Source organism: Capricornis sumatraensis, chromosome 18 (assembly GCF_032405125.1).
Source record: "Capricornis sumatraensis isolate serow.1 chromosome 18, serow.2, whole genome shotgun sequence".
NCBI lineage: Eukaryota > Metazoa > Chordata > Mammalia > Artiodactyla > Bovidae > Capricornis > Capricornis sumatraensis.
This window is the reverse complement of record NC_091086.1, coordinates 42621945-42910302: the sequence shown is the minus strand read 5'-3', so window position 1 is coordinate 42910302 and position 288358 is coordinate 42621945. Positions and strand designations below refer to the sequence as shown.

The window sequence follows — 288358 nt, the reverse complement described above, 5'->3', positions numbered from 1 at the left end:
GGGGGATGAACAAGTGAGTCCCAGGGTTGCCAGAAAGGATCATCAGAGAAGGAAGAAAATAGGAAGGAGGGCAAGAAGAAAAGTAAGAGAGCGAGAGGGAAGAAAAAAAATAGAGAGGGCGGTATTTTTAGATTTGCTAGCATAGAGCTTTGTGCCATAGCGCTCAGGGCCCTGTTTCTGCACGGCCAGTTCTCCTGGTCCAGGTTAGGACAAGCACTCCATCCCAGCTGAGGCAGACCCATCCATGATTCCAGGTCAGCTGCAAGACCACCTCCTCCCAGGAGCCTCCTCCAAAAACCCCCAGGTCCGGCTCTCTCTTCTACCCATTGCTCGTCTGCTAACATAAGTTGAGCACTTCCTCACTCTTCCTGAACATCCGTGTTCCTCTCTTCAATGGCCTCCTCACCCTGATGTTCACTCCTTGGCATCATAATGGAGACTTTCTCTGGTCTGCGCGGCCCACCACTGACCTAGACCCACAGGGGTCTTTGGCTTCCATAGCGGGATGCCTATGCTCCCACTGGACGTCTGCTCTTTAGTTCCAGGCTTTCTGCCTCAGCTTCCACTCAGTGAAGCCCCTGCTCTGTCCCCACGTAGACAGAGCTGACCTCAGACAGAGCTGACCTCAAGCTGACCTCAGGGCTCTGTGAACTTCTTCCCTGTTCCTCCCTTGAGTTTTGGATGGTCCACAGCTTAACCTGAGGTGAGACTATGTTTTAATGACTTAGTAAACATCACTTCTGTATTTCATTATTCACACATACACAAATGTCCAGAAAGTCCCTATATATGAACTGACTTACATTCCAAAAGTTACCTTGTAAATTAGTTGTTTGAATCTGGAAGTTCATAGGAACAATACTATAAATGAATTCGTTCATTCATTCATTCACCAAATACATCTCAGCAACATTAAAAGGCCAACTTGCAGGGAACAAAGCTCCTCTCCTCAAGGAGTGTATTCCCTTGTCAGGGAGACAGATAACCCACAGATAAAAAAATATTTATGGCAGAGGATCCAAGGTGCTACAGAAAGGAATGCCACAGGGAAAGTGAATAAGGGGTACTGGAATGGGGCTGGGATTATAAATAGAGTGGCATGGGAAGGCTATTTAAGATTCTTGAAAGAGGGCGAAGAAAGTCCAGACACAAGGCAAGAGTGAAGTTGATCTCTTCAAAGACCTACAAGAAGGCCAGAGTAGCTAGAGCTGAGTGAGCACTGGGAGACAAAAATACTGATTGGTTTCCTGGCCAACCCGCTGGCTGTCAATTTAGCTGTAATTCTAAATCAATGCAAGACAACCTTTATTGGGTGCTGACTCTCTCCCAGGGATTAGGACTAGGACTCATTCTCTCGACTTCCATAACCTAACTCTTCTCCTAAGACACAGTTTTCCAGATCTCTGAAGACAGGTGCCTATCCCACTGCCCTAGCCCCAACACACTCAGTTTAAGATTTTCTCCTCATCTTTGGTATACTTCAGTTTTGTCATGAGGTACTTTGTTTTTAAATGCTTCCCTGTATACAGTTGCAGGAGTCACAGGAGAGGCAAGTTCGATTCCTGGGCCAGGAAGATCCCCTGGAGGAGTATATGGCAACCGACTGCAGTATTCTTGCCTGGAGAATCCCACGGACAGAGGAGCCTGGCAGGCTATAGTTCATAGGGTTGCGAAGAGTCAGACACGACTGAAGCGACTGAGCGCAGCACGCCATACACTATGTGCTTTCAATCGGAGACTTTATGACCTTCTTCAGCTCTTAAACATTCTCAGCCATGACTTCAAGTATTGCTTCTCCCCCAGTCACTCTTTCTCTTTCGCTGAAATGATTGGACACATGATGGAATCTTCTTAAACAGCCTCCCCTGTCTCTTACAACTCTTTCTATTTATCTCTTTCTTTCTGAACTATATTCTGAGTAAATTCCTCGGAACTGTCTTCCAGTTCACAAATTATGTCCTTAACTATGGCCAACGTCACGTTTACCCAATATGGTTTTATTCGTTCTTACTTACATATTTTAATTACCTATTACTCCTCAGCAGCTAAACTCCACACAGCTGTGTGAAGTTGGGGTGGTTTTTTCATCCCCTCTGAGAGTCAACTTTTATTAAACAGGATAGTGATACTGCATTTCTAGAAATGAGGATTAAATGAAATAATGCATATAAAGGGCATAAATAAGTTGTTCAGTAAAAATTGTTGGCACCATTTCCTTTGACTGGGTGTCATCTGAAAGAACCATGGATGAGAAAGGAAGCAAAAAGATGAAAAGTATGAAGGGGATTGAATGGAGGTTGTTGTTTAGAATGGAGGGGATTGTTAAGGACTTCTGCAAAAGGAGATAAAGCTACTTTGGCCATCAACAGTTGATGGAAGCTTGTGGTCAATATTGGTCACCTCCAACAATTAGGGGTGGGTGGAACTCCAGGTCTTCTTCCTCTACATCCTGGCCACCTAGTGGAAGGCAACAATAGTAGCAAGTCTCAGACCCCATTCTACCGCAGTCTGATGATGACCAGCACTAAGTCGCTTCAGTCGTGTCCGACTCTGGGCGACCCCATAGACGGCAGCCCACCAGGCTCCCCCGTCCCTGGGATTCTCCAGGCAAAAACACTGGAGTGGGTTGCCATTTCCTTCTTCAGTGCATGAAAGTGAAAAGTGAAAGTGAAGTCACTCAGTCGTGTCTGACTCCTAGCACTCAGGTCCTCAAACAACCATGCAGGCTGATCCATAAGCTTGGGATGACCCTACTCTTGGTTCTTTCAGGCAACTTGACAAGCACATTGTATGAAAGATTCACCCTCAAGCAACCAAGGCAAATTCATCAAATATTCTAACAGCAGAATCAGCACACACATCTTCTGCCAAGTGTGAGAGACAGAAGATAAACGGAGTTTCAGGTCAAGAGCAACCTCCCGCAGGTAGTAGATCACCAGATTTACGCAAAGGGAGGCATGCCTTTAGAAATTTTCTAGGCAATCATTTATCTTGAACACCGCTGATTTCACAAACGAAAAAATGTTTTACCATCCTTTATGCTAATTAACCTAGTCTCAGATAAAGGTTTTTAGATCAGGAGAGCTGAGCTGTTTTCTATTCTTCTTCTGCGATGTTTATCTCTGAGTCTGTGTCTCCAATACGCATGATATTCACTCTCAATACACATCATGTTGTCTGCATTCAAGTATTTTTAAAGGAAACTACATGCACTATAACAAGGATAGTTAGGCAGAAGACTTGGAAAGCCTCGATCCTTCAAGGCAAATCTGAAGATAGGAAGTGGAAGTCACTTGTTCAGACAGAGGAAAAAACAGCACACTCATTCTTGGAATGGTTTCCATTTCCTGGCTTGTTTATCATAACCCCTCTTTCGGCCAGAAAATGACTCCATTTCCATTCAGATTTGTTCATTCCATTACCACCCCACATAGTCTTCAAGAGACGTTTTTGATAGAAAGATCTGAATATAGACTTGAAGCTTCAGTGCTAGGAGAACATGAATCTATTAACATTTTGATATTATCTATATTTGCATTTCTTTCAAATTCAAGCTTGTTCAATGCACCTGGATAGTTAACATTCCACCGTAGGTACTACTCTTTTCAGCCCCTAAATTTTCTCTAACTAGTCCCACTGGTTTGGCAGAAAGATCTTAGGCTTCATCTACTGGCAGATTTTGATCAAAGGGTGGGGAGCTGGGATTCAGGAAGCTGGCACACACACGCTGACCTTGGAACCTAGCTGAAGGTTACAGGGACACTAGCAGGGTGTACTTGCCACTTTTCACTCACAATGTAACCAAATGCCCTCCATTGTACCACTAGTTTGGCTGCTTAATGTGAAGACCACACTGGGTTAAGAGCGAAATGTCTGGATTCAAGCTCCAGCTCTATCATCTGTATGCTTTGGTAAGTCATCTGATGCTTCCCAAGCCCAGTTTCACAATCAATCAGATGGGGCTGGTGAGTGAACTCCGACTCACAGGGTGGTCATTAGACCAAGTGGCAGATTATGAAGACATAAGCTCTGTAAATTATAAACGTTAAAGTGAAAGTGAAGTTGTTCAGTCGTGTGCAACTCTTTGCGACCCCATGGGCAGTAGCCTGCACCAGGCTCCACCGTCCATGGGATTTTGTAGGCAAGAGTACTGGAGTGGGTTGCCATTTCCTCCTCCAGGGAATCTTCCCGACCCAGGGATCAAACCCAGGTCTCCCGCATTGTAGACAGACGCTTTACCATCTGAGCCACTAGGGAAGTCCTTATAAACATTAAGCACGTGCAAAGAAGTTTTTATATCCATCATGCCCATGCATGTGATTGTTTCAGGTGAACATACCTGATCTTTACAAGTGGATTCTAAGCTTCTAGAAAGGGGAGGCTATAAACTACAGGTCTTTGCACTACCTAACAGCACCACATACCTACTGACACTTATTGGGTAAATGAAAGAATGAGATTCCAATAGTAGGGGAAGAAGACAACGACTTGGCTTAATATCACAGACCTGTGCATGCTAAGTCATTGCAGTCTTGTCTAACTCTTTGTGACTCTATGGACCATAGCCCGCCAGGCTCCTTTGTCCGTGGGATTTTCTAGGCAAGAAAACTGGAGTGGGTTGCCACAGGGGATCTTCCTGACCCAGGGATTGAACCTGTGTCTCTTATGTCTCTTGCATTGGCAGGTGGGTTCTTTACCACAAGCACCACCTGGGAAGCCCATCACACACCTAGGAAGAGTATTCAACATCATCCATTCCACAGAACTTTATTGAAGACATGCCATGTTCAAAGTCTTGTGTAAGACTTTCAACATAAGATGAGCGGCCTCTGCCTTCAGGAAATTAAGTGGAATAAAGTGTTAAAAGGGCTAAGACGAGAGTCTGGACTGAACACAATGGGAACACAAAGAAGTGTTTGGGTAATTCTACCCCTTTGGGTGTTGAGGGAAATGAGAAGAGAAAGGAAGAGCTTCATATGGAAGCTGATGCATGAACTGTTTTAAAAGATAAGTGGGCGTGTGACATTTGGGGACTCAGAAAGTCTGGGTACTGTGTTCCACAGGAACAATGTGAGCAGAACCAGCAAGCGAGCAGGGCCAAATCCTTTCCTGTGGTTTGAAGGGCCAGAGTAGCGAGCAAGGGACCAGTGGTTAAAGAGATGAACCTAGGAAAGGAAATCTTTCCCACTCTCAGTTTCTAAGAAAGGGGACCCCCTACAAACACACACACACACACACGACTTCTCTCTACGCTTGGGAGGTGCAGTGACTTCTCTGGCTGGTAAACTGGGAAGAACAGAGAGCGTGTTCTGTTCAGCCCTGTCCTTCTTCTTCCTCTTGGGACTTGGAATGTCTGCCACATGGAAATCTGCCCCTCTGTGTACCAGTCCACACACCTGGGGCTGCATGCTGGAACTTACCTAATGAGGAGTCAACTGGCAGGCCCCTTGGCCCTCATACTAAGTGGCGTTCTCCACTTGAGCCTCCATCAGTAGTAAAGTGATGTTCTGGCCATGTTTGCACACTTCGTTTGCTTTTGCAGTTTATCCAGAGCCCACACAGGGCAGAGGGGCACTGTTTTGTGTTCGGTGTCCCTACCAGGGCCAGATCATGGAGGGCTTGGAAGGCTTTGCCTATACCTTTAGAATCGCGTGGACCAAAGGGTCCCTGCTACAATGAGCGTGCGACGAGAGGGCCTGTAGAGGAAAACAGTTAGTGCAGCTTTTGTAGGAAGAGCGTGGATCTGGATTTCAGGGGAACTGGGAGGAGTCCCCTGGCTCTGCCACCTCTGGATGACTTTGGGCAGATCACTTTAATGTTCCAGGTCAATTTCCTCATCTGTAGAATGAGTTGGTTTATAAAAATCTCTAGTGGCTCTCTCAACTTATATAAACTTAGAACAGGGAGGATTTCCTAACAGGAGGAAGTTTGGAACACTGGAGCAGGTTGAACAACGTGACAGGCTGTGGAATGTCTTTCCTTAAAGATCTTGAAGAAGCAACTGGTTTCACATCTCATTTGGATAAGCAATTTAACTTGTATATGCCACGTACTTGATCACAATAGTTATATGAATGTTCTTCTTTAATTCTCAGGCTTCCCTGGTGGCTCCGTGGTAAAGAATCCACCTGCCAATGCAGGAGATCTGGGTTCGATCCCTGGAGAAGGGAATGCCAACCCACCCCAGTATTCTTGCCTGGGAAATCCCATTAACAGGGCAGACTGGCGGGCTACTGTCCATGGGGTCACAAAAGAGTTGGACACTTCTTAGCGACTAAATAGCAATTTAATTCTCATGCCAATGTATGAAACAGATACTACTATCATTCCTTATTGATATTCAAGGAAACGGAGACTCAAGAAGACTTAGATAACTTCCCCAGGGGCTGACAAGTAGTAAGCACCAGCGCTGGACTTTGAACTTGGGAGGTCTGACACCACGGCTGCACTGTCCAGCGCTCCACTGCACTGCCTCCGTGCTAAGGGGCAGCTCTGGGTCTTTTCTCAAAAGCCCATCATGATCCATGGTGTCTCTGGAGGGACTCAGTGTGAAGCTTCTCCAGACACGTGCAAAAGGCAGGTGCTTGGCTAGTGAGAGAAACCAAACTCTTTTGGCTCCCTCCGAGCTCTGTGCCCTCGCTTTTGACATTCAGGGGTGAGAAGCACTTGTTTGGCAATTAATAACGCACTGCCTTGTCACATCTCTTTATTGATGTCTTTATTGTTGTTGAGTTTCCATGTGCTTAGGCGTTGCCTTCTTCCTTCATGCTGATTGCATAATTACCACCTGTCAGGCACTGTTCTACACACCTCAAATATGTTATTCCATTTAACACTCACAACAATCCTTCAGGGCAGGTACTATTATCATCCCCAGTTTACAGCTGAGAAAACTAAGGCACACAGGGAAGAATACTATAATATTGCCAATAGGACAGAGACAATGACAGCGTATAGCAGAGCCTCAGTGAATATCTGCAAATGGATTGACTAGTCAAGGTTCATTTATTTCAAAGATTCCCTCTGCCCAGGTCTTTCCATAATCTTCCATTTATTCTCTGCTTAGCTTTATCTTTTCTATAATTCTTACACTGGCTGTGTCTAAGGTGCCGATTGAAAACTGGAACAACCATCCAGATGTGGAACATTTCAAAATGCTTGAGGGCAGTGTTATTCTAGTAGGCCCTGGGGAAGATACAGGAGGCTCCAGATACAGAATACGCACAACACCTTCCAAATAATAATTGTGCTTCAGTTGACTACCTTATTGATGGTATATTTGCTTGTTCATGATCTGCTGATAAGCCTGTTTGTTCATTCGTTTATGAATTTCAGGCCTGAGAGAATTTTTCTTGCTTTTTTTGTTCTGCTTTCATCTGACTTTTGGCTTAAAAGTAAAATTAGGAGAAACTAAAATCAGCAGAATGAGGGCTGCACGCAGTAGATATGCTTTCTAAACAGACGTGTGTGTGTGTGTGTGTGTGTATTTTGGAAGGTGACTATGGGCTGGCGGTGGCGGGAACCTCTTCTCTCTGCCCCTTGAATGTCCTGTGAACAATCTCAACTCCAAAGCCACAATTTCTGTGTTTACTTTGGGCTCTGGCAATGAATGATTAGTCTTCTCCAATGGTGATGCACCCATTTTGGACACGCTTTCTACACTAGCGTTATACTTTGCAGACCACCGCCGTGACTGCAGCTGGGACAATGATCTACAGTGGTGGCAGCAGTAATTCACATAAACCACAGGCTAGTCAGATGTGCAAGCTGAGGCAGATGGATGTGTCCACCACTTCTTGTACCCTGACTTGTGTAAACCCCTTGTGGACAAAATTAATTTTCCACGAGAAGAGTTAGACAAGAATGGATAGAAGAGGCTCTCTGCCTCTTTACTCCTGACCCTTCTTTAGTGAACACTCTGCTCCAAAATTGCAGTTAGAGAGATCTCAAATTCAACCCTGGGCATGTTTCTTTTGGCTTCACTTGTGACACATCTCTAAATAAATGTTAGCGTTTTACAACATTGAAAAATACCAGAAATACACATTTCTCCATAAAACCCAGGAAATTCTCAGTATTAGCGCATGAGCCACAATTCCATGACTTTTACTGGAGAATGAAGGTTCACAGTCTCCTCCAGTGCATGCTTAGGCCTCTCCAGACCAGGTGGTGCAGGTGGCCATCTGGATAGAATCACCATCAGCCCAGAAACAAATGCTCTGAAGACCCCAGGTTTCAATTTCCTAACAGGAGACTCACATTCTGCACCTGAACCGCTGGTGTGAAGAAAATATGGATACACTGAATGCACCTAAAGAAAGGTGATGCTTTTTCCACACATTCTTGTGGTACAAGTGGGAACTATGTTATAACTTCTCCAAGAATACAATACACAAGTGTCATGCAATCTATGACTTTCCCAGGATAGGTAGTATATATAGTTCATCTATGTTAAAAATCAAGAGTAGACCAAAAAAAAATTGAAGAAGTAATTCACAGAGGAGGAAACATAAATGGCTACTAAACATAAGACGACATGAATTTTCATGGTGGTTATTAGGGAAATGCAGGTGAAAACTACAACAGGTTACCATTTTATGCCATTCAGTTCAGTTCATTTCAGTCGATCAGTCGTGTCCGACTCTTTACGACCCCATGAATCACAGCACGCCAGGCCTCCCTGTCCATCATCAACTCCCGGAGTTCGCTCAGACTCACGTCCATCAAGTCAGTGATGCCATCCAGCCATCTCATGCTCTGTCATCCCCTGCTCCTCCTGCCCCCAATCCCTCCCAGCATCAGAGTCTTTTCCAATGAGTCAACTCTTCGCATGAGGTGGCCAAAGTACTGGAGTTTCAGCTTTAGCATCATTCTTTCCAAAGAAATCCCAGGGCTGATCTCCTTCAGAATGGACTGGTTGGATCTCCTTGCAGTCCAAGGGACTCTCAAGAATCTTCTCCAACAGTTCAAATGCATCAATTCTTCGGTGCTCAGCCTTCTTCACAGTACAACTCTCACATCCATACATGACCACTCGGAAAACCATAGCCTTGACTAGACGGACCTTTGTTGGCAAAGTAATGTCTCTGCTTTTGAATATGCTATCTAGGTTGGTCATAACTTTCCTTCCAAGGAGTAAGCGTCTTTTAATTTCATGGCAGCAGTCACCATCTGCAGTGATTTTGGAGCCCCAAAAAATAAAGTCTGATACTGTTTCCACTGTTTCCCCATCTATTTCCCATGAAGTGATGGGACCAGATGCCATGATCTTCGTTTTCTGAATGTTGAGTTATAAGTCAACTTTTTCACTCTCCTCTTTCACTTCCATCAACAGGCTTTTTAGTTCCTCTTCACTTTCTGCCATAAGGGTGGTGTCATCTCCATATCTGAGGTTATTGATATTTCTCCCGGCAATCTTGATTCCAGCTTGTGTTTCTTCCAGTCCAGCATTTCTCATGATGTACTCTGCATAGAAGTTAAATGAGCAGGGTGACAATATACAGCCTTGACGTACTCCTCTTCCTATTTGGAACCAGTCTGTTGTTCCATGTCCGGTTCTAACTGTTGCTTCCTGACCTGCATACAGATTTCTCAAGAGGCAGGTCAGGTGGTCTGGTATTCCCATCACTCTCAGAATTTTCCACAGTTTATTGTGATCCACACAGTCAAAGGCTTTGGCATAGTCAATAAAGCAGAAATAGATGTTTTTCTGGAACTCTCTTGCTTTTTCCATGATCCAGCAGATGTTGGCAATTTGATCTCTGGTTCCTCTGCCTTTTCTAAAACCAGCATGAACATCAGGGAGTTCACAGTTCACGTATTGCTGAAGCCTGGCTTGGAGAATTTTGAGCATTACTTTACTAGTTTGTGAGATGAGTGCAATTGTTCGGTAGTTTGAGCATTCTTTGGCATTGCCTTTCTTTGGAATGGAATGAAAATGGACCTTTTCCAGTCCTGTGGCCACTGCTGAGTTTTCCAAATTTGCTGGCATATTGAGTCCAGCACTTTCACAGCATCATCTTCAGGATTTGAAAGAACTCAACTGGAATTCCATCACCTCCACTAGCTTTGTTCATAGTGATGCTTTCTAAGAAGCATCCAGGATGCTTTCACATTCCAGGATGTCTGGCTCTAGATGAGTGATCACACCATCATGATTATCCGGGTTGTGAAGATCTTTTTTGTACAGTTCTTCTGTGTATTCTTGCCACCTCTTCTTAATATCTTCTGCTTCTGTTAGGTCCATACCATTTCTGTCCTTTATCGAGCCCATCTTTGCATGAAATGTTCCCTTGGTATCTCTAATTTTCTTGAAGAGATCTCTCGTCTTTCCCATCCTGTTGTTTTCCTCTATTTTTTTGCATTGATCGCTGAAGAAGCCTTTCTTATCTCTTCTTGCTATTCTCTGGAACTCTGCATTCAGATGCTTGTATCTTTCCTTTTATCCTTTGGTTTTCACCTCTCTTCTTTTCACAGCTATTTGTAAGGCCTCCCCAGACAGCCATTTTGCTTTTTTGCATTTCTTTTCCATGGGGATGGTCTTGATCCCTGTCTCCTGTACAATGTCATGAACCTCATTCCATAGTTCATCAGGCACTCTATCTATCAGATCTAGGCCCTTAAATCTATTTCTCACTTCCCCTGTATAATCATAAGGGATTTGATTTAGGTCATACCTGAATGGTCTAGTGGTTTTCCCTACTTTCTTCAATTTAAGTCTGAATTTAGTAATAAGGAGTTCATGATCTGAGCCACAGTCAGCTCCTGGTCTTGTTTTTGTTGACTGTATAGAGCTTCTCCATCTTTGGCTGCAAAGAATATAACCAATCTGATTTTGGTGTTGACCATCTGTTGATGTCCATGTGCAGAGTCTTCTCTTGTGTTGTTGGAAGAGGGTGTTTGCTATGACCAGTGCATTTTCTTGGTAAAACTCTATTAGTCTTTGCCCTGCTTCATTCCGCATTCCAAGGCCAAATTTGCCTGTTGCTCCAGATGTTTCTTGACTTCCTACTTTTGCATTCCAGTCCCCTATAATGAAAAGGACATATTTTTGGGGTGTTAGTTGTAAAAGGTCTTGTAGTTCTTCATAGAACTGTTCAACTTCAGCTTCTTCAGCATTACTGGTTGGGGCATAGACTTGGATTACCTTGATATTGAATGGTTTGCCTTGGAGAAGAACAGAGATCATTCTGTCATTTTTGAGATTGCATCCAAGTACTGCATTTCGGACTCTTTTGTTGACCATGATGGCTACTCCATTTCTTCTGAGGGATTCCTGCCCGCAATAGTAGATATAATGGTCATCTGAGTTAAATTCACCCATTCCAGTCCGTTTTAGTTCTCTGATTCCTAGAATGTCGACATTCACTCTTGCCGTCTCTTGTTTGACCACTTTCAATTTGCCTTGATTCATGGACCTGACATTCCAGGTTCCTATGCAATATTGCTCTTTACAGCATCGGACCTTGCTTCTATCACTAGATTGGGTATAAAATGACTCTCAAAGTGATAATATGGATGTTGAACAATAGGAAATCTTTGTGTCCTGCTGGTGGGAGTATACACTGGTTCAGTTACCTTAGAGAAAAATTTGGCGTTGTTTAGCCAAGGTGGAGATGTGTATTCCCTCGCCCTTACGTAGTCCACTGGTAGAATAAGTATCACATAAGTGCAGGGGAGATACTACATGGATGTCTGGAGTAAGATTGTTGGTTAAAACAAAACAATGAAAACAACCTAATGTCCATCTACAGGGTACACATAAATGGTTGTACCTTCATATAATCAACTGCTAGATAGGGTGAAAATGAACAAGAGTGACATTCATCAATGTGGATGAAGTTAAGAGAATGAAAACCACTTGTAGACTAATAAATACAGCATGATATTATTGATACTAAGTTAAAAGCAGGTAAAATACCACTTGTTTCTTAGGGATCCATATATATGCATATAATAAAAGTGTAAAGAAATCCATGAAAATGAAAAGTACAAAGTTCAGGATGATGAGTTGTTCCGGGATAAAGAACACACTTGGGGAAGGATACACAGAAAGTTATCTATTATTTTGGTAACTTTTATTTCTTAAGTTGAGTGGGTATTCTTTGTTTTCTGCTTTATACTAGTGTGCATATATTAAATATTTTGTAATATACTTTAATTTGCATATTCCCTATGTGGGTGTGCACACACAGACACACACTTTGAGATAAACCTATGTTGTCGGAGACTATTATTAGCAGAATGATGCAAAATAGCAACAAATCAGACAGTACATATATATGTGATATATTGATATACTATATATATATGTATATCCATATTAAAACAAATGGGTAAAAAAATAAAAATAAATAAAATATTCCGTTGAATGCCAAAAAAATTTCAGAGTTAGAAAGAAACCATCTAGATCAACAACCTCCCTTTAAATATGATGACAAATAATGAAAATCAGAAATGGAAGAGGAGGCATTATAATTAAAGGCACAGAAGTAAAAAGGAATACAAGAGGCTGCTATAAACAATTATACTCCAACAAAATTGGATAGCCTAGGAGAAAAGATACATTCTTAGAAAAACATGGAATATTAAGAATGAATTAGGAAGGAATAGAAAATCTATAGCTACCTATAGATAGCTAGTAAGGAGATTGAACTAGTAATCAAAAATATTTCAACAAAGAAAAGAAGAGGACCAGATGGCTTCACTGGTCCTTCAGTCCTTCTCAAACTCTTCCAAAAAATTGAAGAGGAAGCACTATTTCCGGACTCCTTTTGCAAGGTCAGTATTACCCTGATATCAAAGTCAGACAAAGAGACTGAAAGAAAACTACAGACCAATATCCCTAATGAATATTGATGTAAAATTCGTCAACAAAATGTTACTTAACTAAATTCAACAGCACATTAAAAGGATCACACACCATGATGAAGTAGAATTTCTCTTGGATGTAAGGATGGTTCAGCAGATGAAAACCAATGACCATAACACACTACATTAAACAGAATGAAGGACAAAATTTACATGATCATTTTAACTGATGCAGAAAAAAGCATTTGACATAATTAAAAAATTTTTGATGAAACCACTGAATAGACTATGAATAGAGGGAAAGGTCATATATTAAAATCCTATAGCTAACATCATACTCAACAGTGAAAAGCCGAAATCTTCTTCTCTGAGATAGAAACAAGACTAAGATATCCACTCCCACCATTTCTATTCAACATAGTATTAGAAGTCCTAGCCAGAGTAATTAGACAAGATAAACAGAAGTCATTCAAATTGGAAAAGAAGCAGTAAAATTATCTGTTTGCAGATTATATGAACTAATATATAGAAAACCGCAAAGATTCTACAAATATGAAACTGTTAGAATAACTAAACTAATTCAGCAAAGTTGCAAGATGTAAACCAGCACTCAAAAATCAGTTGCATTTCTAAGAACCGATAGTGAAAATCAAACTAGAAAATTAAGAAAATGATAATATCAAAAGGAATAAAATACCCTGGAATAAATTTAACCAAGAAGGTAAAAGACTTATGCACTGAAAACTACAGAACAGTGATGAAATGAAAGAAGAGACAAATGAATGGAAAGAAATCCCATGTTCACTGGAAGACTTAATATCGTTAAAATGTCCATATAGCTCAAAGCCATATACAGATTCAATACAATCCTTATCAAAATCTCAATGGCATGTTTTTGTAGAAAGAAAAAAAGTCATAAAATACATACAGCATCTCAAAGAATCCTAAACACCCAAAACAATCTTGAGAAAGAACAAAGCTGGAGGCCATACACTTTCTGACTTCAAAACATATTACAAAGCTATAGTAATAAAAATAGTATGGTGTTGGCATAAAGACAGACATATAAACCAATAGAACTAAATAGAGAGCCCTCAAATAAACCCTCATGTATAAGGTCAAATGATCTTTAACTGGACACTTAGGCTACAAAATGGAAAAAGATAGTCTCTTCAATAAATGGTGTTTGGAAAGTTGAATATTCATATGCAAAAGAATAAATACGGACCTTTATCTTATATGGGCTTCCCTGGTGGCTCAATAATACAATATGTGAATTACAACAAGACGTGAACCGAGAACTCCCAGATGTTCAAGTTGGATTTAAGAAAGGCATAGAAACCAGAGATCAAATTGCCAACATCCATTGGATCACAGAAAAAGCAACAGAATTCCAGAAAAATATCTACTTCTGCTTTATTGACTACTCCAACTGACAGTCAAGACAGTCAAAAGTCTTTGACTGTGTGGATCACAACAAACTGTAGACAATTCTTCAAGAGATGGGAAAACCAGGCCACCTTTCCTGCCTCCTGAGAAATCTGCATGCTGCTCAAGAAGCAACAGTTAGAACTGGACATGGAACAACGGACTGGTTCCAAATTGGGAAAGGAGTACATCAAGGCTGTATATTGTCACCCTGCTTATTTAACTTATGTGCAGAGTATGTCTTGTGAAATGCCAGAATAGACGAGGCACAAGCTGGAATCAAGATTTCCAGGAGAAATATCAGTAACCTCAGATATGCAGATGACACCACCCTTATGGCAGAAAGTGAAGAGGAACTAAAGAGCCTCTAGATGAAAGTGAAAGAGGAGAGTGAAAAAGCTGGCTTAAAACTCAACATTCAGAAAACTAAGATCATGGCATCTGGGCCCATCACTTCATGGCAAATAGATGGGGAAACAGTGGAAATGGTGAAGACTTTATTTTGGGGGGGCTCCAAAACCACTGCAGAAGGTGATTGCAGCCATAAAATTAAAAGGTGCTTGCTCTTTGGAAGAAAAGCTATGACCAACCTAGACAGCATATTAAAATCAGAGACATTACTTTGTCGACAAAGGTCTGTATAGTCAAAGCTATGGTTTTTTCAATAGTCATGTACAGATGTGAGAGTTGGATCATAAAGAAAGCTGAGCGCTGAAGAACTGATGCTTTTGAACTGTGGTGTTGGAGAAGACTCTTGAGAGTCCCTGGGCTGCAAAGAGAGCCAACCAGTCCATCCTAAAGGAAATCAGTCCTGAATATTCATTGGAAGGACTGATGCTGAAGCTGAAACTCCAATACTTTGGCCACCTGATGAGAAGAACTGACTCATTGGAAAAGACCCTGATGCTGGGAAAAACTGAAGGCAGGAGGAGAAGGGGATGACAGAGGAGAAGATGGTTGGATGGCACCACCGATTCGATGGATGTGAGTTTGAGCAAACTCCAGGAGTTGGTGATGGACAGGGAAGCCTGGTGTGCTGCAGTCCAGGGGGTTACAAAGAGCCGGAAATGACTGAGTGAGTGAACTGAACTTATCTTACACTATATACAAAAGTTAAAGTCCTAAGTATAAGACCTGAAACTATAAAACGTCTAAAAGAAAACAGAGGGAAAGACTTCATGATACTGGAGCGAGCAATGTTTTCTTGGATGTAGCACCGAATGCATAGGCAACAAAAGCAAAATCAGACACATAGTGCTACGTCAGCATTAAAACTTATGTTCCACAGAGGGTGCAGTTGTCAGAGCAAAAGGAAACCTACAGAATGGGAGAAAATATTTGCAAACCATTTATCAAATAAGGAATTAATCTCGAGAATATACAAGAACTCCAACAACAAAAAACCAAATAATTTAATTAAAAATAGGCCAAGGACTTGAACAGGTATTTCTCCAAAGAAGACATACAAATGGCCACCAAACAAAAGATGTTCTATATCACTTATTATCAAGAAATGCAGATAAAAATATGAGATACCATTTCAAAACTGTCAGAATGGCCACTATGCAAACAAAACAAAACCTCAGAAAATAATGAGCACTTGATATAAAGAATTTGAATGTAAGGAATTCTCACTGTTGGTATGATTATCAAATGAGATACCATTATGAAAAACAATACAAGGTTTCTAAAAAAATTAAAATAGAACTACAATATGGTCCAGCAGCACCACTTCTGGGTACATATCCAAAAAACTGAAAATAGGATTTTGAAGAGATATTCGCACATCCACATTTATTGCAATATTATTCACATAGTCAACATCTGGAAGCATCCTAAATGTTCACTAACAATGAATGGGTGAAGAAAACATGTAGAGACATGCAATGGGATATTATTCAGACTGAATAAAGAAGGAAATCCTGGCACGTACTAAAACATGGGTAAAACTTGAGGACAGTTTGCTAAGTTAAATAAGCTGGTCACACAAAGACCAACATTGCATGATTCCACTCATGAGAAAGCTAAAGTAAACTCATAGAAACAGAAAGTAGGATTGTGGCTGCCAGGAGCTGAGGGGAGGGAAAAAATAAGATGTTTTTCAGCGGGTATAGAGTTTTCGTAATACAAGATGAAAATGTTCTAGGAATCTGTTGTATAATACCATGAATGACGTATAGTTACCAATGCTTACTGTGCACTACAAAATTATTAAGAGGCTAAATTTATGTTGACTGTTCTTTTACAACTAAAAAATGAAACAAAAACATGATGAGAGCAAGGACCAGGATAATGGAGTGACTTACCCAAGGTCATGAACTAGCCAGTGCTGGGACTAGAATGCAGGCTGGCCAAGTCCAGATTACTGGCCTTTTTCCTACACCTTGCCAACTTCTTGTCCTGAGTTCTGTCTTATTTGTAATACCATTTTAGAGACTTGAGATGGCCTTTAGTGAGGACTGCTCTGAGGCGAGAGTCAACTCTTTATTGAACATGATAGCTCTGTTAAAAACATGGCCTTGTATCTTTGTGAGGCTTGCCCAACAAGCTTCCATAATTGAGTTCCTAATTTTACAGCAAGCAATCACACATTCACATTGCGCTCAGCTTTTGCCACCTTTCAATTATGGAGCTCAAGCCCCTTCGGAGGAGGTCAAGATTCATGGTTTGCTTACTGCATGAAATGACAGCTATATTATAGAGTGAAAAATGCGAGGCCTGGAAAGGTCAAAGGGCCCATCTAACATTATAATGCCATTCTTAAGGGGAATACACTTTAAGGTCAAATTATTTAAAACTTCTCCCCCTTTCCTCATTTCAGCCTGATGGTTGCCTGTCTCATTCCCCAGCAGTGGGAAGTGATTAAAACACAGAAACACGGAAGTTTTAGTCCCAGCATTATCTTTTGCCCTTGGAAATGGCCTCCTTGCCTCTGTGGGAAAGGTATCAAGTGTTTCCTTGATTCTAAGGACAATTTTTTTCGCAAATTTTTGTAATTTGGGGTGACTGAGGCTCTGAAGTGAGGTGGGGCATGGGAACCCCTTTACAGATGGGGAATGTGGGCAGGTTACAATAAGTAGCTCCTGCAAATGGAAGTGAACAGCCAAAAGCGCCTGGAGTCATAATTCCATCTGCGCTGAGGCAGTCATAACTCATGGTTTCCTGAACACTCCAGACGCTCCAGAGGGTAATTAGGGGCCCACATGCCCTAAATGGGGTCCAGTTGGACCGACAGACCCCCCCCCTTCCCCCCACACTTGGAACTGAGGTTGGGCACCTGGTCAGCCAGCCTCCTGGTTCAGCTCAGGTTCTGGGTTTAGGAAACAAGAAGCTGCCAGCCCTTCACCGTCTTCCCGGAGGGTGTGCTTCCTCTGGGTGAACTTGTCAAAGTTGGCTTCCAGGAGGAAAGCCACAAGCGGCACCACACAGACAAGCGGTCCCCGCGTGGGAGCAGCGTGGACCCCGACGCCACACCTGTGAACGGGGGCAAGGGAGCGTCTGCTGGAGCCTCGTGGACCCCTGGGACCCCAGCATTTTGGGGACCCCAGAATTTTGGGGCTCCCTGTGCCCCGCCGGATCTCCCGCCTGGCATTCCGCACCCTGGGGCGGGCATGCTGATGTCCCTTCTCCAGCCTCCAGCCTGTCCCTGACCTCTGGGTCCTGAGGTTGGCACGGATTTATAACCCTGAGCTGCTTTTTATCTCTTCGGGAAGTAGACGTTTTGCTTGGGAAGTTTTTCAATTTCCTCCTGGCCTGGACCAAACCGCTCAGATTTCCAAGGCCGAGCTTCTCCTCTCCTGCTTGGGAGGCTCACTCCGCCTGCAGACAGGCCCCTGCAAAATGCCTGGAGGGTGGAGCAGACAGGCCTTCCTGACAGGCCTCCCTCTTACCAAAATGCATATGAGGGGCAGGGGCACAACGACGGCCAGCCATCACCCCTCCCTAAATGTCCCCTCCAAAGCGACCACAAATTCTCCTAAGCCACAGTCTCCCAGGACAGGGCCCCACAGCGACACCTCCCCCCGTGGCTGCAGTGGTTCTGAAACACCCCAAAGTTCCGTTCCCACTGCTCTAGTCACTGGACAGGAGACAGAAAGGGGCGAAGCAAATCTAGTCCTCCTACCCTTAATCCTCCTGAAACTTCAGAGCATCACCCACAAGGGAAAACAGATGAGCCCAGGACAGTCCAACAACAGCATACATCAGGCTCCTCACCAATAACACTGATGCCTTTTTTTTTTTTTTTGCGGAGAAGTTTTCATCCAATTACACACACATCTTTTTCCCCCCTCCATAAATTCCCCTCCTCTAATCCCCATACTCACCCTCCCACGCAGTTTTCCCTCTTCCACACGATGTCATCTGAAAGTCAGGGAAAGCAGTAAAGTCAAGGCATCCCTTTGGTAGCTTGGTGAATATCTTCCGTTTTGATGGCTCTTTTATCCTGAAACGCTTCACCCACTTCATATCCCAGGATAACTTCACCCACCACTGAAGTACCGCCAGCCAGCTCAGGAGGGGAAAGTGGCAGCTGTTGCTCTGTTTAAGGCAGGAAGTGAAGAAGAACATGATATTCAATTGAAACTGCAGGGGGAATTCAGCGAGACAGCAGGGTCTAGTGGAGACCAACGGCCTGGGCGATCAGCCGGTCTGAGTCCTCTCCCGTCTCTGCCACCAGCTCCTGGGGGTGACCTTGGGCCTGTCACTAAAACCTTCAGGGCCTTCGTTTCATCTGAAAAATGGTGGTGATGATACCTGCATCCTCGCAGGGATAGTTGTGAGGATTAGAGAGATTAAGAAAATAAACAGGGCTCTTTTGATCCCTTCAAAGTCAGCAGCAAAGGATGGATGGATGCAGAAAGCCATCTTAGGCTGAGTGGATTCGGCTGCCAATTACAGGATGTGATCTGAGGTGTAATGAAAAGGCGGCCAGAGCCGAGATGCCGCTCCCACCAGCCCGCAAAGCTGCTCTGAAATCCCGCTGTTGGAAAGACATGCAAAGAGCTGGGTTCACATATGAATGTGACCTCTAGGAGAGACAGCACAGCCTTCTCCTGAGCTAGCTGGAACAGTTTGCCAGTTTCCCAGGAGAAAAAAGGGTCCTGAGTGAGTGAGACATTTGAACAAGTCCATGTTATTGGAGGAGAGTTTAGTACAAAGAGAGTGAAATCAGCATCAGCGTGATGGTGGTTAGTGACGTGGGGAGGGGAGTGATACTTCAGAAGCTGGTTTTTAGAAACCCTGTAATCAATGTTAGGCTATTGATAACAGTATGTAATCAATATTATTATGGTAACAGTAAGATTGCCCTGCTGAAACAATGTTACCCGATGTCTGTTCACTCTGTGAGATGCTGTACGCATCCTTTCTTACCAAGTTTGTTTTTTTTAAATACACATTTTTTAAATTTTTATTTATTTATTTCTTACTTTACAATACTGTATTGGTTCTTACCAAGTTTTGTGCTTCATATGTCCGTGCTCACTCGCTTAAGTTGTGTCCGACTCTTTGTGACCCCATGGACTATAACCCACCAGGCTCCATGGGATTCTCCAGGCAAGACTGCCACGCCATCCTCCAGGGAATCTTCCCGATCCAGGGCTCAAACTCGGGTCTCTTACATTTCCTGCATTGGCAGGCAGGTTCTTCAGCACCACCTGGTAGCCATCCTATGCGTATATGTTCAGCACACCAGGAAGAAGAGTGATACTGCAGAAAGCTTTATGAAGATGATGACTGCGGTTGTGCTGACCAGTATCATTGTTTCCACACACACATCAAGCGTTGTACCACCGAGGGTGATTAAATCCTGGAGCCTTGAGTTGGAGTCCCAGCTCTATCACTTTGTTCTGGGGCCCTGAATACTTGAGCTTTCTGAAACCCAGTTTCACCATGTAGAAAATTAACAGACCTGCTTCACAGCTCTTTCCAGAGGATCGAATGACGTGGTGTAAAGTGCAAAAGGCATATGTACATGACAGAGGGCAATTCAAAGGGGAACTGTTGTCTCAGTCAGAGTAGGCTAGGTTACACCACAGCAACAAGCAGCGCATGACATGAGCGTTCCATGGCTTAAAGCAATTAAGGTTGATTTCTTACTCTTGCTACAGGACTACCACAAGTCAGCCTAGGGGATGCTCTGCTCAGTGTAGTCACAGTGGGACACAGAACAGCAGCCTCTAGGTCAGAGGTTACAAGGGAAGTGCCCTTGGCTCTTAGAGTTTCTGCTGCTCCTTCGTTAACACAAGAAAGTCACAGGGCCCTGTGGACTTCAGGTAGGCAGGGGATTGTAGTCCTACTACGTGTCAGAAGAAGGGAGATCTGGGATATTTATTCACAGCCCTAGGGCAGGCACCGTCGCTGCTCTACAAGGCTGGGTAAGATGTGGTCCTTGCATTCAAGGAGCTTAACCAGAACTAACCTCTAGAGCACACCCTAGAAGCTCCAGAAACAGCTCCAGAAGAGCACATGTGCATTCTGCCCTGGATTTCCACCCTTGCCCCCACCTCCTCCCAGCCTTCTCAGGCACTCATTCCCATCTCAGGAATGCCTCTGTGAGAGGAGGCTAGAACACCCTCGTGCTTCCTTAGCCTCTGCCACCCTGCTTGTAAAATGACCTCAAGGCCTTTCTTTCAGAGCTGGTGTCCCTACTTTGTCCTTCATCTAGACTGCATGGAGAGGTGCCCAGGCAGCAGGCCCCTCAGGATAGCCTCCCCTGGCTGCAGCTAATTGCACCAGGTGTGAGGCACAGCTCTTCCCCTGCCTCCAGCCCTTCCTGTGCCTGATGCAAGCTGACCTTCCCTCCGCCCAAGCTTGGAGCTGGTATTTTGCCTATAGGGAAGAAGCAGGCAAACTTAGGTCAGACTTTGCCCCTCCCAGTCTCCCTTAGAACCGGTTTCCGGCTCTCCGAGTGTAGACATCTCCCACATCCGCTTCTCCATCATCCAGAGATTCCTAGCATGGCCTGAGATTCAGCAAAGTTTTCCCTCCTTCCTCTTGAGTCATGTCCCTTTTCCTAGGCATTTCAGTTGAGACCCAGAAATAAAACGAAAGGGTTTAACGTGATATTTTTAGTAATAATAATAAACATAATAGCTTACTATGTGCCAGGCTTTGAGTACATTAAAGTATTAACTCATTAAATATTCACAACAATTCTACGAAATCGGGACAATTTTCTCATTTTCAAAATGAGAAGGAAACAAACCCAGAGAGGTGAAGTAAGTTGTCCAAGGCCACGCAGCCAGTAAGGGACAGAGTTGGGATTTAACCCCAGCAATCTAGTGCACAGCACATGCAGACTGTTTTCCATAATTTATACAGTGTTTGACAGAGGTGGTTGATAGACTGGAAGACTGATTCACTTGCTGATGCCTTCTCAAGATATTATGAGGTCATCACTGCCCTCTGGTGGTCATTAGTGAGCATTGCCGCTCAAAATGCACTGACCCTAACCCTCTAGCAAAGAGCTTCACAGAATTCAGAGTGAACTGGCAAATAAACGTTCAGTTCACATGCCACAATGTCGTATTGACTATTTCCCTCTGGCTTGGTGTGTTTTACATTTGTTTTTCCCCTGGAGAAAAAAGAAGGGAGAACAGAAAGCACATGGGCAACTCCACCTCTGTGAGAAAAAGCAGAAGAAAACCACAATTATGTAACTATCAAACAACAAGTCTATGTGTTTATTGTCATGGAATTTGTGATGTAGTGTAGATACCCATGAAATGTCATCCTAAACAGATGTAAAAACACATTTTCAGTCGTTTATAACTAAGTTAAGGTGTAATTCTTGCCTTAATTAATCAGGGTGTTCTTCCACTATAGAAGGTTGCATGCAAGAAGATTCTTATTTTTAAAGTTCAGCCATTTTGGATTATCTTTGTTCAAATAGAAATCCGAGGTCATTTTTTGTTTTGGTGTAGAAAGACGAAGATGATCATTTCTGACGGACTTGTAATCAGACAGCTTGGCCTGAGAAACAGTGTTTCAATAGTGACTACAATTGTGGAGTGGGCTTCCCTGGAGGTGCCCAAACCTGCCCGCCAATGCAGGAGACATAAGAGATGCAGGTTCGATCCCTGGGTGGGGAAGATCCCCTAAAGGAGGGCATGGCAACCCACTCCAATATTCTTGCCTGGAAAATCCCATGGACAGAGGAGCCTGGTGGGCTGCAGTCCATGGGGTCGCAAAGAGTTGGACACAACTAAAGTGACTTAGCTTGCAGGCACGCACAATGCTGGAGCTTCTTATTAAGCTCCAGCCAAAAGGACCCCTCAAACAAGGTGATCCAGTAAGTCTTCGGGGAGGAGGGGCAAGGGGAGGGAAATGTGAAGGGGGACATGTATTCCTATTTGTAGCCGCAAAAACCTGGTCTGGTCCTGGAAGCCGTGCCCCGGAAATTTCACAGATGAAGCACCTGGTAACACGTGGGAGGCCTCAGGAGAGGGCTTCTGGAGGCTGGGTTTTCAGCCCCCAGATTGAGAATCATTCACCGTCAGCTCTTACCTTGGTTAAAGTTTCCCTCCTTGAGAAGATCAAGTAAGTTATGCATGCACAGGTCATTAGTCACACCAACAGCAAATCCTTCACCGATCAGAATTCCTCTGTGTATGTTTCAGTTCCTGCAGATACACCTTGTTCATATCAAGGTGGGAAATCACAGAAAAACTGCTGATAAGAAGTGTTAGTAAGGCAGACCTACCTTCAAGACACACTTAGGATCTGCACTTAGCCCCACCCACAGATCATGCTTGGACCATGAACATTCATATCCTATCCATGGGTAACCTTTTTGATCCATGTCCACACTTCAAATCATTGTCTTGATATGGGCCATGTGCATATCCATTGTTCCTTGCAGCTGCCTCTGTCCCAGGGTCCCAACTTGCATCCAACTGCCCAGTGGCAAGTTCCACCCAGTTGTCCCCCAGCCCCCTTGCTCAGCATGTCCAAAGCGGACCCACATATCCCATCCCTGGTGCCTCTCCTGAACGTCTTCAATTTATTTCACCAGTTTCACCATCTCCCTGTGATTCCAGATCAAACCCTGAAAGTCATCAACTTTGCTTCATGCTCTTGTCCCACCCACTGGACCTAGTCACCGGCTGAGATCGCTCACATCTGCCCTCTACTTTTGGCTGCCCACTCTTATCACCTCGGATGGCATGATGCACTGGATGAGTATTCAGAGTCAAACATGGGTTCAGATCTCAGCTCTGTTGCTTATTATATGTATAAGTGTGGACTATACTTAATATAATCAAGCTTCATTTGTACAATGGAAGATTGATGATGAGTTCAAGGTGGGTCAGTCAGTCAGTCAGTTCAGTCGTTCAGTTGTGTCCGACTCTTTGCGACCCCATGAATCACAGCACACCAGGCCTCCCTGTCCATCCCCAACTCCCGGAGTTCACTCAGACTCACGTCCATCAAATCAGTGATGCCATCCAGCCATCTCATCCTCTGTCATCCTCTTCTCCTCCTGCCCCTAATCTCTCCCAGCATCAGAGTCTTTTCCAATGAGTCAACTCTTCTCATGAGGTGGCCAAAGTACTGGAGTTTCAGCTTTAGCATCATTCCTTCCAAAGAAATCCCAGGGCTGATCTCCTTCAGAATGGATTGGTTGGATCTCCTTGCAGTCCAAGGGACTCTCAAGAGTCTTCTCCAACACCACAGTTCAAATGCATCAATTCTTCGGCACTCAGCCTTCTTCACAGTCCAACTCTCGCATCCATACATGACCGTGTGTGTGTGTGCGGTGGGGGCGGGGGAGGGGGGGCGGTGCTCAGTATATGCTATTTCTTTTTTCCATTCAGGCCTTGTTTCTCACCAGGACTAATTGGTGCATGCTAAGTCCCTTCAGTCGTGTCCAACTCTCTGCAACCCTGTGGCTTGTAGCCCACCAGGCTCCTCCCTCCAAGGGATTCTCCAGGCAAGAATACTGGAGTGGGTTGCTATGCCCTCCTCCAGGGGATCTTCCCCACCCAGGGATTGAACTCACATCTCTTTAGGTATCCTGAATTGGCAAGCAGGCTCTTTACCACTAGCTCCACCTGGGAAGCCCAGGGCTAACTTGACAGCCTCCTAATTAGCCCTTGCTTCTTTGCTCTCAAACACTAGTATGGACTGAACACTTATTATTTGCCAGACACCAGACTTTCCACTAGGAAGAGAAACAGTAAACAATTCCACAGGGTGCTGCCCCCATGAAGCTTACAGTCCAACAGAGAAAGTCAGATTCTCTCCTTCCAACAATTTATTTTCACTCTTCTGACAAATGAATCTTGCTAAAGCACAGATCACTCACGTCATTTCCCTCCTCAAGACCGTCAGTGGCCCCCCACTTCCCATCTCACGAGATATGCATTCCTTTGCCTACACTCAGGCCCTCCTTAGCTAATAAGGGCCTTACCTCCTCTTGCAGCCTGATTTCCTCCACCTCACAGACCCTCCTTTCTGTCCAAGCAGAGCTACTTGCCAGTTCCACAGTAGAGTAGATAATTATCTTTTTTAAAATGTCTGTTATAATGTCCTTCCTGTTGGGAGAAATCCCCATGGCTGAGAATCTCGGTGAGAAGCAGAATTCCCTTCCCATAGGAGTGGGAGCACACCGTTCTTTTTCCCACTTCAGTGGCTCCTGAGACATAGGCAAAAGACCAAGGCTAGGACAGTCCAAAACCCTACTCAGGATTCTGACATGATATCAGATGAGACACTCAAAGGTTTTACCTGCAAAGATCTTAAGGAAGAGAATATTTACAGAGATATGGGTAAGGTTAAGGAGGTTAAGAATATCACCACCGGGGGTTGGCAATGCCCTTGGGATGTATTTATAAAGACAAATCTAGATAAAAGTTTATGTCTCCCCTTCCCCCAGACTTTAAAAAATGTGGCAGGTTTATAATTTTATCAGCAAATATGAAGAATCACATAAGAATGTATTCTCAGCTTTTTTTTTGCATAAGGAGGAAAGGGCATAATTTCTGCCTGTGACTTTCATTCAAGCATCTGGAAGTGGCCCTTGATTAATAGACTGAAGCTACTAAATGACATAAAGATGAGACAAATTCCTTAGTATGATGTAGAATGTAGTATGACGTAGAAAAAGAACTCAAAGAAGGGAATGCTGGAGTGGATTTAGCATATTTGATCCACACCCCTCGTCTGTAACCTGCTCCAGTATTCTTGTCTGGAGAATTCCATGGACAGAAGAGCCTGGCGGGGTATGGGCCACAGGGTTGTAGAGAGTCGGACATGGCTGATTGGCTGAGCACACATTACCACGGTAAGCAGAAGAGTTGACTTTTAATAGGAAAAATCAGACAAGAATTTTTGACTGGGAATTCCCTGGTGGTCTAGTGGTTAGGACTTGGTGTTTTCAGTGCCAGGGCCCCTGATCAATCCCTGGTTGAGGGACTGAGATCCTGCACGCAAGTTGTATGGCCAAAAATAAATTTTTTTTTTAGCCAGAGTTAACTGATCCTGAATTTCCATGAGTGCATGGATTATCCTATTTGCATAACTAAAAATAACTTTCACCGTAAGAGACTATGTTGTTGTTTGGTCCCTAAGTCATGTCTGACTCTTTTGCGACCCTATGGACTGTAGCCTGCCATGGACTGTAGCCCTCAGGCTCCTCTGTCCAAGGGGTTCTCTAGGCAAGAATACTGGAGTGGGTTGCCATTTCCTTCTCCAGGGTACCTTCCCGGACCTCTACAGTCACAAGGCTGCTAGATGGTAGGTGTTCTTTCCTTCCTGAGTTCCCTCAGGGCTCACCAGCTCACTGTTGGCAGTGGTTGCAATTACTGACAACTGTGACATCTTAGTTGCATTTGAAAGTGGATTCTTTATCACTGAGATACCAGAGAAGCCCAAGAGACTGGCCCAATTTTGGATAGGATTAACATGTGGCCAGGGGGCAGCAGCGCTGAAACACCGCTGCTCTCTCAATTCCTGGCTCCCTTCAGGGATCCAGAGGCCCAAGGACAGTGGATGAGAGTGCCACTTTGACACAGGCAGATGATTAGACACCAGATTAGACATGCCTGGGGCTGCTGTGCTTAACCACCATCTGCCCTACAGCAAAGCCAGTTATTATCCAAGTTACTGGGAAAGAACCACTGGGATAAATGAACTTGAAGAGCTTAATTTAACTGGTCACAGGGAAAATACACTTTTTTCCTTCTTGATTTCACATATTTATGTCCAACCAAAATGATCAGTTTAGTGACAGAATTAAGATGTTCAATCTATGAATCCCAAAGTGATAGCATGCCCTGCTGATTCACAACTGACCTTAGTATGCAGTAATATTCCTCATACCCAAAGGGACTTGCACCTGGGAAGATTTCACTTCTGTCAGACTCAACCCATCAGATCATGAAGAATCATGGTGTAAGAGAACTCAGGCCACAGTCTTAGAGGTCTCTTTCCTATTGATGAAGAAGGAATTTCCAAAGACAGTTCACTGTGGAAGATCTTCCTCCTGGTAGAATAATGAATGTGATTCTGTGCTTGAGTAATTATTCAATACATTGACAATGAGGAAAAGTTTGTCCTGTTGGAAAACTGGTGGTAAAGCTAAAGGCCTTGACTCAGCTAAAAGCTTGAACTATTTTGATAAACTAAATTGAAAATGTCTCTCTTAGCTCCTGATGTCTAAAAGTTATCCAATATAATTAAGTAACTAGCTTCCAGATCTTGTGACTGAGAAATGGAATATTTCCTGCCATATCAATAAACAAAACACTTCAGCTGCTGCTGCTAAGTTGCTTCAGTCGTGTCCGACTGTGCGACCCCATAGACGGCAGCCCACCAGGCTCCCCCGCCCCTGGGATTCTCCAAGCAAGAACACTGGAGTGGGTTGCCATTTCTTTCTCCAATGTGTGAAAGTGAAAGTGAAGTCGCTCAGTCATGTCTGACTCTTAGCGACCCCATGGACTGTAGCCCACCAGGCTCCTCCAACCAAGGGATTGCAGCCCCTGCCAACACTGAGCTGGTGAGCCCTGACGGGAACACAGGAAGGAAGAAACACCTGCCACCTAGCAGCCATGTGACTGCACCCACTCCCAGTGGCGAGCCCTGAGGAAACTCGGGGTGTGAAGATACAAGATACTGGCTCCAGATATCTGAGGTGCCTATCAGAGGAATAATTCCAGCGAGTCCAGACTCTTGCATCTTCCCATATATGGAAAAGCACTAAACTCCCTAATCAGGAATACTGGTTTTCTTTAACTAACAATCATCATTTGACATTCAGGCTAACTGCTCTCAGTGACAAAACTTCTATATAACCTGGCCGTCCCCCCAAACCCCTTGCCTCCTTGGAGCAACTCTCTCAGGGTAACTTGAAATGCTGCCTCCCAGACTTAAGTTCTAAAAATTCTCACCAAATAAAACGTCACTCTCAAACTTAGGTTCTGAATATTTCTTAAGCCTACGTGACCAAGTGTCTGACTTGAGCTAACCACAATAGACAGAAAAGCACATAAACAAGTTTGGTTCATTCGGAAGGACCCTGCAATAACATCTTGAGGACACAGCATGGCTGTTCATCCTAGTTTCCCAAAGACCCCCAAAGACCATTTACCAGGGTAACTGGGTACTGGGGAAAGATATCATTTGACACTGACTCTAAGCTAACAAATTCTTAGAGATTACAGAGGGGGATCGGGGAGGTGATATGATGAGTGACATTTTGTCCAAATCCATCTTGAATACAACTTAGTGAGATCCCGAGCATATCCTGATTATTTCACCAGCCCCTGGATATATAGTTTAAATTAATATTTTTAACACTTAGAAAAATCCTGATCTGTAGGATAAGATGATCTTGTGGTAGAAAAAAACCCAAAGCAGTTCCAAAGATCCCTACCAAAATGGTAAAAAAAAAAGAAAAAAAAAGAAGAAGAAGCAATACCAGTGGTCATGTATGGATGTGAGAGTTGGACCATTAAGAAGGCTGAGTGCCAAATAATTGATGCTTTTGAACTGTGATTTGGAGAAGACTCTTGAGAGTCCCTTGGACTGCAAGGAGATCCAACCAGTCCATCCTAAAGGAAATCAGTCCTGAATATTCACTGGGAGGACTGACGCTGAAGCTAAAGCTCCAGTACTTTGGTCAACTGACATGAAGGGCAGACTCATTAGAAAAGACCCTGATGCTGGGAAAGATTGAAAGCAGGAGAAGAGGATGACAGATGATAAGATAGTTGGATGGCATCACTAACTTGATGGACATGTGTTTGAGCAAACTCCAGGAGTTGGTGATGAACAGGGAAGCCTGGCGTGCTGCAATTCATGGGGTCACAACGAGTCGGACACGAATGAGCAACTGAACTGAACTGAACTGATAGCATTCCTGGGTTAGGGGAGGAAGATACTTATATAAATTGTTGCTACTTGAAAGATGCAGGAGTGGCGATTCTCCAAAATAAAGATAATAATGCTGTTCACCTCATAGAGATATTGCAGTCATTGAATGAGTTAATACATGTGCCTGGCACACTATAGCCACTTAATGTAACTTAGATACTATTTCCATAAATATTGATAATTATAAATCCTATTTTAGGGGTGTGTAGAGAACACTGAGATCTTGAAGAATTACTATAGATTAAGCATAACCAGGTAGCAATAGGCCCTGGAAAGCAGACATTAACAGGGATTCTGGAATTTAGATAAGAGAATGAAAAGTTAACCCTTCCCAATTCAAAGACTTTCCACCTCAAACTTCTCTTAGGGGTTCAGCAGTCTGGGCACATCAGGATATCTCCTCTGAGGTAAAGGGATGTCACTGTACTTCACATCTCCTACTAAGAGGCCTTGGGACTGCGAGGTGGGGTGGCCTGTTTCAAGTGGGTGTTGAGGCTACCAGACCAAGGCGGCATTTCCCTCTTCCTATGGATGCTCTGAAAATACTTTCAAGAGCCGGGCCTGGGAGGTGGGGACGGATTGGCAGATGGGGACTGACATATAGACACTACTGACACTGTGCATAAAATAGGTGGGCTTCCCAGTTGTGCTGGGGATAAACAACCTGCCTGCCAATGCAGAAGACCTAAGAGACACGAGTTCAATCCCTGGGTCAGGAAGGTCCCCTGGAGGAGGGCATGGCAACCCACTCCAGTATTCTTGCCCGGAGAATCCCATGGACAGAGGAGTCTGGCGGGCTACAGTCCATGGGGTCGCCAAGAGTCAGACATGACTGACGTGACTTAGCATGCATGCTAAATAGATAATAAATAAGAACCTACCGTATAGCTCAGGGAACCCTACTCATTGCCCTGTGGTGACTTACAAGGGAAGGAAATCCAAAAAAGAGGGGATGTATGTATACACAGGGTTTCCCACATTGCTCAGTCAAGATCAGTCCGCCAATGCAGAAAATGCGGGTTCGATCCTTGGGTCTGGAAGATCCCCTGGAGAAGGAAATGGCAACCCCCTCCAGCATTCTTGCCTGGGGCATCCCATGGGTAGAGGAGCCTGGAAGGCTACAGTCTGTGGAGTCACATAAGAACTGGACACAACTTAGTGACTAAGCACCAGATACGTATACGTATAGCTAATTCACTTTGCTGTACAGTAGAAACTAACACAATATTTGTAAAGCACCTATACTCCAACAAAAATCAAATTTTTAAAAAAGAGATAGGCCTGTACATCATCTGGGTTTGCATTCCCAAGTTCCATGGGATGGTAGTGAACAAAGAAGCTGGTGTTAATGGGTGAACCCTCCCCAGGGCTATCCCTCCAGGGCTCAGTAGAATGGGAGTAAGCAAAAACACCTATCTCCTGAACTTTCCCTGGAAGGAATTTGACAGCAGACTTTACAAACTGTTGTTGACTGAAAGTCTGACTTCTAATTAGCATGCATCTGAGTGTTGACTGAAATCCTCCAGGAAGCCCAGAACACCAGTGGACACTTTGGCCCATCTTCTCCCTCCAGCTCACTCCAACAATATAACTAAGTCACCAGTATTGACTTTTCCTGTTGTGAGACCAACAGTCTTCTAGGAAGAGAGTTCCATCCCCCTGGTTCCCAGCATGAAGATGTCCTGCAGCAGAGTTGCAACAGTCCATGTGGTGAGTGAGAAACTTTTATTGCTTGTTACTACAGCATGACTTAGCATTACTTATGCTGACTGATACTCCCTCCTTAGAAGCAGTGTGCTCTGTGAAATGTTAAGATGGCTTCAGTTCAGTTCAGTTCAGTTCAGTAGCTCAGTAGTGTCTGATTCTTTGCAACCCCATGAGTTACAGCATGCCAAGCCTCCCTGTCCATCACCAACTCCCAGAATTCACTCAAACTCACGTTCATCAAGTCTGTGATACCATCCAGCCATCTCATCCTCTGTTGTCCCCTTTTCTTCCTGCCCCCAATCCCTCCCAGCATCAGAGTCTTTTCCAATGAGTCAACTCTTCGCATGAGGTGGCCAAAGTACTGAAGCTTCAGCTTTAGCATCATTCCTTCCAAAGAACACCCAGGACTGATCTCCTTCAGAATGGACTCGTTGGATCTCCTTGCAGTCCAAGGGACTCTCAAGAGTCTTCTCCAACACTACAGTTCAAAAGCATCAATTCTTCGGTGCTCAGCTTTCTTCACAGTCCAACTCTCACATCCATACATGACCACAGGAAAAACCATAGCCTTCACTAGACAGACCTTTGTTGGCAAAGTAATGTCTCTGCTTTTGAATATGCTATCTAGGTTGGTCATAACTTTCCTTCCAAGGAGTAAGCGTGTTTTAATTTCATGGCTGCAATCACCATTTGCATTGATTTTGGGAGCCCCCCAAAATAAATTCTGACACTGTTTCCACTGTTTCCCCATCTATTTCCCATGAAGTGATGGGACTAGATGCCATGATCTTCCTTTTTTCGAATGTTGAGCTTTAAGCCAACTTTTTCACTCCCCTCTTTCACTTTCATCAAGAGGCCTTCTAGTTCCTCTTCACTTTCTGCCATAAGGGTGGTGTCATCTGCATATCTGAGGTTATTGCTATTTCTCCCGGCAATCTTAATTCCAGCTTGTGCTTCTTCCAGCCCAGCATTTCTCATGATGTACTCTGCATATAAGTTAAATAAGCAGGGTGACAATATACAGCCTTGACGTACTCCTTTTCCTATTTGGAACCAGTCTGTTGTTCCATGTCCCATTCTAACTGTTGCTTCCTGACCTGCATATAGGTTTCTCAAGAGGCAATCCTAAGATGGCTTAGGCAGTATGTAATTACAGGGCCAGTTGGTTGTGCTCTTCTGCAGGTGGAGAATCCAGTGAAAACCAGAGTATATTATGCAAATTTTCCCATGTTATGATTAGAGAACTGAGAAGTGGATGTAGAACCTAATGGAAAAAATGTTGCCTCTCCTCTCTGAAGCTCCCGCCTCTGTCATTGTAGAGGTTATTATAAGCAGGAGAAGACTACTTGTCCCAGGGAAACCAACAATAACCACATGGACTTGGAAGCTGAGTAAGCCACCTAACCATCCCACTGGATGAACAGGCAAGAGAGTCCCATTTGCTAGACTCTTGCCAGCTGTCTTCTGGTTGGGTCCTAGCAGGGAGCAGTGACTGGAACTCGGAAAATGAGCAGGGAAAAGGACAAATGTGTGCTGTTTCTTGTTGCTGGTGGTATCTTTCCAGCAAATAGTAATAGGCACCTGTACGCTCTTGAGTCCGTAGACAGGTGCAGCCTTGCAGCATGGAGGAGGTTTCCTGGTCCATGGAGCTTGGTGCCCTCTCAATGGTCCCAGCACTACCACACAGTGTCCCCTTGACAAACCAGCATTCTCATGTGACGCTTCCTCCAGAGGATGTCCCAGCACCAGCTGTGGGGCCCTGTGTTCCTGGACAGCTCCAGGTGGCTTCTGCTCTGCAGCAGTCCCACTGGCTGGAGGCACTCCTGGCAGTGGGGAGGATGAGTTGTCCACTGTGAGTGAAACCACTTCCTCTTCTTTGCTTCTGCAGCCATAGGGACGGAAATTTCTTCCTCCAGCTATGATTCTCAGCATTGCCTGGCCTTCTTGATTTTATCTTCTTGACCGATTTCATGTTTTTGCAAACAATTCCCTGAATGAAATCCTTAGACATGTTTAGCTTGGTATCAGTTTTCCAGATTGGACCCCAAATGATACACTATCCATTTTAGAAGGAACATTCTGGTTCATTCCTGGTGGCGCAGTGGATAAGAATCTGCCAGCCAATGCAGAGGACATGGGTTCAATTTCAACCCTTAGTCCAGGAAGATCCCACATGCTGCAGAGCAACTAAGCCCATGCACAACTCCTGAGCCCTCCTGCCTAGAGCCTGTGCTCTGCAACAAGAGAAGCCTCCGCCAGATCAGAAGCCACCACAGTGAGAAGCCTGCCCGCCACACCAAGGTGTGGCCCCACTCGCCACAACCAGAGAAGGCCTGCGCAAAGTCAATGAACACCCAGTGCAGCCAAAAATAAGTAAATAAATAAAATTACGTATAGATATTTAAAAAGCACATTCTGAATGCCCTCTCCTCCCAGAAGTCTTATCTGATCTCCCAGCACAGTCTATGAACTATTTGCAATTATGAGTCACTTGGACTGCAAGGAGATCCAACCAGTCCATTCTAAAGGACATCAGCCCTGGGTGTTCTTTGGAAGGAATGATGCTAAAGCTGAAGCTCCAGTACTTTGGTTGCCTCATGCGAAGAGTTGACTCATTGGAAAAGACTCTGATGCTGGGAGGGACTGGGGACAGGAAGAAGAGGGGACGACAGAGGATGAGATGGCTGGATGGCATCACTGACTTGATGGACGTGAGTCTGAGTGAACTCCAGGAGATGGTGATGCACAGGGAGGCCTGGTGTGCTGTGATTCATGGGGTCACAAAGAGTAGGATACGACTGAGCAACTGAACTGAACTGAACACTTTTTGATGAGAATACCACACCACCTGACCTGCCTCTTGAGAAACCTATATGCAGGTCAGGAAGCAACAGTTTGAACGGGACATGGAACAACAGACTGGTTCCAAATAGGAAAAGTAGTTCTTCAAGTCTGTACATTGTCACCCGGCTTATTTAACTTATATGCAGAGTACATCACGAGAAATGCTGGGCTGGAAGAAGCACAAGCTGGAATTAAGATTGCTGGGAGAAATAACAATAACCTCAGATATGCAGATCACACCACCCTTATGGCAGAAAGGGAAGAGGAACTAGAAAGCCTCTTGATGAAAGTGAAAGAGGAGAGTGAAAAAGTTGGCTTAAAGCTCAACATTCAGAAAACGAAGATCATGGCATCTAGTCCCATCACTTCATGGGAAATAGATGGGGAAACAGTGGAAACAGTGAGAAACTTAATTTTGGGGGGCTCCAAAATTACTTCAGATGATGATTGCAGCCATGAAATCAAAAGACACCTACTCCTTGGAAGGAAAGTTATGACCAACCTAGATAGCATATTCAAAAGCAGAGGCATTACTTTGCCAACAAAGATCCATCTAGTCAAGGCTATGGTTTTTCTAGTGACATGTATGGATATGAGAGTTGGACTGTGAAGAAAGCTGAGCACTGAAGAATTGATGCTTTTGAACTGTGGTGTTGGAGAAGACTCTTGAGAGTCCCATGGACTGCAAGGAGATCCAACGAGTCCATTCTGAAGGAGATCAGTCCTCGGTGTTCATTGGAAGGACTGATCTTGAAGCTGAAACTCCAATACTTTGGCTACTTCATGCGAAGAGTTGACTCATTGGAAAAGACTCTGATGCTGGGAGGGATTGGGGGCAGGAGGAGAAGGGGACGACAGAGGATGGGATGGCTGGATGGCATCACAGACTCGATGAAAGTGAGTTTGAGTGAATTCCGGGAGTTGGTGATGGACAGGGAAGCCTGGCGTGCTGCGATTCATGGGGTCGCAAAGAGTTGACTGAGCTACTGAACTGAACCGAACTGAACTGAACACTTTTTGAACATCTTTTGATGTTTGTAGTTTTCCATCTTGCATAGAATTCACTTATTTCATCCCACTCGATTTCCCATAGATGGTAAATACAATTAAAGCAATCACTGCATTGCAGTCATCGCTTTATCTCCTACAGCAACTAGCCCAGTACCATGAACTCGGCTGATGTTCTGAGAAAATATTATCTGATTTAAATTGCGGTTCCAAGCGGTAACCCTATAATCTTACCATTATCCTCAGCCATCAGGATCGTATTGCCTTGGCTGTACTCTTGGTTGTACTCATAGTGATGATTAAATTTGGAGGTTAAAAAAATAACTGAGGCTAAATTACAAAAAAATATTGTATTCATAATTCCCCAAACTGAAGTGGAAGTATTTGTATACCCTATTTCCTGCCTTGCACTCATCCATCTATACACATAAAACAGTGCTGTCTGAAAACGTTTAGCTCATTTTAACCTCATGTTGATGATGAGAAATAGGAATTGATACACTTTTAGTACACACAGTGCTGAAAGGCAGAGTTTGGGCTCCTATCCAAAATACTAACTTCAAAGTCAAGTATTCTTTCTCACCTTTTGTCTAAAGTTGGGGTTCTGGAAAGTCAAGGTTCATATTTCTCTAAGTCCTTTCTCCCTGCGAACAAACGCCACCATTAGACAACCCGATTTCCATGTTTCATGCAAAGGTACAAAATAACAGATTATTTTTTATTCCTCTTTCCTATGAAATAAAGGGGGAAATGACCATTTAATTCTTCTGGCTTAGAGAATGTGGACAATCGTGTTGGCAATTTCACAGTTCATCGCTTGAGCATTTATTAGATTAGCAATGGTTTAGAAACGCACCACCGAGCCTCCCCATAGCTTGGCAGTCGCTTTTTGATTGCTTTTTGGAAGTGCACTGCCTGTTCTCCCAAGAGTACGACCAAGGTTTAGCGAGTTAAAACTGAAATGCTGCAGGCAGAAACTGAATCCAATCCAGGCAAGGCTCAAGTTATTACTTTTTCCCACCTGTTTTTTTTTTTCAGTTTTTCATTGGTGCCACTTCTTGTCTGGGGGGCTGATGTTACAGAAGCAGGTCTCCTTTCTCAGAGCAACATTTGTGTCTTGGTAGAAAGGGGAGACTCATTCCATCACTAGCCCTGTATTGGCCCCCAAACACCTGAAAATGTAGCTCCAGTAACTGATCTTGGGTTTGGCTGGAAAAGACTTGTTCTGTGGCCAGCCTTTATGAAGTGCTATTTGAAGGGTACTGTGAATGTCCAGGCGAAAGTGTCATTCTCTACACTATACCCCTTGTTTTACATTGTGGTTGATGCCTAAATTCCAGCAACAAGTCATTTTTCCTTTCCATTGGGTTTTTGAGCCCTTATTCCTGAGAAATTATCACGCTGATTTTGCTTGTCTGATCATACTCAATCCTCTTATCTGAGCAGGTAGTTTAGGCTCTAAAACTCAAAACTTTGGATATTGCCTGGTGGTAAATCCTCCAACAACAGAGGTCATTACTGTCTTTGTTGTCATCATCACTATTATTAGCCGTGTTTTGTTACCCAGATCAGCTAATCGGGATGGCTGATATGTATCACACACATACTATTCTAGGTTTATTCTAGACACTACTTTGCTATTTAATCATTGTAACCACACTATGAAATAGGTACTAATATTTGCCTCAGTTTTAAGGGTGAGGAAATGGAGCCAGAGACTTAAAGCACCTTTCCCAAAACTAAAGGCCTAGAAAGGGGCAAAAGCAAAATTCAACTGTTGACACCCTTAATAGTGTAAGAATTGAAGAGCCGCTGTAAGATGAGTCTACCAGACATGTCACCTACTCCCATATAGCCTACCTGAAAAATACTGAAAGAAACTTGTCTAGACAAAAGGGGAAATTCCAAGGCTTGGGTCATTGAGAAGAGGTATAGGCCCTCTTTCTCTCCCAAGCTTTCAGAATAGGGCACATAAGAGCTGGAAGAGCCTGTTGTCAACTGGAAAAAAATAAAAGCACAGTGTGAGAGTTGTGAGTTAAGTTCTATTTGGGGCAAAATGATAACTACAGCCTGGGAGACAGCATTTCAGATTGGTCTGAGAAATGACTCCAAAGAGGCAGGGGAAAGGTCAGTACATATGTGATTTTGGTGCAAGGAGAGTGCATGCAGTCAGGCACACATTTTTACAGAAGGTTACTGCTAGTCACAAGGAACAGATGTCGCCAGGAAGGATTTTAAATATGAGGCAATATAAGAATTGAGCTCATAAAATTTTATCCTGAAAATATCTAACTATCTAAAGACCTGTTCTGCCAGTCTTTCCCAGAGCACAGGGTGTCTCATTCCTGATCTCCACCCTGAACACCTTTCAGGAGGTGTTGGCAGTCAGTGGTCACAGCAGACTGGGATTTAGTCCTTGCAGAGGTAGATGGCTAATAGCTGGCACTGGGCTGAGCACTCCTGAAGGCAGAGGTGCATTGGGAATATGGTTCTTGGTGTTCTCTTTGTTCACAGCCAGTGTGTGCAGTGGGGTGTGTTTAGGTTTGTGCACAACTTCCAGCCCTCATCTATAGATCTCTCCTCTGCTCCACACTCAAGGAAGCACACTGCAAATTAAGTGAATTTACTTATGTCTTTGGACCAAATAACTCTGGAGTGTTCTGGTGCCCCACTGGGGCTGTCTCTAAGGCTCCCTGCAGGATATCTAGGGAGTGTGGTCATACCTACCTCAAGAGAGCTCTGGACAGGAAAATGGGAGTGAGTAGAGGACAGAGGTATGACTGTGCAAACCCAGATCTTGCCAACACATTTCAGACAAGGTAGAGAAGAGCATGGTCATGTCATTTCCCCAGATTCCCAGCTTGGCAAACCCAGGCTCAACTGCCAGGCTCAGGCTGCAGAAGGTGTCCAGTCAACCATTGCTTCTGAGTGGGGACTGAGCCTGGGCTGACTACCAGGAGGGCAATGTGGCCGGTGGAGCGCAATCAGTAGCCATCTCTCTGGAGACCAATCTGGCTCTCGAGTCTCCTCTTCCCTTGCTGTCCCATCCCACCTTTTCTGTTCTCATCACCTTCCATCTCAGCAGCCACTTCCCAGTATCAACAGTGGTGATGGTGGGGGCCTCTGTCATCATGTTGTAACCTGCCAAGTTTCAAAGTCATGTCCCCAGGCGGGGAAATTATAACAGCCTGAAACATGCCACAACATGAAATATGAAAGAACATGAAATCAGTAAAATGGAATTCAGAAACTTAGTTGTGATGCTATATTGCACGTTTCGTTTATCAAAACAAGTGTATCTCTCTGTTAGCATGATGTAGAGGGGGGAAACCTACACTATGCTTCTCCATCCCCAACTTCCTGGATTTTTCAGGGAGAAATCACAGTCCTTTTCCAGTCTGTCTGGACTTCTTTCCAATCTTCCCATTTCCCTCCTGCTCTTACCTAACCCCACTCCCTCCCTTTTTCCTTTTTTATATTCCTTTCCCTTTCCACCTCACCTCTCTTTTAAAACTGGTCTGTGATGACTAATGAAAATGACAAAGCAGAAATCTGACCAAAAGTGACTCCCTCCCTTCTCCTCTTTTCCCAGAGAGCTGGAATATGCATGTAAATATTTTTCTTTTCCCACAAGGCTTGTACATGTTTAGTTAGACGTGATTTCATGCTGTGGAAAAGCTTTGACAGGCAGACACTGTTAACCAAATTCCTCAATTGCCTGTAGGTTTTACAGTGGTGGATTTTTAGGAGAAAAATGATAAGAAGTGACATGAATTTGGAAAGGATACTCCTATATAGTAACCTGTTACCGCACAAAATAATGTCTAACAAATAACTGCAAAACCCAATACAGTCAATGATAGTTGGATTTTGCTCGTTCAGCTGCAGATCAGTTACAAGATGGCTGATCCAGGCTGGGGTGAGCTGGGCTCCAAGCTGCAGGTTGCTTCTTTTTCTGTTCTAATTGTCTTTCCTCATCCTTGGATCAGCGGGATTCTTGGAAAATGTTCTTCACGTCGAAGAGACAGAAGTCCAATTGGCCAAGCACAGTTCAAGCTTCTGCTTGCATCATATCTTATAACATCCCATTGAGCAAAGCATGCCCCTGGCCTAACCCAACATTAAGGGGTTGGGAAGGATACCTCGCTTCTAGTAGGAGGAACCGCAAAGTCACACAACAAAGGGTGTGAGGATAAGGAAGGCTGGAGAAATGGGGCCACTGAATTCAGTCGACCACTCCTGGGACAGCAGTGGCTGTATTTAAAGCTGTGAATAGCCAGGATTTAGAGGAAAACTTCACTTTGATAAACTCTGGTGGCATAAGGAGCCCTCCGGAGGCAACGGCAGGGGTGTGGAGGGAATTGGGCACAGGAGTGGCCCATGGCCAGAAGACACCAGTGAATGCTCTTTACTTCTCACAAGGGATCTCTTTCTAGGATACCATCTGCCTCTTTTTGTAACTTTCAGCCTGTCATTTGTCTAACTAGAGCCTCCATTTTTCATATGTAAAATGGGCACAAGGAGGGAGAGAAGAGAGAAAGAACTGCAAGACCTCTGAGTTACCTTCAGACTTAGGAGTTTAAGATTTCAAAAAAATATATTTAAAACATCCTTACTGCCCTTGCCCCTTTCTCCCAAAGCTACATTCACCTAACGAGACCTCAATCCAACTTTCTACCTGCTCCACACCAGAAGCCAGATCAGCTCAGTGTCCTGAAGGGAACCACACAGCAAGCTTGGCCAGCCTACCTCAAACTTAGGACCAAAAGCTCCAATGGGCTCTTACTGCTACTGGATAGCTGTTCTATAATCTGCTATTGCCTGTACTTTCCAACCTTATCTCCCCTCACATTTTCAATAGTTCTTCCTTGCCTCACCATCACTTGATGAACTTACTTTATAACTTTGTAGACAATATGGAAGCAATTTTAAAAATACCCCATGTCCCCCACTCCAGTTTTACCAATGGACCTACAGATGTATTTAGCTGCCCACGGCTGACAGAAGTGACTACAGCCAGATACATGAAGTTCATGTAACATGCTGCTGCTGCTGCTATGTGGCTTCAGTCGTGTCCAACTCTGTACGACCCCATAGATGGCAGCCCACCAGGCTCTGCCGTCCCTGGGATTCTCCAGGCAAGAACACTGGAGTGGGTTGCCATTTCCTTCTCTGATGCATGAAAGTGAAAAGTGAAAGTGAAGTTGCTCAATCGTGTCCGACTCTTTGCGACTCCATGGACTGCAGCCCACCAGGCTCCCCCGTCCATGGGATTTTCCAGGCAAGAGTACTGGAGTGTGTTGCCATTGCCTTCTCCGCATGTAACATGAGTAAGAAATAAACCTTTGTGTTCTGTTTGCCACCGAGATTTTGGAGTTGTTACTGCAGGACTGATGCTGAAGCTGAAACTCCAATACTTTGGCCGCCTGATGCGAAGAGCTGACTCATTTGAAAAGACCCTGATGCTGGGAAAGATTGAATGCGAGAGGAGAAGGGGACGACAGAGGATGAGATGGTTGGATGGCATCACTGACTCAGTGGACATGAGTTACTCTGAGTAATCTCTGGGAGTTGGTGATGGACAGGAAAGCCTGGTGTGCTGCAGTCCATGGGGTTGCAAAGAGTCGGCTATGACTGAGAGACTGAACTGCAGGATAACCTAAAGCGACTGATACATGTGTCGTCTTAAATATCGCACAATCTAAAAGTTGAAAATTACATTTTATTCGAAGAGAATTTTTAGAACTTCAAGCCCAGGAAGCAGCATCTCAATTAAGCCTGAGAGAAGTGCTCTGAGGAATTGCTTGGGGTTGGGGTTGGGGGGTGGGGTGGAGGGGGAGCCAGGTTATACAGAAATTTTGTAACAAAGGGCAGGTAATCTGAAAGTCAAAAGATTATTGTAAATTACAAAAACCCATATATTCCAAGTTGGAAAATGCAAGAGTCTGGGCTCACTGAAGTCATTCTTTCGAGATGCCCCTCAGCTATCTGGGGCCAGTATCCTGTGTTTTCACATCCTGAGCTTTCTTAGGACTTACTGTAGGGAGTGGCTGAATTCTGATGGCTGCTGCTGCTAAGTCGCTTCAGTCATGTCCAACTCTGTGCGACCCCATAGATGGCAGGTATTGTTTCCTTCCTGAGTTCCTTTGGGCCTCACCTACTCACTGTCAGTGGTCTCTGCAATTGCTAACAACTGTGATATCCTTTTGGAGAAGGCAATGGCAACCCACTCCAGTACTCTTGCCTGGAAAATCCCATGGATGGAGGAGCCTGGTGGGCTGCAGTCCATGGGGTCGCTAAGAGTTGGACACGACTGAGCGACTTCCCTTTCACTTTTCACTTTCATGCATCGGAGAAGGAAATGGCAACCCACTCCAGTGTTCTTGCCTGGAGAATCCCAGAGACGGAGGAGCCTCATGGGCTGCCGTCTATGGGGTCGCACAGAGTCGGACACGACTAAAGCCACTTAGCAGCAGCAGCAGTGATATCCTTTGTTTACTGATATGGCAGGAAAGATTCCATTTCTGAGGGTTTTCTTTTAGCTTATCAGACTAATACATACAATGAGAGTGACTTTGTCATGGAAGAGTCCATAATCTAGAGTTAACACACCTCCGTTTGAAACGTAGATCTGACATTGGATTTGTTACCTTAGAAATATCACTTGACCTCTGGACCTCATTTTCCTTGCTTGTAAATTGGAACTAATAAAATTTCATGTTTTTAAATATGGTTATTATTTTTCTACCATAATCAATAATAGCAATTCTACTTTTTGCTCTCTTATTATTGAACTCCTATCAGGCACTGGGGCCAAGCACCTTCCATGGCTTTACTCTTCCCCACGGTGTCATGAAGTAGGTTTATTATCTCCATTTTACAGATTTAGAACTCAAGGCCATGCAATGTTAAGTTTTCTGGCTGTGGTCACATAGAATACAGGAGTAGACCCAGGGGACTTCCCTGGTGGTCGAGGGGTAAGACTTTGACTACCAATGCAGGGGACCTGGGTTCAGTCCCTGGTCAGGTAACTTGATCTTGTACGTAGCAATGAAGATCCTGCATGCCGCAACTAAGACCTGGTGCAGCCAAATGAATAAATAGAAGTAAATATTAGAAGGGAAAAAAAGAGAGTAGAACAGGATGTTTGCTAAAGCTGGAACTATCGAACCTAGCAAGGATTTCAACTTTATACTTAGAAAGGAAAGCCCCCAAAAGGGAATTTATAAACTCCAATGCACACACTTTAGAGATTTAATATTTTTAAGATCCATTTTTCTTAATTAGCTTACCTAACATAATGGCACCGTGCATAGGTGAGAACTACGTACATACCATTTGATTGTTTCTATTTTTAAAAAAGGTTTTCCTGCTTTTGGTCACTAGATGGTGCTCGAGGCAAACAGCCTCTCCCAAGCTGTCCCTGCTTGGCCGTAAGTCACTCCCCAGCACAGCAGTGCCAGGTATTCTGGCTCTTTCGCAACAGGCCTCACGCCTTCCTCACACCAGAAGGCCTGAGCTGGAAGAGCTGATCAACATCCATGGGGTTCCTGGCATCTGGAGACCTAGGCCAACACTGGGACTATATTCAGAACTCTTTCCCATAAATTTGTTAACATTTTTCCAAACCAAATAAATTTACCTTGGAAACTCCAGTTTTGAAACTTCAGAGGGGCCCCAGCCCAGAAATGACATGCCTGTCCACCTCCGGCCAAAACAAATTATCGCAAGTGTTACCATTTAATGCAATGGAATACGTATTTATTGGGCTTCCCAGGTGGCTCAATGGTAAAGAATCTGCCTGCCAGTGCAGGAGATGCAAGAGTTAAGGGTTCGATCCCTGGGTCAGAAGATCCCCTGGGGTAGGAAATGGCAACCCACTCCAGTACTTTGCCTGGAAAATTGCATAGACAGAGGAGCCTGGCGGGCTACAGTTCACACGGTTGCAAAAAGACACAACAGAGCACACGCACACACAGAGGCATTTATGCAATTTAAACTTTCCAGTTTACCATTACATTAAAGATCTGACTCTACTACTCAAGCATGGCTCACTGTGGGCAAAACCCAGGAGCTTATTTAAGATGCAGAATTTCAGGATCTGCTCTGGACTCTCCAGATCAGAGTCTGCATTTGAATAAGACTGGGTGATATGTGGGATCACATTTCAGTTTGAGAAGCGCACAAGAGTCACTAGCCCATTTGTGGTCTTCCTATAAAAAAAATTTTTTTAAGTGTCTCCTTGCAGGCAGATGAAATGATAAAGTTCTAAGCACAGCAGAATTTCAGTGCCCACTAGCCAGGGGCTCTTGTGCTGGGGTTTAATCTGCACATTACACAGTGACCTTGATGACTGATTTTTTGATGGTCATATTCTTTTCTCTCTCTCTCTCTCCTTCCCACCTTCCATTCTTCCCTCTCTCTTTGGTATATGCGCCAAAGATCCACCATCATATACTTGTATAATAATTGTTTAACCAGTACGCAACAGTTTACCTTAAAAAGGTGTCCCTGAAAAGCACTTTCAGTTTTAAGCTCCTTGGAATATTGAAGTTTTATCCCTTAGCCCTGATAATCAAGAGCCAATTATATACTGAATCCTGGAATAAACATACACCCACTGACTTCCTTGGTGGTCCAGTGGCTAAGACTCTGCATTTCCAATGTAGGAAGTCTGGGTTCAATCTCTGGTCAGGGAACTAAGAGTTTGCCTGCCACAAGTAAAGATTCCACATTCTGCAAACAAGATCCAAGATCCCATACACTATTACTGAGACCTGGTGTGGCCAAATAAACAAACAAATATTTTTTAAAAATAAATAAAATTGTAATACAACATACACTACTTACAAGCTTACACTGCAAAAAGGATGACGAGAATTGATTATATATCCAGCTCTTCCCTGCCACACTGACATCATGCGTGTGTGCTCATTTGCGTGTGACTCTTTGAGACCCTGTGGACTGTAGCCCCCCAGGCTCCTCTGTCCATGGAAGTTTTCAGGCAAGAATACTGGAGTGAATTGCCACTTCCTATTCCAGGGGATCTTCCCCAACCAGGGATCAAATCCTCATTTCTTGTGTCTTTTGCATTGGCAAGCAGGATCTTTACCTCTGAGCTACCTGGGAAGCCTCATCACATTCACATCAACTTGCATATTTCTTTCAATGTTTTGGGGTCTTGTTGAAAAAAAAAAATAGCAGTGAAATATCCTTGATGGTCTTTGCTTTAACTCTCATCTTGTTCTTCCTAAGCCTTTTCTGTCTGATGCCCAGCATCTGAGGAATAAGGTAAAGGCCTGGACCGGGCCAGTCTTCTCCTTGGATCATTCCAGGGATAGTGACCTTGGTTCCATGTGCCACCAAAAGAGAGTAAAGAATTACTTAAAAGAAGAAGAGTTATAGAAGGGTAAGAAGGATCTAGAGGAGCACAGGTGAAGAGGCATGGATAGATGGGGAGAGAGAAGTCGGGAAGGGGCAGTGCGAAGGTAGGAGGGAGGAAGAGTGAAGAAGAACTGAGAAAAAGTGCTGGTGATACAAGGTAATGCCAATTAAAATTAAGGATAAAAATAATATGCCCCATCTCCTGCAGAATTAAAACCAGGGCCCATAGCCTCTCCTCTTCACATTTCCCCAAACTCTTGGTTTTATCTCCCCCCTGCCCCCAGCACCCATGTCAAATTTCCACATTACTGAGGCCACGCCTCCCTCAGCCCCCAGAATTCCCATGCTGCTATGGCCAGCCCACCTCACCTCAGTCTGGGAGCACTGCCAACAGGCTCTCGCTACAGGGATTTTGCATTAACCTTATCTGTGTTGAAAAAGGCTTCCCCCGAATATCTACCTGGCCCACTTCCTTCCTTAGTGTAGTTTCTGTTCAAAATCTCTCCTCAGGTCCACCCTACGGATAACTTTACAAACACACCTCCCCCACACACCCTTAATCCCGCTCTATTTTCCTTTTCAGCCTTTATCACCTCCTGACAATTCACGCATCTGTTTGTTTCGTTCTCTGACTTGCTGGACCAGAATTTGAGTTCTAGGAGGGCCTTGTTTTGCTTGTGATGGGACTTCCAGCACCGAGGACAGTGGCTGATGCAGAGTCAGGGGCATCAAACCTCCATACAGGTGAGCGAGGGTTTGCAGCATCCTTCTAAGTCCACTACAATCACCAACCTGTTTAACCTTCACCAGAACCCTGTGAAGCCAGGGGTTGTACTGAAGAGGAACCTGAGGCACCAAGAGAGGAGGTAACCTGCCCAGGGTTTCTTTGTTCGGGTTTTTCTCTGACTTGGCCTTGACCAATCTTTTTCTGGTATAGGGCAAGGGTGAGAACACTACAGCTCGCTGGCCAAATCCAGCGTGCCATCTTGTTTTTGTAAAGAAAGTTTTAGTGGAAAGCAGCCAGGTCCACTTTTTACATATTGTCTGTGACCACTTTCTGGCTAAAATGTTAAGAGTTGAGTGGTGTGACAGATACCATGTGCCCCAAAACGTATTCACTATCTGACTTTTTACAAAAAATGTTTGCTAACCTTTGTTTTTGAAAGTAACCCATCAGGAAAGCAAAGCCAAATCACTGGTCATCTGCTTGAATGCAGTGGCTCAATAACTGTGTTTGATCATGTCTTTAGGTATTCAGATGAATTCAGGGAAAAGAACTCCAATCTTGGGTTTAGTAAGTATGTGCTCTCATCTCCATTCTGTTGCTAATTAGCTCTGTGATCTTAGGTCATCATTTCTTGTTTCTGGATCTGTTTTCCCACAGATTTGTTTTCCCACAACAATAATGTCTGGGTGCTAAGTAGCTTCAGTCGCAACTTTGTAGCTCTTTGCAACTCCCTGGACTATAGCCCAGCAGGCCTGTCTGTCCATGGGATTTTCCAGGCAAGTATACTGGAATACATTGTCACCCCCTCCTCCAGAGGATTTTCCCCACCCAGGGACTGAACCGGAGTCTCTTACACCTTCTGCTTTGGCAGGCGGGTTCTTTACCACCAGTGCCACCTGGAAAACCCAACAACAGTAGTATGATAACAGTAACAATAGCTCTTGTTAAATGCCAGGCTCTCTTCTTGGCATTTTACTGTAAAATAATAGTGTTTAATATTTGAGTTGGGCTTTTGGTAAATATACTGACTCGACGTATGGTAGAAGTATGCTTCTGCACCCACTGGGAAATAAGTATAGCTATGGACTTGCTTTGGTGAATAAAGTGTTAGAGAAAGTGGCACATGTAAGCTTGACTCAAACTCGAATAGCCTATGCACACGTTTCTTCATTCTTTCTACCATGGCAACCAAAAACATTTCAAGGAGTGGATATTATGCCAGTTGGGTCTCAGAGTGTGGATAATGCAGAGCAGAACCCCTGGTTTTCCCTCATAGAGCATAAGTGCTTAGTACACCTGGGTTTTTGTTGTTTTTTCTAAGCCACCGAGATTTGGAACTATTTCTTACTGAAGCACCAGCTAGCCTATCCTCACTAATAACACAACCATTAAGATTCTCTTCAGGTCAAATTCTGACATCTTAAAAACAAAACTCTTTCCCTCCTCAGGGGTAGGATCTTCATTGGTTTTGTCAAGGAAAGATGACTTATGTGTGTACTGTGGATAAGGAATGGCAGGGCGCACAGGGGAGAGGGACAAGGATCAGGAGCAGACAAGGTTCTCTCTGAATGACGATGGTAGCAATCTGGATTGCCCTGTTGTCATTTCGGTTATAGTTTTCGGCAAGCTTACCCCCAAATATCTGCTCCTGTGGCCACTTTAAGAATTCTATCCCTGCCCATTCCTTGGGTAAGACAGTAAAAGCTCTTATGAGAACATGTGTCCATGCAAGTACATGCAGGTACAGTGTATTCTGAAGGGTGGAAAGTTAAGTTATTAGCCCTCACAATAAAAGTCCATGTGTCAAGTTTTATTCCCTGGAAGGCAAATGGAAGGGGGCCTACCTAAGAGAGGTATGTTTTGCAAAGGAATGTGGGGAAATGTTCACACATACACATTTCCTGCAAATAGAGAACCCAAATCAGCCAGGGAGTGCAACCTTTCTGGGGTTGAGGGAGAACTCAAAGAGAAAGGAGGATGACAAGGGAAGAGACACACAACTGTAATTGTCAGTCAGACTCAGGATTGATAGGAGCTTTAAGATGAAGAGTGTGAAAGAGAAGTTGAGAATTTTGTTATTTTTGTCAATTCCAGTTTTAAAGGTTCAGATTGGCACTGACAGAGGTGAGGGGTGGGCAACAAGTATTGTCTGAATTGTAAGCATGCTGTGTCATCTCCAGAAGCCATTTTTTTTCCTTTCCCTTTTTCCAGCAGAATGCCATCAGTTTGCATGCTTCAGCTTATAGTACAAGGGCATCTGGTGGGCGCAACCGTCCTCTGGCTCATATTGGTAAACTTTCACCACACTTGGACATTGGGTGGAGTTATTTTACAAGTTGAAGGGGTTTTGCAGAGTGGGCAACTCATGTCTGTTTTAAGAGGAATCATAGGCCACCTAAACTGGTAGGTGGCCTTTTGTGTGATCACTAAGCATAATATGCCTTGTGCTCTGTCGTGTCTGACTCTTTGTGACCCAATTGACTCTAACCTGACAGGCTCCCCTGTCGATGGGATTTTCCAGGCAAGAACACTGGAGTGGGTTGCCATTTCCTTCTGCAGGGGATCTTCCCCACCCAAGGATTGAGCCTGTATCTCCTGTGTCTTCAGCATCGCAGGCAGATTCCTTACCCGTTGAGCACACTGGGGAAGCGTGTGACCAGTACAGACAACGCTAAATGGCAGCCACATTAGAAGGCCAGGTGTCTGGGGAGGTGATGAGCCATGTGACTGTGTGAGCAGCTGCCCTGACCCTCAGTACCACAATAACAGCAAGCGTGTCCTGACCACGGACTCTGTGCCAGCCCACCATCCTCCTCCGAGAACGTTGGCCACCAGGCCCTACATTGCACAGATCCCAAGGGACCACCCACTCCTGCCAATGGCGACATGGGTGCTCTTCAGACAGAATGCAGAGTGAATGTTTTCTGGGAGTGGAACAAATTGGTGACCTTCTCCATCCCTAACCTCTTATGAGCATCTCACCTCCCAGATGTCCTGGAGATTGGCAAGCTTTTGCAAGCCACAGACCAAATTTACAAAGCCAGCTCTCCTGGCATGAAGGCAGGAGGGAGTGAAGTCTCCCGAGAAGCTGAGTGGGTGGGAAAAGATGTCCTGAGACCTCACACTCATGTTGTATGAGAGACAAAGGAGGCTCTGGTGCTAGAAGGCGATAAGGGGCTTTGGAAAGAGCAGGAACTTCCTCCTTCTGCACAGACAGACGCGGGGACCTCCTTGGGAAAAGTCTCAGAGTCAGGACACTACTAATATTTCAAGGTACACATGAGTAGCGTATATGGTTAACAAATTTCAGGAACTTAGAGGAATGAGAAAGATTTGTGGGCTAAATAATGTTATTTCTTCCAGTGTTCTAATTTTTTTTTTTTTTACTTTGAGTGTATATTGCTTTTATAATCAGAGATGGCAATAGCTATTTCTTTTTGAAAAAATTAACTCAAGTGTGCTGAAAAAAAGAGGTGGCAATATAAAATACACCATTAATTCTTTATTAATTATTTACACTGATTTTAATGACAATAATTGCACACACATATATATATAATTATATAGTAATTATAATTTTGAAATAACATTAAATTAATCATTAAAATAGTTAATTTATACTAATTATTGGGAATGCTAGGAATGAATGAGCATTGGCTATGGCATGGGATGTATTCATTGTTTTCCAGATATGTATTGAAGGGTAGAAGGTATTTCTGGCATCTGGACCATCAGGACATGTGAGCTTCTAGCTTCCAAATGTCTGTCATATCACGTGAACATGTGTACCTGGCATATCCAGCCCCTTAGTAATTATTAACTGAACTGAAAAGCACAGTTTTGCTATCCAGTAAACCTCTGGTTTGAAGTAAGTTTTTTTATTATGAAAATTTGCTTCCCTGTCCTTCCAGTGTTACTTTGATGTGTTCTCGTTTGAGATTCAGAGACCTGACTGCTACCCAGATTTCAAGCTGACAATCTTTGGAACATCTAGTACGTCCATTTAGAAATGTGAGCTTTAAAATCAGTAAGATTTTGCCTTAGTTGTTTGAACTTGTAATGCATTCCATAGCAAAGAGATGAAGCCCCATCATGTCTGAAGCCCTGGGCAGCTAGAAATTTTAGCTTGCATTATTCTCTCATGGGGCAGAATTTCTTTATATCCATATACACATGAAAAATGTGGAAAATGACATTTCATGTCATTTTTTTCCTTGCATCTTCCCCAACTTCCTTTGGCCCCTGTTTTTGTAATTACAGATGCTTTGTCAAGTGCTTAGAGATACTATTTGCAGGGAAGGTGTCATATAAAGTGAAGCTGCTGTATTATTGGCTCTACTATTGCAGTGTCAAACATTTCAAGCCTGAGGAATACAGATTCCTCAGCAGCAAATGAAAATGAAATGAACAAAATGCTTTTGATTCATTCCGGTAACAGTGGCAAGTGATCTTCTATAGCACCATGTGGTGGGAAAACCTTGCTTAGTTTCCTCTACAACATGGATCAGAAATGTAAAAAGAAATATTCAGTCCAAAATGGTAGTAACTTCTGAATATAGAACTAAGAGAAAACTTAAATTCATTTAACCTTTTCATAGATGAGAAAATATACCTGATGCCTACATAGGTCAAAGGTTTTGCTGAAAATCATTCAGGTAGTGGAAGAGTCAAGCTCAGAACCCTGGTCTCTGAGTTCCCAGCTAAGGATTTGTTTTAGTACATTATATTACCTTAGTCTACCTGCAGCAAGAGTTTGAGGTCATACAGCCTCTCTCTTCCACTAGGATGTGCTTCATAGCAGCATCAGAATTTGGGGGCCATCTTGACATGAACCTTAACAGACATAGGCTTCCAATCTTTGTAAGTTGTATAGAGGGCACTGGGAAAAGAAATGCCATCCTGCTGGCTAAACCCACATGATAGAAAAAATGAGGAAGGATTTCATAAAAAATGAAAAATATGAAGACATTGGGTTGTAAGAAGCACTAATATCAAAGCTTTGACTTATGCTCATAAACATTGCCAAGCAAATTTTTTATGTTCTCAATTCTACCTCTTCACAGACTGAAATGTTCACTAGTTGGATTCCATTTCAAAGTTAAAATTCCAATTCGGTGAAGTTGTGATGAAGATCTGAGTTGACTCTTGTTGTTGTATGACCTAAGTCTTCTATCCATGCCAACTTTTTCATTTTTTCTGTGTTGTGCATTAATGATGGCTTCTTTCCCCCTTGAAGTTTAACTCCATAAAATATCCTCTATAACTGTTCCACTTGTCACAGTCCAAACAATTCTCCAATCAAATAGTCCTGTTTAGCACAATACCTCCTCTCAGACAGCCAAAAAAAATAGATATGGGGCAAACAAAGTGCAGCTGTGTTGAAGCTATTTAATAGCCCACCAATGTACAGCCCACCAATGAGGGGGCGGGCAGTGGATGGGGCGGGTTGTAGAGACCCACAGAGACATCCAAAGAAAGAGCAATCATTTTGATTTCAGAAACAAAGTTAAGGAGTGCCTTTTTTTCAAAAGATACTTGAGATAAGAATGTAAATGGTAGTCTAATGACACAGACTCCAGCAGTAGGGCTGCCCAGGGCGAATAGCCTGTCTTATCAGGAAATGTTAAGCTGTTGCCACCGAGATTGTTAGCTGCCTGGGGAGAAGCACTCTAAGAATCTCTGTGACTTTCTGAGGTGTCCGTTAGGTGGATGAGGGTGTCTTACCAGCCCTGTAAGCCCCAAGGAGTCAATTCCATCAGCTTAACCAGCAAGTCTTAACATCCCTGAAACTGGCTTCATACTGTCAGGAAGTTAATTCTTTAGTGGTCAAGAAAAAGAAAGGGATCTTGTTTGGGGACAGGGGAGTCTAGAGCTGGCTGGTGTAAATGGCCTGAAGCTAAGGAAGAGAGTGTTTTACAATAAGCCATTGATGATACAGAATGTCAGACTGAGGCAGAGATGATATGAATGAAAACCATGGATGGGTTGCAAGACAGAGCAGAACGGGATTATGTCAAGTGCCCCCAATACAAATAGTGTTCTGACTTTTTCATCTTTAGGCTTCTGTGGAAATGTGTGTTTCCCGATTCACATGGGCAGATCAGTCAAATGTCACAGAAAGAGATGTGCTCTCTCTCCTACGGAATTCTATGAAGCTTTAGATGGACGGGTGCTTTGAAGTCAAACTGTAACCTTTCTTTTGGTAAAACTCACTTGCTAAAAATGATAAAAGGCATAAAATATTGTTGAATAATGTATCAATGGTAAAAATTGAATTCTTGAGGTTTAATTAGTCACTTGTATTCTATTTTAAAGAAACTTAAATCATGGTGTTTTTCTCCATTGCTAGAGTATCTTTTCACTTCATTTGATGAGCTTGGTCTGAGTGACTCATGGATATTTACGATCCTCTTGCTGGTTTCATATTTCTGAGCCAGGCTCAATTTTATAGACCAGTTAGTTTTACCATCTGTCTCAGTAATTCTCAAATATTACAGTGCATCAGTATTCACTGAAAACCTATTTTTTGTTGGCTTGATGTTTGGTTTTTAAAAAATTTTTAATTGCAGTATAGTCACTTTACAATATTGTGTAAGTTTCAGGTGAACAGCACAATAATTCAGTTATACATACATACATATAAATATATTCTTTTTCAGGTTCTTCTCCCTTATAAGTTGATATCAAGTATAGTTTATGATATCAAGTATAGTTTCCTGTACGATATAGTAGGTCCTTGTTGGTTATCTGTTTTATACAGAGTAGAGTGTATATGGGCTTCCCAGGTGGTGCAGTGGTAAAGAATCTGTCTGCCAATGTAGGAGATGTAAGAAACACTGAGTTTGATCCCTGGGTCAGGAAGGTCCCCTGGAGAAGGAAATGGCAAAGCACTCCAATATTCTTGCCTGGAAAACTCCATGGACAGAGGAACCTGGTGGGTTACAATGCATGAGGTCACAAAGAGTCAAACATGTCTGAGCATGCTTGCAGTATATATATGTTAATTCCAAACTCTTAATTTATTCCTTCCCGCTCCCACTTTTCCTTTGGTAACCATAAGTTTGTTTTGTATGTCTGTGGGTTTATTTCTGTTTTGTAAATAATTTCACTTGTATCTTTTTTTTTTTTTTAGATTCCGCATATAATCAATGTCATATGATATTTGTCTTTCTCTATTTGGCTTACTTTACCTGGTATGATAATCTCTAGGGCCATCCATGTTGCCATGAATGGCATTTCATTCTTTCTTATGATTAAGTAATATTCCATGTATATAGTGGTGGTGGTGGATTAGTTGCTAAGTCATGTCTGACTCTTGTGACCCCATGGACGGTAGCCTGCCAGGCTCTTCTGTTCATGGGATGTCCCAGGAAAGAATACTGGGGTGGGTTGCTATTTCCTTCTCCAGCGGATGGATTGAACCCATGTATCCTGCACTGCAGGCAGTTTCCTGTATCACAAGCTGATTTTTTTTTTTTTACAGATGAGCCAGCAGAGAAGCCCTCCATCAGTCAGTGGACACTTAGGTTGCTTCCATGTCTTGGCTGTTGTGAAGAGTGCTATAATGAACATTAGGATGCATGTATCTTTTGATTTATGGTTTCCTCTGGGTATACCTCCAGAAGCGGGGCTGCAGGATCATATGTTAACTCTATTTTTAGTTTTCTAAGGAACTTCCACATTTTTCTCCATAGTGGCTGCACCAATTTACATTCCCACCAACAGTGTAGGACTGTCCTTTGAAAGTCTGTTAGAGTGAGCCCTACTGACTCTACTGTACTTGAGCCATATTACCAGAGATTCCGATTCAGAAAGTGTGAGATCAAGGAACCTACACTGTGGCAAATGCTCTAAGTGATTCTGATTGTGACGCAGTTGGTCTACCGGTGGCACTTTGAGAAGCCCTGCCTATCCTTTTCTAGTTGCTGTCTCCTGTATGACTTGCCCTCCCTCCATTTCCCATCACAGAATTGTTTTATGATCCATATCAAGGGGAAACCACATCAAGGCCTCAAACTTTCTCAAAATCCATTACATATGTCATCAGCACTCAACTACTTTCCCAATCATTCCAACTCCATCCTAGATATCTTCCATCCTTTGGAATCAGTCTCTAGAATGTCTTCTAGAATCAGGCAAAGTGAGAAATTAATAGCGTCTCTTTAGGCAAATGACATCTCTTTAGCCTTTTGGTCCTTCAGCTACAGAATAAATCAGTTGGACAAGATCAATAGTTCTCAAATGGGATGAAGGGTACCTATGAGTCTTTGTGGAATGCTAGGAACTGATGCTTTTGAACTGTGGCGCTGGAAAAGACTATTGAGAGTCCCTTGGACAGCAAGGAGATCAAACCAGTCAATTCTAAAGGAAATCAACCCTGAAGATTCATTGGAAAGACTGATGCTGAAACTAAAGCTCCAATACTTTGGCCATCCCATGTGAAGAGCTGACTTATTGCAAAAGACTCTGATACTGGGAAAGACTGAGGGCAGGAGAAGGGGGTGACAGAGGATAAGATGGTTGGATGGCATCACCAATTCAATGAACATGAGTTTGAGCAAACTCTGGGAGACAGTGAAGGACAGGAAACCTGGTGTGCTGTATGTAACTCATGGGGTCACAGAGTTGAACATGACTGAGCAATTGAACAAACAACAAATAAAATACAGAACTATTTGCTTAATTCCAGGAACAATTTTATTAAAACTTGGCCATGCAATATAAAATCACAACCATGACCACATGAGTAGCAGACTGTCTTTCTCAAAGACGGCCACACTCAACTGTATAATCCTTGCAGTATATTCTTCTTTTAATGTGACTTGCACCTCTTTCACTGAGAGGTGGACTGTATGTTACCTCCCCTTGAATCTGGGCAGGAGGCTGTGGCTGCTCTGATCCACAGAGCATAGTGGAAATGATACTTGCGAGCTCCAAGTTTAGGTCATTAAAAGAATACACTTCTTGTTTGTACTTGTAAAGTGAAAGTGAAGTCGCTCAGTCGTGTCCAACTCTTTGCAACCCGGGGACTGTAGCCCACCAAGCTCCTCCATCCATGGGATTCTCTAGGCAAGAATACTGGAATGGGTTGCCATTTCCTTCTCCAGGGGATCTTCCTGACCCAGGGATCGCACCCAGGTCTCCCACATTGCAGGCAGAAATACAGTCTCTCAGAAAACCTCCTATAGTGACACAGAACTTCAGATCCAAGTACTAACATCAAAGATTTCAAGGGAGGAAAAGAAGCCAGGTTGAAAGAAGGGGGACGAGGCTGGGCCAAAGGGGTGGCCTTATAGACGTCTCCTGCTACCTACAGATACCCAGGTGTTATGGGACTTTTCCCTGGGCCTCCAGAGAAGGGAGGACTGACCCCATGGACTGAGTAGTCCATGGAATTCTCCAGGCCAGAATACTGGAGTGGGTAGCCTTTCCCTTCTCCAGGGGATCTTCCCAACCCAGGGATTGAACCCAGGTCTCCTGCATTGCAGGCAGACGCTTTACCAGCTGAGCCACCAGGGAAGCCCACTTGTACTTGTAAACTTGCCTCCATATTGTGAGGAAGCTCAGCTATAACATGAGGCAGTCATTCTTCCATGAAAGAAGTGGTGTCACCCAGGTGTAATGATTGGCTTAACGGAAGGAGAATTTTTGCTCTGCCAGCATTAGAACCATCTCTTATTATCTATTTCTGTGCTGCTGAACTTAGAAGTTTTCCAATTACGTCTATTTATGGGTTTTCTATGGTAGACCTGGTCATCATAATAAAGAGTTTTTGTTTCATTCTAAGCGCAAGGGAAAACCGTCTGAAGGATTTAATAAAAGGCAAGACATTATGTTTTAAAAAGATAATTCTGACAGGTTAATGAAGAATGAGTTGTGTAGACAAACAAGACTCTGGAGGCCTGTACGAGGTTATTTTAGGAAAAAAATTATGGTGACATGGACAAAGGTGGCAACAGTAGTGAAAAAGATAAATATATAGATTGGGGATGTGCTCTGGAAGGAGAGTCGACAGGATGCCCCAGTGGATTTGTCATGGGAGATGAGGAGAAAATCAGGGTTATCTTAGCTTTTTGACTTGATTACCTGGTAGGAAAATAGAGTCATTTACTGAGATAGTTAAGATGGAGGAAGGGCTAAGGAGATGTAGAAATCAATAGATTGTAGATTTCAATGTAGAAATCAATAGATTGTAGATTTCAATGTAGAAATCAATCAGTCCTCTTTCAAGATCCTATTACTCATCCACACAGATATTAATATATCAAGTCCAAAGAAGGATACAAGTGTGGAGTTGAGGAGAGAGGTCGAGGCTAGAAATGTAAATACAGGCATCATCAGCACATTAAGGCTCTTCATGTATTTGTTTTTATTTATTTGGCTGCACCAGGTCTTAGTTGTGGTGTGTGGATCTTTTCTTTTTAATTTCAGCATGTGGGATCTAATTCCCAGACCAGGGATCAAATCCAGTACTCCTGAATTGGGAGCATGGAGTCGCAACCACTGGACCACCAGCAAAGTCCTCACTGATGCTATTTAAAGCCAGCGGGGCTGACTGAGATCAGGGAGAGAAGAGTAGTTGGGAAAATCAAATGGGTAGAGGCAAAGCCCTCAACAGTCTCTGTTTGGAGAAACAGAAGAGATGATGGAGCTGACAAAGGAGACTGAGAAGGAGATACCACAGACAGGAGAACCAGGAAGGGTCCGCGTTGTTTACATGAGCTTAGAGCATGCTGATGGGAATAGATGAATAGAGGCAGGGGAAAGGCCGAAGGAAAAATAGAAATAACTGCAGGAGTAAAGACCTTGAGAAGGTGAGAGTGGGGGTTCAAGCACAAATGAGAGCTGGTTTTCCATAGGAACTAGGACCCCTTTGTGACTGGCCAGAGTGGGGACAGACTGCCTGCACACACAGGCTACAGGCTGGTAGATTTGCTGTGGGAAGATGAGAGAGTCTGGCTTGAGTCACTTGCTCTAAACCCACTTGTTTATTCTTTTGATAATCCTATGGAAAACTTCTTTGTAGAAGCCAGCTGGTCTGGGAGGATCAGAAGTTGCATTTGGCATTGTTCAAGGCATTTGTATTGCAGAGTTAATAAGCTCAGAGCTAGGATGGGCACCTGGTAAGTGGTGAGGTTATCACCATTTATCTTTAGAAATACTCCCTCCCCCAAGTCCTTCACTATTTCTCCCACCTCCTCATCTTTTTGTTCAGTGTTCTCAGTACTTGGTAACTCAGGTCAAAGAGAAAGCCTCAAACTTCTCCATCCTAAGCTATACGGGCTTAAGTGTCACCCTTCCCAGGACTGTTTGCCTTTTTAAAAGAGAGTTCTGTGAAAAGAGGAGACAGTTCCCAATGCAAATTCCCAGTGGAGGAAAGGCAGGCGTGGGGAAGATCTGGGGGAGTGTCTTTCCTCCTTCAAATCCCAGTGGGGACAGCAGTCATAAACAATCATAGGACAGAGAAACAAAGCATCAACCAAACTACTATTTACAAATCTGATTACTGCTCACAGATGCTTTCTGTTTTATCTTTCAAGGTATGTAACGGTGACATACTGTGACTGTGAGCCATTATGGTGGGGGAAGAGAGGAAGACAAGGAGGAAGAAAAAAAGGAGGGAGGAAGGAATAGGGAAGGAGAAGGGAGAAAAGGAAGAAAGTATATTGATTGGTGCAGTTTGTGGCTCTGTAATAATACATCTCTTTTGGTCCATGAAATTTCCCAGGCAAGAATACCGGAGTGGGTTGCCATTTCCTTTTGTCCATGGGGTCACAAAAGAGTCGGACATGATTTAGCAACTAAACAACAACAAATAATACCTCTCTAACAATCCACTGGTATATTTAGTAGCAACGTTAGTTGGAGTGTCCAAACATCGGGATTCTAGAAGAAAATGGACTTTTAATGAAAGTTGGTTTGGTGATCACCATCAGCCATCACACTAGTCTTTAATAAGAAAGTTTGAAGTTTCAGTTAAAGTATTATGTGCCATATCAGAGGCAAAGGAAAGAAATAGGGCTTGACTTTTTCATAATAAGGAGAAAAGCAGAATGATCCTAAGAATGATAATGGCAGTAGTAACAGCTATGATAGTGGGCGACTACCGTGTGCCACAACTACTGACTTCCCTGGTGGCTTAGACAGTAAAGCGTCTGTCTACAAGGCAGGAGACCCGGGTTCAATCCCTGGGTCGGGAAGATCCCCTGGAGAAGGAAATGGCAATCCACTCCAGTACTATTGCCTGGAAAATCCCATGGACAGAGGAGCCTGGTAGGCTACAGTCCACGGGGTTGCAAAGAGTCGGACATGACTGAGCGACTTCACTTTCACTGTGTGCCAAGTACAGTGCTTTGTTCTTCAGTTGCTAAGTCATGTCTGACTCTTTGTGACCTCGTGAACTGCATCATGCCAGACTTCCCTGTCCTTTACTATCACCTGGAGCTTGCTCAAACTCATGTCCATTGAGTTGGTGATGCCATCCAGTCATTTCATCCTCTGTTGCCCTCTTCTTCTCTTGCCCTCAATCTTTCTCAGCATCAGGATCTTTTCCAGTGAGTCAGCTCTTCACACCAGGTGGCCAAAGTATTGGAGCTTCAGCTTCAGCATCAGTCTTTACAATGAATATTCAGGGTTGATTTCCTTTAGGATTGATTTTGGAGCCCAAGAGAATAAAATTTGCCACTGTTTCCATTGTTTCCCCATTTGCCATGAAGTGATAGGACTGGATGCCATGATCTTGGTTTTATGAATGATGAGTTTTAAGCTGGCTTTTCAACTATCTTCTTTCAACTTTATCAAGAGGCTCTTTAGTTCCTCTTTGTTTTCTGCCATTAGGGTGATATCATCTGCATATCTGAGGTTGTGGATATTTCTCCCAGAAATCTTTGTTATTCTTGCTTCATCTTGTTTATCTTCATCTTGATAGCTTTAAAGTCCACACTTTCATAAAGTAAGTAGCTATAAAGTCTGCAAACTTGGAAAGGTCAGGAATAAGATGGCCCTTAAAATATACAAGGGTAAAGGGAAGGACTTTTCATACTGTTCATGAGGAGAGTGAAAAAGTTGGCTTAAAGCTCAACATTCAGAAAACGAAGATCATGGCATCTGGTCCCATCACTTCATGGGAAATAGATGGGGAAACAGTGGAAACACTGTCAGACTTTCTTTGTGGGGGCTCCAAAATCAGTGCAGATGGTGACTGCTGCCATGAAATTAAAAGACGCTTACTCCTTGGAAGGAAAGCTATGACCAACCTAGATAGCATATTGAAAAGCAGAGACATTACTTTGTCATCAAAGGTCCATCTAGTCAAGGCTATGGTTTTTCCAGTGGTCATGTATGGATGTGAGAGTTGGACTGTGAAGAAAGCTGAGCACCGAAGAATTGATGCTTTTGAACTGTGGTGTTGAAGAAGACTCTTGAGAGTCCCTTGGACTGCAAGGAGATCCAACCAGTCCATCCTAAAGATCAGTCCTGGGTGTTCATTGGAAGGACTGATGTTGAAGCTGAAACTCCAATACTTTGGTCACCTGATACGAAGAGCTGACTCATTGGAAAGGGCCCTGATGCTGGGAGAGATTGGGGACAGGAGGAGAAGGGGATGACAGAGGATGAGATGATTGGATGGCATCATCAACTCGATGGACATGGGTTTGAGTGAACTCCGAGAGTTGATGATGGACAGGGAGGCCTGGCGTGCTGCAGTCCACGGGGCAGCAAAGAGTCAGACACGACTGAGCGACTGAACTGAACTGAACTGAAAGGGAAAGACGGTGATATATAACAGTAAGATTTTGTCAGATTCAAAGGACACATGTTCCCTGTGTTGATTTCTACCCCAACTGTCCCTTCTCCACTCAAGTCAAAGGAAACAACGTTTACCATCTGCATCTGCCTTTTGGTCTCACATCTAGATTTCTGAATATTTCCCAGATTCTCCACGGATGGTGAATGTTGTGAAATGAAAATAGCTTAAGGTTAATCTACCCTTAATGCAGAAAGTTATCACTCAACGTAAACCCACACGTGGCCTCCTCACTGTTGCCCAACAGCTGACGCTGAGGGTTATGCTATTTTGCGTGGGGTGGCTCTGGTGGACAGAAGCCAGTAGTGTCAGAGTCACATCAAGGCTGCATTTGGATCTCATCTCTGCTATTTATTAGCTGTGTCACCTTGGGCAAATTCCCTAGCCTCTCTGATGCTCAACTTCCTATTAAGTAAAGCAAGAAGACCCTGGTCATCTTGTGAGGGTCAAGTCAGAGAGTATATATGAGCATGCAGAATTTTTAAATGAGGAAAAGGACATTGAAGGAAGCAGAGCAGTTAAGAAAAAGATGAAGGAAGAGAGACAGACAGAAAAGCAAAAGGGGGAGAGGAGAAGGGGAGGGGGAGGAGAAGGGAAAAAGAAAGTGCAGTGAAGACTGGCAAATTGTTTTGCACATATGGGAAATATTTGTTTACTGGCTATAATGATGAATCAATTTCAGTGAAAATAATCATAAAAAATAGCTAACAGTTCTCTCTTTCTCTCCTTCATCCCCAGTAGTGTCCATTTTCTGCCCCACCATTTATAAGAAGGTAAAATCCCAGGGTTACAGCATCACCTTCTTGGGGCAATCCTAATGAAGAGGAAAAAGAAAACAGCATGTAGGTTTTGGATAATTCAAAAGCTGAACAATCAGCTCCTGAATAATTGAGAGCAGCTGCTTCTGCGCATTGCTTCAAGCCTGTAACAAAGCCGGGCCACTCAGGTGGACATACAGCGAGGCATTGTGCATCCCCCATCCTCACCTGTCCCCAAACACGGGGCACAAGTGTTTGACCTTGACCCAAATGCCACCAAGCCCAGAACAGTCTGATCTGCATTCAGTGAGCAGGCTCTGTGTGTGCTCATCATGTATACATCATACCTATTTACAATAGTCTGCCATGCTTTCTAATGACTGCAGGGAAACTCAGGCTATCTGTCTGCATACATCGCTTACCTGAAACAGAATTAGGAAAATATTTCCACTTGATTTCCTGAAAAATTGTCAGTGGAATGATTCTTAGGTTATGAATTTAGTAACAGGCAATAGTGTTAATTAGTAAGTGAAATCTATAATATATATTGAATGTATCAGTTACTCAGTCATGTCCGACTCTTTGCAAACCCATTAACTATAGCCGGCCAGGCTCCTCTGTCCATGTGATTCTCCAGGCAAGAATACTGGAGTAGTTAGCCATTCCCTTCTTCAGGGGATCTTCCCAACCCAGGGGTCGAACTTGGGTGTTCTGCATTGCAGGCAGATTCTTCACCATCTGAGCCACCAGGGAAGCTCATAATATATAAGAGCTTCCCAGGTGACTCTAGTGGTAAAGAACCTGCCTGCCAGTGCAGAAGACTTGAGAGACGTAGGTTCAATTCCTGGGTTGAGAAGATTCCCTGGAGAAGGAAATGGCAACCCGCTCCAGTATTCTTGCCTGGAAAATTCCATGGACAGAAGAGCCTGGTGGGCTACAGTCCACGGGGCTGCAGAGAGTCAGACACAACTGAGAGACCGAGCATACATATACATATATTTTATATCTATTTAATTATGAAATATATATATATAATACATGTAATTATAAATTAATGTATTATAGATTTAGAAAATAAATGAATATATAATTAAGTGAAATCTATTCAGATTTTCCTGGAGTTGGTTTTATCATCTTGAATTCTGAATAAAAATGGGTATTTAAACTCCCATAAGAATCAGTAAAAAAATAAAAGCTCTCCAGTTCTCGTATTCTTCTGAATACTACCGAGATGCAATAAATAATCCTATCAGACAATGCTTGTGTTATGAAGCCTGTGATTTCTTTTACTTTGCAGCAGAAACCACTTGTCAGGGGGCTCATTAGTACAGGGCAGATGCCAATACCCTTTCAGAAGAGTGGGTACCGAGAAATAAATGCCTTCTCAGAGTAAATGGGCCAGCAGCCTCTGCTATATTTCCACATCTCTGGCCTTTCTCCTTAGTCTGGGAATGGAATGAGGTGTTTTTCCCAGAAGTCAGTCTGTCACCTTCTTTATATCACAGGAGGTGAAAACTCAGCCCTGGACTGGAGGTGAAGTGGTGAGCAGGCGCTGGAATGGCTCCAAATATGGGTGTGAAGCTGTAGTGTGATGATGTCCAGGGAACCCAGCCCATGTAGGGTAGGGCTCCATCACTGCCTTGTGTGTGCATGCTAAGTCTCTTTGGTTATGTCCTACTCTGTGACCCCATTTACTGTAGCCCGCTAGGCTCCTCTGTCCATGGGATTCTCTAGGCAAGATTAGTAGAGCGGGTTGCCATGCCATCCTCCAGGGGAGCTTCCCAACCCAGGACTCAAACCCGTCTCTTATGTCTGCCTGCATTGACAGGCAGGTTCTTTACTACTACACCCCCAGTTCCCTTCACCCTGTCAGGTTCCAGTGGAGGAACCACCTTTGGCTAAAAACAAACGCTTGGATTGCTCTGCTGCAGTCTACCTCTGGTACTCATGGGAACTGCTAGAGGTCGAAAAGGGACAGGTCATGGTGTCTATTTGAAATGAAGCAAGTGTGTTTGCTGTGGAATGAAGTCCTTAGGGCTGTGATGCTAACTAAATGGGGACTGAAATCCTAATGTCCGGGGCAGACATCCCTGCTTTAGGTCTTAACCCTGCTGTATCCATAAATATTTCTGAGATCAGAATCAGGCTCTGTCCATGAATTAGCCTATAGAGGGTTACTAAGCCTTCAGAATATAAAAGCATCAATGACCAAAACACACACTTTCTCTCAATGTGAGAATGAAAATGAGGACCTTCAGATTTAGTCTTCAAAACAGCTCAATGCTCATTCACTCTGTTGTGACCCTCATGTGTTCTTTTGAAATTTTCTCCCCAAATGCAGGGCAGGGACAGAGCATCAAAGGGAGACCTCGGCAGCACAAGAGGACCAAGGACAAGCTTGAAGGAGTATTGATCAAAAGGCTGAACATTCATCCTAGGACTCAGATTCTAAAAAATGGCTTCTTGGTATCTAAATTACCAATTTTAGATAAATTCTTTAAAAAAAAGTTTGTTCATATAAAATCATTTTTCTTAAAATCATTGATAAGAAGCTTATTGTTTATAGACGAATGTTTCCTTTCTGAACTGTATAGTAAACACCACTTCAGGACTTTCTTCCATTCTGTTGCTTGAATCATGAAGCCTCCTGTGGCAGAGGCTGGGTGATCTTTCACTGAACCACTTCCATCTTCCTCCCCGGCATGCAGCTCTTTTACCAGGAGACTTAAAGCAATGAGCCATGGAGCACTCCATAGCATTCTGTCTCTTTCCTTTCAAAATTAATATTTCCTTCACTGCAGAATCATTGCTTCTAAAAAATGTGCTTTTATTTTTTAAGTTGGTTTTAAAGTAAAAAAAAAAATTCTGATGTGGTCATCAAATTTGGTAATTAATTGAGTGAAGAGATTGTGATTACCAGTGGCCAAGCATATGCTTCTTATTATAAGTTTAGCTGAAAATGGCTTTTTCTTTCCTTTTCTTTTCCTGATTTAACAGAATATTTTTCCACAAGCCTAGTTTAATGGGCTCCTAGTGATGCTTTAAGTGTTCGCTTGTATATTATTGGAGAGCAATGGGTTTATAAGCTTAATGAGGTTGATGATTATAGAAATTCAAACCAGAATCATTTTGGTAACATATGCAATTCTTTTTTAACTTCAATGTATTTGTCAGTATCTAATGCATCAATATCATTTGACTTTTAGCCTTTCACACAGGCAAACAAAATAACTACATTTTTAGGTTCCCAACAGTGAAGTTTCAAGGAAGCATTATGATGTGCTTAAAATTGACTTTATAATTTAATTTATTGTTTGAGTGGATCGTGTAATGCATACTATAGCCAAACAACATAAAGGATCACCTAGTGAAAAATTGAGTTCTTTTCTCTCCCTTGCCTTCTGGAAACTCAGTTTCTCTGAAAACTACCATTATTACCCATTTCTTCTATATCTTTTCAAAAGTATTCTATGTATATTTAAACAAACATTTATATATTTATTTTCCATAAAAATGTGATATTATACTTAAATACTGTTTTGGAACCTTTCTTTTTTAACTTAACCATATCATCTAGAAGTTCTTTCCATACCAATACATATACAACTTTTCCACTTTCTGTACAGTATTCCATTCTAGGGGTGTGCCAGGTTGGCTAACCAGTTCCTATTAATGGACATTTACATGGTTTCCAATACATTGCTATTATAATATTACAATGGGTATATTCACCCAATAATGTCACTTTGCATGTATGAGAGTGCCTATCTGTTAACTAAATACCAAGGGGCGGGAGATAGGATTTTTATTCTGAGACATACACATACACATGCTTATATAACCATGTCTTTAAAATGACCAGTGTTGGACTCTCCCACTTTGGAGGAAATCAAACAATTATCATGAGGAAAGAGCCAGCCATTTGCTTCGCCCTTCTGGGCCTAGCTGTAGGGTGAAGTAGATTCAAAAGCCTAGACTTAACGATGCTCAACGAATTTGCAAGATGTGGAGATGTCAGGAGCTTGGAGTAAGGGAGGTAAGAGAGGAGTGAAAGAAGTGGACTAATGACATTCATTATTATTATTTTTTTATTTTACTTTACAATACTGTATTGGTTTTGCCATACATCAACATGAATCTGCCACGGGTGTACATGGTATGGGGAAGAAGGTGGGAGGAGGGTTCAGGATTGGGGACTAATGACATTTAGAATTAAGGTCACCTGGCTGAAGATACTAGGAAATACACAGGTTAGGGAAGGGCAGCTACCTGAAAATGATCATTGTGTAATTGTGGTGAAGGGGGAAAGATAGAGATGGTTTAAAGATAGAGATGGTCAACATGCTTAAAACTAAAGTCATTCAGATTCTACTAACAGTTATTAAGTTCAAACATTTCCAGGCATTTTCACATGCATTCCTTTTTCTCCCCTACAAAACCCTTGTGAAGTAAGCCTTGCTATCTTAATCGGTCATTCAACATGTTTAAGCACAAAGCGGACTTCCCTGGTGGCTCAGATGGTAAAGCGTCTGTCTATGATGCAGGAGACCCGGGTTCGATCCCTGGGTTGGGAAGATCCCTTGGAGAAGGAAATGGCAATCCACTCCAGTACTATTGCCTGGAAAATCCCATGGACAGAGGAGCCTGGTAGGCTATAGACCATGGGGTTGCAAAGAGTCGGACATGACTGAGCAGCTTCACGTTCACGTTCAGGCACAAAGCAATGCTAACTTCAGAAAGTTTCCCAGAACATCAGCCCCATAAGAGCAAGGCTGTGTCAGGCTTGTTCAGTGCTAATGTCCCCTCTGCCCAGAATTATGGCTGATTCCTAATGGGTATCCTATGAATGAAGTTTGGGCCTTCTCTACTCCACTGAGGAAGGAAATGAAAAGGCATAGAGAGAATCTGGTTAAGGTTAGAGATAGAGTTTTAAGAATTATGCCCTTATAATTATTAGTCCTAATCATTTTTTATAAGGAAAACATAATAATGTAGGCATTCTATGAAAATTTACTGATTGCATACTTTAATGAAGAAACGAATGAACTTTTCAGAGTGTTTTCAGAAAATATTTCATGAAGTCACTGGGTTCCCCAAACCCTTCAGGGAGAAAAATACTATTTTTATTTGCATTATTGGATTGTCCAAAAAGGTCATTCAGGTTTTTCTGTAACATCCTACAGAAAAACCCAAACTTTTGGGCCAACTCAATATTTATATTACAATGACTTGAACTGTTGAGAAGTTATTCCATATTTCACTTTTTTTGTATTTTTAACTGCTTTTTGACCTATGTTTTGCTTGGGATAAATTAACACATATGCAGTTGACCACATATTTCTAAAGCCTGTTTTACATAGTCATGTAGTTTATGTTGCCATATGGAAATATATAGATAAGGAGAAAATTTCTCAAACTTTCTCACTGACCAGGTTTCTTAAATTAAATAAGGAAATTGAAGGTGATGACCTTGAATGTCCTCTTTGGGCCTAAAATTGTATAATTCTGTGAATAAAAGTATGAGGGAAAGCAGAGGTTAAGGAAAAAAAAAAAGCCCGGGATCCCTGTGGGACAGAAGCCACGTTACACTTGGAGTATGATAATAAACACCTCTCTTTTATAGAGTGTTGACTGAAGGCCAGGCCTTACATACCTTGTTTCACTTAATCCTTACAATCCCTATAAAAGGGGTGTTGGAAATTCTGCCTGGTGTCCAGCAGCTGGAAAGGAGATCGTTCTAAGCACAGACCATGATTCGAAGCAGCAAAGTCGCCAATAATAACAAGCTTTGTAAAAGTAATTGCTGCTTCAAGTCAAAGAACCCTACCATTCCCCTCCTCCCCCACCCCCACCCCACCCCCGTCCCGAAAGGGCCATTAAATCCAGGGGTGGTCCCTCCAGCTCTAAGACACACAGAGATAGTGTCACCTGAAGGGGAGGGTTCTGTGTGGTAATGACTTCACAGAGCAGGGCCTTTTTACTTGCTTTTTCACTTTCTCTAGAATCAGTTCTTCTTTCTTGAATGGATGATACTCTTTCTCCCTTCTAGTTTCTGCTTCTGTTGTGAGCTTGCCTAAGCCAATGTTCTAGCACAGAGTTCTTAGGCTCTTTTTGTTCATATCGGGTGTATATCAATAGTCAGAGGTAGCTGGGAACTGCAGATCTCGGTGCTCACGTCTTGCTACAGGTAATAAAAGCAAGACTCAGACAAACTCTTCTCTCACACAAACACTTACTCACAAGCAAGCATCATTCACTTCGATTCTTGCCTTTCTGGCTACTCCCACTGCTCCCTGTATAAATGGCACATTTGGGGCAGCTGCCATTATATCTTACAGGGATGCTTCAGTTAGCCTGGTAGCCGTTAGGCAACCAGAATCCTCCAAGCCAGAGGTAGCCTTGGGACAATTTTAGAATTCAACCTTAGGAACCATTTTATTGTGTGAAGAGATTATATTCTTAAACCCTGTCCATTCAAAGGCAGGCAGTGTGTCTATATTATTCTAGACTAGCAGCTGGCAAACTTGGTGCAAAGGTCAAATCTGCTCTGCGCGTCTCTTTGTAAATAAAGTTTTATTGGATCACAGCCATGTCATCTCATTTATATGTTGTCTAAGACTGATTTTGTGCTACCAAGGCAGAACTGAGTGATTGTGACAGATTATTCACCTGCAAAGCCAAAAAAAATTTAGTCATTTGACCCTTCCTAGAAAAAAAATAACGTTTCCTGACCCCAGCACTGGCCAATCCACATATATTGACGTAAAAATGTTAGTCTAGTCGTTCAGTCATGTCTAACTCTTTGCTATCCCATGGCTTGTAGCCCACCAGGCTTCTCTGTCTATGGAATTTTCCAGGCAAGAATACTGGAGTGGGGAGCCATCCCCTTCTCTAGGGGATCTTCCTGAACCAGGGATCGAGTCTCCTGCATTGGCAGGCTGGTTCTTTACCACTAGCACCACCTGGAAAGCCCCCAGGTATATTAAGCAGGACTACATGCAGCAATAAAAATCCGTTGCTATTAATAATATCCATTTTGCTAATTAGCAAAACCTCTGGTGTGGATCAGAGATAAATGTAGCTGAAGTGTTTACAGCAGCTACCTCTGCAGGGTGGCCTGCCTATTAAATATTAAATGACACCCCCATAATATGCATGTTATATTAGGGCAATAGTAGACTCAGAGTATTTATTAAAATTAACACACACTTATAGAACATTGTCAATTTTGACATTTTAAAAGTAAGTTGCAGGTCATCTTAGATTTTCTTTTATTGCATCTCAAAGCTTATATTCATTAATGATTATGATTAAATTTGGACTTCCCCAGTGGCTGAGTGATAAAGAATCCATCTGCAATGCAGGAGATGCAGGAGACGTGAGTTTGATCCCTGGGTCAGGAAGATCCCCTGGAGGAGGGCATGGCAACCCACTCCAGTATTCTTGCCTGGAGAACCCCATGGACAGAGGAGCCTGGTGGGCTACAGTCCATGGGGTCTCAAAGAGTCGGACATGACTGAAGTGACTGAGCATGCACGATTAAATTTTAGATACTCTCCTATCAATAACAGTGTTCAACCCAGAGTTTGAAAAGTATGTTATTTGATTGGATCTCAATACAATAGTTAAGATAGAGCAGGTTTATATAATCTCATTTTACAGAATAAAAAATCTGGGGACTTCCTTGATGGTCAGTGGCTAGAACACCAAGCTCCCAATGTAGGGGGCCAGGGTTCAATCCCTGGTCAAGGAACTAGATCCCACAGGCTGTAACTAAAGATCCTGCATGCCACAATGAGGATAGAAGATCCCACATACCTCAACCAAGACCTGGCACAGCCAAATAAATAATTTTAAAGAAACTAAGGTCTGAAAGTGTATCTACTTTTCTCACAGTTGTAGAGCTGATGGGTAATAGACTGAGGCTTGAATCTGAATCTATTCATTTTCCACATCTCATCATCTCTTCTCTATACCATCATAACATCCCAATAACAACAATTAATTGATTTTTTTTCAGTAAACTGCAGATTTCAATTTCAGCCAATGGAAATTAAATAGAAAAAAAAATTCTTAGGGACTTAAGTATTTTACAAACTGTTTCTACCTCTTTTTCTCCACATTTTTTATTCTTAAAGTTTTAGAGCCATCATTGGGTTGCAGAATTAGTTACTTGAGGTGGAAAGTAATTTCCCAGGGAATCCAAGGAATGAAGGTAAATGCTTGAAAATGGATCTGTTTCATCAACTACATAAAATGAGACTCTACAGTGTCAAAGAAGTCTTTGAAGGACCACCTTGGACTTAGAAGTCTGTAACTGACACAGTATAATAAGGCTCCAGGGCTAGTCATAGACATTAGAAGAGGAAGAAGCTCATTATTAGGTTAATGAGTTCACCCCACCTCACTTTACAATGCTGGGTTGTTCTTCCAGCTGTGTTGGGCTACATGGGAGATTCAGTTATTAATGATTGGCAGTGGGTTATGTGACCTGTATAGCATCTCCTCAGCCTTTCCTCAGTCACTATTCCCCATGACTCTGACCCTCAGTTTCCCATAATCTATTCATTCCCATCCTATGCAATCATCTTGGTTGGATTTAAGCCCATTATTGGTGCTGGTGCATTTTGCTTCTTCCACCTGCAGGTTCTGAGTTGGAGACAGAAGAGGCTTTCCTCCAAGACATCCCTTCGTCTACATGGGCTCCAATAGGCCTCAATCATTACCATAACTTTAGGTGAAGAATGGCAAAGGGCAGGTATCATGTCCAGGAATAAGAATGTTAAGGTGTGAGTCCAAAAAGGAAGCTTGAGGGTATCTTTCCAGACCTTAGCGTGACTGTCTGCTAGTGACTTGGATGACAAGTCATAACCATATGGTTTCTAATAGCCAATAAGAGCCCTCATTGGAGACTTTTAAAAACAGCTTTAAAACAATGTTAGTAATGTAAAGAGGCAAAAATGAGTTTAGGTGTGAGTCCACCAGTAGATGGTAAAACAGCAGCAATGTTAGGAGACAGAAGTCGCTGTGTATGCTTTTTTGAGAAGACTCAAATCTCTTAAAGATAGCTTCTCATGTCTGAACATCTGGGAATCTTCTTTGTTGACTTCTAGTTGACTTTTGATGATGATGCTGGAAATAGCAGAGTCAATGTTGGGAAAAAGACAAGACTTTCAAAAGTTAGGGTTTGAGATTATATATTTATGGTCTGCCTGAAATAGAAAAGTGGGGAAAACAATGAAATCGTGAGTACTGATTGCAGGAGAGACTTCCCTGATAGCTCATCTGGTAAAGAATTTGCTTGCAATGCAGGAGACCTGGGTTTGATCCCTGGGTTGGGAAGATCCCTTGGAGAAGGGAATGGGCTACCCATTCCAGTATTCTGGCCTGGAGAATTCCATGGACTGTATAGCGCATGGGGTCGCAGTCGGACAAGACTGAGCGACTTTTACTTTCAAAGATAATTTACTTTTCACATAATATTAACTTTAGGACTATGTAGTCAATCATTCAGGATGGGTTAGCTTATCCTGTGGCAACACAGAACTGCAAAATCTTAGTGGTTTAAAACAACCGAGGTCTACTTTTCATCCAGAGAATATACCCCTTGAGAGAGTTAACTTCACTCTGGAACCCAGGATTATAGAAAAGTAGCTCCGTGGAACAAGACTGAGCATTGTGATAGAGAGAATAAGAGCTTTGGAAGATTTGAACCAATTAAGTGCTTCAACCCAGAGTAACATTTGCTAACAACTCATTGGCCAGCACTGGTCACATGCCCCACTCAATCACAAAAGCCGGGGAAGAATAATCTTATCAACTACCCAAAAGGCAGCTAAAAATATTTATAAAATAGTACTAATGATTTCATGTCATTAAGATCAACAGGGAAAAATCTGACCTGGAGTATGTTCAAAATCATGTACACCAAATGATTCTGTGAAGGCTGACTTTGAAAAAACAGATTACAATAGCCAGGGCATGGAAATGACCTAAATGTCCAAGAACAGATGAATGGATAAAGAAGTGATACATACATACAATGGAATATTACTCAGTCATACAAAAAATTGGGTCATTTGTAGAGATATGAATGGATTTAGAGTCTGTCAGACAGAGTGAAGTAAGTCAGAAAAAAACCCCACAAATATTGTATAGTAATGCATGTATGTGGAATCTGGAAAAAATTATACACATGAACCTATTTCTAGGGCAGGAATAGATATGCAGAGATAGAGAATGGACGTGTACACAGGGAGGTAAGGAAGGGTGGGGTGAATTGGGAGATTAAGATTGAGATATATATATATATACGTATATATATACGACCACATAATACAAATGGGCTTCCTTGGTGACTCAACAGGTAAAAAATCAGCCTGCAATGCCGGAGATGTGGATTGGACCCCTGGGTTGGGAAGATCCCCTGGAAGAGGACATGGCAACCACTCCAGTATTCTTGCCTAGAGAACCCCATGGACAGAAGAGCCTGGCGGGCTACCCATCCATAAGGTCACAAAGAGTAGGATATGACTGAAACGAGAGCGCACATGCATATAAAATAGATAGCTAGTGGGAAGCTGCTGTATAGTGCAAGGAACTCAGCTCGGTGGGTGACAACCTAGAGGGGTGGGATGGGGTTAAGAGTGGGAGGGAGGTCAAGAGGGATGGGATATGTGTGTATGTATATGGCTGATTCACTTCATGGTACAGCAGAAACTAACACAACATTGTAAAGCAATTATATGCCAATAAAAACATAAAAATAATTTGCAGACACTCACAGTAGTGAGAGAATCTACTCAAAGTTTCTCTGCCCTTGGAGAGTGAATATGGGGATATCCTGGAAAGTGTGAAAAACATTTATGCCTGGGGCCCATTTCAGAGATTCCGATTTAATTAGTTTGAAGTGCATCAGGATCTTTAAAAACTCCCTGAAGTGATACTAAGATTTGCCTAGAGTAGAAAGCCACTGATCTGATATACAAGTCGGGGTTTTATGGTCATCTTCAACTCCAGAGTTATCTGTGTATCTGTGTGGTCTTAAGTCAATTAACTCCTCTAGGTCTCTGTTTTATTATCTGTGAAATTAGGGGTGGAATACAATGACTTCTACAGATCCTTCCAGTCTAAAAATCTCTCTGAGACCACTGACTTCTATTTAGAAGGCGTTTCAGAGCTCAAATTAATGCTTAAGTGCAGCCAAATCACTCTGTAAGTTCATCTGGTTAAGCTCCTCTATCTTCGATAATGGAAACAGGGCAATCATTGGCAGGAGTCTTTATGAGGTAAAGAGCTGTGTTTTTTTTCCCACCAAACCAGAAAGCTTGGCCAGACTTGGGGCTAAAGTCATGGTATAAGAAAAAACATTAAGTTAAGTTCATCTCTTGGTTCCGCGTGGACTGAGAGTGAACTTCCTGCTCCAAGATGAAAAAATTGTATGACCTAAGGCTATTCAGGTAAAAATAAATTTTAAAAAGCCACTTCCCTCAATTCTTCTTGCTGAAAATGAAAAAGTGAAAGGTTTCACCATTTCTTCACAGTGTAATCCTATCTCAGCGCTGTCAGTGTCTTAATGGTGTATTGATTGGCCCACACGCCTGCTATCTTTAAAGAAGCATTATTACTCTGTTGGGCCCAACATAAAAAACTACTTTTAAAGACCTTTTAAAGGTTTCTTTTTTTTTTTTTCAAAAGCTTCTTGGGGGTGTATTGAGCTTCTGTGGCAGCTGGAATTAACTCTACAATGCTCTTTGTCTATTTCTGACACAGTGAATCAGCTGAAGACGGCAGGTTATCAATGACTCATAGGAGGGAGACGATAAGAAGGCTCCGGAAATAAATTAATGTGGTAATTAGTTATGTAGATATCTGTATTTTTAGGCTCTTTCTAAGTGCTACTGTTCCACTGGAAACTCACGATAATTATCAATCGCCATCTTAAATATGTGACATTGACTAGTATTACAGGGCAGAAAGTGAAGAGAGCAGAAGATGGATTGTAAAAATTAAAACTGTTAGATGTTCATCTGTTTTTCAGTTATCAAAATGCCTGACAAGCTGAAAAAAGACAGAATCTTCATTTAGAGCTCTGCTCTATTTATTCTATGTCTGCATCTCTCTTCTTCAGTTATTAGAAAAAAGCATCAGAATAATTTTTGTTGAATGCTTAGAAAAATATATGATGATAATAAACCAAAATGTTGTTATTGTGGGTGATGGTATTGTGAATAGGTCTTTTCTTCTTCCTTTGGGAATCTCTAAGTTACACTACTTTTCTCCATTAACCAAAAAAAAAAAAAAAAAAATTAACCTCACTCCTTCAATGTGTTTTTGGGAAAATTACTTAACCATTCTGACCTCATTCTGCAACTCAAGATGAAGATAATAATAGTATCTGTCTCAAAGAGCTGATGTAAATATTAGGTTTAATCACCTGAAATAGCTGATACTTGATCATCTTTTAACCTGTGAACATGACAATTTGAAATGGTTCAGCATAGTATTAAATATTCAGCATTGTGTCTGACAAATACTAAGCACTCAGGAAATATTCACAGTGAAAGAATGTTAAGGAAATACAGAGAACAAATTTTAAAATAGAAAGGACATGATATGCAATTTGAAAAATTAGGTTTATGGAGGTATCATCTGCATGTAGCTTACAGTTCTAGAAAAGATGACAAACACATACAGTTGAATAACCACAGTCAGGATACAGACAATTTCATCATCCTCTCAAAACGCATTGTGCCTCTTGTAGCCAGCCCCTCCCCTCTCCATAGTCCCTGGTAAGTGCCAATATTTTTCTATCCTGATAGTTCTGCCTTTAAGATGAATTTCCCCCTTAGTTTGGGCTACCCTTGTGGCTCAGCTGGTAAAGAATCCACCTGCAATGCAGGAAACCTGGGTTCGATCCCTGGGTTGGGAAGATTCCCTGGAGAAGGGAAAGGCTACCCACTCCAGTGTTCTGGCCTAGAGAATTCCATGGACTTTATAGTCCATGGGGTCACAAAGAGTCAGACATGACTGCGCGACTTTCACTTTCACTTCCCTTTCCCCCTTAGTTTAATTAACTAAATGTATTCATTTGCCTTCTTCTTACGTGGACACACACTTTCAGAGGCAGAAGGGAAGTCTCCTCCCTTTGGCTAGGCGCTAACTTCCACAGGGGTTCAAGGTGTGGAGGGGACAGAGACAGGCATTTGCTGAGGCTCGACTTCCAGGAGTAGAGAGGTTCATTCTCTCATGAGAGGAGGCGAAAATGTACACAGGCAACCCATTCTGACTACTTTTCCTGGGATCCCAATGTGGTTATGGACTCTGACTTTTCTGTTGATTATAACAGGTACACATGCTTGCAGGAGGTCTCAGGATCTAAGGTCAATTTAAATTATTCCATATCTCCAGAAAGTGTTTAGCAAAGAGTCCTCCTCAGTCTGGTTCTCCTTTTAGAATAGTGCGCATCCTGTGGGTGTAGGCAAAGCCCTCCCTTCTTAGATACTGGGGTACTTTTATGAGGGTCAGGGTTGTGGTCGTGCTCTTTGAGGTATTTTTTCCTTGCCTTCTAAGCATCTTTTCATCATGAGATCACTGAGAATAATGGCCTTATTTCACATTTCTGCAAGTCTCTTTAACATCCGGTTTAATAGAAGATGGGTCTTCCCTGGTAGCTCATCTGGTAAAGAATCCACCTGCAATGCAGGAGACCCAGTTTGATTTCTGGGTCAGGAAGATCCACTGGAGAAGAAATAGACTACTCATTCCAGTATTCTTGGGCTTCCCTGGTGGCTCAGCTGGTAGAGAGTCTGCCTGCAATGTGAGAGACCTGGGTTCGATCCCTGGGTTGGGAAGATCCCCTGGAGTAAGGCATGGCAACCCACTCCAGTATTCTGGGCTGGAGAATTCCAGGCTGGAGAATTCCATGGACTACAGTTCATGAAGTTACAAAGAGTCGGACACGGCTGAGTGACTTTCACTTTCACTTAATAGAAGATGTTATGCTCACACCTGCTTCGCTTCTGCAGTCAGTCTATTATCACAGGATGTGTGACATGCAGCCTCTGAAAACCCCATCGAATTCTCGGGACAGGAGGCAAGTCAAAAAAGGTAAATGGCATCTTAATATTATAGGAATAGTTTTAACCTTGCAAACCCGACCAGAAGGTCTCAAGGGTCCCCAGCACTATCTTTAAAAACCACTGCAATAGACCATTCTTAAGAATCCTAGAAAACTCTGGAAGTTATTACATTAATTCTGGAGTTGGGCTTTATTTAAAAACTAATTTAGTCTATTTATTTATTTTTGGCTGTGCGGGGTCTTTGCTGCTGTGCAGGCTTTCCTCTAGCTGCAGCGAGCAGGGGCTGTTCTCTAGCTGCGGTGCACTGGTTTCTCATCGCTTTGGTTTCTCTTGTTGCAGAGCATGCACTCTAGGGTGCCTGGCCTGCAGAGGCTGCTGCATGTGGGCTCTGTAGTTGCAGTTCCTGGGCTCTAAACCACAGGCCCAATAGTTGTGGTGCACCGGGCTTTGTTGCTCTGAAACATGTGGGATCTTCCCAGACCGGGGATCAAACCTGTGTCTCCTGCATTGGCAAGTAGATTCTTTACCTCTGAGCCATCAGAGAATCCCCAGGCTTTTAAAATATATATATTTATTTATCTCTTTATTTGGCTGCATCAGGTCTTAGCTGAGGCACGGGGGATCTTTTTGCTGTGGTGCACGGACTCTTTAGTTGTGGTGTGTGGGCTCCAGAGGACTCAGGTTCAGTAGTTGAGGAACACAAGCTTAATCGCCTGGCAGCATGTGGGATCTTAGTACCCCAGCAAGGGATTGAACCCATGTCCTCTGCCTTGCAGGGTGGATTCTTAACCTCTGGACCACCAGAGATGTCCCTGGAATTGGGCTTTTGATGTTTTGTACAATTTCTAACTTCTTAAATTCTGTGAGGACACACTTCCTGAACCTAGGTTTTGTTTTTATTTCAGTTGAAGTTTCCTTCCTCATCTTCATCCTCTGATGGTGTCTATCTGATCATAGTCAGAGGAGAATGCAGAGGAGATACATAGTATAATACGGAGGAGAATCTCTCCAGAAAATCTCCAGCCAAAGAGGTAGTATTCTTTCTAGACAGAACATTTGATAAAGAAGGATGTCAAGTGGATAAACACATTTTATTGAATTCCTTAAAGATTTTAAAAAATTACTTTGGAATAGATCACCCTAGCCTCATGTATTAAATGACGGAGTATGATTTTTTTTTTTTTTGCTATATGCATTTACCATACTTATCTTAGTATTTTTTTATTCAAACATGGTTTCACAATTCTTTAAATATAAAATGTAAACTAAAATATTTGATTTGCTTAAATATCATATGTCCATTTTTTGTCCCTAATTTTTAATACTCTGATGCCTGGATTTCTAAGTTTATACCAGGTCTTCTCAGAAGAGCTTTAGAGTAGGCCTCTGAGTTCTTTGATGTGAACTCTCCTTTGAGCTTGGAAATGTTTCCTTCGTGTATTTGCTTCTCCACTGGATCTGGATCAGCTTGACTCCTCCCAAGTGTATATTGAAGGAGTTGTGCTAACTGGCAAATCTGTTGTTCATCATTATGTCAGGGCTAGGAAAGTGGGACCCTGTGAATTCAAGGGTCTTTCTCTGCAAGATTCCCCTGAAGGCTTAATACTCTCAATTCAGAGAATCATAGAATATTAGAATGAGGAGAGATCTTCAAGGTCATCTAGACCCATGCCACTCAAGAACTAAAGCACAAGTACCACCTGGGAACTTGCTAGAAATGAAGAATCTCGGGAGCCACTCAGACCTACTGAATCAGAATTTTCAATAGAACAACAAGATTGGAAGAGATGAAGTGTCCGTGTTAGTGTCTGAGAAGTGCTGCTCCAGACCAGCCCCTTATCCAGTGGAGATACTGTATCTGCAGCCTCTTCCATGTGGTGGTCCCCTAGGGCTCAGAAGTCTTCACCTTCAGGCTTTGGGATACAGATCAGTGATTCTAGATCAAGATTCCTAACTTTGATTGCATATTAAAATCACCTGGTAAGTTTTAAAAAATTCTAATGTTGAGGTCTCACCTTGGACTAATAAAATCTGAACCTCTGGCATTTGTGTTTTATGAAGTTTCCCCACAATAGCCTAACATGTAACCAAAAATGGACCACTGATCAAGAGCTATCCATTTGCAACTTAGGCCATTTACTTCATTCCTGCTTTGATTTTCTGTGAAAATGCAAATATTCCCTAATTTCCCTGGAAATAGGGTTTTTTGTTGTTGTTGTTTTTTAAATCATCCTAACTAATTGATGGCAAACTCTTTAGTAGCATGACAATTCACACAGCATTGTTCTGGGATGGAGGAAGCAGCAGTTAGGAAACCTCACGCCTTGTTCTTGGTCATGACCAGTTCTTGGTCAGCTAAACTGCCTTGGGCAGGAAGGGGCTAGGCCAAGCAGAGAACAGGAAGTCCTTTGGCCAGCCCACTTCAGGTTTCTGGTCTGTCTTCTTGCTTCTGCATTCACGGTCCCTGGGGTGAGGAAGGTGTAAGGAGGCAAGAACCTCTATAACTGCCAAACTATTGGGCCCCCACAGCTGAGTATGGGCTCTCCAGTCTAGTCCTTGGTCTAATAGGTCTAAGGCAAATTTTGCTAATGTCAAAATCTTGTTGGCCTCAGAAGAAGTTGATTGTTTTTCTCCACTCAATAATCCTCTTGAGTCAAAAGCACTTTTGTTTGTGACATGACTATTGAGGAAACTGAAACCTGCTTTTATTACTTTTTTGCAAGATTTGTGGGAGAATGATTTTGTTGACATTTATTGGCTTTTAAACTATCCAGTTTTATTTTGATTGTACTACATTAGACTAGTTGTTGCTTGAAAGTGTGTAAATCATGTTAGCAGTAATTCTGAACAGACTAAATTTATGATCAAGTCAAAATTTTGAGGACTTGAGAGACAGCATTGTTTTAAAAGGAAATTCAAGTTATCACCCATAGTCGTTTTAATTTACTATTAATAAAAATATAACAGAAAATGAACTCTTAATAATAAATAAATTTAGAAGTTCTAACATCCTACAGTCCGACAAGTTTCATTCACACATTAAAATAAAATTCAGAAAATGTATAGCTTATAAACTTTCCTTTATACATGTTTGAGGATGAAATGCCATCACATCTCCTTCCTCCCATCCCTGCTTGCTCAGTTGCTCAGTTGCCAAACTATTTGCGACCTATGGACTGTAGCTCACCAGGCTCCTCCTCCATGGAATTTCCCAGGCAAGAATACTGTAATGGGTTGCCATGCCCTCCTCCAGAGGATCTTCCCAACCCAGGGATCGAACCTGCATCTCTTGCGTCTCTTGCAGTGGCAGGCAGATTCTTTACCTCTGAGCCACCTGGAAGCCCCATCCCTGCTTACATAGCCTTCAAATCTGTATATACATATACACATGTTATTTAATCGTGAATGTGACACATTAGCTTTATAGACGTGTGAAGGGTTTAAAGTTTTGATTCCTAGCTCTTTAAACATCCCAATAAGTAGTCTTAGAGATAACATTAACGTTTACTTTGTAGACTAAGCAAGTATTATAGGAAGAGAAGATTGTGTCTTGGGTGCCTGAAAAGTATAGAGAATTTTAGAGCAATTCTGTTCTCCGTTAAGGAAAACGTGGTTTGGCTTCCCAAGAAAATGTGAAAGAGGAAGATAGAAAACATTTTAAGAAGGATATTTTTTCTAATTATAACTCTTTTCTTCTACTACTACATTTGTATTTAAAAAAATTTTAAATAAAATCTCAATTTTGGTACATGTATTCTACTTTTTTCACTAACTTACATTTTCATTTCAATAATGCTTTATTCTTATATTTGAATATGTATGAATTGAAGTTAACACTTTGTCTATTCTACTTTCAATTAAAACATTTGGGAAAATCTCCCTGTAGTAACTTTTATAAATATATTTTTTTAATGTGAAAAAATCCTAGTTGTGCCCCAAAGGGATCTTTTACATATGTTCAGATTTCTTAAAGAAGGGCACACCTGTAAAGAGTCATCTATGTGAACAGGTAATTTTCTTATTTACTTGACAGGTGGGGCTTCCCTGGTGGCTTAGATGGTAAAGAATTTGCCTGCAATGTGGGAGACTTGGGTTTGATCCTTGGGTCGGGAAGCTTCCCTGGAGGAGGGCATGGCAACTCACTCCAGTATTCTTGCCTGGACAATCCCCATGGACAGAAGAGCCTGGCGGGGTGCAGTCCATGAGCAAGTAAACACACACATGTACTTTACTGGTCATCGGGCTTCGCAGGCGGTGCTAGTGGTAAAGAAATCTGTCTGACAATGCAGGAGACACAAGAGACATAGGTTCCATCCCTATGTCAGGAATATCCCCTGGAGTAGGAAATGGCACCCCACTCCAGTATTCTAGGCTGGGAAACTGTTAAAATGTGAAATTATGCTATTAAACTTATGAACTAATTCAGTATATCTGAGAATATACGTGAGAATGTTCTTGATCTCAGTATCTTCCACTTCTGTTCCTTTCTTCTCTCCCAATTTGTTTCCTTGACTTCTGGGTTTCTTCTTTGTCCTAATTTCCTTACATAGAGCTCTCTACTTTTTGAGAAGGGCCCATGTGTACACCTGCATGGGTGAAGATATATGGGGACAGTTTCTTACATTTTCAAATTAAAGTCACTATGTTGCTACTGTCTGCTTTTCACGCTGGTGAAAGTGAACAGCTTGAATTGTGTGCTGTTATTATTGTTATTTCAACTCAACCCATGATTGTCATAGAGTCTGGGACCAAAGCGCAATTAAAGCCATCCCTCTCCTTTCACCACATAAATACCTTGAGGACTGCCTTCTTCCTGCAAGTCAACATCTGACATTCTTCATCTGCTTCTTGGGTCTTTCCCCTTATCATCTGGACCCAGCAGCCCCTTTGGTCTAATCCTTCAGCTCAGACACCAGGACCATGGTAGCATTTCCCAGGATAAGCGGTTGGGATCTGGACGTAATTGAAGAGGATGTGCCTGAGGCCACATTGCCCAAACATGGGTGCAACAATGTTCAAGCTGGGAAAGATCTTGTACTCCCTCCAGTTCATCCCAGGAAACTGCTGCCAGGGAGGCAATGTGACTCATCCAGGGACATATAATAAGTAATAAACAAAGAAGAACACAGGGAACATGGAAAGTACGCATACTGGATTAATTAAGAGGCACTAAAGCTGAAGGAAAATATGAATGGGGCTCAATGTTCCCAGGAACAGAGAGGACTAATTGGCGTGCTACCAGTGGTTAAGTGTATCCTGTGTGTATCTTTATTCATCTTGATGGCCTAGCCATTATTCCTTCCCTAGAGAATCTCTATCTTGTATATCATTATCTTTTTTGGAGCTGTCTTTCATTGTCCCAAAATACAAACCTTGACTTTTCCCTTATTTCCAATTTACATTGAAATTGTTCAGATCAAAGCTTTATCTCTGGCCTCGAGCCTTATTTGCCATCCTAGCAATAATCCATTAGTGGTTCTGGAATTTAACTCTGAAGAGGACTTAGCCTGTCTCTGTGAAAAACATGAGTGATGCAATGAAAGAAAGCCAACATTTAATGAATGCCAAGGGTATGGTATGTACAGTGCCCTGGGTTATCCCATCTGGTGGTCACGGCCTTTGAAGTAGGCTGTATATCCCATTGGCTTCCCAGGTGGCGCTAGTAGTAAAGAATCTGTTGCCAATGGAGGAGACATAAGAGATGTGGGTTTCATCCCTGGGTTGGGAAGATCCTGTGGAGGAGGAAATGGCGACCCTCTCCAGTATTCTTGCCTAGAGAATTCCATGGACAGAGGAGTCTGGTGGGTTACAGTCCATGGGGTCACAAAGAGTTAGATGTGACTAGTCTTGCTTCTTGCCTACGTTCTATTACACAGGGGATAAAAGCAAGGATAATTTCTCCCTCATCCTTCACCACTGATCTTTCTTTATATTGACAAATAACTTAAACATGGATCTAAGCCATTCGGTCTTGTTTTTTTAGAATTTCCTTTGAAACTATCCCATTCCTCCTTCCTTGAAGCAGTGCTGCCATCTTGACAGGCCACACAATTTCTTCTCTGGCTTGAATCTTTTCCTCTCGCACCTCTCCTCCCCAGGGGCTGGGAACAAGCCAAGTCTCCCCTTCCTCAGCTGTTTTGCACCTCCTTGACTTGTCCCATATGGTGACATCAGATTGTATCTTCAAACCTCCAGTCCCCTCCTCCTCACTTCCTCCTTTAAGAAACACCCCAATACAATCAAACTCAGATGGAAAAACTGGCATTCTGCTTTTTTCCACAGGTTTTTTTTTTTTTTTTGGCATCAGAAAATCTGCTTTTATTTGCACTGTCATTAAATGACCCTGAAACTGAGCCAGGCTTCCTCTGCTTCCTACGCCCACCTCTCTAGAGGAGTCTCCCCTACCACCTCCCTTTTCCCAACTCCCTATTTCCTCTGTCTGGGTAGACTGGAGATGACTTGCTTAGAAACTCTGGGTCTGCACCCTAAGCCTTCTCAAAGGCTTTTGTCCTGCTGTGTGTGTGTATACTAAATGTTGCGTTTTATCTTGTCTTTCTCCCTCCCTCCCTTCCTCCTTCCCTCTTTCTTTCTTTCACAAGAGACCCTGCTTTCCAACTTCATAAAGTTTTTCTGAGAATAAACTTTTTACAAGAGTTCTTGTTGTTTTTAAGTACTGACATCTGTCTATCCTGGAAAAGTAAAGAGGTTCTTCTGTGGATTCTGAAACGGTGAGCCCCAGGACAAGGACAAATGTCTTCTCATCCAATACCCGCATTTGATAGAGGAGAAAAACAAGGTCTAAAGAGGTCGGCTGAATCACTAAAGTCCCATTGACTGTTCCAGACAGGGCTAGAGCCAGAGGGCAGGTCTCCTGACCTCTAGTCCACCGAGATTTCCTTGAGATCATGTCATTTCACAAACAAGCCCTGCATTTTGAAGTTGCATGCTGACTCTTGAAATAGCTGTCCGTTAGTCTGCTGAGCAGTTGCCTGCGGCCACTTCGGGGCTCCGGCATTTTGTTGTGTTGTGTGTGTGTGTGGTCGCTGGTGACCACACAGCTCTGGAGACCCCAACGTCTTTAACATGTGTGTGGGGCTGGGGTGGGGGATTCCCTGCATTTCCAAGAAGATAGTAACTCCTGTTCTCTTTCTTACATTAAATCTGGCAGCACCAGACAGAATCACATGACCCATTAGGGCTGCCTTTCATGTCCCACTCTCCTCTGAACAGCCTGCCTGTCTCAGACTTCTCTCCTTCTAAGAAAGATGTCTGGAGCCTCTTCGTTTCTCAGTCCCTACCATTCCTCCTCTCCCACCAGATACTCCAAGTAGGCTGCCCTATGTTCTTTTAAAATGCATTCGTTCTTTCTTTTTAACCCAAATAAAGACATTCCTGGGCTACCCCAGGTGGCGCTAGTAATAAAGAACCCGTCTGGGTCAGGATCCCTGGGTTGGGAAGATCCCCTGGAGCAGGGCATGGCAACCCACTCTAGTATTCTTACCTGGAGAATCCCATGGACAGAGGAGCCTGGGGGTTATGGTCCATAGGATTGCAAAGAGTTGGACACAACTGAAGCGACTTAGCGCACACACAAAGACATTACAAAGATTACAACATAAGAAGTAAAAACAGCATCCCAGACTCCCCAGTTCCCTTCCCATGCTCAATTAACCCTGGCACTCTGTTCTGCATCTTATTTTGTGCACAGATTTGGGGATACCAGGTAAGACATCCTGGCGACTCCAGTCCTGTCTCTGGTGAATCCTGTTATGTATGCAAGCATGATTTAAACATTTGTGATGTGGAGTGCTGTATTTTATAGTATATGTAGTATATATATAGTATACTATAGTATATATAAAATATAGCATATTTTATGGTATAGTTTACCATTTGAAATCCAGGATCTTCCTCTCCTGACATACCAACAGTGTGATCACTCTCATCTGTTGCTTCCTTTGCTCTGTTTTGTATGCACTGTCTTCTCGCAACAAAACCCCACTCTTCTTGAGTGTGGAAGATACTGTTGTCTTTTCTTTCCTGTAGGTCATTCTTTTCTCAGCACAGAACCTAGCACATGGTGGGATCACATCTCAGTTAACGCTTGCTTCATTTTGAGGATGGGGAGTGTTTACACTTTTTGCTGATCTATTTTTATTTGTGTATTTTAAGGAAAAGTGAAAGGGAAGTGTGAACTCTCCTCATTCTTCTTCTTCAAAAACGTATACACGGACGGATGAAGCGCGAGGAGGGATTCTTGGGTTGATGGCCATGTTCTAGTTCTTGGTCTGGATGGTAGTTACACATATGTGCTCACCCTGCTATAACTCATCAGTTGGCATGCTTCTTGTTTGTGCGTTTTTCTGTACATGTTGTATGTCATTTAAAACAGGTAATATGTATTATATGATATATAGTTCTAGTCTGATAAGACACTGTGTTGGTGAAAGTTTGTGGAAATTGTCATGCTCCTGCATTGCTTATGGGAATGTAAATTGTAAAATGTCCTTAGAAGTAAATTAGGCCAAATTATCAAACTGAAAAGGTACTTACCCTCTGGCTGAGCAATGGCTAGCCTAGCAATGTCCCCCACATCTATTGTAACATGTGTAGACTTGTTATACATTCAAGATCATTCACTGCAATGTTGTCTATAATAGTAACACTGGAATCAACAGGAGGAAGAACAGATTGTTGTACATCATACAACAGAATATTATTCAGCAGTTAGTAAGAGGGAGGCAGATTTGTATCTGCTAATTTGGAAGCAACTTCAGGTTAAAAGGGCTTCCCTTGTGGTTCAGATGGTAAAGAATCTGCCTGCAATGCAGGAGACCCAGATTTGATCCCTGGATTGGGAAGATCCCCTGGAGGAGGACATAGCAACCCATTCCAGTATTCTTGCTTGGAGAATTCCATGGACAGAAGAGCCTGGCAGGCTATAGTCCATGGGGTCACAAAGAGTTGAACACAACTGAGTGACTGGGAACATTTCATGCAAAGATGGGCTCAATAAAGGACAGAAATGGTCTGGACCTAACAGAAGCAGAAGATATTAAGAAGAGGTGGCAAAAAATACACAGAAGAACTGTACAAAAAAGATCTTCACGACCTGGATAATCACAATGGTGTGATCACTCATCTAGAGCCAGACATCCTGTAATGTAAAGTCAAGTGGGCCTTAGAATGCGTCACTACAAACAAATCTAGTGGAGGTGATGGCATTCCAGTTGAGCTATTTCAAATCCTGAAAGATGATGCTGTGAAAGTGCTGCACTCAATATGCCAGCAAATTTGGAAAGCTCAGCAGTGGCCACAGGACTGGAAAAGGTTAGTTTTCATTCCAATCTCAAAGAAAGGCAATGCCAAAGAATGCTCAAACTACCGCACAATTGCACTCATCTCACATGCTAGTAAAGTAATGCTCAAAATTCTCCAAGCCAGGCTTCAGCAATACATGAACCGTGAACTTCCTGATGTTCAAGCTGGTTTTAGAAAAGGCACAGGAACCAGAGATCAAATTGCCAACATTTGCTGGATCATGGAAAAAGCAAGAGAGTTCCAGAAAAACATCTATTCCTGCTTTATCGACTATGCCAAAGCCTTTGATTGTGTGGATCACAATAAACTGTGGAAAATTCTGAGAGAGATGGGAATACCAGACCACCTGACCTGCCTCTTGAGAAATCTGTATGCAGATCAGGAAGCAACAGTTAGAACTGGGCATGGAACAGCAGACTGGTTCCAAATAGGAAAAGGAGTATGTCAAGGCTGTATATTCTCACCCTGCTTATTTAACTTCTATGCAGAGTACATCATGAGAAAGGCTGGACTGGAAGAAGCACAAGCTGGAATCAAGATTGCCAGGAGAAATATCCATAACCTCAGATATGCAGATGACACCACTCTTATGGCAGAAAGTGAGGAGGAACTAAAAAGCCTCCTGATGAAAGTGAAAGAGGAGAGTGAAAAGTTGGCTTAAAGCTCAACATTCGGAAAAAGGAAGATCATGGCAACCGGTCTCATCACTTCATGGGAAATAGATGGGGAAACAGTGGAAACAGTATCAGACTTTATTTTTTTGGGCTCCAAAATTACTGCAGATGGTGACTGCAGCCATGAAATTAAAAGATGCTTACTCCTTGAAAGAAAAGTTATGATCAACCTAGATAGTATATTCAAAAGCAGAGACATTACTTTGCCGACTAAGGTCCGTCTAGTCAAGGCTATGGTTTTCCCAGTGATCATGTATGGATGTGAGAGTTGGACTGTGAAGAAAGCTGAGCACCGAAGAATTGATGCATTTGAACTGTGGTGTTGGAGAAGATTCTTGAGAGTCCCTTGGACTGCAAGGAGATCCAACCAGTCCATTCTGAAGGAGATCAGCCCTGGGATCTCTTTGGAAGGAATGATACTAAAGCTGAAACTCCAGTACTTTGGCCACCTCATGTGAAGAGCTGACTCATTGGAAAAGACTCTGATGCTGGGAGGGATTGGGGGCAGGAGGAGAAGGGGACGACCGAGGATGAGATGGCTGGATGGCATCACTGACTCGATGGACGTGAGTCTGAATGAACTCCAGGAGTTGGTGATGGACAGGGAGGCCTGGCATGCTGTGATTCATGGGGTCGCAAAGAGTTGGACACGACTGAGAGACTGAACTGAACTGAACTGAGTGACTAACACTTTCACTTTGGGCTTCCCTGGTGGCTCAGACTGTAAAGAATCAGCCCGCAATGTGGGAGACCCGGCTTTGATCCTTGGGTCGGGAAGATCCCTTGGAGTAGGAAATGGCAACCCACTTCAGTATTCTTGCCTGGGAAATCCCATGGACAGAGGAGCCTGGTGGGCTACGGTCCATGGGGTTGCAAAGAGTTGGACACAACTGAGAGACTAGCACTTCAGGTTAAAAAGTATGTATAAGATGTGTCTGTTTGTGTTAAGTATATATATATATATGTGTGTGTGTATATATATATATTTGCTTGTATGTTCATAAAATAACTGTAGAAGGACACACAGGAAAGTCTTAATATTTATTGCTTATGACACAGGAAAGGGTAAAAGGAAACTTACTTTTCACCGTTTACTCCACCTGATGCACATTTCAAATATATGTACATGCAACCTATTCAAAAAATTAATTACATCTGAAGCTGTTCCTTTGCTGCTGTCTATTTCTCACTCTCATTCATGGGCTTCCTAAAAATCCTATAATTGGTAACTTTGCCTTTACTTTCTTCTAACAGCCTCCGAATCCACGCTATGGAGGAAAGATCATACTCTTCTCCCATGATATTGAGCAAAACAGGCAGGTCACTCTTCTGCTGGTGACCTTATTAATTGAGTTTAGACCTCAAGTGAATTTGCACAGCTTTTTTTTTTTTTTAATGAAACATTCAAAGCCTTTTTGCCGTCTTTAGCTCCCCTCCTCCCAGAAGGCAGGAAGAGAGTCAAAGACAAGTGTTCCATTTGTCTTTAATCAGATTTACAAGTGCTGTAAACTGGTTGTTGGGCTAGAAGAAGAGAAAACCTTAAGGGATGTAATTTGACAAGTGAAGGGAAGAAGTTGGGTCTAACATGTGCCCTAGATTTGTAACAAGCAGATCTCAAGAAGTAAGGTCTTATCTCCATGGCCTGAGAATCTGGAGCTATTAGAGGCCCTCAAAACTAAAATATAACAATATAACCAAAGATAATCCCAGCAAAGAAGAAACAAAGGGGACTCTGATAGAACCAAGGCAGCTTCCTGATCACCCACGGCCAGCTGCAGAGAATGGAAAGGCCAAGAGTGAGGAGGTGTATAGGTGCTTGTTGAGAACGTCAGCAGGAAGGCTGAAACTCAGCCTTGCAGAATTCGCAATGGACAATGTGTATAGATTTTTGAAAAGAGACATTTAAACCTACTGTATCGTACAGGGAACCCTACTCAATTCTCTGTGGTGATCTAAATGGGAAGGAAATCCAAAAAGAGGGCATATATGCATACATATAGCTAATTCACTTTGCTGTACAGTAGAAATGAACACAACGTTGCAAAGCAACTGTACTCCAATAAAACCTTTTTTTTTTTTAAAGAGAAAAGGAACTTTCAGAGAAAAAGAGACTTGGATTAGATGGTGCCGCTTAATTGGATAATAAAGAGAAAGCAAACCCTGGAACATGGCAATGACTTCATCTAGTCCCTTCATTTTGCCAAGATACACTGCAAGTAGAGCCTAATATTAAACACATGGATCTCAGGATTTTTGGTCCACTGCTGTGTCTGCCCACACCTGTCTTCTTCAAAGTCTGGACTCTGGAACCAGGCCACCTGGATTCAACTGAAGCTCTGATTCTCAGAAGTTGAATGATTTAGAGCAGGTCACTTAACTTCCATGGGTTTTCCAGGCGGCTCAATGGTAAAGAATTTACTGCCAATGCAGGAGACACAGGAGATGCAGGTTCGATCCCTGGGTCAGGAAGATGGTTTGAAGCAGGAAATGGCATCCCACTCCAGTATTCATGACTGAAAAATTCTACAGACAGAGGAGCCTGGCAGACTAGTCAGTCCATGTGGTAGCAAGAGTGGGACACGACTAAGCATGAACGCAGTTAACTTTTACACGTTTCAGCTTTCTCATCTGTCAAATGGGGATAATACTAATAACAATACCTAGCTGGTATGGCTGACAGTGGGATTAAACGGTCTTTTAAAGAGGGTCTGGTACATGGTAGGTAATATATAAATGCTAGCCATAATATTAATAGTTAATATTACTTCCAATTTTTACATCAGGGAGAATAATTTTTAAGTGGGAAAGAGCAGAACCAACATGGGAGATAACTTCAGGGTAACAGTTATTTGGTTCTGGGTGTCATCTTAGGTCCAACACCTTCTCGGCTGGTGGTAAGGTAGACGCTCTTTATCACAGGTGGAGCTCAAGGCAAAGATGCTGGAGACAGATTCCTGAGTGGAATGGAGGCAGGGCCTAGATGACCTCTAATCTTAAGATTCTGCCAACTTTGAGCCTAGCAGCCTTGGCGGGCAGACGCATTGCCTGGCTACCAGACATACATTTAGTATCACCTTCCAAGTGAAGGGCGCAGTCTGTACGAATTTTCCCCTCCAGCTCCGTGTAAAAGGACAAACTCTGGTGTCACATCTAAGACTTCCAATGACTCAAGTCAGAGTGACTTTGAATTTCTTTAGGGACAGTAGTACACTTGAGAACGCCAAAACAAAAGGGAACGTATTCTCAGCTTTGCTAATAAACCAGATCCGGCCCATTACAAACCCTCTAGCCAGGGAAGAGATACTTCCCTCCTGAAAGAATAATATCAGTCTTTGAGGGGAGGAGGCGAAGGGAGATAGGCAACATCGTTCCCTCCGGTTCCCTGAAGCCAGGTTAACAATGAGGGGCCTGGACACCAAGGAGCCTCACGGGCGCGGCTCGGTGGGGCGGGGCCGGCTCGGAGTCCCCCAGGTCAGCCCCCCAGGCTTCCTCTGCGGGGTACTTCCTAGGGCCTTTGATCTTCCCCCAGGAACTGGCGAAGCCTGCCTTTTCCTCCAGGTTTGTTCCCTCTTGGTTTATTTATCGTATCCGCCTTCTCTTTGGCTCGGAAATCAGCACGCGGCTGTGCAACAGGACTGGTCACGGCGTCTCCTCTCGCCACCTGGAAATCCGGCAACAGGCGCTTTTTCCTGAGTTCTCCGCAGCAAATACGGAGGAGAAAGGGTATTTTTCGGAAATAGTGAGCCGATCTGGGGACCCTGGTCCCAGGATCAGTGGCCAGGACCCCCTGTTGGCCTCCAGGTCCAGCCTGGCTGGCGCGCGCCCCCCTCCCAGCCGTGTCTTCCCCGTCTACCCGGGGGCTCGAGTTCGCTTCCTTACCCCCAAAGCCGGGCTTAACCTAAAGCTTCATCTCCTCCCCTGGAGGGTCTCCAGTTGCCTTCCTCTACCGGGAGGGCACCCCACTTCCCCGCGCCGGGCCCTAATCTCCACCCGGCGTTTCCAACAGAGTGACCGGCTTCAGCTCTCCGTAAGCGCGCCTTAAATCCCATTTATCTTCTTAGCGCCTGGGTCCCGGCCGGCCCCGCCCCCTCTTCCTCCTAGCCTCCAGCACTGCAAACCTCAGACCCTCGCCCCTGCCCCCTGCTACGCCCCTTACCCCGAGGGCGGTGGAGCGGCTAGAGCCACCTTTGGAGGTGTTGCGAAAAGTGCCCAGGGAAGGGGGAAGCGACCCAGAGGGGCGCGGCCCGAGGAGTTTACTAGGGAAGGGCGGGGAGGCCCCGCAAGATTTCAGAATCAGAACCGAGGCAGAGGGTCCTGGGCTCGCAATCACCTAAATCCTGCCCTGGGTCTCTAGAGGTTGAAGTCGGCCCCTCCTAGCGCGCCAATTTAGGTCACCAGCCGGGAAGGGCTGCGCAGGGGGTCGCTCGAGGGGTGATGGGCGGGCTGTCTGCCCCAGCGGTGGGCGCAGAGTCAGTTGTCTCAGGGTCTGCCCCTCTCACTTCCACTCGATTGTAATTCCATCCCCGGGCGGGTCGAGCCTTTCTCCCTCCCTCCGGCGGCCAGCCAGTCCCTCCCCGTCGGCTTCCTCAGCCGCCCCCCTACTCCCCCGCCCCGCTCCGAAAAGCCCTGCCGCTCGCAGCCGGCTTCACTCCAGCACGCCGACCTCCCGCCTGCAGTCCTGCCCGTTTGGACGCCTCCTGGTCCAGTTCCCTCAGCCCTTCGCCGGCTCACCCAGGTCAGGGGCTCCGCGGAGGCCGCGTCCCCCACGTCTCCCAGGAGACGCCCTTTCCGTGTGCGCCCGGGACTTGGTGAAACTTTGCAGGCGCCCGCGGTGAAATGGATTTAATCCGAGGAGTTCTGCTCCGGCTCCTGCTCCTGGCTTCCAGCCTCGGACCCGGTGCTGCGCCGCTCCCATCAGCGCTCAGAAAACAAGGTAATGCTGACAGTGCTCCCGGGAGCACCACGTTCGGAGCGCCCGGGTCCCCGTCCCCAGCGAGGACGCGAAGCTGGCGACGTACCTTCTCTCTCACCCCTGATCCACCGCACTTAACTGGGTTCTTCTCTGCCCAGAGCCTAGAAGAGACGCGAACCTCGCCCTCCCCTTTCCATCCCAGGCGGTTCCAGGGATATTTGTTTGTTGAAAGAAGGATCTCTTTTCCAGACACAGTAGAGGTGGAGGGCTCTGTATTTGACCGCAGAGAGCTGAGAGTTGTGGCAGCGATCACACTGTCTCAATTAGGAGGATTGCAACTGTGCAGGAAAAGTCAAACGGCTCCTCCTGCGTCTCTAAACAGCTTATTGAATTCATACTGTCCAGAGCCCAGCCATTTCCTGTTGAGTGTCTGAAGATTTGCCTGGTGTGCCCTGTGCCCATCTCCGGTCCTTCCCACGCACTGTGTCGGGATGTGGCTTCAGATGTTAGGGGCTTCTTCCACTCGGGCTGTTTTCTCAGTAAGGAGCGCCCAGTGGGTTTATTTTATGCTGTGTTTTGAGCTCCTGTCTTTGCGATTTAAACAAAGATAGATAGCCTCATGAGCTATTACAGTGAACTGGAGCGAACTTGAAACACGGTAGCTTGCATTTCCTCTAGTTACACAGGTAAAAAATCTTGTGTTTTTGTCTACTTTGGTTTGGCCCGTGTGGTGAGATTACTCAAAGTAGAACATTCTAAGCAAGAAAGTTCTCAACGTTGTTTCTCTAATGATTTTTATTCCTCTTTGCTGAGGTTATATTTAGAATTCTGAAAAATCTGTTTTTTCTTAGTTTACTTTGTAAGGAGGGTGTTGTCTTATGGGATTAATTATATCTTATGAACAGTATAACTTTATTTGAATGCCGTCTGCAGTTTGCAGAAAGTGCAGTTTGTCTTCACAAAAATTTTTTCCGAAACCAGGAAAATTGTGCTACATTTTACTGGCGAAGTTGTGTCCTACTCTTTGAGACCCAAGGACTGTAGCCTATCAGGCTCCTCTCGCTGTCCATGGGCTTTTTCAGGCAAAAATACTGGAGTGGGTTGCCAGTTTGTTCTCCAGGGGATCTTCCCAACCCAGGGATTGAACCCACATCTCCTGCATTGGGAGGCTGATTCTTTTACCACTGAGCCACCAGGCAAAGAAAATAATCTTTGCAGATTCCTGTATAACTGCTTAAATATTTGCACTGCTCAAGAATCTCTCTACTTGGAAATATGACTTGTTGCTTTTCAGTTTTGGAAGACACCTTCACCCTTCAAGCTGTAGCAGTCATCACCTACACTTTGCTACCTGCTTTGAAATTTATAGTTGTTATTATTATCTGAAGCACGCTTGAATTATGAGCTATTCTGTTCCTACTGGTCATTGACTTTGGAGAAAACAGCAGCAGTCCCAGGTGATATTGCATTATGTTGTTTCTCTTCATAATGCACACAGACACATATCTTAAAGCATTTCAGTGAAGGAATTCTTCCTAACTTCCCTCCTTAAGATATGCAGATTGTGATCAACTCCCTTCTGTGGATTTATTTACATAAAACCATCTAGTCACAATTTTTTGAACAATGCATAGTTATAGCTGTAGTTCTTTAGCATGAGCAGTGTATGTAATGTTCTTTTAAGGATAGATTTCAATTAATTTAAGCAGATTTTTTTAAAAAAAGTATTGCACAAAAGCCTGCTGTGTAAAACTGCTCATATGGTTCACCATATTTCCTTTCTTATTTTCTATAGTTCCTCTCCTAAAAATATTTCCTACCTGGTTCATCCAGGGTCTCATTCTGTTATTCATGCTATGAATATGCTGTGTTGGTCTCTTTGGTTTTATTTGAAGCATAGATAGGGTTTTGATAGCAGAAACTCTACCTTTTAAATATTTTGGCACATTAAACATATCAAACTGGAGGTAGAAGGAGTGTTTGGACTAGGTTCAGCCTAGGAGAGTTTTTCATTATTTTATAATTTTATCCAGACACTGGCTTTCAGGTTGGAAGGCTGTTCAGATTAAAATGACAGCTACTTCATAAACTTTTGGGGAAAATATCCTCCTGGGCTCATATACATCCCTTGGAAAGACTGGTTTTTGATCCAGAAAATTGGTCCAGATTAAAAAGTGAATGTGCCCCACTTGGCTCTGATGTGAACAGCAACCAGCTAATTTATAATCTTCCCCAGACACCAGCAAATCCTGCGAGTATCCATGTGGGAGTTTCTTTGTACCTTGTTTCCTCAATAGAAATTGATTTGTGTGCAGTACTTTGAAGGTAGCATGGCTGCCACCTAAGGCATACTGGAACAGTCCTGTTTTATTTGAATGGCCCTGTTTTTCTCCTCACACTCCTAAATCTATCTTTCACAAGTACAGCTTTGTTGAAGTCTTGGATTCAAAATCCACCTGAAAATTCCCCACCCCCATCTAATTCTGGTGAGAAAGAGAAAAACTATGCAGCTTGAAACTCAGTTTTGAGTTTCATTTGGGTCTAAGATAGGCAACCTTTCCCTCCACCCCAAGATAGCTACTCCTCTTGTCATTAGTGTCAGTAATGAAACCTCGGCACTTGCTGAGACTCACAAGAAAGGACGGTGGGCAAGTTAAGTCATATTAAATAATTATAACACTGATTAAGTGCTTGCTACTCTTTCCAAAGAACTTGACATGTAATGATTTATTTAATCAACCCAACAGGTCTGTGAGATGGGTACCATTATTATCCTTGTTTAACTGCAGAGGAAGTTGTGGCTTAGAGAAAGAAATTAAATGTCTTAACCAGGGTCACTCATCTAGCAAGTGGCGGAATGGGAATTAAAGTCTCTGATATTTAGGAGCAGAAAGGAGTCCTTAATGGCCTGATTAGCAGAGATGTGCATCCCTTCAGAGAGGGTGTCCTCCTCCTGGATGAACTGGGGGGCTCCCACATTCAAATCACAGACCTGGCAGGAATTGAAACGCCCTCACTTTACAGCTGGGTTGAGCATGACTCAGGGACTTGCCCCAAGTTAACATCAGAAGCCAAGTCTGGAACTAGTACCCAGACCTCCTGAGTGATCTCCAGCACTTCCCTTACCCAGTCTCTCAGCAGCATGTGCAGAGAGGACAGCTGAGCCTCTGATGTGGGGCAGGAGGGAGGGAAAGGAAAATCCAGACAAGACACATCTGCTGGGACCAGCATGCGTCAAGCCACGTGTGTTCCCACAAGCAGATTTGTATCTCACAGTGTTAGCTTAACTCTGGCATACAGAGAGAGCTGAGGGCTCCCCTGCCTTTTCTCTTTCCAGCTGCCTGAGGTCTCAGGGTCAGTGGGACAAGGTCAGAGTGGAAGATTTTCCCCTGGAGAACTGGGGTTCACAGTCATTTTCGGGGGAGATGCAGGTCTGTAATCATTTCCTTTCCACCTTTCCCCCAGTATTTCTCTACCGAAGTGGACTCATACAAAGATCCAGGGAAACTCAGCAAAACAAAAGCCTAGAGGAACAGAGCAGATATAGCTCAAGGGCACTGTGCCTTGGGGGTTGATGGTGGGGAATACGGGCACCTCTAGGTGGTTTCTGCTGCTACTAGTGTGACACTGAATGGCAAGAGGATCAAGCATGGGTCCCGGATCATCTTGTTCTACTTCCCCCACCTACCTAGAATAACCTGATATTCACAAGAGTTTGCTTACATCCTTACTTGAAGCTCTCATCAAGTCCTTTTCACAGGGCATGTAATTTGGGGGACTCAGCTCTTCTGGACACCCTCCTTCCTTTCCAGCTAACCCTACTCCTTCAGGAGGCTGATCCAGATTGCCTTGCTTCTCGATGAAAACTGGAGCCACAAATACGAGGGAGATTATATGAGTGTGTGTACTCAGTCTCTCAGTTGTGTCTGACTCTTTGTGACCCTGTGGACTGTAGCCAGCCAAGCTTCTCTGTCCATGAGACTTTTCAAGCAAGAATACTGGAGCAGGTTGCCATTTCCTCCTTCAGGGGATCTTCCCAACCCAGGGATCGAACCTGAGTCTTCTGCTTTGGCAGGTGGTTTCTTTACCACTGGGCCACCTGGGAAGCTATAAATAAATAAATAAATAAATAAATAAATAAATATATATATATATATTCCGCCCCCTCTCACCCCAACCCAGCACCTAGCTACTAGCATCCCATGCAGTTCTGGCACCATAGCAGAAACATTTCCTCCAACCCATTCTTCCATCAGCCCCCCTACCCTCCTGTTTGTTCCCACTTCACAGCCAATCCCTATAAAGAAGCCCCTGCCTCTCTTTCTCTCTTCTTTGATTCTCTATGAGGTAAAGGGACCTCTGTGAGACCACGATCAGGAGTAAATGTGTGTAACATGAGGCAGTACTTTTTTCTCAGAATTCTTTCTCATGGAAGAGTGACTTGTTCAGAGAGGAACTGAGTGGTGTTTTTTGTTTGTGTTTTTTATTTCTTACACTGAGATTAGGGCTTTAATAACCTTAGAATTCTTTTGGGAGTAGTTGTCCATCTGTTCACGGGTTGCGTGTGTGTGTGGTCAGTTGCTTCAGCCATGTGTGGCTCTTTGCAACCCTTTGGACTGTAGCCTGCCAGGCTTCTCTGTCCATGGGATTCTCCAGGCAAGAATACTGGAGTGGGTTGCCGTGCCCTCCTCCAGGGGATCTTCTTGACCCAGGCATCAAACGTGCATCTCCTGCATAGCAGGTGGATTCTTTACTGCTGAGCTACTGGGGTAGCCAGTAGCTCCTCAGAAAGTGGTCCAGTGACCCAGAGCTAGATTTCTGGAAAACATGGCTCAGGTGTCTGAGGCAGAGGGGGGAATCTCAGCTCCTGCAGGGTTATTCTGGGGAGATCCTGTCTTCTCCCACCTCTCCCCCTCCACAAATGGGACTGTATTTCTCCCAACCCACTAAATGAATGAGATGATGTCTCGATTGCAGCAGAGAATCTTCGGAGCTGGTCAAGACCCTTGCCACTTGTTTTGGTCACAGCTAGTTGCAGGTATTAGAAGTGCACCTGCTATTTCAGGGATTAAAAAAAATAGGGGAAAGATGAGGAGATACTGCAGAGTGTAAATGGCAGTTTATAGGAGAAACACCCCCACCCCCACCCATCTTTGATTGCATTGGCTGTGAACCGCCATTTTGGAGAAGGACCTCAAGGTGTGACTTTAATCTCATGAGCTGAAAGGTATGAGCCCTCTGATCTCATGGGTTGGGGGTTGGGCTTGGGGACAGGGAGAGACTCAGGTGAAAAATCAAATCAAATTGCTGCCACCAGAGGGCACATTTTCTAGCATTGGCTCAGAGCAGGTATTAGACCTGTGAGTCATTCCTGAACTCCTGTGTGGATAAGAATTCCTGGAGTGCCTCCCAGACATCTGCTTTTTAAACAAGAACCTCAGGTCACGTGGTGCGTGTGGGTCATAGTTCACACTTGGGGACATGACGGAGGAGAATTTGGGCTCCTCCACTGCCTCTCTTCCCCGGTACCTCCACCCCAGGAACTTTCCAGTACTCCTACACTCTCCACTTCGATAACACACTTGTGTTTCAACCGGAACAAACCAGTGTCTAGACACTCTGCAGGGCTTCTGAAGATTGGATTTAGGACTTGAGATCTTTGAAGGTCGCTGAAGGACATCTCTTCTGAGCAAGTCCTCCTACTTATCCTCTTTCCCCTAGCCCTGCCACTGAGAGATGGCTGCACCCAGGAGGGATGACCTGCAGTAACATCAACAAGAAGCCAGGCTGAACTGTGCATGACCAGCCCTTCTCCGGGCTTGGGTGAAAGCACAGACTCTGCCATTCGACAAGTTTGGGTTCAAGTTCTGACACTGTGTTTTTGTTGTTGTTTTCTTTTTCTTTTTAAAAAAATTACCTGGTGACTTTAAGGCTAGTTATATTAACTCTGTAAGCCTGGGTTTCCTTGTCTGTAGAAATATCGGGTTGGCCAAAACGTTTGCTCCGGTTTTTTCATAATGTCTTACAGAAATAGGATAAAGAAAGAACCAACCAATTAAGGATTAAATGAGGTAATGTATACACCAAGGCATTAAAAGGGATTAGAAGCTTGAAGCTTGAAGGCAATGTTTATGAATTTGGGCTTGTTTAATCTGGACGGGGGTGGAGGGGAAAGGAGGGAAAAATATGTGTATTTCTAGGCATCAGAATAATTAACACAGACATGAGTTCATGTACTTTTTATCCTTTCTCATGTGTGTTGATGTATACTTGATAACATAATTTTAAGTTTACCAAGTTGTACAACATTTTTAGATAAATTGGCAAATCAGAAAGACTCTTTGGTCAACCACATGCCTTGATTTGGGGTTTGGAGATGTAACTGTGAGGTTTGTGGTCTTGCTTAAGCAGATTCTTTTGAGAAACACTAACTCCAAGGGTGATGGACGTTTTTTGTCTGGTAATTGTCATGTGGAAGTTTTGTAGGGTGTTAGGGGTGGGGAGCAGCTATTCCTGAAAGAGAATTATCCAGATTGGCATGTGACTGGAAGTTCATGAAAATCTCCACAGAGCTAGATAGCTAAGAAATGGCCAGGGTTTGCTCATTGATCAGCAGATTGGAGTGATTCATGGCTACTACTGGTGACATAGAAAGAGAAGAGACTGGACACCAGTGGCTCTTGCATTTCTTATTCATGATTCTGCATTTCCAGAGCTGTAAGAAAAACCCCACTTACCCCAGATAACCAGCTTATTTTAAGAATCAAAGGAAATCAGACTAGTGCTTTGAAAGAACTAAGGTGCTACACAAAAATAAGATATGATTATCTAACAATACTCACACTAATTATTATTATCTTAACTAATGGGACCACCCTTACTTTCTGAAGCTTTGATCTCTTTTCCAGCCTCTTCCTCCTCATTCCTGCTAAAGATATGTGAAGATTCTTTCTTTGCCTGAGTCTGCAAATCCTGAGCAATTTAAATCTTAACACTTGTGTTTGCTGACGGGGCACCCAAAATCCTGAATCAGATTTAATGCAGTGTTAATGCTGTTTATTTTCCTTGGTGCAAAAAGTTTATATTAGCCAGTTAATGGTTTACATTGTGCAAAAGGAGTTCTATCAGCAGGCACTTTTCTGTAATATCTGGGCAGTTGGAAACGTAATATTTAAATACAACCTGAGTTTAAAGCCTTCCTTGGACAGATGGCTAATTTTATTGATCTAATCTGACACTTAGGGATAGGTCCCTTGATCCTTTGCTGGTAATTCTTAGGGTGAGCAGAGACATAAACACACTGGGTGATGTCTGTGAATTAGACGCTTGTTTGTTTCTAATTTACTTTTTAAATACTTCAGTATAAACAGTCATGGCGTGAATTACTTTAATCTGTACCCTAAGGGCGCTTAATTAACATTTGAAGTTATCCAGGGTAGAAGGTACCGCTCCAACATAAGAGTTTGCACTTTTTTTTTAATCCCTTGGTGATGTGTGGTACCAGTGGTTATATATTTTGAACTTCACCTCTGTGCTGGCCAGTAATCTACACTCCAGGGCTGATTGGTTAGTTACCACCTGAAGAATTTTATTGCAAGGTCCACCTTCAAAGGTGGTTGGGGAAAGTACTTTGAGTGATGCTATCAAAAATGCAGACTGGAGGGTTTGGTAATTAGCACACATTGTGTTAGAAATGTTTTCATTAGCGAAATATATGGTTGGCTAGAAAGACTGTGTGTGCCCCTCTATTTTTGCATGGACAAAAAGTAACAATCCAGCAAGCCCCGAGGGTCAAGTTGCTTTGGTGTTGGCTCAGAGCTCCATTCACTCCTGTATCTTTCTCACTTAACCATAGGCTCCTTTGCCCAATGGCCCTGGATGACTTGCTGATGCTCCCATTAGAATACCGAAGCAATTTTGTATTATGGAATTCAATAATATCTGCCTCAGCAATGTGCTTGCGGCTATAACAAACAACTTCAAAATCTCGGTGACTTGACCTAAAATTTATTTTTCATTTACTCCAAGCCCAAAGTGAATGTTTCTTCATGGGCAGCTCCCCTGGGCTGCTCTCCTCCAAAAGGTGACTTGAAAACCTAAGTCACTTGGTCTTTAATACCTCCATCTTGTACTACCGCCATCTTTAAAATGGGCCTCCAAGGTGTCACGGAAGGTAAATAGAAAGAAGACTTGTATGGGAGACATTAGTGTCCCGGGCCGGAACAGGATCCCTGGGCCCCAACCGAACCGTAATGAAGCTGGGAAATGTAGTTCAACTGTGTACCGGGAAGACCGTTACCACATGTGGTGAATTTTTGCTTTGGAGCTCCTAAGAGAACAAACAAGGACGTTAAAAGGCTAAGTTATTTGAGAATTTTTGTGACTTGTGCATGAATATTTGTATATGTGGCAGCAGTTGGCCTGGAATTTGCTTTTATTGTAGTCTATGTGCTCAATCGTCCAGTCATGTCCGACTCTTCGTGACCCCGTAGACTGTAGCCGGCCAGGGTCCTCTGTCCATAGAATTCTCCAGGCAAGAATACTGGAGTGGGTTCCATTTCCTTCTCCAGGGGATCTTCCTGACCCAGGGATCGAAACGGTGCCTCCTGTATTGCAGGCAGATTCTTTACCACTGTGCCTTCTGGGTAACTAAATACTATTTGTTGCTATGTATTTCCTACATTTCACAAAAAGTAAAATTTACCCCTTTTGTAAAGTGAAATAACTACCTGGAGGGTTAAATAGAGTGAATTTCTAAGGCACATCAACTAGAACTCCAGTTTTTACCACAGTTTTCTAGAAGCTCCTTCTATTTGTGTCCCATAACAAAAATGACTATTCATGGTAGAATAATTTATTCAGTGACAGATGCATCTTAAAATACAAAAATCATATTTTAGACACCACAGCCTGCTTCGACGGGGATGAAGATGGTGTGGACTGATCCCAAAAAGATAAATCGATGTTTTGTTGAACCACTGTGTTTTCCAAAGCACTTTCAAAGAAATAATCTCACTTGATCTTGTAACCCTCGCCTCACTGGGAAGTCAAGGGCTGATGACACAGCAAAGAGGAAACAGGCACAACCCAGGACATGAGCCTATCCCCTGATGCTTTCCATCAATGCAGAGGTGTTCTTGCAGCTGCTGGATAAGAGCATGACCACTGTGACATGTTTAGCTCTGCAGTCAGGAGGGACCTTGCCAACAGGACTCGCCCACCTTTCACTTGCAGAGGCTCCATGCATGTCATGGGACACTCTGTGGAATGAACTGGTGCTGCTTTCAGTCATACTCCTGACTGGCTGATGTGTGTTTTGCAAAATACATGATGACTGAGGGGCTATTTGCAAATGAGAAGCAGTTATTATGGCTGGAGGATGGCCCCAGAATCCTTCTAGTACCCCCTACAGAAGACCCTTCTGGGGTCTCAGGAGCACCCAGGATGCTCAGCCTGGCTTTGTCATTCCTCCAAGCTTCCCATTCCTCCAACATGTAGCCATTTTCTTTAGTGGAAATAGTATTTGCTAGATCTTCAATGTGGCATGTTTCAAAGGTTTATCATTCAAGTCTCAAGACTTTCTAATAATTTCTTAGGCATTTTTTTGATGTTCTAGGAGTTCCTAATGGGTGTAGTTAAACAAGCATGTCGTGAGGTTGGGAAAAGAAGGATTCCTTTGATAGCTGTTTGAGAGTAATTGATGGGCTTTGGCCACAATCTGCACATATAACACACATCCCTGCAGCTTGGAAGAATTGTAACAAGAATCCAATCAAACAGACATGGGTTTCAAGCTTGGCTTCAAAAGTTATGGCTGCCTGATTCCAGATAGAGTACTTCATGTCTTAGGCTCGTAATACCTATCAGATAAAATCTTATCTGATAAATCAGTGAGTTAATATAATGACTGGAAGTGCAGCTAGGGAAGTACTTAAACATTTGGTACACAATGGGCACTCCAGAGTTAGGCCATATTCATTAGGTTATTATAGTTTATAGAGTTTATATAGTGGTAAAGATGGCAGTTTTTCCATATTTGATATGGAAGATATTGACAACGCCAAATATTGACAACATTGACACAAATGTATAATTGAGCTTAGGCTCCCGTGAAAATGGAACTGAAAGGAATTTCATTTCCTTGGTTTCATCTTCTAGATTCTTCAGGTGTGCATCATCAAACAATGACTTTTGGTATCTAGATCAGTCATAAAGTTCATGTTATTGATGAAAGATCTGGAATCAGTTTAGAGTTTAATTTAAAAAAAAAAAAGCCAGGAAGAAATAATCAAGATACTGTATCAAGATTATAAATATCTACTGTAGTGGTGATAGATTTTCATGTATCATCTGTATGGCTCCATACCCAAAAAAGAGGTTATTTGCAGTTAGAATATATTCTAATAGGAAAACATTTCCTTATCTACCTTCTTTGCTGTGGTATTAAGAGAATAAATATGAAAGATGCTGTTTCTATGATATCTGCTCTCTCTCTGCCTGTTTTGAGTCAACTCTCCTCCCTGCCAGAATAATCTTTCTAAATTGTAGTTCCAATCCTGTCCCTTTTGTGTTTAATATTCCTTTCTGGCTCCCTACTGCATTCTAGACTCTAAAGCTGAACATCCAAGGCCTATCACAGTATGGCCCCCACTTCCTTTTCCTGTCTTCTCACTGAGTACATGATCTGTATTCCAGCCAAGCTCGATTATTTGCTCTTCCATAGACCTCCTCTTTGCTTCCCAGTGGTGAACCTGTCCACATGTTGATCCTCACCCTTGGAATATCCTTCCCTCATCTCTGCCCAAGGAAATGCAATGACCCTTCCAAGCTTGGCTCAGTTTCCCCCGTTCTGTGAGGTCTTCATATACCCTCCCAGCCAGAAGCCCTTTCTCTTTCTCCTATTTTGCTTTGCTTTATGTTTTTGGTGTGAGGAGCTTTCCTGGTGGCTCAGAGGGTAAAGAATCTGCTGCATTGCGGGAGACCCAGGTTTGATCCTTGGGTCGGAAAGATCCCCTGGAGAAGGGAATGGCTACCCGCTCCAGTATTCTTGCCTGGAGAATCCCATGGACAGAGGAGCCTGGCGGGCTACAGTCCATGGGGTCGCAGAGTCAGACAAGACCCAGTGACTAACACATTCACTTTCATGTTTTTGGTGTACTGAACCGTGCCTTCGGTTAGATTGGTATTTTGTGAAGGAGAGCACTCTGATGTCTTCACCTGGGTGTCCCTTCCATGGCCTGCTGGAGTGTCTAGCACGCAGTTGGTCTTTCCCAGACAGTTATGCAATGGAAAACAATGGCCTCGTTTGGGGCAAATACGTTTTAACATGGTGTGATTAATTTGATCATGCTCCCAGCTCCCAGATTCATTTCCTTCCTCACTCATGATACAGAAAAGATGTCGCTTCTCTGTGTCAACATTTTTTCTCCACCTGAGCAGACATTTGAAAACCCACACTGAAGAATGGTTTAGAGAGGGAAATGGCCCAGGAGTCAGTGTGCAGCAGTATGTAATTTAAATTCTCCCTCCACGTTGCCAGCGGCTATTGGAAATGTGGGTTTTTAAGGAGCGTCTGATTGAGTCCATACTGTGAAATATGTTATTTTCGATACCCAGAAAAGAGGTAGAATTTGAAGGAACAAGTTGGACTGCCTCAGACCGGCTTTTTATCACGGACTGGGAGGTTAAGAAGCAAAGGCAGTAATACTGTTTACTCATACATCAAAAGATCGTGGGGGAGGAGGAGTTAAAGCAGGCCAGTGTGTTCAGTTCCCCTCCTCCCTCCATCTGTCTTTGAAACCAAAGGAACATGAGACTTGTGTGGGAATGGCATTGGCAGTTTAATAGAAAAGGTCAGGTTGCAGGAGAAGGGATGAAGTCAGTCCATCTCTTGAAACGAGATCTGATTGTGAGGTTGGGAGGAAAACAGTACTCAAGGACTTGCTTCAGTTTTATTGTGTTGACCCTGGCTTGCTTACCAAGATCAATTCTGGAATCCTTGGAAAGTAAAGCAGCCAAAAGCTAGAGTCTTTGTTTTGTAAGGACTGTTACACCTGATAAAATGAATGCCCCTGTGTGGCCCAATTGAAAGCAACCAAATTGATTGACCCATTCACTAATTGATTTCTTGATATATGCATATACAAGTGTATTATGAGTGTGTGTATGAGTTGCTCCGTTGTGTCCGACTCTGCAACCCCATGGACTGTATAACCAGCCAGCCTCCTCTATCCTTGGAATTCTCCAGGCAAGAACACTGGAGTGGGTAGCCATTCCCTTTTCCAAGGGATCTTCTCAACCTAAGGATTGAACCCAGGTGTCCTGCTTTGCACGCAGATTCTTTACTGTCTAAGCCGCCAGAGAAGCCCATATGTGTGTGTGTGTGTTCGCTAAGTTGATTCAGTCATGTCTGACTCTTTACAACCCCATGGCTTGTAGCCCACCAGGCTCCTCTGTCCATGGGATTCCAGGCAAGAATACTGAAGTGGATTGCCATGCCCTCCTCCAAGGGATCTTCCCAACCCAGGGATCGAACCCATGTCTCTTAATGTGTCCTGCATTGGCAGTATGTATAAAGTAGAGCTGCATTATAATAGCATTGTAAGCTGCATTATAATAGCAGTTGAAAATGAGCAAAGTAAATGATTTGATGCTGAAGTATTAAGAGGAAGTGATGTCTAAAATTCAGTTTGAAATATCAATACATCAAAAATCAGATTCACTGATGGAGACAGGATTAGGCTATTGATACATGCTGACTCAGACAGTAAAAAATCTACCTGCCATTCAGGAGAGCCTGATTCGATCCCTGGGTTGGGAAGATCCCTTGGAGAAGGGAACGGCTACCCACCCCAGTGTTCTTGCCTGGAGAATTCCATGGACAGAGGAGCCTGGCAGGCTAATAGTCCATAGGTCACAAAGAGTCAGACAGAACTGAGCGACGTTCACTTCACTCAAACTCTCACTTCATCCATGTGATGATTATACATATGTTCACTCAAACTCTCACTTTTCTATAATTTTTGCTTTTTTTCACAATTTAAGTGAAAAGATGAACTAAGTATTAAGGAAATAAATGAAATGACTACAGAGTTTTCCCCACAAAGAGGGGTTCCATCATGCTCTGCTCTGCACCCAAATAACGGTGGGTTTTCTACTCCACCCTGCTCCTGGCTCCGAGTTTCCTCTCCGCTCTTTTCTGCCCTGCTCCTTGCTCTCTGGGGCTGGGCTTACTGCATCACTCAGGCTGCTTTGCCCTTGGCATCTTTGAGTTCAGCTAATGAGAGACATCGAAAGGAGATCAGGAGAGTGCAGGGGAGAGACTCTGGTGTACTTCTGCTGTGATTCCACTCTCCTTTGGAGGCACTGCATTCCTGGCAGCAGTCACGTTTCTCTAAAACTGCATCTCCGGGCCGTCCATGGCTTCTGACTCTGGCTGGCTCCCGGAACAGGTTTTTCTTCACTTTGCATTTTCTGCCCTGGGGTATTGGCAGCATCTCACTGGTGCTGGCCTCTAGGTCCATCAACACCTCTAGCTGTTTCTCAGAGCTGTTCACACGTCTGTTAAGTAGTCTTTTAATGACCATATTTTTAGATCAAATAAATTCTACTTCTTACTGGGACCCTAATTGCTACTTTTGTTACCACGGCTGCATGATATATCTTCTATTTCTACTATTTTCCTCCTTAGGTGTAACCATGAGGTTTTGATTTGTGTTTAGCTTGCACTCAGAACTCTCAGAGGATCAGGTCCCATTTAGCTTAAGGATGCCTGCTATAAATTCACAGAGTATCTACAAGAGCAACGGAAACCTTTATCTTTTGAGAATGAGCTTGTCCTCTGGGCCCAAATCTGCTGGCTTCTTGGCTAAGAGCACATTGAGACTGACCTATCCTTCGCTGTGTGGTGTTAAGAAATTACTGCAGTGATGTCCAGGACTTTTAATAGAAATTCTAAAAACTCAGTCTGGAACACATATGAAATGAAGGCAAGATAATTCTTCATCTCTTGAGAAAGTTACCATGAACCTAAACTAACCTCTTAGAATTCCAGGGAATTTGACTTAAAGGGGAAGACCACAAGCTTGGACTTTCTCCCACTTCTGTTAGGTTTGTTGCTGGTTTCTATGTTAATCATATTTTTTCAACTCTGTTCTGATTTCTTGGCTATAAATATCTTGTACCTGATACTCTGCTGATTAATGTTTATTCTTCAAACTTTAAATAATTAATTAGTCAACACCCACTGTCTTCATTTGAATTTCCCAGGAACAGACCATAGGAAAAATATTTGAATTAAAATCATTTATTTAAAAAGTGAAACAAACCAAAACAGAACAACAAAAAAAGGACAGTGGGGAAGTGAGATAGGGAGTCCATTGAGAAGGCAGTCAGTGAAGGTTTTCTCATCAAGTGAGTTAACACTGTGAGTAATTAGAGCTTAGACTTATGGAAGAAACTCTAGAAAACGGTATAGAACAGGTGGCTCAGAGTTTTCCTACCTGAGGCGTAAGAGCTGTGGTATTTACATCAATTCCATCTGTCACCACGAGGCCTGCCAGAATTATGGGCAGGGAAGTTTTCTGTGTCTTCTGAGAAAACTCTTAAAAGTTTTTTTTTTAATTTATTTTAACTGCACTGGGTCTTCTTTGCCGTACATGGGCATTGCCTAGTTGCAGAGGGCAGAGGCTGCTCTCTAGCTGCGGTGTGCGGGCTTCTCATTGCAGCGGCTTCTCTTGCAGAGCATGGGTTCTGGGCGTCGTGGCTTCAGTAGTTGTGGTACGTAGGCTCTAGAGCACAGGCTCAGTAGTTGTGCTGCACAGGGTCTTAGTTGCCCTGGATCTTCCTGGACCAGGAATCAAACCTGTGTCTCGTGCATTACAAGACGGATTCCTAACCACTGGACCACTAGGGAGGCACTGAAAAAATTCTTAAGGCGAAAGTTGCAAAGATTGGTAGCTGAAAGTGGGCTGGCAGGTCTGAGATGGCAAGGCCTGAGGGATTTTGGGGGATACTAACAGTTTTTCTAAACCCATAATCAACTAATTTTATTCAGAAACTGAAGACTGAATTTCATTTACCATTTTATTGGACAACCCTGCCTCCTCCTCTGCCCCCACAAGGAGTTTATGTATTATGAGAAGATGGAAAAAGATATTTGGATACCCTAAAGAATCCTAGTTCTCAGTCTCAACCTATTGATATCTCGAGATTTTGAGGGGAAAATTTTTTATATTGCAGTACAAAATAAAGGCCTCAGTGGGTAAAGAACCCTCCTTGCAATGCAGGAGACACAGGAAATGAGGGTTCTGATCCTTGGGTTAGGAAGATCCCCTGGAGGAGGAATGGCAACTCACTCCAATATTCTTGCTTACTCTAGTATTCTTGCTTGAAAAATTCTCTGGGCAGAGTAGCCTGGTGGGCTACAACCCAAAGGATTGCAGAGACTTGGACATGATTGAGCAACTAAGCATACACACAAAATAAAACCTTTCGATTGAACCAGTTCTCTAATTGGAGATATTCAAGAAGGGTCACTGTTTGAGTTTTAGATTCAAGAACTACCATCACCACCAACTACCCTCTTCCACGTAAAAAAGCTTTATTCATTTGTGCTAATTGAGAAGGCCAGTAGAAGTTGGAGACTTCATTGCTAATGGTTATGCTCTGTTTAGAACTTGAGTTCAGATTGTTGATTGTTACAAAGGGGAAGAACCCACATTAACATTTAAAGGCATGCATTGTGCCTTCACAAAACAACAGTGATAGTTAATGCTTTTATAGTGTTTGCGATGTGCCAGGCATTGGTAAGAGCACAGCCTCCTAAGGCTGGCATCGTAGAATCCTAGAATCTTAGCACTAGAAGGAACCTTAGGGATAGCTGGCTAAGCCTATATGGCTTAGTGAAGGTAAGTCACTTGCCTGGGGTCATGCATTTTGTTAGTAGCACAATCAGCACCTCGACCGGAACCTTCTGACCACAGACCTAGTACTCTGTCTACTAGAGCCACCACCCCTATGACCATCGGGATAGGTAGAGACTCGTGTTTTCTTTTCATTGACTAGCTCTTTCCTTTTGAATTTGATTGTGTTTATATGTTTAGAAGTAATGAACCCTTTGCCCACGCTCATGTAACAGTGCCATGCTTGAAGAAACAAATGATATGTGAAAAGACAGCCCAAGCTACCTTTTCAGGAGCCCAAGCTCCTTGTTTGCTACAAAATGCAGGGTCTGTGAAAAGCACCATTTCCTAAGCCACGGAGATCCATAGGTCAGTTCAGTTCAGTCGCTCAGTCGTGTCCGACTTTCTGCCACCCCATGAATTGCAGCACGCCAGGCCTCCCTGTCCATCATCAACTCCTGGAGTTCACCCAAACTCATGTGCATCGAGTCAGTGATGCCATCCAGCCATCTCATCCTCGGTTGTCCCCTTCTCCTCCTGCCTCCAATCCCTTCCAGCATCAGGGTCTTTTCCATTGAGTCAGCTCTTCACATGAGGTGGCCAAAGTATTGGAGTTTCAGCCTCAGCATCAGGCCTTCCAATGAAGACCCAAGACTGGTCTGCTTTAGGATGGACTGGTTGGATCTCCTTTCAGTCCAAGGGACTCTCAAGAGTCTTCTCCAACACCACAGTTCAAATGCATCAATTCTTTGGCACTCAGCTTTCTTCACAGTCCAACTCTCATATCCATACATGACCACTGAAAAAACCATAGCCTTGACTAGACAGACCTTTTTTGGCAAAGTAATGTCTCTGCTTTTGAATATGCTCTCTAGGTTGGTCATAACTTTCCTTCCAAGGAGTGAGCGTCTTTTAATTTCATGGCTGCAATCACCATCTGCAGTGATTCTGGAGCCCCCAAAAATAAAGTCTGACACTGTTTCCACTGTTTCCCCATCTATTTCCCATGAAGTGATGGGACCAGATGCCATGATCCATAGGTAGACAGAGGTATTAGAGTGGAGGAAAGAGTACATTTGTACAGCATCAAAATTCCCATCTGAAACTATCTCCACAGTGTGATTTTAAGGGAATTCTTCTAGGAGGCACCCTTGAAGGGGAAATTGAGGGGAAATTTGTGTCATAAGACATTGTCAGTGGCTTAGTTAATCACTTGGCTTGCTTCTCATTGTTGGGGATAACCTTGAGGAATTAATCCACTATGGCAACATTCCAGGACATTTCATAAAGCACAATTATAATCATACCTTGTCAAGGACTATCTTGGGCAGAACTGATCCTTTAGAACGAAGGTTAGCAGACTTTTTCTGAAAAGGGCCAGATAATAAATATGTTATTTATTTCATTTTTACTTGTTGGGTCTGTATTGCAACTACTCAGCTCATTCATTATAAAGCAAAAATAGTCATTGATCAATATGTAAATAAAAGTACATATGTTTCAATAAAACTTTATTTACAAAACAAGCAGAGGGCCACATTTTGCCAGAACCCTAGTCAGCCTAACCCTTTAGATAGTGCACATCACCTGGCCTGCTGCTTCCTCTTGTTTGCTCCTCTGTAGTGTCTGTATTCACTATTAACATTATTTGATAATTTTTTTATTTTCCTGATGAAAGTTTCCTGTGTCCTGGAAAATAGCTTGTCAGTTCCCAAACACAACAAAGATGCGGGTAATAGAACAAGTCCAGGGAGTTTAGCCTTAGATAGATGTGAGTTATCCCATAAGTTCTCCATCTGATGTAGATAGTAGGCCATATATGACTATGTCCAAAACACACACACATAGAAAGCATTGGAGGCCTGACCCACATCCTGGAACTCACATTCTGCTTATGTTTTAAAGTAATGACAATAACTCTGTCTTAAAGGAAAAAAAGGGAGTTCCCTGGCGGTCCGTGGTTAAGACTCCATGCTTCCACTGCAGGGCACAGGTTTGATTCCTGTATGCCATACAGTTGTTATCAACAGTAACTATTCTCATGTAATTATGGTAGAAACTCTTTTATCCACTCTAATTTGGAGTGGTCAGTTAATAGGAAGAGTAAATTAGGGGGATGATTTAAATATAGATATATTTTATTTTCAGTTGAGAGTTAGTAATGGGAGACTTATGTCATAATATTTGGATGTAAGGATAATGCTTCTTTTTTTTTTTAAACATGGGCCCACTAATTAGAGTTCTTGATCATCTGTCATGCTTAGACTGCAACAACAGGGCATTATCTGAGTGCAGAAAGTTTCCAGACATTTCAGTCTTTTAAAGTAGCTGCAATTGTTGCTTGGAAATTACCATTACTGAGTTATGCCCAAGCAGTCAACCTAGTTTTTACAGAAACAACTTTTTCTTGTTATATTTGTATTTTATCCATTTACAGAATGAAAGGTCATGTAATTAAAATAACAACTGGGAGCAATGCAGCTGACTCTTGGTAAATAAGCACACTGCTCAGCTGTGGGGGGAGTGGGTGCCCAAGGGCCATAAAGAGAGTGGAGCCCTGCCAGCCCAAGCCTTCCAGGAGCACCGGCGGCCATCAGTATGAGAACCCTTGAGAGGGAATGGAGGATGTTGGTTAATATAAGAAATAAGTTGGACTTTCTTTTGCTCAAAGTACTTTAAAAAGTTGTTTTGTTTGGGTTTGTTGAAACAAGGTTCCTGCCCTCTTATTCATACTCATATTTTGTACAGGTAATTTCTTCAAAGAAGACTGTACACAAGCTTCTGCCAAACCCTGATGAAATTGTCAGCTAACTTGGCCTTGGTGAAGTTCAAATCAATGAAATTAATCAATGAGCTGAGTACCCTTCCAATCGGCCATGAACCTGTGTCTTCTGTAAAAAAAAAAAAAAATGCAGTGATTAGTAAATTATTTCAGAATCAAAAAAACTTAAACATGTATAGCTTTACTACATGCCAAGCATTATTTCAAGTGTTTAGAAATAACAGACTTCTATTCTTAACATGCCTTAGATGTAGGTCTTATCCCATGGCCATTTGCAGATGAAGAGACAGAGGCAGAAAGTTGAGTGGCAAAAATGGGGTTTGAGCATGGCAGGCTGGGCTTTCTTTCTAACCTTGTCCTTCTGCCTCTCCAGGGCTGAAGTTGTCCTGCAGAGAATGGGTTTGAAACTTGACCCAAATGAGTACTCTGACAGTCAGATCCTTTATGTCTTATAGTTCACTCCAATAAGCACAAATGATAGGTTGTCAGTAAAGTGTATCATGAGGTATCAGCCTGGGAGGTGTAAGACAAGCTCAACTTCCCAAATCCCTAGTTCCTCAAGGAGGACTTGGTAGCCAGGGTAGACTTCCAGTCCAGCGGAGGTCCTGCTAGGCATGGTCCTGAGTAGGAGTTGACCAAGCCTCTTTAATCCTTAGCCACGGACCCTGAAACTCCAGCACACTTGGGTTTTATGGTTATAAAATTAGCATTAGAAAGCCAGAATGCTGGACTGAATATCTGAGTGTAATTACCACCAGCACCATCTTGCTCTGCTTTACCCAGATTATAAAATTGTGAGCAAACATAACTCCTGGGTAGTGACTTGGCACCTTTGAAATGATGACCAACATATGAACATGCTCAGTCAGTCATGTCTGATCTAAACAGACCCAGAAGGGGCTGAACACAGCAGCCGTGACCAGAGCCTACCACAGAGATCAGGCACAGTAAGGACTCCACCGATATATTAAGTGGTTTTTGTTGTCTTCAAACAAGAAGTATCTATGCAGGCAATGATAGAAGTATTGGAGACTGCAGATGATATAGTTACTCTTTTCTGTATCATCAGCGTTGCTCCTGGTGATTGATTTTGGAGTCAGAGCTATTGTGCAATCCTGCCTGTTAGATTTGTGACTTTAGGTCAAATTCCTTAATTTTTAAAGGTCAGTTTTTTTTTTAATATGTAAAATTTGGATTCATCTTTTACCTTTTGGAGTTTCCTGAGTTAAATCTTTTAATGTCTAGGTTGTGCCTAGCTCAGAGCTTAGTTTGCAGGAGTTTCAGTGATATTCTTTACAGAGCTCTTTGCAAAGAAGGAATCATGGAAGGCAGAACCTAACCATACATCTCTGACTTTAGATCAAGTGTCTTTGCTCTTTATCACACATACTCTGAAAGCAGGCATATTTATGTAATGAACTGTAAGGCAAAGGAACTATCCAGTCGGAATGTACACCCAACTGATCAGAAGAAGATGAATTGGTGCTCTGAACTGAGACACAGAAGTGAATCTCATTCATGTCCCGATTGGGGGTGGACAGGAACAATGACAAATGAACAGGTATTTGCTAATCACTTATTTGTGATTACATATTCATTTATTTATTCAGCAGTTGTTTATTTAGCAAAAACTATATGCCAGGTATTGTGCTAACTGTTGGGAACAAAGTGAATGAGAAATAGAAACATTTCTCTAGAACTCATTAACGCTCTGCAAAATTCCAAAGGTATAATGATTCCTGTTGGAAATAGAAATTACTTAGTTGGTAATTTAACTGTTAGATTTAAATCATCTGATTACAGATTACAGAACTAATTATAAAGCTGAAAGGTACATTATGAACTACTTTTTCAGTATAATTTCTTAATATAGACCATTATTAATGTATTTTTATTTAAACGGGAATTCATTGTGTAGGTTAGATGGTCTAGAGATTTAAAAAGAAACTGTTAAAGATAAAAGGGCTTAAATGTATGGTAAGGCTGTTTTATTATATTACTTAATTTTCTTGACATCTTCTAGCACTTTTAATATAATTAGTAAAATAGCTGTAGGCTTCTGAGGTTATGAAAGAAGTAATTTTGAAAACGATAAAATGAAGAAAACATTACTGGGAAGGAAAGCACCTCCAGTTTCATAGTATTTATTATGCATTTTACTATTTTCATCTTCTGATCAAATAGAAAGCCCTCATTTTGCAACTGGACTTTAACTAGAGTCTGATTGAGGAGTCCACATTTAAGATTGAGAGTGGCGTTTTCAGTTACTGAGACTGATCCACAAGTTGAGAAAATATAGGGCTCCTATCAGTTCTTGGAGAGGAGTGGTAGTTTTGTTACAGAATGAAGCTTCGGACAATCTAAATGCTAATTTTTCAGACTATAAGAAGGAACACGATGACAAACATTTGCTATTATTTTCCTTATAAGTTACATAATTCCAGTGTCTAGACAGTACTAAATTAACCATATTGTTGAGCAATCCCTCCTCTGGTTGTGTAGACCAGATGTGTGTTATTTCTTCAATATTGGGGCAGTTTTAAGTGGTAGGAAGAGTACTGGGTCATAAGCCAAGAGACCTAAGTACAAGTCATCTCATCATTATGTCCTATAATTGAGTCATGATCACTACACATTGTTATGAGGGAAATACTAGGGAAACCCTTTGTGACTCATCCCATTATTAACCCCCAACCCCTGGCCTCTGTGGGGAGAGGGCATGGGAAGGCTTCTTTAGATGGTATGAAGTAGAACCTCTTTAAACTCATATCTCATACCAAATCAGCCTCGCCAGGATCCACTCTTCCTCTAGACTTGCCTTTTTAAGATACCATCTTCCTTCCAATTTTCCAAGCTTGAGACTCTGGAGTCATATGTAAGCCCTTTTTTCTTCAATACTAACTGATTCTTCTTCCTTGAAACTTGCTCTTTTATTTCCGTCCCTTCACACTTCCAGTTTCTAGATCCTACTTCAGACTCTTGTTACTTGAGGCTTGCAGTAGACTCTTAACTAATCTGCCTTCAGTTGTTCTGTCTCTTTCTCATCTGTACTAGTCAGGGTGAGTGAGGTTATGTTACAGTGACAGATAATCAGAAAATCTCAATGGCTTAAAACAAAATTTACATGTAGTTTGTTACATGGTCTTCATAGATTCCAGGGCTTGATTTCCATTGTATGTTCACTCAGTGACTCAAGCTCCACTCTTTAAGATTTTGTCAGTTCTCAAAGGAGAAAGGGGTGCAGTATGACTTCACTCTGATAGTTAAATGTTCTGTCCTGGAAGTAACACCCTAGCTTCCATTCATAGCTGTTGGCCAGAACTAGTCATACAGCAGAAACGTGGAGTCCTCTAATGCAAGTGGAGAAATGAATATTGGGGAGCATTAGGGAGCTGCACTGTTCCATCCTACAGTGAAGGCCAGAGTTCTCCACTGAAGTGCAGGTCCTCCAACAAAGGTCATTGGAATCTCTGCAAAACATGCCGTTACTTAAAACCTTTCACAGTTCCCACTCTATCAGACAGCCTAGAATTCATGGATCTCTAACATGTATGGAATAATCACTATTTCTCAAGCCCTTATTGTGTTATACACCCTGCTATATTCTTTAATCCATTATATTATCTATCTCTCACAACAACTATTCAAAACAGGCATTATTATCCTCGTGTGACAGATGAAGAAACTGAGACATAAAGAAGGTTCTAGTTTGAATTTCTGCAAAATCAGACCATGTGGCAAAGACTTGAATACTCAGAAGCCTGGTGAGGGAGGGGGTTGTGATCACAGCAAGAGAGTAGTGTCAATGATGGATAACGAGTGATTACCACTGGGGGCAGCCACAGACTCTCTGAGAGATTGTACAACAGGGCTGTACACTGAGGGCAAGGAACTGGGCCAGTTTTCCACCAGCTCCTACACATCATTGCTTGAGGGCTGCTCTAATATGTTAATTCCCCAGCACCTTTCCCCGGCCCTACCCACAAGCCAAGCACATGTTGTCAGCCCTTCTACAGAGGTGAGCAGGCTGTCAGCTTTCTGGAAGTGTTAATTCCCCAAGGGGATATGGGCATTGGCAGCTAATGCTAAAGAGAGGTGAAGCTTCTTGCATAAGGAATGCAGCAGATACTCTTATCCACCACTATCCACAAGGACCTCCTACTATTTACTAACTAACACTGGAGGTGGATCTGGGTATCGGCCAAAACGAATCACTGACCACTCTCCAGGCCATCTTGTCCTTTTTCTTTTCCTCCCTGTGTTCATACCATTTTTCCTTCAGGGAGTTCTCTGTTTTCCATGCCTCCTATTTAAATTCTGTGTTCTCTGCTCAGCTCAAACAACACCTTCTCCATGAAGCTTTCTTTGATCACCCAAAAATCTGCTTTCCCCTCTCAACCCAGCCATGATCAGTATGTTTTTAACACTTCCCCTGGCCTGTTTTGGGTTACAGAGATGCATGGACAGGTCTTTCTCTGGATTAGACTATCCTTCAGGGCATAAATCCTATTTTATTCCATTGCTTCAAATGCTTGGTGGAGTAAGGCAGGTAAATATGACTGTGTATGCGCACACCTCCATAGGCTCATTCCTTTCACTTTCAGTCCAGGTTGGCCAACTTTGCCAAACATCACACTGAAGTCTGGATTTCAGGAGGAGGTGATTTTCTATTTTTCTTCTCAATGCACCACCATCAGCTTCTCTACTTACCGGACTTCTGGCATCTGTGTTGCCACTTGCCGTGTCTGCTCCTGAGAGGGACAGGAGAGGTTGCTGACCGATGAGGACAGGGTAGTCTCCAGCAGCCTGTGGCAGGTTCCTTTTAGGTGTCATATCTGGGGGATGCATTCTTGTTCAGTTGCTAAGTCACGTCCGACTCTTTGCAACCCCTGGACTGCAGCACACCAGGCTTCCCTGTCTTTCACTATCTCTTCGAATTTGCTCAGGCTCACATGTCCAGTGAGTTGGTGATGCCATCCAACCACCTCATCCTCTGTCATGCCCGTATCCTCATAACCTCAATCTTTCCCAGCATCAGGTCTTTTCTAATGAGTCAGCTCTTCCCATCTGGTGGCCAAAGTATTGGAGCTACAGCTTCAGCATCAGTCCTTCCAGTGAATATTCATGGTTGATTTCCTTTAGGATTGAATGGTTTGATCTCCTTGCAGTCCAAGGGACTGTCAGGAGTCTTCTCCAGCACGACAATTCGAAAGCATCAGTTCTTTGATTCTCAGGCTTCTTTATGGTCCAACTCTCACAGCCATACATGACTCCTGGAAAAACCATGGCTTTTACTAGACGGACCTTTGTTGGCAAAATGATGTCTGGGGAATGCATACCTGTCCTTGTTGTTCAGTTGCTCAGTCATATCTGACTGTTTGTGACCCCATGGACTGTAGCACGCCAGGCTTCCCTGTCCTTCACCAACTCCCGGAGCTTGCTCAAACTCAGGTCCATTGAGTTGGTGATGTTATCCAACAGACTCATCCTCTGTTTACTCCTCCTCCTCCTGCCTTCAGTCTTTCCCAGGATCAGGGTCTTTTCTAATGAAGTCGCTTCTTTGCATCAGGTGGCCAAAGTATTGGAGCTTCAGCTTCAGCATCAGTCCTTCCAATGAATATTCAGGACTGATTTCCTTTGGGATTGACTGGTTTTATCTCTTTGCAGTCCAAGGGTCTTTCAAGAGTCTTCTCCAACACCACAGTTTAAAAAGTATGAATTTTGAATGCCTGTCATTATTCCAATTCAAAATGGCAGTGGAATGAAGATGGTTTGCCTCATTCAGGGGACATGACCGGGAGAGTGTGATTAACCTGCTGGGGACACATCTTATCGCCATAAACCGTATACCAAGGGTTGCTGATAGACAGGAAGCAACAAAAATCTTCAGCTTTGTGTGTTCAGAACTGGAAAGAGGAAGCCACTCTTTAAGCATTTTCATTTGCACTTTCGGTGGTGCAGGCTGAAGAAGGGAATTCCACCTGACCCTCTCTCACTCCCAAAGAGATACTCTCGTGTTCCTGGGGATCACCTTTCAGGTTTCCATGGTACACTGGAGCTCCATGACGAGAAATAACAGCAGGATAGGTGGCCCTGGCATCCTCCATATGAGAAAACCTGTCGAGGTTTTCTCACATGGCATCTGGACTGCTCCTGGGGAATATTGCTCTTCCGTTTTGAAATGCTGAGCCCAAAGAGGCACTTTGGCCACAGGTAGTAGCAATTCATTCTAAACAAAGAATGAATCTATCTCCTCTTTTCCCCCAACAAGATTATATTCTTAGTCAAATTCTTTTCTAAAATACTAGAGCTAATAACTGCTTTCACAATTTCCTGCGCAGCAAATTCTTAATTATGTAGTGGACTAAAAAAAAAAAAAGGCAGCATTATCTTTTATCTGTTTTAAACGAGTTGCCTTTCGGTTTCATTGACTGCCCCTTTGTTCTTACAGGGCAAAGAGTTTGTTTGAAGAATGGCTTTGTCATGTTTCATGTGACTGTCTCCATGGCCTAAACAAAAAGTCTACCCGAAAAACCTTGAAAAATTCAGCTTCTTAGTTGTGAGTCTCCCACGGAGCAGGCAACCTCACAGTTTGCTTTTATCTCTCAGATTATGCAGTCCATCCCATTTATAAAGCACTTATGCCCCCTCATTTTGCTCTTCAACAGTAACCAAGTACCCACAGTCATCGAGTTAATTGTTATTCCTATATCAAAACTGCACAAAGATTACAGACATACGGAGAAGACAGTGCTCACATGTACATGTATAGACAATTTAAGTCCACTTTGCAAAGGCACGCGTTGATATTAGGAAAATTTTATATATACATGTGTAAGCAGGTTGGCCAGGGCTGGGAGCGGGGGCCAGTGATTAATCAAGAACAACATTTGGAGGAGTCAAATTTTGGGCCAGTGTTGGAGGGAAAGGGCATAATATTATAGCAAGTTATGTAAACATTTATTATTATCATACTTGGTGAGATAGTTGATATTTCTATGGAGAACCATTAACAATTGTTAAAAATAAATCCATTCCTGCGCTCCGTCTATTCATCTCTCTATGGAACACACAACAGAGATTTGCCCTTGTGAAAAACTGCTCTGTTGGAAAGCTCCTTTCTTGTGTTCTGTTTGTTTTTAGGTTGCAGCTTTTATTTCTGCCTTTAAACCTCTGACTCCATATGCTTTTCATTTCCACTCAGAGGAGTTTGTACTGCGGTTGACCAGAACTTCTAGTCTAATAAGCCTTTTTATTTTTGATCTTTTAATTGTCTAGTGTTTCAAAGTACGAAGACCTTTTGCTTTCTAATCTGGGCTGGGTTGCAATTGTCCTCATAAGTGGTGTGGTGGGAAGAACATGGGATTTGAAGGTAGAGGACCTGGGTTTGAATCCCAGTCTTAGCTGTGTAACTTTAGATAAGACCTTCAACCTCTCTGAACTTCTGTTTCCTTGTTTGCAAAATAAAGGAGAACTGTACTTATTGCCTCCAGAATTACAGCAAGGATTAAATTTAGTCACATACGTGATGTAAATTTTAAATGTGTTATTTAAATGATTAGTGCTATAATTGTACAGGCACTGCTTGGAGACTTGGTTGCCAACAATTTCCCCTTTAAGGTCGTCTTCTATTTCTGAAACACTTTAATTGTAAACAGTTACCCACACTGAAAGCATGTTTTTCCTATCAACCCCAAAGATACCTTTGGGGACTTCATGTGTGGTTCCTCAAGATATAAATGGTGGAGTTATAGGTTTTATGGGGTTATTGCCTAATGTCAGTGCATCTTACTAAATTACACAAGAAACCAACATTATCCTTGCAAGTCTTTATTCTTCTTCATAAAGTATAGTGTATAAGCTTTGATGTCTACACATGTGACTCCCATTTAGGGAGCCATTTGTAGGAAGGTATTAATATTTCTCAGTAAGCATTCTGTGGGGTTGATATGCACACTGGGAGATGCAAGTGGAAATGGATATCTATTAAGAAAAAGTAGATTCCAGACCCTGGTCTCAGGCTCGCTCCAGGTGCACACACATTAGGAACCCTTCATATTGATGTTTCTTTCATTTTCCTTATTACTCCATCTATCAGCTATAGTGTTACTAGATAGCAAACCACTCCAAAATTCAATGATTTATAAGAGCTATTATTTATCCTTACTCATGTCCCTGCAACTTGGCTGGGGCTAGACCCAGTCTGGCAGTGCTGTTTCAAGGTGCAAGTTTTTCTGGGCTTGACTCATTGTAACATTTTAGACTGGGGTCAGTCCCACATTTGTCTTATGTCTGTTCTGGTTGAAGGGGCTGTCATGACGATAACAGAGGCACAAGGGGCAAGCCCAAGTCCACAGACCATATCAAACCTCTTATAATACCATGTCTGCTGTTGGAGTTATACTGCTAAGTTTAAAGACAAGGAGCAGGTCAACAGATACACTCTGCTTACCCTGAAGCCAAAGCAAAGCACATGGCCATACCCAGTGTCAAAGGGGTGGGAACATATACTCTTTCCATGTTGGAGTATGGGGAGGTTGAATATTTTTTATCAGTAATCTAATAGTCTGATTGCCAAGTACGTATGTTGAATTCCTATAAATAAAATACATATGTGTGATGAGACTCTACAGTATAAACATAAAAGCTCCAATGCACCTCTACAAGGGCCATCCTGAAATGACACATAGAGGATGAGTCTCCCACACAGAACCATTTCCATTGTTAAGAAAGATAAGAAAGGCTGTAGGTTTTACAGGTTTGTCTTGGGTCTAGCTATGATTCTTCTATTCTGCTCCCTTTCAAGAAAGTGTATCTACCTTGACTTATTTTTTAAAAAGCAAATCACTCTTAAAACTTTGGTATGATTAATCATGAATTGCTTGTAATAAAGCTCACACTGATGGCAACATGCCATGCCTAAGACCCACAGGTAGATTCCACTAACCAGTAACCAAAGTGCCTGGACAGTTGATTACAAAACAAAATCCATGGAATGCTGTAGTGATCTGGGCTCTATGATGAACTTTTTATGAGTTTGGATTTGAAAGGAAAGCATGTTTGTGCTAGTAATCAAGACAGAGAAGGACCATGCTTGATCTTTGACTGAGTGGGTGTTTTATCATAATATACTACAAAAGTTTAAAAATATATATGACTAATGAACAAGGTATAGATGGACAAACTGTCTAATGGGGATGACCAGTGGTGTGTTAGGAGAGTTCCAATATTTTACCACACAGAAAAGGTTAGAAAAGAATCAATTGCAAATAAGAATTTAATTGATATTTTAAAAAATTAGGATGAAACTGAGAGGAGGATCCTGACTTGAAATTTATAACTGTATTATTGTTGCTGTTCAGTTGTTAAGTCATGTCTGATTCTTTGCGATACCATGGACCTTAACCTGCCAGGCTCCTCTGTCCATGGGATTTTCCTGGGAAGAATACCGGAGTAGAATGCCATTTCCTTCTCCAGATATAATTATAAACCTTTCTACATACCCAGAATGCACCCAAATGATAAATAAGATTACGATGATGGTCATCAGACAGCTAGTATAAACTACCTCCCACACTTCTAGTAGGAAAAATGCTCAAGTAAGGCAGACTGTATTCCATTGCTAAGCTAACTTTGTTTCTCAATTGACTGTGGATTGAAAGACCATAGTTTTATGCTATCTACTTTGTGAAGGCAAATATCACATTATAGGTAGTACAAGTAGAAACTCTGAAATGTAGAGGAATACTTGTTACGTATTTAGGGTTTGTGCTGTTGAAACTGCAATATACAATCAGAAACAAGCCCAAGAATCATTGTTAAGACACTTTGGGAAGTTTACACATCTACATCTGGTTACATCCAACACTCGTGGTCAGGAAATTCATTAGAAATGATGTGTGGATGAGAAAATGGTGTCTGTGGGGTATTGATAGCATCAGGTTAGAAAAAAAGAGTGGTTTCTACCCAGTCCCTTCATAGGAGAAATCCAGGCAGAAAGATAAAAAAATCTCTTGATTCTTATTGCTTTAACTAATCTAAGTGAAGCTAAAGAATTGTTCTACAGGAAGCAATTATTAATTTTTGATGATGATAATATAATCAACTTACAGATATGTACTCCAGTAAATTGAATCATTTGAATTCCAACAGAGGTCAATTTAACTCTGAAGTCCATTTCAGCTAGATTTAGTGGCCTCACAATATACTCAGCTGCCTCTTATTTAAAGAGAGTGGCATCTTCTTTACACAGGAATTCCAGTTAATAAATGTCAAAGGAATGAGAGAAATAGAAAATCACTATTAGTCAAATGCTACAATAATAATGAATGCAGGCAGGATCCATCAATGAACATTTCCAAAGTTTGAAGAGAAGCGGAATAAAAATATCTCCCCACCCAAAGATACTTATTAATTCCAAAGGGAAAAATAGCAACTTTACAATGGAAAAACTTGGCAGACAGCACTGTATCCAAATGATCCAGTTTAACATCACCAGTAATAAGACATATTGACATTCTGTAACCTTTGATATGATGAATTAAGAAAGGCGTCACTTCTGTATGGTTCTTGCCCAAAATATATGACCTCAATCGAATCACGAAGAAATTTCATAAAACCGAGTTGAAGGATATTCCACAAAATAAGTGACCAGTACTCTTCAAATGTATCAGAGTCATAAAAAACAAGGAAGGATTTAGAAATTGTTGCAGATTGGAGGGGTTTAAGGAGCCATGACAATTTAATGCAAGATAGGATCCTAGACTGGATTCTAAAATGAAAAAGGGCATCAGTAGAAATATGGGCAAAATTTGAATAAGGACTCTAGTTAGAAATATTTAAACCAGCTGATTTCCTGGATGTTATCATTGTGCTAAGATTATGCAAGATGTTGACATTAGGGGGAGCTTGGTGAAGAGCATATAGGAACTCTACTACTTTTACAAATTTTCTGTGAAGTCTGAAATTTAATAAATAAATACAAAGTTTAGAAAAATAAAAAGATAATGTTATAGCTTAAATTAGTAGGGTCTATGGATCTTATTTTTTACTAAAGAGTCATCCTTTTACCCGATAAAGACATTTATCATTATTATTTACTTACTCAGAAACAGAAATTCCAAGGATTTAAAAAATATCTTGGCAATGAACTTCAGATTACACAATTTTGTTTTAGCATTAAAGCAGTCATTGGGTATTTTATTCCTTTTGATTTTGCCCACTGGATTTTGGACTCTTTCTCCAGACTAGCATTTATGAACCATAAATCATATCAGAAATGGGAGGAAACCTTTGAAGAAGGATTTCTGTTCTAACCCAAATTTGGTTGACTCCTTGAGTCTGTCCTGACTCTTTGGGAATTACCTGATGTTTAAAGTCTAGCTTCTCAGGCGGGGGGGAAAAAAAAGTGAGACTCATTCATTAGTAAGTTCGATTAGTCCTGAAGGGCTACACGTATTGTTCCTGGGTTCACTGTCCAAATACCAGCACTGGGAGATGTTCCAATATCTTCTGGGTGCTGAAAGCCTCAAACCATCAGAACTATGTCTGGGCAAAGGAAAGCAAAGCAAAGTGAAGCCGCTCAGTCGTGTCCGACTCTTTGCGACCCCGTGGACTGTAGCCCGCCAGGCTCCTCTGTCCATGGGATTCTCCAGGCAAGAATCCTGGAGTGGGTTGCCATTTCTTTCTCCAGGGGATCTTCCCGACCCAGGGATCGAACCCAGGTCTCCTGCATTGCAGGCAGACGCTTTACCCTCTGAGCCACCAGGGCAACTGCCCCCATTTCCAGCCCCTGGTGTCAGGTAGAGAGAAGCAGCCAAGGAGGAGACAGCCTGCAGTGGGGTGCACACTCCATGAGTGTCCAAAGACAACATCTGTCCAGTGATTTCAGTCGGCATCCAGTGTCGTTCAGTCCAAAGCCACAGTGTGTGCAGACCAGGAGAATGGTTTCCAGAAAGCTGATATCTTCAAGGGTTTATGAAGCCTTGAGTGGAAAACCTCTCCAGGCTCAATAAGATGGGTATGAGAAGAGCTGTGGCTGAGAGGAGGGGACAGATGACTTGGTAACATGCTTGACCTAAGAACCTTTACTGGTGATGCATCTCTGACGTTTCCTTCTTTTCCTTCTGTACCACAGTCAGCATTATTCAGAGGCTTCGGTTTTGAATAATGTGGCTCCAACTGTATGTGAACAATGTCTGAGTTATCTTCGGAGATGATTTCCCAGCTACTCTTTTGCACGGCTGATTGGAGAGACAAAAGGCATCTCAACTCCTTGTACTTCTCTGTTGCTCTCCTGCAGTGTGGCAGCCTACAGACGCCTCCCTTGCTCAGTCCAAGTGAGCCCACGCTTTCCCAAGCCTCTGTCTCTGGACCATCTTGGGGGCTGTAAAACACTTAATGGAAGTTCGAAAGTTGAGGCTTTAAGTAAATTTAAGGCATTAAGTACTCTGTTAGAGAACTGTTTGAATGCCTATGAATATGAAAGTTTACTTCCATTAAGTTGTGCAAATACATATAAACGGTAGTCCCCAACTTTTTTGGCACCAGGAACCAGTTTTGTGGAAGACAATTTTTCCATGGACTGGAGGTGAAGGATGGTTTGGGGATGATTCAAGGGCATTGCATTTATTTGGAACTTTATTTCTATTATTTGTATTATATTATATTATATTTTGCATCAGTTCCACCTCAGATCATCAGGCATTCAATCCAGGAGGTTGGAGACTTCTGCATGTAAATATAAAATCTCTATACATTTATCAAACATTAGCCAAAATCATTGACTGTTTATTATAGATTAAACTATTTTGAGTACCTTGCACTAATTTAATCCTTATACAAAATTGGGATACAAGTACAACTATTATTCCCATTTGATAGTTGAAAGAACTGAGGCACAGAAAAGTTAAGGAAGTCCCGTTAGTAATTACAGATGAGTAATAACAGGTGAGTGATAGGGACAAGTCATGAATGGAGGCAATATGGCCCAGGGATTTTGCTCTGGGTCACTACAGCCCTGGGCTTTGGCTTGTATTTTGCAACACAAAAGAAAAGTAGTGTGTAGGCCAGACTTTGCTTCCTCAGATGTCCATTAATGTGAAAAAATAAAAATTCTATTTCTATAGTGTTTCCTTTTCCACTTGTTATTCTTTACCTATAAAGCATCCACATACTATGTAGCTTACATAAAGAAGTTAGCGTAAACCCCAGTGAGTTGGAATAAAATTCAGGACATCCTGGCAAACACATAAGTGTGGCTTGTCTTTGCCCAGTCTCCTAGCAAGGTGGCAGACAGGAGTCACCTGGCAGCTATTTACTGGGCATCTGCTACGTGCTGGGCACTGTTCAAGATACAGGAGATCCCTAATGAGCAAACACAGACACAGATCTTTGCTATCATAGAGCTTCTATTCCTGAGGGAAGAGAGAGACAATAAACAATAGCCTGCAAATAAGTACATAAATAGATACTAGTAGTGCCATAGAAGAACGAGAAATACTTCTGAGTTCGGAATAAGAAGAGCTAGGCAGGGACAGATGTGGGCTGCCGTTTCCAGTAGGATGGTCAGGTCAGTCTCACGGAGAAGATCAAAAGACTCCGAGGAGGTGAGTGCGTTAGCAATATAAAGAACCGCCAGTAAAAACATCCTAAGGTGGGAGTGTGCCTGACAGGTTGCAGGAGTATCGAAAGGCCCGAGCATCTGGAGCTGAGTGGTGGAAGATGAGAGAACAGAGTTACAATCAATCGGGGGTCAGAGGGGGTAAGAGCTCGAGGGTCACTTTCATGCTGAGTAAGTGAGGAACCACTGCAGGGTTTTGAACAGAAGAATCGCCTGGTTGGATTCTCTTTTTAAAATAACACTCTGGCCGCTGCGTGGAGACTAGATGCGAGGGGGTTAAACACAGAAACAGGGAAACCTGTTAGGAAGCCATCACAGTAGTTTGGGAGAAAGAAGATGGTGACTCAGGCTGGGATGCGTCAGCAGGGGTGGTGAGGAGTCCTTGAGTTGCGGCTTTATTTTGAAGATAAAGCCAAGAGGATTTTCTGATGTGTTGGATGTAGGTGTGAGTAAAACAGCAGGCAAGAATGATGTTAAGATTTTTAGTCCAAGCAACTAGAAGGACTGTGTCAGTTTGGATGAAGGAGACTGTAGGTGAAGTGGGTTTTGGTGGTGGTTGGCATCAAGAGTTCTGTTTTGGGTGTGTTGCATCTGAGATGCCTGGTAGACATCCGCATGTCAGGAAAGCAGTTGAATACGAGTCTGGAGTTCAGAGGAGAGGTCAAAGCCCAAACAATGGTATTTAAAGCCAAATGCAGACGAGGTCAGGCTGCCTAGGTGGCTCAGTGGTAAAGAATCTGCCTGCCAGTACAGGAGATGCAGGAGACACGGCTTCAGCCCCTGGGTCAGGAAGATCCCCTGGAGGAGGAAATGGCAATTCACTCCAGTATTCTTGCCTAGAAAATTCCAGGGACAGAGGAGCCTGGTGGGCTACAGTGTATGGGGTCGCAAAGAGTCAGACATGACTTAGGAACTGAGCGTTCACGCACATGACAGAGATCATCCAAGAAAGGAGCACAGGTACTAAAACATTAAATCAGAGATAAGGAGGGCCCAACAGAAGCTGCTTAGAGGGAGTGAGGTGAAACCAGGAGGAAGCCAGGAAAGGGTGGTGTCCTAGAGGCCAAGAGAAGGAAATATGTCAGGAGGACAAGTGATCAACTGGCAAACACAGTTAATAAGTCAGGTGAGGTGGGGATGCAGAACTGGCCATTGGACTTAGCACAGATAGAGGACATTGGTGACTTTGAAAAATTCTGACCAAGGTAAATTTAAGGGAAAATGAGAGGAGGGAAGACAGTGGCTACAGACAGCTCTTTCTGGGGAGTGTTGCTGCCAAGGGGAAGAAAAATGGTGGTAGTTACCAGAAAACAGTTGAGTCAGGAGAAGTTTTTCTAAGATGGGAGAAATAACAATATGTGGCTTATAGCTCAGGTTCTTTAAATAGCATTATGACATCTAGAATTCATAGAGAAAATCTGGTAAAATACTACTGCTGGTGTCTTGTGAGAACTGAAAGTAGGGAGGGTGGAAGAAGATAAAAATGATATGGGAAGGCAAAGAGAGGGGTCTGAGGACTGATGCCTGTTAAATTCTGTGAGTTTGGGGGGATCTGGTTATCAGCAATGGCTAGATCAACTCATTGTGTTGTGCCAGGCAACTTGTCCAGTGCCTGTATGCAGTTGGCATCAATCTCTCCCATCCCAATAGTCCCCCAAATCCAGCTTAATCCTGTGATAGATCACTCAACTAGAAGTGTAGATCTCATAATATAAACCTGAGATCCAGGTCTGAGATTCCTCTGAAGTTATAGTGATGGACCTGGCATAGACTTGGGAGTCAGGCAAGTTGACATTCAAGATCTTAGTGTGGACACCCTCTTGCTGTGGCCAATCAAATCTTCAGCCTTCATTTTCTTATCTGCATGAAGGGAAGGATAATAATGACTACCTCATAAGGTTGTACAGCTTCCCTTGTAGCTCAGCTGGTAAGGAATCAACCTGCAATGCAGGAGACCTGGGTTTGATCCCTGGGTTGGAAAGATCCCCTGGAGAAAGGAACGGCTACCCACTCCAGTATTCTGGCGTGGAGAATTCCATGGACTGTATATCCATGGGGTCGCAAAGAGTCAGACATGACTGAGAGACTTGCACTTTATAAGGTTGTACAAAAATAATGAAAGAATAAATATAACCATAAATATTGTCACACAAACGAGCCAATAAATTAATTTCTTGCTTCTTTCTAAAATATAGCTTAATTATATTTCTGTTCTTTGGGTTCATCTCTTCCCAACAATTCAGAGGCACTTCTTCACTCAGACTCTTGAAACTTCAGACTATTTCTTTAAGAGGTTTGTTTTTGAGTTGTCCAAGAATAAAAAAAAGAGCACCTTATAAAAAGCCTTTCTTCCTATGTTCAAATAACTGTAAAATGGATGATATAGATTTTTCAAAAGCTTCTCTCATACCCGGTAAGAGACAAAGCCTTATTTCAGTTATTTCAGCTCCAGGGTAATTTTCTGAACAGGCTGTGTATACCTGAAGTGAAGATTTCGTGAGTAGTCTCTACTCTTGCTACTCCCTAACTGTCTTCATGCCCTGATAGCCCAGATTCAACAGTGAGCTCATTCTGGACCCTTAGAATCCCAGGGCTTAGCAGCTACCGTTTAACTCGTAAAGCACAGCTGCTCATGAGAAAAGATCACGGGAGGGTCTTCATTCCCATTTCACAGAGGAAGTAAGAAAAGCACTAGCAAGTTGTGAAATTGTGTAAAATACACTCATTGTCCCTGAGATTTACCCAGAACACTTCTGGGGGTATCTTTAAAGGACTTCTTAAAGAGAAAAACATTTCCCAAGTCTAACCCCTCTTATCAGTCTACTGTAGTTTTCTCATTATTCCTCAATCAGTGAGGATTTAAGGGAGGAGGCAGCTGAGCTATTGCCTAAAGAGTTTTAAACTATCACAAGGATGTCAAAATTTCACTGGAAATATAAGATGAAGACAATTGTAGTTACCAGAACTTCTCTCATCAGTTCAGTTCAGTTCAGTCACTCAGTCGTGTCCGACTCTTTGCGACCCCATGCACTGCCGCACGCCAGGCTTCCCTGTCCATCACCAACTCCCCGAGCTTACTCAAACTCATGTCCATTGAGTCGGTGATGCCATCCAACCATCTCATCCTCTGTCGTCCCCTTCTCCTCCCACCTTCAATCTTTCCCAGCATCAGGATCTTTTCCAATGAGTCAGTTCTTCACATTACGTAGCCAAACTATTGGAGTTTCAGCTTCAGCATCAGTCCTTCCAATGAATATTCAAGACTGATTTCCTTTAGGATGGACTGGTTGGATCTCCTTGTAGTCCAAGGGACTCTCGAGTCTTCTCCAACACCACAGTTCAAAAGCATCAATTCTTCTGTGCTCAGCTTTCTTTATAGTCCAACTCTCACATCCATACATGACTACTGGAAAAACCGTAGCTTTGACTAGATGGACTTTTGTTGGCAATGTCTCTGCTTTTTAATATTCTGTCTAGGTTAGTCATAACTTTTCTTCCAAGGAGCAAGTGTCTTTTAATTTCCTGGCTACAGTCACCATCTGCAGTGATTTTGGAGCCAAAAAAGTAAAGACTCTCACTCTTTCCACTGTTTCCCCATCTATTTGCCATGGAGTGATGGGACCAGATGCCATGATCTTAGTTTTCTGAATGTTGAGTTTTAAGCCAACTTTTTCACTCTCCTTTTGCACTTTCATCAAGAGGCTCTTTAGTTCTTCTTCGTTTTCTGTCATAAGGGTGGTGTCTTCTGTATATCTGAGGTTATTGATATTTCTCCCAGCAATCTTGATTCCAGCTTGTACTTCATTCAGTCCAGCATTTCTCATGATGTATTCTGCATATAAGTTAAATAAGCAGGGTGACAATATATATCCCTGATGTATTCCTTTCCCAATTTGGAACCAGTCTGTTGTTCCATGTCCAGTTCTAACTGTTGCTTCCTGACCTGCATATAGATTTCTCAGGAGGCAGGTCAGGTGGCCTGGTATTCCCATCTCTTGAAGAATTTCCCACAGTTTGTTGTGATCCATGCAGTCAAAGACTTTGCCATAGTCAATAAAGTAGAAGTAGAGGTTTTTCTGGAATTCTCTTGGTTTTTTTATGATCCCGTGAATGTTGGCAATTTGATTTCTGTTTCCTCTGCCTTTTCTAAATCCAGCTTGAACATGTTGAAGTTCATGGTTCAAGTACTGTTGAAGCCTGGCTTGGAGAATTTTGAGTGTTACTTTGCTAGTGGTGAGATGAATGCAATTGTGTGGTAGTTTGAGCATTCTTTGGCATTGCCTTTCTTTGGGATTGAAATGGAAACTGACCTTTTCCAGTCCTGTGGCCACTGCTGAGTTTTCCAAATTTGCTGACATATTGAGTGCAGCACTTTCACAGCATCATCTTTTAGGATTTGAAATACCTCAACTGGAATTCCATCCTCTTCACTAGCTTTGTTCATAGTGATGCTTTCTAAAGCCCACTTGAATTCACATTCCAGGATGTCTGGTTCTAAGTGAGTGATCATACTATCATGGTTATCTGGGTCATGAAGATCATTTTTGTACAGTTCTTCTGAAGAACATCTCTCATAGAGAGTACCAAATCCTCAAGTGGAATTCTTGTTAACAAAAGAATTCTTGAAATGCCCTGTAAGGAGATGAGTCCATTGACCCAAAGTTTTTTTTTTTTTAGGAGGGGGTGGGGTTGTAAGTTTTACTGAGTGAGCTATATAAGTTTAGAGCCAGAGTTGAATTGCTGGGCAAGACAACTAAAGCTGAAGCCTATGAATCACTGACTCTTTTTCATAATCCCCTAGGCAGTGAGCAGCTTGTCTTAAATAAGTATTGATCATATATATGAAGAATATTGATTTGAGTTTCTGCTCAAATGTTTGGGACAATGGGTAGAGGTTAAACACACAGGTACTTTTACTTCTAGTCAAAGCCCCACTAAAATGATTTCAAAGTATTTTTTTAATAAATTTTTATTTTTACTTTATTTTACTTTATAATACTGTATTGGTTTCCCATACATTGACAAAAAATATGGAACACTTCATGAATTTGCATGTCATCCTTGCTCAGGGGCCATGCTAATCTTCTGTGTATCGTTCCAATTTTAGTATATGTGCTGCCGAAGCGAGCACTCAAAGTATTTTTTAAAATATATTTTTGAGTTTTTTTTTAAATAGTTAATCTTATTTTGTTTACTCTGGGTCTTTGTTGCTGCACAATGGCTTTCTCAAGTTGTGACAGTCAGGGGCTACTCTTTATTGCAATGTGTGGGCTTCTCATTGCAGTGGCTTCTCTTGTTCCAGAAGCTCTGGGGCACATGAGCTTCATCAGTTGTGGTGCCTGGGCTTAACTGCTCCATGGCATGTGGAATCTTCCTCGACAGGGATCAACCCTGTGTCTCCTGAATCAGCAGGCAGATTCTTATCCACTGCACCATATGTTTTTTATTTTTTTTAAAAAACAAAACGATCAACAGAATTAGAGTAGGGAAACATCCACTGAATTCTTGAAGCTGAAAGGTATATGTAAGAGTAATAAATGACTTAATAGACTTAAGAAACTACAACCCTAAGCTGTCAGTAAGGAAAGCTAAATACCTATCAGATTTACATCCTGAAATCTCCTAAGTTTCCAGAGATTGGAAACACTGGATTCTTCTGGAAGTAGGAGGTGAGTTGGGGAGCTAAGATAAAAAGAAGTGATGAAAGTATGATTAAGAAGTAGAGTCCCAGGTATCTTTTTAAGATCTATATAGCTGGGCAGTTCCTCCCCATTCCTTTCCCAAGATTAGTAAAGCAAAAGTTCTGTGGCACTCATCACAGTTAAGATGGGTACCATATTGAAAAGTATGTGTACACAGATTGCTGAGACTTCATAGTCTTCTTCTTTACTCAGCTCCCATATTTTTGGCAGACAGACTTTCCCCTTTAGGTAGGATATAGGAGAATCTTTCTTTGGGATTTGACTAGCCTAAGAGGAAAGACTTGATGTTGATATTGGAAACTCTTGAAACAGCCACAGTAAATTTCATAGTCAAGAAGTCCACTAATATACAAAGTTTACAATGAGCTTTTGATTCCTGAACATTTAATTGTGAGCAGATAATCAAGGCTTCCTAGGCATCTAAAGAATGCCTCTAACATGAAAAATAGAAACAAAAATTATAAGAAAGAAATAAGTGACTTGAAAGGAATAGACTATGTGAAGAAAAGAAAATGTAAAAGAAAAAAATGATTCACTCAGATCCCTAGAAAGATCAGATATTGCAACCATAGAACATGAGCAGGATATTATATAAAAGGACATAATAACCAGAGGGCAAAAGGCGCTCTGGGATTTTAATAATATGATATAGAAATCAAAACTCACTGTAAGGATTAAAAAGAGAAATCTTTAAGGGCTTCCCTGGTGGCTAAACTGCAATGCAGGAATCCACCTGCAATGCAGGAGACCTGGATTTTATCCCTGGGTTGGGAAGATCCCCTGGAGAAGGGAACGGCTACCCACTCCAGTATTCTGGCCTGGAGAATTCCATGGACTGTATAGTCTATGGGGTTGCAAAGAGCTGGACGTGACTGAGCTACTTTCACTTTCGCTTTGGGAGTGATAAAGAAACGGCAAAAGGAAAGGAAAGAGAATTAGTGCCCCATCTGGGATATCAAATAGACAAATAACAAGTATTTTCCCAAGGAAGAACAGGGGAAAAAAAACCGCAGGAGATGTCACCAATGCAATAATTCAGAGATATTTTCTAGAACTGAAGGGCATGAATTTGTAGCTCAAAAAGGCCCACACATGAAAACAGATCCAAACCAGAGGGTGAAGACGAAATGCTACAAAATTTTAGAATGTAAAAACAAAAACACAGAAAAAGTCGAGAAAAGAGGTGGCTTTGGACTTCAACGATACTGACAACAAGAAGACTGTGGAGCAATTACTTCAAACTTCTGAAGGAAAGTGATTTCTAATTCAAAATTCCATACCCAGCTGAACTATCAATCAAGGGTGAGGATATAAGACTCCTGATGCATTTACCTCTCTCATGCCTTTCCTCAGGAAGCTACTGGAGGATGACTCCACCAAAACAAGACAGGTAACTTAGAAAGAACCAAGAGGCAGGGCACAGGATGCAGGGAGCAGGAAATCCAGCCCAGGAGAGTGAAACGAGGAATCCCAGAACAATGGTGGAGAGGAAATGCTAGGATGATAAGTACTTTAGATAAAGAGGGCAACCAGTCCAAACTGAAAGAAGTCAGCAGGCTCTGGATGATATGTCTTCAGCAAAATGAAATTGATAAAATATCTGACATGTCTTAATGTCTTGAGAAGAGATTTATGAATTAAGTACAAAAACAAACAAACTACCAACAGTAAAAATTGTGTCTTACTTGAGGGGACACAACTTAGGCATATTTGAATATTAGGATAGATTTATTATGTAAGGCCTGCACACTGTGATTCCAGAAAGGTTCAGAGGACACTTTCTTCACCAAAGCAGTGAGGAAATCATTTGTTAGGTAAGCCCTGGCATCCTTGAAGAGCTCTGCTGTGCAGACCAGAAATGGCAATGGGAACTGCTGCCATCAAACTGAGGTCCCTGAATTCAGTGGGAATGCTGGAATTTCAGGGTTACATGGACCAAGAAGCAACATTTAATGATCAGAGATTTGGTGGGCATGGTTATCATAATTGGCAGCAAGCTGAGTAAGTAGTCAGAATAGTCTTCTGACTTACTGAGATCTTTGATATTGGCTAGTTATCATGGCAATAGGTGGGAGCCTATTATATTGTTACTTGATTTGTAAGAGTCTAGGCCTTGTGATGGAGAAGGAAATGGCAACCCACTCCAGTGTTCTTGCCTGGAGAATCCCAGGGACAGGGCAGCCTGGTGGGCTGCCGTCTATGGGGTCGCACAGAGTCGGACACGACTGAAGCAACTTAGCAGCAGCAGCAGGCCTTGTGAACAGAAATCTAATTTGAATTACCACAGTTTTTCTTCTTCTTCTTTTTTACAAGATACTATTCTTTTGAAGGAGCACAAAGTTATTAGTCAATCCACAAATCTAAGTTCAACATTTAGTTACTTGGTAATATCTGTTCTAAGACAAAGGGAATCAGCAGAGCAAATATTTTAGTCTCAATGGCTTCTTGATTTAGGCTGATGTTCTGGTTGTTTGTGACTTACTCTCTAGGCTCACAGAGAAGCTACGGCCCTTCTACAATGTTGACTATTAAAGTTTAATATCTAATGTTCAGGGCCACTTCACTGAGATACAATTGCTGCCATTGTTGCTGTTCTATAATTTATATTATATTATTTTTACTTTCATGTGGCTTTCACTTTATTCGTTACTTATGTATGCACTGAAGTTATGCTGCAGAGTATATGACATTTCTCAGACTGTCTGTTACACTGACAGTCCCTGATGAACCATGACTCCCTGTGGGTATTTATGGACTTCTACAGCCTCTCCTGGAAGCTGATGCAGAAGTGATGCTGAGTCAATGTTATGCCTAAGTCTTTAGAAGTCCTGAAAGCTCCTGTTTTTTTGCACTTTGGCGAAAGCCAGCTGCACATGGAAGTCTACCTACCCTGAGAGCACCACATTATGGAAAAGCCCAGTATAAATACCACATGAAGGGGCCGCATGTAGGAGAATCAATAAACTCAGCTAACAGCAAGAACCAAGATCCTTGGTTGCCAACCCCAGCTAGTCTCCCAGCCAGTCTCCCAGCCAATAGCAGCACCAGCAAGCTACCCTGTGAGTGATGGTCCACCATCTTGGAAGTGAACCCTCCAGCCTCCAGCTGGGAGGCCAGCCTCGCTGACACTGTGTGAAGCAAGAGACAGCTTTTTTCACAAAGCCCAGTCCAGACTGAAGAATCATGAATAAATCACTAACAGTTATTTTGAGCCACTAAGTTTGGGGGTTGTTATTAAGTAACAGATAGTTATAGTACTATTTTTGTGTGTTTGTGTGTTGTACTTGGCACCTGGTGTAGCTCATGGATCTGTGTTAGGCTCCATTTTCTTAGGCAGCTTTGAAAAAATTGCTGCTGATCTTTGCATATAATTCTCTTGGCAAACATCTATCTCTTTGGGTAGTTGTCCAACCAATTAAATATTTCAAACTGCTTAGACATTCAAGAGAACATAAGCTGAAGAGTCTATGAACTCACTAGTCAGAATTTTCTAGTATTTTGGACAAGCAGAGTTACACTGCCCTGGGCCTTGTAGCTGAGTCTGGCCTGAGGGCTGGATGTGGCTTCTCGTGACCTTGACTGCTCTCTTGCTATTTCTCTGATCTGCTCATACTCTTGGTTCTCAATTTGCTTTCAGCTTCTGGGGAAGGCCTACTGATTCCATCCCCCTAGTTTTGTGTGGGAAAGAATACTTTTCCAGAAAAAGATGTTAAAGCGGTGTCCCCTTAGGAATAAACAGACTTCTTCTTCCATGTTCTTTTCAAGTAGCCTTTTTAAAAACTTCTCTCCTCTAACAATCACTATAAAGGAGAAAAAGCTAGCCTTTATCATATAAAAGTGACATGGCCAAAATGTTCTTCTAATGTTTGAAACTCAGTTGGTCCCATTCCTGCCCCTTTTAGTCCATGCTTCTCAGGGATGGGAGGCCCTGCTGACCAGTGGGGCCCCTCTCAGCACTCTCACACCTCTCTCTCTCCTCTTGGTCAAACTTTGACTGGTGTCTTCTGCCCATGAGCCCTGCATGTGGTGAGAGCTGGGTTGTACCAAGAGATGGGAAGCTTGGCAACCAAGAGATAGGTGCATGGAAAAGAGCACCACATTCTGAACCAGACAGATCTGGCTCAGAATGCCAGCTCTGGCATTTCTCTAGTTGTGTGACCTCAAGCAAGTTGTTTATACTCTCTGGAGTTTCCTTATCCCCAAACTATCATATTTAATGCTTACTTTATAGAGTTTCTCTGAGGTTTAAAAGTAAATTGTGTTAAGAACCTAAACCATAGCGTGGATGGTCAAAAAAATGTAGCAGTGATGAAGATGATGATGGTGATTGGCTCTAGAGAAAGAAAGGCCAGAGAATTCTTAACTGCTTCTTTCTATCATGGCTACCTTACCAAGCTTGACAGGTTGAAGAGGAATAGGGGAGGAGAAGGAATCTGGTGGGAAGAGCCAGGATTCACTCTGGCCTGGGTGTCACCTCCAGCTCTGTGTATTGCACTGGGCAGGCTGGGCACTGCGTTGCCCACTGTTCAGCAGCACGTGGTGACCACCTCTTTGTTGTTTAGTTGCTCATTCATGTCCAGCTCTTTGTGACCCCAGGGACTGTAGCCCACCTGGCTCCTCTGTCCATGGGATTTCCCAGGCCAGAATCCTGGTGACTACCTAGGGATCCAAATTCCATGGTGGCAGCTGGGTGGAATTAGTCACAATGATGTGCTGGGTACCAGCTCCCATCAGCTCACAAGAGCCAATTGTTCAAGTTTTAGGAATTTTGCCAGCTGTTAAACACAGCTATTATACAATTTAAATGATATGAGCCTACAATCAAATCCTTGAAACTCATCACTCTTCTGATTATTTTACTGCATTTTCTGTTATCAACGTTCTTGAGATTATTTATATCTAGGACTTGAACTGTGGAAATACTGGCATAATTATGTGCTAAAGGAACATCTCTTTCCAACTCTGTGTTCAATAATATTTCACAGGTGACTTGGAACTGGCCGTGGTGTATTTACACTATACAAATTGGCAAGGGCTACAAAGGAGGGCATTTAAAAACCTTTACCAACATGCCACTGAATGTAGATAAGGCTGAGAGAAGAAATAGGAACAAAAGCATGTCATTCTTCTGGAACCCACAGTGTGTTAATTATGTGTAAGCCAATCACTAACATTAGTGAAGGAAGGAAGAGAAAGGAAAGAAGCATGAGAAAGGAAGGAAGGAAGGAAGGAATGAACTACCGAGGAGTACAGGCAGGATATGTTGCTCCATCTCCTGATCCCTGTAACTAGAAAAAGCCTGTGTGCAGCAGCAAGACCCAGCACAGTAAAAACAAACAAACAAACAAAAAACCTTAAGCAAAAAAACTTATAAAACAAACAAATGAAAAACTTGGGAAGGCGACAGACAGTCCACTTCAGGACAGTAAATTCAACTCTTTGGGGGCAGGTAAGGTCCAGCCTGCATATTGCCTATCACCATAATGAATGATGATAACCCAACACCACACAATAACACCGAACACCACCACCATGGCTCCAGGCATGGACTGTGACAGAGAGAGGCTCAAATAAGTCATGATGGGGAATCCCAAGTCTCTCATACAGTTCCGATCCTTAAGGGTTGCCAGGTACTCGAGGTACACACAGAGCATGGACATTAGATGGTATTTCATCTCTGGAGCAGAAGTTGATTCTCACCTTTTAAAGTGTGTCAACAGATTTGGCTGACCTTTCACCTATGCTTTTTCAGCTCTTAGTTCTCAAAAATCCCCAAACAGTCTCATCTTTCCTTCTGCCCTTGTAAGTCACTGATTTGCTCTGAGGTTTCGTTCTTTAGATTAGCAAAGTGGGTAAGAGCTTTGAGCTCTGGGGTCAGACAATGGAGTGTAAATCCAGCTTTCCCTTACTAGCTGTATAACTTTGTACTAGTTTCCTTATCTGGAAATGGGAGTGATAATAGCACCTATGATGTGGAATTATTTTGAGGATTAAATTAATTATACATATTAACTTGAATTTGAGCAGGCTCTGGGATAGGGTGAAGGGCAGGGAGGCCTGGCATGCTGCAGTCCATATGATTGCAAAGAGTCAGACACAACTGAGAGTCTAGACAACAACATAATAACTTATGGAGTTAAATCATTCTGATCTCATGTGACATAAAGGGCTCAGAAAGTGCCTGTGATAATGTTTTTTATTAAAAGTATTTATTTATTTACTTTTGGCTGTGCTGGGTCTTCTTTGCTTCCGCTTGGTTTTCTGTAGTTGCAGCAAGTGGAGGTCTCTTCTCCAGTTGTGGATTGAGAGCTTCTCATTTGGGTGGTTTCTCTTGGTGCAGAACACTGGTTCTAGGTCACACGCTCAGTAGTGGTGGCTCACACAGGCTTAGTTTCCCCATGACATGTGGAGTCTTCCCAGACCAAGGATCGAGCCTGTCTCCCTGCTGTATCAGCAGGCAGATTCTTAACCACTGGACCGCTCGGGAAGTCCATGCTATAATTATTCTCTCATTATTATTATATGAAGCTTTTCCATGCTTCACCTCTGTAATATTTCAACCTTCCTTCCTGCCTTTTTTTATACTTTCTCATCTTCTCTAGAAGTCTCTTTGTTTGAATGTTATAATTTAATGACTAAGAAGAGAAAAAAAGGTATCAATTTTTTCCTAATGCCTTACTGTACATATTAAGGCCATTATCATTTACCCTTCTAGCCTGACTTTTCAGACAGTTTTCAAACATAACGCAGTGTTGCAAATGTAGTGACAGTGACCTTCATTAAGATTTTAATCTTGGAGGCATTTTATCCGACATTCCACTCTTTAAACCAATTTGACTAATAAACTCTTTCCTTTTCGCAAAGAACTCTTCATATGTAATAACTACTGAAGAATGATGCGCTCTGTGTCACTCCGTGTCAGAAAACCTGGGAGCCCTGGGAGATTACTTCTAGAGGTGGCCAGACGTGGGGATAAGCATCTCCCCCTTACTTAGTTCTCTGTTGCGCCCCCCCCAGCACCCCAAGCCTTGCTCAGTCTGCCTCTTGTCTTTCTCCCTCCTACTTAGAAGCATAGGGAGAGAGTGTGTGTGTGAGACTAATGGCATTTTGTATGCAGCAGCCACCTGTCTATTTTTTGTTTTTGTTTTTTTGTATTTTTTGTTTCAATAGAAGCAAGAATGGAAATAAAGACATCTACGAAAACACTGTGTTTACACTCCCTGCCTATGAAGGTCTTTATCAAATCATGAACTTGAAGCAAAGTTTGCAAGCCTAGAATTGGAAATGTTGGGAAAGGAATGCAAAGAAGGAAGGGAAACAAGGGTTATTAAAGGTCTTAGACCGTCCATGCCCTGGGAAACCGAGAGTGTCGTTTCTTAAGTAAGGAAGAGGGGCCGCAGAGGGAAAACGAGAAAAGCATGAGAGCTGTGTGTACTAGTTATTTAAGGAGTGAATGTGTCCAGTAGCTAGGGGTAGGGGTGGAGGAGCAGCAGAAGGGAGTATGCTAGAGTTGGAGTGCCTGAGTTCACACACAAGCTTCTTTGTAATCCTGTGATCACAGTCACTTAACACACTCAAAGCCTCAATTGTCTCATCTGTGAAATGGTATCCATCAGGTTGTTGCAATGGACAATGCAAGAATCACTGTATAGTCACAAGAGCTGGATTTGGAACAAATGTATCTTGGTTCAGATACTGGCTCCATCACAGACTTGCCAGCTGTGTGATTTTGGAAAAGTTACTCAGTCTCACTGAGCCTCGGGTTCTTGACTGTAAAACAGGGACATAACAGACCTAATGATGGGACAATAAAGGGGACCAGTCAGAGCGTATCTGACATCTAGCAAGTGTTAGATGTTACTCTTCTGCCTTTAGCTATACCAGTGTGTGCCTTGGTTTTGTCAAGCAGCCAGTACAGCGCTTGACACAGCCAGTTATTATTATCAATTATTTATTAAGATGCTTATTTTTCTCTCATAGTATAATACATGCTGTTTAGAGAAAATATAAATATATGGGAAAGTAGAAAGAAAAATGAATCGCTTTGAGCCAGCTGCTGTGAACTTTTGATAATCTTTTCTCAGGGTTTTGCTCTGCATATTTCTGTGTGTGCTTTCATTTTTACGGACTGGTTTGTTTATGTAACATAATAAAAGCATTTCCTCATATTATTATAAGCATCATTTTGATGAAAGACCATCATTTACATATATGTTGCTATAATTTACTTAAATATTCTTGCCTGAATTCATGTTTTTTAAAAAATTTTTCAATATTACAAATATATTGAGATGAACATGTTTGCATAAAACTTTTTCATTTTATATCTGAGATATTCTTTAGGATAGATCATGGGAAGTCAGACTACTATGTCATATTTAGATATATTCAAGAATCCTCAGACATTGCCCAATTACTTTCCAAAAGAGTTGTATAAGTAAAACTACAGTCAAATGTATAAAAACACATCTTCGTTGAACTGGGTTTTATCATTTAAAAATTCTTTCAATTTGTAGATAAGCAATGGACCTCAGTATTGCAGTAAGTTCTACTTTTTAATTACTCATGTGTTTTAAATGTTTTTCTCTGTGTTTTTTCAGAAAACTTCATCTTTTTTAGTACCTTGTCTGTTCATGCCTTTGTCCATTTTTCTCTATATATTGCAAAATATTTCTGTTGTATTTCATATGAGTTCTTTAATATATTAAATTATATTAATGTTTCTTCCATCTGTAAATATTTGTACCCAAGTTGTGTTTTAACTTTGGTTGTTGTTTTAACAAGAGGAAATGTGTGAAAAAGTTGTATAACCTGTTTATTTTGCATATGATTTCTTCTATTAACAAAACTTTAAAAATAGATATGCTGGGGTAGGTGAGGATGAATGAGGAGCATCTTGTTTATGTCTTTAAAAATATAAACATCTAATTCTTTAATCCATCTGGAGTTAAAGTTATGTTTGTGTGTTGTATGAACTAAGGCTAGAAATTGATTTTCTCTTCTAATTTGCTAACCAGTTGCCCTAGTGTAATCTATTGAATAATTCTTCCATTACCCATTGATCCAAGATGCCTTTCTTATCGTAAATTAAGTTTTTTACATTCTAGGGCTATCTGTTCTGTTCTATTGATCTGCTTGTCCATTTCCATGCCAATACCGTGGTGTTTTAATTATAGTTGAAAGGTATTTCAAGTCCACTATTTTAAGAGAGAGCCAGAACAATTATGTGAATGTGAGGATATAAGCAATAGGTGCCTAAGAGTTTTGTTCTTCTTGTTGTCTTTGGGCTCTGAAGAGGTCACTGAGTGACTGGTATTTGTTGAGAGGAGGTACTTAGGGATGCAGCCGTGTCACGATGAAGATTCCCAGGCACTAGCTTCGCTGGACAGTGCCCAGGTGGTTATCACTACCATTTGACGTTTTGACCCGCTTTTCCTGTGTTCCACATGAATTCTGCATACCTGCCCCCCGACCCCCGGGATAGCATCTTTCTTCATATCTTGGTAGAATGCTACTGTGGAAGCAACGTGGAGGAGAGCTGCAGCCCACTCATGGTGATTTTGTGACTGCATGGTGAATAGATCCTAGCTGTTGTAAGCCTCTGTGTTTGGGGGGTCATTTATTACAGCAGCACAACCTAGTCTATCTGAACTGAGTATAAGAGTCAAAATATTTAACAAATGATCTGACTTGAGCGTTGACTAATCCAGACGGGTACCAGCAGGGGCGCCATGGAAGTGCATACTGCCTGATCGCGGGCCACATACTTCATTCAAGTCTTATCATCCCATTTCTTTAAGGTGACTTTGCATATCTCAAATCTCATTTGCTGGCTATTGATTTTCTAACTTAGATTTTATAGTCCTTAGTGACTCCAGTCCCTCTTCTCTATTACCTATGGCATGATTTGCTGTGCTGGACAACAGACAGCTCTTCATATTTTATTGTTTCAGTTATGTTTATCATTTCTCCTTAATCAGATCATAAATCCTGATAGGCATGGTCAGTGTTTATGCAACTTATGTCCCTTCACTGGCTATAGTGCCACACTGAACCTTCCTTCTTTCATTCCACAAATATACTTTCTGTGCGTTTTTATGTTTCCAAAGTCTATATGCGAGACATTCTAATCTTACTTTCTTAACTAATCATAAGACCTTATGTCCCATAGTTAAACAGACCTGGGGAATTCCTGGTGGTCCAGTGGTGAGGGTTCTGTGCCCCCACTGCAGGAGTCGTGGGTTTGATTCCTGCTAAGGAACTAAGATCTTACATGCTGCTTGCATGGCCAAAAAAAAAGAAAGAAAATAATCACCTGCACATATGGTCTGGATCTGGAAGCATTAGAGGGGGGCAAGGACTTTGGCATTATCCTTAAGAAGAGAGATTGCTGTAGTGATTGACTGCTTAGTGATTGAAATGCTTGGTTTTGGGAGACCAGCTTACCTGGATTACTAGCTCCTACTTATGGGTGTGTGATTGGGGCAAGTTATTATATCTATCTCAACCTCAGTTTCTCATCTGCAGAAGGAAGTTCTTTGTGAAGATTAGATGAAAAAATATGTGTAGAGAATAGAGAGGGTCAACTATGAGTTATAAGTGGTATATAAGAGGTATTTTGTTATACATCCAGATTTGTTGATAATAAAATATGCTATAGTGTTTTTTCCTGATAAGAAGAGACAGCAGGTTTTATAGAAATAATGCCCATCTCTCAATGAAATTATGTACCTCCAAGAGGATAGTTGGTTTGTTTGTTTTTTTTTAATGTGGCTTAGAAATACTAAAACAATGTCACAGGTCCATATGATTTTAATATTTCGTAAAGTGAATTTTGGGCTTCCCCGGTGGCTCAGATGGTAAAGAATCTGCCTGCAGTGCGGGAGACCTGGGTTTGATCCTTGGGTCAGAAAGATCCCCTGGAGAAAGGAATGTATTCTTATCTGGAGAATTCCATGGACAGAGGAGCCTGATGGGCTACAGTCCATGGGGTCACAAAGAGTCGGACATGACTGAGTGACTAACACTAAAATGAATTTGGATAACGAGTTTAAGCACAGAATCTGGTCCTTATATTTATTTGTTTTTATTATTAGTGTAGCCCAGATGCCTTTCCACCCCTCTTCCCCGTTTCTTGGTTGATCAGTCAAATTTGGCTCCAAGATCCATGTGTTACTCCCCAAGCTTCTGGAGTTGTCCTTGGTTCCTCGTCTGTCTCCCTCACCTTGCAGTAGCTAGTTAATCTCTTTTTCAAATTCCTCACCTCTAAAATAGGACAATAGTAGTGCCTATTTCTCAGAGTTGTTATGAGAATTACTGAAATAATACATCCAAAGTCTCTAGAACTGTAACTGACAAATAGTAAGTAATCAACAGAATTCAGTTACTGTTACTCTCTACTCCATAGTTTTGTTAAGTTTGGCATTTTTTATCGAAGATTTGGCATCTCCTTCATCTCGCAGGCTCAATTCCTCACATTCTGCTGCCTTCCAAAGCCCAGGTTCCTACAACATGACCCTCATCACCCCATGAATCTCCTTGAGACGTGAGGTCAATTCAGTTGCTCTCATTATTTCTCTTTTGGGGAATAATCTTGTCAGATGAGTTTGACCCCTAGCCCCAAACTAGGGGGAATAAAATTTCTCCATTTTTTAGTGTTATCTTTTAAGATGCTATTAAGAAAGGGTGGAGGGCAAGGGAAGACTTGCTGTCTTGGTCCAAAGGCAAAATAAGTAGGATATGATTTTTGCCAGTAATCACTGCCCATGGAGTAAATCTGTTTCTTCCCATCAACATTCCAATGATTCTTCCATCACATAATCTTAGAAGTAATTGAGAACATTCATTTTGGGCTTGGAGAGGCCTGAGATCAAATCCTGGCTACTTCACTTTCTATAATCTTGAACATGGCAATAATTGTCTGTACTCAGTTTCCTCATTTAAGAAATGGGTGTAATGACAGTATCTTGCAGAGCTCTTGAAAGAATGAAAAAGAAGGACAACCTCAGGCCTTTTGTTTGCAGTTAGGAGTTGCAGAGATCTAGAATCCAGTTTGGAATTACCGTGTTAATCCATGAATGGCTGAGGATGCAACAGCCTGGGGTGAAAATTCCATCCTCTTTCCCTGGCCTGGGGATCTGTGTCTGCCCAGAGGAGGACTCCTTTCCCTAGTTGTGTAAAAATAACTTATGGGCTTGGAGGTGGAGGAAGGGACCTCTTTGTAAAGTGCTGATGAGTGCCAGGCTTAGAGATAGTGGTCAGCAAATTATAGCCATTATCATCTTTAGCAAATTCATATCCCCAAACTATGAAACTACTGTCTTTAAGATTTCCAGCATTTTGGGAAAGGGGAAGTGATTGGTTACATTTCCGTTTTGAAATGACTATTATTCTCTGTTCCCTAACTTACTTGGTGATTCAGTGGTTAAGCCTACTTTCCAATGCAGGGGTTGTGGGTTTGATCCCTGGTTGGGTAGCTAAGATCTCACATGCCTCATGGCCAAAAAACCAAAACATAAAACAGAAGTGATATTGTAACAAATTCAATAAAAACTAAAAACAAAAATGGTCTACATAAATTTTTTTTAAAATCCCTATTCCCTGAAGGACAAGACATTTTAAACCTTTTTGTGATCATATACAAGCTAATCCAGTCTACTGATTAATAAGCTTCATGTTCTACTAACCCCATGGCTTTACCACGAGGAAGCCATGGGTGAAGTTTTGGCCAAAGGCCTCTTGCCACCACCCTGAAAATTGCAGGGGCCAGATTCACAGAGAAAGGGGACGCTGCTTCTCAAGCAGGTGTAGCCTGGAGACCCCAGCCAGATGTGCTCCCATACGGTGCAGGGCCAGTGCTGGCAGGAGGAAACAGCAGGGAAACCTTTTTCTGAGGAAAGGAAGAACCGTGAAGGCTGCTCTTCTCAGTCACTGTGGCTGCGCAGGCCCTGCAAGTCGGCAGGGTGGGGTGATACCAGCTTTCCATTGCTGGTTTTCAGGGCTCAGGACAATTCTGCTCCAGTAGGGAGACAGTCTTGCCTGGGAGAGGGACTCTGCAGGAGCAAAAAGGGTCTCCTTTCTGGGACTATAATGAAAAAAAAGGGAATGACCTATATTTTTTCCTTGGTAGTTTTATTTTGGGATTAATTTTAAATTTATAAACTAGTTGTGGCAATGGTATAGAGTTTCCATATGTCTTTCACTCAGCTTCCTGTATCTTATGTGGCCATGGTACATTTATCAAGACTAACCCTACAATGCTACTAACAAATCTATGGTCCTTAATCAAATGTTATCAGTTTTTCACGAATGTCTTTTTCTCTATTCCAGGATCTACTCAGGGCAGCACACTGCATTTCATTGTCATATCTCCTCAGTTTCATTCAATCTGTGAACATTCTCAGTCTTTCTTTGTCTTTCATGACCTTGACCCTTTTGAAGAACACTGATCAATTATTTTGCAGAGTGTCATTCTATTTGGATTTGTCTAATATTTTCTAATGATTAGACTGGGGTTGGGCATCTTTGGCAGGCATACTAGAGAAATGAATTATCCTTCATATCCCACCAAATCATGATGATGTCAACATGACTTCTCACTGGTGATGTTAACCTTGATCACATGGTAAAAGTGGTATCTTCCAGGTTTTTCCAGCTTCAAGCTACCATTTTTTTCCCTTTCATCTTCTATTTATTAGAAGTGAATCACTAAATCCATCCCACACTGAAGGGGAGGAAGGTTAAGTTCTACCTCCTGGAGGAAGAATATTAAAGATCTTGTGGACACATGTTAGAAACCACTATGGCCATTGAAAGAAAGAAGTGAAAGTCACTCAGTCGTGTCCAACTCTTTGTGATCCCCATGGACTATACAGTCCCTGGAATTCTCCAGGCCAGGATACTGGAATGGGTAGCCGTTCCCTTCTCTGGTGGTCTACCCAACCCAAGGATCAAACCCAGGTCTCCAGCATTGCAGGCGGATTCTTTATCAGCTGAGCCACCAGGGAAACATCATTAGTAGATATTTTTGATGCGCTACCTCGAGGCTTTCTTTGTAAGTACTCTCTCTATATTTTAAAAATGTTTATTTGGGCTTCCCAGATAGCTCAGTTGGTAAAGAATCTGCCTGCAACGCAGGAGACCCTGGTTCAATTCCTGGGTAGGGAAGATCCGCTGGAGAAGGGATAAACTACCCACTCCGGTATTCTTGGACTTTCCTTGTGGCTCAGCTGGTAAAGAATTCTCCTGCAATGCAGGAGACTCTGGTTCAATTCTTGGGTAGGGAAGATCCGCTGGAGAAGGGAGTGGCTAACCACTCCAGGCTGCGTCGGGTCTTAGTTGCATTATGCAGGATCTTTCTTTCTTTCTTTTTTTCTTTTATTTATTTATTTTTTAATTTTAAAATCTTTAATTCTTACATGTGTTCCCAAACATGAGCCCCCCTCCCACCTCCCTCCCCATAACATCTCAGTGGGTCATCCCCATGCACCAACCCCAAGCATGCTGTATCCTGCATCAGACATAGACTGGTGATTCAATTCTTACATGATAGTATACATGATAGAATGCCATTCTCCAAAATCATCCCACCCTCTCCCTCTCCCTCTGAGTCCAAAAGTCCATTATACACAGCTGTGTCTTTTTTCGTTGCGGCATGCGAGCTCTAGTTGCGGCACACTGCCTCCAGAGCCCATTGTCTCAGTAGTTACAGTGTTCAGGCTCAGTCACCCAGAGGCATGTGGAATCTTATTTCCCTGACCAGGTTTGAATCCATGTCCACTGCTTTGCAAAGCAGATTCTTAACCACTGGACCACCAGGAAAGTCCCTATAACTATTCTCTTTACCAGAGTTTCCCCCACTAAAGTTTGCCTTCACCTGTGGATTTTGCCTGCAGCAATGATCACTGTGATGTTTTAATGGGGATTCTTTCTTTTCTCACAAAGTGCCCCACTGAAGTCACAATAATCCCCAAAGTCTGTTCATCTAGCAGTGAGGCAGAGGAATTACAGGGAGGATTGCCTTCTGTGGGCACTGGCCATTTTCTCTGAAGTCATCCGAGTGCAGACATCATCATCCCCAGCCCTTACAAGGACCTCCTGTGTGGTTGTGGCTTCAGGCCTGTGGGATGGGGAGAATTCATAGTAAAAGCAAATAGCATGTTGGTCTTTCCCCAGTGTCCCCTCTATACCCTCTTGGAAAGATGACCCTGTTTCCTGCAGCAGACCCTTGCTGCTTAGGGCTCGGCCGAATGAGGCATTCTCTTTAGACCACAGACTAGGAATGACCCACAGGCTTCAGCGGGTCTGATCTTGAGTAAATGGTCTCTGGTCCCAGTGGCAACCCACTCTTGCCAACTGGGATTTCTTTTTTCTTGTGGTCCTTGTGGTACCTTGGACATCTAGGAGAACAAACTATGGCTAATTTGGGGATGTCAGTCGAGTTTGATAGGAGGCTGAACTAAGGTCAAGGCAGTAGAACTAGAAGGAAGATGTGGATTTATCTGATCAATCATTTAGTCAGTCAGACAACAAGTATTTCCAGACTGCCTATTATATTCTAGAGACTACTTTAGGTGCCCGGGATTAAAGGCTGACCACAAGAGGTCTGGCCCTTATGGAGCTTACTATGGGCTGTTGGCAGTGTCCGGGGGGTGTGAGTTGGATCTGGAACATAGAGGGAGGAGCTAAAGATGCTCCCCGATTTTTGGATTGTAGGGAGCATGGAAGAGGAGATTTGGAGACTGAAGATGGTTTCAAACTAAAACATTTTGGAGTTTGGAGTGTCTATGGGCCATCAAGGCTGAGAAATCCAGTTAGATATGCAGAGCTTGCTTGAAAAGATACATCAGGCAGGTGCCTGGGGACACTGTGTGGATGGATGAGACCATCACAGTGGGGCTCAGCCAGGTGTATATCAGGACCACCTGCAGAGCTTCTTCAGACTCCATGCATCAGTGTCCTGGACCCAGACATTCAGAGATTTTTGAAATACCCTATAGGGGCATCCTCCTGAAACCACCACCATTGACATGCCCTCTAAGGGGAATGTGATTATACTGAAGCAACAAAGGAGCTGAGAGTTACTGGCACACCTGATTGGAGGCCAGCCTCCAAATGAAAGCCACTACAGCTTTGCGAAACTTGGAGGTGCTGCTGGATGCTCCGAAGCATCTGACAAGGGACTGAGAGGATCAAGATCTTAGTGTCAGCTCTTCACCAGCTGCTGAGATCTCATACGATGCTTAGCTGCTCTGAGTTTTAGCTTCCACATCATTAAAATCAGAGGTTAGGGCAAACCAGTGGTTCTCACACTGTGGTTTAAAAACCAGCAGCATCAGCATCTCCCAGGAGCATGTTAGAAATCCACATTCCTGGGCCCCATCCCTCACCTGCAGAATCAGAATCTCCAGGTGGGACCTGCAATCTGTTATTCCAGCCTGTGGGAGTGATTCGGATGCTCCCAAACCTCAGAGAACCGCTGGATTAGATGAACTTGGATCTCCCTTCTGAGGGCTTCCCTGGTGGCTCAGACAGTAAAGAATCTGCCTGCAACGCAGGAGACCCAGGTTCAATCCCTGGGTTGGGAAGATCCCCTGAAGAAGGAAATGGCAACCCACTCCAGGATTCTTGCCTGGAGAATTCCATGGACAGAGGAGCCTGGCAGGCTACAGTCCACGGGGTTGCAAAGAATCAGACATGACTGAGTGACACTTTCAATTTACTTCTAGCTTAAAATCTTCTCTCTATATTCTTGTCCAGATGCTTTTGTCAAATTTCATAGTCTGTTTCTTTGTCCTCCCCTGTGTTAAAAGATCTGAGCCTTTAATCATTGTTAGTAATGAATCACTGTGCAGTGATTTAAATGATTTCTGCTTGGGGTGGGTAGGAAGTGCACGCACATGTATGTGTGTATACATGTGCAGGTGAGTGTGGCAACAGGCGGCTGATTAGTAGAGGCTCACAGCTTCCACTTGCTTTTCTTGGTTGATGTGGCCAGAAGTGAGCTCCCACCAGTGACAGCAAAGGGTCACAAGGGCAGTCTTGCACACAGTAGGCACTTAACAGCTGGTTTTTGCCTCGACCCTCTCTAATACACCTGGAGTTAGGGGAGAGCAGAGCCTCGAAGTCCACCATCTAGTTGTTCCCCTAGCAGGCTGCGAGCTCTGTGGTGCTCCCACTCTCTCCAGCATCCCTCTCCATTTCTGGCATCTGTGCTATGCTCGGCTTGTTGACTGATTCTTTAAAAAAAAATTTTTTTTTGGAGTATAGTTGCTTTATGATGTTGCATTAGTTTTTGCTATACAACGAAGTGAATCAGCTATCTGTATACATATATCCTCTCCCTCTGGGGCCTCCCTCCCACCCTCCCCCATCCCACCCATCTCGGTCAGCACAGAGCACTGAGCTGCGCTCCCTGAACTATGCAGCCGCTGCCCACTGGCTATCTGTTTTGCACATGGTAGGGTATATATGTCAGTCCTACTCTCCCAGTTCGTCCCACCCCATCCCCCTGCCTCCGTGTCTGCACGTCTGTTCTCTGTTGTCTGTGTCTATATTCCTGCTCTGCAAATAGGTTCATCAGTACCATTTTTCTAGAGTACACATACATGTGTTAATATACGATACTTGTTTTTCTTTTTGTGACTTACTTCACTCTGTACGACAGACTCTAGGTCCATCCACATCTCTTATTCCTAACAGGAATGTTGTTAGAGGCTCGCAGCTAAATTTCCCTCTGCCAGAAGGCCCCAGCTGGGCCGGAAGGACTCCTCTGTAAGATCCCCTCACAACCCAGCTGAACCCCCCTTTATGAAACAGTGTGATTCTTGGAGGCAGGCCTGCCCCTCCTGCTAGTGCATCCAGAGCAAGAGTTCAAATGGACACCTCCATACCACCTGTAAAAACTTACAATCCATTCACCAAGTAAACTATTAGATACAGTGTTTTCTCTCTTTCCGCCCTGACCAATATACTTTCATGATGACCTGGAAGACCAGGTTCAAATTTAGATTTCTCAGCCTCCTTGAGTTTTACTTTGAAAGAGGCAGTGTGGCCAGGACTGGTCCCTAAGGCTGCACTTGTGCACACATGTGGACACCCCAGCCAGCAACCCCAGCTCCGTCCACCACCCGCCTGGCAAACAGCAACCCACTGGCTACCCTGTCACTGAGGGTGCACCCACCAGCAGCCTGGGTCACCCTGAGAAGAGCAGACCCAGGGAAGAGGCCACTGAAGACCAGGAAGTGTGCTCAGGACTATTCGGGCAGGGAACCCAGGGTCTAGGGTGCTCAGGAAGTGCTCCGCAAGTGGAGGTGCCCCAGGCTCTTATAGGCACATCATCGTGGCCTGGGACACACACTCAAGCCAAGGTCCCTGGTGTGGCCAAAAGAGGATCCAAACCGGGTCTTCTAAAGCAGGGCCCACATCTGTCTGGGTCTACCTGTGCCAGGAACCGCTCTGAGCCATTCTCTTCCCTCTTACCTTTAGTGTTCTGGGGATGTTCCCATGTGGTATTTAGGGGAGTAGAATGTCAGAGTAAGGGGGATTCTAACCATCTAATCCAGCCCAGTGGTTAGCTAATGAGTAAACCGAGGCATCGTGCAAGAGTGAAATACGTTTTGGAAAGGTGGCTTACTCTCTGGAATTATACTCTGGTGCTGTGGATTATATTCAGGAATTACACCCTAGGTGTAGGTTTCAGAGGGAAGCAGATTGTAATGTAGACCCTGTGCTGTGCTTAGTCGCTCAGTTGTGTCCGACTCTTTGTGGCCCCAGGGACTGTAGCCCTCCAGGCTCCCCTGTCCGTAGGGATTTTCCAGGCAAGAATACTGGAGTGGGTTATCAGGCCCTCCTCCGGGGATCTTCCCAGTCCAGGGATCGAACCCAGGTCTCCCGCATTGCAGGCCGATTCTTTTACCATCTGAGCCATCAGGGAAACCTGATGTAAACCGTAACTGCCCCACAGAAAGAAGCTTAGAAGGGCTCTGGAAAACACTTTGTCCTGCTCCTCAGAGTGTGAGAATTTTTCATCCCCAGGTAACTAGAACAAACACTGTTCTGTGTCTAAACCTACATTTTTAGTGTTGCCTTGAAGGCATCACCTTGAGAGAGGCTCTAGTGGCAGATCCTGGTTATATATTCATGGTGCTTGCTTTAGTAATAATGGTTGGAGCAAGCTTCAAAAAGATGGAAATAAGGTTTTATTCCTATTCAGAATTTCTTGATTATTTTTAGTTAGTCTGGGCACTTTCCATTGCATCAGTGAATATTACTTGGTTCATTCCGTGAAAGTCAAATAACTAAAAACCGAGCAATGTATTTCTGTCACAGATGATATTTTTGTTTGCATTTTGGAGTGTTTTTATGAATTGGATTACAAAGCTAATTGAATCAGAGATGAATTTTGTGCAGGAAGTCAAAGTATTTTATGAAATAAAATTGCCATGAGAAAATGACCTAATCATTCAGAAGTTTCTAATGCAAAATCCTAACACAGTTTTGAAAGACTTCCAAAGAAGAAAGCCCCTTTAAAGAATAGAGCTCCCTCATGGCAAAGAAACATGCTTTTTTATTAATTTATCTCTTAAGAAGTATAGCTTTTAGCTTACAAAAACACAGCTTCCAGATATATTGTATAAATGCATTATACTAGTTTAAAAGGCTACAATTCTTCAAAACTAGCTTTCTATTGTGTAATATATAATCCAACATTCTAAGCATTGTTGGTTAAATATGAGTGTTATTTTTGTATTTAACTGCTTAAATCTTGTTTATTCCACATGTTAGCGACCTACCCCTTTGATTTCTTTTTTAATATTGAGGAAGCACTAGTATGTTTTTATATCATAATAGATAAAATCCTAGAGGAACTCAGTGTTCCAAGAATTATCAAAAGATTTTTTTGCTTCCTTAAGAGTTTTTGGAGAGAGTAGCTTGGGTTCGACTTGCCCTGTCCAATGATAGGACATTCTCCTGGTGACGCACAGGTTGTAGAGATGTGAGGCCAGTCTCATTAGTTTCACTTCTAATCTTTCACTTCCCTAGCCAGAAGAGATTGAGAGAAATACTTTGATTGGTTCATTCTGGTGGAGACCACACTCCAATGTCCCTCTATCTCCAAAACTGGTACTAGGCCAAGCCTCAAGACTTCCCAGCTGCCTGGACTCTATCTCCAGCTCAGAGGGGCCCACTGGGTGGTGTGCTCCTGCCTTCAGCCTGCCCCCTATATGGATACTCCAACGATCCTACAATCTCTGTGTAAATATTGTGCTGACTTTGCAAATACAGCTTCAGACGACTCCCAGCTGGAGATCTGCCCTTCCTTCAAGGACATCTCAAACACACAAAGAGAAAAATGCTGTGCTCGCAATACAAATGTGCCTTAAGACAAGGCCTCTGCTGCTTCCTTATGACAAGGTGACCCTTCATAAGCCCTCCTACTCCTAAGATTTAGAGTCATCAGTCCTGTGGCCTTCCACTGCTTTGCAGAAAAAAAGTTCTATGTGTCGGTGTAATAGTTTATTAACACACATTCTTCTGAGGAGGGTGCAGGCTGAGCAAGCTGAGGTGGGATAACTATACTCTTTAGGGTCTGGAAAGGCCAGAGAAACCTTAAGGGAAGTCTTGAGAGCATGTGTGCTAAGTTGCTTCAGTTGTGTCCGACACTTTGCAACCTGTGGACTGTAGCCCGCCGGGCTCCTCTGTCCATGGGACAGAGGCAAGAATACTGGAATGGGTTTCCATGGCCTCCTCCAGGGGATCTTCCCAACCCAGGGATTGAACTGGAGTCTCTTGAGTCTCCTGCATTGGCAGGCGGGTTCTTTACCACTAGTGCCACCTGGGGAAGTCTCGACAGGTGGCAAATAGGTTCCATTGCATGTACAGCTTTGAACAGGTGGTGCTGCTGCTCTAGGCAGTGGATTGAGGAGGATTCTGAGGCCTCCACAAACAGGAAAGAATGGACTCCATGTGATCAATTTGATGCTGAGGGTGACTTCCAGGTTTTTGAAGGTCATAGTGAATGGTGATACCATTTACTTGAATAAGGATTACTGGAGGGGCTCAGGTTAAAGAGAAAGATGATGGATTTAGTTTGGACGCGTTGTGTTTGAGAGGCCCACGTAACATCTGGGTGTACTTGGCAGCTGGGTACATAGACCTGTCCTCTGGGAGAGTGGGCTGGCCTGGGGAGATGGACTTGGGGGGGCACCAGTGCATGTGTATATGATGGCGAGAGATAAGAGCGCCTGGGAAGAGAGTATAGTGGAGCTGAGAAGAGGAGGTGGGCATAATCACCGAGCTGTTGTTTTCAGTTGCTAAATTGTGTCTGACTCTTTGCAGCCCCCTGGACTGCAGCATGCCAGGCTTCCCTGTCCTTCACTATCTCCTGGAGCTTGCTCAAACTCATGTCCATTGTGTCAGTGATGTCATCCAACCATATCATCCTCTGTCACCCCCTTCTCCTCCTGCCCTCAATCTTTCCCAGCATCAGGGTCTTTTCCATTGAGTCAGCTCTTTGCATCAGGTGGCCAAAATATTGGAGCTTCAGCTTCAGCATCAGTCCTTCCAGTCACCGAGTACACAAACTTCCCGGGGTAGAGAGAAGAAGATCCTCTCTTCTTTGTTACTTACTGTCTCTATCTCCTGCCCCACTGATGAGATCTTATATCAGCAGACTCTCGATCTCAGTTTCTTCATCTGTAGAGTGGGAATAATGTCTTCTTTCTCTGTCCCATACTGTTACAAAGATCAGTTGATTTCTGGTGAAACATAGTGGGTTGAAAAAGCATATTTACTACTGGTTCCTCCAAAACCCCACCAAAATACTTGTAAATGGGGACAAAGGCATTAACCTGCAGGAGAAAAAAGAAACAGAAAGAAGATAGAAGTGATGAAATATGGAAACCAAAATGCACATGGACAGATAGCAGTGAATTTAGAAACTAAAGAATCAGGGTTTTTAGGGCAGGAATGAAGGGAAGAACTGGAGTTTCAGCTTTAGCATCATTCCTTCCAAAGAACACCCAGGACTGATCTCCTTTGGAATGGACTGGTTGGATCTCCTTGCAGTCCAACGGACTCTCAAGAGTCTTCAACACCACAGTTCAAAAGCATCAATTCTTCGGCGCTCAGCTTTCTTCATAGTCCAACTCTCACATCCATACATGACTGCTGGAAAAACCATAGCCTTGACTAGATGGACCTTTGTTGGCAAAGTAATGTCTCTGCTTTTGAATATGCTATCTAGGTTGGTCATAACTTTCCTTCCAAGGAGTAAGCATCTTTTAATTTCATGGCTATAATCACCATCTGCAGTGATTTTGGAACCCCAAAAATAAAGTCTGATGCACAATTGAGGGAAGGAGGAGAAGGGAATGACAGAGGATGAGATGGCTGGATGGCATCACCGACTTGATGGACGTGAGCTTGAGTGAACTCTGGGAGTTGGAGATGGACAGGGAGGCCTGGCGTGCTGCAGTTCATGGGGTTGCAAAGAGTTGGACGTGACTAAGCGACTGAACTGAACTGTAGGGAAGAACAGAAGCTGACTTTTACCCTATTTCTAGATATTTAGGCTGTTTATGATTTTTCTACATCACAGATGATTCTCTGAAGAACATCTTCATGGGAGCAGCCTTCTCTTAATATTCTTTCCTCATGGCCGACTATAATTCCATGCCTGAGAGTCCAAGGGAAAAAAAATACTTATGGATGGTACCGCATTTTGCCAAATTGCCTTTCAAAATGCCTGGGCTGATTTACTCTGCCATCAGTAACATTTTGAGACCAGCACATTTATGTAGTCTTGTCAGCACTAGTTACTATCACTTAAACATTTTGGCTAATTTAATAGGTGAAAATGACATCTCAATTTTAAGAAGTTGTATTTATTTGATAACTGGCAAACTGGAATCTTTTGCCATGTGTATTTACCAGCTATATTTCCTCTCTGGTGAGTTCTCTCTTCATATTTTATTTATTAGGGCCTGGATATGTTTTTTTCTCAATATGTATGAGTTTTATAATAAAGATATCCCTTGGCCTGTCATTTTGCTTCAATTGTTCACCCTTTGATCTGTTGTTTTGAATTTTTTCTTTTGTGAAGTTTGAAAAGCATAATGAAGTTTTCTGAAGTGGAATCCATCACTTTTCTTTTGATTTCTTTACATCTTTTAAACTTAGGAAGATTTATCTTTAAAAAAAATCTGATTTTCAATTCTTTTCCCTAGTGTGATTTCCCATCTTTAACCACTGGACTCATCTAGGATAGCTTTGGTATTTGCCCCAAACGTCTGACCTGGCCATCTCTTACTCACCAGCTGCTGATGAGCACACCTCCTACACCAGTAGCAGTCAAAGCTACCCTGTGCTCCTAGACAGTGGATGGCCCACACCTCTCCCCTGTGCCTCCCGAGGCAGAACTCCTGGAGCTTTCATCCTTCTCATTCACTACCCACATCCACTCAGTTGTGGCCCTTAGGGTTATACTGGGTGTCCATGGTGGCCCACTGGTAAAGAATCTGCCTGCAGTTCAGGAGATGTGGAGATGCGGGTTCAATTCCTGGGTAAGGAAGATCCCCTGGAGAAGGAGATGGCAACCCACTCCAGTATTCTTGCCTGGAAAATCCCATGGACAGAGGAGCCTGGCGGGCTACAGTCCATGGGGTTGCAAAGAGTCAGATATGACTTAGCGACTGAGCACCAGCGGATATTTTTAATATTATGTGGTTCTTCCCCTGACTCTTTGAAAAAAGTGTATACTGCTCACTCTGCTTGGGATGCTTCTCCATCCTCACTTTGTCTCATTTTTACTAGTCTGCCAGGTGGAGTCAGATGTCTCCTTACTATGGACCACCAAAGTGCTCCATCCTTCCCTTTATGCTCCTCACACCAGACTGTGATGTCCTGCTAACCTGTTTATGGTCCTCTGTCTCTCTTTACCATTAATGTAGCCTCAATGACTAAGCCAGTGCCTGATACATATGGGAACTCAATACATACTCGTTAGGTATGTGGAAGGTTAAATAAATGGAAGGCTATACCAATAAAATAGAAATCACACCTGTCTGTGTCCCAGCAGGGCTTGATTTGAGCACTTTCCTAGAGAATATGAAAGTAAAAGGGATAGTATTTTGGAATTCAGGCTTCTTAAGGTACCAGTATGTCATGGATCCTGTGGACTGGCTTGTTCAACAATTTTACCCTCCTTCTAGGCATCATTATTGTAATGGAAAGCTGGAGGAATAAAAATATTTCCCAAACTGCCTTGCAAGCGGTATTCTACATGTAAATTATATCCAGTACAGTTAGATGCACTCTTGAGACTTAACGGAAGGCAGGAGTGGGAGGAAGACCACTTTCTGGCTGCTGTTTCTCCTGCCAGGAAAGGCCAACAAAACACAGAAACTTTCCAAGGTTCCCCACCACTTTCGTGGGTTTCTGCAGGCAATTGTAGTGACAAGAATGGCAGGATCAAGCGTGAAGGCAGAAGCTTCTTGGTTCTGAATCACGACTACAGTGAATTAGCTAGCTATCATCTCTCTAACTAGTATCTCTCTCTCTCTTTCTCATTCATTTATTCACATATTTGTAAAATAGAGCTAATAGAAACTCTTGAATTCCACTCCCCTAGTCTTTCTACCAATTTTGTAACCGCCTTTCTGCTTAAAATACCTAGAGAGTTTTCTGTCCTGAACCATGGCAGATACACAAAGGATACAAGGACTGCTTCCCACTCATTGATCCAAGTAGCCCAACTTGATTGATTGTAATTTTTCTCCATTAAAGACAGCAGTGCTATTCCTAGGATCTAAGTGAAGAAGAACTAAAAAGCCTCTTGATGAAAGTGAAAGAAAAGAGTGAAAAAGTTGACTTAAAACTCAACATTCAGAAAACTAAGATCATGGCATCTGGTCCCATCACTTCATGGCAGATAGATGGGAAATCTATGGAAACAGTGAGAGACTTTATTTTGGGGGCTCCAAAGTCACTGCAGATAGTGACTGCAGCCATGAAATTAAAAGACGCTTGCTCCTTGGAAGAAAGCTATGACCAACCTAGACAGCATACTAAAAAGCAGAGACATTACTTTGCCAATAAAGGTCCATCTAGTCAAAGCTATGGTTTTTCCAGTAGTCATGTATGGATGTGAGAGTTGGACAGTAAAGAAAGCTGAGCGCCAAAGAATTGATGCTTTTGAACTGTGGTGTTGGCGAAGACTCTTGAGAGTCCCTTGGACTGCAAGGAGATCAAACCAGTCAATCCTAAAAGAAATCAGTCCTGAATATTCATTGGAAGGACTGATGCTGAAGCTGAAACTCCAGTACTTTGGCCACCTGATACAAAGAACTGACTCCTTGGAAAAGACCCTGATGCTGGGAAAGATTGAAGACGGGGACGACAGAGGATGAGATGGTTGGGTGGCGTCACAGACTCGAAGAACAGGAGTTTGAGCAAGCTCTGGAAGTTGGTGATGGACAAGGAAGCCTTGTGTGCTGCAGTCCATGGGGACACAAAGAGTCTGACACGACTGAGTAACTGAACTGAACTGAACTGAGGATGAGATTGTGCTTACTGGTTATTCTGTGGTCTGTGAGGGTTCTGTAAATCATTTCTACTATCTTTTCCTCCCATTCTTGGCTTCTTTTGAGATTTCATTAGCATAGACTTCAACTCGGCAATTGATAATAGTACAGCGTGGCCTAAATATAAAACTACACAGGAAAAAATATAGGTAAATAATTCAGATCTTCAACATATTAAGGGCTCTTTCCAATCACTGAATAATAAGAAAACTAACTTGATTGAAAAGTGTATGAAACACATAAAGGCTGGAGGAAAAATAGCCAAAGAGGGTATTAAAATATTATTCTTTTTCTTATCAATGTAACAAAGATTTTAAAGTAATACTCAGATCTGGTGAAGATGTGTTTCTTATATTGGGCTTCTTATGTGTTTATATGTGTTTCTTATATTCTCATATACCTCCATAAGCTTCTAAAATTCCTTTATTTTCTAGATTGTAAGTTTGGTTACATTAGAATCTGCCTGCAATACAGGTAGACCCAGGTTTGATCCCTGGGTTGGGAAGATTCCCTGGAGAAGGGAATAGCTACTTACTCCAGTATTCTTGCCTGGGGAATTCCATGGACAGAGGAGCCCGGTGAGCTGTAGTCCACAGGGTCACAAAGAGGCGAACATGACTGAGCAACTAACATAAACGTCTTTAAAATATTCATTCTGTTGGATCAGCAGTTTTTAGCTGGAGTCATTTTTGCCCACCATGGGACATTTGGCAATGTCTGGAGATATTTTTGTTTTTCACAACTATGATCGGTGGGTGCTACTAGCATCTAGTGGATAGAGACCAAGGATGCATCTCAACATTCTGAAACAGGAGAGTCTGCACGAAGAATACACAGCCTGAAATGTCAGTAGAGTAGAGGCTGAAAAATTATGTCTTAGACACTAAAATTCTACTCTATTTACCCAAATGAAAACATTGAATGTACTTCAAGATTCATTTATTTAATCCTTTTTGGAGAGCAACAAGTCAGTAGCTGTTAAAAATTAAGATGCATTTACTCATAATTTTTAATAGCTATCCATCTTGGAAATGCTTGGACATTTGCATGAAAAGGCACGCACACACACACTGGTGTTCTTCTTTGCATAATTTTCAGCAGTGAAATTTTGGAAATGGCCAAAATGTCTATCAGTGGAGTAACAGTTAATATATGTGCATGCTCTGAGAACCAGAGGATTTGGCTATCTCACCACCCACCACTCCTCTTTTCCTAAGGTCCTGTCCTCCTTTAGAGAGACTCCTATGCAGTAGGTAGGCTTGATAGAAGAATGATTTCCAAGACTCCTTTCATCCTGTCCTTTTCCAGTTTGGAACCAGAAAAAACCTGATATTTCTTTTCCGATCCTTTGGTCACATGACTTGTTCGTTACGTGACATTACTTTGGCCAATCAGATGGGACTTTAAATCTTCATCCAAGCCAGAGCCAGAGAAGAGTGGAAGGCCCAAATCCCTGAGGGGCAGCAGTGGTGGCAGTGGGAGGTGTCTATGGCAGTTCTTGCTGATGGCTGGCACTGGACCTCTGTAACCTGGTCCCCCAGAAAGGCCTGCGCTTCTGTTATTGAAAACAATGCTGATGGAAGGCCCGGCAGTAACCCAATACATAGACACATTAGATATCTGTGTGTGGAGAGTAAATCCCATGGATGGAGGAGCCTGGTGGGCTGCAGTCCATGGGGTCGCTGAGAGTCGGACATGACTGAGCGACTCCACTTTCACTTTTCACTTTCATGCATTGGAGAAGGAAATGGCAACCCACTCCAGTGTTCTTGCCCGGACAATCCCAGGGGCGGGGGAGCCTGGTGGGCTGCTGTCTATGGGGTCGCACAGCGTCAGACACGACTGAAGCAATTTAGCAGCAGCAGCAGCGGCGGCAGCAGCAGAGAGTATCCCAACTGATATGTTAGAGAATTATAGACAGTCATTAAAAAGGAAGATCATCAGGACATATTAGTAAGTGTAAAATCAAACTGAAGAACATTCATTCACTCAAGGAGTGTTTGTTGAGCCATACCTAGTTTCTGCCCTCATGGAGCATTATTTAAAATAGCAAGATAGCATAAAGAAATTAAGCACAACAATAGTAAGATGAGATAAATTGTAAATTATGGCACATGTATTAAGTGGAAGAGCTAATGTCCACTTGATACAGAAATAAAAAAATTTTTTTAGTAAATGTATACTATCAGTTTTTATATGTATATATATGTATTATATATACTAATTGAAACAACATGACTATATTGAGTATATGTGCATATTATATATAATGAACACAATAGAACATTAAATTTATATATACATTATATAAGTAGAATATGTAAATATGTCTGTATGTATATATATCTATATATCTTTCAAAAAATTCCATGTAATCAAGAGAAGGTATAAATACTGTATTACAGTGCTGGCAGGATTCAATTCTGAACGATGAAAGTTTTTTGTTTGTGTTTTCTAAATTTTGAAATCTGCATATGTTATTTTTATAAATGTAAATTTTATTATTTATAACCATAAAATTATTTATAAGAATACAGTAAAAATTTGAAATTTCCTAAAGCCATTTTATGACTACAGTAAGCCATACTTATTAAATATTCAACATTAAGAATATATGAACTATATAAACAGATGTATCTATATAACATAACCATAAAACATATATGTTACTGAGTTAAAAAAAAACAAACACTGTTACTATCTTGCTTTAAAACATTCCACACTCCTTGGCCTGCATGTGCTGTGCTTAGTCACTCAGTTGTGTCTGACTTTTGGCAACCCCATGGACTGTAACCCACCAGGCTCCTCTGTCCATCAGGATTCTCCAGGCAAGGATACTGGAGTGGGTTGCCATGCCCTTCTCTAGGAGATCGTCCTAACTCAGGGATCAAACCCAGATCTCCCTCACTGCAGGCAGATTCTTTACCATCTGAGCCACCAGGGAAGACCATGAATTCTGAAGTGGGTAACCTATTCCTCTTCCAGGGGATCTTCCCAACCCAGGAATCAAACCGGGGGCTACCTGCATTGTAGGTGGATTCTTTACTGGCTGAGCTATCAGGGAAGCCCTCCATGACCTATGCTATCCTGAATTTCCTTTGCTGGTCCTTGAGATATTAGCAGTTACAGAAGGGACTGTGGACAATAGCTGAGTTGATTTCCCGCCATTGTCCTGTGGGGAGGGGCCAACAGCTGACACAGGAGTGGCCTACTAGAGAGCTGTCTGCATTTCTGGCCTCTGGAATCATCTTTCAGTATGCTTTCCGTCTGTAAGCACACACTGTTACATCTTGTGTTAAGTGTATTCATGGTGGGATGCATGAAGCTTCTAATACCATCTCTTTTTTTTTGGAGTAGGCAAGGTGGGACCACCTCTTGATATCATGCTGGATGCTCTGAACTGTTCAGCCTTCAGCATACAATGGAAGATGCCTAGGCACCCTCCAAGCCCCATCATGGGGTACACTGTGAGTACCTGGTCACAGGGATTTCTCTAGTGGGTGTGTTGGGGGAACTGCACCTCCTTCCCATCATTGCTCCTTCTCTATCTGGCCTCCTGATATCAACCCTCTCATGTCAGGGGAGCCTCACTCTCCCTCCATGAAACCGGAGATGTTTTCCTTTAAAGGGCCTTTATAAGTGTCCTGAAAGTCAGTTGGATCTATTGGGTCCTGACTCTGTTCAGTTCAGTTCAGTCAGTTTGGTCGCTCAGTCATGTTTGACTCTTTGTGACCCCATGGACTGCAGCATGCCAGGCTTTCCTGTCTATCACCAACTCCCAGAGTTTACCCAAACTCAAGTCCGTTGAGTCAAACTTGATGGCATCAGCCATCCAACCAGCTCATCCTCTGTCATCCCCTTCTCCTCCTGCCTTCAATCTTTCCCAGCATCAGGGTCTTTTCTAATGAGTTGGTTCTTCACATCAGGTGGCAAAAGTATTGGAGTTACAGCTTCAGCATCAGTCCTTCCAGTGAATAAGGGATGGAGGAGCCATCCTGGTCAACACAAGAGTCTGAAATGCAGTACTTAGATGCAATCTCAAAAACGACCGAATGACTCTGTTCAGGGCTGGGAAAATATAAACTCAGTGGAAGATATGCTTCTTACTCTCCAACTGCCCACAGTCAAATTTGGAGACCAAAGCAGAAACATGGGAAATGACAGGGAGTCACTGTCGTCAGTAAGGACAGAATAATGTAAAACCTGAATGAAAGTGATGGGGTGGACAGGTAAAGTGGAGAAGGGGACAGAGAATGCATTTCTACCTCTGAGAGGTAAACGACTGGCCTTTAAAAAAATATTTTCTTTGAAAAGTGTTTTTTAAAATGAGTCAGCGTTTTTAAGTTAGGAGATTTCAGATAAATTCTTGGAATTCTTGAAATCTCTGTGAATATATCCTCACCCCAGGCCCACAAGCCTGCTGGAGCGGAGCTGTCCACTGGGCTGTAAACTCCCCATGACACCCCAGACCCACCATTCCCTCCTGTCTCCCGTTCACCAAGGGAGAGAAGGCATTTATCAAGCCCTTATCCTGTCGTCATTTTAAAGCAGAGAAATGTATTTCTGGATTCAGGTAGACGCAAAAGTGGGAAAATGAAAGACTACCTGAGAGAATGGTGGTTTCAGAAAAAAATACTGGGAGGTGGGTCGGCCCTCTCCACCCCACTTTACACCGTGTTTTCTTCCCGGCTTCTACAGGCTTAGGAGTTTGTGACCCCAGCCGGGTATGTCTGATGTTTGCTGACAAAGGGCTAGTGTGTGAGAGATGAGACAGCTCACGTCAAGACCCACTGTGGTTGTGAGTGCAACTCCAACCTTGGGTCCTCGGTCTGGTGGAGAAGTGCCTGCCCCGCTCTCACATTGGATGTCTGCCTCTTTTCCAGGTCTTTTACTCTGAGGTCGGCGTAGACAAATCCCTGCAGGAGCAGTCCTACGGTGTGCCGCCCAGCCTGAATACCCCGACCTCTGTGAGTAGCTCCATCCCGGCAGCCCCCCAAAAGTACACCCTGTGAGTGACATTTCACTGATGTTCAGAAGGATTTCTAATTTGCTGTGTGTGTGCCGCTGTATGTATAATAATAACAACTGCTTGTATAATCCTTTGGAATTTAGAATGTCTTTCTTGGCCGTAACCCCATCATATACATCTCTATCCTCAGAAAGGCAGCCATGTGAGGAATGTTTCCATGGACTCAGTCCACCCCATTTATCCTGCGAGAAAGCAGCCACCTTACAGCTGTTTTTTACCCCCCCTTCTTTTCTCTATAAAATTCAATTGTTTTTTTTTTTTAAATCTCAATAAAGCTTTATAAATAAATATGACACATTTGTATCTTCTCAACTGCCTGGAGACATAATGCAGAAGAAAATGATGTAATTGGAAATGTACATTCAAATGGCGCAAGTTGTTTTCCTTCTGCAGCCGGTATCCTGTCCTTCCACTAACTAACTGTGGGCTTTTCATCTATTTTTCTTCTGTTTCCTGTCAAGGTCTCTCGGGGTGAATTCCTCTGCCTTAGGCATGTTCTGTTTTCTTTTCTTTCACTTGCTGTCTCCTTCTCCATTCTACTACAGTTAATCTACAGACTAGAGCCTTTTTAATTGCTCTGCAAGGAGTTGGCATCAGTGCCCAGAATACTGCAGCTTTAACAGCACTGGTGGTGGAGGTGGTGTCTGTAACTCCTGTCTAGTAAATGCCTGCTGGGCGCTGCACCGAGAAACCTACTTGTCATCCGTGATGAGTAACCACCACTTACTGAGAATCTGTCACCTGCCAGCCACGCTCCCTCATGCTTTACATTGCTTTTGCCATTTAATCCTTACAACTATCCTGTGACCTGACAAGGATGCTGAGACTCAGAGAGGTGAAGTGACATTCTTCAGATCATACATTAGCAAGTAACAGTTGACTGTAAACCCAGGGCAGACTGCATTCTGAGCCCTGCCCTGGCTATTTTTACCAGAGCACTCATGACTGAAAAACAAGAGATGCATGTCTTCAGCTGGCTTGTATTTTGCAGGCTGGTTTTATTCTCAGACTTTTGCTTAAGTACCCCTCAGTTGCCTCAGAAGCCCTCAGCCCCAGCCTCTGTGGTTTATTCTGTCCTAAGAGGGGGCAATTGGGGTGGCCCCACCTGTCGTTGTTCAGTCGCTTAGTCCTGTCTGACTCTTTGCAACCCCATGGACTGCAGCACGCCAGGCTTCCCTGTCTTTTACTGTCTCCCAGAGTTTGCGCAAAGTCATGTCCATTGAGTCTATGATGCTATCTAACCATCTCATCTTCTGCCCCCACCTTCTCCTTTGGCCTTCAGTCTTTCCCAGCATCAGGGTCTTCTATCAGGTGGCCAAAGTATTGGAATTTCAGCTTCAGCATCAGTCCTTCCAATGAATATTCAGGGTTGATTTCCTTTAAGATTGACAGATTTGATCTCCTTGCAGTCCAAGAGACTCTCAGGAGTCTTCTCCAATACCACAATTCAAAAGCATAATTTTTTTGGCACTCGGCCTTCTTTATTAATTCTCACATTTCTACATGACTACTGGACAAAACCGTAGCTTTGACTATACAAAACTCTCTGAAAAGTGATGTCTCCGTTTTTTAATATGCTGTCTAGGTTTGTCATAGCTTTCCCTCCAGGGAGCAAGCATCTTTTAATTTTGTGGCTGCAGTCACCATCCAGTGATTTTGGAGCCCAAGAAAATAAAATCTGCTACTGTTTCCATTTTTTCTCCATCTATTTGCCATGAAGTGGTAGCCCCAGATGTCATGATCTTAATTTTTTTCATTTTGAGTTTCAAGCCAGCTCTCCTCTTTCACTTTCATCAAGAGACTCTTTAGTTCCTCTTTGCTTTCTGTAATTAGAGTGGTATCATCTGCATATCTGAGATTGTTAATACTTCTGGGAATCTTGATTCCAGCTTGTGATTCATCTAGCCTGGCATTTTACATGGTTTACTCTGCATATAAGTTAAATAAACAGGATGACAATATACAGCCATGACATACTCCTTTCCCAGTTTTGAACCAGTCAATTATTCCATGTCTGTTGCTTCTTGACCTGCATACAGGTTTCTCGGGAGACAGGTAAGGTTGGACTGTTACTCCCATCTCTTTAAGAACTTTCCAGAGTTTGTTGTGATCCACACACTCAAAGGCTTTATTCTTTCCGTTAACTATACCTAGGTGTTAGAATATGCTACCAACTTGTAGTATTTGATTACCTTGCTGATTTCAACAAATGTTCACAGTTGCCACTCTGCCCAGCACAATATCACATATGGTTGCTGTTCTTGGGCAGCTTTTGGGAAAATCACATTTACGCTGGGTCTCCCAGGTGGTGCTAGTGGTAAAGAACCTGCCTGCCAATGCAAGAGACATAAGAGACATGGATTCAATCCCTGTGTAGGGAAGATCCCCGGAGAATGAAATGGCAACCTACTCCAGTATTCTTGCCTGGAGAATCCCATGGACAGAGGAGCCTGCCGGGCCACAGTTCCATTGGGTGACAAAGAGTAGGAAGACTGAAGTAACTTAGCACATGCTCACACACCTTTCCACTAGATAAAACAATTAGAGAGCCATGTGAGGCCAGATTTCATTCACATGCCACTTACCAGACAGACTGAGGTTGAGATTAGTGTAGGAACAGGTGTTTAAGAGGTAAAATTTGGGGCTGAGATTTGAAGCAGGGGCAGTTTCTGGAAAAGGCAAAGAAGACAGGGGACTTCAAATCATTTGAACCAAGGGACTGAACACTCAAGTGTGCATACATGTTCTTGTGCTTGTGTGTTTGGGTGGGGGAGGGGGGATTGCAGAATACACAGAGCGGAGAGAGGAAACGATGATTAGCGATAAAGGCAATGAGTCAGGAAGGGGGAGGGAAGAGGTCTGGTATAGCAGAGTGGGCTGACATGCATTCAGATTCCTGTATGATAACAAACCATCTGGGTGACCTTACTGGGTCTCAGCTTCCTCATCAACAGAACAGGGATTTGAATAGGATCTATATCATGGGTAGTGTGTCTGTGGTTCCCAGCCTGTGTACTATGGTACTTCAGGGCTCTGCAGCAAACTCACAGGGGCCTTGTGGAACATTTGAATGTTGCACGGGAAATAGCAACATCTGTGTAAACTTCCACTACCAAATCTTTGGGGTATAGCTATTGAATAAACGGAACTGTTAGGGAGTTTTTTTCTGGATTGGTGGTGCTGCTAATCCAGTATTATTTTATACTGAGAACAGAAAAAGTTTGAGACCCTCTGTACTCGCATCATCCTACAGAGTAAGGATGTTGTGAACATTAAACAAGGTCATGGTCCTAGAACCCTCACACTTGGCGCAGAAGGACTGAGTGAGGGTTGGAGAGAATCCACATTGCCAAGGCGTGTGTTTGCTGCCCTTGACTGCACATGGCGGAAGCGCAGCTACTCTACGGGTTCATTTTAGTTCCTGTGAGCTTTACTTTTTCTCCTTTTCATATTGTTTTTTTTTCTTCCTCTCCAGGGACGATTGGATCATCAGATGATTTTTGTAAGTATGCTTCAAAAAGTTAAACCCTTGCCCCAGAGCAGGAGTCAGGGGGTCTCTTTTCATCAAAATGTCTATTTTTCCTGCATCTTCCTCATCGATTAAGGCCCACAGAGAGTGCTTGGTTCTAGTGGAAGCAGCAAAGGCTGGGCATACGGGTGAATTTTTAATCATTTAGAAAGAAACGGCTTGTATTTCACCTGGAAGAGTAAAGTTAAAGCAATATTTTTAAAGTGTGAAGTAATTTAAGTTCTGCTCCCAAAGTGAAAAAGACTGAAAAGGAGAGAAAATATTTAGTCAGCAAGCCCCCTCCTGCAGGAAGTGCTCCCCTACCCGCCCCCCACCCCCCCCCACCCCGCCCCACCTTTCTTCTTTCCTCACTTTCTCTAACAATTCTAGATCTTGTCAATGAGACGGGACTGGGCACCTAAACCTGGTTGATTGACTTTCTGAACTGATTGCCAGACAGAGGATTGGGTTGACAAATGGTTAGTCTGATTCAAATGAAGAATTAACCAAAATAACCTGGTGGTTGCTGCTGCTGCTGCTGCTGCTGCTAAGTCACTTCAGTCATGTCCGACTCTGTGCAACCCCATAGATGGCAGCTCACCAGGCTCCCCTGTTCCTGGGATTCTCCAGGCAAGAACACTGGAGTGGGTTGCCATTTCCTTCTCCAATGCCTGAAAGTGAAAAGTGAAAGTGAAGTTGCTCAGTCGCGTCCAACTCTTATCGACCCCCTGGACTGCAGCCTACCAGGCTCCTCCATCCATGGGATTCTCCAGGCAAGAGTACTGGAGTGGGTTGCTATTGCCTTCTCCATAACCTGGTGGAGTAGGTGGAATTCTGATATTTTCTTTGATACTCTGCCTATGTAAAAGCTTCTGATTTGGTTACCATTTGGTATCCACACTTTTTAATCCCATGGACAGAATAGGCTGGTGGTCTACAGTCCTGAGGGTTGCAAAGAGATGGACACGACTGAAGCAACTTAGCACCCATGCACACACCATCAGTTAAAAATTATTTAAACATATACCAGAGTACCAATATACATAAGTATTTGTAAATTATATATCTGCTCCTCTACTAATATATTGTATACATTCTAAAATCCTACCAAATTTTAAATGAGGAGATAAAATAGAAATAGAAAGTTCTTATGTTTTCTTTGGGTATTTCAGTAAATTTTGTCTTGCTAACTAAGGGGGAATAAACCATCACCCTGCTCTGGATTTCACTGGTCTGGCTGACCCAGAATAGTGATGCTATTTGGGTTTTACCCAAGGTTAAGGGATAAAGCAGACAGGAATCATGGGACTTGCATCTAGTCCCAGCTCTGTCACTAGAACAAGGGTAACCGTGGGAAAGTCTCTGAGCCCCTGTAAACATCTCTTGACTATGAAACAAAGGGGCTGAGGGTTTCCACCTGAGGGTTTTCTTTGTTCCCTGTGGCATATGGAAACATCTGGGCATTCTAGCAATCAAGCCTCAGGGATACTGACTGTCCTGGAATAAGGGTAGATCCATATGAGGGAGGTTTGTTCAGCCCCAAAGCCAATGCTGCCCTTCTTGGAAAACCCAAATGATACTCTTTCTGTGACCACTCAGGAAATGGAAATCCTTCCAACTCTTCCCCCCACTCTGGCCTGCCCTGCCTTCCTTGGACATTTGAAAGAAGGCTGTTTGGGAGATAACCCTTTTCTATTTCCCTGTGCCTCCCATCTAATGATGCTAAATATTCCCAACTTCTATTAAGAAAACCAAAGCACAGATTTGACTTGCGAAGTCAAATGTGATGTTGAATCCAAGGTCACTAGCCACTAGTGAAGGTTATTTTAAAAGAACTGTAGAATCTCCGTGTTGAAACCCTGGCCTGGAGAAGTTAAGTGGAGTCCCTGAAACCACACAGCTCTTTGGCTGCAGAGCCTGGGTCTCCGGGCCCCTAGTCCAGCACTCTCCCACTTCATGCCACCTCTCCGCTGGGCTCACTGCATGCCCTCCTGTAGGGACAACCTGACCAGACTAGTGAACAAGGCAACATCCAACTTCATTTCTGGAAACAAATGACTTGGTTTTCCAGCAGTAAGAAAAAAGTACAGCATGAATGGGGTTAAAGGTGAGGTCTGATTTAGGGTCAGAGATTTACGTTCGGAACCATTTAATACAGTTTCATCACTGCACAGCAAACAGGGATTCAGTTAAGAATAGTTCTGTCTTTTCAGGGGCTCCTCTTACATAGCTATCCAGGTTGTTTTTGTACATTGGGTCTAAAAGGGTGGCTCAAGGGTAAAGAATCTGCCTGCCAGTGCAGGAGACGTGGGTTTGATCCCTAGGTTGGGAAGATTCCCTGGAGAAGGAAATGACAACCTACTCCAGTATTCTTGCCTGGAAAATTCCATGGACAGACGAGCCTGGCAGGCTATAGTTCACAGGGTTGCAAAGATGAGCAACACAGGAGCGTGAGACAAACACAAAATAAAGCTATTTTGCAGCAGTGCACCCATCTTCACTCTCTCTCTAAGGAAAGTATGGGAGGGGCCGGAGGAGACTGGAATTCATTCAGGCTTCTACTCCAAGAAAGCAATTTCTTTCTCTTTGTTTTTCACCGTTCTGTGGAGAAGGAGGTCCAAGAGAGAATTATTTTGACTCATTTTCAAACTTCCACAAGACAACAAAACACTTTGTTTTTCTACTTTGAAAAGGGTATATTTAGCATCTTATCTAGTTTGACGCAAGGCTCAAGTAGTTGCCATGAGACATTTAAGGACAGCAATAGAAAGATTTGTGGAATTATGCAGCATTTTGCTAAAGAATTCAAGGGTTATCACAAGTCATACTATTCTGAGGGATTCCATTTGGAAGGAGAGATGCAAGAGGAAGAAGAGGTGATTAAGGCACTGAATCCAGCTGCTTTTTTAATAACCCCAGCTACTCAGTCCCCTTGACCTCACTCCCTTATGCTCACCTACCAGCCTGTCAGCTCAGGAAAAGACCAGAAAAGACTGGAACTAATTTCTGGGAGGGTAACAATTCACCTTTCAGAATATACCTGGGCTAAAGGTCATACCAATAATTCCATGTCTAACAAAAAATTTAGTTGTTTTCTCATCCACATTAAGAATTTCTATTAGTGTAATTTCCCTTGATTTTTAATGATCACTTTTACATTTCTGATAACATTAATTTCCTTGTTTACAGATAAAATAATCTGATCTTCGGTGTCTATGTTATAAAATTTTGTTCATTTAAATATTATTTAATATTTTTCATTCATGTATTATCCAATTAGAACTTTGTTCATGGAGTCAAACAAAGCAGGGTTCAAATCCCCACTTTGCCACTTAATAAATATACAACCTTGAGCAAATCATTCACTTTTTCAGAATTCAGTTTTCTCCTCTGGAAATGAAAATAAGAGTGATACCTACCTCACAGGGCTGATGGAAGAATTAAATCAGGCTCTGTATGTTTCTGGAGCAGAGGAAACACTCAGTAAATGGTAATTAATGGTAGCTGTGTTTGATATTGATGCATAGCTAATATCTGCAGTAGTTTATAAAACCACATCACCACCCCCATACTTCATACAGTGTAATAACTTCACGGAAGGAAAGAATTGTAAAGCAAAAGCCCGTGAGAGCATTGGATTGGTTTGAAAGTGTATTTCTGCTTCTCTGGGAAGAACCTGGGAGTGGCAGTTGGGAGAGGAGCGAGACAGCAGTCTTGTTACACCTGCTGCCTCCAGCCTCTTAACCACCCAACTTGACATGCATCAGGAGACAGATGGTAGAACTGGGATGCACAGATGCAGAGAATTAGAGCAAGGGTGAGGGTGGGGGCCGTGAGGCTGGGAAAACAGGACCGTATGTTCAGCAAAGACCCTCATGCAGTTACACATAGGATGGAGTCGTTGGGGAGAGAAGGGACGGAAGATGGGAGACACACACCCGCCCTGGAGGCTGTAGAAATGGCCCAAGTAAGGATTCAAGGGAAATGAAAGGAGGGAGCAGGTCCAGAAGGCATGTGGATGTGGCTGGGGACAGATTGATAAAAGGAAGTCAGCCTTGTCTCTGTATTACTAACTCCAGGTCTAGGGCAGAGATACAGAAGCTGATGATCCAGTCGGAGGGGTTATTAGGAGAAGCTGGTTCTTGATGAGGTGACCTGTTTATGGCAGACGTCTTGGTTTCATTTCTTTCATTCATTCGCTAGTTGTTCATGTATTCATTCATCATAAGAGCATTGCTTGGAAATTTGCTCCATGTCTGGCAATGCTGTTCTAAGCTTTGGCATGCCAGAGGAATACGAACTTGTCTTGTGCCCTCCAGCAGGTGGGGAGAAGGTGACCAATAAGCAATTACAGTCTAAGGTGAGTGTTGCTACACTGAGGTACACCAAGGGCACCAGGGAGGCATAGAGGAGGGACACCTAACCAGACTGGGGTCGGGGGGCCAGAGAAATGAGGTAATGTCTCAGCTGAACTGAGTCATGAAGGGTAAGCCAGGCAGACATGGAGAGAAGGGCATTTCTCACAGAGGGGGCTGCAGGTTCAAAGGCCCCGAGGCAAGGAATTGAATGGCATAAATTTGAGCCCTGCCAAGTTCTTCAGTATGACTGGAATGCAGAATGTAAGGAAAGACGGTGGCATGAAATGATGCTGGAAGAATAACCAGGGGGACGCAAAGATGGTATCGTAAGTGGAACGTGATGTAATCGGATTTGGGGTTTAAGAGAACTGCTCTCGCAGTGTGGAGTCCAGATTGGATGTGCAGAAAGTTTTGGAGGCTGGGAGAGTCAGAGGCATTGCCGTCACTATGGGGACTTGGACTTAAATGGCTGTGAAGATGAAACTACATGGACAGATTTGTGTGACCTGAAAGAGTATTGGTACTCGATTGAATGGTGGTCAGAGAGCAGGGGTGAGCAAGTGTTGAGAATTTCTGGTTTGGGTGATGAGGGAGAGAATACAACAGTGAAGCAGTGTTTTGTTTTGTTTTTGGTGGTTGCAGGAGAAGTGATTAGGTGAGCCTTGGTTATGTTGAACTTGAGTTGCGTGCTTGTTGAGTAGAGAAGCTCAAGAGGCAGTCATAGACTCATGACGAGATCAGGAGGCAGCTTGGAGCTGGGGATGGAGGGGGGTGTCCTTCGAAGGTGTCAGAAGCTACGGGACTAGTAGATGAGCTCGCCTAAACAAGGCTACAGAGTGAGAGGAGTTGGTGAGGGGTGAACTTCTGGGAAAGACCAGCACCGAAGGGGCCAGCCGAGAATGGGGAGTGGGTGGGGGATACTTGACAAGAGAAACAAAAGAAGTAGAAAGAGACGGGGAGGAACAGACACGGTTTCCAAGGGAACCAAGATATTTAAGAGGCAAGGGTGGGTCACAGTATTGAAAGCTGCAAAAAGTCGAGTAAAGATGGAGACATCCCCACTTGATGGACTGCAGAGTTGTTGTGGCGACTTTGGTAGAAATATCTCAGTCGTTTGCAGCAAGGAGAGGCCAGATGGGAGCAGGGTGAGGAGGGAACAGGAGGTGAGGAGGTGGAGACAAGGCCAGGAGGGTTTTGTCTCTGGAGAGGTGAGAGGGGTGCATGCATGGTGGTGAAGAATTGATTGCTTTGAAGATGAGAGTGACTTGAGCACAGTAATGAAGGATCTGGTAGGTAAGGGAGAGGTTGTAGATACAGGAGGGAGAGAGGAGGGGAGACAGGTGGAACTCAGGTCAGGCGAGCCCAGGACCAGTGGTTCACAAACCTGGCTGCCCGTATTAGCATCGCCTGGAGAGCTTTAAACAGACTCAGGCCTGCCACCCAGCAGTTCTGGTTTAAGTGGTCTGGAGTAGTATCTAGCATTGGTATTTTATTTTTAGATCTTCGAGTGATTTTAAAATGTTTTCAGGGTTAAGGGCTACTATAGTAAGTATTCAATAATTATTTGTTGAATCTTTTAAAAAAGTTTTGTTGATCTGTTGATTAGTTCTCCTTATCAACAATGAATATTTAGTCATTTGCAGGGGATGTTGTGAAGAAATATAAGACAGGATGCCTGCTCTCAAGTGGCTTGTAATCCCATGGGAGAAATAGTAAAAATTTTAATATACGAAAGTGCTAATTTAGTGGTGTAACACTTAGTGGGGTAAGATTGAGTCTGTGTGGTCAGGTGTCAAGGGGATAGTTGGGCCTCAGAAGTGGTAGGACCTAGGTAAGTGGAGAAGAGGAGGAGTTTTAATGTCCAAGACAATAATCATTACAATCCTGCTTTTTGAGGACGGCCTTGGAACCAGCGACTTTACACACATTACCCCAAATGCTATAACTGTGCAAGATAATTATCCATCATCCCCATTTACAGAGGAAAAAAATGATGCTCTGGGTATTTAATATGAAGGCCACAGCTAACAATAAGTGTCAGAGTCAGGATTCAAGCCCAGGACTGATAGATTCCATGTCAGTATCATTTTCACTACAATGTGCTGAGACCATTGTGACCTAGGCTCCCACTTACCATATAGCACTGAAGCCTCCAGTTGGGGCATCCCTGGTGGCTCAGATGCTAAAGAATCTACCTGTAATGCAGGAGACTTGGGTTTGATCCCTAGGTCAGGAAGATCCTTTGGAAAAAGGATTGGTTACCCACTCCAGTATTCTTGCCTGAAGAGCTCCATGGACAGAGGATCCTGGAGAGCTGCAGTCCAGAGCACTGCACAGAGTCAGACACGACTGAGCAATTAAGCACACAAGCACATGCAAGCCTCAAGATGGAGTGGGTCCACTTCAACTGGGGCTTCTTGGTCAAGGCTTCTGTGCAGGTGAAGTTCACACACACACACATTCCTCATCAGTCCTAGTGGTTTTCAATGTGAAAGTGTTAGTCGCTCAGTTATGTCCAACTCTGCAACTCCATGGACTGTAGCTTGCAAGGATCCTCTGTCCATGAGACTCTCCAGGCAAGAATCCTGGAGTGGGTAGCCATGTCCTTCTCCAGAGGATCTTCCCAACCCAGGGATCAAACCCAGGTGTCCTGCACTGCAGGCAGGCTCTTTTCCATCTGAGCCACCAGGGAAGATCCCACCATGACCCACCAGCAGCATCACTTGGGAACTTCTCAAGAATGCAGATTCTCAGATGCTTCCCAGATTTACTGAATCAGAGACCCTGGGGGCCAGGCTTAGCAATTTGTTTTAGGAAGCCCTCATGGTGATTCTGATGCAATTTGGGAACCAGAGTTTGAGTTCCTCCTTTATGGATGCAAATCAAGACCTCAGTTTGCTGTTGTGGCTAGTTACCTGAGCATCGGTGATATGCAAATGGAAAGAAAGGGCTGGGGGATTCCAGCCCTGGAAAAGATCCTTACCTGAATTCCAGCAGCCTAGTACTCTTATTGAAGAACTCAGATGTTAAGCAACAGCTGATAAGGTGAATGAGTCCCAGTTCTAGGACAGTGTATACATTCCAATAAAACATAATTCACTAGTCTTTGGAAATACGTCATGGTGCTTTTCTCTTTGCAAATTAAAATACTTGGCCAATCCTAGAGAAAGCAAGGGACTTCCCAGGTAGCTCTAGGAGTAAAGAACCTGCCTCCGAATGCAGGAGACATAAGAGACGTGGATTTGATCCCTGGGTCGAGAAGATCTCCTGGAGGAGGGCACAACCACCCACTGCAGTATTCTTGCCTGGAGAATCCCATGGACAGAGGAGCCTGGCGGGCTACAGTCCATAGGGTTGCATCGAGGCAGACATGGCTGAAATGACTTAGTACGCACGCACACAGAGAAAGCAAAACAATCTCCCAAGCAAATTTCACAAGGGCCTCAAGATGCAACCCTCATGGAAATTGTCTAGTTTGCCTCAAAGGAACTTCTGATCATTGATACATTTCATGTTTGGTCATCTACAGGAGGAAGTGATCGGAGATTTGAAACCAGGCACTGAATACCGCGTGAGCATGGCAGCTTACAGCCAGACTGGCAAAGGGCGGCTTAGCTCTCCTCAGCATGTTACCACTTTGCCCCAAGGTAAAATGGGTCTGATTCACTAATAAAAAGAACTGTTCTTTAGGGCTGTTCATTCATTCCTCCATTCAGTATATACCAATGAGGACCGACTCTGTGCCAGGCATTGTGCTACACTAGACTCTGGGAATTCAGTGGTGAACAAAAACAGGCACAGCCCCTGCCCTCTTAAAACTTAGCGGGATGGGTCAAGATATTATCTATTTAGTGTATAGATATGACAAGTGTTTTCCAACACGATATAAGATCTTCTTTTGTAAGATCTGATGTAGAGGTGCAGTAAGAATTCTCTAAGGACATAACTGCCAAGTAGAGATCTGATAAGTAAGTGGGAATTAGGAAGGTGAGGAAGAAGGGTGGGAAAAGAGATTTTACAGGCCAGGGAAATCTAACAAATGCTCATTGAGGTGGTGGTGCGGTGGGTACTGGGGGACAAAGGTGGTCTGAAAGCATTGTTGCTCTCAGGAGCTCCCTGGGGAGGGAGAGGTGCATGGTTAGCATGTAACTCAGTGTATCTGAGTCCACTCACGGCTCTGGAGCACTCAGAGGGAGCACTTCCTCACCCCAAGTCTTAGGAGGGTTTCAGAAAGAACCATATCTTTGGCCTGGCTTTTGAAAAGTTCATAGGATTTTGCTAGGAAGAGGAGGCAGGAATAATATTTCTGGCCGAAGCCACAGTGTAAAGCTGGCAGATGTGAAAGTCTGGATATGAAAATAGTAATAGCAGTGACCTTGGGGGGATAGAATCATCCTACGTCTTCACACATGAGAGCTTTTCCAGATGTCTTACCATCGGTATGTATGCTGGTGATGGGGGTGGGGGGAAGGGAGGAGGTCCACACACAGAAGAGTGGAAAGTAAGTGCCATTACATTAAGCATTTAATTTTCTTCATAAGTAAATATCAAGGGGCTTCCCTGATAGCTCAGTTGGTAAAGAATCTGCCTACAGTGCAGGAGACCCCAGTTCAATTCCTGGGTCAAGAAGATTTGCTGGAGCAGGGATAGGCTACCCACTCCAGTATTCTTGGGCTTCCCTTGTGGCCCAGCTGGTAAAGAAACTGCCTGCAATGCAGGAGACCTGGGTTCAGTCCCTGGGTTGGGAAGATCCCCTGGAGAAGGGAAAGGCTACCCCTCCTCCAGTATTCTGGCCTGGACATGACTGAGCAGCTTTCACTTTCAAGTAAATATCAATTCCAACACACGCACAGGAGGTCTTAAAGGGTACACAGCACTGTATGTCCTGGGGTCAGTAGTCTGCACATAATTTAATTTAGTTGGATTTCCAACCAGGGGTGCTTGGGAGGAAGGGAAGATCAGCTCTCATTGATAAACCTTTTACGAATCCAGTGGAGAATCCAGTTATGATTTGGGGGTGTATGCTTATTTTGGTTTGGACTTTGAGAGGCTGTTCTGAACAGAGATGTTTAGGTTGTAGAAAGTACATGTTTTTTGGATACATGAAACCTCTCCAGCAGCAAAGACTACAGCCAACTCCAGTTTGCTGTCCTGCCTAGATTCCTGCCTGCCTCCAACAGCACCCCAGCAGCCGCACGTCATTGTGGTTTCTGATTCCGAGGTGGCCCTGTCTTGGAAACCTGGAGAGAGTGAAGGAAGCTCTCCTATTCAGTACTATTCTGTGGAATTCACCAGGTAAGTCTGTGTGTCACATTCAGAAGCCAAATGTATTGACCGCAGGTATTCCAAACACCGTAGAAATCTCCGTTGCATGTGTCCTGAAGAGATGACAAAGGCTTGGAGGCCTGACTTGGGCCCACAGCAGTCTCTAGCCTTCTTCGATGGTGGGTCATCTGATAAACCTATCTGTACTCACCTCTTCCCCATTTCCCTTGCCTCAGTCCGACTGTCCTAGGCTCGGAAAACTCCCGAGGTACCACTGCCAACAAGCTTTTCAAGCTCACCACTGGATTTCAAGCTCAAAACGTAACTCCCTGGCTCTGAAATACTATGACTGAAGTATATGTTTGATGGTGACTTTTCTCGAAGAAGAGGAAAAAAAAAAAAACAAACCTTTAAGAGCAAGTGCAGGGGATTGTTCTCTTTACATCCATACTGCTGTGGGGCAAGTTTCTTGGTTTGGTTTCAGCTTTTTTCTCTCATCTACTTCTCCAGCTCTCATACTCAGCTCATCAGAGAGTCGAGGAGTGATTAGAAGTTCTTCTAAGAACTTACAGGTGTAGAAACATGGCTTCTCAATGCTGCTAGGTAATTTTAAGCAAAAACAAAAAACCAGAACACCCCAACCAACCAATGAGCAAAAGCAAATCTCCGTCTAGGCTTCTTCCTTTGAGCTCCAGTTGCTGCTGAATTTTGAATGGAGCACCTAGCGGAGGAAAGCAAAGTTTGTGGAGTTGGTGTTCTCTACATTAAAACTGACAGGGTTTGTCTGAGGCCAGTTGCTTCATGGATTCATAAAGAGACTTGTTTAGCACCTCACTCCCGAGGCTCTCTGAAGCTGGGACAGAGGATTCTGCTGATTTGATTAGCTCTGCTTCCGTTTCTTGACTTCCTCGCCTATTTTTTGGTAGTAGAAGACAGATATTTGTTTCTTCAGAGAAGTCCTGCACTGAGTCTCTTTAAGGCTTGAGTACAGAGCTCATTTCAGGAGGGACTTATTGAACTGCAAGTGGCAGGAGCTTGAAAGATGAGACCGTAATGTACCGGTCCCTGTAACGGTCAAGCCCTGTGACAAACCTAAATTCTAGGAAGACGAACTCCGTGTCACATCAGCAGTCTGTCTCCCTCCATCTCTGTGCTGTGTTTCTCCCTTTACTGGCTTTATTTTCAGGCTCTTCCAACAGTGTGGCAAGATGGCCACCAGGCACTGAAAGCTTGCTGTCTACTAGCCTGGCTCCCCACTGGAGAAGAGTGGGTCTTTCTCAGTGGACCCATTAGAGCCTTAGGATTTATTCTAGTTGGCCAAGCTCCAGGCCCAATCATAGTGGCCAAGGAGAAAAGTATCCTAATTAGTCAGGCACTTAAATTCTGAGTTCTGGAACTAAGGACTGGTGGGTCACTCAGATCTGAAGTATACGAATTGAGGGTTCCTTAAGGTTGCATCCTTAAAGGAAAATTGTGCAATTAATGGAAAAGGGAGGAACAGATGCTGGGAAAATTTAAAAATAAATAAAAGATGCTCTCAGCAAAGCTCCAGACCAATGCCCTTCATTGAAGATAATCTACAATCCTGCTGTTGTACAGATATGGTAGGCAGAGCCCGGAATGTGCCTGGAGTTGAAAGATTCTAAGCCTGGTTCAAATAGTAGTAAAACTGCAACAATAGAAGATCTTAAAACTTAGCTTTCTCATCTGTAAAACTTAGAGTGAAACTTATAATTTCTAATTTACTTGTCTAACACAAGCAAAGCAAAATGCAATACTTTCAAATTTTGAAAATGCAATGTTTTTCATGGTAGCCCAGCAGATCATCTCTGTAACTTCCAGCAAAGATGATGGCTATCATTTACTGTTAATTTTGTGGTAAAACCTGTGTTTTTTAAAAATTTAAGTCTGACATATTGGTAAAAGGTGAAAATTACAGTTTCTTGACCTGTATGTGGGCTTCCCAGGTGGTTTAGTGGTAAAGAATGTTTGATCCCTTGGTCGGGAAGATCCCCTGGAGAAGGAAATGGCAACCCACTCCAGTATTCTTGCCTGGAAAATCCCATGGACAGAGGAGCCTTGTGGGCTACAGCCCATGGGGTTGCAAGAGAGTTGAACATGTCTTAGGGACTAAACAACAACAACCTGTGCCAACAAATGAAAAGTAGAATATGAAGGATGGATTTAGAACCAGAACTGGAAGGGAGTGCTTGCTGCCTCTTCTGCCACCAGCAGGGGGCACTGTGTACGTCACTTTGCCTCCTTTAGCCACACACAATGGCTTCTAAGGTTGAAGTCTCCAAAAGGAGAATGTTTTAAGAGGACTTTGGTAAAAATAGATTTATTTGGAAGAGGGAATGAGAAAGTCGGGAGGGGGATGGAGGACATATGACTTGTGTTAGAGAAGTCACTTCTACAGGCAATGGGGTGTCTAAAGGGATCTGACTCCATGGAGTTCTCTTTGGAGCACAGATTTCCTCTTGAATTTGCTTATCAAAAAGACAGGAGCCATTTTTCCCTGGAAAAACTTCCCACCCTTCCAGGCTTGGCTGGCCTGTGGATTAAGAAGGTAGGTCTAGGGATCGAAGGAGCAGTGACATGAGCACGGTGTATGCTTTTTTCCTATGCTGACCTCGAGAGGCAAGTTGGGCTCACAGGAAACTGTATCGCAGCTGCTGCTGAATCAGAACAAGGGCAGGTGACACAGGCCGCAAAAGCATTGACTACGATGTCCTTATACGGGTGATAAACAAATATGGGTGACAGCTTCTTCCCACCTTATAGTGCATCATGAGGAGGACTAAGTAAATTCACATACGAGAAAGAACTTTGTAGATGTCAAAAATCTAAACAAGTGTAAGGTGTATATGGGTGTTATGCACCTACGTTTAAAAATTATAATTCTTCTCCAACAAACAATGCATCTTAACATTGAGAATGTTATTACCTCGAACAGTTGAGGGACTCAGGCTCCAAATTCTATGTATAAATATTTTAAAGGTATCTACTGTTTTAACAAACTGTTAATTTTTTTTTTTTAATGTTTATCTTAACAAGTATGTCTTTACAATGTCCTGGAAAGCTAGGTTCAAACTGAAGTGTTCCAAATGGAATATGGTGGAATGGGAAAAGCTAGCTTCTGATTCCAGCTCCTAAACTAGGGATTCTGCTTCTGTTATCTCTTCCGAATATATACTCTTAGTCAAGTTAGTTTATCTCAGAACCTCCATCTCCTCGTCTGTAATATTAAGCTAATGTGACTTTCATTGAAGAATTGTTGCTTATAGTCTTCAAAAAGTTTATTTATAGTAGACATTCTGTATCTGTTTCCTTTTCTTCATGCAACTATTTTCCCTTTATAAAGAAAGAAATTGGGACTCAGTTGCTTAAGTTGATTTGCCAAGGTAAAATGACTGGTTAGGGACAAAATGAAAATTAAACTTCAAGTCTCCTGATTTCCAGCCCAGTGCTTTTTCTACCAAGTCCGATATCCTCTTTGCGTGTGTGATCCACCTTTGGAGAGGTATGCATGGGCTCAGCCCGCCTGGAGCCCTGCTGGCTGAGGAAATGGGAAGCCTAATCTTAGGCTGCTGTTTGCTGTTATTCCAGAAGGAAAGCTCTCGCATCTTGTTGTGCATTTAAAGTTTGGCTGCAAAATAAATCCCCACATTCATTTGTAAACATCTCAGACTCTATCCCATTTCAGTCGAGAGCCTGAGAATATGTGCTTAGAGAGAGCTTTCCTGGGCTCTCAATCAGAAACTGCAGTTAATGTGAGAGGGACTTTGGGGGTCTTCAGTTTCTTTTTTCCCAGAGAGGTCTATTTAATGTTTAACATTGAGGTTTTTTTTTGCCCAGATACCTCCTGTGTACAGAAACACCTGTGACAGGTCTCTATGTGAGCCAAAAAGTTTATTTTCTACCCAAGAGGCAGGCTTTTGACAGCCCAAGGCTAAGAAATTGTAGAATCAGTGTAATGCCAGTGGTTATCCTCAGGTTTCACCTACCTGAAGGTGAAGTTCTTGTCTGAGTTCTATCACTGGAAGATGAGATTCCAGTCCTCTGTCTTGGTAGGCGCTTATATATCAGTTGCTCTTCTTATTCAACAAGGATAATGATATCAAATGTTACAAAACAGACTAAAAAGTTTCTGAGGAAATATTTAATTGGCTAATAGAAGATTAACCTGAAAAACTATAGATGGCCCACTGACTGCTTTTCTGCTAGCTTTGTTCATATTTGGACACTTCAGGTATTTGTGATGCTCTGAAAGGGGGCTTCCCTGGTGGCTTGGAAACAGTAAAGAATCTGCCTGCCATGCAGGAGACTTGGGTTCAATCCCTGAGTCTGGAAGATCCCCTGGAGAAAGGGATGGCAATCCAGTATTCTTGCCTGGAGAATTCCATTTGGACATTTCATGTATTTGTGATGCTCTCTTAAGTTATGGGCTTTAGGACCAAGCAAAGTTTTGCTCTTCATCCAGCTTCTGTCTCCTGCAAATTGGAGGATACCTACACATGAGTACCTTAAACAGGCCCTCTCAGTATCAGAGATGAAGTTTGGTTTCTGACTCAGGCAGGATGAAGCTTTCAGATGAGAGTGATCTTCATAATCTCTCCCAAGGTTGCCCTGGGGGTGCTTCATCAACTTCCTTATTTACAGTATATTTTAAATTTTTAATCAGTGTAGAAAATATTTGAAGAGGCAAATTCTAAGTAAGCCTGCAGGCTGTAACATATTTTGCAATGGTTTTAAAACTTTTTCCTCCCGCTTTTCTAGAACAGAAAAATCATGCATTTGAGGTAGGAAAGGTATTTTGTTTCTAAAGCGGTACTGAAAATTTCTTTGTGGGCAACAATCTTAGTGTTCATTGAAATATTAACCAAGCATAAATATAGCTACCTATGTTTTGAAATATTTTGGCTATAAATATCTGAGAAACTTTCCTCTTTCTGCCTAAGAATTTCCCTAGGGTAAATGCTTTTCTCATAAGCAAAAAGTATATACTCTGGTAGCAATGAAAATCCAAAGGCCTGGAAAAATAGTCCTTTGAAGTTTTAATTGAGGTAACATGTTCCATATATGCTATCTATCAAGTTGGTTAAAGGTGAAAATAGTTTTTATTTAACTTACCTATACAGTAAGCCCCTTACATATGAACCAGTTCTATTCTGAGAATGCGTTCGTAAATCCAATTTTTTTCATGTCCAACAAAGTTAGCTTAGGTACCCAACTAACACAATTGGCTATATATTACTGTACTATAAGAGGTTTATAACATTTTTTCACAAAAATAATATATACAAAACAAATAAAAATAGAGAAAACATTTTTAATCTTACAGTACAGCCTTGAAAAGTGCAGCAGTATCTGCTACATCACCACTGCTTTTGTGCTTGCTTCTGGACATCCTGAGCTTGAAATAAAGAGTCTGTACTCCTGTATCCTATACAGTAGCGGACAGTAACGTACACAAAAACACAGCCACTTGCAGCGGATAAATGCATGTGACACCAGACGTGTGAACTAACTTACATGATCGGCCATGTGAACACATGTTCACATTTTGAAAGTTCACAACTTGAAGGTTTGTATGCAGGAACTCACTATGTAGCTTTTTCTGTAGGTGTAACCTGATTGGTTAAAATTGCTTCAGCGTTTTGCACTGTCCACTGTTAGAAAGGGCAGTTTAAAACTCTTTTCAGTAATTTTCAATACAACTATTTTCAATAAGAAGGCCACTAAGGCTAATTTTGAGTGCATGTGAAAGCTCAGAACATTTCTGTGTGTTTTAGGGACATAGGTCAAGAAATGATCTCTAAATGTCAACCCAAGACAGGAATACTGATAGATATGAAAGAGAAGTGCTTCCTCTCTTTTCTCTTTCACACCTTTCTGCCTAAATAATTTCCTGGTCCCTTGCAGATGCCTTCCCTAATAAGACTTGCAAAATTCATCTTCACGCAGAGCTGCTTTTAAACTAATTGTAATGTCTACATATTGGTTTTACTTGAGAATCTCAAGGTCATGCACACCTGGGTGGGTTTTGAAAATTATTTTAAAAATTGATATTTTTGTCAAAAGTCATCATCTGTCTTTCCATCCCATCATCAACTTCCTCAGGCTATAAGTAGCAAGTGAATTTAATCAGTTTCTTCTTAGGCATTGACCTTGCAAAGACTGTTCCTGAAATGAAGATCAAGTTTGGGATTCAGAGTGGAAGCTGAATGGATTATGGATTTTCCTTGAATAGTTTTAAGGGATGATATGGTGTGGCTCATGGTCAAGGTCACTGTCTTTGAAGGTTAAGGAAGTGTTCCATTCAGAACTTAGTCTTACAGTCCAGTATTTGGTATCATCTCTTGGGTTCAAGTTTGTCCACACGTGGAATCAGAAGACACAGTTCTGAGCTGGCCTCTAATCTTGGGGACAGGTGGCTTGATTCCAGTTTTAAGCTTTCTTACATGTGAAATAAGGCTGAACAGTTTGACTTCTAAAATCTGATGACTGTGATTTTCTGTCCTCATGATCCTGCCTCTTTGTCCAATGCTAGTCTCCACCATTTTTAAACCATAAGATTTTAGTTAGATTACTTAACTTCTCCGTGCCTCAGATAGAAGAATGGAGATAATTTCCTTACCTCACAGAGTTGTTATGAGATTAAGTGAATTAATGCATACATAATACACAGAACAGCACTTATTATACAGTAAGTGCTCAATCAGTGCAAACGATTCTTAGCAAGGCTTTTATGATAGGTCTTTTCTGTTTTCCTTTATAGCCGTGTTCTTTCTTGTCTAGAGGTCTCTATGCTTGCTATCCTCTGCCAGGATGGTGCTTCTGCTTCTTTACCTAGCTACCTAACTCCTGTTCATCCTTCAGTTCCCCTGCTTAAGTACCACTTCCTCTAGGAAGCCTTCCCTGAATCCCTGCCCCCACCTCAGACCAGGCTAGCTATACCTGCAACATTTACTAGCAACACTTAGCACACTTGTAGTTAATTACTTGTTCAGTGTCTGTCTTCCTTGCCAAGACATGCAGGTAACCTCTTGACTTGCTCCGCTCTATGGAATAAGATGCCTAGCATGGAGGAAACATACCACATGTCAAACAGGTGCTGGAGAACATTTGGACATAGGCAGTCATGGGATTGAATCCAGAGACTGTCAACAACTAGCTGCCGCCTTAGCAAGATCCTTAACCCTCTGAGCCTTGCTTCCCTTGGCTGTAAAGTAGGAATGACAGTAGTGGATACTTCAGGAGGGTTGTGAAGATAAATAGATGTCTACCTCCCAGGTGGTGCAGTGGTAAAAGTATCTGCTTGCCAATGAAGGAGATGCAGGTTCGATCCCTGGGTAGGGAAGATCCCCTGGAGAAGGAAATGGCAATCCACTCCAGTATTCTTGCCTGGAGAATTCCGTGGACAGAGGAGCCTGGCGGGCTACAGTCCACGGGGTCACGAGTCAGACAAGCCTGAGTGACTGAGCACGCACAATATTTAGAAGAGTGGTTTGTGGAAGAATGTTTTTAAATGTCAATTCTTTTCTTTGCCCTGAGCCACATGGAGATGTACGGCCACACTAGTCACAGGAGATTCAGTGAATCCTTTAGCATTAATTTCCAAGGCCACAACAGTAACCAACATCCTTCCTTAACAACTATAGAAAAAAGAAGCAGACAAAACCCAAACTGGATCTGCTGCTTGTCTCCTCTCCTTCCCCCCAATCCAAAGCTGTTCATTGCTTTTGTTTTCTCATCATAAAAGGGATAGTGGTATGTGGTAACACTTCAAATAATACCTAATGTATAAGACTAACTTGAAGGCTCCCATTGTGATTTTGTTTCATATTGAACGACAACATGTATTTTGGAGACTTTATAACGGGCAAGTGAATTGCCAATTGCCAACTTGTTTCATAGTGTTTTACTAGAGTTTATAGCAATAACTGGGCAAATGTCTGTAACATTTAACAGTGATGTAGCTCTGTGTTGGTTTTCCTGCCCCACAAAGCATAAACTTGATATATTTAAAGAATTGTCCTTACACAATTAATTAATTTTGGAGAGAACAGGAAACGATGACAAAAAACTCCCTTTCTTGTCACGAAAGCATTAAGAAAGTTGTGCTAATTATAACCTTCCTTCCTTCTACCAACAGTAGAAGTAGAAATAACAAGAATAGGCTTGTTCGGCTGTCAGCTACCATTTCATGTTAACAAGTGGTGGTTTGTGAAAAACTCCTTTTTACCTTTAGTTTCCAAATTGAAAATCTCAGAACCACCTTCCAGAGTGGTGCCTAGTCCTAGAAATTCTGATAGCCATCAAGTTTCTCCACGCAGGCTCAAAAGGAAGGGCGATTTTGAATGTTTTTGCAGAAGTTTCACCTACAGTTCTACAAATTGATCGCTTAAAGCTTCAGTGCCTCCTACCGTGAGCTTTTCTGATGTAATCCCTGGTCAGATTGATGGGAGGTGACACAAATCGAATTCTTGCATACCAGCATTGGGAGTCATTTGTAAACTGCAAATGAAAGTGAGCTCTCTAGTTGCCCCGCCAGGGACAAATTGCCAGCTGAGTTTATCATTACTCCATTCTATCCATCTGTTTGTCGTTTGGTTGGGTTGAACCAATTCATAAATGAAGAAAGCTGAAGGTCAAACAATACATCGTTTTTTTTTCCTTGACTGTGATTACTTAGCAGTTTTGGACTTCCTCTGCAGTTTATTTTAATGTAGAGCAAATCCTGCCTAAATCCAAGTCTGTAAAATTGAGAGAGACTTAGAGGCCTTCCTGAGCATGAGGTTTTCTTTCACTCCTTTGTGTTCATTCTGGATAATCTATGGGATCTTAAAGCAGGATGCTTAACCTGCAGTCTGTGTGTCCCCAGAGGGTTCATGGATAGAAGGCCAGGGGTCCCTGAACTTTGGTTGGACAATAATTACATCCTTAGTTTTACCAGCTGAAATTTAATTTATTCAAATACAAATGTCGTCACATGCAGTGGCATTAGCAATTCCTATGCCTTTGTCATCTTTAGGGATATGTTCTTATCCCGTTACAATTGTTGCATATATCTCAAAGTTCCATTTGTGCATATTACTATGATGAAATTATTATAGTTAATGAATCCATTTCTAGGTATTATTTGCTGCATTAATGAAGAAGTATAATGATATGTATATTGACTTATCATAATTTTATTCTTGTTTTGGTCATTGTTTCTAGTATATTTAATCTGGTATAGGTTTCCTTGGAATTCCTATGCATTTTATGCATTTAAAGATATTATTCTAAAAAGGGATTCCAGGCTTCTGCAGATGGTTGAAGTAGCACAAACAAGGTTAAAGACTGTTGTCTTAGACCAAGGGTTGGCAAACTGTTTCTACAGGGCCAGGTAGTAAATATTTTGTGCTTTGGCAGCTGTATGGTCTTTGTCTCAGCTATTGAACTCTGCCTTTGTAGCAGGAACACAGCCATAGATAATACCTAAACAAATGGGTGTGGTTGTGCTTCAATAAAACTTTATAAGAACTGACAGCCAGCTGAAGTTTGCCACCCTCTGGTTTAGGGCATCCTGTTATTCCCCTTGTCCAAGCCTGAAGATACTTCAGGTCAGTTCAGTTCATCCTTATGTGCACACATTCATCCAAACATGTACATAATTGAGTATCCTCCATGGGCAAAGCATGTGCAAGAGATTTGGGGTGAATTGGCTAGTACCTTTGCTTGGACATTCCATGGGGAAGGCGGAGGAGCAGAGTCCAGAGTGGTGAGTGCTGTGGGCCTAGGGGAACACAACTTTGACGTTTGACCCAGTTCTGAAGGAATCTGGGAAGGCTTCTTAAAGGAGCCAAGAAGGATACATCAGTGATAATCAGGCACAAGGGGAGAGAGGAAGCAGTGTGGGACGGCTTAGGCTAGAAGAAACTACTCTAGCAGTGATTTGGAGGCAAAAAGTAAGTGCTCTTGGACTTGCTTAGAAGCCTGGAGCTCTGTGTGGTGAGAGAGAAGCTGGGTAGGTAAGTGAGGTTTGGAGCAGGAAAGGCTTTATAAAGGATCTCATGTTCGTCCTGAAGCGTGGAACGGCTCAGGCTAGAAGAAACTACTCTAGCAGTGTCTTGGAGGCAAAAAGTAAGTGCTCTTGGACTTGCTTAGAAGCCTGGAGCTCTGTGTGGTGAGAGAGAAGCTGGGTAGGTAAGTGAGGTTTGGAGCAGGAAAGGCTTTATAAAGGATCTCAGGTTCGTCCTGAAGGGAATAGGGAGCTATGGGAAGTGTCAAGCAGGAAAGAGACTGATAGAATTTGCATTTTGAAAGCTCATGCAGACATTCCAAGGATCACAGACGTGAATAAGACAGTAAGCATGTTAGTGAGCTCACAGCCTACTAGGGAAGACAGAAATATAAAATTACATTAGAAGGTAATATATTCAGTGTAATGGTAGAATCAGATTTAAGAGGTGAGAGAGTCCAGAGAAGAATCATTTCAGTTCTCTTTTGGAAAGGATGCTTGGAAGGAATAACATGAAAGAAAATATTGAAGGAAGGAGCTTCCAAATAATCCAGGGTCCTCCAGTAAACATTAAGTCATGGAATGCTAGGTCCCATATTGAGGGAAGGGGGACACATGTATCTTGGATTGTACTGTAATTAGGCTTTTGGTCCACTCTTTCTCAGGCCCCGAAGAGTGGCCTCCACCGTCAAAGCCACTCTGGATGTTCTATGAATCCCCTAGGGGGCTGTTTTCTGCTCCAACAAATTCCACTCTCAAAAGAATTTTCTTAGCATTTAACTAAGCATTTTCTAAGTATGACTTAGGATTTAACCATGCCTACTGCTGTTTCCTAGTTCATGTCTGTAACGTGCTTGAATGTCACTCCTCACCTCAGCTCAAACTTTCCAGAGAAGGGGTTCTCAACCCATGGGCTCATTAGAAGGTAGAGAAATCAGTTGAAGGTGTCCTGACCAATAGTTTTTCGAAAGTAAAGTGGAACAGAAGAGAAAATATCAGAGAGCATCACACACAATAAAAGTAAGAAATATTTTGTGAAATGTGTTTCAGTTGTGTTTGCTTCACAGTGTTCAGTGTGTCTTATTGTGGATCATTCAACGATGTTGAAAAGCAGCGCCGTGAAGAGCGCTGTATCTGGAGCATGCGTGCTGTGCTGCGCTAAGTTTCTGCAGTCGTGTCTGACTCTGTGTGACCCTATTGACTGTCACCTGCCAGGCTCCTCTGTCCATTGGATTCTCCAGGCAAGAATACTGGAGGGGTTGTTGTGCCCTCCTCCAGGGATCACCTCTACCCAGGGATTGAACCCAGGTCTCTTACATCTTCTGCATTGAAAGGCATGCTCTTTACCACTAGCACCACTTGGGAAGCCTTAGTGGGAATCTTACCAGCATTAAAAAAAGAGAGAAAGGAAAAGAAGAGAAAATAGTAAAGTGAATAACAGTAAGGATAAGTAATTTTTCTTAAAATTTTTCTTTCAGCTTTGTACTCACATATAAGTCATATAGTATGCATATATGAATAGGTATATTGGGTTGCTTTGCAAAAATGTATTTCTTACTGTGAGTTGATGTCAGAAATGTTGAATGAAGCCTCTGACTGTGTTCAGAAAGTAGCTGGTTACATTTCTGATCGATCGTCACCCAACCTCTGCTTCAAGACAGCCACCAACGCAGAGCTCAGCCCTCTATGCTGTTGACTTCGTTGTCAACCATTCTTAATTGCCGTCGAGGGGTCTTCTTTATAAGGCACTGCCATTGGTCTCCTTTTGAGGAATTATTGGGTCTCCTATTCTGATATGAAAAACACTGAAGGCATTTTCACCATCTCCATTTGACCATCTTATCTCTTATCTAAAGACACTAGCCTATGTTCACTGTATTCTCTCTAACTCAAGCCAGACAATAACCAGTCCTTTGCACTCTGCCTCAGTGGAGATGGGTCTGGAGCACTTCTGCCAAGTGATCAACCTAGAAAGCCATTTTTTCCCAGGATATGAGCACTGGACCTTTTCAACAGCAGGTTGTCCAGAGAATTCATATAGAGTTTGTGATCAGTACCCCCTGCTTCCCCATAGATCTTTGTCACACTGGGTTTTCTCTACCGTATATCTGTGCCATTTACTTTCTAAAAAAAACCCCGAATGTAAGATTTTACATTTATCATTTGAGGTGGCTTTGCCCTTTTGTTTCTGCACACGAGATCGTCTTGAATTTTTGTTTTGTCATGAATGTCTTATGAGGCCATATTCCAAGCAACTATTTACATTTCCTAAAGCTCTTCTTTTTCAGATAGTTGGTTAGTGTATAGAAACAGAACTGATCTTTGTATTTTTTTTGTATCTTGCAACTTTACTGAATTTGTTCATTAGTTCTGGGTGAAGTGTTTAAGGTTTCCTTCGTTTGATACCATGTCATCTGTAAACAGAGACAGTTTAGCTTCTTCCTTTCCAATTTGGATGGCTTTTATTTCTTTTCCTTGTGTAACTGCCCTGGTTAGAACTTCTAGTACTAGTTTCATAGAAATGGTCAGGGTGGGCACCTTTGTTCAGCCTGTTACTAATCTTAGACGAAAACTGACGGCTGAGTATGACGTTAGCTGTGGGTTTGTCACATATGGCCTTTATTGTTGTTTTAGTCACTGAGTCGTGTCTGACCCTGTGTGACCCTATGGACGATAGCCCACCAGGCTCCTCTGTCCATGGGATTTCCCAGGCAAGAATAGTGGAGTAGGTTGCCAGGCCTTTCAGGGGATCTTCCCCACCCAGGGATTGAGCCTATATCTCCTGCATTGGCAAACGGATTCTTTACCACTGAGCCACTAGGGAATCCATGGCCCTTATTATATGGAGGTAAATTCCTTCTGTACATAACTTGTTGAAAGTTTTTACCATGAACCATGTAGACTTTTGTCAAATGCTTTCTCTGCATTTATTTGTTCTGTTAATGTGGTGTATTAGTTCAGTTCAGTCGTTTCCGACTCTTTGCGACCCCATGAACCACAGCACGCCAGGCCTCCCTGTCCATCACCAAGCCCTGGAGTTTACCCAAACTCATGTCCATTGAGTGGGTGATGCCATCCAATCATCTCATCCTCTGTTGTCCCCGTCTCCTCCTGCCTTTTCAAATGAGTCAGCTCTTTGCATTAGGTGGCCAAAATATTGGAGTTTCAGCTTCATCATCAGTCCTTCCATTGAACACCCAGGACTGATTTCCTTTAGGATGGACTGGTTGGATCTCCTTACAGTCCAAGGGACTCTCAAGAGTCTTCTCCAACACTACAGTTCAAAAGCATCAATTCTTCTGTGCTCAGCTTTGTTTATAGTCCAACTCTCACATCCATACATAACTACTGGAAAAACCATAACCTTGACTAGACAGACCTTTGTTGACAAAGTAATGTCTCTGCTTTTTAATATGTGGTTTATCAGACTTCCTGATTTGCTTACAATGAACCATTCTTTCATCCCAGGGATAAATTCCCCTCGATCACGTAAGATCGTTTTAATGTGCTATCAAATTTGGTTTGCTGCTATTTTTTTGTTCTATTTCTGTGAAAATGGCATTGGAATTTTAATGGAGATTGCATTGAATGTGTCCCACTCCAGTATTCTTGCCTGGAGAATCCTGTGGACAGAGGAGGCTGGTGGGCTGCTGTCCATGCGGTCGCACAGAGTCGGACACGACTGAAGCGATTTAGCATGCATACATGCATTGGAGAAGGAAATGGCAACCCACTGCAATATTCTTGCCTGGAGAATCCCAGGAACAGAGGAGCCTGGTGGGCTGCCATCTATGGGGTTGCACAGAGTAGGACACGACTGAAGCGACTTAGCAGCAGCAGCAGCAGCATTGATTGTGTAGATTACTTTTGATAATATGGACATTTTAACCATACTTACAAGGTATCATCTACAATTTCTACTTACATATTTTCAAGTTAAAATTTTAGAGTCACTTGCAAAGTTACCTGATCGCAAATTCTTCTGGAATTTTATAATCTTTTCACTGTTTTATAGTTGTCCTGCTCTCACTTAGTTCAAAGACAGTTGTATTTTAGTGGCTCAGCTTTACCAAGTCTTTCAAAAGCATTAACATAGCTATCACCTATATTTTTTTTACTCATATTCACTAGTTTATATAATATTGCATTAAATGACATAATTACAATAACAAACACAAAAGTCATAAATAAATTTGGGAATAAACCCAATGGATAGCTAGATTAATAGGAGCAAGCGAGATTCATTGGGTAACCTGACTGACAGGTAGACTGATAAAGAAAGCTTTGACTCTGTGTGATATGCAGAGAGGTGCCATTTGTTCACTTACCTACTTACTTATGGCTAATGTTTCTATATATTATGCCCATCTTTCATATAGATTAATTGATCATTCATACTAGGGACCCATATTGTTTATTGTCCTTGAATATCCCACAGTGTATTTTACATGTAGCTGGTGCTTAATTTATCCACACCATACATAGAACTAATGCTGCACCTAGAGATGTTCTAGTCCTTTTCAGTTATCAGAACCCAAATATATTTGAAATCTGGCTTAAGTTCTTCCTAGTCTTATATTGTTTCCCCAGGATGTCAGTTCACATCGACCCGTTCAAAAATATAGCTCTCAAAGCATGTGACTTGGCACTGGCTTCCTGCTGGTCCTTAAATGTATTATCTGCCAATTAGATTATAAAGTCTCTGAAAATGGAACTGTGTTTATAGTTCCTTAGAGCCTCCCAGAATATAGCTTCCTTGATGGATGCATGGCTGATAATCATTAATCACTTGCCAAGTGAGTAGTCCAAGGCAGCCACCCACTGGGTTTGATGATACCAAGAAAAATGATTGTCCACTAAGGGTGAACTTGGCAATAGTCAAGGTGGTCAAAATGCCAAAGAAAGGAAATAAAACAGAAATATATACCACCCTGTGGTTTTATGACCTTGGATAAATTATTTTCCTTCAGTATCCACACGGGTAGAATGAGAGACTGGACTAGACAGTGACTTCTAAAATTTGGGGGATCATGATTATACTTGAGAATCTGGTAAGAGACTGAGGACCCTTTACTTAGGAAAATGAAATGATGTTCACACATAGAATCTTGCGTGTAATTTTTAAGAACCCTTAGACGCTCAGACCAAACAATCTCTAAGATTCCTGATAACCAGGCTGATGCTAACATTGCCAATGGCGATGCTTCTTCCTACCCAAACACTGAGTGAGTCTCGATAACTTGAATCAGCTAACTGGGTTTTGAATAGTTGCTGTTGACAGACTTGTATCTGTTCTGTCTGACTTCCGCTGCCCAACCACCTTCCAAGGTTGTCCTACTGGCCTCCTGAGATCCAGGATGCACAACCCAACTCTTCCCACTCTAAAGTGTTTAAGTGCCTGCTTTGCTCGTGGCTAGCCATCTTTACCTGGGATGGCAGCACTTGCCTCAGTCTACATCTTCCCCTCTAGCCTTTTCCTGGTTGGGGAAATTGGCAGGCTAACGTTGCTATGGTGATTTGACTGGCAACTTTGTAGTTAGAATACAATGATTCTACTTAGTGGAGAAAAGATAAAGCTATTATTTGAGGATGCACTAAGACAATACTTTAACCTGATTCTCTCTCTCCCAGCCTCACCTTTGCACTTTTGTAAGCCAAGAAACTCTACAAACATTTAAATGCAAAACTCACGACAAAGTCAGAGGCAAAATGTTAACGGTTTTGACGGGCTATTCAATCTACACGAGCTTTCCTCTCAGTGTATACAATGAGATGAAATGTTGATAATGTCAATCTCTTATTCACTGAAAATGTGACTTTCTCTCTTGCATTAAATGAACAAATACAAAATAGTCTCTTGCTGGGGGAGCTCGGAAACTGTTGAACAATGAAGATTGTTGCAGATATTTGCAGGTAGCCCTGGGTGGACAATGACACATTTTGAGAGCAGCTGCAGGTCCTTTCCTCTGTAAATGTCACAAGGGAAGCTTAGCAAAATAAAACAGGAGAGTTTTATCTAAAGATCACATCTTTCCTGACTTTACTGTTGGGCATCCCCTATGACTTTCCTCTGCGAAGTGATTTTGTTTTAATTTGAGTTTGTAAATGTGTTTCCTTCCAGTCACTAAGGTTTTCTCTTCAGTGACAGAATTTGTTTACATGAGAAGTCCATCTTTAGGGAAAGGAAAGTCGAAAGAGAAATGAGCCCTGCTTCCTCCAGTGGCCGTCCGCTGTGACCTCTGCTTCTCTAAACACGTGAATTCTTGTGAGATATGAAGTCCTATGAACTCCTCATCAGCACAGTTACCCACGGAAGCCCTTTACTGGGCTTTAGGACTTCATCTGTCTCTCATCAGTTCTTGCTAATGAAAAGCTAGGGGAGCGCACGTTAGAGAAATCCATGCACCGTCCACGCATCTCCTTTCAGCAAACTGAGTGTTTATTTGCTTGCCTGTTAAGTTGTTCATAAAGGACAGATGTCAGTCTTTTTGCGTCCTGCCTTCCTCTAAATGGGGCTTCCCAAGTGGTGCAGTGGTAAAAAATCTGCCTGCCAATGCAGGAGACACAGGAGATGAGTATTCTGATGCAGGTTTGATCCCTGGGTTGGGAAGATCCCCTGGAGAAGGAAATGGCAACCCACTCCAACATTCTTGCTTGAAAAGTCCCATGGACATAGGAGCCTGGTGGGCTACAGTCCATGGGGTCACAAAGAGTGGGACACAGCTGAGCATGAACATACACACACATGCACGCACGCACACACACATTCCTCTAGATATCTGTGAGCAGAAGTGTTTAACAGTTGAAGAGCTGAGAAGTTGGTCAGGGAGCAAACTAAGATGGAGACTAACCCCTGCAACCACTATCACCCCAATTTTTCATTCAGCATCAAAGATCTCAGTCTAATCTTCTCCCATCAACCCAAGAAGGCCTCACGTTTTTGAGCTGTGTGAGCTCAAGCAAGTTACTTACCCATTCTGTGGCTTAATTTCCTCTTCAAAGCAAGTGGAGATGTTTAATTTTAATACCTACTTCCTAGGGTAATTTTGAGAAGTAAATGAGTTAAACTATTAGAAAAATACTTGATATTTCACAAAAACATGATAAATGATAGTTATTATTAGTTATTAATAAAAATCCTCCATTCCAGTTTGGCCATTTGCACTGTCCCTCAACTGTGCACAAATATTCCCAAATTTTATTTTGCAGTTCTCACTAGCTGAAAAGCTCTCCTTTCTCCCTCCAACTAGTAAGTCCATACAGAACAGCACTGTCCACTAGAAAATGCAAGCCTAAAAAAAAAAAAAGAAAATGCAAGCCTATATGGAATTTCAAGTTTTTTAATATGGTCATTTAAAAAGTAATAAGAAACAAAGGAAATTAATTTCAATAATATACTTTTTAACCCACTGAATCTAAAATATTACATTTCAACACATAATCCATATAAATATTAATGAAATATTTTACATTTAAAGAAATCCATTGTCCATTTTGTACTCACAGCACTTCCCAATTCAGATGAGCCGCATTTCAAGTACTGATTAGCCACCTAGGCTAGTGCTAATGCACTGAAGTTCACAGGTATACAGAGTAAGCAGGTGGCCCAGGGTTGCCTGTCAGCTCTGTGAGCTGGGTACATCCCTTGCTGCTGCTGCTGCTGCTACTGCTAAGTTGCTTCAGTCATGTCCGACTCTGTGCGACCCCATAGATGGCAGCCCACTAGGTTCCTCTGTCCCTGGGATTCTCCAGGCAAGAACACTGGAGTGGGTTGCCATTTCCTTCTCCAATGCATGAAAGTGAAAAGTGAAAGTGAAGTCGCTTAGTCGTGGCCGACTCTTAGCAACCCCATGGACTGCAGCCCATCAGGCTCCTCTGTCCTATGGGAGTGGGGTGCCATTGCCTTCTCCGGGATACATCCGTTACATAATGCTAATCCATGCTGAGCATTTACTATATGATGATGTTACCGAACCACACTTGACTCCTCTTGTTGGGCTCAGGAAAGCCAATCCACTGATACTGGGTTGTGGTGAAGGGAAGTGCAATGTTTGTTTCAGGAGCAAATCAAGGCATCCAGGGTAGCTAGTGTTTAAAAGTCCTGAAGACTTTCAGGAAAAGGTTTTTAAACATGTATGGAACGGGGTTGTAGCTTGTGTGACCAGCTCTTGGACATTCTTCTGATTGGCTGGTGGTGAGGTAATCAGGAGTCAATATCATCAACCTTCTGGTTCCAAATGGTCTGGGGTCTGTGTGCTTTTGGGCAGCATACAGTTAACATCTTTGCCTGGTGGGGGTTTCAGTTGCTGCAAAACAACTCAAAGGACGTGGCTCAGGATATTATCTACAGCCCCTGAAGTAAAGTGAAGTGAAAATCGCTCAGTCATGTCCAACTTTTTGCAACCCCATGGACTATATGGTCCATGGAATTCTCCAGGCCAGAATACTGGAGTGTGTAGCTGTTCCCTTCTCCAGGCGATCTTTTCAACCCAGGAATCAACCCAGGTCTCCCGCATTGCTGGAGGATTCTTTACCAGCTGAGCCACCAGGGAAGCCCTTGAGGGGAACTAAAATTCCTTGACTTTTTTTAAGGGCTAGGCTACTGTTATTTTATCTTGACTTTTTTTAAGGGCTAAGCACTATTATTTTATCTCGACTTTTTTTTTTTTTTCTGCATTTTCTCACTTCTCTGATTACATTTATTCTTTGACTAAAATTTTTCTGGGCTTCCCAGGTGGCTCAAGTGGTAAACAATCTGTCTGCCAATGCAGGAGATTTAGGCAGGAGACGTGGGTTCAATCCTGGGGTCAGGGAGATCCCCTGGAGGAGGAAGTGGCAACTCACTCCAGTATTCTTGTCTGGAAAATTCCATGGACAGAAGAGCATGGTGAGCTACAGTCCATGGAGTTACCAAGAACCAGACACAACTTAGCAACTGAACACATACACAGAGTTTTTCTACAGCCAGAAGGCAGGCTGAGAACGTTGGGATGTGGGGGGTCTTGTACTGGGAAGGTCCATAGGGTCCTGCTCGGTTACAATGCCAGGCACTGTTGCTGAGGATAAAGAGCTCATTTCTCCTTTATGATAGCCCTCTTAAGTAGGTACTTTTATCACCCCATTTTACAGATAGGAAACTAGAGACTTAAAGAGGCGAAATAGCAGCTAGTGATCAATAGCAGCAGGATTTGAATGGCTCAGTCTAGCTCCAGAATTTGTTCTCTTAACCCCTGTATGTTGTCCCTTAGGTGGAAGCTCTGAGTCAAGGTCTGCACTCTCTATAGGGTTCTCGGAAGGACATGTGAACGTTCAGCAAGTTGGCAGAGTTGTGCAATTTTGTGAAGAGTAAGGATGGCTGTGAACAGAGTCTTCTTGGGTTTTCCCATGGCAGTTCACATGACTAGTTGCCCTGAAAATTTATATTTGTTTATTTTGCGAACAGATTGTGAATAGATAGAGTCTGTGCTCTCCTGACCCCTGGGAACAGGGACTGTCATGGGAAGGCTTGTTTATGAAACATCTGGCAGGCAGAGTCCTTGAAAATGAACTCCTATATGGGAATCTTTTCACCACAGTCAAGGCCATGCAAGGAAAACCCAGTGATCTTGAAACAGTGCTGAACATGGGCCCTAAAAATGATCTGCTTGCATTTATCAGCAAGAACCTGCCAATTTTTACCTGTGATGTCAAATCAAGATGACTTTTCAGTAGGAAATGTTCACTCATTTTTGTAAGTCTTGCTTCCAGTGCTCAAACGCTGTTAGTTTGCATAGCCAGAAAGCTTCCGTTTGTTCTGCTGTTCCTAAACTACTGTTTTTCATCCTGCTTTTCTTTCTCTTTTAAAAAAATCAATAAAGGCCAGATTTTGACAAGAGTTGGACCTCAATCCAAGAACAGATCCAGATGGATTCCATGGTGATCAAGGGCCTCGATCCTGATACCAACTACCAGTTTGCTGTGAGGGCCGTGAATCCGCATGGTCCCAGCCCTCGAAGTCAGCCCAGCAGCACCATCCGAACTGCCCGTGAGTACCGCAGCCCCTCTGAAGGACAGGCAGACAGACATAGCTGCCTTGCTGGGCTTGCCTCCTGAGGACCCAACTGACCGAGGTTTCTTACTCCCCACAGCAGGGATGCCTGCAGTGCGGGTGTCCTCAGCCTTTCATCCTGTGGTTTTCTCAGCCCTTCGGAAGTGCAAGGCACTCAACAGGGCCAGGCGCTTCTATGTACAGGAGGTCAGCAGAAGGTTTATTTTTGTATTATCCTTAGGGAGTTTGAGGTCAGTTTTCTTTCATGAGCACAAAACAGACTACATACCAAGACAATGCGCAGCCTCCCCAGCCCCATTCCCTTTTCATTTTATAAAAAGATGGATTTAGCTTTGAATCATAGGAGAAAAAATACTGATCCCAGACTCATCAGGGTTAGTCTTCACCAGGAAATCAAAGATGCCCAAGTAAAATTGGTCACTCTGAAGGATGGTCAGGGAAGATTCAAGCTGGCTAGCAGGCTGATGTGTAGCTGGGGGTCCCGCCAATGGCATAGGCTCCTGAATACCTCTCTGGGAGGGCTGGGGAAGACTTGAGCCAGTCCATCACATCATCTGGAGGGTCTGTGAAAAGTCAGAGTCTGATTATGGTCTGGGGTTTAAGAAGCTCCCACATGATTCAAGAACTACATTTTGATTGCTTAGTCCACCTTGCCAGTCTGGCTTGGAAACCTTTGTTGTTTGGAAGTGGGGGACACTTGTGCATAAACCTAGTACCCAGTGTCTTGGGGAGATCTCAGAACTATTGCATGTCTTTCATCTGAAGACATCTCTTCAATTTTGCCAGTTTAAGTTCTTCCAGGTTTTTGTGTCTAAAGAGCCCTACTATCATCCCTGGGTCCTCTTTACCCAAGAATGGTGCTCTCCGAAAAGGACTTGACTTCACACTTTCAGAGGCTTGCCCCTGGCCAGCACAGAGCCCTGTGTTTATTGATTAGTTCATCTGAATAAACTCCTCCCCTTTCCCCATACAACACTCCAGTAACTGACTTCCTTGCCCACCTGCTGTTTCCAGGGGTGGCGATTCACCAAGTTCCCTGAGCCCCTGGAATTTTGGCTCTTCTGCAAACAGCTCTTACCTTAATCTTGAACATGAGGGCTCTTTCAGATTGAATTATTGGGGGATATGGTGGGGCCACACCACACACACACACCCCCTACATACACTATGACAACAGTCACCCAGCAATTGTTCCCCTGCCCTTCTTTAGGATTTGGGAGCTAAAACCCCCCAGTTAGGTGGTAAGGAAGGAACTCCTTCTCTCTAGAAGAAATGTTAACAGTTTTCTTTCAAATTGAAGCCAGGCCACCTTCCACTCTTGCCGGGTGAGATCTATGCTGTAATCTTTGGTTAAACTTGGTGATGCATGGCCAAAAATTGGGACAACAGTAGCTGAGTCGAGCCTCAGGGTCTGCCTGTGCTTTGAGGCAGGTAGTTGGTCTTTTGGTGTCATACACTGAGCAGACACTCTCTGCTGTGTGTCCACCCACCCCTCCCCAGCCTCCAGCTCCTCTGCTTCCATATTGTGAGCTGCCCCGGGCTCACTTCTTTCCTTCTACCCCTAGTATCTCCTTCTCCACAGAGACAGGAAGGTAGAAGGATGAGCTAGAATATCTGGAGACGGGAGGGGGCATGAGCGGGGCATCTCTGGAACTTTTTTTTTAAACTGAAACACTAGACTGGTCTTGGAGTTTCTGATAAGTATTTCCCCATTGGTGGATACCAGCTTTGTGAATTAAGTGGGATAAGGTATGTGAAAGTGCTTTGCAGATGTATAACATTTTGCAACAAGTGGTCTCCCATGTGCAGTAAAATTTTATCATTTCAAAGTAATTGTGTGCAGGGAATGTGGCTGATTCAGTGAAAACTCAACTGTGAAATATTCTTAAATCCAATTTAACTGTTTTTACATAAATATGGTTACTCAAATCAGAATAACAGAAATGGAATTTATTAAGTGGCCTGTTTCATGATATGTAAGAATGTGCTGTAATTGGTATTTCAGTTGTGATATTTTTGTCGTGATCACTTTGAATGTTTTAGAAAGCCCTATATTCTGGCACATTCATACTTCTTATTCTGCTGTTTGTCTAGACTATTATTTTACCTCCAAACCCACTATTCCATATATAAAAATGCGTAATTACCAAGTAGCCCTTATTGGAATTACAATAAATTCCGACTATCAGAGGTACCACTGGGATAGCCTCCTAAGAGCTGATGCCGTCTGGAGCACTTACCTAGGAAACCCCATTTTAATCCTTGCAAAAATCCTGTGCTTGAAGAATAGCATCCCTTTTTGTAGATTTTCAAAAATAGAGTCTTTGAAAGATTATGTATTTAGCCAAGAATAATAATTGCAAAGGCAGGATTTGAACTTGGGTTTGGCTGACTGCTAAAGCCACTTCCCTGTGTGAGATTCAAATTAAACAAGGTTCTTATTCTTCTAGTGCAGAGTAGCATAAGAAAGGCAAGGTCAGCAATTCAATAAAATACAGGGACAGTCTTTGTAGAATCTATGGACTAGGAGGTTCTGACAGCATAGAACAAACCTCTAAGGATTTTTTTTCCTTCAAAACCTGTAAGATATATTGTACATGCCAAAAGGTGAGTAAAACATTCATACAGGTCTGAACTTCTTCCAGTTAAGCATGGGTATAGCCCTGGCAGTTTACAGCTGGCAGCCCTTGTGATTGGTTAGACCCAAGTCAAGAAACTATTAAACATTTTGAACGCCTCTTAAAGGAATCTGTGAGATGAGTATTTCCACATGTTGGGCTTCCTTTTCTCACAGCTCCTGCTTTTCCTCACCTTTCCTGTATGGACTTTTTCTTGGTTCATGCCAACTTTGCTTCCTGAACAGTGAACCTCAGAATGGACGTTCAAGTTGACTATCAGGGATCAGAAGACCCCATGGGAACCCTTAGATCCCCACCCCTCTACACCACCACTTGTTGGGTTCCTCTGTCATCTTTTTTATGCCTGCATCCCCCACCTTTACTAAAAAAATATAACACATCACCCCTATTAACTTGCGAAATGTTGACTTTCTCTGGACCTATTAGTGCAGGACCCTGTTAGCGGCTTAGTTGCTTAGCTGGGGTCAGTTGGCAGATCTTGGGTGCTCTGAACCTGTAGCTCAAACCCGGGACCAGTGTTTTCCTTCACTGGTGCTCAGCTTGCATGAGGAAGATGGAGGGTTTTGATGGCTTCACCAGGGAATTGTGATGTGTGTTCAGCATCCACACCTTAGCTCCACAACCTCCCAAGTAAAACAGGAAGGAAAAATCCAGGTGTTTTATTGCAGATTCTTTACTGAGAACTAGATCATTTCAGACCTTGAATGATAAAGATGCCAGCCGTATTGAGTCCATGCTCTCAGCAGAGATTTTTCCACACGTCAGCTCCTAATTCTGTCCCTCTAAGGAAATACAGAGAAGATGAAGACCACTATCCCTCACTCTTTACCCCATCCTACGATACCTGTTTTCTTCAAGAAAGAAATACCACCAGCCATTGTAATTTGCCTATTGTTTCATGGCATTCTTTTTTCCCTTGGTTGATCTTATAAATGAGCCAATCAGAACAGGGGGCTCATGGAACCTCACGGACACAGGTGCACAAGTGTGGCATTGTAATAAGATATGTATTCGCCCTGTCTGGTGGTCACTTGTTCTCTGGGATCCAAGTTTACCTTGGATTAAGAAGGATGGGACAAGTAATAAAGGGTATGAACTGTAAACAATAGAAATGGCAGAAGTCAGAATTCATGTGTTTTCTTTTTTTCCCCAACAACAAATGAAACGAAAAGTCACTCATATGTGTAACCAACTCTAGGATTATATAACCTTCCCTGGGAACATTCCCTGGGTCCTACCACCCTAAAGCATTTAATTTCTCGTATCCTATCCTCATGATATAAGCAGAGAAAGAACCAATAAGTTTTTTGGTGACGTGAAATTAGTATCCTCAGGGCAGTCCCTAGTAAAAGGTGTTCTATTCCCAGCAAAAGTCATTTTACTTCGTTCTGCCTTGGGGCTTACGCACCTGCTGTTTTCTCTGATTGGAACCGTCTCTGCCCAATCTTTCCATGTCCCCGTGACCTCCCTCCCTTCCCTCTTTAAGACCATAGCTCAAAGGTCACTTCCGCAGGCGAGCTTCTCTAAACTTCTCACTCTGTTTCCTCAGCCCCACTCCCTGCTTCTCTACAGCCCTTTCACTGCCCAGAACGATGCAATGTCCTGTCTCCTCCTCCAGGATAAGCTCCATATGGAGCTGCAATGACTTATTCAAGGTCGTGTTCCCAATACCCTGTACAAAGTAGGTTCTCAATCAACATCAACTGAGTACGTGAATGACTGAATTCCACTTCACAAGCCAACAGCCTGTGACTACTTTGGAGACTGATAGCTTTCTACTGCTGCCATCCAGGAAATTCAAAGGAAGATGTGAGGAGAAAGTTGGTCTAGAGACCCACCAGGCCAAAAATGGGTTTCCCCATTGGCAAGGTTCACAGGGAAAGTCAAGCTCCTGGATTTGGAGTGAGACACAAGTAAGAACAAAGTAGAGTGAGAGAGTGAGGGAGGAAGGAAGGAAGGAGAAGAGGGGAGGAGGAAGAGGGGGAGGAGGAAGGAAGGCAAGGAGGAAAAGAAGGGAAAAAGCAAATCTGGGGAGTTTTAAGTTCAAGGCCATGACTCTTTCAAATCAAGTCCTTACTTCACTCCTGTGTTCTTTCTTAATTATTAGAATAAGCTTTAGCATTCCTATGCTAAATGAGAGTACGTTTTCCTTTTGGTGCTCACATTTCTAATTGTGGTCTCAGAGCCTCAGAGACTGTGTAGGGAGGTATGATGGTGTTTGATCTTTGCCATACTCTTCTCCCCACAAGCCATGTTCTTCCAGTTTCAGAAACTTCCTCTTGTGCTGAACCAAGACAATCTAGCCTGGCCCCAGTCAATCAACTTTCTGCAGTACTGTCAACCTGATTCCATGGTGTTCCTTGCCTCCCCACCAACCCACCTCCCTTTTCCTGTCGCACTGTCCTGCTTACTCAGACATTGCTCTCTGTTCAGTTGTTGCCGGGTGTGTATCTGTTTGGGGGGGTGGCGGGGGGCTTTCCTGATAGCTCAGTTGGTAAAGAATCCGCTTGCAATGCAGGAGACCCTGGTTGAATTCCTGGGTCAGGAAGACCTGCTGGACAAGGGATAGGCTACCCACTCCGGTATTCTTGGGCTTCCCTTGAGGCTCAGCTGGTAAAGAATCCACCTGCACTGCTGGAGACCCAGGTTTGATCCCTGGATTGAGACGATCCCCTGGGGAAATTTATGCCCTTTTGTCATGCAAGTGTCTTCTGGCTTTTGCTCTGAGATTAGAACCTTTGTAATTACCTGACTCTCTTTCCAGAGACCAGCTCAGCATGCTGGGGCTCCTGGGTACATGTTCTTATGTATGCAGCCACAAAACAGATGTCCATTATCCCCAGTCGCTAGAAGGGCTTGTGTTTGGTGGCAGTGCCTTGCATTGACTGTAGTCATGAGTAGCGAGGAAGCCAGTAGAGGCAGAGGCCGTGGCACCCCTGGGGAGGGAGGAACATGCAGGAAGGGACTGGAACTATCTTTTCCCACAATTCCCATGACTTATCATCCATCACCCTCGGGCAGCTTTCATACAGCCTTCGGTCAGTGTCTGTGAAAATTTCTCACCAACCTTTGAAAGCTCCTCACTGCCCATGAACACTGTACCTTTGCACAGAGCAGAGTCTGGCAGCCATGGCTGTGTCTGAGGGCCAGGGGAGCTGGCCTTTCATTACCTCATTGTGAGACCTTCTTGGAAAGTCATTTAATCTCCCTGGGCCTCAGTGTCCATATCTCTAAAAATGGGTACAGTAATGTCTGAGGCAGGTAATATTTTCTACTTCTCAAGATTATTTCGAGGAAATACATGTGAAACAGACATTATGACATCTGCCCACTTTTTTCAAAATGAAGGTGAGGTTGATACCCTTTTCCTCCACGCATAGCTACTGAAGGACGGTGTGACTGACCCAGGTGACCACCAGCCGGTGTGTTGCTTTTTCTTTATGACCCTGTGCCCTGAGCTGTTTTCCTAGGACTTGAAGTCACTGGATCTTGAAACTTTTCTTCTGCAGCTTCTTCACTGCCAGCCTTGTTCTAGGATAGATTTTGGCTTAAGGAAATGTCATGGCTCGTATGATCGCTCTAGGAATCAGCCTTATTGCCGATATGAAGTAAGTTTTAGTGGTCTGGTGACGTCAAACCAGCAAGATTTACCAAAATGTGACACAACGTAAGCAAATTCTATTGAAAAAATTGTGCCAATAGACTTGCTCGACATAGGGTTGCCACAAACCTTCAATTTGTAAAAAACACATTATCTGTGGAGTACGGTAAAGTGAAGCACAATGAAGTGAGGTGTGCCTGTAGACTGTATATTTGGTCAAGTGGAACATTTTCAAGGCTATGAAAGTTACCTTAAGTTTGAAGGTGCTGATGTAGAAACCCTGGCAGAATTGGCTTCATCATGGGCCTGGAAATTTATTTCAACAATCATGTGTTTTAGAAAAACAGGTGGCTGTCCAGATTTGGCCTATGGGATGTAGTTTGCTGATCTCTTTAGTACAGTGCTAGGGTTTTTAACCCAAATTTTGGAAGATTCTCCAGGAAGTTTAAGAAATCCTCTATTTTGTAGCAATTTTGTCAAAATTGCAATGGATTAATTAGTGCATACTAAGGGAATTGTCCCCTTGATAGAAATTCCTGTGACTTAATTTTCACCTGAATGTTCTGAGATAAAGAAGAGACCTGGAGAGCCTGTAACCTAACTGTGTTTGGACAGGTTTGCACTGTTGTCAACAGAGAGGGTAGGAGGAGAGGGTGAGAAAAAAGAGGCTTTGCTTGGCATTACTGTAGGATCTTGAGACAGGCCTATAAATTGGTGAGCTTCACTGATTTGTAAATCTTTAGAATGCAAGATGAAAAAGCGAGGAGGAGGAGGAAATCGTTTGTTTCCCTCCTCGCCTAGACAGATCTGCATGCTAAATGTGCAGTTTGTGCATAAACGTAATTTCAGGTGTGATTTTACACTTAGGTGCCCTTTGAGGTAATCGCTCCATTGATCTGCTAATGTCGCAATGCCTGTAAAGCTGAGCAACACTCATTTGTGCAACTTTATTGGTTCTAAAGGGAATGATTCACTTTGCTGCTTAAATACCTGCTACCTATTAATTGCTCTTCCGAGGCCTTTCTACATCCTACATTACCATCCATTTACTTATAATCGGCACACCGATGTTTTACCCCCTCCGGCTAGAGCTGGAAAAAAGACTGAAACAAATGATAAGAAAACATACTTTTCCAAAGAAATGGCACTTCTGCTGCTCTAGTTGCAGCTGTAGCATCTCTTTGATCAGTCAGCTAGTGTTTCTTAACCACACGGTGAACAACCACATGCTACTTATTCCACTCTGGCTCAGTGGATTTCGAAACATTAATATGTTGACATGAGTAATACACAGATGTTCTTAACTATTTTTCCTTTTGTTTCCTCCTATTTCCTTGTTATTCATTTTGTCCTCTTTCCTTTATACTCATCATTTCATGGTTCATCTTTTCTGCTCTTGGGAGCACTCCTTGCTCTTACACAATTCTTCATAGGGATTGTTTCTTAATATTTAGACCTCTAAATCACTTAGGTGCTTTGATGAGCGAGGAGAGCTGCAATCATGGTTAGGTGCAGAGAAGGGAGTGGAGGAAATCAGCTCGAACCAGTGACAGACGTGTGGGAGAGACACAGTTCCCACTGGCTGAGTCTGATGGAACTTGTCTGATTCTGCCACCAAACAGGAACCAGATATGTGCACATAAGAAGGAACCTAGGGAGAAGGATGACTTTTCTAATGATCTCAGGTGTCTCCCGCCTCCCAGCAGGAAACAGAGGCTGTGCGTGCTCCGTTGCTAAGGCGTGTCCAGCTCTTTGCTTCTCCGTGGACTGTAGCCCACCAGGCTCTTCTGTCTGTGGGATTATCCACGCAAGAATTCTGAAGTGGGTTGCTATTTCGTCCTCCAGGGACGTCTTCCCCACCCAGGGATCGAATCTGCATCTCCTATAGCTCCTGCATTGGCAGGCAGATTCCTTACCACTGAGCCACCTGGGAAGCCAAACAGAGGCTATGTAATTGGGTAATTTGAAGTGAGCTTAGTGAAGGGACTGTTTGCAAAAGTTTGAGTAGATGCAAGGAAACCAAGAGGGGGCAATTACCAGCTTCTAGACATAGACAGGGAGGTCAAATGTGACTTTTGCACATGTGTCCCATAACAGCCTCTTAGGGAGGAAGTTGGAGAACAAATACTCTGACTCTTTTCCTCTTCCTTCACTCCCCTGCTAGTGTCTCTGGACAGGCAGATACAGCAGGAAGTCAGACAGGTCTGCCCCCCAGGACCCAGAGCAGAGGTAGATTAGAGGGGGGATGCTTTCACAAGAAGTAATAGTATCATCTCATATAATAAGAGAATGGTACCTTTTACACGGATTGCAAAAATATGGATTATTTTTGGTCTTTCATTCAGCATAGATCTTATCTCATTCTTCTTTGCCTATGTAGCTTTGTCGACTGAGAAAAAATGCACATGGGAGTTGTGAGTTAAGTTTTATTGGGGTGTAAAATGAGGACTGTAGCCCAGGAGACAGTATTTAAAATTGCTCTGAGAAACTGTTCCAAAGAGGTAGGGCATATATGATTTTGGGGAAGGGAGAGTACATGTAATCAAGCACACTTTTTTTTTTTTTTTTTTGCAGAAGGCTGCTGCTAGTCACAAGGAGTAGATGCTACCACGAAAGATTTTAGTGCTTTTGTAGATACAAGAACTAGGCTCATAAAATCTGAAATTATCTGTCTGCAGACCTGGTCTGCCATTTTTCCCAGAGCACAGGGTGTTTCATTCCTGATTTCCACCCTGAACTCTCTTCAGGGGATGATGGAGGTCAGCAGAGCCCATGATTCATAATTTAACCCTTTAGAGGTAGACGGCCAGTGCCAATTTGTATTAGTAGCTGGTGGTTTATTTCCTTGATACAGGAGATAATGACGTCTCACAGCCAGTATTCATTTACTGAGGGTTTGTAAACTCATAGAGCCGGAAAGCACCACCTCCACATTCAGCACCTGAGGGAACTGAAGCCCAGAGCCCTGCCAAGGTCACTTGGTGGCAGATCCTGGGCAAGATCCCAGGTCGGTGACTACCTTGTTTTCAGCTTGATTCTTAATGTCCACGGGATTCCTGTTTTCTCAAGAATATCGGCTTCTCAAGTTATTTTATGATATATCCATTTACTCTTTCAAACAAAGATTTCATGCCCACTATGTGCCAGACAGTGTTTCAGATGCTGGGGATTCAGCAGTGAACAAAATCGACAAAAGGAATCCCTATGCTCACAGACCTTACATTATAGTCAGGGCAGGCAGAAGGTGAAGAGATGAAATTAGCAATGTAGATAGCGTGTCAGATGGTGAAAGAGCTGCGGAGAAAAACGAAACAGGGAGGCCTGTGTACAGTCAGAATAAGCCTCCAGAGAAAGTGATATTTGAGTAAGCAGGACTGGGTGAACTCTGGATAGATCAGTGTGTATCCATTGATCTATCGTCTGTCCATCCACCTGGAGGGAGAGCTCCGAGGTAAATGCTAACCTGACGCATAATCATCCTGGGGTGTTCATGGAAGGGCAGGGGTGCCAGTGTGGCTGGGTTAGGGGGTTGTGAGGGTGAAGAGTGGATGGAGATGAGGTCAGAGAGAAGGAAGTCAGAGTTGGTGGAGGCTGATTAGGACCTTAGTGGAGGCCATTGGACTTTGAGTTTTCTTGGAAAGAAAGGCTGGGAGACTGGGAAGGCTGGGAGAGCTGGAGGGCAGGACGGACTTGACCAGAGGGGCGAAAAGACCTTACTTAGGTTTCAACAAAATCGCTCTCATCTATGAGAAAGAAGGACTGTCGATGGGCAAGGATAAGAACAGCGGGATCATTAAGGAGACCGTTGCAGTAATCCCAAAGCAAAATAGCTTTTTTATTGTCTCTAAATAGTAAAAGTAATCCATGCTTATGATTAGAAAAAACTATGAGCAATATATGAAAAAGTGAAAAATCAAGATGAAAATGTTCTCTAATCTTAGCATCCAGACATAACCATTATTAACATTTTGGTCCATAATCATCCAGAATTTTTAAAAACCCAACATGAGACCACAGTCATATACTGTATAACGAAAAATTAATCTGTTACGCAGAAAATACTGTGCAACAAAATACTGTGGAAGTGTTAGTTGCTCAGTCGTGTCTGACTCTTTGCGACCCCATGGGCTGTACCTACCAGGCTCCTCTGTCTACGGAATTCTCCAGGCAGGAACACTGAAGTGGATTGCCATTTTCTTCTCCAGGGAATCTTCCTGACCCAGGATCAAACCAGGGTCTTCTGCACTGCAGGCAGATTCCTTACCATCTGAGTCACCAGGGAAGCCCCAAATACTTCTTTAAGTATTCATCTTTAAATATAAATAAGTATAGCTTACATCATTAATTTTAGTGACCACAGTATATATTACTATAAAACTCTACCACATTTATTTAACTAATTCCTTATTGATGGACTTTTACATTGCTTCACTAAAATATATAAAACTGGGCCACTTGATGGTTCTCTTACTTATCTTTTGGCTTGTCCAAGTTTGTGTTACCCCTTGGATACCTTTTTGAAGGAGGGTAGGTCAGGACTGTTGGTTATCTCCTTAAGTTTATCAATGGATAGACCAATGTGTGCAGTCAGTTCATAACATGGAAGGCCTTTGAAGTCCAGCTTTCTTCCTGCTATTCTAACCATTATTAATTAGATGTTTTGATACATAGTATCCATGGGGCTTCCTTTGTAGCTCAGTTGGTAAAGAAACTGCCAGTAATACAGGAGACTGGCATTCTGTTCCTGGGTTGGGAAGTTCCCCTGCAGAAAGAGATGGCAACCCACTCCAGTATTCTTGCCTGGAGAATCCCATGGACAGAGGAGTCTGGGAGGCTACAGTCCATGGGGTCGCAAGAGTTGGATATGACTTAGTGACTAAACCACCACCAGCCATGCTAAAGCATGGTGTTCATACACAATTTGGGGACAAAATCTTAACAAAAATCACCTGCTATGTGGATGTAACTATTTTTGAAGTTCAGGTCTCATATGAGAGGTTTTGGTGATTCCAGCTCCTCCTTCCCACTTGCATGGAGGGTCATTAGTGTTGCCAACTAAATCTAACCATAAATCTAAGCATGCTATCTACCATATTTCCAAATGTAAGTGTATGTCCATTATGGCCCAGTGAAATGTTTTTCCCAACATTAATTTTGATCCCATGGTTATGGAGGGATTCCAAAAACCCATAGATTCTGAGGATCACAAACATTAGGGAATGACCAACGATTGCTTCTCAGGAGGATGAGTGAAGACTGATCCCCAAGTGGCAGTAGTTCACAAGTCACCCAGCAGATGGCGATAGTTCACAGACTTTCAGAGCCTGAGAGCCCTCTAGCATCATCAGTTTGAAGTCTCTTGAGGTGCTTGGGATGAGGATGAAACAAGAGAGGTTTCCTAAGTTGCTTCAGATGACTGACTTCTTCCATGGTTATCTAGTTCCACTGAAATGAGAGAAGGCAGTTAATTTTAGCTTTTAACCATAATGGAGAGAAAAGTCTACAAGCAAAAAGTGAAATCTCTTCTGTAATCTGAGACTTTGATAATATTTTACTTATAATCAAGGCCAAGCCCTAATGATAAAAAGAACTGATTCAATAAATTTATCTCTAAAATAAAATGAAATAAAGGGCTGTGAAATTCAGAGAGAATTAGAACAATGAAAAATGGAAGAGTGCGAGATAAAAACTACAAACAACTGGAAATTAAAATCAGATTTTTCTTGATTGTTTGCACATCAGACATCACCTTTGGTCATTCCCTACATTAATCAGGAGACTCTTTTGGTGATGTTCAAGAAAGTAAAGAATTTAGTTTCTGAGTCTACAGTGATTATGTCTCTTGCTTAAATATTCACTTGGCAACTCATTTTTTAAAAATGTGTATTAAGTCTTAGCAGTAAGTAAGATATTGCCCTTGTAGATCTTATATGTGGGAGAATCAGTCCCTGTAAGGAAGTAGAGAATGAAGTAAATAATTATTCTATTAGCCTACATGAATAATGGGCTTCCCTGTAGCTCAGCCGGTAAAGAATCTGCCTGCAATGCAGGAGACCTGGGTTCGATCCCTGAGTTGGGAAGATCCACTGGAGAAGGAAGTGGCAACCCATTCCAGTATTCTTGCCTGGAGAACCCCATGGACAAAGGAGACTGGCAGGCTACAGTCCATGGGGTCACAAGAGTTGGACACGATTTAGCAACTAAACCACCACCACCACGTGAATAATATATCTTTAATGTTATATATTAAGAGGAAAAGAGAGGGGCTGAGAGGGCATGGAGGGTGCAGGGGCTACTGTTTGGGATAGGCGACCAAGGAAGGCTTCTCTTCAAGAGAGATTTGAGCAGAGCTCTTCCTTGTGGAAGGAGCAGCAGGTGCAAAGGTCCTGGGGGTGAGAGCAGGCTTGGGATATTCTACAAACAGTAAGGAATGCAGTTAAGTGAGACGAGTGATAGGGAAGTGAGGTCAGAAAGGTAGTCAGTGGCCACGGTCAAATCATGTCCAATCTTGTTCTGGTGAGGACTTAGGGTTTTATTCTAAGTTAGATGCAAAGATATTAAAGTGTTTTGAGCAACAGAATGGTTGGTCTGATCTACATTTTAACTGGGATCACTGGCTATAGTGTGTGGAAATCAGCAGAGAAAATGAATAGAGAGACAGTATATTGCTCGAAGGAGAATATATATGAAAAGAAAAGAGACTCAAACCCAAATCATGGAATTCGGGGACCCACAGGTTGTTTAAGGACCCAGCCAAGCTTCCACGATTTTCTGTTAAGGAACTATCACCAGATCATATGGCTAGTTCTAGGTCACTGTTAGTTGCCATGAGTGTTAGTCACGGCACTTTCTGTCCAGCGCTCCTGGCATTTCCCTCCCTCCCCTCTGTGCAGAGACCCCTCTTGCATGCATGATTGGGCCTTTCCATGTAAGAGCAGTGTCACTTCTTACCATCTGACGCTTCGTTTCTCATCCATCTCCTGGGGATTCGTAGCTCCTGTTTAGAGCTGAGGGACTTTTGTTTCCATGATCCCAAGTGGGGACCTTCCACATGAGTTTCCTGAGATGCTTCCTCCATCGCAAGACTTTATGTCTTTCAGCCGGAAGTTCTAGGATTCTTCTCCTCTCTTGGTGCTTCCAAGAGCTCCTTCTGATTATGAACATGTACTGAGTCCTGCTGCACACCCACCTCGTGAAAACCCTGTGCTTAGACTGATAGCGTTCTGTGCAGTCAGACAGTGGTCTAGAGGGACCTGGTTATAAACCTGATGGAGATTAAGAATCTTTGGGGATCAGTGTTTCCAGATCTTCTGTTGCAATAGGCCCCTGCAGGATCTTTGTTTCAGATCTTTCTCATGCATTTCTTACAGCTGCCTGAACGCTCAGCTTTATTTTGGGCACCATAGGCTATGGTTTTCAACTGAGGGAGATTTGGTCCCTTATGGGGCACTAGGCGGACTCTGGAGACATTTTTGACTGTCTCAGCTGGGGAAAGGTGCTACTGGCACCTTGGAGAGAGAGGCTGGGGATACTGCTAAATACCCTACAATGCACAGAAACCCACCCTCAAAACACACACACAAACACACACACACACACACACCAAAAAGTGATTCAGCCCAAACTGTCGGTGGTGCTGAGGCTGAGAAATCCTATTACAAGTCAAAAATAAAATGAGAAAATCTAAGCTTGCTCAAAATAAAATGGCAATCAGGCTGGAAAATTAACTGACGTTCAGAAAATCAACTTGAGTGAAGAATTTTTCTCAAACTTTTTTGGATGGCAGCCCACAGTAAGAATATACAATTCTCATAGCAGCCCAGAGCACACAAATATATCTCTAAATACGTGTGTGTGCGTGCAAACGCCTCACAGAGCAGTACTCACGGATGCTAAATTCAGAGCTTTATGTGTTTCATTTGGTTCCATTTTTGAAAACTGTGGTCAGGTCCCAGTGAGTTATTTTTACTTCTGCTAATGGGTTTAAAATGTGCAGCTTGAATAATAAGGAAATTGAATACAGTTTCATATAAATAACATATCAGCCCTTTAAGACATAGAGTGAAGATGGATTCTCTATCGAAGTCACCAAAAAGGATCAGCCCTTAATTCCACAAGTATTTTTGCCACATCCTTGTCAAAGAGAGTTGAGCCAAGACTTCCCTCCCAAGGTTCAGGATCCAGTCCAGGGAGCAGACACGTGGTGGGCAGCATACAGAGGGGCTCTGCCGCATGGGGAGGAGAGTGGTTTGTTTTGTGGATCTGGGAGCTGGGAGGTGGGTTGGCAAAGATTCCACAGTGATGTGTTGTTGGGCATGGCTGGGAAGAGTTGAGTGGGATTTCTCCAAAGAGGATGGGAAACAGGAGAATCCAAGCAAAAGGATTTCTGGATTGAGTGATGAGGGAGATCTTCAGGGGTGCGCAGAAGCCCGAGAGACAGAGGGGCACAGAGGGAGAAAGTAGAAAGCCCCTGCACTCTCTGTTAGTGCGTGTGCGCTCAGGCGTGTCCAACTCTTTGCCACCCCATGGACTGTGGCCCTCCAGGCTCCTCTGCCCATGGGATTCTCCAGGCAAGAATACTGCAGTGGGTTGCCATTTTCTCCTCCAGGGGATCTTCCTCACCCAGGGGCCTGACTCGCGTCTCTGGCGTCTTCTGCATTGCAAGCAGATTCTTTACCACTGAGCCACCTGGGGCTAATGTAAAAGCGTCTCCATTGGCTGTTACTCTCCTGATCCTCACTGTTTACAGGATCAAGGCCACACCCCTTAGCCCAACATCCACCATATTCCACGGTCTTAGCCCCACTAGCCTCTCTACCTTGTTGCCCTTGGCCTCATAGCATGAGGCCTCCACCCTGGCCGATGGGTCCTAGCTCCACTCACTGTCCCCAGGAGGCTGCCTGCTCTGTGCTGCTGGTGGTTTAGTCGCTAAGTCATGTCTGACTCTTGCGATTCCGTGGACTATAGTCTGCCAGGCTCCTCTGTCCATGGGATTCTCCAGGCAAGAATACTGGAGTGGGTTGCCACTTCCTTCTCCAGGGGGTCTTCCTGACCCAGGAATTGAATCCAGGTCTCCTGCATTGCAGGCAGATGATTTACCAGCTGAGCTAGGAGGGAAGCTTGCTCTGTCCCTTTCTCTTATTCCCTTGCTCAGCAGATTCTAGATGGTATTTTCTCAGGGTGTAGGTTTCAGATCCCTGCAGAAATTTTTCGCTTAGAAAGTGACTCATGGTGAGTCCATTGGATAATTCCATTTAGACAGTGAATTCTCGGTGTGGGCATGTCGTGATTTTCTCGCTGGTGGAGAAAGTTTTGTGAGGCTTCAATGCTTGGAGACCCTCAGTGGCACCCCAGGTTCCTCCTCTACTCTGTGTCTTGATGTAATCAATATGCCACAACATCTATTTGAAAACCAGACCAGATGACTCATGCTTCCATTCATTTTGAAAACGTTTCTTGGGCACAGCTAATCTCACGTCTCAGGGAGAGTCTGGCTTGCTCCTGCCACAGACTCTCCATGGAGTTTTCAATGAATTGTTGGGCAGGATTGGGGGTTGGATTGAAGGCCAAAACCAGCCTCCCTTCCCTTATTTAGGACTGGCTTTTATGACAGTATTTACAAGCAGGAGTTGTTTTCATCGTGATGGGGCACTAATGGGCCCTCCCTAGCTCAGTTATCACTAACGGTCTCTTCCACAAGGCTGTCGTCTGGGGCTGTGCAAGCTTTGGGGATGTGAGTTTGCTCAAGATGGTTGAATGTATTTCTCGTGTGCTTTCCCTTCCAGTTTCATTGAGATATAATTGATATACCACACTGTAAAAGTTGAAGGTGTGCAGCAGAATGGTTTACCACAAATACCTCATGAAAAGATTATCACAGTAAGTTTAGTGAACATCCGTCCTCTCGTATAGGTACAAAATTTAAAGAAATAGAACAATTTTTTCTTGTGCTGAGAACTCATGATTTACTCTGTGAACAGCTTTCATACATAATATATAGAGTGTTAATTATGTTTATGATGCTTACATTATATCCCTGGTCCTTATTTATGCTTTAACTGGAGGTTTGTACCTCTTGACTGCCTTCATTTAGTTTTCCCTCCTGCAGTCCCCACCTCTGGTAAGTGCAAGTCTGACGCCTTTTTCTGTGAGTTTGTTTTTCTTTGCTTTGGAAGTAGAATTGACTCACAACACTGTGTTTCTTCCTGATGTGATACCCAACATAGTGATTTCTATACATTTCAAAATGAACACCAGTTATGATATGTCCCTGTAGAAAGATGTTACATGACTTCGAGGGTAGTATGTGAAATAAGTAAGACAGGGGAAGACAGATACTATATGATTTCATTTACATGTGGACTCTACAAAGCAGAAACAGGTGAACAAGCGTCACAAAGCAGAAGCAGAGATGCAGACACAGAGAACACACAGGCGACTGTCAGAGGGGAGGGGGCGGGTGGGGAGGAGAGAAGTGAGAGAAGTGAAGAAGAGACACAAACTTCTATTTGCAGAACAAACGAGTCACAGGTGTGAAATGGACAGCAAACGTATTTTTAACTCACTTCTATTTCACCTATGTACAAAGTTGTTTGAGAATATTTACACACACACAGACACACACTCACACATATTAATGAAAAAGAAATACTATGATCAGAAACCAAACAGGTGACACAATTGTTATGAGATGAGATAGTTAAGTCCTGGATGTCACTAAACTCTGAATTTCCTATTAGGAAAGATGAGAAAGAAACCAAGTTCTGAGAGAACTCTCCATGTGTGACCAAAGGATGCAAACCAATATTCCAGTGAAAATAGTGGTTTTTTTCTGGATACAATTGCAAGAAGAAATTACCAAAGGAATCATTATATAAGGAATATTGAGCAATTGTAATGAATACTGACTATTATAGAAATAGGAGTACGTCAAGGCTGTATACTGTCACCCTGCTTATTTAACTTCTATGCAGAGTACATCATGAGAAATGCTGGGCTGGAAGAAGCACGAGCTGGAATCAAGATTGCTGGGAGAAATAGCAATAACCTCAGATATGCAGATGACACCACCCTTATGGCAGAAAGCGAAGAAGAACGAAAGAGCCTCTTGATGAAAGTGAAAGAGGAGAGTGAAAAAGTTGGCTTAAAACTCAACATTCAGAAAACGAAGATCATGGCATCCAATCCCATCACTTCATGGCAAATAGATGGGGAAACAGTGGAAACGGTGGCAGACTTTATTTCTCTTGGCTCCAGAATCACTGCAGATGGTGACTGCAGCCATGAAATTAAAAGATGCTAACTCCTTGAAAGGAAAGTTATGACCAACCTAGACAGCATATTAAAAATCAGAGACATTACTTTGTCAACAAAGGTCCATCTAGTCAAGGCTACGGTTTTTCCAGTAATCATGTATGGATGTGAGAGTTGGACTATAAAGCTGAGCACCAAAGAATTGATGCTTTTGAACTGCGGTGTTGGAGAAGACTCTTGCAAGTCCTTTGGACTGCAAGGAGATCCAACCAGTCCATCCTAAAGGAGATTAGTCCTGGGTGTTCATTGGAAGGACCAATGCTGAAGCTGAAACTCCAATACTTTGGACACCTGATGTGAAGAGCTGACTCATTTGAAAAGACCCTGATGCTGGGAAAGACTGAGGGCAGGAGGAGAAGGGGACGACAGAGGATGAGATGGTTGGATGGCATCACCGACTCAATGGATATGAGTTTGGGTAAATTCCGGGAGTTGGTGATGGACAGGGAGGCCTGGCGTGCTGTGGTTCATGGGGTCGCAAAGAGTTGGACACAACGGAGCAACTGAACTGAACTGACTATAAAAGTGGTTTGAATTGTGGTTTTATAATGAGAAAAAAAATGCTTTGCATGACTCATCTCAGTCTCTCTCTTCTGCCTCCTGATTCTAATTGCAAGATTTGAACCAAGCCCTGTCTGATGCTAAGCCAATTGGAGATTGCTACCTGCACCCCACCCCATCTCCCCACCCCAGTCTCTCCCACACAACCCATTTTTCACTCTCTGCTTTTCTAGATCATTCCCATCAGCATGCAAACATGTATTCCATACTCACAGAAAAGACTTCCTGAACCCCACAGCCCCTCCACCTACTGTCTCATTTCTCTGCTTTCCTTCAGGCTAGAGTTGAATGTGAAAGTGAAGTCGCTCAGTTGTGTCCGACTCTTTGCAACCCTATGGACTGTGGCCTACCAGGCTCTTCTGTCCATGGGATTTTCCAAGCAATAGTACTGGAGTGGATTGCCATTTCCTTGTCCAGGGGGTCTTCCCAACCCAGGGATCGAACCCAGGTCTCCTGCATCGTAGACAGATGCTTTACCGTCTAAGCCACCAGGGAAGTAGAGTTATTGAAACATCGACATTTACTGTTACTACTTTTTTCCAGCCTCCCGTTAACTCAGCTCACTCCAGCCTGCTTCCAGTCCCACCACTCATGTGAAGAGCACCAAGGACTCCATATTTCCAAGTATAAATTCACCCCACGAACAGAGAACATGCCATTAAACTTGTTAAAATAATGTTTTAATGATAATGAATGTTTTTATACATCTGACTATTAGGACAAATTGCTAGTAGTATTATAGCATAATAAAATCAGATAACTCAAACAATTGATGAAAGTGAAATTGTTAGCCACTCAGTCATATCTGACTCTGTGACCCCACAAACTGTATAGCCCACCAGGGTCTTCTGTCCATAGGATTTCCCAGGCAAGAATACTGGAGTGGGTTGCCACTTCCTTCTCCAAAGGATCTTCCCGACCCAGGGATCAAACCCCAGTCTCCCACATTGGAGGCAGAGTCTTTGCTCTTTGATCCACTAGGGAAGCCAAAACACTTGATATATATCTTCCAGAAAGAGAAGAGCTCTCACTTTTTAAGCCTTGTTATCCTCCTAATGCTATGGACAATGGTTTTCTGTTATTAATAGTCAGTTGAGAATTACTGCTAAACTCCCAGTGAAAAAGAATGATTAGACACTTAGAACATTGCCACATACCAGATTAAAGCTGGTCTTTCAACAGACATGTCATTTTACATTTATCATGTGCAGAGTACCCTGCAAGAAGATTTAGCTCTAACAAACAACATTCAGTCATTCACTCGCTCTCTTATTTAAATGATACGAGCCTGCTGTATATGTAACCCTGCCAGACACTATTGCTTGCCTATCTAAATTGTACACTGCCCACTCCACCTCAGGTCCTGAATAGCCCTACAGAATGTTGTCAGTAAATTAGTATTCATTATTCTCTGGAGTTACAAAAGTTCCACATTTGAAATTTTCAGCACACCATGATGAAAATATGGCCTGAGGTTATCCTGCTGGGTTTACAGCCACCTCTCGCATCACGCTTTGCCTGTGTGTCTCCGCCATCACAGGTAGTAGAGAAGCAGGTACCTAACACCTTGGTTTCTGGCCATCTGCTTAGCTTTCCATGGCCCCATTATCTTTAGAAAGGGGGACTCCAGGGGTGAAAGATACAGTGGGTTGTGCTTGGCTGACTGGTTTATGTTCTTCAAAAGACAACTCTCCACAGGGGTTATGCAATTGGCGCCTCCTCTATGTGTGCCGGCATAAAGATAAAGGAGTTGGGGAAGCTTTGAGATGAGGGCTCTCAAGGTCATCTGATGCCTGGCATGCCATTCTTGGGCTGTAGTCAAATAAGAGTTTCATGAAGCATGATGAATGGGAAAGAACAAACATATGCGCCTATGGCTGGTTCTTTAGAGCCACTGTCTCCCAACCACCCCGCCCCCACCACCATAGAATTGTACCCAGAGATTACTTCATTCAGGTGGAAAGAAAAGAACCAGAAGGATTGTTTGTGGAACAGGGAGGAGTGAAGGAAACCATTCAGCATTCTTGCAGACCCTCTGAGTCCCTGTGTCACCAAGGCTGAAGTTGGGGTTTTGAGGATGCTCAGTGATTTACTCTTCCTCTCCTGGTCCATTTTCTGAACCAGTTGAGAAATAAGAAATAAACTCAGAAGATACAGAATGGAATATCTTCCATAATTATGATAAAGGCTGGATCAGAGAACATTGTTTACTCTTAAGGCACAAGCTCCCTTTTGCCCAGTCCAGCCTATGGAACCCACCTGAGGGAAAGTTTGGGCTTGCAGAGAGGTCAGTTTTAATATTTTCCCAGGTCACTGCTTTCCACTTGTCGAGGCGGGGAGGGAAGGTGGGGAGAGTTCCTCCCCGCCTCCCAGGTCCTTTGACAGATGAGCTTCACTCTGTTTGGAAATATGGACCAAATGCTTCTACTCAGCATCTGTCTCTGCCTCTGTAGGGAGGGGAAAGGTTGGCCACGCATCCAGCAGTATTTCAGGAAACTTCTCATGACTGCAGCTTCAGGAGTGGAGAATGAGTGTTCCTTTCTCATCCTTCACAAGAGTGGTTAAGTAAAGGGTCCCAAATACAACCTGGTTCTTATGAATGAAGATGAACTCTGATAAATGATAGCTCACATCATCTAGGAGGCTTATAATGTTGAACAAAGTTACAATCCCCAAGGTGTGTAACTTCTGTGCTGAACCAACTCCTTTTTTCTTTTTTATCCACATAAGTGAAATTCCCTGGTTGTTTCTTTTTCAAACTTCTCTTGGAGTAACAGATGCCCGTAATATGTCTAAATCAACAGTGTAAACTTTAGGGTCACAGAAAGTTAGTGCCAGCAGGTCATCAAATCCAATCCCATTCCTTATTTTATTAGAAACCATGAGACCCAAGGAGATTAAATGACTCATTCAAGGTCACACAGTCACTTATGTCTCTTTCCCAATTATTGGTTTCCATGACTAGGGTATTTCCAACTATATCAAGTTGATACATCAGAAAAAAATGGTATAACCTCTATAAAAACAAGCACATAGGTTTTTAAAAAATGTCATCCATTAATATAGAAATTTGTCTTTTGTTTATCAATTTTCCTCATGGCAATAACCCTTGAACTTGTTTTGTATTCAGTCAATGGTTTGACTATTCTCGTTCTAAATAAATGGCTCTTTTCTTTCTTTTTTTTTTTTAATGTTCTCTTTTCCTAATTAACAAAGTGCCAAGCGGAGAGAGATAAGTTATGCACTTTAATTACAATAACCCCAGGCTATGGGGAGAATGCTTATCACTGGCTTGGACTGAATGTTCTGTGCTCACTTAGAAACATCACTGGCAAAATCTTCAGAGAAGCAGTGGATTTAAGATCTGGGGAGGTGGGGCCATTAGAAAACAAGAGTGGGGTCTTCATTCGAGCTGTCTTCATGCTGTAACTGTGTCTCGTCCTCGCTCCGCTCATTTCCTTCCTATTAAAATGGGGAGTGGTGATGATTGTGAGACAAGAAGAGATACTGCAGCAAGCACTGGAGTGCAGTATCCAGAGTCCAGAACCATAGGTCAGCTCTGCCACCGATGAGCTGCCTCTCTGGGCAAGTCACATGGCCTCTCTGAGCCTCAGCTTACTCTTCTGTGAAACTGACTTGTCGTGCTCGTCAATCTCCAAGGTCTTTCTACTCAAGTCGTCTTTGACTCTAAGACTTTGTAATTCCACATTCTCGTCCCACTATCTCACATCCTTTGTTTCCCCAAACAGAGCAGTAACCTCTGGCTTCAAAGAGATATGTTACATACAGTGTCAAACAGAAGCAATGATTATAGAGACTAAGTAATCTTATTCGCTGAACAAGACATGTCTTATTTTCCTTGTCAAAATGAGCAGAGAATGGAGTCATTGGTGTTCTCATCACGGTACCATCTCACAGCGGTGGCAATGGTCCTTTCCTTCAATGTAGAGTTTCCTTCCTAGGATGAGTTAAGGGGCAGGACGAGGACTTAGTTACCTTCCCTGGCTCCACTATATCCATCTGGCTGAAGTGCCTTATATGCTTGGTGTCGAGACATTTGTGTGCTAGAGTATTCTGGGTGTCGAATTCAGGGTCATACGGCCTGCTTCTGGTATTGAATTTTCTGCTCATGAGATGCATGACCTTGTATTAAGTTCATATCTCTCCTGTGGCCTGAGTTTCCACATTTATGAACTGAGAATTTTAGACCCAATGGTCTTCCAACTCTAAACATCTAGTTCTGGGCTGGGAAAGGAGACAGGAATGGTGACAGTCTGGGGAGAATGTTTTTGGATTTGGGGGCAGCATCTCACCACACAAGGGTTTGTCCCCAATATTCCACCACTTAAACAGACGTGACCAGGTGGGTTAGGACAGGGCAGAGACAGACTGCCACTGTCGCGCCATGCCATGCTGCGAGTGTCTCCATGCCTGGTGGATGTGTTAGCTGTTGGCAAATGTGTGAAGCATGAGTTAAATGGAGGATAGGGAGGCATATAAAGAAATCTAAAATATAGTCCTGCCCTCAGGGCGTTCACATTTGAGTTGAGAAACACAAGGATTCCAGAAAGTGTAAATGCCATTTTAAATATCCATTGAATTCATTAAACTATGGATGCTTATTCTGAGCTCAGGATTAGAGACATATCCGTGGGTGAACAGCCCCACCGAGGAGAAGATGGAAGAATTGTTCTATAGGACTTGGCAGCTCCATCTTATCTGGAGTCACCGTTTTTTCCCCAAAAATAGTCTGATGCTCTCTTTTTAAAATTGCTTGATTTTGGTCTTTGGATGATACACATTCAACTCTGTCTCTACAGAGTGCATGCAACTGGAAGGGTAGGTAAATTACATATTATGATACAGGAGAGGGGAAATTAGGTGATGTGGAGAAGAGCATTAACCAAAGTCTTGGGGTAAGAAAACAAGTTGTGTTCACGAAACAACTAGTAGACCAGTTTGGCCATTGAGACTTTGGAAGAGGGGAAAAAAAGAGTCAAACTACAATTTGGAGTCAGATCATAAGTGGCATGTGAGTGAAATTTGCTCAGTCCTGTCCGACTCTTTGCAACCCCATGGACTGTATAGTCCATGGAATTCTCCAGGCCAGAATACTGGAGTGGGTAGCCTTTTTCTTCTCCACGGGATCTTCCCAACCCAGGGATCGAACCCAGGTCTCCCACATGGCAAGCAAATTCTTTACCAGCTGAGCCACAGCGAAGCCCAAGAACGCTGGAGTGGGTAACCTATCCCTTCTCCAATGGATCTTTCCGACCCAGGAATCGAACCGGGGTCTCCTGCATTGCAGGCAGATTCTTTACCAACTGAGCGATCAGGGAAGCCCCATAAGTAGCATAATGTAATCAAAAAGAGACTAAGGATAAAGTTGTTTACTGTCTGTGTGCCTTTGAGCAAGTTATTTCATCTTTCTTAGTTGATATCTCCACATGGTAAAATGTTAGTAATAATACCAATTTATCAAGATTTGGCAAGGATAATAGAAAGAATATATGCACAGCTCCTGGCACAATAAAAATGATAAATAAATGTTAATTTTATAAATCCCAGCCTCCTCCACAGTGGTGTCTTCTCTTACAGGCAATGGGAAAACAGTGACCAGACAAACCTGGCTTTCGGTTAGGCCAGACCTAACTGAGAAAGTATTTTTTTGTGTGTGAAAAAGACAGTCTTTTGATCTTAGTCAAACCACTTAACTTCCCTGAATTTAATTTACTTATCTGCAAAATGAAATCTACCAGACTTACACTGCAGGAGAATTGTAAAGTTTAGGAATGTATGGTGTGAAGCACCCGACAGTGCCTGTCTCTATGAGAGAGGCGGTAGGTTTCCATAAACAATGGTGACAGGATAAGGGAGGAAAAAGAGGAGCTGTGACCTTTGTTGTTCAATGTCTCAATGCAGCACACCATGCTTCCCTGTCCTTCACCATCTCCCTGAGATTGCTCAAACTCATGTCCATTGAGCTGGTGATGCCATTCCAACCATCTCATCTTCTGTTGGCCCCTTCTCCTCCTGCCTTCAGTCTTTCCCAGCTTCAGGGTCTTTTCTAATGAGTCGGCTCTTGGCATCTTTGGCCAAAGTATTGGAGGTTCAGCTTCAGCTTCAGTCCTTCCAATGAATATTCAGGGTTGATTTCCTTTAGGATTGACTGGTTTGATCTTCTTGCTGTCCAAGGGACTCTTAAGAGTCTTCTCCAACATCACAGTTCAAAAGCATCAATTCTTCAGCGCTCAGCCTTCTTTATGGTCCAACACTCACATCCAGACATGACTACTGGAAAAACCACAGCTTTGACTATATAGACCTTTGCCAGCAAAGTTCTCTGCGTTTTTAATATGTTGTCTAGGTTTGCAATAATTTTTCTTTCAAGAAGCAAACGTCTTCTAATTTCATGGCTGCAGTCACCATCTGCAGTGATTTTGGAGCCCCCCAAAATAAAGTCTGTCACTGTTTCCATTGCTTCCCCATCTATTTGCCATGAAGTGATGGAACGGGATGCCATGATCTTAGTTTTTTGAATGTTGAGGTTTAAGCCAGCATTTTCACTCTTCTCTTTCACCTTCATCAATAGGCTCTTCAGTTCCTCTTCACTTTCTCCCATAAGGGTGGTATCTTCTGTTTATCTAAGGTTATTGATATTTCTTCTGGAAACCTTGATTCCAGCTTGTGCTGCATCCAGCCTGGCATTTCACATGATGTACTCTGTATATAAGTTAAATAAGCAGGGTGACAATATGCAGCCTTGACATACTCCTTTCCCAATTTTGAACCAGTCCTTTGTTCCATATCCAGTTCTAACTGTTGCTTCTTTACAAAAGCATACAGGTTTCTCAGGAGGCAGGTAAGGTGGTCTGGTATTCCCATCTCTTTCAGAATTTTCCACAGTTCATTGTGTTTCACATAGTCCAAGGCTTTAACTTAGTCAGTGAAGCAGAAGTAGATGTTTTCCTGGAATTCTCTTGCCTTCTCTATGATCCAGTGGATGTTGGCAATTTGATCTCTGGTTCTTCTGCCTTTTCTAAATCCAGCTTGAACACCTGGAAGTTCTTGGTTCACATACTATTGAAGCCTAGCTTGGAAAATTTTGAGCATGACCTTGCTAGCATGTGAAATGCGTGCAATTGTGTGATAGTTTGAACATTCTTCGGCATTGCCTTTCTTTGGGGTTGGGATGAAAACGAACCTTTTCCAGTCCTGTGGCCACTGCTGAGTTTTTCATATTTGCTGGCATATTGAATGCAGCACTTTAACAGAATCATCTTTTAGGATTTGAAATAGCTCAGCTGGAATTCCATCACCTCTGCTAGCTTTGTTCATAATGATGCTTCCTAAGGCCCACTTGACTTCACATTCCAGGATGTCTGGCTCTAGGTGAGTGATCACACCATCGTGGTTATCTGGGTCATGAAGACCTTTTTTTGTATAGTTCTTCTGTGTATTCTTGCCATCTCTTCTTAATATCTTCTGCTTCTGTTAGGTCCATAGTATTTCTGTCCCTTATTGTGCCCATCTTTGATAAAATGTTTCCTTGATATCTCTAACTTTCTTGAAGAGATCTCTGGTCTTTCCTATTCTATTGTTTTTCTCAGTTTCTTTGCATTGTTCACTTTATTTAGTCTCCAAGTCATGTCTGACTCTTTTGCAACTCCGTGGGCTGTAGCTCTCCAGGCTCCTCTGTCCGTGGGATTTCCAGGCAAGAATACTGGAGTGAGTTGCCATTTCCTTCTCCAGGATTGTTTACTTAGGAAGGCTTTCTTATCTCTCCTTGTTATTCTTTGGAACTCTGCATTCAGATGGGTATACTTTCCTTTTCACCTTTGCCTTCTGCTTCTCTTCTTTTCTCAGCTATTTGTAAGGTGTGTTCAAACAACCATTGTGCCTTTTTGCATTTCTTTTTCTTAATGATGGTTTTGATCTCCTTCTGTACAAGGTTACAAACCTCTATCCATAGTTCTCAGGCTCTCTGTTTATCAGATCTAATCTCTTGAATCTATTTGTCATTTCCACTGTATAATCATAAGGAATTTGATTTAGGTCATACCTGAATGTCCTAGTGGTTTTCCCTACTTTCTTCAATCTAAATTCTGAATTTTGCTACCAAGAGTTCATGATCTGAGTCACAGTCAACTCCTAGCCTTGTTTTGGTTGACTGTATAGAGCTTCTTCATCTTCGGCTGCAAGTATATAATCAATCTGATTTTGTGATCATTGAGATTCTTTAATTCTTAACCAAAGAGCCTGGACATCTATTTTGTAGGCAGTGGGAGTCTGAAAATGTTTTTCCGGATAGAGCATTATAAGATGAAATGCAGACAGTCTCGACATCCATGAGAACAATAACTATGTAACAGTGACTAGACTGTGCAGGGGCAAGAGTGAACACCCAGGAGGCAGAGACCCACCTACTGAAGATAAATCCATCTCTCTCCATGCATGTGCTATATTAATTCTTTTATTACCATTTGAATTCTTTCTAATGAAATTCAACAATTCTGAAAATATAAAAGAGACAAAGATAAAATCGAGAGTGATGAGGGTGAGATGAAAGAGACAGGGAGAGAGACAGAAAGATACAAAGATGCAGAGAGACAGCAAGGAAGGGGGAGCTGTCCCCCCCGGGGGCTTCCTGGATGTTTGTATGTAGACATCTGGCACACAGCTGTGCTGGCTGGATGCAGGTGGCTTGAAAGAATTTGCATCTAGGTATAAATCTGGCACCAACAGACTTGAATTTTCAGCTGACATGTGGGCTGCTTTAAATAGAACTAGGAAATTGGTGTGGAGGTGGTGAGAAAAGCTCTACCGAGACACGCCTCATACCTGAGAAGAGGACCTTCCCTGCCGTCCGTGGATCACCTGCTGACCACATGCTCCTCTCCCTAAGACAGGAGAAGATGTCTGGTCAGCAGTGTGCCCACTGAGCAGGCTTCCCACACTCCCTTTCTGTCATTTCCTTCAGCTTCGTAGTCAATCTGCTTGCTATTTTTCTTAGACGAGGGTGAGTTTGCTTTTATGAGAAAAATGTTTGGCTTAGTTTATTCTGAAAGCAGATTTGTCTTTACGTTCAATTTATGTTTTTAATGTCATTTTCTTTCTTTTTACTAATCATTCAATAACTAATGAGCACCAGTGACCTACAAAAGTGAGTTTCTGTTGCCAGAGTTGTTACAGCCATAAAGTTCAGTACCTGGTTTGTCTGAATTAGGGAAGGCAGCTGGTACCTGTGCTTACCCTAAGCCAGCAGGAGCCCCATGGGGGCGCTAGGGAGCAGCACTTTGAAAGACTCTCAGACCGTGAGGGTAGGGCTTCCTGTGTTTAGCCTGTCAGGACTTTAAGATCAGTAGATTTTTCTGGATGACAGCTGAATAAAACTGTTAATCTGACCATCCCCCAAGGAACAATAAGCTGTGTTGTCCCCTACAAGTTTTTCTCAACCCACCTTTCAGTTTTGAAAGATCTTCCTGTCCTATGGATGGAAATGGTTGACACCCAAGATGTCACATGGGACCCCTTTTTTTTCCTGGATGCGTTTGCTGTAGAATAATGTCTCTTTCTTGTTTTAAAGAACTTTTAATGAAATATCTCATGCTGCTGCTGCTAAGTCGCTTCAGTTGTGTCTGACTCTGTGCGACCCCATAGACGGCAGCCCACTAGGCTCTGCCATCCCTGGGATTCTCCAGGCAAGAACACTGGAGTGGGTTGCCATTTCCTTCTCCAATGCATGAAAGTGAAAAGTGAAAGTGAAGTCACTCAGTCATGTCCGACTCTTAGTGACCCCATGGTCTTCAGCCTACCAGGCTCCTCCGTCCATGGGATTTTCCAGGCAAGAGTACTGGAGTGGGGTGCTATTTTCTTCTCCGGAAATATCTCATACATCAAAAGCATATTTATACACATACTAGTTTATGCTTTTGTATAATATATAAATGCTCATGGGTATCCAGCACCTACCTTAAGAAATAGAATATTTAGAGTACTTTCAAAGACCCTGAATGTCAACCTCATTCATAATCCTCTTCTAAACTTTCCCAGGTATTTTTGATCATTGCCTTGTTTTTCTTTTCTTTTTTAAAAAATATTTATCTGGCTGCATCAAGTCTTAGTTGCAGCACTCAGGATCTTCAGGGCATCATGTGGGATCTTTTTCATTATGGCTCACAGGCTCAGTAGTTGTGGCACATGGGCCTGGTTGCTCCACCGCATGTTGGGTCTTAGTTCCCTGACCAGGGATTGAACCCACATCCCCCGTATTGCAAGGTGGATTCTTAACCACTGGACCCCTAGGGAAGCCCCCTGCTTTACTTTTCTTAAGAGTTTAAATTACATACACAATAGGTCTTCCATACTGATCTGTGGTTGGCTGAAACCATGGATCCAGAACCTGCAGATACCGAGGGCCAGCTGTGCTCTGGCATTTTATATAAAGAACTTGAGCGTCTGCAGATATTGGTATCTGAGTGGGTCCTGTGCCCTAACTCAAAACATACATGTATGTTTGTGTTAGTTGCTCAATCATGTCCAACTCTTTGCAGTCCCATGGACTATAGCCCGCCAGGCTCCTCTGTCCATGGACTTCTCTAGGGAAGAATACTGGAGTGGGTTGCCATTCCTTTCTCCAGGAGATCTTCCCAACCTGAGGATCACACATGGGTCTCCGGAATTGCAGGCAGATTCTTTATCGTCTGAACCACAAGGGAAGTCTGCATGTGTGTATGTATCCTTAAATAATATATAGTTTTTCTTGCTGCTGATTTTTATGTAAGTGGCATCAAACTGGTATGTTCCTTGGCAACTTGCATTTTTTTGCATAAAATCATGTGAGATTAAACCATGTTGACTCATTAAATGTCTCAACTAAATGTTCATCAATGCCTCAACTAATGCCTCAATTAAATGTTCATTCATCTTCCCTGTTACATAGTATTCCACTCCACAGATATTTTAATTCACTTATCCATTCTCTGTTGATAGATATTTGGGGTGTTACTGTTATTATAAATAGCAAATTTGGCAGGTTCTTTTGTACTATTATAAATTATGGTGTTGCAAATGTGTTATGCTCCTGTCTCCTGGCACACATGGGAAAGATTTTCTCCATATTTTGTAAGTGGGAGTGAGATTGCTGGGTCAAAAGGTATGAACATTTTCTCCTTCATTAAGTATTTCCATGTGTTTTGCAAAGAGGATATATCAGTTTACACATCTGACATCAGAGTATGAGTCTCCATTGATTCCATCCTTGGCAATACATTTTATAATTTTAATTTTTAATTATGAACATATGATAGCACATTTACAAGAGACTTGAAAAATTCAGAACAAGGTTACATATAATTCCACTATATGTTACAATTACTTTTTTTAAGTAGATAAATTAAGCTTTTTAGTTGGAGTTTCAATATCAAAGTCTCAAAAGTTAGTAGAATGCGTGTACATTCTATTATTACTTCTCTGTGATAGAAGATTCTTCTCTTCTATCACAGAGAAGTAGGATGCTATAGTAGACCTGAAAAGCACTGTGAACCAATTCAACAAGGAAGATTTATACAATTTTCACACAATGGTAGGATACAAGTCCATAGACTGTAAACCAGGAGACACTGGAACATATCCAGGGACATAAAACACGGTGTGAAAATTTCATGGTCTAAAGGTAGCAATACATTTTTTCCAGGCCCTGCTGTGCGGCATGTAGGATCTTGGTTTCCCAACCAGGGGGTGAACCCGTGCCCCTGCATTGGGCGTGTGGCGTCTTAACCACTGGGCCACCAAGGAGATCCCCTTGGCAATATTTTTTATTATCTGACTTTTGTCTTTGCCAGTCTTGTTGGTATAAAATGGCAGCTCTTTCTGCTTTTTATGGGCATTTCCTTACTTATGAGATTAAATGTTTTCCACATTTTTTTGCTCAATATTGCTTCCTCTTCTGTGTTGAATTCCTTGTGTGTTTCTGATGTATCTCCATCCATTCCATGCAGCTGTGTATGGGCTATGTTAGGATAGGAAAGGGAGCCAAGGCAGGTGCTGACTGCAGGCTGCTGCTTTCTCTACGAAGGTCCCGAGGAATCTGGAAGTGGGCGCTATGGACCCCATTATGCAACCGACACAGAGGCTGGCGAGGATGATGACACATTTGAAGATGACTTAGATTTGGATATTTCCTTTGAGGAGGTAATAAGAAGTCCTGCTTTATAAGCCTGGGTGTTTTTGTTTCCTTGCTGAACAAAGCGGTTTAGTCAATGGACCACAAGCATCTTAATTAAGAGTTACTTAAATTGGCTCATTTGCTTCTGAAACGTGTTTATTTCCTCTGACTATTAGTCTGCAGGTGATTGTAAATGAATAGTAACTAGATACCAACTATGCCGATGCTCTAAAGTCAGCCTCTGCTTGTTGACTTCACCATTTGGCAAAAGCATATTTAGATTCCAAGCAAGTGAAATTTTATAAAGTCAGTATTGATAAGGAAATGAACAATTCCTTGAAAAAGTAATGTGCCTTAATGATGTTGTAATAAAGATAAATCATGTAATATCAGTTTTAGCACTGATTTTCTGAGTAATACAGGGGAAGGTACTTAAAAGTCTTGAGCCTGAAGTTCTTTATCCATAAACTGGAGTCAGTACTATTTGCCGTCTCTACCTTCCAAGGTTTTGGGAAATATCAAAATAACTGTAGTTTCATGTATTACACATCAACCATAAATAAGGCAGTCTAATTACTTGCTCCATGTTAATCCTGAACTTCTTTTCCTTCTTTGTCTTTAGGTTAAACCACTTCCTGCTATCAAAGAAGGGAATAAGAAATTTTTTGTGGAATCCAAGATGGCACCTCGACCGAACCCAGTGACTGTCTCTAGGCTTGTCCCCCCAACCCCAGCATCTCTCCCCACAGCTGCAGTGGCTCTGCAGCCCACTCCAGTGGGCAGGAAGGGAGAGAATGGTGTGGCTATGATGCCAAGGCTTTTTGACATGTCTTGTGATGAAACTCTTTGCTCTGCTGACAGCTTTTGTGTCAATGACTACACCTGGGGGGGCTCTCGATGCCACTGCAACCTGGGCAAAGGTGGTGAGAGCTGCTCAGAAGGTAGGTGCCTGGGGGAGTGGGTGGGCGGCATGGGGTGGGCTGACCCTACAGGGAGCCAGAGAGCAGTATTGCAGTCCACACAAGGTTCCTTCTTGTCCTTTTCCTAAGATAAGCCCTTTCTCCCATGTTTTAGTTATTAAACTAGCTAGTTAGCAATACAGGGCAAATGTGAATCTTCCGTTGCTCCTAGTTGGATAGCAGCCCTATTCCTGTATGTGCCAAACATGTACTCCTTTTGGAGCAATGCATAAATCATCCCAATGGCACCTTGGGAGTGGGTTTACTTTTGTGACACCTCTTCTACAAAAAATACAGCAGAAATCTGTGCGTGAAGGTTAAGAAGGATACTAGTTGAGCCAACATATATTACACAGTTGTGCAATGTGAAAGTAGGTGTCAGTAGCCTTTAGGCCACTGATTTCTTTTTAGAGTGGCAAGTAACAATCTCCAAAGATCTGATTTCTCTCTAAGAACTTCAGAAGCTCAATGCCCCCAGGAATGAGAATCCTAGGGGTAAAGAATAGAGAAGTGAAGATGGTAAGCTAGGCTTAGTAGACAATCGGAATTTTTACTTAATGACATCCAAGCAATGGCGTTGTGTATTGATGTTATGCATTTGAAGAAGTGAGCAAACAGCATTCTTTTTCTTTTTTCAGATATTGTTATACAGTATCCTCAGTTCTTTGGTCATTCCTATGTAACCTTTGAACCTTTGAAGAACTCTTACCAGGCATTTCAAATTACTCTTGAATTTAGGGTAAGAAGGATTAATCCTTTTATGAGTGCCTGTTGGACACCTTAACACAGCAATGTGCTGCAGCAAAGGGAGAAGGAGAAGGGGAGAGGAAGCAGAGGGTGAACCCATTCACAGGGCAGCGAGAACGACGGGCACATTTGCACACTCGAGGGCGGCACCAAAGGGAGAGTGGGTTGTGTATGTTACCGAACTATGGAAATGGCTGGTCTGAAAGTTCCCGAGGAGAATGTTTGGGTTCCAGCCATACTGCACATGTTGACCTAAAAGATGAGAATTACGTTTCATTCAGCAGATTTGCTGAGGACTTACAGGGCTTTCCTGGCAGCTCAAATGGTAAAGAATCTGCCTGCAATGCGGGAGACCAGGGTTCAGTCCCTGGGTTGGGAAGACCACCTGGAGAAGGAAATGGCAACCCACTCTAGTACCCTTGCCTAGAGAATTTCATGGACAGAAGAGCCTGTTGGGCTACAGTCCAATGAGATCCCAGAGAGTTGAGCCCAACTGAGTGACTAACACTTTCACACTTTAAGCCTAATAGCTCTGAGAGCTATTATTCCCTGGGCATAATGTCCTCAAGTCCATCAAATAAAACATAATTCTCAACTCTTAGGTTGTGCATTTGTTTTTTCAGTTGACTTTCATAATCGTGACCAGGCCAGGATTTCAGAAGGCATAAATGCATTCTTCATCCCCAAATCCCTTTTACTGGAAGCCCAAACAATCTTCCTTGTTATGACTGCACCTGCACAGATGGAAAACCAGCTATATGCAACCCTGGCAGGTGGTGACAGCCCAATAGATGCTCTTCACTATGAATCAGCTGCAGTGCCTTCAGCTTAAAGGCATTCTTTTGGGTATCTCAGATGACAGGACTGGGTTTGGAGGTACGGAAACAAGTCCCCTTTAAGGTCAGAGTGCTGAGAATCCACAAGACGATTTGTCCCAGTCTAGGGCAGGCAGCATGGGTGAGAACCAAACTAGTCCATACGCTGCTTGTATTGTCTTGTTCTCCTAATGCAAGGAAAGATGCAAATGTGCTTGGGAAGTAAAAAAAAAAAAAAAGAAGGAAAAACTGGAATGCTCTTTGGTGAGAATAGGATTTGACGAGGATGAGAGCAGCCCCCGTGGGACCACGGCCTCTGTGCACATGATTCCCTGAGGCTCTGCTGGTGGGTCCAGGAAGAGTAAAGAGTGGGTCAGATAAGGGGTTGCCTTCCTCTCACGTCACTTCCAAATTCCTCATACACTGTTTATATTGCTGCCCCTTGTTTATTGAAAATGAACTAGAACTATGTACCTGGGAATTAATTGGAGTCTGCATGCTTGTAAATAGGACCTCAGTGGAGATGCTCGAGTTTCGTGTCCATGAGTGTTTGTGGGTGGCCCTCTGTGGAAGCGGAGATGCTCATTATTCATGTGGCTTTTGTTTGTGTAATAACAGGCAGAGGCAGAGGACGGCTTACTTCTCTACTGCGGGGAGAATGAGCATGGCAGGGGGGATTTCATGTCCCTGGCTGTCATCCGGCGCTCGCTCCAGTTCAGGTAATTCTTGGCAGAAACCCCTGGAATGTTTAACACTACCCTACAATATGTTTTCCTTTCTGTACTGTGAACAAAACCTATGCTTGATTTATAGTGTAAATAAAGGAACTGTGTATTATGGAGCCTGGACCAGTCTACTAAATACTGGGGTATCAAGAGAGCAGGGTAACCTCTGAAATTTGAGTCTGGAACCTTGTGATCATTCATTCACTCAACAGCAAATGTTTTCTTGAGCCCCCACAGTGTACCTGGCCCTGCGGTAGTGCCTGGGGGTGCAGCAGTGAGCCAAAGCCCATCAAGTTCCTTCTTTCCCGGAGCTCTGGTGGATGCAATGGGAAGAAGGCTGGGACCTTCTCCTTGTCCCCTGCAGTAGATTCAACTGACAGCCACAGAGCCCAGAGAGGAGCCCACAGCCTCCTGGAGGTTCCTAGAGAGTCAGACCATATCCTCATCTTCCCTCCAGACTGTGATGGACTGTTTGACTTACCTCCTCTGCCCCGATCATTTGTGTCCCAGTGCATCTTGGAAGCCACCCACCTTTGGTTTCTGTGTGGTTTTCTGGAGGCAGAGCTCTGTAGATGTGTGAGGGTTTTAATCATCCTCACAGAGGCGTACATGCGACTATTTGATGAGGTCAGCCAAGTGCTTCTCCATGGCTTACTGGTCAAGAGTCCCCATGATAACATTCCCTGGTGACCTGACCTTCAACAAGTGACTTATCTTCTCCAACTCTGTGTTAACCTCCCAAGGTTACTGTGAGGATTAAATGCATTAATACGTAAGAGTACTTAGAGCAGTGCCTGAACCATAGCAAGCACTCAGTAAGCACCAACCATTATTGTTTTTTGATTATTTCAGCACCAAAATTACTTTTGGTTAAGAGAGATAAGACAGTCTGCGAAGCATTCCACATGGGGTAGAAAATGCCCCTGCCCTCTGCATTCTTTGCTAAATGCATTGCTTGATGGGAGATTGAGTTCAGCTAGTAAGATCCAGGGCAGTGGTCCCTAACCTCGTGGGCTCTGACGCTTGGAGGATCTGAAGGACTGCGCTAGCCCTGCTGGTTATTTGCCAGTAGCAGCTCTCCATCTCTGCAACTCCTACTGTGTGATTCTGAGAGCACCCCCTCTAGGTGAGCCAGCGCTGCAGTGCCTCTCCAAGCCATTCCTGCCTGCTGAGGATCAGGAGACAAAGGGAGGCCTGAAGCCGGCTACAGTTAGTGCACATCCTGGAAGGGACAGCACTGTGTGTCATGGCCAGGGTCCCCTCTGACAGCCTCGGGACCCGAGGGGGAGGTGCTATGGTGGCTGCTTAGAACTTGGCTGGAAGGGGTCAGAATTCTAGATGTCAGGTGTAGTGACCAGAGGACGCCCCAGGACATACGGAGGTTGGGGGAAAAAAAATAAGAATAATGCAACTGTCTGAGAATGCTCCTTCTCCACCCACACCCGCTCTGAGCCGCAGCCTCCCATGGAAACCACACCTGCACTCAGGCCCAGCTGAACACAGATGGCGGTGCTGCCCAGCTTGCCAAAATAAGTGTGAAGACTCGTTTTGGGTTTTTTTTTCAACATTTTTTTAATATCACTGAGGCTGTCATTTGGGAGTTGTGGGAAGTCCCCAGAGAAATCCCTGGACTCAGGATGACTCAAGCTCTAATTCTCCTCACCTTGAATCCACGTTTAGTATCCAGCCATCGCTGAGAAGGAGACAGAGGATCCTAGCTGCCCAGGATTCTCTGAGTTACAGAGAAAGTCGGACTAAAGGAGGCCCCACGTTGAAAGGTCCTACAGGCAGATTCAAGACAAGACTGAGGTGGTCCTAGGGAAGAGGCGTCTTTCTAAGGAAGTTTTTCTGTATGTGGATTTAAACAGCCCTTGATACCTATAAGCCTAACTCTGAACAGACTGGCTCTCAATGAAGCTATTACTGCCCTGGAAATGTCCACTGAGTCTGAACACAATAGTGAGCTTCCCTGGTAGCTCGGCTGGTAAAGAATCCGCCTGCAATGTGGGAGACCTGGGTTCAATACCTGGGTTGGGAAGATCCCCTGGAGAAGGGAATGGCTACCCACTCCAGTATTCTGGCCTGGAGAATTCCATGGACTGTGTAGTCAGTCCATGGGGTCGCAAAGAGTTGGACACAACTGAGCGACTTTCACGTTCACTTTGATCTAAGAGTTTTCTTTTCTTCCCCCACAGGTTTAACTGTGGAACTGGGGTCGCCATCATTGTAAGTGAGACCAAAATCAAACTCGGGGGCTGGCACACCGTTACGCTCTACAGAGATGGGTTGAACGGGCTGCTGCAGCTGAACAATGGCACCCCAGTGACAGGCCAGTCCCAGGTGAGTGTGTGCCTCATTCGCACCCTCCCGCCCAGCACTCTGGGAGGATCCCACTGCAGAGAGCTGGCAGATGGACTGTTCTGCATGTATACTCAGGCAACCCAGCTCTGCCAGCTTTTCCACTGAAGGTGGGCTTTCAGGGCTCATGTCCGTCCCACATCTACTGAGGAGGGGGACTGAATATGCCGACATCGTGGCCCTGGGTGCAGGGACATGCAGGAGGCTTGTACCCGAGGACATGTTCTTTTTCTACAAGGACATCAAAGCCAGATGCAGAGGAAGGCACCTATTGGAAGAATTGAAGCCATTATTAATGCCAAACACAAAGCTCTCTCTTAAGACAGAGGTGTTGTAATCCTGTGACTTTAGAAAATCATCCCGAAAGGTTCACTTGGTTCAATATGCAGGCATAATCCATTCATCCACCTTTTTTGGGGCCATGATTATAGGAAGTGGTAAAACAATTTAACTGTTGGGCTACTCAGCGAATCACCTAGGTATTCACATATTTGTCATGCTCTGAGCAATTTTAGGACTGTGCTTAGAATAAACAGTTTGGATTAGCAACCTGCCAAGGAACCAAGTCTGTAATTATAATCAGGCAGGTGTTTGTATTCTCTGAGGAAAAAAGTAGCAAGAAAGCCTTTGTGTATATGTGTGTAGCTTTCTCCTTCCTAGGCTATTGATATTCTTTGCTGACAAGACAAGTTGTATAAAGGGTCATGAGTTGCTACTAAAAAAAAAAAAAAAAAAAAAAGAATAGAATAAATAAACCTCATCATTTGGATCCCAGTGATTCCAAAAGAACAAGAATACAAATGTAGTGAATGTGAATCCAAGATCATTAGACAGATACACATATATTTCTAAGGAAGGGAAAGAGAGGATAAATGCACTGCAGACTCAATAAGTGCCAGAAGAATGGGCCTACTATGGTTAAAATTAAATTTGATAGGAATAAAGAAGCTTTGCACTTGGGTTCAAAATACTAACCTGAATACAAGGTGAAGAAGCTGTAACAGACGTAACACATGTATAAGTATCATATGGTTTAAAACAAAGAAATTCAATGAAGGCAAATAAATAGGGCCATATGATAACAACATGCTAAAGAAATTATAGGTTACATTAATAAAGGCATAGCATCTAGAAAAATGGAGGTGATAATCCTATTCTATTCTGGTTCCTATGTATATAGTTTGCAGTGCTCTAACAGTTGGGGAGATCCCCTAGAGTAGGAAATGGCAGCCCACTCCAGGATTCTTGCCTGGAAAGTTCCATGGACAGAGGAGCTTGGTGGGCCATAGTCCACGGGGTCACAGTCAGTCAGACATGACAGAGCACACACAACAGGGATTCTAATCCTCAGATAGAATTGCCTTCAGAGTATATGATTTATTGACTATAATAATTAAGTACAAAAGGTATATAGTTTTGTGGATACTCAGGGTAACATCTGCCTCTCTACTACCAGGATTGGCTAAGCAAGTTGTATAAGTCAGACTGCAAGTGTAGAGTGTTTAAGAAACTGTCTTGAGAGATAGTGATCTGTTTTAAGTCAGAGTTCCCCCAAAACAGACCTGGGTTGATGAGTCTATGCAAATGATTCACTTTTAAGAAAGGAATCCCATAGGAGACCTGTGATAGAAGGGATTAAAATGAACAAGGGAGGGACAGAAGTCAATAAGAATGAGACCTAAGGCAAAGTTTACCAGGATCTGGCATTAGCCTGACCCTACAGGGGAGCTCTGGAGTGTCAGTTGTACCTCAGAGTAGTGCCAACCCAAAGCAAGGGGGCTGGACTTTCACACTTAATCACCCATTAAAACCTGTTAAGAGCTATGCTGAGGGAATGCAAATTCTAGTACCACCAGTTCTTTCCATAGGCAGGCAATACAGGCTTCAGAGACCCAAAGGTAACCCTCATTAGAGGAAGATAAAGGCTAGGCTCAAAGACTATTGTCTGGGATGTTGTGAAGGGAGCCTCAGAGGAGCAATTCACCCCTATGGCGCACTTAATGCTCCCGAAAAGAAGAAAAGGATTTAGCTGTTGGGCTTCTGCTGTGGTCCTGGATCAGGGAATGGGTCAGAGGGATGGGATGAGGTGAGGATGACATCCAAAAGAAGTAAATCCTGAAGATCTTGATGAAATAAGCCAACCAGGTACTCAATTCACCTAACAAAAAATGTAAATAATTAACCTTTAAAATCCACTGTAAGTACTTCGAAGCTGCCTAGCTCACATTTAATACACTATTTATAAATGATTCTTACCTAGTCATTAGAAGAGATAAAGCAATGAATAGATGTTTTACTTATTGATAACAGAAGTATGAAGGGTAAAGATTACATTTCAGTGGTTTACATTCTGGAAATTTTATAACTACTGGCAGCATGCCTTTACCCAGCCCTTCTCCATACCCTTTAATCCAAACAAATGAGATATTTCTGCAATAAAAAACAAATAACCAAGAGCACTTTAATTTTGTCCCACTTCATGTTCAACTCTGTATTTTATAACCTCAAAACCTACAATCCAGATTGTGGTTTAGTCTAAGATTGGAAATGTCCCTACTTAGCTGTAATAAGACTTTAAAAAAACGTATCCATGAGCAAATTTCAAAATATTTTGCAACTCAGTCTTGGCAATTTCCCTCTCTCTCACAAATGCCTCTTGCAGGACATAGTATAAAGGTGACCAGGATAGTAAAAGGATAAACGTTAGCCCATGTATACACAAAATTAGTATTATCACCTTTTGAGACACAGAATAGTCCTATGGCCCATCCAAGATACACAGTAAATTGGTGTCAGGACTGGAAGGAGAAAGTTTGTTTTGGATGCCCAGCATGATACACTGCCTGTTGGCTTGCTCTTGGCTTTGACTGACCTTCGTTTCCCTTCGAGGCATTCCAAAGTCATCCCTTCTCAAAACACAGCTCTCTGAGTTTCCAATGCTAACTGTGGGTTTGATTTTCCAGTAGGACAATGACTTAAAGATAAATATGGGTGGAATAAAATCCATAAATTGGATGTATGGATATCCATATACACCCATATATATATGATGAATAGATAAAGATGTGGTAATATATAGCTTCCCTGTTGGTTCTGCTAGTAAAGAATCTGCCTGCAGTGCCAGACACCTGGGCTCGATCACTGGATTGGGAAGATCCCCTGGAAAAGGGAAAGTCTACCCTGTAGTATTCTGGCCTGGAGAATTCCATGGACTGTGTAGTGGTTCCATGTGGTTGTATGGAATACTGCTGCAGCTGCTGCTAAGTCGCTTCAGTCGTGTCTGACTCTGTGCGACCCCGTAGATGGCAGCCCACCAGGCTCCTCCGTCCATGGGATTTTCCAGGCAAGAATACTGGAGTGGGTTGTCATTGCCTTCTCCAGTGCATGAAAGTGAAAAGTGAAAGTGAAGTCGCTCAGTCGTGTCCGATTCTTAGCAACCCCATGGACTGCAGCCTACGAGGCTCCTCCGTTCATGGGATTTTCCAGGCAAGAGTACTGGAGTGGGGTGCCATTGCCTTCTCTGTATGGAATACTACTCAGCCATAAAATGAATGAAGTTCTGTCATCTGCAGCAACACAGATGGACCTAGAGATCATCATACTGGCACTGTATTGCATCTTAATCATGTCCCTCATCTGGTGTGTTTTAGCTTTTGACTTTGTTTAGTGAGTTATGGTTTCCATCTTTCTTAAAGGGCCAGTACAGTAAAATTACCTTCCGGACACCTCTCTATCTTGGTGGCGCTCCCAGTGCTTACTGGTTGGTGAGAGCAACAGGGACAAACCGAGGCTTTCAAGGCTGTGTGCAGGCACTCACTGTTAACGGGAAGAGATTGGACCTGAGGCCCTGGCCGCTGGGGAAAGCGCTCAGCGGGGCCGATGTGGGTAAGTGGTTGAAAGTGGGAGGTATGCTCCTGCACGTTGCTTTTCTGCTTTGGGTCACGGATGGTTAATACAGAGCTTCAGGAGGGAGGTGAGCTGACGAGTGAGGCTGGTGCCCTGCAGACCTGATGACTTTGAATCTGAACACCAGGACGTGGTAAATAAGACCACGGGTGCTCCGAACCCTCGGTTGTGTCCTGCTGCCGTCTTGGCCTCCTTCCTGAAATGCAGTCTGGTCCAATATGACGAGGCAACGATAGTTGAGTCCTCCTACCCTTCTTCATCCAGTCCAGTGGAAACGTTCGTGGAAAGATCTTTTGTATACCGTCTGCTTCTAAAAGAAGTCACATTCTGATTTTGACCACTGTGCCAAACACCTTATTGTAGCCCTCTCATTTACTCCTCATTGGAGAAGGAAGTGGCAACCAACTCCAGTGTTATTGCCTGGAGAATCCTAGGGACGGACGGGCCTGGTTGGCTGCCGTCTATGGGATCGCACAGAGTTGGACACGGCTGAAGCGACAGCAGCAGCATTTACTCCTCACACTGACTCTAGGAAGCAGAAATTATTACGATGTTTATTTTATACAAGAAGGCACTGGGGCTTGTGAAAGTTGAAGAATTTACCCAAAATAGGGCAGAACTAGGTTTGTGGATTTTTTTTCTATTTTTTAAAAATTAAGACCTGATTGAGTAGTTTAAGGTTCACAGCACAATTGACAGGAAGGTGCAGAGATTTCCTATATGCCCTTTGTCCCCACACGTGTATATCCCCTTCTCCCAATATCAGCATCCCCCATCAGAGTGTTTCTGGTGTGCAGCAAGGTGATTTTGTTATGTATATATACAATAATTTGCATTTGTTAATCCCAGACTCCCAATCCATCCCTCTCCCACCCCTCTCCTCCTTGGCAACCACAAGTCTGTGCTGTGTGTCTGTGAATCTGCTTCTGTTTTCTAGATAAGTTCATTGTTTTGTGTCTTAGAATCCACATATCAGTGATATCATATGGTATTTGTCTTTCTCGGTCTGACTCACTTCACTTGGTATGATAATCTCTAGGTCCATCCATGTTGCTTCAGATGACCGAACTTCATTCCTTTTATGACTGAGCAGTATTCCACTGTATTTATGCATGCCACATCTTCTTTATCTATTCATCGGCCTTTGGACATTTTGGGTGTTTCTATGTCTTAGCTTTTGTAAATGGTGCTGCTATGAACAGAGGAATTCATGTATCTTTTTGGATTATAGTTTTGTCCAGGTATATGCCCAAGAGTGGGATTACTCAGTCATACGGTAGCTCTATTTTCAGTTTTTCGAAGAACCTCTATACTGTTTTCCATAGTAACTGCACCAATTCACATTCCCACCAGTAGTGAAGGAGGGTTCCCTTTTCTCCACACTCTCTCCAGTATTACTATTTGTATACACTTTAATGATTGGTCCGTTTTTAATTGGGTTGTTTATTTTATTACTGAGTTTTAAGAGTTCTTTATATATTTTGGATACAGTTCTTCATCAGATGCGTTTTTCGCACATATTTTCTTCCAGTCTGGTTTGCCTTCTCAGTCCCTTGACATTGTCTTTCAGAGAGAAGAAGTTTTTAATTTTAATGAAGTTTATCTTATCAATTATTTCTGTCACAGATTGTGCCTTTGGTGTTATATCTAAAAAGCCATCACCTTACCCAAGGACATCTAGGTTTTCACCCATGTTGTCTTCTGTGAGTTTTATAATTTAATGTTTACATTTAGGTCTGTGATCCATTTGAGTTAATTTTTGTGAAGTTTGTAAGGTCTGTGTCTAGATTCATTTTTTGTGTGTGTGATTGCCCAGTTATTCCAGAACCATGTGTTGAAAAACCTAAGATTGCTTTTAAAGCAATGAGAACGTTTATTCCATAACTGAAGGCAGCTGATAGATAATTTTAAGGTTGGTTAGTTCAGTGACTGTTTTAGTCGGGCCGCTGTAACAAAATACCCCAGACTAGGCGATTTAGACAACAGAAATTCATCTTCTCACTGTTCTGGAGGCTGGAAATTCAGCATCAATATGTTGGCAGGTTTGGTTTCTCCTGAGGCCTCTCTCCTTGGCTTGTTGATGGCCATCTTCTCGTGGTGTCCGCATGTGGCCTTCCGTCTGTGCTTGACTCCCCACCAGTCAGATTGGAGTAGGGCTCACTCACATGACTTCATCTAACCTTAACTACCTTCCAAAAGGTGGTGTCTCCAGATACAGTCCCATTGGGAGTTAGGGCTTCAACCTATGAAGTTGGGGAGGACATGGCTCAGTGCCTCATAGTGACTCAGTAATGTCAGATCTCTGGGTTGGTGTGTCTGTGGTTCTCTTTTTCCTCACTCATAGTCCCAAGATGGTGCCACAGCTCTGAGCATCACACCCTCATATGACATTCTCGTGGCAAGGTATGGCAAGTCCTTTTCTTGGGCCTCCCTGTTCTCCATCTTCAAGGTGTTCTTTTGAAAGAGTGCATGGTGAGTATCACACACCTGCCACCTAGGTTCTACTGTCACATTTGGCTACATTTGCTTTACCACATGGGCTTCGCTGGTGGCCCAGCTGGTAAAGAATCCACCTGCAGTGCAGGAGACCTGGGTTCGATCCCTGGGTTGGGAAGATCCGCTGGAGGAGGGCATGGCAACCCACTCCAGTATTCTTGCTGGAGAATTCCATGGATAGAGGAGCCTGGCAGGCTGTAGTCCATTGGGTCACAAAGAGTTGGACACGCCTGAGCCACTAAGCACACATGCACACACGCTTCTCCACCTATGATCCTATTCCACCCTCTCTCCATTCCTGGATCAGAGCTATTTGGTACTCATAACTCCAGGTACAGTTGGTTTATTTTGTTTCCTGTTTTATAGCTGATTAGCTGAGCACGTGCTACTTATAGCCACCATTTGGAATAACTTTATTCTCCTCAAAATAAAAGCTGTAACAAACCTTGACAGCATATTAAAAAGGAGAGACATTACTTTGCCAACAAAGGTCCATATAATCAAAGATATGGTTTTTCCAGTAGTCATCTACAGATATGAGAGTTGGACCATAAAGAAGGCTGAGCACCAAAGAATTGATGCTTTGGAACTGTGGTGTTGGAGAAGACTCTTGAGAGTCCCTTGGACTGCAACGAGATTAAACCAGTCCATCCTAAAGGAAATCAGTCTTGAATATTCATTGGAAGGACTGATGCTGAAGCTGAAGCTCCAATACTTTGGCCACCTGATGGAAAAAGCTGACTCAATAGAGAGGACCCTGATGCTGGGAAAGACTGAAGGCAGGAGGAAAAAGGGACAACACAGGATGAAATGGTTGGATGGCATCACCTACTCAATGGATCTGAGTTTGAGCAACTCTGGGAAATGGTGAAGGACAGGGAAGCCTGGTGGGCTGCAGTCCATGGGGTCACAAAGAGTTGGACATGACTGAACGACTGTAACAACCTCAAAATTCCTTCAGTAGGTGCTATGATTAGCCTCAGTGTTTACAGATGAGAGCTGGTGCTTCAGAACAGTAAAGTAACTTGCCTAAGGTCACACAGCTAATAGATGGTAAAGCTGATGAATGGTGACCTCAGCAATTCTGGCTCAGTGTCTGCCCTCTTAGCCACATCTGCCACATCAAAGCCTCCTGAACTGGCTTCAAATTGCTTCCTTCTACTTTTCTCACTCCTAAAGGTGATACCATTGTTAAAACTACAAGCGATCACGTTTACTTGGAAAGGAAAAGATTACTTCCTTCTTATTATTCCCTATGTTACTTTTCCCCTCAATTGATCACTTAGTCAAGCAAGCAATCACCAGTAATAACTAGAACTACTGTAACGGCACCCACTGTGGTGGTGTAGGAACCAGCAGGCCCGTCAGAAGTCTCCTGTGATGTAGAAGGGTCTGAACTCTGAAGGTAGGTTGCCTGGATTTGGTAGATCATATCCAGGTAGCTAACTGGTTTGGGACTCAATACTCCATCTTTGGGATTCCCTGGTGGCTCAGATGGTAAAGAGTCTGCCTGCAATATAGGAGACCCAGGTTTGATTGCTGGGTTGGAAAGATACCCTGGGAAAGGGAATGGCAACTCACTCCAGTACTCTTGCCTGGAGAATCCATGGACAGAGGAGCCTGATGGGCTACAGTCCATGGGGTCACAAAGGTGATACCACTGATACTACAAACAGTAGAGTTTACTTGAAAGAAAAAGATTACTCTCCTCTTGTTATTCCCTATGTTACTTTCTCCAGCTGAGCAACGAATAGTTTTGCCCCATCTATAAACATAACTACCTTATAAGAGTATCTTGTCTAGATGAGTCATGGTGCATATAGAGTACTTAGAATAAAGCTTCGCACATAGTAAATATGTTGTAAATGTTTCCTGTTGTTAATATTATTATTAATAATAATAATGTGGCTTCAGTTTATTCATAACAGTAATCACAGGGTATAAGTTGTCCTTCTTTCTTCATTGAACTATCAGGGAAATAGCCCTGAAGGACAGGTCTGGTGATCTCAGGGCTGTAGAAACATCTGACAAGAAGTTAAGAAGTTGCAAAGTTGAGCAAGGGCCAATTCCTGACAACGTTTTAAATTCTACAATACCAACCTCTCCACTGAGTGGATAAGCTAGGAGGGTCCACCTTGCAGGCTCTGGGCTCCCCTGGGCAGAGCTATGGGCTTGTTATTATATGAACCTTAATGGCAGGCATTGGGCCTTTTTTCATTTCTTCCCAGTTTTTTTTCTCTATGATAGAACAGGGCTGGCTATCCTTTCTTACCCTCCATATTTGCTTCCCTTTGAGTGTGTTCTGTTGAAGTCCAAGTTCCTATACGTTAAGGTGGTCTCAGCACAGTGGAGACTGGGCTCTTGTAAACAGCAGTAATTGCTGGTGGAGATGCAGGCTTCTGGAAGAGGGTGAGGACAGTTGCAAGTCATGGCTCCTCCCTCTGATGTCTAACTTGGCATTGCTGTCTTCAACCTCAATGTTTTCTCTGTCCCACCTCTACCGCCCCCAACTAAACCCATTTCCAGGGGGCCTTTCATTACTCAACCCATCCCACCTCATCGCCTTTGTTAAATTTTTTCCAGTTAGTGGACTTTCTCTGAACTCACATTTTAGAATAGTCAGCAATCTCAGCAAAATTTTGCAAACTTTGGCCCAGTGTTTTCTTTTATTATTTCCACCCCAAATCTCCAACCTAAACCACCACCACTCACTTTTTCCAGTCCATCTTGGATCCCCACACCCTGCCATGTCATGCAGCCAACTCCCCAGATTATTTGAGATTCATGAAGTCTGCAGGGGCCATGGGTCACACGATGGTTTATCACCCTCTTACTCTTTTTGCCACTCAATAAATACTTAAGCTCCTGCTTAGTGCTGGTCACACTCTAGGTGCTTAGGATAAAGGAGTGAACAAGATAGGATCCCAGCTCATTCCTCCTGTACTTGCCATGCACATGTGCGTGTGTATGCGTGCGTGTGCGTGTGTGCGTGCGCTAAGTTGCTTCAGTTGTGTCCAACTCTGCAACCCTATGGACTGTAGCCTGCCAGGCTCCTCTGTCCGTGGGATTCTCCAGGCAAGAATACTGGAGTGGGTTGCCATTTCCTCATCCAGGAGATGTTCCCGACCCAGGGATCAAACCCGTGTCTCTTATGCCTCCTGCACTGGCAGGCAGGTTTTTTACCACTGGCACCAACTGGGAAAGCCTGTACCTGCCATGAGGAGGGACCAAATTAATCAAATAATCATCACTCGAGCAATGTGAAATTACAATTTGGAGTGTTACAAAGGGAAAGTGCAATGCTAATATAGGGGGATTTATGGGGTGGGGGTCAAGGAAAGCATTTCTGAAGATGTGAAGTTGATATCTCAAGCAAGAGTAGGAGTTAGAAAGCAGAGATGAGAGGGAAGTGTGTTCCAGGCTGAGGAAATGGTCTGTCCCAGTGGGAATGTGTTTGTGGGGGTGTGGGTCTCATGATCTAGTTTGCGTTTTGGAAAGACCCTCTGACTCCAGACAGCTTATTGAAAGGGGTCTTCCTTCATGGGGGTGCATGTAGGCCAGCTGGGAGGCTGTACAGCAGTTCAGATCAGAGATGAGGGGTTTTGATCGAGGGTGAGAGGAATGGCAGGCTTGTCAGATCTTTAGGAGAGGAAATAGACAAGCTTCGTTATCGGGCTGGGTGGGAGACGAGGGGCAGGGAGGCTGCTCGCTGTCCACATCTGCTTAGTGTGTTCCATTCCGCCCTCTCTTTCCTCCACAGGACCTCATCTCTCTCCTGCCCCTCCCTTCATTGTCTTGCATAAGCCCACAGAACAGCCGTATAGTAGGTGTCGGTGGCAGTTACTTTATGTGTTGATGCCTATATGCATGATCTTGCAACTCCTTCCTCATGCTCTCAGAGTTGAGAGTTCTCTCTAAAACTAACCTGTTCATCTCCGCTCTGCACCCATCCTTCCCTATATTCCTGGGACCTTGCTGCCAGGATTGTTACTTCTCAACAACCCAAGGTTTCTTAACCTTTTGTGTGTCACGACCCCTTTGGCAGTCTGGTAAAGTCCATGGAACTCTTCTCAGAAGGATGTGTTCAAATGCAGAAAATAGTATGCCTGATAAGAAACAATTTTATATTGAAATAAAACTATATAAGTTTCATTGGTATAGTGCTGTATGTTTCTTTTTAAAAGAGATTTTAAAATTTTATTTATTTTTGGCTGCACTGGGTCTCTGTTGCTATGTGTGAGCTTTCTCTAGTTGCGGTGAATGGGGGCAACTCTGTAGGTGTCTTGCACGGCCTTCTCATTGCGGTGGCTTCTCTTGTTGTGGAGCACAGGCTCCAGGATGCACAGGCTCAGTAGTTGTGGGTCATGGACTTAGTCGCTCCCTGGCATGTGGGATATTCCCAGACCAGGGATCAAACCCATGTACCCTGGATTGGCAGATGGATTCTTAACCACTGAACCACCAGTCAAGTCCCTATATGATTCTTTATAAAGCATTAAAGACATGATTCTTCAATGGTGGGTGCAATAACTACCATGCTTTCAAAGGAGTGATGAGCATAAATGAGATTTTGAAAGACCTGCAGTAATGCGTCCCTGAGCTTCTGGGAACCCACCTTGTCTGGATCCTCTGGGTGCTTTGTTCTCACTTTGTCTTCTCTGCTGGCTCCTCTCCCTTCCCTGGTGCTGTGGGAGTTCCAGGGGCCCTTCCATCCTGTCTTCTGTCAAAGAGCCCATCTGTTCTTTGTTTCAGGCTCACCCCCAAGTGGCTGCTGTCCCACCAGCCCTCACCTGTGTGCAGGATCTCTTCTTGCCCTGGTGCCCAGCAGCAGACACTTCCACCATCACCTTATGTTTGAAGTGAACAAAAGACAGCTTCTCCTCCGCTCCTCAGAAGCCCAGTCCTCTTCCCAGCCTCCCTTCTTTCTTTCCTCTTGCCTCTCTCCTTTCCATCTTCCAAGCTGGAAGCCTTGAGGTTATGCTGGAATCTTCGTCCACCTTCAGCCTCCGGAATGAGCTGGCTACTCCTCCTTGCCCTGTACCTCTTTGATTGTTCCCTTTCTCTCGGTTTCCTCTGCCATCAGCCTCTCCAGCCACGGTTTACCTCCCCGTGGGCATTTCCCCTCTTCCCCAGCCTCAGTGCTCACAATCCACCATGCACACCATTGCCAGCACAGTCTTGCTGAAACACTGCTTTCAAGTAAATATCTCTGGCTGGCTTTCGAGCCCCCTCCCTGTCAACTCCCACCCATAAAAAATAGTTGCAAAGCAAATGTGTAAAATAATTGTTTCCATGTATATCTAAGATAAACCAAGGAGCCCACTTCCTCCTGTGGCACCAGCGCGTCTCTGAAAAAGACTCCCAGCCCAAGGAGATGGGTGGAGCTGGAGGACCTGTGAGAGTTTGGCTCCCTAAAGCCAAGTCAGCCTCTCTGTGGATGCTGGAGATGTTCTCAGTGCTATGGCTGAAGGAAAAGACCCACGATCACTTCTTTCTGAACTTGCAGTGCCCTCCTCCCACCCCCAGCTGGACTTCCCACCTGGCTGGAGAGGCGCGCCATCTGGAAGGGCTGTAATGAAATTGTGTTATCAGGTCCTGAAGTTGGTCTCCTCTCCTGGGTACACAGTGTGCCAAGCCTTCCCCCTCCTCCTGAGGAGGCTTTGGGAGAAGAAAAGAGTGGATCAGTTCAACCAACACAGATGACTGATGAGAAAAGGATAAGAGACTCATCCTGCTGAGATGACACAATCATGACACCAGGGCTCTTCATCTCGCGAAGTCGGCGGCAGGCGGGTGGTGATGTTAGGAGACGGGATGAGGGCGGGGGGAGAGCTCCAGGCTCCATCGCATCGGAGACGGTGGGATGCCGAGCTGGACTGCTCACGGCTCGACCACAGATGCACCCCATTTTCTTGCATCCTGAGAAACGTGCTTTGGACTCACCTATGTTGTTCTGGGCCAGGTTGTGACCCATCTGCCTAAGTTCTTTCTTATACACAAGGAGAAAAGGAAGAGCAGAGAAGCAGAAGGAAAGCAACCCAGGAAAAGTCAGCTTGTTTTCACTTCATCTGGCTGACTACACTTGAAAATGACCAAGAGTACCTTTTACGGGTGTCTCCAATGTGTATTTGTAAAGAGAACTAAGCCATCTGATGTTGAACCTTTCAGAACTTTTTACTTCCGGTCACCTTCCTGTCCCTCATGAGACTGTAACTTGGGGCTGAGAAAGAAGGATTCTGGAACCCCCTGCTGACCCCTGCTCCCTCTCTGCTCCTGTCAGAGGAGTTGACAAGCCGGGCAGTTAATAAGCTTCGACAAGGCTCCTTACCTCCCTCTGTACTTACCTTGCTCACCTCTGCGTTCAGCCAACAAGGCGGGCAGCACTTAAGGTAATTGAGGCCACATAAATGAGAAGGCTTTTTAACATAAAGCCTCTGCTGACCTTGGAGGCATGAAAACACACTCTTGTGGGAAGAAGAGCGAGGTGAATTACAGCAGAAACGGCTCCGTCATCCCTGTCAGGGTTCATAAATTTGTCCGGTAGTTTATTATTTGATTTACTGTGTCCACCCTGTTTTAAAGCATCTGTGTGGCTTCTCATAAAGAATAAACCAAAATCAGATTAAAATGAAGGGAAGGGTCCACATCTCCTGAAAGCTGGTTTGCAGTTGTGCAGAGGAACTGATCAACAGGAGAAGGGCATGAGCTGTATTTGTTCAGAATTGCAAGTGGTCGGTCTGGCCAGTCTCGGACAGGTTCGCTTGATGAATCAGCTTTGTAATTCCCGCTCTGTTTTTAGGGGAGTGCAGCAGTGGAATCTGTGATGAAGCCTCATGCATCAATGGTGGCACCTGCACGGCGAGCAAAGCCGATTCCTACATTTGCCTCTGTCCCCTGGGCTTTCGAGGTCGACACTGTGAAGAAGGTGAGAAAGATGCAAATTGATGGCGGTTTCTGTCTGCCTCGTTAATTCATGTTGGTGTAATTTTGCATCAATGCATATTTAGCAAGGTTCCACATATTTTAATGGAATTAACGTTGCTTTGTTGAGCGGGATGGGAGAATCTTTTTTTCGAACCTGGTGGAAGTGTCTTCAGATGTCAAAGTGGCAAACTGGCCAAAAGACAAGTTCATTTTATGATGTTTCTGGGCTGATGCTTTGGTGAGCTCCTCTTGGCCCTCAGATAACTCTGAAAAGCTTATATTTGCGTGGTTTGTGTCAGAGTTTGAAGCATTCACAGCTCAGGCTCCTTAGAATATCTCACAGTTTGGAGAGCCATACACAGAAACATTAACTCTATGATGTTTCTTTTTCTTTGTACTGTTCTGCTCAGTTGTTCTACCTGTCAACACTGTACTGATTATTAATATATACATATATATCTATACATACATGCAAACACACATGCACACACAAGTACACACAATAATAATGGAAATTTTAAAAAAGGTTTTGCAAAAAATCAAGCAGGGATGAAAAAGTTTTATCTTTTCTACCAATGATTCAGATTTGGCCCTAAGACACTATCATCCTAGAGAAAAGGGTTTTTTTAACACTGTATAATTTCAAATCTCTTGTCACCTTGAAGAGGGTGTTGTGAGTCAGAGTAAGGAAGAGCTGTTCCATTCCATCTTCGTATTTCTGAGCCTCACATACTAAAGGTTGGTCCTAGCTCACATCGCTGCAGGTCAGTGGGAGAGGGGTGGCTCTGGTCATTCAGGGATGCCTTCTAGTGGCCCTGCTCGGATCTTAGAATCCTCTACTGATTCCCACATCCAGCCAGTAGGTGAGAAAGAGCGAGTGGAGGATGGAAGGAAGCTATAGGGGCCAGACCTGGAATGCCGTGTACTATTCCCAAACACATTCCACTGGCCAGAGTTCAGCTACACCACCCACTTCTCTTCGGAGCAGCTGGGAAATATCCTTGAGTTCTATACCCAGAAGGAAAAGAAGATGGCTAGTTCCAGCACAAAGGGGTTTCTGACCCACACACTTGCTTTTTCAGCTTTCACCTTGACCATTCTTCAGTTCAGAGAGTCTCTGAGGTCCTACGCTGCAACCCCCTGGCCTCTGGAGCCCCGGCATTACCTTTCCTTCATGGAATTTGAGATCACATTTCGGCCGGATTCGGAAGATGGTGTGCTCCTGTACAGCTATGACACGGGCAGCAAAGACTTCCTGTCCATCAACATGGCAGGGGGCCACGTGGAGTTCCGCTTTGACTGTGGCTCTGGGACTGGTGTTCTCAGGTAAGGGCTGAGACTGTCAGGGGCTCTCCTCCCTTCAGTAGCCACTTGGAAGAAAGGTTTGTCTTCAACCAGTTGGCTCTCTTCCTGTCTTCTGTATACAGTTGTCTTTTCTGAAAACTGTCCTGATTAATACAGATGATGTGCTTCCTAGAGATCATGCTCTCCTGGTGGCAAGATTTCCTTTTCTCAAATAACTGCCTAGCAGGTAGCAAATCTCTGCTTCAAACTATGGAAAATGGGCTGGCCTCAGATGGGGGTAAACTGTCTTCTTCTCCACCTGAGATCATGCAACACAATCAACAGAACCTTCATAAACTGTCAATCAGCCCCTTGCTCAGGGCATCACTTGGTGAGCACTTGGCAAATACATAACTAGCTGAAAAAGTAAGGATTTACCAGGTGGAGCTAGTGCTAAAGAACCCGCCTGCCAATGCACAAGACTTAAGAGACACAGGTTCGTTCCCTGGGTCAGGAAGGTCCCCTGGAGAAGGAAATGACAACACACTGCAGTGTTCTTGCCTGGGAAATCCCATGGACAGAGGAGCCTGTCGGGCTACAGTCCATGGGGTTGGAGAGAGCAGACAAGACTGAAGTGACGTAGCATGCATGCAATAGAAATGTAATGAACAGAAATATCCTTGGTGGCCTCACATTTTTTTCTTTTTCTCTTTGGCCATTGGAAATGGGGTGTATCACAGCCACATTCACTTAGAAACGTTAAATCATTATTCATCTGCCCTGTTTCCCACAAATGTTCTATTGGCAGAAGCTTACCAGGTCATTTCCAAGTCATTTCCATTAGATTAAGAGGGTTTCAAAGGGACACCAACTTCCTCACCAGCCTTGAGTGAACACACTGGCATTATTATACATGCTCACATGCGAATAAATGCATAACTGTCACATAATCATGGTGTGACATGATGTCACCTTAAATATCACTGATCGATTATCAATCGATCAGTAACTTTCCTCTTGCATTATTTCTTTGATGGCAACTAGTTATTTAGCACGGCTCTTACCATTCTTCATATAAAGAAGCCGACAGAGAATCACCAGTGATTGCAAGGACCCTTCCCTGTCCAGTGTGCTCAAAAAGGCTGTGAGATGACTGATTTCAGTGGCATGGAGTAACTGAGTGCTTCTAAACGGCTTGCTCGTGTCTGTGGACTTGGTTCTGGGTTATCAAAACTTTCCCTCTGACCTAGTTTGTACTGTTCGTCAACTCAGCAGATCGATTGTTCTCATAGAATGTGGCAGGATCTCTGTGAATCCCTCAGAGCCTGCAGTTGGAGGTGCAGGTGTTTTTCTTATTTGTTTATGTTTCCCTCTTCTGACTGTGTTCCTCCCATGGGAGTTTTTACCTTCCAGCTGGAGGCCTGCTGATCTAATGCACAGACGCTTCTTGTTCCTACATTTCAAGAATTCTCTTTTGAAACTCACTAGGGTGCTTTGTTCAACAGTGCCCTGCAGCAGGAAATTGGTTAGTCTTTGTTGTTGTTTTAAAGGAAATTGCGGGCTGTATTCAATCACAATTCATATTGCTAGACGCATCTCTAGAAAGAGTTCTTTGTGAGATGTTACAGTCATGAAGTGAAAGTGAGTCGCTTAGTTGTGCCTGACTCTTTGCAACCCTAGAATTCTCTAGGCCAGAATACTGGAGTGAGTAGCCTTTTTTCTTCTCCAGGGGATCTTCCCAATCCAGGGATTGAACCCAGGTCTCCCACATTGCAGGCGGATTCTTTACCAGCTGAGCCACAAGGGAAGCCACGCATTGTCCTTAACTGCTGATCATTTTTCCTGGCTGATGGAAAGTGCTTACTGCCTTAGGTTTCAACAGTTCTTTAAAAGTACAGTTCATTCTTGTCCTTAAGGTTGAATTCCTACACATCAGTAACACCTCCCACCTTGGGGAATGGACAAATATTTTTGTGTCTCTGGTTATGCAAGAACATCCTGTGTTTCAAGACAACTTTGGTGGGTATTTAATTGATTCAATTTACATATGATTATGCAAAACAGCCTAAACAACTCACTTAGAACAATTTGTCAAGTCAAGAAAGGAAGACGACACCTTGAATATCACCTTGTACTTTCAAATGCCTTCTTCCTGGATAAGGAATGACTGGAAGGGGCTGGAGAGGGTCGTGGCTCATCAGCCGTCCTTCTGAACAAATTGCCTCCTGCCCCCTGCACATCTGCAGTAGCAGCTTCAGCTGAGGAGTCACAGACATGTGGAACCTTAGAAATCCAGAATTTCTCTCTTTCTTAATTCGGTGCCTATTTTTGATAAGAGGTATTTAAATTTTTTTTAAAGCATAAGTTATTCCTTCCCTGCTTGTCAGGAAAGGTGCCTGGGAAAAAAATCTTTAGCATTAGGTATGATGAAAAAGAGGCAAGAACTCAGAGTAACCATCACCTGCTCCCCTGGGCCACCCCTCTGCAATGTAACTGACAACACCGATCACGGTTAATGTTTCAGACGGCCCTTTGGAAAATGTTTATTTTACAAACCATTTCCAAGACTTCCTGCTTCATTAAGACAATTCAGGGAAAGCCTGAGCTACAGGAAGCTGTGGAGTTGGCTACATCATTTTAACTTTAGGCAGAGGATAAGGTGGTCTAATTTATGATGAACTTGATTCAAAAATCGAGACAATTGAAATGAGCTCATGATGGCAGCGATCAATATCCCTGTGCAGAGGGAGGCAGCGTATTGACAGGGAATGACCTCTACAGGACAAGAACAGGCTCAGATGCTGTTAGTTATTATGGAGATGGGCTGCTGAATGAGATCTTTATTGCATATTGATTGAGCCAAGGTGATTAAATTCTAATTGCTAAGGACAAATGGCAAAAGCATTTGGCAGAGCAAAAAATCAAGTGAGGGGGTGGAGACCTTTCAGTAATTGTGCCCATTGGTATTCCTGGTAGGTTTCTAAAGATGATCCAGGACCACAGAATAATTGGGTGGTTCAGAGAAGGCCAGGAACTATATATACATCTTTAGAAACACAAATGCAATAATTATACTCTTTTTACACACCTTGCTGTAAAATGTAACATGTAAAAATCTTACCAGTATCATTTAAACTTTAAGTGCTTCCATCTTGAATTAATAATTGAATTTTTAAAGTACTTTTAATTTTTTTCACAATATCAGACAACGTGGAATCTGTCTCCCAAATATTTTATTATGAAACACTTCAAACATATAGCAAAGTTGAAAGAATTGTGCAATAAACCTGCAACCCACCACCTACTGTCTACAGTTAGCATTCTGCTGTAGTTCTTTATCATGTGTCTGTTCATTCTTATATTCCCCCATCCATCCATCTTATTTTTTATGCATTTCAAAGAATGCTACAGACATCATTACATCAAGGAATCTGCTTTACATCGTAGCCTGTATAGTTTTCTCTTCTTCAAAGATTTCATGCAACTCTGATCATATTTTACCCCCTCATCTTGAAAACCAGGCTAATCCTACCCCCATTTCATACTTGTGATAAGGAATAAGTAAAATGATAAGTGAGATACTCCTCCCATGAAGGAGTCCAGTAAACGGAACTAGCCCTGCTGTATTTAACAAGGAGGAATGAGGTTCTTCTCTTTGCTGGACAGGACAAGGTGCTGAAGGTTGGCACACTTCATCAGAGCCAGATTGGTGGACATTATCTGCAACGCCAGTGATGCTGACACATGTTCAGTTTCCTTCCTTCGACAGGAGTGAAGAGCCCCTCACCCTGGGCCACTGGCACGAGCTGCGTGTGTCCCGCACGGCAAAGAATGGCATCTTGCAGGTGGATAAGCAGAAGGCGGTGGAGGGGATGGCAGAGGTGAGAAGGACATCCCCTCCTGATGACGCGTGTGAGCGGGGTTCCTCTTTCCTTCCTGTCCTGGAGACGAAAGCACCAGCACAGTGGTTAATCACATGGACTCTGGTGCCAGTTTACCTGGGTTAACACCCGAGCTTCCCACGGACGAGTTCCTTAGCTTTGCAGTTCCTCAGCCGGGAATGGGATTGATAATCGTAGGGACCTTCATAGGGGAGGGAGCTAATACAGGTGTCACTCACAGAACTGCCCACCCACTCCACGCCTCCCTGCCGACCCATAGCTTTGTTCACATTGCTCTATAAGGTAGATCAGAACACAGCTCCAACGCAGGGCCAGTGAGGGGGGTGGGGGTGTGATCACACATCTGACAAGAACAAAGACTCTGAAACCAGACACCTAGGCTTCAAAATCTAGCTCCATTCCTTATCAGTGACGTGAGCTCAGACCAGTCTGATCACTTGATCTCCCAAGACGGTGTTTTTGCATCTAAAAAAATAGGGTAATCGTGATAATAATAGCACTGCATTATAAGGTTGTGAGAATTAGAATAACTGTATTTCTCAAATACCACAGAACCCGGCATATGATCAGTGTTGTGTAGCTTTACTTATTATTATTGCTAATAGTGTACTCAGTTCAGTTCAGTCATTCAGTCATGTCCAACTCTGCGACCCCATGTACTGCAGCACACCAGGCTTTCCTGTCCACCACCAACTCCTGGAGCCTGCTCAAACTCATGTCCATCGAGTCCGTGATGCCATCCAACCATCTCACCCTCTGTCATTGCCTTCTCCTCCTGTTTTAAATTACAACCTACTAGCATTCTGTACACACATGAAATTTACAGACCCCTAAAAACAGCAGGGACCTCAGATTTGCCAGGATTTTAATTACAACAGTCTTCATTGTGTGCATCACAGATTTAAAGAAAGTATTGATGAATGTGACTGTTCTGATAAGAAAATGAATTGATAGGAAAAGAAAGAAAGGGAAAGAAAAGGGACTCTTGGTGGGGAAGGAGATCCTGGTTGAGGAGGGGAGTAAAAAGGCAACTTATCAGGAAGGCAGCTTCAGGGACGGCAGTGGTGGAAGGTCCTGTGAGAATCAAGGGCCTCCTTAGAAGTCAGAAAATCCCAACCTGGGCTCTGCTTCAAGAGGCAAGTACCCCGGAAAATGTCCCATATATATTTTAGGAAGGAAGGAAAGATGGAAAGAAGGAAAAAAGAGAAAGTAGGGTAGGTAGGAAGGAAGATGTATAAAGGAAAATGGATTTTAAAGCAGGAATGGGAGTCACTTTCATATAGTCCAGAAAACAGCTGATTTTAGTCCTGGACAGAATTAGAAGCTCACAGGTGTAGATCTGACTGTGTGTTGACTTAATAATATAAATTCACAAAAGCGCTGTATCACTCTAGGCCTTAGTTACCAACATCTGTACAACAGTAACAAAAACAGGATGGGCGTGTGTGTAAATAGTAGGGTTAAGGCCTTTGATTATAAATAAGGATCTATTTGGGACACAGTATTTACCCTTGAGATCCTGTAGTGAAGAGACAGCGCAAGGGTAGAAACCACACACCTCGGGTTCTGTTACTGCCACACGGGGACTGGTAGAACCAGCGTCCTCTTTATCGGCTTTTTGAATGGATGGAGCTGCCCACCTGGAAAGCAGTGTGAGCAGGTAGGAGGGAAGGCGTGGCTGTTCTGTGTGCATCTGAGGGTCGTTCTTGGGAGGCCTCCCTGAGACCAGAGTGGGAAGACCCATGCTTGATCTCGGTGAGTTAAACCTTAATCAGAGATCAGGGGTCTCTGCCTCATAGCTGTTATACCCTGTTCAAAGGCTTGGTGAATGAGGATAGTGGTCTTAGAGTTTGGAGAAGGAGGGGAACAGGGGTTACAGGATACGCTGGAGGCTAAGCCAGCCCCTAAGTGTCCAGACCACACCCGACATCACGTTGCTCAGCTGGCTGCGCTGAGAAACACCCACAGCCCAGGATGAGTCAAGCTGTGCAAACTCAAAGGGGCAGTGCTCCCAGGGCTTCAGAAAACCCCATCAGGGGGTTTACTCAGGTTTTCCAGCCACTCTCAGCTTAACGGAAGTGGCGGATCCAGGCACTGAGCACCTCACTTTGGTGAGCCTGTTTGCTTCCCTCCTGTGGTCCTGCTGCAGCCCCGCCTTATGTCCACTTCAGGTGGTGGTGGCAGAGGTGTTGGGGGGGGGGCCGGTGCCGGGGCCAGGGGGAGGACTTTGATGAGGAGCCAAAAGAGACTTCTGTCACCCCACAAGACCTCACCCAGTTTGCCTGACACAACCAAGAAACTCCCAAGTTTTTTCAAAACAGCCTGCTTCTCTGAAATCCCTTTGACCTTGCAGCCCTCCTTTTCCTCCTAGTATTTTATTTTAAAGACATGATGACGATGGGTCTCTGTGGGTGTGTCCTGACAGCTCCTGCCTGGTTCCCTAATCCACAAGGATGCCTGACATTGCCTCTGATGATTCCCCGCATCCCCATTAGTTAAATAAGAACCTCAAAGCTGCCTGAAGGTTATTGACAGAAGGCAGTTCAGTCTGGCTACTACGAGACCTCTCTGCTGTTACCTGGCTGGACTCAGCCACTCTGAGCGCTCCCCTAGATGGAGCATCCTCCTCTCTGCTCCCCTGTCTCCTCTTCTCCACCCCGACTGGACCCCAAATCCATTCTCCTCCCTCTGGCCAGTGATAGTCCTAAAACACTGATTTCTCTCTCTCGTGCTGAAAACTCATCGTTCTTTTGGTGAAGTGTAAGTTTCTATCCATGTGTGATGTGGTCCCTCCTTGCCTTTGCCCTGTACCTAACATGCCCTCCAACCTCTGACTCCAGCCAGTTTCTGAGACTCGTTTTGACTCTTCCTGCTTCACCTCCCACTCCTTAATTCTGAAGCAGAGTATGAGATGCCCTATCCCCGCCAGGTGCCGCCATAGTCACCTGGGCAGTCCTCACAGGGCTTATCTTACCTGCCCGTTTACTTGTCTGTGTTGCCCCACGGTGTAAGCCCCTGGAGGGCAGGGACCTGGGCTTTCTTATTTACTGTGGTTTGTGTACCACTTAGTACCTGGGACATGGTAGGTACCTAATAGTATTTGGAAAATAATTGAATCCTGCTACACTTCGTATTTCTTTTGACCATAAATCAAAGAAAACAATAACTTATGTTACCCCAAATGTGTTCATTCCCAGAGGTCTCAAATTTACATGTTATCTTAGGGCATTTTAACATTTTGCTTAAGATGTTTGAAGGAGTTTAGACATTAAATCTCACACACAGGTTGTTATCTAGCCCAGCTGTTGGGTTTAGGCTGTTGAAATGACCAGAAGCAAGAGAAGCCTTTGGGGATTGACAGTGGGGGGTCTCTAAGAATCTGGAAGGAATTTCTCTGCTCTTTGTATCTGATAACAAGGAATGCCTCCTACTCGCATGCTTTCCCTTTCTCTTGGCCTAAGGGAATTCTGTCTTTACCGTTACTGAATATATCAATAAGCGCTATACTGGAATTTGAATCATGTATCCAAATCTAGGCAAAGTGCTAAACCAGTGGGATGTCAGTTGCCAGGAGAGGCTCAGGCACACGTGTGCCCCAAATAGCAGCAGTTTATAATGAGGAGTTATTTCTTATTCACATTACACGTCCATCAAAAGTCAGCTGCAGCCTTAATCTGAGACCCAGGCTGAAGGAATAACAGTGATCCCCAACATTTTTGGCACCAGGGTCCACTTTCATGGAAGACAATTTTTCCACGGAAGAGGGATGGGAGGGTAGGGATGGTTTCAAGATTATTCAAGCACATTACATTTATTGTGCACTTTATTTCTATTATTATTACATCAGCTCCATTTCAGATCATCAGACATTAGATCCTGGAAGTTGGGGACCTCTGGAAATAGGGGTAGAGGAACAGGGCATAGTGAACCACTCCTGGCTCTGAAAGACTCTGCCCAGAAATGATTCATTTCTCACCTGCTCATGTTTTGTTGACCAAAGCAAGTTACATTGCCCCACTTGAGACTGACAGGTTACAGGTAACCTTCCTGCAGGGAGAGAGTGATACCGATGATGTAGTGGTCTATCATATTTGCTTGCATTTTCTAGACGATGAATCTCAGAAATGTCCAGAAATTTACAAAAAATCAAAAAGGTGATAAGCAGTAATGAAAAACAGGACAAAGGTCAGGCCAATATGTATAAAAATTGTCATGATGAGTCTTGAGACTGCCTCAGCCATTTGTTCCCTAACAAGGAACCAGAGGCACAGTTGGTTATACCGTGTTTTGTTTTTAATCTGTTGGCAGGGAGGCTTCACCCAGATTAAGTGCAACTCGGACATTTTCATTGGTGGGGTCCCCAATTATGATGACGTGAAGAAGAACTCGGGCATCCTCAAGCCGTTCAGTGGGAGCATCCAGAAGGTACAAGCTACCCTTCCTCATGTGCATGGTGTGACTTTGACTACTGACAATGGAATTGAGAACTGTGATCAGTGCAAACTGCTATACCCAAGAAAGAAACCTTGAGGAAGTTCTAACATTTTTTAAATTATATTTTTTAATTCTCAAAGCATACCTTTCCAACCCCACTTTCTTATAGTGTCTGCGCCCAGCTGTGCCCAGCGGACATCTCATGAATGCAACTCACTGAAGATGAATTTTTACAATAAATCTACTTAGAATATCCTAGTATTGTTGAGGGGGCAGTTGCACCAGGTCACTGCAGACACGTGTAGAAAAGGGAAGGAAATGGATGGAGTCTCATAATGACTCCTGCTTCTCTTTGGGGTCACTTGGCTTTTTGCTCAAGGCAAGACCCAATTGTTTTTGCTGCCTCCACTTCCATCCCCACCACCTTGTTTTAATGGTTGTTCATCAATCATGTAACCAAACTCTTAAGAGCACAGATTAGAGTCCTTCCATGGAAGGTTCGAGAAAAAAAAATCCACTCAGCTAGTGAGAGACAGGACACCGTCCCCATTCATATCTGTCACATGTTCCTTCTCTCAGGGCTGCCCGTGATCTCTCCAGTCATGAGATTATGTTCTGTCTACAACAGACATGTAAGTTGACCCACCAACCCAGAGTTGCAGGACCACTAAACATGGGAAAAAAAGAATTTGAAGAAAAACACATCTGGTTCCTGGATGTCAGCCAAGTCCTATTTCTCTTGGCAACCAGTGAAGGAATGGGGGCCACCAATCCCTGAGGGGAATCTGAGGCAAAGTATGGGAGGCGCTAAGGAGGTGGAGGGGCAGAGAGAGGAGGTCCTCTCAGGATTTGCACAGTTGGGCTCTGAGAAGGGCCCCAGGGACTCTGTCCTTCTCTGTATCCCAGTGTGCGGCCCAGAAAAGGGGTCCAGTCAGTATTTCCTCACCCTGCTGTGCTTCCCTTTGCTGCTGAACTGTGAGGTCAGTGACACCTCAGTTCAGACCGTTGTCCCCGCCGTGAGTGGGACTGGCCATGTGAAATCATGGGTTTGAAATTCTAACTTGGGAAGTAAGCTGAGCTGCTGAGAGGCTTCATCTTCCTTCTGAACATGTCAGGCTTTGCTCTCTTCACACAACACATACAAGCCTTTCCTCCTTACTTCCTGGAAAAGCCCCCTCCCCTCCCAGTGACCCAGTCAGTAAGAGAAAGTGAAAGTGTTAGTCGCTCAATTGTGTCCCGACTCTTTGTGACCTCATGGACTGTAGCCTGCCAGGCTCCTCTGTCCACGGAATTCTCCAGGCAAGAATAGTGGAGTGGGTAGCCATTACCTTCTTTAGGGGATCTTCCAACCCAGGGATCAAACCCAGGTCTCCCACCTTGCAGGCAGATTCTTTACCATCTGAGCCACTGTGGAAGCCCCAACCCAGTCATGGCACTTGCCTTGTTCAATTTCTCATGACTCGGGTTTACAGTTGTCACTCACAGCAAGAAAGGGGGACAGTGTGGAAAGATTCCGGCTCTTCTCTGGTAGATTCTGAGTGGCATGCCTGGAGGAAGGTTTTCTCCCAGCTTTCCCGACTCTCCAAAAACTAGACAAACCTGTGGAAACATGGATGAGTGGCCAGAAGTACCCTTGCTAACCTCTTAGGATCCCCTGCACGCTGGAGGTTACCCTAGGAAAAGCTCTTTCTGTCTGAGTTCTGCAAAGCCTGAAGAACCCCGAAACACCCACAGCTCAGGGCCAATGCACACTTTGTTTATTTGGAGTCGGGGAGCCCAGTGACCTCTCTCTATAATTCATCAGTTTCACTAAAGCCCCATTGCAGGGAAAAGGGGTGAGAGCAAAGAGCTGTCTGTCCTGGTGAATATGCACAGCAGAGCTAAGAATGTGACCCGAGTTTCACTCCGGGGAAGAGGATGTGGTGAGGTGGGGATTCCGGAGTGCTGGGGAAGGAGGAAGCAGGAGGGAGGGGGGCAGTTGGAGAGACTGTGTTGATGGAGCTGGAGGAGGCTGCAGAGAATACCAGCCAGGAAGACACAGCAGTACATTTCCACCACCCCCAGACTCTATCACCGCCCCCCGCCCCACCTTGGATTCCTGCCTCTGTGACATTTTGTGTTGTATTCTTCCTTACTCTGCTTTTTAGCTGCATGTCTCAGCCTTGGCTGCATCTTGGAATCACCTGGAGTGTTTCTTTAAACTTACCGGTGACTCAGTTTCACCCACAGAAATTCTGGTTCAGTTGATCTGGGTGGGGCTTGAGCATGAGTATATTTCTTAACCCCCTCACCTCCCATGATTCCACTATACAGCATTAGAAACCCAGTTTTGTAGTAACTGGTTGTTCTTTATGATTGCTCCGAGTGGCCAGGTTGTCCAGAACCAGAGGAAGCTGCTTGTTTACTCTTGTACCTGATGCAGATTCTCCCAAGCACCAAATGCAGTCACTTCCATTCCTGCGTCATTCACAGAACTCTGAAAGCAGTAACCAGACTTTCTCTTTTTATTTTTAAAGCTCCCCCCGACCCCAAGCGTAGTTCAGGTTGGTGTGCTGAGGGAAGCTGTAGAAGACTCCAGAGCTGGTTTCTGAATCCCTGAATTTCTTTATGTTTTCTTTCCTAAGATCATCCTGAATGACCGGACCATCCACGTGAAGCATGACTTCACGTGGGGCGTGAACGTGGAGAATGCAGCCCACCCCTGCGTGGGTTCCCCCTGTGCCCATGGGGGCAGCTGCCGACCCAGGAAGGAGGGCTATGAGTGTGACTGCCCCTTGGGCTTCGAGGGGCTGCACTGCCAAAAAGGTACACTCTGTGTGTGTGTGTGTGTGTGTGTGTGTGTGCATGCATGCACGTGTGCTGGGGAACTGCTTCCTGGAGCAGAGAGAATGGACACGCTGTTTGGGAGACTGCCACTCTTAAAGGACGAGTTGATTACCCTGAGACAGCCATACTGTTTATTTTTATTAATGACGTCAACAGCATATTAGATGATTCTTTACCAGCTGAGGCACCAGGGAAACCCAGATGATTAATTATATGTATATATAAATGACTTTAACTATTTAATAAGAATTAAAATGCTGAAATACTTCTGTTAAGAGTAAGTAAATAGCTCCCCATCACAGCTACTATGGCTCCTTCTCTGAGAATTGCCCCATGGTCTAGAATCAAAGGGTTAATTCATAATATTGGGGGCGGGAGTGGTTTCCAGGACCCCTGATCTGAGCCTCTTCCAGAGCCTATCCTGACAGGTGAATGCCTGGGCTTTATAGACTGATAAATATTTTGACAAAATATTTTTGACTCCTACCTGTGAATGCTACAAAGGGAACTCTTGCCAAATATGGCACAATATGACTTGCACATTAGTTGCTACAAGCTAGAATACGAACAACCTTCTGCAGACTGCTGTTTTCCATGCTGTATATGTTTCCTCAGTACCTCAGTTTCTTCATCTGTAAAATGAGAATAATACAGCGATATTGTTTAACTCAGAGAATGGTAGTGTAGATTACATAAGGCAATGTGTATTCTTTAGAAGAGGAATGAGGCAGTACTCATATTTCTCAGAAGAATACCTACTAAGTAACAATAGCACCCATTATCCATTATCTGATGCTGAAGCTGCAATACTTAGGCCACCTGATTCAAAGAGCCAACTCACTGGAAAAGACCCTGATGCTGGGGAAGATTGAGGGCAGGAAGAGAAGGGGGTGGCAGAGGATGAGACAGTTGGATGGCATCACCAACTCCATGGACATGAGTTTGAGCAAGCTCTGGGAGATGGTGAAGGACAGGGAAGCCTGGCGTGCTGCAATCCATGGGGTCACAAAGAGCTGGACATGACTGAGCAACTGAACAACAACAAGAAGCCATTATTATTCTTGGTGAGAAAAATAAAACCCACCAGCAGGTGCTGTGAGCACTTAACTTCCAACTTGCCCTTGTCTGAAAGCAGAGCAGATCCAGATCGCAGGTCCTGGTGGACTGTTTTCCACGTCTGCTCAAGGGAGGCAGAGGCCAGGGTGGGTCTAGAAGAGGCCCACGTCGTGGAGCCGCATCACGGTGAGCCGTGTGGACCTTCTCTTTAGAATGTCAGGGAGGCCTCACCTCTCCAGGAACTAACAGGCCTGAAGGCAAGAAGGCAGCAGTCCTGAGTGAGGCACTGCTCTCCCTCTCTTTCCTTTTTTTTTTTTTTTTTTCCCAGGTTTTTGATTGTTCTCAGAAGTAGGGCTTAGAGGAAAACTGTAGACTACAGGTAGATATTTCAGTGTATGGAGTGCTAGGAGAAGTTGTTTTGCAGCAGTCTTGGAAAATATGAAAGATGCCAATTAGCCAGTTGGAAGCTTAAGTAGTATTATATTGAAATGAATTTTGAAACCCTCATGGCAAATCATATGAAATAAGTTTACAAATGTAGCTCACTCTAGTGATGAACCCCTAAAGAAGAGGAACTGAGCCATTTGTGAATGATCCTGATTATAAAGCTAACAAGGAAATCACTGTTTAGCTAACAGCAGGTACTTGGAGAGATTTAGCTCGAGTGGTCTGTTCATTCAGAAAATTGGATCCTGATTTCACACATCAGCGTTGAATCTCCTAAGTCTCCAATTTTACCACAGGCAAATGCAAGGTTGCTCTTGCCTTAGATGCTAACACTAAGGGTCAATATATAAAATCCAGGATGAAATGAACATTTAGCTTCTGGAATTAAATAGAAAGAAAAGATAATTGGTATCTTGGTAACCCTTATTTCCTGTTACAGAACATTAACCATATAGATGTAAAGAGCTTTGCAACTATAGGTTCAGGTTCAATAAGAAATATACCTCTCCAAAATGAAAGTCAGATCGCTAATGAGGGCCTGGGCCTTCTGGCAAGATCCAAGAGATTGGGCAGTGGCAGTGTGGCGGTGGTCTAGGTGGCATTTAAACCCCTTTTTTCTGCAACATCCTAGACTGCAACCAAGACTAAAACTCGGAGCATCAGCTGCTTTCACATTGTATCAGCATTTCCTCGTGCTTTGAAATAGGGCATTTCTGGCAAAAGGGCAATTGTTGTCAGTCCTAGGAAGATTCATACATAGGAGGCATGGCTCATGTAATTTCTTCTCCTGCTATATGGCTTGGGAGGATTAACGGGACTGTGGGTACAGGTTAGGGCTGTTAAGGACAAGTTTTCAGGCCCCAGCAGGCACATAGAGGTACACAGTTACCATACAGACTGCTGTGATTGTTCAGTAAGCTTGGATAAGTGTCAGAAAGAAAGGAAAGAGAGCTGGCAAACTATACTGTTCCACAGAGAAGCAAAAGAACAGTCTAAAAGTTGGGATATATTCTTAGTGGGAAAGACAAAGACTGGTTAGGAGCCATCCCTGGTTATCAAAGAGAATCCCACCTGATCTAATAAGATGCTTCTTACCCTTATATATTTACAAGCTTTCCCCTCCATGATGAACAGATCATGCTTCAAAAGCACAAACGTGTTCCCTAGTGTCTCCCACAGATGTTAAACCACCATTTTGCAGTGTGCAGCATGTCGGAGAAACCCCCAACACTCAGTCCATACCAAGGGGCACCTTCTCCAGCAGGAAGTTCGATCTGGGGATGTTCAGTGAGTCTGGTTCTCTCTACCTTCCTCCATGAGGAGTTCCACTGGGGCCCTACTTGGGAGACTAGACACTTGTTCTCAACTCTTGGTGGTACGGGAGGGCTAGGGCTGGGGGGATTCCGGGCTCTCAGACCATCAGACCATTAAGAGGGTCTTGGGAGCCCTGTCCCACCCTTTGTCTATGTGACATCAGAGGCTGGAGCAGAGTCTGAGCCCAGATGGTGGTGGGCACCAGGCTGCCACGGAGCTGCAGGAAAGTGAGCCTCTGTGTCCCCAGCTGGGGCTAGAGAAGCCGGAAGCCACAACTTCAGATACCAGCAGAAACCATAATGCGCGGTGGTCCCCTCACCTTCCATCTGGAGCTCTCACCCTCGTGTGCCTTCTACCACAAACCTCAGCACCCCATGCTGCAGCCCAGTCCTGAGGTCCCTTTCTCATCTCACCAGAGGGGTGTCAGAAAGCCAGTACTCCCCATCCTTAGAGATTTCTTTCTTCTTTCTCTCTACTCTCATCCAAATTAGCCCATTTTGTGTCCCAGGCCATTAAGAGCTCTTGTATCTAAGTTACTAACAAGGGAAAGCAGAGTTTCACAAAGCACAGGTGAAAATTTAAGTTCTAAAGAATACTGATGGCTGTTTTGTGCTCACACAGAGAGACAGACAACATAACATTCACATGCGCAGAATGGGACAGGGGTTCTGTGGTCTAATAAAGTGAGTCGCTCTGTCATGTCTGACTCTTTGGGACTCCATGGACTGTAGCCTGCCAGGCTCCTCTGTCCATGGAATTCTCCAAGCCAGAATACTGGAGTGGGTTGCCACTCCCTTCTCCAGGGGATCTCCCCAATCTGGGGATCAAACCCAGGTCTCCTGCACTGTAGGCAGATTCTTTACCATCTGAGCCTCAAATAAGACTGCGTAATCCTGAGTAAACCATCGCTTCTTCTGAGGGTCTTCTCAGAGCCTTGGATATGTTCTGAGTGTCTAAGACAAGGGTGTAGGATGCAGCTGGTTCCTCCAGGGTTTCCCCCAGCCCATGGCAGACAGGTCACTTGGGAAAGGACTGAGCTCTGATGGTACCCCCTTCCCTTCCCTTCCCAGATTACTGAGAAGTTCTGACTCAGACGGTGCAGGACCCTTCAGGCCACTAGATGGGAGTGTTTCTCTGCAGCAGCTGAAGTTCCACTCACTACCAACACCAAAAGCCACTGGCTTAGGTCACACATTTGTCAGGGATGTACAGTCCTCAAAGATGGGAACCTGCTTGACTCATAATGATTGACCACATTCTAGGCACTTCACAATGTATTCAGTAAATTCATATCAAATTGCTGAGTCTGACTGGGGGATGGTGGGAAGTCCCAGAGCATTAAAAAAAAAAGTAGCTTCATTAAATATGAGCTGTAATCTAAGAATACTCAGTATGAAAAAACACAAATTCAAAAAACATATAAGTTGTGCATACTATAGGGAATTTCTTTTCTTGGGATGGTGTGTCCTTAACCAATGGAAAATTTGGAGGCATTCAGCCTAGATGTTGATTTTTCAGATAGTTGAAGGCTGGTAGTGTAGAAAATGATTTTTTAGCTATTACTTACTTTGTGGCTGCAGAGTCAGCTTCATGGGACCAAGATTGCTGCTCCAAGCAGAGCTGTCCAGCAAGGGAGAGTGCTGCCTGTGAATGAGAGAGCTGCCCACCCTGGAAGTTCAGTCCAGTTTCCTGGGACTGGATTGCCATTGCTCAGGAGGTTGTGGGGTGGAGTCCTGGCTGCTGGAAAAGCTAGGTTACAACCCCAGGTCCTTCCTTCCTTGGTCCTGGGACTGCGTGAAGGAGCCAGCAAGTTTTCTTCCACTCTTTATAGTCCATTGGGAATTTCAAGTCCCTGAAGTGGAAAATTTGCCTGGCTTGCAGGCTGGCTATTCATTTTGTCACCAGATGTCTCCAGCTTTTAGGTCTAAATGTGAGGAAGCACCAAAAACTGTCTTTGAGTAGTGCCTTTGCCACAGGACAAAAAAAAAAAAAAAAAAAGTGTAGAAGAAACTAGATATAAAGGGTTAGGATAAAATATACTTGTGCTTACAATATTTAAACAAACTGCAAAAGGCTAGAAAGGACTAGGTGGTTACTTCTAACTGTAATGTTTTAGGATGGAATTAATATTTATCCACATATACTGATGACACGGTATATTTTCACCATGTTTGTGTTCAGTGGTATCATTTCTAGAGTGTTCCCCTGCTCTTTATTAATCACAAGATCTGAACCTTGTAAAGGGGGTGGGGTGGGAATTAGGGTGATATTTTCCACTGTGGAGAGAAAAGAGGCAGCTGGCTGGCTTATCATTCCTTTTTCACATGTAGCCTGGAGCTAAGAAAAGGTAGTGGTCATTGACAAGGTAAGCAGCTCTCCAGGAAGTGTTTCTCCAGGTTTAGGTTAAGTGGGCATTGTCAGTTCAAGGTCAGGGGAGCCTCAGAGGTGTTCTTCCTGGTCCACCACCACCTGCACCCCAGTTACTAAGCCGAGATCTGCGGAGGTGTGTTGGGTGATCTGGTGCTAACCATGCTGAGAGAAAAGATTTCCAGCGGTTTCTCACGAGGGGAATGAGTGGATTCACGTTCCCTCAGAGGAATGTGAGTTCCTGCAGGGCTTCCCAGGGGCTGTGCGAGGCCGCTTTCCAGCGATCTGCAGCCACAGCAATTGGGATTTTACAGTGACTGTGAGATTCTGACCTGCCCTGTTCTGTTTCATGCTGGCGTCTGGCAGAGTGTGGGAACTACTGCCTCAACAGTAAGTACAGTGAGTCCTCCAAGAAGCTGGGACGGCCCCTGGGCTGGTGCCAGGGCAGGCTCTGGCCAGGCTGTGGGCACAGTGCCGGCCAGCCACCTTCAGAGGGTAACGGGGGACACACCTCTCAGAGGGGTTGCAGCCTCCCACCGAGATCACCAGCCCTGGGAACACACTTGTCTCCCGGCTGGGTCTTGGGAAGCCCTGAGCTAGGGGGGCTTAGTCAGCAGCTGGACGGGGCTCACACACACAGCCCTTTGAGAGTCCAGGTGCAGAGCACGTCCTGATCATTTCCAGGGGTGCAGGGGAATGATGACTGTTGGCCACAGACCCATGTCCATGACCAATAACAGCAGGGACAGGCCCTGCTTGGGGCTGAGCCAAACCCAGCAGGGACTCCAGGGTGACTGGGAGGGACGGCTTCTCCTCCTGCCTGGCATCAGCAGCTGGCAATTCAGGGCCTGCTCGCCCAGCTGCGAGCTCCCCTGTCCTCCTGCGTTTCCCACTCTTGCTTCTTATACCGCGTTCTCACCCTCTTCTTTCTATACTTTTGCTTCTCCTGGACTTCTCCCCCAGCCACAGCTTTTTCGTCCCCTCTGTGTCCCCCTGCCTGGGGCTGCCATCCACTTGGCTGTTTGTTTTCGTGTTGTTGTTGTTTTTTCCCCACACCTTCTCCTTGCTTCTCTGACATTTTCTTTTCTCCTCCTCTAACATCTGCTTTCCCCTTCGTCTTCTCTCTTCCCACCAACTTTCTACTTGTGGCATTTTGCATCTTTTTTTTCCCTCTCAGCTTCCTTTTCTTCCTTCCTCCTCCTCCTCCTCACTTAAACCAGAGGGTGGTGCAGCTCAGGATTTGAAATTAAAGAGCCATTCATTTCTGACTCTAAAACGCCCTCCGGGTCGACAGCCCCTTGTCCTGGGCCATGCTGCCTCAGAGGACAAGAAAGTAATTTCTTGGATAGTTACCTCAAACAAATGTTTGCTTCTCTTCCTCTCCTTCTTTTCTTTCTTTTACTCTCTCCCTCCCCCAACTTCTCTTTTCCTTCCTTCCTTTTTTTTTTCTTTCTTTTTATGAAGAATACAGGAGCATGCTGTGGGTGACCTGCCAACACAGGAACTTTTATTTGGGGGCCCAATGTCATCATGGGCTTCCCAGGTGGCCCAGTGGTAAAGAATCCACCTGCCAATGCAGGAGACACCAGAGAGGCGAGTTCGATCCCTGAGTGGGGAAGATACCTGGAGGAGGAAATGGCAACCCACTCCAGTATTCTTGCCTGGAAAGTCAGAGGAGCCTGGTGGGCTACAACCCATGGGCTTGCAGAGTCCAGACATGACTGAGCATACACACATGCAATGTCATTGGGTTTTGTGTTTTACTGTTTTTTTTTTTTCTCCCTTCCTTCCTTCTTTTCTTTCTTTCTTTCCTTCCTCCCTTCTTTTTAATGTGTAGAAGTTGAGTTTAAACTCTCCTATCATTTGTAGCGTCGACAATTACACATTTTTTCTCTCCTGGATGTAGAGTCCTTAGTTCAATGTCTTCTTTGTGCCAACCACATATCTTGTGAAGCTATGACTTATTTTATAAGCTGGCTTATTTTCTCTCATTTTGCACATTTCTTTGAACATGAGATTCATTTTACCCTAACTTTCTAAACTGCCATTTCTCTGTCTTTCTAAAGAGGAAAGTGATGTTGCTGTGATCTCTTTAGAAGAAATCCTCTGCATTATCCCTAATTCATGACACCAAATGCTACTACTTAACTTATTCCTTTACTCACTGTGTGGACGACGGTGATTCCTCAAGAAAACAAAGTAATGAGAAGGAAACACTTCTAGAATATTGGAAAGTAGGCTGAGGGCCGGAGTTTGGCTCATAGTCTGTTTCTCTCTTAGCTGTATAATCTTGGGCAAATCCTGTATGATTATGTGCCTCATTTTCTTTTTCTATAAAATGGGAACACCCAAGCCTCCCCTTCCCCAATACTTGCTGCTCCTTTGTATGTCTGTGGTAAAAATTTTGTGAAATAAAACAGCAGAAGGTGCTTCACAAAAAACAGTCAAAGCCTTATCCATTACTAACCAGTATCTGAGGTTGTGACCGAATGGGTTCTGGACCAGGTTGGTTTCAAATAGAGAAATCCTGGTGGATTTTGTTGGGGGACTGTTTGCCTCCCTTGGAGAACTTTTAGGGCTATCCCCAGCTGCTCCTCACATGGCCCAGGGCCTGCCCTTTAGCTTCCAGGAATAACTGGGCACGATTCAAGGTTCAGTATATTGCAGGGCCTTCTCGGTAGGGCTGAGGCAGATAACGGTGACGGCCAGCCCCAGGGAGGGACCACCAGAGAGACGCCAACTCCTGGCAATCAGGCCAGGTCATGCCAAACCAGGCCAAGTGCCTGTGCAGCCAAGAGGAAGGGGCTGCCAAGTTGATGAATGCCCTATTTCCGGGAGCTGGCTTTCTTTGTCTTTTCCTGCCGCATGGTGGAGTGCTGGGGTCAAGAGAGCCGCATAGCTCGTAACCTCTGCTTTCTGTTCTGTCTCAGCGATCACAGAAGCTATTGAGATCCCGCAGTTTATCGGCCGCAGTTACCTGACATATGACAATCCAGATATTCTCAAGAGGTAAGAAGACCCCTCGAGCACTTTCCTTATCTCCTGGGAGGTCAGTTTCTCTTCATCTTTCCCAGAGCTTTTCCTTATCTTCCATGCCAGAAGATAATTCTCCAAGAAGGCAGGAGAATTTAGCTGTAGTCCCAGGGGAAGAAAACATACAAAATAAACATAGAAACTAGAACAAAACAACACATACAAAAAAAACCCCCACAAAAATGTAGCTTTTGAACCAACCTCATGACCAACAGCCCAGACCCTTTCTGGTCAAAGGGCCTGGAGAGAGGGACAATGGTCAGCCCTGGGATATCTGATACTCAGGCTTTGAGGAGCAGTGAGAACTCAACGCTCCTGAAGCCAGGGTTACATGCGTGCGATTTCCAGCAGGGGAGTCAACTTCATGCTAGTTTGTGGCCATGGTCTGCTTAGAGCCAGCCGTGGAAGGGTTCTGGCACAGCTCCAACCAAGCAGAGAGCTCCAAGTCCGTGTCCTACTTTGAATCATCATCAGCGAGGTCCACTGTCCTCTTCAGGCTCTTTCCTGTTTGGTGGGGGGGGTGGGGGGGGGCGGTGCTTCTTGGCTCTCTTCAGGTGGATACAAGAGCATCACAGCTGGGACTTTTAATTGCTGTTGACTGAAAGTCCAGCCCTGCTCCAGAGTCCAAGCTCCTGGTTTCAGTTCAGTTCAGTTCAGTTCAGTCACTCAGTCGTGTCCGACTCTTTGTGACCCCATGACCTTCAGCACTCCAGGCCTCCCTGTCCATCACCAACTCCTGGAATTTACTCAGACTCATGTCCATTGAGTCAGTGATGCCATCCAACCATCTCATTCTCTGTCATCCCCTTTTCTTCCCGCCTTCAATCTTTCCCAGTATCGGTCTTTTCAAATGAGTCAGTTCTTTGCATCAGGTGGCCAAAGTATTGGAGTTTCAGCTTCAGCATCAGTCCTTTCAATGAATACTCAGGACTGATTTCCTTTAGGATGGACGTTGGATCTCTTTGCAGTCCAAGGGACTCTCAAGAGTCTTCTCCAACACCACAGTTCTTATAAAGCTCCTGGTTTGGAAGAGCCTAATTAGGCTATTTCCCGTGGGGAAGACTGGCTCTGGTGAATCTAGTAAGCTCGGCTTTGGTGCTTTCAGTTTGCCCTTTGCTCTTTCTTTTCCTTCCCCTCTACTGTTCGTAGTTTAGAGAGCACCACTCCCCACTCCACTGCCAGCACAAATCTGGATATTTTCCATTGTCTCAGGTTGATTGCCTCGTCACAGACTAAGGCAACTCTTTAAGCCAAAGGCACACAATTCTTAGGGTGGAATTTGGTGGTTTTTCAAGGAACAAAGAGGGTTAAGAGACATTTTCCTGGGGCATTAGATGTCCCTGGTGTTTCTGAACACAAACCAGACAGACCCAGCTTTGTTTCTCTAATCCCATGTTGTGTTTATTGAAGTTGTCTTGTGTGGGCCTTAGGCAAAATGGAGTCCCAGCAAAGAAACCCTCTTCCTTCTTCAAGTCCTTACACCCAAGAGATGGAGGGGTGTTCAGTCCCCAGAAACCAGGAGGGTGATGCTTAGTGGAGGGCACCAGGTCGTTTGGGGGAGTGGAAGGGTTTGGTGCAAGTAGGGCTTAGTTCAAAGCCCCAAAGCAAAAAGCTCAATAACACCTGTGTGTGTACATATATAGATTGCATCTATGTGTGCAGGTGTGTAAAGCTGCAGCTAGAAGTCAGGTTCAGAGTCTGTTTCCGTTAAATGCTTTTGGCTGCAAGTAACAGAAAACTCAGGGTTCCCAGGAAGCACAAGTGGTAAAGAATCCACCTGCCAATACAGGAGTCACGAGAGACCCAAATTTGATCCCTGGGTCTGGAAGATCCCCTGGAGAAGGGCATGGCAACCCACTCCAGTATTCTTGCCTGGAGAATTCCCTGGACAGAGGAGCCTGGTTGGCTATACAGTCTGCAGGGTCACAAGGAGTCAGACATGACTGAAGCAACTGAGTGCACACACACACACACAACAGAAAACTCAGCTCAAAATGTCTTAAATATGAACGGTAAATATTATTTCATATAACAGACTGTCTAGACTTAGTCTGGATCCTGGGTTGATTAATTCAGAGAATCAATTGTATTATCAATGACTCATTTTCCTGCCTTGTTATCCTCAGCATATTTTGCAACAATCATACCCTTTATGGTAATAAGACAGCTGTTCCTAAGATGCTCATTAAATAGTTACAGATCATGGCAATATCCAGTGCAGTTAAAAAAAAAAAAAAAAAAAGCCCTTTTTTTCATGTGACTCTCTTTGAAATGAAGAGACTCTCCTAGAATCCTCCTGATAAATTTCCTTTATCTCATTGGACAATAGTGGGTCACAGACCTGCCCCTAAACCAATCACTGCAAAAGAAATGGAACCGTGTGATTGACTTGTACCAATCAGTGTATCCAAGGCAAGTGAGGGAAGGAAGGAACCTTGAACACAAGACTGGGAAAAGCAGATCTCTAGGGAATAGCCCGCAGCGGGATTGCTCCGCACCTGGTCTGGTGGCGAGGTCGTCAGTGTCATGGACCCTGCTCCTCACTCGCCACTCTGAGACCGTGTCTGGGGAGAGCACACTTGACCTCTTCCTGTCTATCCCAGGCTCTGGGAAGCCTTAGACAAAAGCCTCCTCCACTGGTCACTACTGAATGCACTCTACAGCTGCAGGCCACATTCGTTAGACAGACACGTGACAGGAAAACAGTCAGGACTTTTCCAGTAGAGCCATCTTACACTATGAAGAACATTAAATTGCATTTATTCTTACTTCATCTTTTATTTAAGGACCTCATGGTTGCTTTTCTCCCTTCATCAGATGAAACACTGGCCACTTCTTAGTGAAACTGGACCTCTGAACTAGTCTATTCCCAAGAATCAGTGAGAATATCCCAACATTGATAGAAACCGATAAGCAGCGATCTTATTCCCAGCCAAGTCTGTAGGACTGGGACCTGAGCTTCCTGAGCAGTCCTTCCTCTCAGCTTCCTGTTCCACTCTGCCCTGCCTCTGCCCCAACACCTCTCAAGACCGTTATCCCATCGAGGCACCTTCCTTGTCTGACACTCTGCCCCCTGTCCAGTCACTCCTTCTCTGCGTTCAAGGACATCACCTCCACAGATGGCCCTCCACAGCCACAATCATAGCCCTGAGCATTCGAATCTCTTGGTAATTAAGTAAACCGCTTCCTTTGGAGGAATGGGGGGCACTTTCCCAAGGGCTCGTGAGTGGTAAGACAGGAAGGAGGGAAGACTGAGGTGTGTGCTGGGGGTACAGGCGGGGACTGTGGCACTGGCCGGGGTCTGGCGTATCTGTCACTCATCAAATGCTCTCTGTGGTATCTCACCACACTTGGGAAGAGATACGGACTCCATGTCGTGGAATGAGGAGTTCAGACTTTCAGACCCATGGCAGGGCTCGTCATGGTGATGCCTTTTCTAATCTCCTGATAGTGTCAGAAACATTAGACCATCTTTATAACTGGCAGACAAAACCAGGATTACTCAGAAATGGATGTTGGTGGAGACTGGTTGATTTGGTATAATGATTTGTGTCTTTCCTCCAGGGTGTCAGGATCAAGATCAAACGCATTCATGCGGTTTAAGACAACTGCCAAAGATGGCCTGTTGCTGTGGAGGGGAGACAGCCCCATGAGACCCAACAGTGACTTCATTTCCTTGGGCCTTCGGGATGGAGCCCTGGTGTTCAGGTAACCCTTACACTGGCTGCCGACAGCACAGTCTTGTGATTTTTCTCAGCCAGTGTAGATCATGCCAAACAGAGGTTGCAGAGGAGCCAGAACCCAGTCAGCCAGAATTAACTGTTGCCTGAAGCTCCAGGTTAATTTAAGGCTCCTGATCTTTCTTTCCAGTACCCATCTCTAGAGCGGCAGTTGGTCAACTACAGCCTGGTGGCCATATCTGGCCCCCTACTCATTTATGTGGCTCAGTGGTAAAGAATCCACCTGCCAGTGCAGGAGCCGCAGGTGCTGCGGGTTTGATCCCAGCGTTGGGAAGAACCCCTAGAGGAAGGCATGGCAGCCCACTCCAATATTCTCACCTGGAGATTCCCATGGACAGAGGAGTCTGGCAGGCAGTAGTCCATAGGGTTGCAAAGAGTTGGACATGACTAGTCACACATACCCACCCATTTTCGTAAATGAAATTTTATTGGAATACTGCCACCCTCATTTATTTATGCATTGTCAATGACTGCTTTCTTGCGACAGTGATACACTTGAGTAGTTTCAATAGGAACTGTATGGCAAAGCCTAAAATACTTATTATTTGGCCGCAAAGAGTGGACACGACTGAGTGACTGAGCTGAACTGAACTTAGGGAATAATTTTGTGGCTCCTGTACTAGAATGTTATTGCCATCTACTCCCCACTGACACATGAGGAAGAAGAAGGAGGACTTTGATCCTGCCAAGCATGGACATGAGTATTTGGCCCAGTGCTCACCAGCTCAGGAAGATCTGAAGATTTAGCTGAGAGACCTGGTTTTATATTCTGACTCAGCTCCCTAATCCCTGTGGAGCCTTGGGAAGGAGAAGCCCTGCTTTCCAATCTCCCACTGCAAAGAACAAAGCACAAACTCGTATCTCAATAGAGCAACTCCACATTTGCCTTTTTATAAGTGCTTCTCAAGTGATAATGGATAAGACAGTTCCAGAAGTTCTACATGAGTTTAGACTGTTCTCAGATTTGTCACTGGGGAAGATCCCCTGGAGAAGGCAATAGCAACCCACTCCAGTATTCTTGCTTGGGCAATCCCATGGACAGAGGAGCCTGGAGGGCTACAGTCCAAGGGGTCACAGCAGCGTCGGACATGACTTAGCAGCGAAAGAACAACAACGGCAAGCTATAAAGTAGCTAAAGAATTACCAGGACAAGATCTCACCACCAGAAGCGGGGTGACAGCTGGGTGGGAGCCAGATTCCCAAGGGGCAGGGGCCAGCTGTATAATATGAAAGAGTTCTCTAGAGATGGTGATGACACAGCCTTACTTGAGGGTAGAAATATCTTGTTTGGAACTGTGCTTCTCAAAGTGTGGTCCCTGGACCAGCAGCATCAGCATCATCTGGGAACGTGTTAAAAATATACAAATTTTTAGGCTACACCCATGAACTATTGAACCAGAAAAACTTTAGGGATGAGACCCAGCAATCTGTTATTCTGACGCCTGCTACGGTTTGAAACCCCTGCTCACTCTCTAGACCATCTGCTCCATGGGGGAAGGAATTTCTCTGACTTTTCCTTCTCTAATCCCCCACCTGGTGACCTGCACAAGTGTTCACTAAATAATACGGAATTAACTGGAGTTGAAATAGGTGAAGGTGAGATAGGGAACTACAGAGAAGAAGAAGGCTGAGTTCTGGGGCTTCAGTGGGTCCTGCGCTGGGATTGCAGAGAGCCAGGGTACAAGAATAGAAGTCTTGGCAATTGGAATAAAGGACATTTTGAAAGGAAATGTCGCTTGTCCAATGCTTGCCCCTACATAGCTGAGCATGCTCAGTCATGTGACCCTATGGTTGTTGAGGACTTTGGGGAGCAGAGTGTGGTTGAAAGCTGGAGACTGCCCGAGAGCAGTTCGCACCACCTCCGCCCCCTCCCCGCGGCCCCAAGGTCAAATGCTGAGCTCTTCACACCCCAGTTTTAGGCTGGCTGCTGCAAAGCCATTTTCTTGTGGTTTTCCTGTGGTTAACCTCGCCAAGGCCTCAAGTACTTGATTGTGCCCAGAAAAGGGAACTGAAACAGTAGCTCAGCCGTGGGTGGGAGGCCCGACTTCCCCCCTAAACCGCCAGCGAAAACTTAGCTGGACGGGGAAACTCAGTCTCCTCCCGGCCGCCCTGCAGCTCCCACTGGTTCTCACACCCTGCCCGGGCCAGACCCCCATGCCTTCTGGGCACCCTTCTTACAACTCCACTCCATCCCGATGTGTTTCTTTGGCTACCAACTCTTTTGGGTTTCTGGAAATTGGTCCCACATTTCTCTTTTAAGCCTGGAGTTCTGACCAAGTTAAAGGGCACCCTCCCCCGCTCAGCCCCCACACCCCAGAGCAGACATCTGTGCTCATCCCTGGGCCTGGAACCTGGTGTGGCTGCTTCGCTGCATTTCCTTCCTCTGGGCAGCTATTCTCCCCACATCATTCACCCGGCTCAGAAGTACGGAACCCCTGGGGGAGGCTGGGTGGAGAGGTATCAGAGAGTGGCCAGTGGTTTAAGATTGTCAGCCTGCACAGAGTCAGCTGCGGGGCTCCTATCCGAGGTTACTGGATTCCTGGGCCCACACCTGGAAACGCACCTGGTAGAGGAGGTCCTGCTGAGTGCCAGAATCTGATTGGAAGATACCAGGAGCCACACCCTGAGAAACCGAGTCTGGAATGGTCAGAAACCAGGGCTTCAGAGTCAGACATGCCTGATTCCCACGGCCACGTGATCACCTGCAGGTTATCTGACCTCTGAAAAGGAAAGGGTTAATCATGAGGACCCAGTGAGTTAATTCACGTAAAGGCCTGGCATGTCTCCTTATTAGTGAGTGATAATGATTATCCCTGATAAGTGTTTACTCTGTTCAAAAAACTCATATCATGAACATATGTAAGGGAACTGGCACAATATACTATATAAAATTTAGCTATTGTTATTATTACTATTACTATTGTTATTATTGTTGTTATTATTTTGACTAAGGCGCTTGCCGCCATGCAGCTTACATCAGTGGAGCCTAGAGAGTGAACCTGTTGATTGCGTAGGTGAACCAACCATTTTTGAGGTTTTAGTGTTTGATCCAATTTCAAAGCAAACAACAGGAAATCTAAGATAATATGGTATAATCTCAACATTCTTCACCTAAATGCTTGTCCTTTTTGCTAATTTAGTGCTCAAAGTGCTTCTGCCAGAGAATAAAGAAAAGGTTTGGGTGCAAATTAAAGAAAGGGAATCAGAGTGCTCAATTGAGAGTATGGTTTTTGTTGTTTGTTTTGTTTTGTTTTACGGTTATGTATAGGGCATAAAACTAGGTGTGTAAATATCACTTTACTGGGGATATTACCCACTAATTTTCCATGTGACTTTGATAACATTTTCATGCAGCAGAGAAAGGGAAGCAGTCTGACATTAGCCAAGTACCCTGTGCTATGCTTTAAAGGAGGCATGACCAATTATAAGTGCCACCACGTGGAGGCAGTCAAGTGGCTTCCAAGAGACCTCACCTGCTGGCGTTTCCTGGTAGCACACCTTTGTGCTCAGACTCCTGGCCTTTCGTGTGCACCAGGTTGAGTAGGTAAACTGGGTTCAAGATAACTGATTCATGATCACCAGGTACGCAGGACATGGTAGAGAAAGCAGACATGCATTTATTCATTTATTCATTCATTCACATATTTTTACCTTTTTTTTTTTAAATTGATATTTAACTAAGTGAAGTAAGTCAGAGAAAGACAAATGTCGTATGCTGTCATTCATATATGGAATCTAAAAGAAAAACGAGGCAAATGAATTTATCTACAAAACAGAAACAGACTCACAGACATAGAAAACAAACTTACGGTTACCAAAGGAAGGGGGTAGGAGGGATAAATTTGGAGTTTGGAATTAACAGAGACGTACTATATATAAAATAAATAAACAGCAAAGTCCTATTTTACAGTACAGGAACTATATTCAATATCTTGTAATAACCTATAATGGAAAAGAATCTGAAATCAGACAAATATACATATAATATTATCTGAATCAGTTTGCTGTACACTAGCTGGTGAAGCGACTTAGCAGCAGCAGCTGGTAAAGCATCTGCCTGCAATGCAAGAGACCCTGGTTCTATTCCTGATTCTTTTCCTGGAGAAGGGACAGGTTACCCACTCTAGTATTCTCGGGCTTTCTTGGTGGCTCAGACCATAAAGAATCCACCTGCAGTGCGGGAGACGTGAGTTTGATCCCTGGATTGGGAAGATCCCATGGAGGAGGACATGGGAACCCACTCCAGTATTCTTGCCTGGAGAATCCCATGGACAGAGGGGCCTGGCGGGCTACAGTCCATGGGGTCACAGAGTTGGACATGACTGAGCGACTAAACACAGCATAGAAACTAACAAAACATTTTAATTCAACTATACTTCAAATTATTTTTAATTAAGGTAAAATTTACATAACGTGTACAAATATTAGGTGTACAGCTCAATACATTTTTTAACATACAAACGCTTGTGTGACCACCACTCGGAACAAAACAGAACATTTCCTACACCCAGGAAGGCTCCCTCATGCCCTCTCCCAACAAAGGCAATCACTGTTCTTGGCCATTTATTATTATTTAAAAGAAAGAGAAATTCCAGGGGGATGTATATCAGGTAGAGTCTGGGCAAGCAGGAGGTTATTCGAGAACCGAAGAGGGAGTCGGTGGGGTTGGAGAGTCAGGCCGTCAGGCCGTCAAGGAGCCAACTGGGCCGCTCCCCGACCTGCAGTGGTGGCTGGATTCCTGCCTGCTGGGTTCCGTGTTTGCTCCTTGAGTACCATCTGGATGAACAGGCATGTTACTGGGCTGGAGAACAGAAGAAAACCCGTCCTTTGTCCAAACACAACTGAAAACGTTTCCATTCACTGGGTTACAATCCCATTCCAGTCTAGTGCTGCTGCAGTTGTACCTAAGTCGCCTTGTTCTGAGACCTGGGTGTTCCTGGGTGTTTTGGTTACATATTCGCAGCCTGTTGGTTCACTTTCACACATGACTACTCTTCCAGGAGAGGCTTGACAGGCTTGACCCTGGGTGGCAGTTTTCTCCTATTGCTAGTTCCTCTAGGTGTGCTGTCAATGCTCGATCCGAGCTGCATTAAGCACTGCATGTGTTCCCACATGGTGCTGGTGGCAAAGAACTTGCCTGCTAATGCAGAAAGCATAAAAGATGCAGGGTCAAGGCCTGGGTCAGGAAGATCCCCTGGAGAAGAGCATGGCAACCCACTCCAGTGTTCTTGCCTGGAGAATCCCATGGACAGAAGAATCTGGTGGGCTGCAGTCCACAGGGTCACACAGAGTCAGAGACAACTGAAGTGACAGCACGCACACAGGCATGGGGTTATTTGCTTGTCTCCTACTATGTGCTATGCTCTTTATATATATTATCTTACTGAACCTTCCCTAAGATCCTTCAGGGTAGGTATTATTAACCTATTTCACAGATGAGAAAATTGAGGCTCAGACAAATGGAGCAAATTGCCCAAGATCACAGCTAGGAATTGGCAAGGCTGGGAATCCAGGTAGATTCCTCTAATCCAAGTGTCTAGGTTCTTTCTCGGAGAAGGCAGTGGCACCCCACTCCAGTACCCTTGCCTGGAAAATCCCATGGATGGAGGAGCCTGGAAGGCTGCAGTCCATGGGGTCGCTGAGGGTCGGACACAACTGAGTGACTTCACTTTCACGCATTGGAGAAGGAAATGGCAACCCACTCCAGTGTTCTTGCCGGGAGAATCCCAGGGATGGGGGAGCCTGGTGGGCTGCCGGCTATGGGGTTGCGCAGAGTCGGACACGACCGAAGCGACTTAGCAGCAGCAGCAGCAGCAAGTTCTTTCTATCACCCCATGCTGCCTCTCATAAAAGCCCACATAGTAATTCAGCTGTATTTCTGCCAACCAGCTCTCAGCCTTGCTTTATACTCATTCATTTCTTCAACAAGCATTTGGCCACTAAATAATGAAATCCGAAAATTCCACCTCCAGGCTGCTTCATACAAGGAGACACTTGATGTGGGAAAATTCATTAGAAAACAGTGGATTTTTCTGGGTCAGAGCAACAGCTTTGTCTCAGAGTTTGTCAAGTCACCCGAGTTCTATTCTTGGTTAAATGTTGATGGGCTGTGTGGCTTCTTTGAGACTTCAGTGTTAAAGAAAGGACTCATAGTGCTTTCCCTGGGAAAAGCCAAAGCTTTCTATTCTTGCTCTTTTGTTGGCTTGAGTGCATAGAAGAGCTCAGTGACTAATCCGAGTTTTCTCTCAGTTTCCTGTTTCTTGGCCAATGAGCTAAAGGAGAGACATGTCCTCTTACAACATGAGGAGAGAGTTGTCTGGGTGGAATGCATTTTCCTTCAAAAGCATGATTACATGGACTTTATTATATTATCAAGGGGTGATCTATGCAGCTGGCTCAGTGCCCAGCCTTGAATAGTCACTCACTAAATATTTGTTGTATTTAATTAAATTAGAATAATTGAATGAACACTGGACTAAGAGGGATATTTCTCTCTGGTAAACAACATATGCAAGTCTTCTGATCCCCTTAGCATATCAGGGTATCTGGCAACTGAAACAGAAAACAGAAAGCTTCGGAGTAGATCTGCTATCCAAGAAAATGTGGCAGGGGGAGGGGCTCAGGTAAGAGCCCAAGTGCAAGTCCTATACTTTGGCTTTGAGATTTTAGGCAAATTCCCTTAGACTCTTTGGGACTCAGCCTACTCTGCAATGTTTTGTTCTGTTCTGTTTTTTTGAAAAGTGAAAACACATGTATTCGTTTCTGAAGACTGCCATAACACATTACCGCAAATTGGGTGGCGATAGACATGTGTTATCTCACAGTTCTAGAGGCGAGAAGTCCGCCCCGGAGGCCTTGCAGGGTCTCTTCCTCCTGGGGCTCTGAGGGAGTCTGCTCTGTAACTCTCTGCTAGGTCCTGGCGATCGCTGGCACTCCTTGGTGCTGCTTGTCTTATCGCTGTCATCATTCCAGCCTCTGCCCCTGTCTTCACGTGGTGTTCTTTGTGTGTCTCTGTCTCTGGGTCAAAATTTCCTCTTTCTATAAGGAAACTAGTCGTATTGGATTTAGGGCTTCACTAACCCCAAATGGGGCTTCCCAGGGGGCTCAGTGGTCAAGAATCTGCCTGTAGTGCAGGAGATGTGGGTTTGATCCCTGGGTCAGGAAGCTCTCCTGGAGCTTCTCCTGGAGTATTCTTGCCACTCCAGTATTCTTGTCTAGAGAATCCCATGGACATAGGACCCTGGCAGGTTACAGTCCACGGGGTCGCAAAGAGTCAAACATGACTTAGCGACTAAACAACAACAATAATCACGTATGACTTCCTCCCTAACCCCATATAACCCGCATATAAACCCTCTTAACTAATTACATATGCAAAGACCTTGTTTCCAAATCAGTTCACTTTCTGAGTTTCTGGACCCAGGTTCAATTCCTGGGTCGGGAAGATCCCCTGGAGAAGGGCATGGCAACCCATTCTAGTGTTCTCACCTGGAGAATCCCATGGACAGAGGAGCCTGGCGGGCTACAGTCTATGGGGTTGCAAAGAGTCGGACACAACTGAGTGACTAACACTTTCACTTTTCACTTAGATTCTGGGTGTTCATTAATTTTGGGGGGATACTGTTCAACCTAGTACAACACATTACAAATGATAAAGTCCTTCTTTTTCCTTATACAGTAATAGCATCCATGGAGCCTAAAATAAATCAACTTTGAGGGCATTATGGTAAGTGAAAAAAGCCAGTTACGAAGAGACAAAACTGTTTGGCCCTACTATAAGGTACCTAGGATTGTCAAATTTACAGAAAGAGAAAGTAAAATGGTGGTTGCCATGGACGGGGGGAGGGGGAAATGGGAGGTTGTTTAATGGGTACAAATTTTCGATTTTACAGGATGAGAAAGTTCTGGAATTGATTGCTCAGCAATGTGAATATACTTAACACTACTGAACTGAACACTTACGAATGATTAAGACTGGGCTTCGATAGAGGTCTGGTGGTTAAGACTCCATGCTCCCAGTGCAGGGGGCAGAGGTTCAATACCTGGTCGGGGAACTAAGATCCTCTTTACTGCACAGTATGGCCAAGAAAAAAAAAAAAAAAGTTGATCGTAAATGTTACCACAATTAAAAAATAAAAAAACATGGCCTAATTTGGGAACCTAGTGCCTTTTTAGCATTGTGTTAAAGAAACTACCTTCTGAGGTCCAGAGAGCTTTGTCATTGAGAATCATTTATGAATGACCGTCTGCCTGTGCATCAGTACTTTCTTCTGTTCTCTGTCTTGTTCTTCTCTGACACCTTTAGCTATAACCTGGGCAGTGGTGTGGCATCCATCATGGTGAATGGCTCATTCAATGATGGTCGGTGGCATCGAGTCAAGGCCGTTCGGTGAGTACCTGTCACAGCGTGAGACAGAGCTGATGGGAGTGCTCTCCAAGTCCCTGTAGTTCCACTTCCTGTTCCCCCACCTGGCCTGGCATCCCAGTATCCCTGATTCCGCTCATTAGGACATCTCGGTACCAACTCCCCGCTGTGCCCATCACTAACACTGCAGGTTGGAAAGGCTGAACTCCCAGTCTTCACTCAACAAAGGCCTTCTGGAGAAGGAATTGTATGATGGCTAAACTGGAAGAGGGTCTGGTCATCTAGTGAGGTCTAGATATCTCTAGTGAGATAAGATTTCAGGACAGGTAGACTTTGAGGAATGCTTCTATTCTCGTTATGCAGGCAATTGCCCCCACCATTTTTTGTTTTTTGACATTACATTACCTGAATCTTAGAAGCCATGTGTACCCTGCCCCAATTACACATTCTCCTCCTGCTCACAGAGCTCACTACCCTCGCTTCTGATTAATTTAGGGTGAATCATTCCTTTGAAATTAGTTTTACTATGTATATATCCCTAAAAATATTTTTTTAGAAACTGATTAGCAGGTCCTAAATCAGCTATATAAAGAAATGTCAGTCCTGCCACTCCTGATGCAGGTCTCAAGATGAGCTGAACAGTCTTTGGCTCAGGTTCCCTGAGAATATACCATAGTACTTTCTGGGGAGGTCAATAGACGAGGTCATGAGCGAAGCTTGGGAAACATGGGGCCACCATGGTCAGTTTCCTACTCAGTTCATGTATAGGCTGTGATGGAAGTAGCCTTGCTGGACCCCGTTCTTTCCACTGTGCTTGCCTTTGATTCTAAAGGATGTGGCAGGTACAGAGGCAGACCTGTGCCCATCATCTGTCCAAGTGACCTTGAAAGTCCTTGAGAGAGTGATTTTGATGAAGCCCCAACTCTGACTTGTTAAAAAGAGATGTCTTCCTGTAGTGAATATTTATTGGCATAGGTAGCCATTCCCGTCTCCAGAGGATCTTCCCAACCCAGGGATTGGACCAGGTCTCCTGCATTGTAGGCTGATTCTTTACCGCTGAGCCCCTGGGGAAGCCTCAAACTGCTCATACTCCAGCTCAATTCCAAGATCCTTCAGACTAGGTGGCTTCTAGGTTCTTCATTTTACATTTTTCAAATCTAAGATGCCATTGATTCTAAAGTATATCCTCATTTTGGACATATTAAAAATGAAAAATTCTTAGAACTGATGAAATAAAGTGGGGGAAACGGAATTTTTAGAGTAATGGGGAAAAGCAGTCAGAGCAGGCAAGGCATTGCCCATCACATCCTTCCAGTATGAGATTTTGAAAAAGCATATCCAAAACGGGGAAGCTGTGTGGTCTCAAGGGTGATTATAGAACAGGCTAGAAATATCTCTAAAGCTAGTTGCTAGAAGAGTTGTTATCAATAAATGAGGTTTAGGCAAACAAATTTTTATCATTATACCCTACTCCCTTCCCAAAAAGGAGTAGGACCCAGAACTTTTGGAAGGTAAATAAGGGGCTGAAAACAGACTGGCTTAAAAATCTTACTTAAGGTGTTAGACCCCAAGCTCCTTCTACTTCATATAGCTGGCATGCTGCCCTCTCCCTACCCATGGAAGAATAATTGCCATGGAAAGGCAATTCTCTGGAGAAAGTGAATAAGGGTCTTTAAAATGGGAGACATTAGGTACAGCTAAACATTGGACTAGTCTACTCTGTCTATATTAATACTGGAAACTATGTGAAAGTTCTGTGTTGACTACTAAGAGCCCTATAAATCTTCCCCCATTGAGATTCCAGAGTGCTGAGACCCAGGCCTGTACCCCACAGTAGAGTAGGAAATCCAGGTATCCCCAGTGATTGCACCAGATCGCAATACAGTCTCAGAAGCCATCCTGCACATGCGGCTCCCATAGGGCTTCCAGTCCCCCCTCAGTCCTCAGCACTAAACTGTGCAGTGGCAGTCGGGGATCACTAAGCATTTGAAAAAAATCTCCAGTATCAGACATGGAATTCAGAACAGATACATAGAACAAAGCCACTTGGAGGAAACAAACTATGAATGAAAAAAAATGATATTCACATCATCAGAGAGAGAAGAGAGTTTCTTGTTCCTGTTAACCTGAGAAACAAGAACTGATGGCTATTCAAAAAAAAGAAAAAAAAAAGGACAGTAAAAGACAAGAAAGAACTCACTTTAGAAGGAGGAGAAGAGGTATGGCTGGTTTTTGGAAACCCCCTTAAAATGCAAAGTCCTTGCCACAGAGGAGCGCCTCCATCCTACTGTTCTCAGAGTCACTTTTGGGTGACTCTGGGTCCTTTGGCTTCCCAGGTGGTGCAGTGGTAAAGAATCTGTCTGCCAATGTAGGAGCTGCAGGAGGTGCGGGTTGGGAAGATCCCCTGGAGGAGGAAATGGCTACCCACTCCAGTATTCTTGCCTGGAGAATCCCATGGATAGAGGAGCCTGGTGGGCTACAGTCCATGGGGTCACAAAGAGTCAGACACACCTGAGCACACATGCACACACCACATGGGTCCTTTAGAAGCCTCTGAACCATTCTTTGTTCTCCCGAGAGTGATCCGCCAATGGGGACTGCCACACTGGTTTCTCACTGTGCTTAGAATAACATCCACACTCACCATGTGTCACCATGTCACCACCACACTTAAAGTTCTCTGGTTCCTTCCCACATTCGGAATAAATTCTAAGCTCCTTTTGCCCTTCAACATCTGCTTCTGGTTTCACATTTTCCTGTTCAATTCCCACCTCTGGAATTCTGTATGCTCAGACTGTCCAAACCCCCATGTCTTTTCTTTCTTTGTGGTTGCCACTTGCTGTTTGTGTTACCCTTCTCCTTCATCTGACTCACCCAGCCTTCAAAACTCATCTCAGACAGAATCTTTGTTGAGAAGTTTCCCCTGGCCTTCTCTCCATCTCCTGTAGGATTTCACAGCACCTGGGCGTTCTTCTACCATAGAGTGGTGACACTGTGATCACTAGCAAATTTTTTCTTTTTTTTTTCTTTTTGCCTCAGGAATTTGGGTGATTTCTTGGTTTGTTTCGTTTTGACAGCTCCATCATTTAGTACAGTGTCTGGTGCTTAGTAAGGACTTGAATATATTTCTGTTAACATGAGTACATGATTGAATGATTAAATGAAGCTCCAAAGCTGGTGGTGGTTTTTACAGGGATGGCCAATCAGGAAAGATAACCGTGGATGACTATGGGGCCAGAACAGGCAAGTCACCTGGCATGATGAGGCAGCTCAACATCAATGGAGCTCTGTATGTGGGTAAGTGACCTTGACTTCCAGCGGAACCTCAACTATCCAGTGACTTTTCTTAGTCTTCCCTTTGTCATGCTGGGGCTTCCCAAAGTCATGCACTTCACTTGATCAGTCAAATACTTGGAAATCAGGAAACTCTCCAGATATTCCATTCTTCCATTTTCTGAACTTCTGACTCATGGCTGAGGGGTCAGGAAACACTTAGATGCTTTTGTGCTGTGAACCAATCCACCAGGAAAACCCTGCTTGTTTATAGAACAGGAACCTGCTAAATATAGCTCCTGGAATTCTCCTGGAGGAAGGAGTATCTCTCTTTCTGGCCCCTTGCAGAATTAGAATGAGTGGCATTTTTATAAATAGCTTAGAACCCACTAATGCAGACACATAAACATGGAAAGACACCTCTGTCTGTATGCTATTTCCTAAAAGTGAACTTAATTGAAAGCATTCAACATCAGTGTATTTCTTTTGGTTTAAGATGGCATCATCTCTTATCACATACTACATATTTTTGACATTATACAACATTTCTTTTTTTTTTTTTTTTCCAAATTCACCAGGTACTGTGTGGCTTTAAGTGGTCAGCTAGGTCAGAAAATCATGTATGAGGTAGACAGTTAACGGCTCTGATTGTGTATCTCACTGACCCAAGTCAACTTGTCCCTTCAAGGTTAATTATAAACTAAATGCGATGTCCAAAGTTCTAGGTTCTGCACCCTCAGCTGTCCCGTCAGTCTAGGGGCGTGCTGGTCGGTAGACACTCAAGCATCCTACAGAGACGTCCTCCCCTTTGGCTCAGGTCATCTCCCTCTTGCTTCCTGGCAGGTGGAATGAAGGAAATCGCTCTGCACACTAACAGGCAGTACATGCGAGGCCTCGTGGGCTGCATTTCTCATTTCACACTGTCCACCGATTACCACATTTCCCTGGTGGAAGACGCCGTGGATGGGAAAAACATCAACACTTGCGGAGCCAAGTAACACCAGCTGGCCCTGCCCAAAAGACCGAGCCTTCTATCCCGAGAGTCCTGGGGGCCCGAGACCCTGCCGGACACAGAGGCACAGGGACCAGGAGTGTGTCTTGTCCTCAAGGAGCAAGTTCACCCTGATGGGAAACTAGAACCGAGGCGGGAGTCCCTCGGTGGCCTTTCCTGCTGACACTCTGTGGGCCAAACCCAACGGAACACTCTGTGTAGGAAGCCTGAGACTTTGTCCACTGAGTGTGAGGTGCCTGCCAGAGAGCACACATCAAGGCGAATTTCCGAGCCTGTCTGCTGTAGTTCAATGACTGTGTTGTGATTCATAGTTCTTTAAAAAAAAAAAAAGAAAGAGAGACCCAAAGGGCAGTATTAAAATACTTCTCTCCTCTCCTGACTCATCACACTCTTACTGACAGCAGAATGACTGTAAAACCTTGAACCTCAATTTTCTCACTTCGGCCCATGAATAACTAGGATTAACCCCTTCCCCTCCTCGCTGCATTCAATGCGCTCTGACTATGAAAATAAGGATGAAGGGAGACTAGAGATAGAATCATAATTATGAAGCTGCCCCCCCCCCCCCGCCCGCCGCCAACCCTGGAAAGTTTACCTTTAATGAGAAATCCTTACTTTTTATAATGCAAATCTCAGAAAACGGGCACCATGATTTTGTAGCTGTCCTTTTGTATGTGTATATTTTTATAGCGACCGACTGTCCATGCGGTATACTTTTGCGAGTTTGAGTGGACGACCCCGAGTTCTTCACACACTTCCTAGAATTTTCTCCCAAAGGAGACTTGTCTGGGCCCTTTGTGGCATCAGCAGTGTGGGGTGGGCACCTTGGGGAGCTGACCATTCCCTCTTGGTAAAGGATGGCTCAAAGAGGCAAATATGAAGCTTCCCGAATAAGCAGATGAGAAGGCACCTGCGTTACTGAGGTGGGTCACTGTCTTGGTTTTGAGAGAGGGGGATGTCTGTAGTACACTTGAATAAAGGAGATGAAGGCTACAGTGCATTCATTTGGTTGTTCATTCACCCATGAAGGGCTTACTGGTCCCTCCCAGGGCCATGTCCAGAAATGGACATGAATACAGTCAAGTGTTTCTGAGGCTGGGCAGGGGGCACCCTCGGCCTGGTCTGAGCATCTGGACAAGAATCAGGGAAGCAAGGTTGCTTCCTTGGGAGTCATCGTGGTACCGCTCAGCCAGCTCATGAGTGACCCTGGGGACGGCGGGCTCCCTGGCAGATCCCCCGTGCTGGGACTTGTGAGGGAGGTGAGATGAATGCTGCTACCAACCTAAGAGGAGGGAGATATGATCCACCTCACAGAGGCACCTACGAGTAGCTCTACTCTTGCTTGTGCAGCAGGCTCTCAGCAAAGGCTTGAAACTTTGCACCAAGCACCGTTCTAGGCACATTAAGAGTTCTAAAATTGAATAAATAAACTAAAGACATTCACCTTGCATGTCAGCCTTCTGCCTCCTGTCTTTGAGGACCTTTGATGACCAGGATGCTTCATCCCAGAGCAATAAAGGTAACAACAATTCATCCTCTCCTACCTAATGTCACCTTGTGAGTGCAGCGTTGAGAAGGTACATGGTGGAAAGTGGGTGTCACCACCTCCCTACCACGCTCACCTCCACACCGTCTCCTTGGAAACATCCAGGGGCAGGGCTTCCACGATATAATGGAGTTGCTTTCACAACTCCAGGTGAGTCACATTTGGAATCAATTGCCTTCAGTCAAAAAAAAAGTGATTTGAGCAAAATATTCAGCAGAGCTGAAGCCAGAAGAGTTGTGCAGTGTCTCTCTATGACTGTTATCCAGGGAAACACGCAGTAACCTGGGGGTGGGGACCCGGAGTGTGTGTTGGAGCTGATGAAGATGCTGAACTGCCTTGCTCTGGGTGGGATGCAATAGGGGCTGGAAGGGGAGGGGTGACATGTGATGGAGTCAGAGCCATAGAGATGCTGTGGGTGAGAGGGCACCAGAGTAGGGGGACCCAAGAGGAGCTGACCACATGGGAGGCTCAGGGCCGGAGAACAGGCTAAGAGATGGTATATACCAAGCTGGGAGCAAGCTCCTTCACCCTCTCAGTGGACCCAAATCAGGAAACACGGGGTGACTTTATAAAAGCAGTGGTGGTTGGGAGGATAAAAACTTAGTCCTGATGCTAAGGGATTAGATTGGGGTTTAGGTGAGCAAGAGACCCAAGGAGAACTCAGGCTGGCTTTGTGGCTCCCCCAGGTTCCTTGCTAAGTGTATCTGCTATCTATTGTCCTGATAATGCTGCCTGACAAGCAACCACAAAACCTCAGTGGCATACCGCAGAAATGTGCTGATTGCCTCCAGGCCTTAAGTGGTTGGCTTGGCAGCCCTGCTGATCTGGGTTGAGCTTGACTTGGCGGTTCTTCCAGCCTCAGCGGGACTTGTTCACACGTGCAGGGTGGCTCACTTAGGGCCTTGGCCAGGATGGGGAGGTGACCGGGGTCTGCTCCATTCTCCTGCTGGGACCAGCGGCCTAGCCTGACATGCCCTTTGCATGCTGATGGAGGAGGGCAAGAGCACCAGAATCGAGGTCTAAGGCCTTTGACAGCGTGGGATTGGGCCTTCCTTGTATCACTTCTGCCACATTGTGTTAGTCTGAGTCCACACAGTCTAGGGATGAAGGAATAGACTCTATCTCCATTGTGAGAGCAACTACAAAGTCGCATGGCCCCGGGCAGGGATTCAGGGAGAGTGAGAAGTGAGGGCCATTCGCGCCAACAGTCCGCGGCAGCAAGTCCTGGGAGGCTGCGGTGACAGCAAGCTGAGGTGGGGAGGCACTAGCTCCTCCTCCAGCCCTGCCTGCTGCTCCCTGTCCCCATTCCACCTGCTCCCACGTTCCATCTGAGGAGCAGGGCCTGGCGGGGGAGGGACCTCTGCGTGGCTTTGTGGCAGTGGCTCCGTGGAAGGCAGGAGGGGGGTTGCTGGCCAGACTCCTGGCTGCCAGAAGAGGTTTGAGGGGCAGCCAGTGAGCTGGGAGGTTAACGCCAGCCACCCCTGTCCTGCCCAGGAAGGATATCATGAAGCATGGGTTCCTGATAAGTTTTTGTCTCACAAGCAGGATTTGAGAAAATTCCCCCGAACTTCCCATGTGTTCTCAGCAGGGACGGTTGGGGTGAGGTCAGGGAGGGGAATGTTCTTGCTTTTCTTAGGAAAACTAATTTTCACGCACCCTGTGTTTCCTCTCAGCTCGCCTGTGGAGTCTTCTTGGTCCCCTCGCTGCCCCAGAGTCCGGGGAGCTCGGCGCCCTTGCGGGTCAGGCACACCCTGAGCGGCTGCCCTGCTCCTCCTTTTTTGCCTTCCATCCAGTCCCCAGGTGCCTCCAACACAAACAGGCCCTCTGCTTCCCACGCACGCCCAACAGCCCTGGTGTCAGAGCCACTGGTGCTTCCCTTCCGGTTCCCTCCCTTCTTCCACCCACCGCCCACCTCTTCTCCTCTCCCCCTTGCGAGGAGCTGCCTGCCTCCTCCCCGAGTGGGAGGAAGATCTCGGAAATGTGCCCAGAGCTGGCGGACCCAGTGCTTTCCACTTGGAGGAAATGCTGCATTTTTCACCTTTCACCCAGAAAAATATGGTTCTCAGCGAGCTTGTTTTTATCCCCTGAGAGTTCCCCAAGGAAAAGGGGATCGCGAATAGGAGGGCTCCCAGCCCCTCCCAGAGCCGTGACAGCCAGCCCCGTGCCCCCTCCGCCCCACCCTCCACCCCCAGGGTTGCTTCACCCCTGGGAGGGAACCTGGCTGCTGGAAAATAAAGGCAGAGAATTCCAGCTTCTCGCAGAAAAGATGGTTCATCCTTGAGGAGAGGGTCTTGGACAAAGCATTCCCTGCTTCCTGTTTCCCTTCTGGTCCTCTTCTAGGTCCTCCCAGTCCAGATACACAGCGGCTGCCCTTGAAGGTGAAGGTGGAGCACGTGTGCCCTGCAACAGCCAGCCAGTCCCTTAGCCGAAAAGGGTGTTGTGTTTATCATGTCAAAGGCGGGAAAGAAGAGCTCCAGGACTACCATCCAGAAGGAGCCCAGAGGGGACAGGGCTGGTGCCATGGAGTCAAAATCAGAATCCCAAATAACTCAGCCTGGCCCACAGAGTTACCTCCCAAGATGGAGAAGTGGGGTGGGGGGGGGTGTCATCACCGCATCATCCCTTGGTGTTTCTACAGCGCACCTTAAACACGCACGGAAAATACCAGTGGTCCTGCCTCAGCTTTGATGAGGATGTGGAGTACGAGGTCAACTGGTGGGCCTCGGTGGAAGTGACAGGCTGCCATTAGGAAGTTCCAGTTTATAGGTGGCTGTATGCTTACAGGCAGCAAAATGACTGATCCGGTTCAACAGCATGGTCTGGCTTCTGAGACAGGCCCTGTGAGTAATTGCACTTCAACCTCACATTGTAAGAACATTCAGATATTGGATCTCCAAAACAGTCCTCCTTTGATGATGGCCAGAGCCAACAGGCAAGGCCAATAGGACACACAAAGACAGAAGCTGGCCGCAAGGACCAAGTGACTTGCCTGTGGTCCTTGCACAAGGACACGACCACGGTGCTTCACTGTGGAGGCACCTGACCTGACCTGCAGTCAGATGCAGCAGCCGGTGGACCCCACCCAGGCTTGCCCAGTGGCATTCTGGGGCTCCCTCGGGTTAGCTGTCACTGGCAGGAGAGTCTTGTGGGTGAGGGGGATCGGGGCCAGTCCCCTAGTGTCTGCCTGCCAGCTTCTTATCACAGCTCCAGCTCTGCCTTCTCCCAGAGCTCTCCCATTGCCAGGACTCTGGGTTGAGCAAACCTGGAAGCAGGGACCAGAGCTGCTGTGTCGGAGAGGGGATTCAGGCCCCCGGCAAGCAATGAGGTCTGGGCTGTAAGTCTTTTCCTTCTCTCCTTTGCCTTCTCCACAAATAACCTCCAGCACTCAGGGGGAGTTGCCATAAGGTCTTTCCAAACATCGATGTGCTCCCCCTGGGGCCCCTGCCTGGCCCTGGCCAAGCCGAGAAGTCCAAAAGCAGGGGACGAAGCAGAGAAAACTCCCTGCCTCTCCTCCTCTTCCTCCTCCTCCTCCTCCTCCTCCTCCTCCTGCCTTTGCTGAGACGTCTTTATCCTAGAAAGTGCGCGGCTCCAGGAGCTCTCGCCTTTTCCTGGAAAGACGTGAGAGGAACTCTGTGTCTCAGCAGTTGGGATGAGTGCTCTTTGACTCTATCTCTCTGACTTGCTCAAGATCCAAGCACACAGATCTTGGAACACATGGATCCCTCCCCTCCACCACCGCCCCTGCCCCCCACCACGTCCCAGCAGCTCACCTCCAAGCCGGGGCCGGCTTGAGGCTCTGACCTCCTCGGACAGCCTGGTGCTAGGGACTGCACTTCCAGCTTGTCTGAAAGAGGACTTGGGCGGGAATATCCGTGAGAAGGAAGGTCAAGGAAGTGCAAGGAATTTGATCATCTACACTCATTTAGAAACACCAGTAACAGGCACCAGGCCAGAGGATTAGCTGCGGAAAGCCCTGTTAGGAAATGGCCTGAAGGAAAACAGAGGCAGAGACCCAGAGGGCTGTGGAGGACAGGGAGTGGCGGACCGCCCACTCCCCGCCCCCCATCCACCCCCTGCCCAGGCTGCAGGCATTCTTTGCTCTCACAGAACTTACGGTTCACAGGGCAACTGTGGGTATGAAGTGGGGGACACTGTCCAATAGAGTAGCTGTGCCCACTAGTCTGGACCACATCCCTCAGAAATAAAATAAGCTGAGTGATCTCCAGGTCCAGACCCTCAGAGAGGGCAGGGGAGGTAAGAGGACTTGCCCAGGGCTGGGGCCTTATTCACTGTCACGTGACTGGATCTGGTCTGGAAGCCTGTTTGTTTGGAGTTTGTTTGGAGGCTCTGAAGTTTTCAGGATGGAGGGTGGGGACGCAAAATGATTTCCTGGGTCCTCGCAAGCATTGTTGGAGCACCTCTCGACCACCACAGACACTCACTATGTGCAAACCAACCCAGAGGAGATGCAATGAGAATATAACGGAGAGTGAAGACTCTGTTCCTCAAACCAGCGTGGGCCAGGGCTATGGGGTCATCACAGGTTCAGGCCCTCTTCCAAGTCCACGGGGCACCTTCTCTGTTACTTCAAAGCCAGCAGTCTTTCTGAAAGGCCTGGTCTCTCTTTAAGAGCTCTCCTGATGAGTTAGGTCCACCCGGGATATCCTTCCTTTCTATTAACACACAGCCGACTGACAAGTAACCTAATTATGGGAGTGACTTCCAGTCCTGTACACCAGCTGAGCCACACTCCAGGGTTGAGTTTGTACCAGGTGTGTGCATCCAGGATCAAGTCTTGGGACCATTTTAGAATCTGCCTCCCCTAACCCTCTTCAACTCTGGCTCCCAGTCTCTCCCACCTCCAGACCATGCTTCACCAGAGACCAGTTTTGTTCTCTTCAAGTGCACACTTGAGGCCATGTGCTGTCCCAACTGAAGAATTGGCACAGTCTGCAACTTCCCCAAACCATGAGCCAAACCAAGACTGCCAGGAAAAGAACTATTCCCAGAGAATATAGCAATCTTTTAAAATTTCTACTAAAGAAAAAAGACTTCTCTGGTGGTCCACTGGTTAAGAATCTACCTGCCAATGCCGAGGACACTGGTTTGATCCCTGGTCTGGGAAGATCCCACGTGCCACAGAGAAACAAAACCTGTGTGCCACAATTACTGAGGCCCTATGCCTAAAGCCCATGCTCCATAAGAGAAGCCACTGCAATGAGGAGCCTGAGCATCACAGTGAAGACTAGACCCACTCACCACAACTAGAGAAAGCCTGCACACAGCAACGAAGACCCAGTGCAGTCACAAAAAGAAAAAAAGACACATCAATAAATTTTGCCAAATCCTATTTCCCCTGGGTCCTGAAACCTTCACCAATGACTAGGGGTCCAGCATGGAGGTGAGTGGTTGAGCCCTGAGTACCCCCCACCCTGAGCTCCTGCTGGCTGCCCCAATATCTTAGAGGAAATGGCATATGTGAGAGAATTCTGCATTAGGTCAGAATCTTCACTAGTCACTCAGCGGTGAAGACTGCACTTAACAGCATAGGAAATGTGGTTTGGGACTTCCCCAGCATCATGTGCCAATAGCACCTAAATTCAAGTGTTGCTTCTTAGTGCTGGGAAATCTGTGCCAGCTTCATCTGAGCTTAAAGTCCTCCGTTATTCAAGGAAAAGTGTGAACCTTATGAATGTCCAGAATGCTGAATTTAAAGAATATTGAGATTTTATATATCTGTGAAAAGAATAACACCATAAAATATGCTATTGATATGCAAACATTTTCAAAATGTTATGTAAAAGAATCAAGTTCCAAAATAGAATATACAATGTAATTTTATATATATATATATATGCATACAGGTACAACATATGAAAATGTGTAAATATATATACACACAGGAAAAATGTCTAAAAGGACAAAAAGTAAACTGTTAAAAATAGCTAATCCTGCATCAGAAGACTGAGCAATTTTTCTTGTTTTCTTTTATCTACTCTAGCTTTTCTTCAGTGAGTCTATAGTGATTTATTGTTCTGTCCACTCAGAGTATCACCTCCTGTCTTTTGGGGGACTGACTGGTCCTCCTCTAACTTTATATCATCCTTGGGGAAGTAGCCTTTAAATAGAACATCTCTTGAACCACAGGACTGGACCGGGGATGGATATGTGAACAGGTCAGGCCAGCCAGCGTCCTTGCTGGAGCTGGGATGAAGGGTGCCCTCTTCTCTCTGAATATAAGGCTGTAAACTTGGAGAAGCCTGGAACCATGGGTCCAGCTCTTTTTTGGGGATGTCTGGCCTGAGAGTTGTGGGTGAGAGAATAGAACCATGTCAGTTCTGGGGGGAAACAGTGCAGCTGGCACAAAGTACCAGGACCCCTGCCCGCAAAGTAAATGCTGGAGAGGTCAAGCAAGGATTGCCTCCTATAGAAGCAGATATGCAATTGGGAGAAGAGAGATGGGAATAGGAATGGATCCTTCCGTCATGCAAACTGTCACTTGCAAGGATGTCAAGAACTTGACTGAGAGAGTGAAATACATTTCCAAACAGGAGGAGGTGGGCAATGGGAATTAGGTAGGAGGGCTGTAACCTGTGGTCACTTCACATAAAGCCCATTTATCTGCTTTTGTCAGATAACAGTGCAAGGGCAAACTTCCTTTGAGGGAGACTAAAGGGTAACTGCATTTCACAAATTCAGGAGCATCTACCATGAACAACAGAAGCTTCCCCCAGCTGACCTGGGAAGCCTCTACCTCTTCTAAGGGATTCCCAGCTCCAGGATTGCCCTGGCTTCTCCTCCCCTTAGCCCCGGAGACTCTCCCACAGGTGGTCACCTCTCTGTAAGATAATATCTAATATCTAGGAAAACACATTAAACTGCTTTCACTTTCAAGGCACAATTATTTAAAGAATATTCATCAAGCATTTGTGATGCGGCAGACACTATGCTAATCTCTGTGGACACAGCTGTTCAATTCCTGTTATCAAATGAAGCCTTAGGATTGTGCTAGAAGCTGAGAGAGGTAGGGGTGCTGGGAAGGCAGATGATGGGGTTCCCGGGGTGCTGAAAAGACTTCTCTGAGCAGCACCATCTAAACCGAGACCTGGAAGAAGTTACTCAAGTGAAGAAAGGTGAAGACTACAGCATCGACCCGTGAGAAGAGATCCTGGGCTTTACTTAGCAGGACCCCTGCTGGCTAAGCCCCTCTGCGAGATGTCACTAACCTGAGGTGCACCTTAAGCCAGCTTTAAGGCACTGACATCTCTAAGCGCTGGTCAGAAAGTCTTGAGTTGTATCCAAGGTTTCTCAAAGGACAGAGACATGAGTCACATAGTGAAATGTGATCTCTTGGGTGCACTGTGGACATTACCCGGAATCCTCACAACCGGTCAAGGTAGGTAAGACCCACAGCTCAGAGCTGAGAAGAGTGATATGAGAGGTGGAGAAAATTCTCCAGGTCACCATGGGAGTCAGAGGTGAAACTGGCAGGGAGCCAGGGCAGCTGCTGCCTGGGGTGCGGCACCTGCATTGGCCACAGGGAAAAATGAAGCCTCAGATGGTGACTGAGAAAATCAGACCCCTGGTGCATCTCTGAAGAAGGCGCATTGTCTGCTCCGTCCTTGGGCAATCTGGGACCAGGAAAGGCCATGTGTCCTTAAAACTCGGCTCCTCAAGTCTTCCTGCCTCTCCATCGACTCAAGGAAAACGTGGGTGGGGGTGTGTGCAAGGCTTTTAATGCCCGGAAGACACCCAGACTCACCCTGCTTCTGAAGGCTGAGTCCAAGTGAAGACCCAGCTCTGCAGCCAAGATTCAGTTAGCTGAGGAAGGAAGGGGAAAAAGGTTTAAAGTAATGCTCAAAATTCTCCAAGCCAGGCTTCAACAAGTACGTGAACCGTGAACTTCCAGATGTTCAAGCTGGATTTAGAAAAGGCAGAGGAACCAGAGATCAAATTGCCAACATCCGCTGGATCATCAAAAAAGCAACAGAGTTCCAGAAAAACATCTACATTATTGACTATGGCAAAGTCTTTGACTGTGTGGACCACAACAAACTGTGGAAAATTCTTCAAGAGATGGGAATCCCAGACCACCTGACCTGCCTCCTGAGAAATCTGTAGGCAGGTCAAGAAGCAACAGTTAGAACTGGACATGAAATAACAGACTGGTTCCAAACTGGGAAAGGAGTACATCAAAGCTGTATATTGTCACCCTGCTTATTTAACTTAATATGCACAGTACATCATGAGAAACGCTGGGCTGGAAGAAGCACAAGCTGGAATCAAGATTGCTGGGAGAAATATCAATAACTTCAGATATGCAGATGACACCAACCTTATGGCAGAAAGCAAAAGGGAACTAAAGAGTCTCTTGATCAAAGTGAAAGAGGAGAGTTAAAAAGTTGGCGTAAATCTCAACATTCAGAAAACTAAGATCATAGCATCTGGTCCCATCACTTCATGGCAAATAGTTGGGGAAACAGTGGAAACAGTGACAGACTTTTATTTTTTTGGGCTCCAAGATCACTGCAGATGGTGAGTGCATCCATGAAGTTAAAAGACCTTTGCTCCTTGGAAGAAAAATTATGACAAACCTAGACAGCATATTCAAAAACGGAGACATTTTGCCAACAAAGGTCCATCTAGTCAAAACTATGGTTTTTCCAGTAGCCATGTATGGATGTGAGAGTTGGACTATAAAGAAAGCTGAGCACCGAAGAATTGATGCTTTTGAACTGTGGTACTGGAGAAGCCTCTTGAGAGTCCCTTGGACAGCAAGGAGATCCAACCAATTCATCCTAAAGGAAATCAGTCCTGAATATTCATTAGAAGGACTGATGCTGAAGCTGAAACTCCAATACTTTGGCCAGCTAATGTGAAGAACTGACTCATTTGAAAAGGCCCTGATGCTGGGAAAGATAGAAGGCGGGAGAAAGGGACGACACAAGATGAGATGGTTGGATGGCATCACTGACTCAATGGACAGGAGTCTGAGTAAGCTCCAGGAGTTGGTGACGGACAGGGAGGCCTGGTGTGCTGTGGCCCATGGGGTCGCAGCGAGTCAGACGACAGAGCGACTGAACTGAACTGAGACTTGAAGTTCTTTCTCATCTTTCAAACATTTAGGGACATAATTTTGAGCTCCATTCAGGGCATGTGTGTGTGTTCAGTTGTGTTTGACTCTTTGCAATCCATAGACTGTGCCCGCCAGGCTCCTCTGTCCATGGGATTCTCCAGGCAAGAATACAGGAGCGGCTTGCTATTTCTTCCTCCAGGGGACCTTTCAGACCCAGGAATTGAATCAGCAACTCTTGCATCTCCTGGATTGGCAGGCGAATTCTTTACCACTGCACCCCCTGGGAAGCCCCCCCATACATGGCAATTGTACTCATTTTAACATAATTCCCACTTAACAGTTTCTATCACAATCATCCTTAACAACTTTTGTTTCTTTAACCTGAAAGTAATCACTCTGGGATAAAAATCATCTTGGGTTTAATCCCAGATCAGTTCAAGACATCTCTTGTTACTTCAGCATCACTGGTTCTTACAGACTGAATAATGCTTTTAATTCAATTTTACTGTTAGTCACTCCAGGGGAAGGGTAATAGATCAAATTTATAGGCCGTTGAAAACGAATTCTTACACAGGCCCTTTGAAATGAATGTGAGTTTGTAAGCTAACATTTTAGTGTGATGCCTAATGCTACATATGAAAATAATGATTTTTCATACATTTATATGTTGTTTTCCCCTAATAATGACATCATTCAACTCTTTTTGACCCTTTTAAAAGTTTTCGGGGTTGATTGGGCTATACATTTTGGCTCAAGAACTCACCATCTGGGAAACCAGATATGCACTGAGGTCTCCCTAAAGGACAGACCACATGTATGAGCTCTTCTAGTACTTAAACACTAACATGTGTTTCACAGTTAATTTAAAATTGGTCAACAGTTTCTTCAGGTTAAATACAGGCCCATTCATAATACATCAGTTGTTACTCTGGGTCAGCAGAGGCGGCATAATGCTAAAGACTTCATTTCACCCCCTTTTGAAATTCCATTTAAGATCACTTCATACTTCAAAATTATTGGGGTTTTGCTGAATCAATGACTATATTTCCAAATTCAAAAACTTGACAATAAAATTTTGATATATTTTTAGAATCTCCAGAAATGTTTAGGTTATCCTCAGAGGAAATAAATTAAAAGCCATACTTTAAGGACCAGTATTTATTATTTGTTTTAAAATGCTGGTTCCCCATTACTTGTTTTTATAGTTAACTTCTTTGGTAAATAGAATGTAGATTTAGTGGAATATATGGAAGGTTTCATCAATGACATAGCAATATATTAAAATATTAAAAATTTAGTCATAGCCCTATGTGACTGCTTCACAGCCACTGTAATTTTTGAGACAGAACCAAAGGTGTTAACAACAAAGCAGAAACCATTTCTCTCAAGTGCTTAAAATAAGAGGAAACCATCCCTCCCCCCATCCTAAATAATGCCCAAATCTGTCAGTGTAAGAAAATATATTTATTTTTTTCCATGACAATACTATGATAAAATTGTTAAATACATGCATGTTTTAAAAACAGACATAAGTAACATCTTTAGAGTTAACAGCCAAGCATACTAGTTTTATATTTAAGTGTCTTAGTAATAGGTTACTTATAATTCTATGTTCTTGCTATGACCATGTTTCCCAAAAGATATGGACACTAAATTCTGAAATTATACAATGATATAAAATGTCCAAATTTTTCCTTTTAACAGCAACATAATTTCCAAATTTTCATTAAGGCAGAAAATATTTCAGTTGTTATCTCTGTAAATGGAATGATTTTATTCCATGTTAAACTCGAAATTCTGTGAACCAGACTGAAACACACAAATATACT

General features: G+C 43.7%; 1 protein-coding gene and 3 non-coding genes across 4 annotated transcripts; 2 read left to right on the top strand and 2 right to left on the bottom strand.

Moving 5' to 3' along the window:
- Positions 1 to 53731: 53731 nt before the first annotated feature.
- TRNAC-GCA (transfer RNA cysteine (anticodon GCA)) lies at positions 53732 to 53803 on the bottom strand. Its single transcript has one exon. It is a non-coding gene; the product is annotated as a tRNA-Cys (tRNA).
- A 9548-nt stretch (positions 53804 to 63351) lies between these two features.
- Positions 63352 to 63423, top strand: TRNAH-AUG (transfer RNA histidin (anticodon AUG)). Its single transcript has one exon. It is a non-coding gene; the product is annotated as a tRNA-His (tRNA).
- A 24198-nt stretch (positions 63424 to 87621) lies between these two features.
- On the top strand, positions 87622 to 276875 carry EGFLAM (EGF like, fibronectin type III and laminin G domains). The gene is made up of 23 exons (XM_068990556.1): positions 87622 to 87858; positions 154785 to 154894; positions 156311 to 156394; positions 159932 to 159958; positions 167852 to 167969; positions 169482 to 169617; positions 189454 to 189620; positions 219835 to 219950; positions 220547 to 220865; positions 221522 to 221622; positions 223064 to 223164; positions 225366 to 225510; positions 229224 to 229413; positions 238730 to 238855; positions 239937 to 240180; positions 243908 to 244019; positions 248349 to 248465; positions 251099 to 251279; positions 259415 to 259493; positions 263082 to 263225; positions 271563 to 271646; positions 274816 to 274919; positions 275739 to 276875. The coding sequence occupies exons 1-23, from the start codon at positions 87762 to 87764 to the stop codon at positions 275891 to 275893; spliced, it is 3057 nt and encodes a 1018-aa protein (XP_068846657.1). The 5' UTR covers positions 87622 to 87761; the 3' UTR covers positions 275894 to 276875.
- LOC138094748 (U6 spliceosomal RNA) lies at positions 125167 to 125273 on the bottom strand. The gene has a single exon (XR_011146263.1). It is a non-coding gene; the product is annotated as a U6 spliceosomal RNA (small nuclear RNA).
- Positions 276876 to 288358: the final 11483 nt, after the last annotated feature.

Coding starts and splice junctions, on each gene's coding strand:
- EGFLAM (XM_068990556.1), top strand. CDS start 87,762: ATGGATTTAATCCGAGGAGTTCTGCTCCGGCTCCTGCTCCTGGCTTCC. Junction 154,895..156,310: donor GCCCCATCATGGGGTACACT/GTGAGTACCTGG, acceptor CCTCTTTTCCAG/GTCTTTTACTCTGAGGTCGG. Junction 219,951..220,546: donor TGGATATTTCCTTTGAGGAG/GTAATAAGAAGT, acceptor CTTTGTCTTTAG/GTTAAACCACTTCCTGCTAT.